At 40.2% G+C, this 213,882-nt stretch overlaps 3 protein-coding genes and 1 long non-coding RNA gene across 10 annotated transcripts; 1 reads left to right on the top strand and 3 right to left on the bottom strand.

The window, feature by feature from the left end:
- Positions 1-31,924: 31,924 nt before the first annotated feature.
- On the bottom strand, positions 31,925-38,930 carry OTOR (otoraplin). The gene is made up of 4 exons (XM_037405744.1): positions 35,971-38,930; positions 35,370-35,509; positions 34,693-34,803; positions 31,925-32,294 (listed from the first exon to the last, which is right to left on the bottom strand). Exons 1-4 carry the CDS (start codon positions 36,092-36,094, stop codon positions 32,271-32,273), a joined length of 399 nt encoding a protein of 132 aa, XP_037261641.1. The 5' UTR covers positions 36,095-38,930; the 3' UTR covers positions 31,925-32,270.
- A 124-nt stretch (positions 38,931-39,054) lies between these two features.
- SNRPB2 (small nuclear ribonucleoprotein polypeptide B2) lies at positions 39,055-46,519 on the bottom strand. Of its 2 annotated transcripts, none has more exons than XM_037405742.1 (7): positions 46,405-46,519; positions 45,953-46,039; positions 44,033-44,205; positions 42,210-42,350; positions 41,307-41,360; positions 39,960-40,048; positions 39,055-39,437 (listed from the first exon to the last, which is right to left on the bottom strand). In XM_037405742.1, the coding sequence occupies exons 2-7, from the start codon at positions 46,014-46,016 to the stop codon at positions 39,278-39,280; spliced, it is 681 nt and encodes a 226-aa protein (XP_037261639.1). In that variant the 5' UTR covers positions 46,017-46,039; positions 46,405-46,519; the 3' UTR covers positions 39,055-39,277. The 2 variants fall into 2 exon arrangements, with proteins under 2 accessions (XP_037261639.1, XP_037261640.1); XM_037405743.1 differs by lacking the exon at positions 46,405-46,519 and adding an exon at positions 46,279-46,395.
- A 21,512-nt stretch (positions 46,520-68,031) lies between these two features.
- Positions 68,032-75,239, bottom strand: LOC119156175. Its single transcript, XR_005106991.1, has 3 exons — positions 75,159-75,239; positions 69,133-69,136; positions 68,032-68,042 (listed from the first exon to the last, which is right to left on the bottom strand). It is a non-coding gene; the product is annotated as an uncharacterized LOC119156175 (long non-coding RNA).
- Positions 70,951-213,509, top strand: KIF16B (kinesin family member 16B). 6 transcript variants are annotated; one of them, XM_037405676.1, is made up of 27 exons: positions 70,958-71,112; positions 86,949-87,018; positions 88,019-88,132; positions 92,368-92,484; positions 97,884-97,981; positions 98,472-98,581; positions 99,197-99,339; positions 101,011-101,179; positions 101,340-101,471; positions 104,356-104,531; positions 106,455-106,520; positions 109,310-109,369; positions 135,988-136,107; positions 136,688-136,739; positions 137,973-138,110; positions 142,374-142,456; positions 142,647-142,735; positions 150,384-150,416; positions 150,889-150,942; positions 152,540-153,895; positions 157,363-157,533; positions 158,447-158,552; positions 159,106-159,156; positions 166,248-166,370; positions 173,508-173,597; positions 196,481-196,564; positions 212,090-213,509. In XM_037405676.1, the coding sequence occupies exons 1-27, from the start codon at positions 71,066-71,068 to the stop codon at positions 212,246-212,248; spliced, it is 4,011 nt and encodes a 1,336-aa protein (XP_037261573.1). In that variant the 5' UTR covers positions 70,958-71,065; the 3' UTR covers positions 212,249-213,509. The 6 variants fall into 6 exon arrangements, with proteins under 6 accessions (XP_037261572.1, XP_037261576.1, XP_037261577.1 ...); XM_037405677.1 differs by having other exon boundaries at positions 70,959-71,112; positions 157,375-157,533; XM_037405678.1 differs by lacking the exon at positions 150,384-150,416 and having other exon boundaries at positions 70,959-71,112; positions 157,375-157,533.
- The last annotated feature ends 373 nt before the right edge of the window (positions 213,510-213,882 follow it).

The following is a 213,882-nucleotide window of genomic DNA, read 5'->3' as shown; positions in this document are numbered from 1 at the left end:
AAAAAGAAACCCCAACACCCTGCCTGGAAACCCCAGAGAAACCCCAGCCCCACTCATATTGCTGGGAGCCCAACGAAACATTTGGCCCCTGCCTGAGAGCCAAAAGAAACCCCTGACCCCTGCATGTGGCCTGAGCCTCAAAGGAAAATTGGGCCCCTGTTGGAAAACCAAAAGAAATCCCTGCCCATGCCTAGAAGCCCAAAGGAAAACCCTGCCCCTGCTCCAGGCCGGGAGCCCTAAGAAACCCCAGCCCCCTGTATGTTGCCAGGAGCCCTAAGAAACCCCAGCCCCCTGCCCCTGCCTGGGAGTCCAGAAGATACCCCTGCCCCTGCACATTGGTGGGACCTCAAAAGAGACCCCTGCCCGGGCCCAGAAGCCCAAAGAAACCCCAGCGCCCTGCACATTGCTGGGAGCCCAGAGAAACATTTGGCCCCTGCCTGGGAATCCAAAAGAGACCCCAGCCCCTGCCTAGAAGCCCAAAGAAACCCAGGCGCCCTGCACATTGCTGGGAGCCCAACGAAACATTTGGCCCCTGCCTGGGAATCCAAAAGAAACCCCTGACCCTGCACCTGACAGGTGCCCAAAAGAAACCCTGCCCCCTTAACCTGGCGTGGGCCTCAAAAGAAAATTGGGCGCCTGCCTCGAACCAAAAGGAACCCCTGCCCCTGCTTGGAAGCCCAAAGGAAACTCCAGCCCGCTGCTGCAGGCCACGAGCCCCAAGAAACCCCAACCCCCTGTACGTTGCTAGGAGCCCAGAGAAACAATGGGCCCCTGCCTGGGAACACAAAAGAAGCCCCATCCCTGTGCCCTAGAACCCCAAAGAAACCCCAGCCCCCTGCCCCTGCCTGGGAGTCCAGAAGATACCCCTGCCCCTGCACGTTGGTGGGACCTCAACAGAGACCCCTGCCCCTGCCTAGAAGCCCAAAGAAACCCAGGCGCCCTGCACATTGCTGGGAGCCCAACGAAACATTTGGCCCCTGCCTGGGAATCCAAAAGAAACCCCTGACCCTGCACCTTGACAGGTGCCCAAAAGAAACCCTGCCCCCTTAACCTGGCGTGGGCCTCAAAAGAAAATTGGGCGCCTTGCCTGGAAGCAAAAAGAAACCCCAACACCCTGCCTGGAAACCCCAGAGAAACCCCAGCCCCACTCATATTGCTGGGAGCCCAACGAAACATTTGGCCCCTGCCTGAGAGCCAAAAGAAACCCCTGACCCCTGCATGTGGCCTGAGCCTCAAAGGAAATTGGGCCCCTGTTGGAAAACCAAAAGAAATCCCTGCCCATGCCTAGAAGCCCAAAGGAAAACCCTGCCCCTGCTCCAGGCCGGGAGCCCTAAGAAACCCCAGCCCCCTGTATGTTGCCAGGAGCCCTAAGAAACCCCAGCCCCCTGCCCCTGCCTGGGAGTCCAGAAGATACCCCTGCCCCTGCACATTGGTGGGACCTCAAAAGAGACCCCTGCCCGGGCCCAGAAGCCCAAAGAAACCCCAGCGCCCTGCACATTGCTGGGAGCCCAGAGAAACATTTGGCCCCTGCCTGGGAATCCAAAAGAGACCCCAGCCCCTGCCTAGAAGCCCAAAGAAACCCAGGCGCCCTGCACATTGCTGGGAGCCCAACGAAACATTTGGCCCCTGCCTGGGAATCCAAAAGAAACCCCTGACCCTGCACCTTGACAGGTGCCCAAAAGAAACCCTGCCCCCTTAACCTGGCGTGGGCCTCAAAAGAAAATTGGGCGCCTGCCTCGAACCAAAAGGAACCCCTGCCCCTGCTTGGAAGCCCAAAGGAAACTCCAGCCCGCTGCTGCAGGCCACGAGCCCCAAGAAACCCCAACCCCCTGTACGTTGCTAGGAGCCCAGAGAAACAATGGGCCCCTGCCTGGGAACACAAAAGAAGCCCCATCCCTGTGCCCTAGAACCCCAAAGAAACCCCAGCCCCCTGCCCCTGCCTGGGAGTCCAGAAGATACCCCTGCCCCTGCACGTTGGTGGGACCTCAACAGAGACCCCTGCCCCTGCCTAGAAGCCCAAAGAAACCCCAGCCCCCGCACATTGCTGGGAGCCCAACGAAACATTTGGCCCCTGCCTACGAATCCAAAAGAAACCCCTGACCCTGCACCTTGACAGGTGCCCAAAAGAAACCCTGCCCCCTTAACCTGGCGTGGGCCTCAAAAGAAAATTGGGCGCCTTGCCTGGAAGCAAAAAGAAACCCCAACACCCTGCCTGGAAACCCCAGAGAAACCCCAGCCCCACTCATATTGCTGGGAGCCCAACGAAACATTTGCCCCCTGCCTGAGAGCCAAAAGAAACCCCTGACCCCTGCATGTGGCCTGAGCCTCAAAGGAAAATTGGGCCCCTGTTGGAAAACCAAAAGAAATCCCTGCCCATGCCTAGAAGCCCAAAGGAAAACCCTGCCCCTGCTCCAGGCCGGGAGCCCTAAGAAACCCCAGCCCCCTGTATGTTGCCAGGAGCCCTAAGAAACCCCAGCCCCCTGCCCCTGCCTGGGAGTCCAGAAGATACCCCTGCCCCTGCACATTGGTGGGACCTCAAAAGAGACCCCTGCCCGGGCCCAGAAGCCCAAAGAAACCCCAGCGCCCTGCACATTGCTGGGAGCCCAGAGAAACATTTGGCCCCTGCCTGGGAATCCAAAAGAGACCCCAGCCCCTGCCTAGAAGCCCAAAGAAACCCAGGCGCCCTGCACATTGCTGGGAGCCCAACGAAACATTTGGCCCCTGCCTGGGAATCCAAAAGAAACCCCTGACCCTGCACCTTGACAGGTGCCCAAAAGAAACCCTGCCCCCTTAACCTGGCGTGGGCCTCAAAAGAAAATTGGGCGCCTGCCTCGAACCAAAAGGAACCCCTGCCCCTGCTTGGAAGCCCAAAGGAAACTCCAGCCCGCTGCTGCAGGCCACGAGCCCCAAGAAACCCCAACCCCCTGTACGTTGCTAGGAGCCCAGAGAAACAATGGGCCCCTGCCTGGGAACACAAAAGAAGCCCCATCCCTGTGCCCTAGAACCCCAAAGAAACCCCAGCCCCCTGCCCCTGCCTGGGAGTCCAGAAGATATCCCTGCCCCTGCACGTTGGTGGGACCTCAACAGAGACCCCTGCCCCTGCCTAGAAGCCCAAAGAAACCCCAGCCCCCGCACATTGCTGGGAGCCCAACGAAACATTTGGCCCCTGCCTACGAATCCAAAAGAAACCCCTGACCCTGCACCTTGACAGGTGCCCAAAAGAAACCCTGCCCCCTTAACCTGGCGTGGGCCTCAAAAGAAAATTGGGCGCCTTGCCTGGAAGCAAAAAGAAACCCCAACACCCTGCCTGGAAACCCCAGAGAAACCCCAGCCCCACTCATATTGCTGGGAGCCCAACGAAACATTTGGCCCCTGCCTGAGAGCCAAAAGAAACCCCTGACCCCTGCATGTGGCCTGAGCCTCAAAGGAAAATTGGGCCCCTGCTGGAAAACCAAAAGAAATCCCTGCCCATGCCTAGAAGCCCAAAGGAAAACCCTGCCCCTGCTCCAGGCTGGGAGCCCTAAGAAACCCCAGCCCCCTGTATGTTGCCAGGAGCCCTAAGAAACCCCAGCCCCCTGCCCCTGCCTGGGAGTCCAGAAGATACCCCTGCCCCTGCACATTGGTGGGACCTCAAAAGAGACCCCTGCCCGGGCCCAGAAGCCCAAAGAAACCCCAGCGCCCTGCACATTGCTGGGAGCCCAGAGAAACATTTGGCCCCTGCCTGGGAATCCAAAAGAGACCCCAGCCCCTGCCTAGAAGCCCAAAGAAACCCAGGCGCCCTGCACATTGCTGGGAGCCCAACGAAACATTTGGCCCCTGCCTGGGAATCCAAAAGAAACCCCTGACCCTGCACCTTGACAGGTGCCCAAAAGAAACCCTGCCCCCTTAACCTGGCGTGGGCCTCAAAAGAAAATTGGGCGCCTGCCTCGAACCAAAAGGAACCCCTGCCCCTGCTTGGAAGCCCAAAGGAAACTCCAGCCCGCTGCTGCAGGCCACGAGCCCCAAGAAACCCCAACCCCCTGTACGTTGCTAGGAGCCCAGAGAAACAATGGGCCCCTGCCTGGGAACACAAAAGAAGCCCCATCCCTGTGCCCTAGAACCCCAAAGAAACCCCAGCCCCCTGCCCCTGCCTGGGAGTCCAGAAGATACCCCTGCCCCTGCACGTTGGTGGGACCTCAACAGAGACCCCTGCCCCTGCCTAGAAGCCCAAAGAAACCCCAGCCCCCGCACATTGCTGGGAGCCCAACGAAACATTTGGCCCCTGCCTACGAATCCAAAAGAAACCCCTGACCCTGCACCTTGACAGGTGCCCAAAAGAAACCCTGCCCCCTTAACCTGGCGTGGGCCTCAAAAGAAAATTGGGCGCCTTGCCTGGAAGCAAAAAGAAACCCCAACACCCTGCCTGGAAACCCCAGAGAAACCCCAGCCCCACTCATATTGCTGGGAGCCCAACGAAACATTTGGCCCCTGCCTGAGAGCCAAAAGAAACCCCTGACCCCTGCATGTGGCCTGAGCCTCAAAGGAAAATTGGGCCCCTGTTGGAAAACCAAAAGAAATCCCTGCCCATGCCTAGAAGCCCAAAGGAAAACCCTGCCCCTGCTCCAGGCCGGGAGCCCTAAGAAACCCCAGCCCCCTGTATGTTGCCAGGAGCCCTAAGAAACCCCAGCCCCCTGCCCCTGCCTGGGAGTCCAGAAGATACCCCTGCCCCTGCACATTGGTGGGACCTCAAAAGAGACCCCTGCCCGGGCCCAGAAGCCCAAAGAAACCCCAGCGCCCTGCACATTGCTGGGAGCCCAGAGAAACATAGGCCCCTGCCTGGGAATCCAAAAGAGACCCCAGCCCCTGCCTAGAAGCCCAAAGAAACCCAGGCGCCCTGCACATTGCTGGGAGCCCAACGAAACATTTGGCCCCTGCCTGGGAATCCAAAAGAAACCCCTGACCCTGCACCTTGACAGGTGCCCAAAAGAAACCCTGCCCCCTTAACCTGGCGTGGGCCTCAAAAGAAAATTGGGCGCCTGCCTCGAACCAAAAGGAACCCCTGCCCCTGCTTGGAAGCCCAAAGGAAACTCCAGCCCGCTGCTGCAGGCCACGAGCCCCAAGAAACCCCAACCCCCTGTACGTTGCTAGGAGCCCAGAGAAACAATGGGCCCCTGCCTGGGAACACAAAAGAAGCCCCATCCCTGTGCCCTAGAACCCCAAAGAAACCCCAGCCCCCTGCCCCTGCCTGGGAGTCCAGAAGATACCCCTGCCCCTGCACGTTGGTGGGACCTCAAAAGAGACCCCTGCCCCTGCCTAGAAGCCCAAAGAAACCCCAGCGCCCTGCACATTGCTGGGAGCCCAGAGAAACATTTGGCCCCTGCCTGGGAATCCAAAAGAGACCCCAGCCCCTGCCTAGAAGCCCAAAGAAACCCAGGCGCCCTGCACATTGCTGGGAGCCCAACGAAACATTTGGCCCCTGCCTGGGAATCCAAAAGAAACCCCTGACCCTGCACCTTGACAGGTGCCCAAAAGAAACCCTGCCCCCTTAACCTGGCGTGGGCCTCAAAAGAAAATTGGGCGCCTGCCTCGAACCAAAAGGAACCCCTGCCCCTGCTTGGAAGCCCAAAGGAAACTCCAGCCCGCTGCTGCAGGCCACGAGCCCCAAGAAACCCCAACCCCCTGTACGTTGCTAGGAGCCCAGAGAAACAATGGGCCCCTGCCTGGGAACACAAAAGAAGCCCCATCCCTGTGCCCTAGAACCCCAAAGAAACCCCAGCCCCCTGCCCCTGCCTGGGAGTCCAGAAGATACCCCTGCCCCTGCACATTGGTGGGACCTCAAAAGAGACCCCTGCCCCTGCCTAGAAGCCCAAAGAAACCCCAGCGCCCTGCACATTGCTGGGAGCCCAGAGAAACATTTGGCCCCTGCCTGGGAATCCAAAAGAAACCCCTGACCCCTGCATATGGTCTGGGCCTCAAAGGAAAATTGGGCCCCTGCCTGGAAACCCAAAAGAAACCCCTGCCCCTGCCCAGAAGCCAAAAGGAAACACCAGTCCCCTGCTCCGGGCCAGGAGCCGCAAGAAACCCCAGCCCCACTCATATTGCCAGGAGCCCAAAGAAACACTGGGCCCCTGCCTGGGAACACAAAATAAACCCCTACCCCTGCACCTTCCCAAGAACCCCAAAGAAACCCCTGCCTGAAAACCTAAAAGTAACCCCTGCCCCCTGCACAGGAACCCCTTAAAATTCCCCAGCCCCCTGCACGTTTCCTGGGAGCCTAAAAGAAACATTTGGCCCCTGCCTGGGAATCCAAAAGAAACCCCTGACCCTGCACCTTGACAGGAGCCCAAAAAAACCCCTGCCCCCTTAACCTGGCGTGGACCTCAAAAGAAAATTGGGCCGCTGCCTGGAAGCAAAAAGAAACCGCAACACCCTGCCTGGAAACCCAGAGAAACCCCTGCCCGGGCCCAGAAGCCCAAAGGAAACTCCAGCCCGCTGCTGCAGGACACGAGCCCAAGAAACCCCAACCCCTTGTACGTTACCGGGAGCCTGAAGAAACACTGGTTCCCTGCCTGGGAACACGAGAAGAAACACCAGCACCCTTGCCAGGAAACCAAAAGAAAGCATAGTCCTCTGCGCAGGCATTCAAAAGAAACGCCATGCCAGGAGCTCAAAGAAACTGCTGCCACCTGCACCTCCCTGGCAGCCTACAGAAAGCCAAGGTGTCTACACTGTGACAGGGCCTACTGGAATCATGGGAAGTTCCAATTGTGACACGCATTGTGACACGCATCATCAATGTGTGACACACGTGTGTTGTGCGACTCCCATGCACTCTCACACACCCACCAGCACAGTGAGACGCCTGCCCTTTAACACGCTCAGCGATCTGCATCTGTAGACACCCTATCACTGCCAGGGACACTGGTGGTGTGGTACACACTGACATTCAGCAGCACACTCGTGTTATCAGACACTCACATTGTCACACACTGTGACACACTGGCAATGCAACACTCATTGTGACACCTCTGCACTACGACACACTACCATTGAGAGCTACCTGCATCGTGCATGACACCCACATTATGAGGCACTTGTGCTCTGACACACACCAGCCGGCATTGTGAGACACTTGCACCCTGTAAGGCACACTGACATTGAGTGACACCCACAGCAACAGATTCTCCCATGTGCTGTGCAGCACCACACCGGGGACAGACTTGCACTTTGAGGAGTCTCCCCACATTGTGACGCATGGTGAGATCTGCCTGCCTGGGGACACACTGGCATATGCTGCAACAGTCACGTCTGGAAGGTATGTGAGGCGTGTGCACTGCGAGACACTCAGACTGTGACATGCATGGTGGGCACCACTCGCCAGGCTTACAGTGAGTTACTGACATTACTCTGACATACATGTAGTCTTCATGTGTATCTGCAACATGCAAACAGTAAGTATAAAGAAATCTGTCCTGTAAGATGCAAATCTACAGAGTAAGGGCTGCATATCATCATTTACCCCCTTTCCAAGCCCTCCCATCCTCACACATTCTGCTCCAGGGAAAGGCAGCATTTATTTCTAATTGAGCTATCTGTTTATCACCAAGTAAATACTAGTGCAATCATTAACACTTCATTAAAGCTTCTGTTTACCATCAGACAGGAGATGGCTTCAACAAACCATACCCAAGGGAAATTAACATTTCTAAAGATTTAGATGCTAAAGAAATGCTAGGGAGAAGGAGATCTGAATCTACACCAGAATTTCAAAGAACATCTGGCTATGTCCGGAAATACGCATCCCAAAACAAGACCTCTCTTCTGTTAACACTCCATGTAGTGTGAAATTTTTTTCTTTTGATGATGTCCTCACACCTCCATAATCGCAGAGTGATACAGACAGAAAGAGGAACAACTATCTCAGAGAACTATCTCAGAGCTGGCAGTGCAAGTGTGACTAGTACCGTTTTCCTTTATGAAATCCAAGTATGGGCATCACATATACTAGATTAAAAGACAGGAACACAAAAACAGATTTCCTCTTGCATTTCTCTTTTGGACCAAGGATGAGCTAGAACCAGGTGGCAGGAATGGCATTCCACTTCCAGGGCTGCAGCAACATCCCAAAGCAGACCCATTCTTTAACACACTCCAATACACTCGCAAGGGTATTCAGAAGCTATGTAGGAAAGAGGGAGAGGGGCAGACAATGAGTTAAGAGCTTGTAGTGCATAGGAAAACACCATTTCCCTGCTAACAGCCTCAGGAGAACTGATGGGAGAATGAACAGTGGAGTCAGAGGCTGAACTGAACAGTCTCCTTACAAAATCAGACCAATCACCACTGAGACATCTCAAGTACAACTCTAAAGAGGGCTCCCCTGTCAAATGAAGCTACCTTGAGCATTCCAGAAAGGACTTTTTTTGTTTGCCCTGTCTAAACTGTGATCTCACTGTGGTTTTATTTCCATTTTGCCTGTAGTAGTTTTAATTGCATCTTCCTTTTCCTCACAGCCAAGGTTATCATTCTAACTCTTCTATAACCTCCACAGATTCTTGCTGTCCTGATGCATCCTGGCCTCTAAAACACTGCAGCCTTTGCTGATGAGCTGTAAGGATTAGAGAAGAAGGGAAGTACCCTGTTTCTGAAGCAATCCTTAAGAAAGGGAGATAGGGTAGTTTAAACTACCTGAAGAATATTTTGGCTTTCACTTTTGTTTTAAGTATCAACACTTTCTTCTCAGCATCTCCTATCAAATAGTAACAACTCAGTAACCAAAAAAGCTACAACAAAACATCATTGAATGGTAGTTGGGTAGACCTGAAATCCTGCAAGTTTCATCAGCAGAGATCAATTTGGAAAAAATCATTGCTAGAGCACAGATTGTTTGAACTGCAGCTAAAAAATAATTTTAAAACATTTACATTCACAGCCATATTTGGATTGTATCTCAGTGGCGTAGGGTTGTTTCCTACATTTTTATTCCTGATGAAGGACCCCTGCTGCAGAGCTGGAGTCAGTTTCCTGGGGGTTCTTTTTGTGTCACGACTCATACAATGAAGATAGGGATGACACCACAGAGAAATAGTTTTGCCTCCTTCTCTCAAACTTTTTTTTAATCTACTGCATGACTCATTTAACATCAAGTACAAATATAATAAGAACTTTTATTCACTGAAAAATAGTTTTATTTGATAGTGCTTTTGATGCCAAAAGAAAGTGGGAAAATCTGGACTGGTAATTAGGTTATTTATGTAGTTATACAGAAATTGTGCACAACTTTCTGTGTTTGTGACATTTGTAAGTCTGACCTGTAAAAAAAAGTTCCACGTTTCAGCTCAGGCATGAACACAGTTGCTGCATAAAAGCGTGTTTTGTTCATGGAGAAAGGACCAGTACATATTCTTCCCACACACCATTTTCCAGAGCCTAATCAGCACTGTTTGCACTGAAGGAAGCGGCAATACGCACTATCTTCAGAGAAACCCAATCTTTAGGCCCACTAGTAATTGATTTACGTTTGTGAATCTTGCCATTTGTGCTAGCTTGTGGGGTTCGTGAGTCAGCCTGTCAAGAGCCAAAGAACAGGGCCCTCACAGACAGATCTATCTCTACAGCACAATACAGGAGAATTCAGAAGAGGGGTGTAACAACACATGGGGTCAGCACACTGTTCACTTGCACTGTTTCTTACAACCTGCCCTGATGAACATAGAGATAGTACAGCTCTAACTTACTTAAGGCACTTGGACATCTAGCCAGTTCCTGGTAGAAAGAGAGCCCATAAGTTTTGCTTATCTGCTCTTTGTAACATGATGCTGGAGCTCAGCACGGCTGGATTTAAAGGCCCTGATTCGCAGCCAAGAACAACAGGCACTAAAAGAAAATAAGTAAAAGAATTATAGAAAATGGAAGACAGCGGTACAAACACCCATAATGCAGTAAAGTAAGCAAAACAAGTCACTGTGAAAGACAAGTACCTTTAAACAACCTGTCAGATTTAGTCTACCACAAAAAGCCATCCACAAGCCTCTCAACTCCCAGCTGGGGGGAGGCAGGGCATGGGGGAACACACCAAACAAGACTTGTTCTCCCAGACAAAACTGAACCTGAATCATCATTGGAGGAGCAATCAACCTGTTTTCTGGGTTGCTATTTCAAGCAAATCTCTGCATAAGTAAAGAAGCAATCCTTTGCCTTCTTTAGCATCTACACCTTCCTGGAAAGTTTCCTCTCCCAGCACCCACCCTACATTGCTGTAGCTCACAGCAAAGAATGTAAAGACCCAGCACAAAAGCACAGGAAGGTGCAGCCATACTTTAACAATGGGCTTTGATACAAACAAAAATGGCCTCCAGGAAATGGCTCTTCAGAGTGCAGTTAGTAGGCTACACACTTCATTTCTCTGCATTATAGAAGTATTCTGCAGCCAAGCTACAGCGAAGTGTCTTGTTTGCTTGAATCACTACCAGTGACAGACCAGAGTACCTGCATTAACACTTAGCCTAATGATTTTTCACTGCCTACCCTTTCACATTCTGCTATTCAGGTTTTTTTTAACCCTCCAAGATTAATTCTCTAAAGTGATGAATGACATTTGTAATGTTTAAATAGGAAAGAAAAAGTGCCTTAGTGCTTCTTTGTCTGTTTGTACTTTTGCAGCTTCAATGAAAATCTACTAGCTGACTTTTGTTTGCCAATTTAATTTGTGGCATAGAGAGAATGGTTAGCACATGGCAGATAAGCTTTACTCTAAACATGAAAGAAGTCACACGGCAGAGCATCAGGCCTTAGGTGAATTATTTCCATGCTCTTTATGAATCAGAGAACAGTTTCCAGAACAAGAAGGTATGTGTGTCCCAGGCTCTATCTGCAAAGGGTAACATAGGTTTATTGAATTGTACCCCCACTTGCTTGCTTTCAAAAAGAAGTTTACACCACAAATAGCTTCAAAATAAAAAGCAAACAATTACTTTCTAACACCCTCCTTTTCCAGTGACTAGCACTGCCTATGTTTCCCTTGCTATTTGATTTCTATATGCTGAGATATAGGAATCTGTGTGGTCTTAATGGTATTATTCCTGCCAAACCTGCAAAGCCTCAAGTCTCCAGGTAGCTGTTGTTAACCAGCTGTAAAGTCCCCACACTTCAGATTTAGCCAATTCACAGTATTCTTCAATATAGCAGGAAATTAGATCATTCATTGATACTATGAAGAGAACAACCGGACTGTAATACTGACATTATAATAGGCTGCTGTTCACCTACCAGATGCTGGCCTGGGTTTTTTTATACTAACAGGTAAATGTTCACAGAGCATGGGCTCAAGAGCTTTATTTTAAGTTAAATGATAATAACTTAATAATTTTAAAAAAATAATAATAAGCTCAAGAGTTCATTTTAAGTTAAAGGGGCAGCTTAACACAGCTCAAGAGTGGTATGCCAGGTGCTCCAGTCCACTCCACAGCACAGAGGGAGCAAGAGAGAGGACAACACTGCTCCTCCACCAATGCAGCCCTTGCCCAGGTCCCCCACAGGTCTGCAGCCACAGACCTGACCACATCTCCCTGATTCATGGTGGGCAATGTTGCTGCTTGCTGGGAATTCACTAGCACTAGACCACCACAGAGACATCAAGTAATAAACTGCAGTCAACTGCAGCACAAATATCACTAACTATAAATCAAGGAAAACCTAACTGAAACCCACCTATCAAGCTAAGCATAAGGTGCATGCAAGCTGTTCCATCAGAGGAAACCGCACTACAACTTGGAAAATTTCTTTTTCCCCACTTCTTTTAAAGCTATAATCCTGAAGTGCCGACATAACTTTGTCATGGATACAATAGTGAAGGGAGAGGCAGTAGAGTTCAAAGTATAAAAGGACCCTCCACACACTATTACCTTACTGAAGCAAAATACCAGTATTTTTATTTTTCTACTCTAGTGTACTGAAAACTTAAAGAAAATGAAATGGGAAAAATATCTCTAAAGTAGCCAGGGATTTACCTTTTGGATAAAAAGCAAAAGAGAAAAAGGACAGTATTTAAAAGCATATGCTGCTTTTGGACACAGATGTTATTCAAAACCTACCCCATAACTATACATTAGATTATGTTGCCTCTCAGTGCAATTCTAGCCTAACAGTTCAGGCTGGACCACAGAATACACGTCTATTACTAAGTCTACAGTAATCTTTTCCCTCTTCTCCGCTTTTCCAGTTCCTGACAAATCCACTAGAAGATACCAGCAAGGAGCTTGGGTATATTTTGTCCCATCTCTTTCCCCTACACCTGCTGTGAGCACAAGACCAAGCAACGCCACTTGCCCAGCAGTTGTTTAGTCTCATCTGCCACCCAGTGGCTTTCTGCCTCTCCTGCAGCCTGGCAGCACCCAGTTTCCCCTTCAGTTAAGCTCTGCAGAGTAAACCTGGTTTTGCTGGCCACTAGGGTCAACACAACAGAGTACAAAGACAGCAGAAAGCCAAGGCCTGGTTTCTCAGCACACTTGAAAAAGCCTAAAAGCACTTTTGAAGGTTTTCTGACGTTCTTTCACCCAAAACAAAGCTTTCCTCAGAAACTATTAAGTACCAGTGAAAACTCCTTATAATCAGGATGGAAATTCTAGTAAATGTTTAAGGGAATAAGAATAGCCTTCAGCATAATCAGCAAGACTGTTTCTCCCCATATGTTTTAATCCTGAAACAAGCAATGCAAGGAATTAAACTCTTTTTTTGCAGTGTCACAAGAGACCCAAGCTACAGAAGTCTTGAACACTCGGGGCTGGGGGTTTGTTTGGTGTTTTTTGTTTTGTCAAAAGCATTAGAAGGTGTTGCATCCAGAACGGACTTGAAGCCAGGCATATTTGAGTTACAAAGAATTTGAAGGAAAATTATTTTTCTTCCCTATCAGAAGATTCCCAACAGTACATGAAACAGCACTTTAGTCCCAGACTTCACTTATACTGCATTCTGACCATCTTAAATAAGGTTCTATAGATATGCACCATATGAAATGTATTTTGATTGGGGTTTTATTCTCCTTTGTTCTCCCTCAGGTCAGAACAGATAATGCTTTTTATGTCAGAGAAGTGCTCTTCCAAGCAATCAAGTGTTAGGACCATCTGTACAGATGTCCTTAACTTATGTAGCTTGTTTGGTGAGCCTGCCTTCTGATAGAAAACAGTAATATGGCCTGTACATTTAACGCACTGCAGTAACTGCTTGTACAGATGTGTTACAACAGCAGCCTACCTATCCAACACATTCATGTTCTACAGCTGTGGTTGTAAACTTAGCATTTAAAGACTCCTTTTTAAGTTACACCCCTTTCTTTCTCTCCCCCTCCAAATAAAACCCATCCTTCCTGAAATGCTCTCAGGAAAGTCCTGTATAGTTGACCTTTCACATTGTATTCTAAACACTTTGTTCTAGTGAAGTAGCTGCATTCATACAGATACAAACACAGTTTAATAGGCCTCCAGGATCCTTAAAAATGGAAGTGGGGAGAAAGGCTCCAATCCAAATTAGCGTGTTGCAAATTACCAGTAAGATTAAAATACGTATGTAGTGCTGAAAAGTAAATATAACTGCTTCATGGATGAAAAGTCAATCTACCTAAAACCTAATGAGTAGCAAAGAGACAGGGGAGATATAAAGGGCGAGCAATTTTGTTAAGCAAAAGCTAGCCTGACTCTTGGGTCTGCAAGTGACATGAGCTGCTGTAATTTGCAAGTAATGATGCAGAGAAGAGCTAGCACATGAAGTCATCTGCCACCATCTGATCCATATGCATGAACTCCCAAGTTAGAAAGTTCACTTCATACTAGTGAATTTTGTAACTATATATAAATAGCTGCTTTTCTACTGCAAATTGAGTTTTCTAAACCACCCACAGAAAAAAAATAATGTCAGGTGCTCTAGCTTTTCATGTAGCTTTTAAAGCCTGTATTTTCAAAGTAGATACACAGTTATACTAATAAGTGCAAATTTGTGTGACCTGTGCAAACAAGCCAAGTTCCAACAGAGGAAACTTAGGCAGCACAAAATATCTATAATACACATCAACCCCATTAATGACATGCTCTCCATGTGTATAACTTTGTGTACCCAAGTTTAGCAGGCAAGTTTAGCATGTACAAGTACTGGAAAGTAGTCTGATTAAATTCAGTGTGGTCAATCACTCAATTTTTTACAAAAGAGATTGTAGGGATGTTCTCATCCCCATGGACACAGGAACAATAGCTACTCTGATGGCAAACAAAATGCATGAGAATTTAATGCCTTTTCCCCCATTTTTTATGCATCTCTCCTTCCTGATTTTAGCTACTTTCAGAAGGTGTAAGATACTGGCACTGAATAGAGTGAGCTTGACTTCAAGAGCAAGAATACTAAAGGCCAAGAATATGCTACCATTGTGCTGAAGAAACAGACCATTTTGGGGAGTGCTGTTTAAATAAAAAGAAAGCAATCTTACTTCATCCAAGTGCCAACAAACTATCACCTGTGACACAGATCTAGGATGCCTTTGTCTTCACAGACTTCCCAATACATTTGATGATGATAGACATAGTTGCTCTGTGTTTCAGAAGGCCTCAGTCTCTTCACCAAAATAAGTTTAATACTGTGAAATAAAGATAGCTTAATTGCTTCTGCCATTAGGACAGTGCCTAACCTTGCTCTACACTGATATGAGTGCAGTCAAGCCAAGCTATTTGTTCAAAGTCTTATCAAATCAAACCTACAGCTTCCAATTTCTCTTACAGCAAAAATTATTTTGGTTCCATGAAGATTTTCATGGCCACTGAACTAAAACCAGAAAGTAGTCTGTAAAATAAGCACTTTTGCAATAGTCTCTGTTCTTTGATGTGATCACCTTCTCATGGTGAGCAAACATAGCTTTATGTCATCCTTGATTAGCATTCACCTTCCCAATGAATGGAGACAGATCCCTTTCTGACATAGCTAACATCTTCAACAACCTCCCCACTTCACAGGTTGTGCCATAGCTCAGTAGTTAATCTTCCTTTCTTCTCCGGGCCACACACAGTGACACACAGTGAGGAGACTAGCACAGGTTGTTCTCCCAGGTATCTATGCTTCCAAATTATACGAGACCTTCAAATGTTCTCCCTAAGACCTGTCCACAGTAGCAAAAAAACAAAGTTAAACCCACTCATTTAGACCACACAGTGCAATGTTTCTCATCTGTAACATGTTAAAAGTAGTTCTTAGAGAGACTGCAGGGGGTAATTCTACACAAATAGTTCTGTTGAAACAATTTCCCCCGCTTCCACCCTAATGTGACCACCTCTATTTTCAGCCTTCCCCCAACAGCCCTTGTTTCAGTATGACCAACACTAATGCCTTGCCCCACCTGCTGACACCTCTATTTCCTTTTCATTAGAAACTCAGATACAACACACCATTGCCTCTGAATCTTCTTCATCCCTTACATTTCACTCTACATTACAACTTTCTATCCCCACCACGAAATCCAAATCCACTTAGCTCTACACTCAGCTTCCAAATAACCATTTTCCTCTCCACATACATACTGACTTTATTCCTTCTGGTTAAACTGATCTCAGAATATCTTTCACTCACTGGCTTCCTTGTCTCCTCATTTTCAAATTCCTACTTCCCACCCCTCACACACTGATTTTTTTTAATTATTTTGTTATTATTGGTTGACCTGCTTATATCTCCCCAAGGTCCCTTGAAAAGATAAGTAGAAACCTACTTTGAGAGTCTGAGTTTCATCCTGGGTAGGGCTAAGTCACTAGAAAACAGGTATTTTTTACTGACTGCAGCTCATCTTGAGTAGCTACAGCATACACTTGAAGAACCACCTTTTGATGTCTCAGGGAACCATTTGCATGAGATGTTACAGTTACTGGGTGATCTGGTCTATTCCTAAACTACTTCAGTGGTATGTACTGCGTTTTGCCATGCTTTGCTTGGCCTTCTCAATTTTCACTGTAAAGTATAAGCAGGTACAAGGCACCTTTCATCTCCCCTAAAGGCTGCTGATATTCTATAGCATAATCTCATCTTCTCCTGGTCAACTGTTACATTATACCCCACTTTAGTCACCATTCAAAGTAGCTCTCCTGTTTCTCCCTTCCCAACTGTTCAACTGGTTTAACAGTTAAGACAATGCTGCTTAGTTAGGATCTGTAGTCACACCCACACCTTAAAAATGAATGCATGCTTAGGTTAGAGTAAAAAATGAAATCAATCCTGAAGGAAAAATAACTGGCCCAATAACCAGGTTGTCAAGCGAGTAAGAATTCTCTGCTCCATAATTACTGCTCTAGCCTCTCTTGTTTAGAAAGGAGGGGAGGACAGATCCATTTCCAGGAAAAGAAATGGTTTAAGGAAACTTGTTTCAGACTTCAGAAAAGCTACAGTGCATTTCTTTTAACTAGATCAATGAGCACATTTTTATTGTCAGGTTTGTTTACATAAGACTATGAGCTGTCAAGCCCCATCAGCACTGGATGGAAAACAACTAGCCACCCACTCCACTCCACATTGCTGACGTATTTGGCATTGCCTTGTCTAGGGCTGTCAAGGATTGTTAAAGGCAGGAGCCCTTTTTTCCCCTACATGCAAGAGGTAGCTTGGGGGGGGGGGGGGGGGGGGGGGGGGGCGGGGCGGGGAAATCTCAAAACTAAGTGAAAGCAAGTTTCACCTCACCTCCTCAGTTTCCTGGTTTTGCTCATAAGGACCATTTTAACTGTTTGTGGAAAATAAGACAGTCCAACAATGCCTTCACTTTCAAATGTCTATGGAGTTTTATTCACAACTGTTGACATTGCTTGTTTTTAAACCTTTATGTTTGGTAGAACATTAAGTCCAAGATAAATAATTCCCTTTCAGCAAAGGCTTCTGGGCACATGGCCGAGGTATTTCAACAATGAGGGGCAGCAGCTTGCAATGTTAGATTGAAAATATCTGTGGAGGTTCAAGACAAAGAAGCTCTTCTGCATTAGATACCACATTAGATGCTCCACAGCTGCAAAAGAAAGTTCTTCCCCCAGATACTATTATCCACTTCAGCTGAGTCACTAACTTCAGTTTGTTACAAGGCCTCTTCTATCTAGTGCTCCACAGACAAATGATGAATTAGGCTGACCAAAACAAGCTCTTCCCTGAAATGAGACCAGCATTCCAGAAACACAGTAATGAATTGTGCCGAAGTCAGACAGCAAAACCTTGCTAAGTTACCATGATGGCAGCAGGCAGTAACAAAGTGCACATCCAGCTCACAGCCCCAGGACCCCTCTCTCCATACAGCACTGCACACTTCTGCACAGAAGAGAGAGAGAGACAGAACCCAGCCCCTTTCTTCCCTTTCCAGGTGCTGAACCAGGACCAGAAACATCCCAGATTCCTGCCCTTCACTGCTATTCCCTGGTGGTGGTAACCTCAAGAAACTGGAGAGGGAGAAAGAGAGAAGGCACAAACAAACCTTTTTCAAATGAAGAAAGGAGGGAAAGAAAGTACAAGGATGCAGTCCACACAGCAAGTATCACAGCCTTTCTGTTCAAAGCACTTGCCTTTCTATTTACTGTTACCAACAGTCCCGCCACAGTACTCCCCCATCACCCATTTTGGGTGGATCTCTAGGACTTTCTTTGGTTACAAGAGAGACTTGTTTACAGGATTGTCTGTAGACCACTCATGGAAGAAAATGGAAAACAGTAACTTTGCCAGAAAAGCTTTTCAAAGCACAGAGCATTTTTTGGAATGCTTTTTATTTGTTTATTTGCATTTATTGAAAACAATAATAATAAAAAAAAACCCAGAAAGCACTGTACCCAGCACTCCTTAAGTGGTGAACGCAAAAAACCTGTGCTCATACATTCACATTGATATTTTGTTTGGCAAATCAAGTGAAACTTCTCCCAAAGGAGTCCATACAGGCAGTCAAGTAGCAACAACATAAAAAGCTACATGAAGATTAGTTGTATCTCAGGCTCTGAACAAATGAAAGATGAGAGGCACTGGAAAGCCTTGCAACATAGCAGTCATCCTTTCACTATATTTTGTTACCTGCAGATCATGCAGGTAGCACATGGACTGGCCCTTGAAAACTGCAACTTGTAGCATGAGCGCCCAACAGCAGTTGCCGTGTTAAAAACACTGCCTATCACAGCTGCCCAGCCTGTAGATGTCAGGCAAAACAAGTCGAGCTTTAAACTAAAAAAAAAAAACCACCACCAAGAAAAAACACTCTCACTCTACCCTAGGGCACACATTGTTAGACATGGTGTTGAATACTTCTGAAAATAAGTATACAAACTTTAGCACAGTGCAGCCAAGTGTACTTCAGTTTCTCCAGTGTTGCACAAACAACATTTTGCCATTTCACTCATAATTGCAGATTATTCTACATACAGGCCTTCTAACAGAATTGCTGTTCTTTCTGGAAATCATAATGCCATTAAGCTTGTATTTAAGAGGGAGTAATGCTGCTACATACAGGTTAAAAAAGAAAAAAAGGAGTCTGAAGCACTCAAGAGTTTTAATAAAGTCAAGAACATCTAGGACTTTTTGCTGATTGTTACCTAAAAGATTACTTGCATTTTGTGGCACTCCTAGTGTGGCAAGAGATGTCTCCTTACACTCCTCGAGACTAGTGTAACTTCACACAGTGACACTTGGGACTTGAAGTGCCAGCCCTACCTGCAGTGATTCTTTGCAAGCCCAGCACACCCCTCCCTCACCATACCCAGCACTAACAGGCCCACTCAGCTGCTTAAGCAGCTCACACTGTCCAGCAGCATGATTACTTGTAGGCATATTGTAATAATCTGGACATATGTTCTCAGAAAAGCAGAAAAGCATGTGATCAATCAAAAATCTTAGTATTACTTCCCTTCATTTAACTGTAAATATTTTGTACTCAGTAAAATAAAAAACAACGCTCTCAATAACATGTTACTCAAAATTATAGCTTAGATTACAAACAAACCAACCCTAGAACCACCATGAAAGCACTGTCTTCTCTGCATACATTCATAGGATTTTGACAACACCAAGATCTATCTGTTTTTCTACAGAACTACAGTGCAGCGTTACTCCTCCAGATGCAGTTATGTGCTTTGAGAAGCACAACTTCAAAGCCTGTTTGGAAATTTCAAGCTCCAGCCTTAAAAAACCCAAAGCGATTATAAATGAATAACAAAAGCAAAGGGAGGGTTTCCTTTTGTAACTTTTTTTTCATAGTAACTGCTACTTCAGAAGAATCTACTCCTTTTCCCCTTGTTAATGTCCTTTCATTATATTTAGTTTTGTTTCCTCGCATTTCTCCAGCTCAACAAACTTGTTTCTGTGTTTTCCTTTCACTGCATCTTCCCCTGAGCCAGCCTTAATGATTGCTCTTTCTTGCAAGCGATCTTTTCTCTTTAGAAACAAGCATTTTTAATCTGCTATTACCCCGATGCATTTTACAAAAGAAGGGCAGGTAAAGACACAGATATTCCAATCATTGTAATCATTGTAGCTGGTATGCAATAATGCATTAAAGTTTGGGGTTTTTTTGTCTGAATGCAACATAATCTAGGATTAAGTTTATAGATGAAGATCTGCAAGTATAACTATCCTTCTAAAAACAGGACATGAGCAATTAATAAAATCGTTTCAGCAATTCTTTCCTCGCACACTAGGTCACCAGCATCTACAGACTGACCCTTTGAGAAAACAATTTCCATCTAACTGACATGAACAACAGCAACAAAAATAACATTGCTTGTGTATGCAGAATCTCAAACAAATACAAATAAAATAGAAAAGTATTTTGGTATCTGACCACTAACTCTCATATAGAAACCTCATCAAAAGCACTACATAAAGTCATAACACAAAAAATACAGATCACTGCAAAGAATGTTTTAATAAGATGATGCATCAAAAAAGCAGCTGGCTTTTCATTCTCAAATAATTTCTTGCTTTGCCAAATCAAATGCCAACAGCCCTAAACAACACGTTTTTTAGTCTCAATTTATAATGCCTAAAAAATATAGGAAGAGAGGAGAGTCTGGACTAGCTAACCAGAAGTTAATAAATTCCATGTATTTAGGATAACAAAAGCCAAAACAAAGATATAAGGCTCCATTCAAGCCTTCGAAGACCAGAGCTCTTCATCAGAATTTACCAGTCTCCTACACCTTGCCCAGCAGCATCCCCAGCCATTCTTTCTGACCAGTCAACAAAGCATTCATAGTTTTCATTCCCCTCTCCTACTTCCCCTTACAGAAAGAAAAAAAAAAACTGACCAGTGAGGCCAGTATCCAGTTCTATGATCTGTTGGTTTATGTCTAAACAGCTATTTCTGTCATTCTGGAGAGGTCCCAGCTTGCAGAGGTCTAACCCTAGTCAGTCCCACACTGCCCTAGATGAGCCAGGGCTGGTGCTGCACAGGGCTGGTCATGTTCAAGTTCATTGTTTTACAGAAGGATGCCCGAATGGATCCAGCTATTTTTTCACTCTGTCACCTAACCTTCCTTCCTTCCTCTTCATCAGTGGAAAGATTAAGAGATCTTTTAATCTATAAGCAGCTTATCAGTTTGTAATACTGCAGAGTCCAAATTAAGCTCCTTGAATTAAAGTCAATACTGCAGCTGAGGCTGATGCTATGATGTAACAGATACAGGCCAAAAAGTAAGTATGAGCTGAAAAGAAATAAAAAAAAACAAACCAAAAAAAACCCAACCAAAACACACACAAGACAAGTACAGCCAAAATATAAAACAAAGCTGCAGATACCCTAAGCCTAATTTCTTTAAACTGAAGATCTCCAGGCATACACACCTTTCTGTACCAACCCTATCATGCTGGAGGAGGCAGACCTGCTCTAATTAGAGTAGCTGGATTTAGTACTTGCCTTGCACTCTAGGTGTTCTGGCTGTTAAAGTTTAGAGGCTTAAGTATTTTTCCTGGTGCAAATGAATGTCTGAGTCTTTTAGACTTACTGAAGAGGACAGTTACTCAAACTAAGATGGTAGTTACTGCACTGACTCATGCTTTTGGACAATGCTGATAGCACACTGGTTTTGGTTTGTAAATCCAAATGATATTTTATTGACCAAGTTGTACAATATTGCGGCGCTCCCATTTTAAATTGTTCAGGAGCCAGAACTGATAATCTTGAAACTACAGTTCATGAGTCTGAGTAATACAGCCCAAGCATGGGAAGAGAGTTTGTACCATAACTGGATTGAATCATAGATTCCTGATTGCTAAGACTGGGAATCTGCAAATACAGAGCAACTGATCACTCTTGGTCTTTCTGTGTATTAGACAAGGCAAGACCCAGCCCACCTAAATGTTATCTCTGTTTTCATTATTCTTGTCATTGGTCTCACATTTCTGTTTCAAAGATCTGTCAAAGGTTGGCAACAAGGGTGACCGCAGATTTTCCAGGAGAGAGGCTGGCAAGAGCTACAATAGAAAGGCCTGCAGCAGCATCACAGAGCTGTGTTGAGAACCTGAATCTCACAGTGATTTGTTGACAGGCACCTTAAAATCTCTTCCTGGAGACCTCTAAACCAACCCATTTCAGTCATCAAATTAATGTAAATCGTTTAGGAAAGCAAAAATCTTCTCATAATTGTGTATTACTTGCAACTTTTTGTGGTAACTGAGAGACTGAGCAGGAGGAGGAGACAAGGTCAACAGCTGCTCAAGAGGCACATCCTGTAGTCTACATGTGGAGACTTTAAGTCTCTGAAGGACTGGATTAGCAGTTCACAGTACAGTCTCAGTACGAGGATCATGAGTATTTCATGCCTCCATGCAACAGCAACCTACTCCACACCTTTCTCTCAGAGCTTATTTTCCAACTCCTCTGGTTCAGCTTGCTGGCTGATACATAGAAAACAGAGCCATTTAAAAATGGATGAAGCAGACTTTTTTTCCTCTTGAAGGATTAATAGCTTTTACCTTCAAACAGTTCTTCCTCATTCATCAGGTAAGATCAGAAACAAGAGAAAGAACAATTTATCAAAAAAGGTGCCTGGCAGGATTAAAACAAAAGAATTCTCCTCAAAAATTAAGGGGGAAGGCTGACTAACTGTCAAAGCTTGCTAACATTTGGGCTTGCAACCAGCTCTGCAAAGGCATTTAGTTTTCTGTTTGGTAGTACAATCACTTAGAATCTTTTCCCTTTATGAGAAAAGTGGAAGAGGTCAGCTTATGTACACGTCCATTGTGGCACTTCTAGTTTGCAGAAAGCATCAGCTGTAGAAAGAATTAAACCTAAACTATTCAAGAATACATTTGAGGTTAGAAAACATGGCTGATTTCTGCAGTCTGTACCCCTATGGGATGTCAGTGGTACCCATGCTGACAAAGAAGGGGTTGGTATGGAAAGTGTTCATGGTATGTGTGGAACAAGTTATACCTTGAGGAAAACCAGTTCTTCGCATGGTAAGGGGACTGAGGATGGTTCTGTGAATCTCAGTGTATCTGTGCTTCAGTGAATAAACTGCTGTGAAATGTGACAAGAGGACAACAGCTTTTCCTTACCTGAAGATCCCAGAACATGCAAAATATTCGTAAGAGTTAGTACAATAGACCATTCACTTACATGACCTTTTTTAGCAATAATGAGAAGAAATGTGATGGTCATGTCAATTATGGTAAGAGGGGTACACAAGTAAAGTCTTTAAAGCATAAGCTAGCAGAACTCTTTAGGGTATTCCTCTTAGTGGATGAACGTTTGTTTTTTCCTAGTAGAGACAGCATAACAATAATTGTTCCAAGTCCATCACTGCCACCCCAACACAGGGGTGCAATTCCCACTTCCCAGGAGGCTATGCCAGAAACAGCAGGCAGTGATTTTTGCATGTTTGTTCCCTAGCCTATCAATGGGAATGGATGGCTATAAATAGCTTCATCTTGGTTGTAAAAATTCCCTGGAAAAGTGGCAAAATGCAAAGCAGCTGACTTCAGAATTTCAGATAAAAAACGGGTTGTGTTTGCAAGTGGATAAGAAGCCAACAAGGCTGGCTTATGAGAGGAACCTTGGGATGGTCACGCTGCAATGACTACAGTCTCATGCATAAAGTACACAGTATTCTTACTTTAAGTCACATTGCTCTGGTTTTCAGTTGGTGTTGCAATGAGCTCCGTTACATCATGGAGACACCTAGTCCATGCAGCACTGTGCCTCACAAAGAGAAATGCTTTAAAAGCTGCCAGTTTTCCCAATCACACCAGCTGCTCTTCAAACTCAGCCAGTCAGCAGCAGTTACCAATTTGAACAGAATGAGAAAGGCCTTGCCTGCACCCTGCAGTCAGGGACCTTGCTACTGCCAGGTTTAAATTTCAGCACTACTGGAACCAAAGTGCCACAATCAGCTCAAGGCAGAACAGCGCAGAGCTGCAGGATTCACAATATGAGGATTACTTAAGGAAGCGTATCCATTACTCATTGTACAACAAACATAGTTATAGTGGTATTTAGTCAACAGATAGAGGGTGGGAAACAATCAGTATCAATATTCACAGAAAGTCAAAATAAGCATTTTTCTACTACACTTTTTTTTTGTTTTCGTAAACTCTACTAGCTATATACCAGTGCAATATCACTCTTCTGAGAAAGCTCCAGAGCTGGCCTGCAAGACTCGCCATGTTCAGTGGTCATACTCAGGCAATTTGAAACAACTCCAGAAAGTGTTACATGCTAACATTTACTCAGAAATTGTATGAGCTTCCAAACAACTCTATTTTCCCAGTGCCCAAGTGTGTCTAACACAAATGAAAACACAAGCTAAACAGAAGAATCTTCTCAGCAGCATATTATGACTTCACACTTTACGTACACGTATGCTGCCAATAGCAGATGACCTAGCTTAACAGTCTGAACCACAGAATTATTAGTTTTCTGCCATGGCTGTTCTGAGTATCCTTGATTAGCTTTCCTTCTGCTCTTTCCTCTTACCCTTAAAACAAAAGGGGAAAAAAAAAAAAAAGAGAGCGCACAGTGTTTTGAACAGAGCTCTGTAATTGGAACAAAAGGTGGCAGTTCAAACCCTTAAGAACACATAGCACCTGCTTACAATTCTACAGTACAAACAAACCACAACCCAGTGAAAGCATATTGAACTTGTTCTGGCAGAAAACCATGCCTCCCCAGGGAGGGAGGTGGTGGTAGTGCCTTAGGGACAGAGATTTCACTGTCTTTGCTCTATTGATTAGGTTTAATGACATAAGGCTTTTTCTGTATACACAGCTTTTCCTGTTGAAGCACAGCACTTGGGCCACAACACTCTAACCTTTTCTCCCAAGTTAACAGCAAGATCCACAAGTCTGTCTACACTGCAAAAAGTAGCATAAGGAGGAGAGCCTTGAGCAAGCTGTGAACATTAGAGTTACAACACTGTAGTGTGCTGCAAAAGCTATTTAGTGAGTTGAAAGATTTACACCAGTTAGTGTCAAACTCACAAGGCCAAGCAGCTTCCAGGAGCCACATACCCACAGCTTGTAACAACAGGATTTTGCACTGCATAGGCTTAACACTGGTGCACATTAAGTATCCTTAGGATTCAGAAAGTGGAACTAGACAGGTACACTAAGAGATTAAGCTACAGCGACTGGGATGAGCTTCAAAACAACAAAGAAAACTTGTGAAAGAAAAATCCATCCAGAATTACTAAATGCAAAGACGTCACCTCTCATCCAGGGAGTACAGGGATGAATCTGTCATCTACCACAGGATGATGGCATTCTTGAATGCACAAGCTGCAACATCTGTGCCTTATTACCTCTGCTTGGGCAATCTCCCATCTCACGTTTGCCTCTCTCAGCTCTTTTGAGGATCCAGGCATCTCTCTGCCCCAGTTCTCTACCTAGTCTCCCACTGCTTCCTTTCAGTCCACAGTTCTTTTACTCTCATTGGTACCGTTTGAGCCAGGAGACATTACCTGTTTGTAAACTGCTACATTTATAGCACTGTTCTTGCTGCGAGTTACAGCAGTGATCTCTGAGAACTTTTCCCAGACTGTGACCATGATAGATCAAGTGCTCCTCATAACCGATTTATTTCAAACATTTACCATCATATCTTTGTAGCCAAGTGTCCCATGATCCTTGAAAATTGAGCCTACATTCTAACATACACTACCTTCTTCCACAAAACCCAGGATAAAATACTAATTAGCAAGATTACTTGTATACCAAGGGGAAAGGGCAATGTGACAGTAATAGGCCAGATTTACTATAAACAGGTCTATAGCAGAACTGGAAAACAATTACAGATCTCAGCTACTTGTGTAAGATCTACTCCTCCATGCATTGCACAAGCTCTCTACTTGCAGTCTTGAGAAGGCGCTATAGTCCAATGAAGTTTTGCCAGCTCTCTAGAGCTCCCTGTTACATGGTGTAAGGGGATGACACATTAAAGATATCATAGTGACTTTGCATCTTCTGCTTTTTCTATTATTTTGCATACTGCCACTGTCCTTTATTCTCAACTTTCCCCAGGAATTATTACCTTGTCCCTCTTCTCAGAGCTACCTTGCTTTTTTAATCACCAGCAATTATTTTTAAGGGGCAATATAAAATGGTGAGGATGTTTACAGATATCCTTAAAGCAGACAGCTTATAATTTCTCTATTACATCTCCTTCTAGAGTTTAAGGCACAGTCTGTGGAACACTGCAGAGAGCTCTTTGCATATCAAAGAAGATACAAGGAAGTTCAATGCTTTGGCTGGCATCATGATCAATACATGCCGTACAATGTATTAAAATAGCCTGACTCTCATCAGACCAGTCCTAGCAATTTCTCCCTTTGTAGCTCAGCATGCTGGAGACTACCTAAAGAAGAACCCGGATATCAAGGTAGATGCATTTAGTTTACACAAAGCTGTGTCACTGTTTCCAAAGAGAAAAGAGAGCATTAACAGTTACACCACCACCAAGAAGCCATTCATTGGAACATCTGACACTTATTTCACTGAACACAGACTTGCAAAATCCACTAGAACTCAGAAGAAAGTAGGACTTTTTCCTCCTGTGAAGCTTTCTTACTGAAGAATTTCTCTATTCTGCAGCAAACTGGAAACCATCCCCTTCTGTCAGCAATAAGTGTCCCAGTAACCTTCAGAAATGAGCACAACTAGGTTGCAGACAGTCAGAGTTTCAACCATCAGGAATAAGAAACAGAATTTCCCTGTATCACAGCTGAGTGTCCAGCCCCTTGGTTATTATGCACACAGAGGGATTTCTCCACCTCTGTCTTCCAGAAAGTTTGCGTGGGACTTGAGCAACCTGCAGCCAAAAAAACATCAGATTCTAGTAGATTTGTAACAGAAAACTGACTCGTGTAGGCTATACTCCCAACACAGTCACTAGCAGATAGACCAGCAGCTTTTCTCTTCCACGCTGCTGTTCAGAGGGTAGGCTATATGGGAGGACAAATAATCCAATCCGAGTAGAGCTGGGTACTATGCACCTAAACTTACCCCATCCCTTAAGGTGTTATACACACTCTTGTGGCAAAAATACAGTAGTGGAGCCCAAACTCCTTTTATTGGAATTCTATCCATCTGAAAACATTACTGCCACTGTTTGAGAGCCTGACCATAGGTAGTGCTTTGATATAACTTATATTAAAAAAAAGAAATATAGTCAGGAGAGCCATCTTTAAGCTGCATTCTCACTGCACTATCATGTAAGACAAGCTTTACAATGTGTGTACTTCTTCAAGACTGAGCATTCTTTTGCATTTTATACTCTCCAGAGACATTCACAGCTTTGTTCAAGCAGTGCTGAGACATTCAAGTATTATGTGTAATTATAAATTCAATGCTATTTAGTAAATACTCACACAGTTTTACCTATAACCATGTATTTTGAGCTCCTGCTTTTCATGGACTGGCACTGTAATTTCAGCCTGAGCAGGAAGAACAATCAGCCTCACACTTCTTCCTTGTGATTTGTACTGACATAACGTTATTCCCCCATCCCAAAGCAGGTTTTTTCCCTCCACTCCTGGAAAAAACAGCTATTTCTAAGCCTGAAAGCCACATTTTTCCACAAATACATCAGTCACCTCCGAGGGCTGGCAACGTAGACATACCATACAAGTTGAAAAAAACCCAAGCAGGGATGGGAAGCTGTGAAAGAAAAATACCCTGCAGACAAGTCAGTGTCAGCCAACAGAAGAAAAAACATCTCTCCTTTACCAGAAAAGAAGAAAGAAACACAAACTACCTTATAGCTTAAGTCAGGTATTTCTAGTAAGTAAACATAGTTCAGGAACAATTTAATAGCAAGCACTATTTTGAGAATCAACTCAGGCCCCAAGATTAGCAATAGTATTCTCCAGTTACTCTTTTCCTTATCTGGCTATTCCATACCACGGGTTCCTAAACCCTCAAAGTCATGAGAGGTTTCAGATTCATATCAAAGTTTTCTTCTTCCAACAACTAGATCAAATAAAGTAACAGAATAACAGAGCACAGGCCACCATACTTAAGATGAAAGATCATCACATATGAGCTTCAACTACTCCAGCCTCCCCTTCACCCTACCAAGGTAGTGATTTTTATAGCAGCTGTCACTCATCCCTTCCTTGATCCCAGTCAGGGCTGCAGTTAGCCCTTCATTAGCCCTGCAGCAGGGCAGCTGGGGATGCTGTTTCTCCTCCTCCGAAGCCCTCATGCTGCAACGGTGTGGAAAGGAACTCAGCATTTAACCACCCACCTGAAGATTTCTGTTGCTGAAGTTTGTTGTATGGAGCTGGCCAATACACTGGTAACACCCTCCCACTGTTAGTACAGGTACCTCAGGCACTGCCTCTTTGCCACAAGGCCAGCACACTTCCGAAGCACACCATTGTCAGAGTGCATTAGCATGACAAAGTTGTGGTGACAAGAACGTGTTTTCTCTGGAAGAAACACGTTGCAGAAAATCCCTGAGTGAACTCGTTGCCATCTTCCATAAGCCCTGAGGCATGTTTATTGTTAGGAGAATAAATGACAAGATGCTTACAGTAGTCTATGTAATTAGGAAGAAATCTCCACTGTGCAATTAGTCCCATCACAAGTAAGAATAAGGTAACTGCAAATGACTCCTTCATAAATTCGGTCACCCTTGTTGTTACTAACAAGACAAATCAGAAAGCCAGACTGATGGCTGTGCAATTTGAGCGTGTTCTGCAGAGACGCTCAGATGAGCAGGGGACCACCAACCCCAACAGGAGAGGCAGTGCAAGCTGGACTTGTTGAGCCTGGGGAAGAAACAGTTTCAAGGGGACACAAAAGCAGCCCCCCAGAAACTACAAGAGAGTTTCTACTTATTGAGAAGATGGATCTGCACCCTTTATTGAGGTGTTCTGTGGAAGAAAGGGGACAATGAACATAAACTGAAAAAAAAATCAGGTTTTAGATAAAGGAAGTAATTTTCACTATAAGAATAATTAAGGAACAAGTTACCCAGAGTCCTTGGACATTTTCAAGACTGGGCAAATCCGTGAGCACTCTGATGTGGATTCAGTGTGACCCCCCCAGGGCCCTCCCGGCTGGAGTGTCTCTGCGATGCTAACTAACCAGCCGAGCCCGTCCCCCAGCCAGGCAGAAGGCAGCCGCTGGAGGTCACCCTGCGCTCACCGAACAGCGCTGCTCCCGCCGGCAGAGCCTCGAATCCCATTGCGGCGGGAAGGCTTTCTTAATTACAAGCTTTTTACTTCAGGTAATGACTTAGGAGTATTACACTTCTTCAAAGCCAACCTTGCTGAAAAATACACAGCAGTTTAGTTTAAAAGCTTCTGAATCCCCACCTAAGGTTGAAAACTTAATGCTAACTTCAGCCAAATTAGACACCATGAAATCGCAAATGAAGAACGCAGTTTGAGGCTACATCAAGAGCCCTACACAACCTTGTTTAAACACAGCACTGAAATACACATCAAGTTGTGCGTGTATTTCCCCTGTGCTGGCATAAAATGAACACAGACAGACTCTAAGACCTTGTAATTCAAAGCACACACTGCATGTAAGATATTGTGTACGTATTACTAAAACAATGATGGTGAAACTGCTGTGATTTCTCTAAAGAAACTGCAAGAACAATAATCACTGTAGGGGAAAAAGAAAGAAACCAGAAAATCAAAAGCATCCTCCACCGCCTGCTAGCGTAATATTGATTCTCCTCCCCTTCTCCTGAAAGTCCGTTTCTGTTTATTTCAGCCAGGTACGCTACAGCGTGAACACTTTGGGGTTGAGTGGCTGGCAAGCTGTGTGTTGTTCTGAAACGAGCTTCACCTAAGAATGTGAAATGCAGAAAGCAGATCTGTGTTCACTGTCAAAACTATTGATCTTTAGCTGTCAGCTTCACATTAATAAAAAGTTTCTTATAGGCAACCCATGCTCCCCGCTGCTTCAGAGGAGTCCTGCATTGCACTGCTACAGAGGAGCCCTTTATCGCACCATGCCAGAGTAGCCCTTCATCACACCACACTGGAGGAGCCCATCATCGTGCCACCCCAGAGGACCTCTTTCACCACGGGGCCCAGCTCTTCTGGGAGTCCTTCATCACACCACTCCAGAGGAGCCCCTCATTGCACTGCGCTGGGGGAGCCTTTCATCCTACCACGCCACAGGAACTGTTCATTATGCCCTGCTGGAGACACCCATCATCGTCACCCTGTCCTAGAGCAGCCCTTCCTCATGCTGTGCTGGAGGACCCTATCACACCAGAGTTCAGATTGTAGTGTAGGTTACCAATGCTTGTGAGATGACAGTTTACACAATGTGAATGTATAAAACAAGTAGCTACGGCATTGTGCAGACAAAAGGAGCTATAAAGCTTCATTAAATTGGAAACCATCCAACAGTTGCACATTGGAGGCTGAATTCAGTAGACAAGTAGCTTTGCCAGGGAAATGCTTCTTCACAGCCAGATGCTTTATGAATACCACAAAGTAAAGCCTTATCTTACTTTCCTCAGAATTAGATTTTCAAGTAGCAAAGACAGACTTTGATGCCCCTTGAAAGCCTGCGGAGTTATTTTTCTGCACAGAAGACATCCTGCAGAACAGGGTCTCTGATGGCAGCCAGGGAATAGGCAAGGAGAAATAAATACACGCTGCCCACGTTCTGCCACAATACGGCCCCAGACTTGCTGTAACTGCCAAAGAAGTCATAGCAGTCTGTTTTCCACCAATGCTCCGAACATTGCCCTTTGTGCAAACTCAAAAAGGACAATATATGTAAACTACTCCCTGTAGTATGCATCCTGCACTGAAAGTATTCACCTCTTGGTTGTTGGTTTTTTGTCCTGCAGTATCCATGGCTCACACAAGCTGGTTAAAGAGGAGCTGAAACTAGTGATGTCTTCAAGCTTTTCTTTACAAGGACATGAGTTAAGGATTAAGCACAATGTCAAGGACTAAACACTGGTCTCACTTTATACCACAGATTGTCCAGCGCTGGCCTGGAACTCCTGCACTGTAAGTAAAGAGGAAAGGATGGTATCTTTGTGGAAAAATGTATATGAAGTTTTTTACATTTGCCTCATAGATCCACATAGAACTGGGTACCTTAGTAACTGTAAGGAATTATATGAGATGATTTAAGGAAAAGCTCATATTTTCCAATGGCAAGTGCTAAACCTCACCTCACAATTTTTATTCATATCCACAGCCCAACTTAATGTTTTTTGTGTTGTTTGCAAACACCTACTGCTACACATACTATTCTGGTACTTGCAGCTTCTAATGGGTGCCCAGGTGTAGGGTACATTTCCACCAAGCAGCAGGCCTATTTAAAATGAATGCATGCAGTTGCAAACGCCTTGTCTTGCAAAGCTGTGCTGTGGGGCCCACCCAGCTAAAAAATTACACTTTGTTGGTTAAAAAGGAGCTGTTTGCTCATAGACAACCTTGACAGAGGTCTTTGACAAATGCAAGTACTGCTAGTCCTAAAACGTTCTGTCATTTGACCTTGCCAAATCATGAAATTTTACTCAAAGAACTCACTTTTTGAGGCCTGACAGTGCAGAGGCTGAATACCACCACTGCTTTCAGCCACAGGCATGTTTAATGTTGAGTGACACGGCCTCGCACTCAGGGGTGAATGCTTAGCCCAATGGCTTCTCAGGCGTCCCCTGTCCTGGATGGAGGCAGCAGCCGGCCAGCAGAGCGGGCCATCCACCACCCTCAAAGCCCTGATGCCTCAGGGTGGCTCTGCCCCCTCAGGCAGCCCCCTCTCCCGCCAGGCCCGCGGGCAGGGGCGCGGGGCACGGGACACCCGACGCCCCCGGGCTGCCGCGCGGGCGGGCCCTCCTTCCCGCCCTACTGAAAGGCTCTGCCCGCTGAGGGGCGGGGCGCGCTCCGAGGGCAGGCGAGGCCCCACTTGCTGTTGGGCCGCCACAAGATGGCACTCGCAGATGCAGTCAGACCTTAGTGCCTGAGGCGGAGTACTCTTCTCTATTCTGTGGCCTTGGAAAAGCGCTGGTTTATGAAAAATTAAATCTGCTAATTCTTTCCATCAGTGAGGCTCCCCACGACATCGTAAGCATCCCAGTACTGGCAGCCCGACCGTTCGAGCCAGAGAGGGATCAGCAGGGTACCTCCGCCAACTCTTGTACTTCGAACTCAGCAGCGGCTGACAGTGCTCTCTGTTCCACAGCTCTCTGTTCCAGGGCTCAGGGGAAGCAACGGGGGACAGGGCTGCCTCCGAGCTGGGGGTGGCTCAGCCCAGGTGCTATCCCCCCGCCTTACCCCATCCTCCTGTTTCAGTGTGTGGCTCTGCGCCATGGTTTCGGCTTGAGTATACCATACTAGCACACACATAGCAGGTGAGATACTCTTCAACACACAGCTAAAGCCCGAATTTAGTTACTGATGCTTTCTCAGTCATCGGATAGCTCTTGCAACAAAAATTACTTATTCCAGCAAGTCCAAGAAAGATATTTTTAATATCTAATGCATGGTGTAAAATTATGGCAGGAAAATGCAGGTCAAGATGGAACATATAATCCCATACATAGCATATTTATACTACACAATTACAGCAATTCAAAGGCTATTAGATTTATTAACAAGCAACAAAGTATCCGCAGGTAAAAAAAACCTCCTAAAGAACAAATCCTCTGTGGGACTATTTCCCTCATCCAAAATCACTCCCCTTAAAAAGAAAACTTTCTTGTGTTAAAGAAGAATGTTTGTGAAACCAGTAATCCATTATAGGAAGGGCTGTGTATTCAGGGCAGGCATCTAGGCTTCCTCATGTCAGTTCTCCCTGCTAGCAGCTGAGAGATTACCTGACCACTTTCAGCACTATTCACAGAAGAAATCAATGTCCTGAAAAAGAGAGTTAAAAGGAAAGATGTTTTGAGATTATTGAAGGATTAATGTTCCTTTATCATCCCCCCAAAAGGTACATGAGTAGACACAAACACAGAATACACTATAATATACTCAAAGCATTCGGGAAAAGATAAAGGTCTTTTGTCCTTTGACTCCTCTTTTGGGATGATTTGTTCTTGCCATAAATTTTTAGAGTCAATTAGGCCTTCTCTCTGCATTTCAAATTATTCCTTTTTCTCTCTTCTTTTGTATTCCCACATCCACACCTGGATTTATCAGTCATATGTAACCCTTTATCCTTAAAAACACTTCCTAATCACACATGAAAAGGATGCCTTAGACTGAGGATATGCGATACACTTGCTACAGAGAAATGTGACTAGAAAATTAACACTAGCATTTTGCTTGAAAACTTCCATCATGGGACAGACTTCCACAGCATATTGCTTTCATCTAACTTCCTGCTATTATCTTATATGGCTATGTATAGCTCTATTCTGCTACAGGGAATTATCACAATGTGGTGCTCAAACTGTACGACATTTACATTAGACCAGTGTATCACATATAGCTGTCCACTGGAAGCAAAAGACAGGGAACTGTTTCAGAACAGATGCTTACTGGTAATGAAAGTACTCTCATCTTAGCCAGCAAATGGCCAATTTTAAGTTATCGAGGGAAGGCAGGCAATCCAACACTGCTTTGTCGTACACACAGTCTATTGTGTTGAGTCTATTGTATTCAATGTGATTCAATGGTTCAGAAGCAGCAGCACGGAGAAAAAAATATCTAAGATTTATTGCTTAAACAGCAACCAACAGGCATGGATTACCTAGTGCTGCACAAAAGGATGCTGAGAGAAGCATACAGGCAGAAACGTTTATTAGCAGGGCTCTGTAGCTAATGGCATATATTGATTCCAACAGCAAAAGTTACTTTTTGGGGAAAAAAAATAAAACAAAAGGAAGGTCAGAGTCACAGAGACCCCCAGGCTAACACCCTCTTTCAGGCTTCTCTCCAGCACAGCAGCTGCTACCACCACCACTTTTCCCCATCAGTCACACTTGCAATATACAGCTGAGAGAGCAGCAGAACAAGGAAAAGAACGTATCTGGATCACCCTTCGTTTTCATTGCAAAGTTTCTGCATAGCAAGAATGCAAATTAAGGGTAAAACAACATGAAAGCCTGTGTCAGTAGTTTTGTGAATGAAAATTTTTCATTGAAGTTCCGCACTGCAGCCTGACAATGGTCCATTCTGGACCCCAAGTCAGCCTACCAGCTAAGCCATAGCTTTACCCTACCTCTGCTTCCAGTTCAGCTTGCCATACAGCAGGCTGACTGTCATATTGTTGAGAAAAAAAGCTTAGAAACACACTTTAGTCATTCTTTCATGTTCTGTGACTAATTGCTGCAGTGCTCCTGGGCCAAATTCAGAATTAACCTAATGTAGTGTCAAGAGAAGCAATCACTTACCAGAGATTCACATTTCCTCAAATAAAGCTTGTCTGACACATTATAATGCAAATCCTAGCAACTGATAACAGGAACCAAAATTCTTCCTTTCACTTATTTCCTCTGTGTTAATGAAACCCATTTTATAATCTGGACCTAGGATGAAAGACTCCAGATAAGACTAATCTTATTTTGCTATATGCTTCAAAACAGCATATAGCTGAATATTCAGTATCGATGAAGGTAATTACTGTAAACCTACCAGTCAATTTGTTTCTAAGCATGGACATAAGCTACCAGTGTTAGTTGTAAGCTAAATCATACCAGTCTCTGAGAAAAGACCCTCCTCTTCCAATCCTCTGTGAAGTGTTTCCAATCTTTAGTAAAATTATGAACTGTCTGGTGTATGAGACACTCTGTACCTAGTAAAGGGACAATCCTCCTTTCAGAAATACACCTACTTACTCACAGAACACTAACATGTTTCCAAAAGCTTTTTGACATACCAATAACTTTGTTTTGAGAAAGCAAGCATACTTTCAGTAAATCAGAAGTTCTGTATGACAGTGTGCATATATACATACAATTAATAGAAAGCACCCTTGTACGTTACTGAAGTATGTGGCACAATATCCAGACTCTAAGAAAGAAAGCTTTAGGTAAAATTTACATGGCCTTGAAGGAATACTACTCAAAACAATAGGAACTCTAATAGAAGCAAGCCCTTAATGCAGTATTTGTAATGTCTGCAATATCAGAGCTTATGTTAGGGATTTTATTGATGCTATTTGCCTGTATAAAGGCCCAAAGATTGGATCCCTAAGCATCTGTGATACTCTACAATCAACTGCCACAATTATGATTTGTTTTTACAGCAAATTAGCATTACACAGCCAAGTATAATTATGTAGCCAGCTGGGCTTTTGCAAATTCCTTACCGTTGTAGGAACGGTCTTATTTGCTTCTTGATAGACATGTTGTTCTGAGACTAAACTGCTAGGGAAATAACCAACTGTCCCCATATGGTCTTCATACTGTTCTCCATAAACCTTCAAGCAAGGAGATGTATAATTAGGTGCCTTAAAACAGTCCTCTTCTGGTTTGAGCTAGTTCATGATTTAGTCAAAGGCAGTTACTAATAGTGTTTCTTGCTCTCATTTTAGATTTCCTAGTTTCCAATTAGCTGGCACATGAAACAAACCATTTACAAAAGTTCTGATAGAGGCATATATTTGTTGGAGTAAATTAATACTACTTAAGAGTTTATCTGGAATTTTTAAATAAATGCAGCTAATATTTGTCTTTGCTTCCCTTAAATTTAAGAGTTTTATGATTAACTGTGATAAAATCTTTTTCCTCCATCAGCAAAAAGCCGCAGAAAAGAACTGTTGAGCTCTTCTGTTAAGGTTCAGTTCATAACTACCATATAGATATTTCATTCAAAAAATATTAAAACCTTCAAGACTCCTCAATCAGTTTAAGTTTAAACATCTGTCTTGAAAACTAAGTTGTTGCTTTAAAATCCACAATAGCTCAGCATTAACATCCATTTCTTGACAGAAATGTGTGTTAATCTACTTCTGGTTTGCTCATATACACAAGTATCTTCTCTTACACTTCCAGCCCAGAATTCTCCAGAGTCTTTTTCTTTCACTAGTTTTGAGTAAACATAAATCAACTGCCCTTTTTTAATATTAATGAATCTGCAGTCTGGAGCGTTATAATCCTCTTCTGCTCTGGCAAGGGAAATGGTGTCTAGAAAAAAAACATGAGATGGACAAATTGAAATACATACTTTTAGAGAGAGAAACATAAATACGTGTATGCTGGTATGCACACGCATAAAACTATTCCTACAAATAAAAGTAGGTTATCCTGAAATCAATAGTCTTCAAGATTTTTTTCTGCTCAGTTTTGTGTTCTTCAGTAAGCAAAGTAACAGCTTAAGAATGTGCCATTTCATCACAGTGGAATCTACAATCCTCCTCTATACACTTACCGTTACTTGAGTGAATAATGTCCTTTAGAAAACCCTTTTTGCAGTAAAAGTGCATGTGCCATTCCACACAAACCCTCCCACTCTGCTTTTACAGTTGAGAACCCAATGCAAATATAATAGACCTAAATAAACAAAATAGTTTTCCCTTGCACTACTGCATGCAAACTCATCATTTTTGAGGCTATTTTGTCCTCAAAATTAATGCAAAATTACTTACAGACACAGTTGTCATCAGCACACAGCTTATTGTTGGCAAGCTTGTCCATAAAAATTCCAGTTACAAGATGACACATTAATCCAAAACACAAAAGTAAAACCACCCAATGAACACGTTGTGTCATTTTTCTTTGCTGCAGCACTTGCGGAATGTGCTGGGTCCAGTGATCTCCGTCTTTTATGGAAGCGGCAGGCACCTGGACAAACACACCACGCCAATGGGAAGGGGTCAGAGCAACATTCCACCCTACCAGAGGAGCCGCAGGCGGGAGGAAGACCTCAGGGTCCACTCATGAAGCTGAATCCCCTCCCAAGGCCATTCTGCATTAACATTTCAATCAGCAACTGTATTATTTTAACATTTTAAGCCTTCCTGTAGTTGTCCATTGTCTTAATCTTACCTTAATCAAAGCAAAGTTTGAGAGTGAAAATTAAGCCAATCCCTGGTAAGCGCTAAAGGAAATTACATGCTTGCAAATCCTAAAGTTTTTCATTTTCATAAATACTCACTGACAAGCATAATCTTCAGTGGACTGTAAACCCTCAGTGGCACAGATTCCCCTGTTAAGGTTTACAGAACCTACTAGGACCCTAACAGGTGGATGCAAATGTAAACAAACTATTAGGGAGTTGAAAAAGAGTAAAAAAAACCCCACAAGTCAGCAGTTTAAATCTGAAAACTATGAGTTCAAGCACCACATACTTGTGTAGGCAAGATCCCTTCCACAGGGAGACACAGTCGAGAGCAAAACACGCAGGTTGCCAGGATGGCAATCATTTCACTTTTATTTATATAGCTGAGCTCAGTTGAGATTGCACATACAAGATGCTGAACAACATACGATGACACAGGCTGACTTAAAAGGTCTTCTTTAGGTCTTGGAGAGGACATCTAGAATTCATCTAACTTCCCAAAAACTTGTCCTAGCACACAGGAGGCAAGACTTCTAGAGAGTATTTTAATAGATGCACACACGCACAAAAGGAACAACCACTGGAGTTGCTGTGCTGTAAGCAATTTGCATCACAGCTGTCAGGCTACAGAATGCTGGTCTGGATCAATCCTTACAAGTGACCAAGAGCAAGTTTGGAAATTCCCCAAACAGTGCTCCAGAGAGACGGTGCCTCCGGATTCACAAGGAGGCCTGAAGAGTTGCTGGCTCTCCCAGCTTTGAGTCCACAAGCAGAACAGAGGAAGCCGCCATCAAAAATCCCACACTTTCACAGAAAGCATATCTTGCAATTTCTAGCACGACCTTCCTGTTACGCAGCTAACTTCACCACATTATCCTCTCATCTTCCAGCCCATTATTCCTTCTGCCAACTTCCCGCACACAGCACCTAACTTCCTTGGCAGATAGCTCCACACAAACCCTTCCAAGCAAATCAAGGTTAAGAGTGGTTGTATGCAATGGCAGTCTCACATACAGAGACTAGTGGGATGCGAAGACAGCATAATCAATACCAATAAAATTATGACTGCAGAAGGAAATACATAAGGCTCATGATTGAATACTAAAGCCATTTTTGCTACTTTACAGGCACATTGAAATGATTTTCACTTGCAAGTATTAGAGTATTTGTAAAATCACACACACAAAAAATATCACTGGAGAGAGTGAAAAAATACGTGTATGGAGATAAGACAGTAATGGAGATGACTGTGGAATGCACATTATCTTGCAATATACTCTGGGAGCAGATGAAATTTCAAATTTTCAGGTATTGTGCAAAAAAGGTGGTTTATGTAGCTGGTTTTACACTTACAGATAACATAGCACTTGCTCAGAAATTGAGTGAACATGTCAGAACTACAGAGTATGCTGAGATTTTATAAAAAGCAATCATGTTTCCCTGAAGCTGCAGCACTCTGGATAGTTTTAAGTCAGATTTCAACTGCTTCAGAACACAAGTTAGGGCAGACACTCTGCAGCTACAGCCAAGGCCACACAACACAGGAAAGGACTGCACCAAGCCACAGTAACAGAGGAAAGGTCGGTCTCTGGCATCCTTCCTCCTGCCTCCATTGTTACAATGCAAAACATCTTCCTTGTAGTTTCTTGCCTAAACATCACCTACTTTAATACTTGCCTGAACTACTTCTAAAGGAAACCATGCTAACTTTATCCCATTGCTTCTTTGTCTGAAAGGGTAATTACCGGCCTCACAGAGAAAGTGTTCAAGAAGCAAGGTATGGTGCAACATCCATGACAAGCACTGTGCAACTGCTTCCTCTCAAACATTAATCTTCAAGGCTCCGACTGCAATCCTAGCCAACACCATGTAACAGCTACTCCAAGATTCACCAAAAATAGTCCTTCATTATTCTCTTAACCTAAAATATCTTTCTGGGTCTTCCATCATCTGAACAAAACACTTCAGCTTTTGAAGTGACTTTTGCACCCAATTGTTTCTAACAGTTACAAGTTGTACATCTGATTACTTCACTGCATTGTGTATCTCATGTAACACAGGACCTGTAAAGGTTTTTGACAAATGGAAAAAAACACAAAACCAAAACCTCAACAAACCCAGATGCATCAGGACATGTATTTTGGAAAAACCTGCCTAAAAACGGACCATCAGGCTCACCTGTATTGTCTTCATAAAGAGCCAGAAAGCTCTTCCTAAACCATTTATAAAGTCACTGGTAGTAGGGCTGGAAAGAGCAGAAGAGAAGACAACAGATAAACTTCTATGATTCTTCTGCAAACCTGCTTCTACTACCAGCCATCATTATAAAGAAAAAAACCAAGTTGAACAACAGTGCTGTCAAACCAACCAATTTCCCGTACCTGAAAAAACCACAACCACTAATGATAAATTGTTTTTCTTAAGTGACAAAATTATTCTTACTGAAAAGCAGCTGTCCCCCTGATAATGAGGCTGAAGATTGAGTGTTTATTCTGAATATGCTGGTATCTAGTATTCCTGCTCACGCTTTTTGCTCTGGAAAGACAGCTGTTTTTCCAGCACTCACTTCTGAGAAATGAGTGTCACCTTAAAAGTAGTTAAACCAATACAGTGAATAAACCCTGCAAGCCTAACGGATCAACAATAAGAAAGATTCAAGGAAAAACATGGCTTGAAAACAGCATCAACTGAATTTATTTTATAAAAATTAGTATTTCAACACAAAAGTTTACTATCCAGTAGATCCACGGAAATCCTACATGTGTCCTGGCCATTGCGGCAATTTTACTCAAGTTTTAGGTTTTCTGCAGAAAACGGCACACATGCTAGCTGATCAAAGTATCATTGTATTACAAAAACAACTATCAACAGAACTCCTTTATAGAAGCATCCGGTTATTTCTTTGCATAAGTGATTTTCATGGCATGAGATGGAGTAATCTTGAATCCTTGGAGAGCATCTCGAGCAGCTCCTGCTTGATTCTCATTTTCAAACTCCACAAATGCAATGTCGTGGCGCCCAGGCACTAAGCGTACTTCTTTGAATCCAGGAAACCTTTAAAATAAGGTGAAAAGAGTCATATAGTATTTCCTAGTTTGATAATATCTCTCTCTTCAGTAGCCGTAAGACTTTATGATAAGCATCTACTAATATAATAGTTACTACTAATGAAAGATTTAAATTGAAGGGTTTTATATGCCCTGTCCTTAGAACCATGGCTCAACTAAGGATCATTACACAGAAGTAATTTAATCAGTCTTGTGCACATGCAGAAGCAACTAAAACTAGTTTTAAAACTGCTCCTGCTGTCATAAAGTCTTTAACATTACAGTCACCATCTTAAATCCCAGGCAGACTGGTGATAGATAACACAATCAAAACCAGCTATGAAAAATATCGTATTTCCTTTCTGAACCAAGTAATCAGAACTGACATCTGCAATCTTGGCAGCAAGACAAAAAAAAATTAAATACCTTCAGAAGAAGCTCCTATTTCTAAAAAGTAAGCTTGCCAACTGAGGAAAAGCATACAGGTAACAGAAGAATTCAAAGGACAGGTCCTTTATTCAAAACTTACTGATTGAATAACATGGACAGCATCATCTCATTTGTTTCCTCAGGCAAGTTATTAAGGAAAAGGATATAGTTTGGTGGGTTATCAGGCACCTGCAACAACAAGAGATCAAAGCTCAGAAGATTATACACACCTGTCTGTTCCTCTGCGTCTGTCTGCATGATTATTTGAACCATGACTTGCATATCCTTAGTTTTGCTCATAACACCGCTAGCTGGACTTCAGCGTAACTTCATGCAATATGCAGAGCCCCTTGTCTCTTTTACAAGGATATATGAATTTGGAGAGGCTCTTATTTCCACAAAAATCACAGTAACGTATTGTTATAGATGTCATGTTTAAAGTCCGCAACTCAGCAGCTGATACTGCAGTACTCTCAGCACTGCCAGGGTGGGACCCAGGTGCCTGAGTGCTTGCTGCAGTGCTGTCCAAGACACCTAAAAAGAAATCGGACACCACATCTTCAAACACCCTCATAATGGTGCCAAGTAAGTTAATACCTCAGCAGAACAACTTCCTTCAGCTGATGGAACTATTCCAGGCAGTGCCATTAGAAAATAAACTTCTCAAGTTCAAACAAATACCTGGTGTTGTGCTTCAATGCAAACTGACATACACATATTGTGCCTTGTTGCAAATGATAACTGAAAGAATACCCAGACTGGGAGCAAGACATCCTGTGGATTACGATTGTAATTCTCAATGACAGTACTCAAGAAAGATGTAAGACAGGCAAAGACACTCTTCTATAGTATTTGCCCTCCTGCAAATTCTGGCTCTTCAGTACCTCCACTTCTAATACATGTGAACCATTCAGAAGGTCACTGAGCACGCAAGATGAATGAAGAGTAGGGAGTCATTGCTACATCTCTACACAATCCTTTGGAAAGTAAGACACTTATGAGAATAAAGAAGTGAGCAGAGGACCCCTGAACTCCTGAGAGAAAGCTGTTAGGCAGATATTCTGGCACCCTGTGTAGTCGTCCTTCTCCTTTTCTACTACTAGAACAAAACAAATTAAAGGGCATTTGTTAACAACGGTGGGAGAGGAAAGACTTCTGAACTGGTAATAAACACAGTCCAAATTTAAGAATAAAGTCAGATCTGTTAACAATACCGTTTTCCATACAGTAGGAAGAAACTGCAGATTTGCATTTCATATCAACCAGATAATAGTAAAAGTGGGATTTCTTTTGTTTTACTGTGATTTAGCTGTTAGACAATGTCTCACAGACCATAAAGGAAGCTGGATAATATATCCTCAAATTTCCATGTGTAAAAAAACATTATTCACAGCAAATCTTACTTTTAAACATTAGTGCTTTTAGTCACACAAAAAAGAAGCATTACCTGCTGATTCTGTGCTGCAGTCCCTGGGGCACTGGCTGAATTTTGTGTTGCTCCCTAGTAAGTACAAAATAGTTTTCTGTTAGAAATATCTAAGCACACATCACCATATTTCTGTACAACTCAAATTATGTTAAGGTTTTTTTAAGCTACAATCCAAAGAACATTTGTTGCTTAGGAGACACTTCCCACAGGGAAACATAAAGCACATTAATGTTGCTGAACTCCAAACCCAGGCACTCGAAGAAAAAACATCAGTAGTATCTGATGCTACTAATGGCCAAGTTGGCAGATACAGTAAATCACTGTTTCTCCACATTATAAAATTTAGTTTAATAGAAAGTAGGAAGTAGTTTTGAAAATGAAGGCCTAGACAGGACATACCTAATAGGAGAAAAATAGGTATGTCCTTTTCATCTAACTGTAGATGAATGACCTTCTTCCCATTTATCATTCTTCATTGCTTATAGAGCAAATAGGGCATTAAAATACTGAATAGAAAAGCTGGTTGAGCACTTCAAGCTGGCACTGAAGATAAGCACACATCCCTCCTCTTTTTTTTCATTTTTTTAAAAACAGGCTAGTTTTTACTTTGGTTTATTGTACCTTTGCCCTTTAATCTAAAATCTTTAACCTAAAATCTTCATTTTCATCTGGTAATATGGAAAAAAAAAAACCCAAAACCAACAACGCCCCCCCCAAACCCAAACAGCAAGGACTACATAATCAGCTCGCTCCCCTTCAACTTCTAGTGAGTGCTCAAGAGCATTAAATATCAATAGACCACAATTCAGGGAATTGAGAAGTACCAAAAGAAAATGCCTAAGTCCTAAAAAAAAAAAAATTAATTTAAAATAGCTTTTGTGTTTGTCTGTTTTTTTCTTTTTAAACAGAGAAGCAGTTTACCTGGATAACTTTTTTATTTGGTGCATTTGCTGACTGCTCCAGAGATTTGGCCTTCTTCTTTTCCTTCCTTTTCTCCTTATCAGCAAAAGTACCACGCATTTTAGAGATTATGTCGGAGTCTGTTTTTGCATACTGAATACGCTTTTTAAAGGGAAAAAAACCACCAAATCAGCACATTTTGCAGTTGGTAATACTGAACCTTTTACACCACTTTCGTTACCTGTGTTCTACTGTGCATTTACATATTTTTTTGCAGGAACTTCTTGTATTAAAAATGTTGTTATAAACTGCAGATATGCTTACAGACTATCTAAGTCTCATAATTAATTCTGAACACAACTACGGAACTCAAAAAAACCCCCAGCCACCTAAGATGGAAATTGCTAATTATAACTCATTGAAATCAGAACCCTATTCATCTAACAGCATCTTTTTAACAGTTGTTGAGGTAACATGTACAAAGCAATATAAGGAAATTTGACAAAACTGGCATTAGCTTCTATTAAAAAAAACTGAGAGTTTTTTAACCCCATTCTAAGGGGAGTTAAAATTTTAAGGTGATTTTCAGATCTCTGCAGAAGACTGAGTTCAGTAAAATTCAGACTTCTTAAATAGAAAGGCCCAAACCTGATTGCATAAGTTGTGTCAGCAGCACAACAGTATTGATTTTTCTGACAAGGGCCGCCCAATGCAGAAGTCAGGGGGGTGAGCAGATTCACCTATGTGTATAGAGGTGTGCAACAGTATATATGCACACAATCCTATCGCTTTTGCTGTCAGAGACTACCTCAGTACAAAACTACGCGGCAGCGGAAGACTTATTTTAAATGCTTTTCTTTAGGGCTTAAGAGTATGCATGCTGCAGGCAATACTCAAAGAAAGAAGTACACCTGAAAGCTTCTAAAGCCTTTATCTTTTTATTTCCTATTGAGTTTTACTGAGCACAAAACTCTTTAAGGGTACATGACAGAACCGAGCTTACATGATTCCTTTTTAAGGTTTTAATCAGAGAATCCGAAAGTGTTCATGGAAAAAGCTCATGGCCTCGCCACACAACTGTCTGATCTCCTTAGCGCTCAAAGCCATGAGCTGAAAGCCAGTATTAATACATCATCTATCACTGAAGTGAAATAGGCCATTTGCATCCAAGCAGGCAACAATGTGTCAATTATTGTACTATTCTGCATGTTATTGAGTACATTATTAAATCCCTTTCTATCAGCCAGCAGTGTCTTTGTTTCACTGAAGTTATACTGAAATTCAGTTACTTGGTTTGGTGACCCAATGCACACATAAGCAGAACTAGCCATCTATTTAAAAAACAAATCACTGGTCACACCTGTTGATTTCTAGAAAGTAAACCTGCAGAGATCTTCACCCTACTCATTGTTACCTCAAAAAGGAAGCCTCATATTCTAACTATTTATTAAAAATATAATAGTCATTAAGCTTACTCTAGATAAGCTTAACTCAAAGCGCCTAATTTCAGTAACATTACAGAATGAATTTAATCAGTTCAACAGAAGACATGGTGAGTAAAACACAAGTATTTAAGATCTTAAAAACTAATCCAGCATAGAAAAACATAAAGCCATCACTTAGGAGACCTAAATGCTAAGCTCAGCCTCTGTGTGTCTTAACTACAGTCTCTCGGGCATCCTTCTAGCTTGCATAAATACATATATTCATCAAGATGTGAGATCACTGCATAACAGCACAATTACAAGTGCACGTGATAACTAACTGACACAGTGCAAGTACCAAACCACTGTATTGTACTGTGGAAATTTTTTTTTCTTTAAAAAGCTAACAAAGTAACTTACCATTGGTTTCCCATAAAACGGAAAGCCTTGTAGTTGTCTCAAAGCATTGGTAGATGATCCAAGTTCTTTAAATATAACAAAAGCCTGTCCTCGCATCTTCATAGTCTTTAAAGCCACAATGTCGACCACATGACCAAACTGTGAGAATAACGCATACAGGGATCTCTTCAGTTCTGTTGACCATACACAAAGAATAGACCATAACAGATTATAGATTATATACATATAAAAGTATAATACTATGCACGCAAATGTCCACTTTACGGATGTCCTTCAGGAACAATGTTTTTTGCCAGCTTTAACTCTCACAGTGGTATCTTACATGAGCACGAGCTTATTTGCCCAGTTTTTGTAAGTTGGTGTCTAACGCTTGGTTTCACGTCGCAAGTATTCAGGTATTGAAAAGTGGTACCGCTGTCCAGTCTATCGTTGTAAGAGAATAACGATTACAGAAGGATATGTATACACGTTGGTTCATACACATGTATATCTATATACACACTCTTTAACACATTCAAGTACGAGGTATGACAATCATCAAAGACTGATCAGAAAATCAATACTGTGACACGCAATAGTAAAGAGGTACGATTTAAAGCAAGAACACAGCAAAATAGTTACTTGAAGGCTAATTTGGAAGTTTTGTTTGTAACTGTTTATTCAATTCTCACGCACGTAAATTTTTTTCATATTCTGGATCAGAGTGCATGTTTGTATGATCACACTGTACCTTACAGTGGCAACAGATTTATTTTCATTATTTAAAATCACCTCACTACATGCCAAATTAAACCTTAATCTTATCAAAATCAAGCTAAATAAATCCTCTGTATTGCATAACTATTTTAACTCTCAAATCTTACATTTGAAATATTTCAGCAGCGTAAGAGCAGTGCCTCTTGTTTACTGCTCTTAAGACCTGGCAATACCAGCCCACTGTCACTTTCTCCAGCTGCTCTTGACCAATCACAGCACTATGTATTTTTCCTTTTAAAGTTTTCTTATCAAAACACTTTCCTTAAAAATAACTTCAAAAACTATATTAAAGAAGAAAACACGTTTATAAGCTTTACAGGTAATCTGAAACCCTACATTTAAAAATCATAACCACACAATTTCATTATGGAGACTTAGTAGTTTAGAGGGCACAACATGCTACAAACAAAGCCCCAAGTTAAATTTATTCAGTAGAACCATCTTGATAAGTTAATAATTTCTCAGCAAAGCTGTTTATACTTTCAGATCTGTCTCTAAACCACCCTGAAGAAACATTTAAGTAGCTCTAGTATGATCCAGCCACTCAGTTCACAAATCATAACAAGTTACTGTGATGGCTTTAGATTACAAGCTAAGCACGAGTATAAAGTGGATGGCCCTATGCAGACATTGAATATGCCGCCAGAAAATGTTGGTTTGGGTTTTTCTAGCACACCTCAAGTAACTCTAAAACTCTACCTCTCTAGAGAGGGCTGCAATCCCAAGCAGGCCAGCTCACGCCATGCTTGCTGCTTTTGCACGGTGCTAAAGCAAAGGAGGAGCACGCAGATGTTCCACGTTTCAGCAAAAGGGGACAGCTGACCACCGAAACACGTGCCAACGGGCCTGTTAGCATCCATCGGATATTGTCTCTGGTCCTCTTGTTAGTTACTGACAAGCAAGGCGAACCTATGCGGTTAGCTACAGAACTACAGCAGAGAGGCAACAAGAAGCTTCCTTACAAACGAGGCCCCTGCCTTACAGAACGGCTTAAGCTTTGTGCCACGTTTACTGCCTTTCGCTGCTACTTCAGGACACGCAGCCGGGCGCTGGCGTGGCTCCCGCCCCCGCCCCGCGCGGCACTGCGGGAGCGCCCGGCGCCGTGCCGCAGCCAGCCCCGGTGCCACCGCCCGCGCCCCGGAGGCGGCCCGCAGGCACCCGTACCTTCCTTCTTAATCTTGTCGTTGATGTTGTTGATGTAGATGGTGTGGTTCGGCCTGATGTCCATCCTCCCGGCGGCTGCAGACCGGCCTGGGGGCAGAGCACACAAAGGAGCCGTTAGCGCGCTCCAGGCCCCCAGGAAGGGGAGCTGCTGCCCCGGGACCACCCTCCCCCCGGGCCCTCCGGCAGCGGCCCCGGGTCCACCCTCCCCCCGGCCCCCCCGGCAGCGCAGCACACGCCGGCCGGCGCCGCTCCCCGCGCCGCGAGGCCTGGGACAGGCCCCGGGGCTGCCCGCCGTCCCGCAGGCCGCACGCCCGTCCCGCTCCTACCCTCCCCACACGGGCGGGCCCCAAGGCCGGCGGTTCGGACACTGCCCGGAGGCGGCCTCGAGGCAGCCCGCCACCTCGCCGCCCTGCCGGGCCCGAGCCCCAGCCCCACGCCGCCGCCTGGCTCACCTCCTCCCGCCGAGACAGCGGCTGCCCGCCCCGGGCGCGCAGGCAGCACAGCCGCTCCCGCAGCAATCGATGTGCCGAGCGCCAGCGCTCCGATGGCGAGCCGCGCCTGCGCAGTGCCGCCCGCCGCGGGGCCGCGCCGCTACCGCGGTGCTGGTGGGGCTGCTCTCGGTCTGCTGCGGGTGCTGGTGTGTGCTCGTACACTACAGGCGGCGCCGTAAAAGGGCTAAACGAGTCATAAAGGCGCTCGTCAAGCAGCCCGGTTTAAGTGATACGGGTTAGCAAGCCGTGTCCGTCGTTTGTTCCTGGCTCTCACCTCAGAGGCAGAGGAACGTGCAGGCAGGCCTAGTCCCCCGGCGGGCCCCCCTGCCCGCCCCGCCGCCCGGGTGAGGCGCACGGAAGAGTTCGGGGAGCACGGGCTCAGCCCCGGAGCCAGAGCGGTGGTAGTCGGGGCTCTGGAAACCGCAGCCGGGCCTGGAACTGACCGAGCCGGGGGCTGCTTGCCCCGGGCTTTAGCTCTGCTCTGTGCCAGCAGAGCAATACACTCACTTCGTGGTGTTTTTTTCTTCTCACAACTGACAGCTGACACACTAACTTTGGGAGCACAAAGAGAAGCAGTAACTTAGACTGCAGACATTCATTAGATAACATTTGGGTTTAGTTTTAGTACTGAAAAGGCAAGGTATCCGAGCATGTAATTTCTTGAAGATAACTTTGAAAATCTCTGTGGTAGTGGTAGCTCCGGACAAATAAACAGAAGAGATTGAGTTTGCAGCCCTTGAATTTTTGGAATAATTTTGCAGGCTGCATACCTTCACTTCTATGAATAATTATGCAGGCTTTTCCAGAAACATTTAAGTTGCAAAGGTTTAACCTGGTTACATAACAAAAAAATGTTCTTGGAGGAGTGATATAAATAAGATAGTCCTTGCTTAAACTATAAATTATGTTTGGGCAGGCCAATGCTTTGTAAAGAGGCAGGAATGTTAGGTAGAGAGTTCTTGGTTCAGTTACATTTCGGGAAGAAAACCCAGCGTTACTTCCAGATTCTAGAGTTTCCTTGAGTAAAAAGGAAATCTGGTATGTAGGAAGCTTAAAAAGAACAACATGGATTAAAGTGAGTTGAATATAAAAGCAAAAAGCTATGGATTTAGATGTTTTTTACTAGTAGAAGTGAGCAGCATGTTCTTCAGTTGTTAGACCATTCCACAGTATGGGAAATGGTGTGCTAGTACAGTGCCATATGCAATGTGTACATGCCACAGATTCAAAACACAGGCAGCAGTTCCACTCAAGTTTTAGCACCCTACTTAGTTTTCTTTGTTTATTGTCTTAAAGTAGTTGTTAAAGCATACCTTTGAAATCCAAGCATGAACAATACATTAAAGCACTATTTCTCAGAAAGGCTGACTGCTATTTTTTGTGTTGATCAGTTGTACAGTCCATATAACTTCATAACTTAGTAAGTGTTCAAAACTATTGAGTCAACGTAGCTAAGGCAATTTGTCTTGCAGAATCAAAAATACTGACATAAATTATTTTAAAAATAAAGTCCTTCAACTGTTCATAGAGTAGATACTAAAGAAAAGAAACACACAAACCCCCTCAACCTGGCACAAGGTAAGGAAGAATTCATGGCTTCTGTAATTCCTCCAGCACAGTATGCCACAATCATACTTGCTCAGAGTCACTTTAAGCACAACTGATTTATTCTTGCAGAATTTGAATGCAGTAAAGCAGAAAAGCTGTGTCTTTCCTGCTCCTCAGGTGGGATTTCACAGTCTGCCTGCCAGTTCAATAGAAGTGACATTCATTCCTCAGGTTGGCTTCCTGCTCGCCTCCCCAAGGTTTATTTGGATTACTTCTGTTTTCTTAATCCCCAAACAGAGGGGTATAATGCTCTCGTAGTCACTAAAAACTGTCATTTGTTTAAAAGTCCCTGAAAGCCTGAAGTATTGTAAAAATTATTTCAAGTTTCTTAGCAGAATGCCTGTAGCAACTTGGTAAGCAATTATAATTCATCACCAATATAACGGGCTGGAAACATCCTTCCAGCTTGAAGAGGCAGCTGCTTCATCAGAGATTGTCAAACAGCACTGAAGAAACAAAATAAAGATTTCATGGTTCTTGAAAATATCTTCGTAGCCACTGCCTTTCCTCCTTCCAGCCCTTTGCTCAAGGTCAAGGAAATCTAGCATTTCATTTCATTATTATTACTGCTGTTTGTTATGAAACCTGTAATAAAAATTGAGTTTTTTTTCCTTTGTCTTCCTTTTCTAAATGCAATTATCTGAACTAAAACAGGACAATAACCAAGAGCTGTGTATAGTGGAAGATTCATAATATTGTGCAGTCCTCATAACTTTGGTTGGGTCCGTGTACACGTAACGATGCTTCACACTTCTCACAGTTACCTTCCTGTATGAAGATTGTGGGATAAGTGAAGTTACTTTACTTTATCAGTATAGAAATATCTCACCTGTGTGTGTAATCAAAATCATATGCTAGAAAGAAACATGAGTGTGAATGCTTTGTGTTATGGCTGGATTAGTCTTCAGCATTTTGGTTCTACCCTTTAAGTGATGTGTTCTGCTGTGTCAAGGAGTGTGATAATACAGCACATTGCTGAACACTGGAACATGGACAAAGACCATGAACAAAATGACAGGAAATAAGGAAATTCCCTGGCAAGTACAGACAGTGGTGCTGTGAGCTCTTGCAAAGTCAATATACACGAAACCTCGCATTTAAGACAGAAAAGGTTCTTTGAAGGGTGAACAACTTCAGGATCTATATTCGATTGGAAGGTGCAAAAGAGAAGGAATTGCGTCCTATGAATCAGTGGTTGCTGGGCAGTTGCACTGACTGCTGTCCACCGGTGTGGATTGCAGAAGGAGCTGAGAAGGCTGCAGTGATTGACAGATTATTGTTTGCAGGCTCAGGATACACGATCTCTGCAAACTAACAAAGCAAAGCATGATGGCAGGAGAAATTAAACATTGACAAATGCATGGTGAAGCACTTGGAAAAACGTAATTTGAACCACCTGAATGAACTGTAACCACTCATGAAGAGGACCCAGCTGACCCGCTTCGGGGGACAATAGGACACCCAGTGGTTGGGAGAGGGGCAAACAAAAACAGTATGTGGATAGGGAAAAATATATGGCAGTTCCTTTAATAAGGTTGTTTCATAATAACTAGAAAGATGCTTGAATGCATTACTGCTTGATCTAAAAGAAAAGAACCTCCACACATTTGCCTGACATGTATTATTGGTGGTTTATACTCTTGATTGTTAAATACACTGCCTGACAGACTTTTCAGGTAAACTGTGTAATTTAGTCAAGGCAGCTTCACCAACCAAGGGAAGAGTATACCACCACAACCAATTATTTATTACTACTGTTTCAGGGGAAAATCATTCTATCATGATTAATACAACTGTTTGCTTGTTCTCTTGACCAAGTCATCTTTCTCCCTTACCACTTCCACAGGAAAAAAAATAGCACAGCACTTTAGTTCTTTGGACGTACTTCTAGTTTACGGCAACAGAAAACCATTGCATTATTTGAAACAAAAATTAAATACTTACCATTGTTAAGTGAACCAGAATTAAATTTTAGATACTTGATGGTCCCGGTTAATTAGTTATATCCAGCATAAAATGTGAAAGAAGTATATTTCATCTTTGTGTTTTATCAAGCATACTAGGAAAAAAAAAAATTAAAAAAATAATCAATGGAATAGAACTTGGAGGCGGACTCCACAGGTCACATAACAAACTTGTTCAGCAGAAGCCATCTGAGTACACTAGTGAATTACTCCCTTTCCCATCTCAGCTGTGTTTCTTCGGTTTTAGTTTTCACCAGATGGCAGCAACTATCACCACTCTGATAATACCTAGAAGTTTCAATTAGCATCAAGGGCTCTTGGAAGCCAGTAACAGACCACCTCCTTGCTCCCCCTAAAAAAACCCCAAACCCCAGAGGGAGGGGTCTACACCTTAGAGAAGATGCAAAACCCTTAGCAGACTCCCTAGTTCAGTTTCCCTTGTCATACTCTGCTTCTAGACCAGCCTTTCCTCTATGGGGAGCCTGTTCCCTCTCAGACCAGGTGCCGCCGCTGACAGTTTTAGGGCTTTGCATCTCTTGTGTTACACTGCTGCTTCAATCCCCTGGGGCGAAAGCTCATCTGAACTTGCAAGTATGCTGAACGCTGCTTTTAACAGACAGCTCCTCTTATTTGCTATATTTGTCATCGTGGTGATTCCCAATTAGTGAGGGAATTACAACTGGGTGTGCTAATATACTGAAAAAGATGAAACGTGGGTAGCACTTTTAGTTTTATACAGGTGGCTCCAAATTAGTTCAGGGTACTGGGGTTGTCCTTTTATTAGTATTAATTGGTGGCAGTGTCATCTGTCCACACTGTAACTCTTTGCTGGAAAGAATAGCAGTGCACTGGTTTGCTTTATTATCATGCAAGAATGCCTGCATTCCTTCCCTTTTTCTTTCAGTCTGGGTTAATTTTTCAGTTTTACATGCAATCAGCATACTAAATGTAGTGTAAGTGATGTGACTTACACTGAGCGTTTGAAATTCAATACTTTTGAATCCTAATACATGCAATACATTGTAGTATAATGAAATCAAGACTTACCTGCTTAGTTGTATAAAATTGCTTGGTTGTTTCCATCACCGGCTTTTTTTTTTTCCAAGTCTCACAACACACAAGTCCCCCATTGTGAACATCTTCCCCCACAATCAATACAAACCAGTTTTTAGCTGCAGCTTCTTGCAGCGCTCACCTGGTTCTTGAATTCTCAGCACACCAGGTGTGTCCTGGCTGTGGAGCTGGGAAACAGAAGAGGAAGCAGGGCTCAGCACAGCAGCTACAGGGGCACTGCGAGAGAGGGGGATGGGCTCGCAGGGCATGAAGCCACTGTCCAGAGCAGAGCTAGGAAGCCTAGGAACTGGCCTGCAGAGCATGACCTACTAGAGGAACAAGCCTGGGTGATCCATGAAGCTGATGGCATTTGGTAAAACAGCTGGAGAGGCACCTGCTGTCCTGAGGCAGCAGCAAGGGCAGGTGTGTCCATGAAGCAGGGCCGCCAGGTGCCCAGCCGTGTGGGGCAGACAGACTGCACAAGCAAGAGCACAGTTGAACAAGGGAGCTGTTTACAGCCAGCAGTTCAGGCACTGCTTCACTGCTCACTGGCCACCAGGCAAGTCAGGAGTAACCAAGACAGGTCTGAGATCAGGCGTACAGCTCTGGCTCTGTAGAGGTACCTGGCCAGGCACCAATTGCAGTGCAGCCCGCTAAGGACTAGAGGGTCATAGCCGGGGCCCAAGCGCGCTGCCAAGCAAAAGAGCAGAAGCCCTGGCAGAGCTTCTCACATCCCTTGTCTCAGCAGCCTGAGCCAAAGTCACACCTGCCCCATGTCATTGCTGGTCTTGCGCGTAAAGCAGCCCAGACACCTTGAAGGAGTGTGCTGGGGGCCCTGATGCAAACCACAGACATCTGAAGGGACTGCCGAGGATGGAACTGGATGCTGGCAGCATTACCTGTATCTCTGAGCTTGATGCAGCTGTGAAGTGGGAAGTTAGAGGTGATGCCTGCAACAGCCCAGATGAACTGTGGCAAAGGGGTGAGCAGGAAGCTTGGCCTGCTTCAAGCAGCATTGGTGGGCTGGAAGCTGGGTGGTCATGGTGGTATCAAATAGCTGGTGGCACCACTGTGGAACTAAGGAGCCCTCTCCCCAGATGGGGAGGGAATACAGCATGTGCTGGATCGAAGGGCAAACCTGCCCTTCAAAACACAGATCGGTAGGGAAACAGACAGGCTTGCCCAGAAGTAGAACCTCAAGAACAGAGAGCTGGTTTCACCAGTCCTGCCTGAGGAGGGAGGTTTGCCCAGCTGAGGGTTTCCACGGAGCTTATTGGTAGCTTACCATCAGCATCAAATGTGGGGCTCTATGAACAATAAGATTCTATAAAGAAGCTCTTAGATTTTCAAACACTTCTTTCTCGAGCTAACTCAGCCTTGAAATTGCTAAGACCCATGCCAGCATCAAGCTATGAAGCCATAAATAAGCTTGTTTATTACTAGTCTTGTGGTTAATAATTACTGCGGTTTGGGCAAACAGCAGTAGTAAGCCCCTCTAACAGGTTCTGCCTGGGCTTGTGTTGAAGGTCTGCCAGTTCCCCGTATGGATACTAATAAAGCTCCTGAGTTATTTTGATTGTCTCATTCCTTCAAATATTTATTGATTTAAATCATTTAGTTCTCAGTCACAGCAGACACTGGGGAGCCGACGGTAAATCATACCATCTCTGGTACTTGAGTTGGCTGTAAATTTACCATATCTGGTAGACTCGAGCTGGCTATAAATTCTTTTAGTGCTTCTAAAGCTTGGCTGGCCGTGGAAAAGACTGCATGTCTTGTGCTGCCTTGTGTTTGCAGCCATGCTGGGAGTCAGAGTGCCTTTCAGTGCTTATTTCTCATTTAGCCTCAGCGTGGTAGAGCCCCTTCCAATTGTTAGGGTTCTCTTGTGCCATCCCCTTAAAAAAAACCCAAAACCCTACATCAACAAATAGCATAGGTCAAGAGCAACATCAAATACAGCTTCAATCTCCTCTCCATCAGAATTCCACACGGAGCAGCTCTGCACACATTGGCTTTCTAAAAGACTCTGTTCTGACTATGATTTACTCCATCTTGCCTTCAGTAATGTAAAAATAAATCTCAGCTCTGTGAGATGAGATCTTACCTCTGAATGAATAAATTTCCCACCTCCAAAGAGTGGAATGAGAACAGGTGCTTGGATAAATGAATGTATGAATCTGCTGGCTTAAAATTAAGTGCACAGGTGGATTAAGACAATCCTTTCCACTGCACTTCTGGTTACAAAGTAAGGCTATACAATATTAAGCAGCCAACATCTTAAATCATATAAAAATTTCCTGTTTTCAGCCTGAAAGGCAATTATTTCACATACAGCTGGTCGTAATTTTTCAGGAGAAAACTAGTAGTGACAAAACCCCTTTTGTTTAACAGTATTTTTATGAATTATATTAAATTTTTATAAAAGGTTTTTGTTCCTTATAAAATGGATAAAACAATTGAAGTACTGAAAAGTTTTATTAAAAAGGGTATTTTGTTCTTTTCTTGCAAGACAGAGGAACTATGAAGTCTCCCCATACTTTTTCTGCCTCCTTAATTCTGTGTGAAGTGACAGTTTATCCTGGAGAATTCCATTCAACTGATACAACTTCATTACTTTGAGGTTAGTTGTTTTTCAGATAGATGTGAAAATGCGATCTGGAAGGTAAGTCTACATTGCTGCCAAAGGTGTGATTTCCAGCACAGGGAGATATTTCTGCTCGAACAGCAATTTAGCTAGCTTGTGAACCGATAACATCAAGGTGACAAAAGCACAGAAGGACGACTTCTGTGCAACCAGCGGTGATCTCAGGTACTTTGATGGCAGCACTTCACTGCTTTTCCTTCCACTGCTTGATTCAGATGGGTCTTGAAACCATCTAAGAATGCATGGAGCAGTGCAGCTGCAAACAGATGAGAAGAGTGATCTCCCCACCTCTCCTCATCTGAGAGCACAGGGCTGGACTGGCAGCTTATATGAGTTTGTTAGAGAAGATGCACCTATTGGGTAGTGTTACCTTAGAATACAGTGCCTTCTTCTAGATTCCCCTCTCCCAAACCTGCAATAATGTGTTAGAAATATAATACCTTTTCCACATTATCTCAAATCTCAGCTAAACGAGGTTTAGTCTCTTTCTGTTTGCTGATTGCAAAAAATTGGTGTGTGGTTTTTTTTTTTGTTTGTTTGGTTTTGTCATCCAGGTTTTAACTAGTCCATTGGTCACTGTAAATGTTTAACCCTTCCTAACACTGCGTTAGTGTTAACCATTCACAAGTCACGACAAATCAAAATTTAGTGGTTGGAAATGCATTTTCTGTGAAAGAGAAGAAATTTCTATAGCTTGTCCTATGCAATATTATAATACCAAATAAAGGCAAAAATCTACTTCTGATCCTCCTATACTGGATTTGGGTGTTGCCAGTAAAGACTCCTTTTGTCTCAGTCTCCATCCAAGCACCAGCTGCTGATCTGCAGAAAGCCCTGTGAGGGACAGCCTGTAGCTTCTCAGCTCTGGCAAATTGGCCTCTAAGCTACTCAAAATGGGACTGTGGGTCTGGGAACTGGGTCTGGGAACAAAATGGGGAACTGGCATCCAAAACATGTCTGAGGGAGAGTCAACTAATGGGTTGTATTTGGACTTCATCATGCTGCTTCCATGCCTGTGCTTCATAGCTAAGCAGCAAACAAGGCTTGGGATTGTCATTGCCCCTTCGGACTTCAGAAAACTTTGAACTCTCAGTTTCAGGCAATACTCGAAGAGGGAAATACATACCCTGGGGACGGAGTAACCTGTCCTTTAGCCTAAGTGGATCTATCAATGAAGCGAGAATGAATATTGTTCCTTAGTGCTCAGTGCTCACGTCTCTACACCCCCTGTGACTTTCCCCAGTCCATCGTGCCATAAATGTGTCACCTCTTGCCCCTGCATACTGAGACCACATGTGTATAAATGACCACAGCCATGGATTGTGTCACAGCTCATAGAGCAGGGGTTGTATTTCCCTTCTTCAGTGAGTCCTTCAAAAATTTTTTTTTTTTTTTTTTGTGGGACATCTGCTTATACACATGGAACATCCCCATGCTGGCTTTGTTCAACAGCCACAGCCTTTGAGCAAGTCGGCGGGGGCTGCTGTCACCCTAAGAAATACTGCTTAGCAGCCAGATTATATGCCATGAACCATTTCTTCAGGGAATCTATCTTAAACTCATTTTAGGCTAACACAGCCAGAGCCGTATATTACAGAAAGGGGCAGCTAACCCTTTAGATCTGCTAAGTGTGATTGAAACACATTACTCACTTTCTCACTACCTGGACAATTTTATCCAAGAAAACAATCGTTGTGGGGAAAAAACTCACTATGCAGACGGTCATAGAGCAATGTTAATGATACAAAAGGTTTCTTTGCCCTGACTTCAAACCAGACCCAGCTGCCAGAGGGGAAAGCACAGAAAATTAACTGTTCCAGGGTACACTCGGGTCTTTTTCAAGCCCAACAAATTTTGCCTGAGAAGTCTTAACAATATTGGCAGCATCAGTACAAACCTGAGTATTGATCCTTTGTCAATGCAGTGTTTTTTCTTGATGATAAGACCATGAAATGTATCTTCTCTGTATCCACATGCTGTGAAGCTGACAGCTTTTCAGCATGAGCAGACCCTTGGGTAAGGCTGAGAGAATGCATAAGGGTCCATTCATTTGTTAAACACAGCAACATTAACTAAAGTCTCACCAGGGCTGGGAAGGGAGGTTGTGAAGAGTGAGAGTCAAATGAGATGTTCATCAGAGGGCTGCGGATGCCCTGCATAATCTGGTATAACCAACATAATGGAAATGAAAGAGAGAAGCCTTCTGGTATCGGAATACTGGTGTAAGTTCTCAGTAACAAAGAACAGGGAATAGTAGTCTTTTCCTTTCTCTTTCCGTGTACTTCAAAATCTGTCCTAATCCTAATTCAGCAGAAATATTTTTTGTTATTTGGTTGAGGTTTTTTTAACCAGTCCAGGTTTTCTAGGCTGAAAGAGATGCTTGCTAGCATGTACCTTTTGAGATGACAAGTGCAGCTGAGAAAAGCTTCTGGTAGACAGCAAAGTCCCCAGCACCGTGGTGGGGCACGAGTGTGGTGTGCAGCCCCTGGGGTAGTGTCCTAGTGGTGTGGGAAGATCCTGCCCTTTCCCTTTCCCTTTCTCTTTCCCTTTCCCTTGCCCTTGCCCTTGCCCTTACCCTTGCCCTCGTGTATGCACAATAGTGTAAGATACAAAAAGCATCATCTCCTTTTCCTGTTTTTCTGCCGTTGGTTACTTCTGTGTTAGTTTAGTGCTAAGAAGGCTTAAGAGTCATATCACTTAAAATAGGAGAAAGCGTAACATCCTTTTGATGTGGCTCTTTGTCTTTTAGTCTTGGTATTGATGAAACAATCTCTCTGCTAAAAAATGGAAATGCTAATTATTTTCCCTTTCAAAATAAATATATATATATGCCCAGTGTTAGATTTTTCACATTACCACACTGATCCTGTAAACTAGAAAAAACAGCCCCAACCATCAAACTGCCCAGCTGATAAGACCAAACCAATAGATCTAGCTTGTTCTATGCAGTATGAACATAAATGGGATTTTTATATTTTGGGGTGAACTAATACGGCAGGACTCCAAAAATAAATGCCTAGAAAGAAAAATAGAACTGATCTTTAGATAAAAAATCACATTAATAATGCTCTCCTCGTGCAGGAAAAAAAATGGGTTTGTGTTTGCATCTGATATTGCAGGAGCAGATACCACTGATCCACTCATTCATTTCGGCAGGGCTCTCCGGAAGGGTCTGCTGGTGGGATGAATACGGACTGTTAGCATGCATGGAACTGCCTCAGCGCTTTGTTGCCAGGAAACGGTAATGAAAGTATAGGGATGCCAGCTTGATGATAGGGATACGGGGCAGCAGCATTAATCCTGTGCTTTGCAGACACGAGATCTCTATCATTTGCAAACATGAATGCCTGCACAGGCTGTTGGAAATTTCGGAAGGTCTTTTGGCTAATGGTTTTGTAGAAACGTGGGACATTAGAGAAGCTTAAGCCGACAACAGCATTACATTAGAGCTCTGAAAAACCTCCTCTACCGTGTAGAATCCAGTTTTACAGGATACTATACTCGTGCATAAAGTATTTGTGCTGTTTGCTTTTTAGGTAAAGAGATCAGGGACCATCGAGTGTTGTCGTTAGTTAATAAGCAGAGGAATGCTTATATTTTTACTGCAAGAGGTAAAGAAAGAACTTGGTAAATTAAGATGGGACTTTTCTAGCTAGGCATCCCTGTGAGCAGAATTAAGACAAGACCTTTAGTAAGTCCCAAGGGTGGGGATGCAGTGGGCAGGATTCTACCTGAATTTGAAGGCTTTTATTTTGGTTTCTTGTGTGTGGTATTTTGTAGTGTTTGCTCAGTGGGAAAGACATAAGGTTCATATTTGTGCATTCATAAAATGGTAGAGTTTTTTAATGGATTCCTGTACTGGACACTCTCTGTTGTTCTGCTGACTTTCAAGGCATTAGCATCAGTTCCTAGTAGGGTAATGAAATCTTGTAGTTTTATGATTCTGCTTCTTTGATTTTTACCACTCCTTCAGAATAATTTGTTCAAATGTGTGTAACAGGAATATAGTGAACTATAGCAAAAGCTTCAGAGAAGTTGAGAAAATAGCAACAGCTGTTTTTGTACTCTTAACTGATTGCTTGTAATTAGGCTGAAATTTCCAAGGCAGGGAAAACCCCCATGAAATGGTGAGGAAAATTGTAATGCCATTGAGCTTTTCTGGACTCTCATAAAGGAGACTTCTTGCAAGTTGGAGTGCTGATTATAATCAAAGTCCGAGCCTGCTTGTAGTCCTTCTTTAATCTTCAAGAAAAGCAGTCTTTGTGTGTATGGCTCTTCTAAAATGACTCCATATGTGCTGTATAACTACTCAGTGGAAAGTATAGCTCAGCCGAAACAACCCGGGGGGTAAGGACATAGGCATCAGCAGCAGCTGCATGTGCCTTTGCTGTGAACAGTGCCCATCACCCTAGAAAGGTTGCTCGTCTTCTGATAGCTGGACTGCCAGTTGAAGACTTCAGTCTTCAACTGAAGCAATCATCCTGAAAACAGCAAACCTGTATCTTGTTCTTAATTATTCACATAGCACTTATTGAGAAATTTTTAGATTGATAATAACACTCAAAACTTCCCATGATGGAAAGGCATGCAGAACTCCTGAGCGCCGCTCTGGGGTTGCGTGCGGAGAGGCTGTTTTGTACCATCGCTTTGGAAATTAGATACTCTGATACGCTATTTCCTTTCAGCAGTCTTGGGAAGCTCTTCCAGTGCTGACAGCAATCGTCTCCAAAGGAAAAAAGTGCACTAACCTCTGGTAAATATCTCTTGAGAGAAGCAAAAACAATCTTGTCAAAGGTATTACCCAGCTTCTGAAGGAAGGAGCCTTGGTAAACAAGCCTGTCGTTTCGACCTTTCCAGATGATGGGATGTGAAAATGGGGAGATTAAAGGAGCAGAGCTTATTCATTGGAGGGGAGCTTCTGTGAGAGGACAAAACAGAACAAAGGAGAGCCCCAAAGCACTGCGTTTGCCTTTGTGGTAGAGGCCTCCTCTAAACAGATTCAGGAAGAAAGTGCAAAGTGAGATGGTTCCGTGGAAGACCTACGGCCCTGTGAAATGGGTGTAATGGATACAGGCTGCTTCTTTGTAATGGTGAGTGCCTACTGCCCTGCCTTTAGGAAGATGCCTTTCCTCAGCGAGATGAACACAGACTTTGCACTGGCTTGGTGGTGGCTGGACACCTGGAATGTGTCTGTGATGGAGTGACCAAGCAAGATATGTCACTACGTCAAAGGGACATCTTTTGGGATTCTGTTAGTTGACAGATGATTTAGGGCGACATGACAAACGTAATGGCTGAATACTGTGATCCATATTTAGCTTTCAAGAACCTTCACTGTCCAGGGCTTCTCATTTGCTATCAGTCTGCAGGAACACACTGATCACTGCTGCTTTTCTGCCTGGGATTAGCAACACGTCTTCTGACTAAACTGTTACAAAGTGTTTCATTTCAGCTTTTGAATGGTAAATACACCTTAAAATTGCAGTGATTCAGATTTCAGGACTTTATTGATTTACTAGACTCAATTTCATACACGAGCAGCTTGGGTTTTGTTTAGAGGCAGGGCCCATTTCTGTGGCATGCCAGATTGGGCAGGTATATGAGATAAAACACATGCACAACATTGTATTGTTAGTCTTTTGCTTCTTTTTAAGCAGTGGAAGGATTAGATAGGGAGATGGCAGGGAGCTATTCCTTGATTTTTCTAACATGATATACACTGAGCTCTGCCTGTGCCCTTTCCATCAAGTCCATATGACCCAGGTGTTGGGCTTTGAGCATATGGTTCACAAAACCTTTGTTCATAAACCCTCTGTTCTTAGGTGCTCATCAACTTCTTGTGTGACCCTGTGTATATCTCCTTTCCCTTCTTTCTTCCCATGCTCTTTTACCTATCTTCCCTCTTGAGGCTGCAGATTCCTGGCATGGATGGAGCTACACTGCAGCCTATCTCCTACCATGGGCTTTCTGGCTTGAGTGGACCCTCCAGACATTTTATATAGCAAAATAAATTGTTACTGCCAATAATAATATTACCATATTTATCCCAAGGCAAGGAGGAGAAACATAAATTCTCTCTGGCAATGCTTATAAGCTGAAAGTATGTGTACAACAATATTCCACGTAAATTTTCTAAATATGCCATCATCATTATAGCAGCAATGATGCTTCTCACAGCCAACATAAATGCTATCAGTTTTTTAATGTCGTCAAGTATCAGCAAAATACTGTATTAGTGGTTTTTGTATTTATATGCACAACATTTTGCCAATAAGAAAGCAATGTTACTTTAAATAATTATAATACTGGCTATACCTCATATCAAATATAGGAAACCACATCAGTTGAAATGCTTAGCAAAAATGCATTCATATCTTAGTTTCTTCTATTTTGAACTCAGTGAAGAGCAGCGACTTTTTAAGGTAATCATTATATGGCAGATTAGAAATGGGTTTTGTGCTTTTTTGCTGGATCAGTAATCTAGCAACTGAAAGGCAGCTGGCCCCTCTCCAACAAAATCATTTCGACTGTGGTTTTAAAATGGATGATTGTGCTGGTAGCTCTTGCAGGAGGATGTGCAAGATCTCAGTGTTCTGCCTTTGACCAGCAACATTAGATCTGCTAGTGAGACATTGCTAAGTAGAAGAGTAGACACTTGAAGTGAAAAGCTGTTTCAGGTCTTCTTTGCTATTCTTTCTTTTCCAGCATGGTATGATTTATCTCCATGCCAAGGTTTTTTTTAAGGAGAAGCAATGGATGCTAGAGGGAGAATAGGATATGCCCTTGTTTGGGACATGCGTGCTTTTCATCCATGTTAAATACATCCTCTATATGCAGTGACTGACACATAAAACCTTTATTTCTTGTTCTGGTTTGTGTGATCCTAATCTAATTTTATCTCACTGAAGAAAGACAATGAATTCAGAATGACAAGGTATAGTTTTATTAAAATACTTTGCTTGGCTTGATTTGAGTGTAAATTGTAGCAAGCATTGCCTAATGCCCTTTGCAGCTGTTAATAAAAAAGAAACAATGTTGCAAGTTGAAAGATTACTTAATAATAAATGAGTCATTTCTTATTAGTAAGGGTTATTTCTGAAAGGAACTAGGACCAGGTAACACTGGCAACTTGGAAGAAAAAACTCTTTCTGATGGTGTTTCGTTTCTTGCTAAATTCTCTCCCAAACGCTTTTAAAAAGATCCACCATTTCCCAAATCCGGGCTTTTTCTGGGTGGGCTGTTCAGTGGCCTTGTCTGAACATCCCTTTTCTGCTCATGGATAGTATATTTTGTGCCACTGAATGAAGGGAACCATCTAAAGCCATCTGCTAAGGGCCATGTTTGGGAGGGTGCTTCACGAGCTTGGTACTGTAGCACACCGTGAAGGGCTGCCCTCTCCATGGAGGCTGCTCTTCAGCTGGAGCAACACTGGTGACTATTTTGGAGAGCACACCAACTCTATGCATCCAGCTGCCTTTCACAAGAGGCCAAGTCCTGCAGTTCTTACTCCTTATTCAGGCAAAACTGGCCTTTGAAGCCAATGATTAATCTTACTTTATCTTTTGGACAACAAAAGTGGAGTCTTTTCAATAGACTTCCAGGGGATAGGCAGGAACTGCAGGGATGGATGTAAGCAGTGCACTTCTTGTGACATTCCCCTGATGGGATGAATCCTCCCTTGTCCACCATGTGCAGAAACACAGCTTGTATTCATCAGTCGGTTATTCTCTTGCATCGATGCTTCCTATGCGCTCTTTTCTTAAGCAGGAGCCCGCCTGCCCTCCCCAGCCCCAGGCAGCAATCTCTTTATCACACCCTTGCTTCTGTTTGCTATTTCTTCTCTCCCCATCTCTTTTGCCCCTTGAAATTCGCAGCAGGACTAGCATGCTGGCACGCTGGGTGGTAGACTTGGCTTACTAGCCTGATTAGAAAGCAGGTTATGTTTATTTTCATGAGTAGCATGAAAATGTCTTTCCAGACTGCCTAAATATTTCATTCCAGTTGAGACGAATCTGTAGATCCTTTCAAGATCGGTGCCCCACCTTTCAAGTACTTCCTAAAATAATTTTCTTATGCATATTCAGCAGCTCAGACCTACACCATCTCTTTCCTTGGGGATTACAGTTAAAGCCTTATTAAGGCAGCTGACCCATACTCCACTCTGTTTTTCCACTGATCCTAATCTTAATGTTAAATACAACAAGATATTATGTAGAAGCAGTGTATTAGGATATAAACGTGCTCTGTACTAACTCAGAGTAATCTCTTTATTTCTCTCCAAATTTGGCTTATACAAATCCTCTGTTTTCCCAGGGAACATTATTCCAAGAATATATTTGTATACTTTTCCCTGTAGATATCAATCAAAATGCACTGAAGTCAGTATAAGATTTCACAATGATTTCCAGTGTTTTACCTTTGGCTTTCTGTCAATTTATATTTTCCCAGGTTCTTCTTCTTTTTTTTTTTTTTTTGAGCCTGGCCATAACACTAACCTTCATTTCCAGTGGAAATCCAGTAACTTCTAAAAATCAGGTAACAAACTGAGTGTAAAATGCACACAGCAATGCTTTTTGTATTTATCTGTATTTATTAACTGTATTGTATCCAGTTTCCAGCCTCAAGTAGTCATTCTTTATCAGATACTCTAAACCCACAGCGTAAATAAGTCACTAATTCCCACCCTGAACCTCTCTCAGCAAAGGAAAAGGGACTTTCTGTCACAAGAAGACACAGAAATAACACTGGAAATACAGAAAGAAAGGTTGATTATTATTCCTTTTCCATATGGCATCAGCCAAACCTCCTCTGGCCTCCAGGAAAGCCTCTCCTGTGTTGTAATTTCTTTCACGCAGCAGCCTGATGTCCTCCAAGGTGGATGCCTGAAGGATGCTTTCCTGCTGTAAACCCAGATAGCCTGACAGCAACCATAGCTGAGCTTCTGAGTTTAACATGCCAGACAGATGCCCCTTCACAGCCATCATCTCTTGCTTGATGAGGATTGTTGTCATCAGCATCATCTATTTTGCTTCTCTGGATGCAAAGTGAAGAAGCGATTCATGCTGCTAAGCTCTGGTCCCTGCTGCACTGTGGCTTGTTGAGGTGCAGCGTGGCTGGGGATGCCAGATGCCAACACGTGGGTGTTTAATCTCATGTCTCACTGGAAAGTCTGGAAGACACTTCTCTGGAAGAGACTTTGAAGCCCCAAACCTCCTCCATCTTTGACGTCCATAAAGGCAATAAAAGGGGTCCTGGAGTGAGGAGTAAGGGGGAACACACTGCCTGTGTTTTTAAAAGCCAGGAGTAAATGGCAGTGCTGTATGCAAGGCATTTCCCGTGGATAAAACTACACTGGCAGACCCAAGAGCTTGGCCCTGACATAGACTTGAAATATATGGCTATTCTTGATCCCAAGTAGTGACATGTTGATGTGTTGTGTAAATCCCAGGGTGCTGCCAAGAGAACATCTCCAAACATGGCACTGTGATAATTCATTAAACGTTATTAGATCTTTCTGTGGCTTGCTTGTTTATCAAGCCCTGTCATATTATGTTTTGGACATAACAGATTCCCTCTGTGTTAATTGAATGATACACCAGAAAACAGAGCAAATGAGACAGCTCAGAGACTGCCACTGTCTATGAATTGTAAATAATAAGAACTCAGTAAGGAAAAATTATCAGAACATCTCCCTATTATATTTAATAAAGAAACAACAAATTGCTGTTCTTGGATGGTTGGGAAAAATAATGAGTTGAACAATAGACAATCTCGTTTCTCTTTCCAACTGTGCAGAAATTAAATGTCAACTGCAACCACTTATTCTTCATTTCCACTTCTCTCTACCATACTTTTCTTTGTCAAGCTCCTTAACCAAAAGTGAAGCAGGAGAGGGGACAAAACCAACCTCTTTTCTAAGAAGCCAACAACACATTTAAAATGCTAGAGCATACTCTGCGAAACTCATGAGTGCTCTTTGTAATAAGAGAAGTTTCTGTGTAGGGCAAACTTCTATTACGCAAAGCCATCTCCCATTAATACTTTAAAATAGAAATTAAGTGGCTGTGTTTTCATGGTTAGAGTTCAAGGTGACAATTGTGTGTCAAAGGAGAAAGTCATCTGCTATAGAATATATGTACAAATATGAAAAGTACATTCATTTCTCTGTTGTTATATACCTTATTTGCTTATTCCCATGTGAAGTATACTTAAAATGCTTTGAAACTAAATGGAAGTAGAACGCGCAGCAAAAGGAAAATCAGCTCAAAGAAGACTTAAGCAATCAGCAGTAGATCAAAGCATCAGAGTCAGGCTAATTACTTTGTGGTTCAGTTCTAACTAAGCTTTGGCTGAAGCTGTTCTGGTCCAGTTCTGGATCAAGCCTAACACAGCAACTTGAAAACAATGATGCGCACCGAGCAGTTTGAATCTTTGCTTGATTAATTCCCCCAGATGTTCAAATTGAAAAGCTATTTACAAACTCTTTCTTCTTTTGTGTGGTGCAGCAGACCACAAGAAGCTTTCAGTGTGGGATTTGGTGTTTCCCCATCCTGCCACAGCTGCACTGTGGCAGCTTCTCGGGTCTCTCCGTGGCAGGGCAAGGAGCTGTGTTTGCTTCCCCATCCCAGTGCAAGAGCCACTATGGCTGTAAACCCTTTACACCCTGCCTTGTGGCTCAGCGGAAGGTCTGTGTAAGGGGGTGCCAGTGAGGACACCCTTCTACCCAGCTAGCCATCTCCCGGTATCCTCTGGCCAGGAGTTTGGAGGATCCCTGCACACGTGCTGTGTGCACTGGAAACAGGCTGCTATCTCCTGTACCAGCCTCTCATGATGCAGCCTGCAAATGTTTATGATGAGCACAGAGCTCTCCAGGAAGGGATGCACCTGGAAAAATGGGCAGTGTTCTGTGACCGTGATATGCAGCTGCCGGATGAGCTGCTGATGGTCCCTCTGCCAAACGTGTGAGGAGTGGTCATGTATGGTTTATATTATTATCATTATAACTGTGAAGGTCAACAAGAGGGCTGGATGCAGATGACAAAGATGCTGGGGAAATGGACCCACTACCATTTAGTTTAATCTTGTTTCCCAAATTGTTGCAAGTAGAGGGCTGGCACACAGCCTGGCACAGCAGTGGTTGCTGCCACAGCTGCCAAAGGCACTAGGTCCTGCCATGTCTTCTGCAATTGCTGCTGCTGCTCTTCCTGAGCCACTGCTGAGGATGGTGCTGGCAGTGCCAGCTCTAGGTGACCCTCCTGGGCTGCCCCAGGTTCATTACTCTGACCCTGGGCTGCCAGCAGCACCCTGGCGGGTGGACTGGCTTGACGTCCACGGCATTTCATTGAAAAGCAAAAGGAGGAAAGGGGAAAATACCAGAACCCGGCATCGGTGGTAGCTCACTGAAACTGCACAGCTCCCGACGAGAATTTCAAGCTGACAGCTTGATGCTTATTTACTTGAAACTGCATGCTGAGACCTGCTGGAAATTGGATAATTATCCTTGTTTAGTGTGGAATCACGCAGCACTTGGTTTAATTCTTAATACGGTGACATTCTTTATTTTTCAGCCATCAGGTGGCTCCATTTTGGACCTTCCATTGGGAAGCTGTAGTGAAGCCCTGGCCCTCGCTGGGGCTAGCAGAGGGGCACCCATCACCTCGAGAAGTTAGCCACAGCAAGCTTCTCCATCTGAATACACGTGTGGGTTCAAACCAGAGATGTACAGACGTGTTTTGTGCAAAGTGGGTATGAATATAGACCCGAAACTTGGCTTGGGGATGAGTTCAGGAAAGCAAACTGTGTGTATGGATTAAAAGGACTGTGTTTGTGTGCTTCTGGGAATGGGCAATGCTGTTTATTCCTCATGATTATGACAGATTGGAAAATCAGAGCAGCCTGAGGAGGAGGATGATTCCCCTGCCTGAGATAAAGTACTTCACAGCACATCTCATTGGGGACAGCAGAAATAACATCTGACTCTGCGTGGCATGTCAGGTGTGAAAAACCCAAAAAAAGCAGGCTGGTGGATGATGCTGAGCAAGTGTTTTCCCCAAAGGATTCCCAGGAGTGGAAAGGATAACTTTCCTGATGGATTGTTCTGTGACGAGATAGTACCTTCTCCCAAACATTGGCCATGGAGGACCCTCTTAACCTGTTTAGCAATAAGTATTGAGCTTTCTGCATCAAATTAGCAAATGCTGATTTGCTAATCAGCAAATTGAACTGGGGCTGATGACAAGCTGTGGCCCAACAGTAAGTCCAATGGAACAGGGAGATGCCCATCCTTCAGTTCCCTCTGTTGTCTGCCATCTGGAAGGGTATCTCAGCATGCTCAGGTAGAAGTCCTGGTTGATGTCTCCTTCTCAGAAATGTATTTTAAACCGCAATGGGAAAAGAGGATTATAGCAGGTAAGATGTAACTATTGGCCGAGTCATTACATTCCTGCCCTTCCAGGCTATTTGCATATGAACACAAGGAAAGGCAGCTGGCCATTGTCATGGGGAGGCATGCATCATGCATCGGAAGGGCCTGAATAAAAGACTTTGCACCACTCGTTATTAGTAAGGTCCAGCCTGTCATCTTCTGGGCTTGGGACCTGTTTTGCAAGTCCAGGAAATGATGGTATGTGCCTGAAGGTGTTCCTGGACTAGCAGGTCCATTGCAAGAGGCCAATTAGGAGCAAGAAGGAAGTGCAGAAGATGGTGGTCAGGAGGCAGTCAGGTGCAGTGCTGCTTGTCTCCTTGCCAGAAGGCTGGAGACTTGCAGGAGCTTGAGATCCCACCCCTGAGTCAGAGGGTCATTTCTACCGTGGGTGGAACTGGCTTTCCCAACTCTGAGTGAAGGGTAGCAGAGAGGCTGTTTGTGATCAGGCAAGGAAGAACCTTGGAAATGCTTCGTTAACCATATCTGAAGCATGTGTTTATTAAAGATGCTTATACCAAAGGAGCAGGGGAGTATTTGTGAGTGAGTGTGCTTTGGGATTGGTTTGGATTTGGGATTGCAAACTTTGCCAGTGTTTCTGAGTGTTAAATATTTATTATTTAGAAACTGACAGCTCTGTTTCCCACCACATTTTTAAGGAAAGGAGGTCGAGGTGCTTGGTGTGGGTATGTATATTTACATACCTTAATATTTGCTTTTTTAAGGTTGATGTCTACAAACTGTGACCTATGCAAAAAAGTCCCCCAAATATCCCTTTCTGGCAAGTTTTGTAGAAGCCAGGCTAAGAACAGAGTGACTTTCCTACAGCCTCAATCCTTCAAATATCCACTGAGCAGATTAACTACAGGATGCAGCCCTAAGAAAGCAGCCTTCCTCCTGGGTCATCCTCTTGTAAAACTTGCTTGTTCCGTACTGAAATTGCAGGAGACGTCCCATGTGGTGTGTAATAATTTAATGTGGCAGACTGAACCGATGAGAGTTTCAAGCAAGGTATTAACTCATTGCTGAACCAAGGAGCAGAAGAGAGAGGTACACCGAGACAGAAATGGGTCACAGGAGCAAACCTGTGCTGCCTATGGATGTACATTAAAGCCCCGCAAATAGTGCTTATACTGAATGTGTTTAACTCGAGCAATATTGAACTAAGTTCTGCTTAATTTTGCTGAGAGGACCAATTTATTCCACTTTCCTGGCTATAATTTGACAACCTTAGAGGAGTCAGCCCCTCTTACGCTGCTGCTGGGTCGCAGTGCAACCACCCAAGCACTCAATGCTGGTTACAGCCGATGGGCAAATGTTCATCAATGCTGCTGGATTAAAACAGATCTATCTTTACCTGCCATAGACTGTCTGCAGCATTCGTGTCCTGGTGAAGGGAAGAAATTTCTGGAATAGCAAGGCAGTGAGAATTGCAGGAGGATGGGAGGGCCTGGAGATGTTTTGCTGCTTCATGCCAGGCACGCTGTGGTTGCGTGAGCTGGTCCAGCTCCCATCCACAGTGGGCACTCAGTATGGAAGTGGAAAAGTGTTTTCCATTTTGTGACAGGATCTGCGCAGGTGGAGAAGCTCACTGTATCCCCTGATGGCCAGATGTCTCAAAACACAGTGTCTGCAGATGTACTTACTGAAACATGTATTTTTTCAATAGCTTTGCTAATCGGAGAGGGGGGAAGCATGACTGTCTGAGAGGAGTTGGTAGATGCTCTACAAGTTAAGCTACATATTGGATGACTTTTCTAGGACCCCTAACTGGTGCTGAAACATTTTATTGTATTTTTTACCACTGCTTTTTATTCTTTTCTCCTATTATGCATGCATGTACATGTCTGGTTTTTTCTTACACACTTTTTAGCTTATTCTTATCTTTCTAATGTCTTTGTGCTATTCCCTGGCAGCTTGCCAAGTGTTTCCCAGATCCTTTTATAAAGCTTTCAATATACTTCAGTCAATTTGCCCGATACGTTGGCGGGGGAACCCCTGCTGCGTGTTGGCTGCTGCAGTGTCAGCTCCCACGTGCACCAGGGTGACCCGGTCCTTGGCTGATCTTTAAGCAAATATTGCTCCTTATGTGATTTCCCAGTGCCTCAGTTCTTTTTTCTCCCATTGTAACACCTCTCTGGCACTGCACAGCTGATCCCTTCCCTTCTTTTTTAGTGCTCCTGTGACCTCCAGTTCGCGGTTCTCTGATGCTGGTGCTGAAACTTGTCCTGACTCTTTTCTTGCCCTTGGGGTTTGTCTCAGCACCACAAACCCCAGCTCCCTCCTTGCATCTTTCCGCCGTGTTTGTCCTTTCACTGCTGAAAACCTCAGGAAAAATCCACATTATGAATTCACTACTTTCTTTTCCATCTCCAAACCTTCAAAACTGTTTTTAATCTCTGCCTTTCAGGCCAGAGGTCCCATCTGGCTGTTGAAAGTCTCCTGGGTCTCCAGCAATGTGCTCCTCTCTTTCTCTCTCTCTCTCTCTCTCTCGTTCCTTTCTCCTGCTTTCTTATTACCAGCTGTACATTTCTTCCTCCCTTCTTCACTTCTAAGCTGCTGCACCAATGACTTTAGACCCCTCTTGTTCTCATCCCTCCTTTTCTGTTTCTTGAGTAAATTGAACACATGATAGTTTCTCTTTTGCTATTAAAACTACCCCGTGGACCTGACCTCTCTCTCTGAATGCCACCTCATCTCTCAGCTGATCTGATACATTGCCGGGGACATCACTGTTCTGGCTTCTTTCTTCATCCTCTCTCAACAACACGGCATCTCTTTTGGCCCTGCTTTTCAGCTGTTTCCATGCCTTCCCCATCCCCTTTGACCACCTCCAGCAGTCAGTCACCCTCAAAATCTCTCCTGTCCTGGCTGTGTTCCTCTGACCCTCCTCCTAGTGCTTCCCCTACACTGCTGGGCTGTAAACACGGGGTCCTTCAGGCTCTCACTTCCCCTCCTCTGTGCTCCTCCTTTCCACAGGTCATCTCATTCCTCTACACGATCCTGGTTACCCCTGATGCTAATTGCTCATCAGCTGATGTTCTTACTGTCACCTCCCCTTCCTCACTCCTTCCCCTTTTTGGAGACAGTAAGTTGTCAGTACGAGTCACTGCTAAAGATGAGGTACTTGGGTCTCAGACCCTCTTCTGTGTCTTGGCAACTGGGGTTTTTTGGCCCATCAAGCCAGTAACACCTTAATGACTTGAATGCAACTATGTTTCTACTGCATTTTAAATAGTGTTTCCATCCTGGGTGTAGTTTTTGGGCACTGACAACTCCAAACAACCAAAAATACTTATTATTTACGATAGTATTACTTGTCCTGCTTTTTTTACCTTGTATTCTTCACAGTTATTCCTTATGAGCCAGATGTCCTGCTGCGGCTGGCTGCTTCCCCGGGGAGGACGTGCCCTGCCGGTGCCAGTGGAGCGGCTGTCCCCTCCCGTGGCACTGGTACTGCGGCTGTTCCCGAGACCTCATTAGGGTCTCTCATTACATTATAGGGGTCCTGCCTCAGGCTGGTCCAGGCTCCAGCTGCTTCTCTGCTGACTGTCCCCAAGGCCGTGGAGATGGTGGTGTTCCCCATGGGAGCCCTGCTGCCGGCGTTGTGCAGGTTTGGTGCGAGGGCTCCAGCCCCCTGTGCAGGATGGGTCCCCTGGGCCAGGGGCTCACCCCTGCCGCCTGCACTGCTCAGCCTTGCGATGCCCCCGGCATCCCACATGGGTGCCCAGGCTGGAATTTCTGCAAATGCAGGTGAGGGCACAGCTCCCCATCACACGTGGCACCTTAACGTACATTTGCATTTACCCTCCTTTCCTTCCACTTTTCCCCAAGCTGGCTATAATCAGCTTTTTCTTGTTAGATGCAAAGGACAGAGTCAGTGTTGATGCCTGTTGGGAGGGCTGCTGTGTGCCCTATTATAAGCAATAAAAAAATAATAACCCAGATTTATTACATTATATACATAAATATTATTTTTGGGCTGTGATGCTCAGTGCTTAACCAGCCCTGCGGTGCCAGCCCAGCGCCGGTGGTGCCCAGCAGAGTGCGGCGGGGCCTGGGCGCACAGCTCTGGTTTGGCACCTTCTCTTAAACACATACATATGTGTGTATGTACATACAGGTACATAGAACCAAGAAGAAAAGAATATAATAGAAATATTAGATATATATCGATACCTATAGATACATGTGGACATACATATCTATGTAGACATCTCTTCCCCCATATATAGGTCTACATAGGTGTATATGTATAGGGGTGTGTATATATACAGGTGTGTGTATATATATAGGGCAAGTTATATATGGCGTGTATATAGGGTTATATATATATGCGTATATATATAGAAACCTCTATCTACAACTCTTTATCTCTCTCTATATAAAATGGGGAGATACATATTTACAGGGGTGTGTGTATATGCGTATATATAGGCATATACAGCTCCCCATAAATATATCTATATAGGCTATACACCTACCCACCCAAAAAAATTGTAAAAAAAAAAAAAAGTATAGATACGGCGGGGGACGGCCCTGCGGAGAAGCCCCTGCCCGCCCACGGTAACTGTCCCTGCCCCGTACCCCTCCCCCGAAGCCCCCCCCCGCCTTCCCCTTCCCCTTCCCTTTCCTCTTCCTCTTCCTCCCCCACCCCGCCGCGGCGGAGGGCGGGGTGGCGCCGCCGGGAGCAGCAACGCCTTACGACGCTGTTTGTCCGTGCGCCGCCCCCGTAGCCTCCTGCTGGGGCAGGGCGCTGCGGGGGGCGGGCGGCGGTTGCCATAGCGACATGGCCTAGGCCGGCCGGCGGCCTGCGCTCGGCCCCGGCGGGCGGGGCGCGGGTCAGCGGCGGGGGCCTGGCCGGGCGGGGCCAGGCCGGACCGGCGGCGGCTGGAGCAGGTGCGGGCCCGAGTGGGCCGGCGGGGATGAGCCATGGCGTCGGTGAAGGTGGCCGTGCGAGTGCGGCCCATGAACCGCAGGTGAGTGAGGGGCTGCGCGACCCCGGGTGCAGCCGCCGCCGGTGCGGGAAGCGCCGTGTGCCACCCGTGCGGCGGCGGTGACAGCCGTGCGGCCCTGGGGGCTGAGGGGAGCCCTGCCGGGGACTTCAGGGGTTGCTTGGCGCTGGGCTGAGCGGCTGCTGGGAGCGCTTCGCCGCCCGGCAGGCTGGGAAGGAGCTCCCCCGTTGTGCTGGAAGTGCGGGGCCTGTGCTGGGGCGCTGGGCTGCCCATGGTCTCAGGCACTGGGCTGCCCCATCCTTTTATAACGACGGAAAGGCCACGTTGGCGAAGATAGGAAACTGCCGAGAGGCAAGGGCCTGCCAGGGGTGTACGACCAGGCTTCTAAAGCGTGGGATAAAGCCCCTTCGTCTAGTAACTGAAACTCCTTCTACCTGCTTGCAAGGGATTAGTGTCTAGTTCGTTTGTAGCACCAGCTTTTGTGGAGGAGCCCTTAGAGTAGAGGTTACTAGTAGGCTACTTAAGCTCAAAGTATAGAAGAGGCAGTCTGCCTCGTTTACTGTGTTGACAGGAGTTTATTACTGCCTTCCTGAGAGGTGTCTAGAAAATACATACATTTCTTTGGTGAAATAAGTCTGTCATATGCACAACAGAGTTAATTTTGACTGATATAATTTGAGAACCGTTTGTAGAAGATGATCAGACTCTACTGGCAGTGCTTGCTCTTCTTCCCTTGTTCTGGAATGATGTTGCCAATTAAAAAGGAAAGTGTTTCAGGGGCATGGGCAGCCAGCCAGGCTCTCACCATTCCTTTCACTTGATCCGTTCAGGTATTTACAAAACAAAACTTGCCAGGTTCTGAAAGTTGGTCAGTATCTTGTCACTTTCACTGGGGGTAAACCAGACCTTATGGCAATGAAATTGATGAAGGTAGGAAGGGGGAAATACTGCTGCTTAGTTTCAAGTAGTTTAGGCCGTTTGATGGAGCAGAGTGGTTAGAGGCCAGGCTTGGTGAATCATTTTGTCAGCCCTCCTGCTTTTCTCCTGCTCCCTCCCTTAAGTTTCAGCATATGGTCCTTAGAAAATTTATATATATTATTTTATATATATATAATTATTCTATATATACACTTCCTTCAAATCTTTCTGACAGCAGGTAGCATAGATCTTTAAAGTATTGCTAAGACTTGTTGTTTGTAATGGTTTGGTAGCAAAGAAGTTTTGTTTGTGGACTAGACCCATGATCTGCGAAGAGACGAAAGAGACAGGGAAATGGAAAGCGTACGGCAGAAGAGAAAAGGGCAGTTAATTGTGATAGGCAGTGGAAATGGCAATTGATAAAAGTTTGAGTGGAAGTTTGCAAGTATTGTGAAAGAATATCACAGACAGTGACTGTAGGCCTGGCATCTGTATTGCATGTGGGAGGATAACTTGGATGGGGCTGGATCAGAGCATATCCAGAAAATTGTTCATGATCCATGAAAAAGACCAGAGCAGACAGAGGCTTGGTGTGATCAAAGCAGCAAGCCGGGAAAATAGTCTTTGACACTGTGTACTGAGTGGCAGTGGGCAGGCTGTGAATAAACTTATTCTGAAAACCAGTAGGCATCTGACTATGGGAATAAATGAAGTGTGAAGAGCCTTCCATTTCAAGTTGCCGAAACCTTGCTGTTTGCGGGATGGTGCTTGACGTTTATGAAACATTACTGGGAAGCTGGGTTCAGTGTTGTGGGATGTTGCTTCTAAGTCTTGATTTTTTCAGCATGGTTGCTGTTCAGCGTGGCACGTGGTACTGCAGCCTGGGAGCAGTGCTGGGGTCGATGGTGCTCCTTTGCTTCAGATAGTACTGGACTCTTGTGCTATATATTGTAAACCAGAGATCCAATAGCTTTTCCTGTTGCAATAGTGAAGGTATGGTGAACCCTTGGCTAGGAGTAGTAATCGTGTCTTGCTTACGTCAGTTTCCCTTGTGTCTTCTCTCAGCTGTGCTCCCTTCCCCTATATGAGTGACTGCAGGGTTTTGCAGAGGAAGGGTCTTTCTGCCTGTTCAAAGGAACTTTCCAGTTGAGTGTTCATTGTGCAGCACTTATTTTCAAAATCTTTAACCTGATACTGTATAGAGTTAAATTTAATTTTGTGTCTCTAAATTTGCTTTGGTTTGTTCAAAGCTTAATCATATAATGCAGCTTATTTCATGAGTCATTTTTAATTAGAGAAGACAGAGTTAATGAATGGTTATTGGTAAGACTACTGCATTATGGAGCAGTTGCGCTGTGTGGTATCATAGCACTGCTAATTGTGTAATAAGTCATGAACACAGATCTTGGAATGAATCATGTGATAGGAGGTTGTTGTTTAAGGATTACTTGCTGTTCCATGGCTTAGATGACAAACTTCAGTGTGGGGTTTTTTTTTTTTTTCCCTCCTCCTGCTATGATTTATTTCCAGTTGTCTTGTTTTCTCACTTGACCTGGAATTTATTTATTTCAGTGCTGTTGTTAAAGTCCTTCACCATTCTTCTTAAAGTAGTTAACATCCCAAATTGTGTTACACAGAGATTACACTAGAGGTTTTTGACTATAACACTGGATAACATAACAAAAATGATGCCCTAGGGCTTTGCAGTTACTACTTTGAAATCAGTTGTGAGTGTGAACTTAGAAAGTTCAGTTACTTGGTGAGTCGCCGTCTGTCCTTTGGTTTGCCTCATTCAGTACTGAATTGCAGGGACAACCTTTCAGTCTGTGCTTGTATTTTAATGTTTCTGCAGAGTGGCTAAAAACCTGCCAGCTGGCAGAAGACTAGGTTTTCTTTATCGAGTAGAAATCTGCAGCGAGGTGAGGTTGGGTGGTTGATGTATTTTGCTCTGGCAAGTTAATGGTTTTGGTCACTATTATTTCTAAAGTTCATTTTCCAAAATGGTCACTAGAAACATTCATTCATTGTCTTATAATTTGGAGGACTTGACTGGAGAATCCCATATCTGGCCCCAGAAAATGCAGTTTCTCATCAAGATTCTGTCGTTCCTCAGATTGGCTGTTTACTGGGCAAAAATATGGGGTTATAGAGAAGCGTAATTGGCTTTGAGGCACTTTTCTGTTCACCTGCTGAACTGATGATTTTCGGTTACTAGTTACTAGTCACTGTCTTCTGTACAGTGTGAGATATTTGGGATCCTGTTAAGCCTCATCTAATTCTAGCTCTCTGTTTTGTATCATGCACTGCATCTGCGCAGTTCAAATAAATACATTGCTTTATGTTCAGAGTCTTTTAAGAAGAATGAGGGGGTAATCTTTTCTTCCATTTTATGTTACACTTTCTCTGCAGGAAAACAAGAATTTTCAGTTAGTGTCCAGGGAAACCACTTTTATACTTTTTTGTCAGTTAAACCATCTAAAATATGCTAAATATGAAAAAATGTTTTGATGTTTAATAAAGGAAATATCAACTTGATCCTTTCAGATACTATCACTAATTCTTGTGCACCTCAATTTCTTACACCTGATAGCTCTGTTCTGTTTAGCTTTTACTTCATGGAGTAATAGAGGAAAACAAGCTGCTTCTGATTTTTAACTTTTGTAATCTGTTTCTCGCATTTGCATAAACTAATCATTGTACTTAACTGCTTGAACAAACCAAACAATGGTCATATGCTGTCCTTACCTGTGGAAGATGCAGCTAACATCAGAATATGGGTTTGCACTGCAGTAAGTTCTTCTTCGCTGTGCTTATCCAGTGCTCTCGGTGTTTTTAAATGTTTGTTTAGATGAGCCGTGTAGACTTTCCCACAGCTTTGTTCTTATTTCCAATACAATGAAATAGAAATTCCAATATGATTTAATTTTAAATGATTAGGTTTTTAGCCCTACCTGCATGTACACACTCCTTAGATTTGTTTTCTAAACAGAAGTGACTGATGGGGAAGGCAGAAATGCATGTCAGTGGCTATAGTGCTCTATGTGGTTATACAGTCAATCACAATTGTCGCATCAAAATGAACAGCTTTTATGTTTGATAGTGGGGAGACAGAGAAAATAGGTTTTCTTGCTTAGAGAAGACTGTTCTGTGACTCAGGAATTTGCTTGGATTAAAAGCTATGCGATACCAATACTTTAATCCACAAATACATTATGCACGATTATTCATTAGGTGTAAGACTGGCCCTCTTGATTTTACATTATTACACCTTTCAGTTATGCTTGTAAGTCTAACATGCGGAGCTGTTGTCAGACTACCTTGGGAAATGTAGGACCAACATTATATTATCTCTAATAACTGCTTGCACAATCCAAGCCTCGGTATCAGTAGCAAAGTTTTCAACAGCTCAAATTACTATAGCAATGCAAAGGACAGAGATATAAAATAAGCTGTTTCATTTTACAAGGGACATGTGACTAATAGTGTCTTTGTGGCAGCAAAAAGAGATAAACAAGTAAACAGTGAAGAGCCAGCTGAAGTCTTAATTTCCATTCCAAATGTTTACAAGTGATTTAGGTAGGAGTTTACTCGGGGTATGAAAGTTATAATTAACTATCCGTGCTTTCTAGATTTGAGAAGGGAAGAGACACATGGAGAATGTATTACAGAGTTTCCATTGCAGGGAAAAGGGGAATGAATTGGTATCTCATGATGAATTGCTGTGTCTAAAACGTCAGTTACTGTGTATATTTTTCATTTTCATGAATTTGTAAAGATAGGGCATTTTGACAAAATGTGTACAGCATCAGTGTAACTCAGGTAGAGTGAGAACAGATGGAGGGATTACAAGCAAGGACACCCACAGTGAAATATCATATCAGTCTCTGAAGTGCATGGTGAAATTTTTGCTGTGCCTGTTTCTGAACACTGGTTGTTGGTTGTTGCTCGTAAGAGGCATCAAGAATGATAGCAGAAATGTAACTCTGAGCTTTGATATGGCCAAGTGTTGCAGTACTGTCACTTTCTGAACTACAGTACCGATGAGGATAAGCCATTTATCAGGAACTGAGTTTGCTGTTTCTTACATTAAGTCTTTGAACTTCTGTTTTAATAATGGTGCCTGTGATTTGATTTATAATCAAGTATAATTTCTGTACTATAAAAATAAGCTGAAATACCTGTCAAGATAAGTAAGGCTTTGGTGTGCCTGGAGTGAGTGTACTTCTCTCTTGCCTCTGCCTTTATCTGTGGATGAGTCTGAATCCAATAAAAATCTGCTTCGATGCTGAGCTGGCAAGATAAACTAGCAGTTCTGAATGTAACTTTTTCACCTTGCCATATTTCTTGTCCAAAACCTTGAATCATTTAATGACCTCCAGCAGATTCTTCTCTTTGGAAAAGTGTTCAGAGTAGATACACTTCTCTCCCTGGAAGTAAGCTGTGCATATATGTATGTACAAGGGCCTTCATCAGTGTGCTGCTTGTGTGGTTAGCATTGGTTCAGTGCATAAATGTGTAAACTCTGAACTGAGTTCTTGGATCATATCAAGTTGATACTAAGAACTTGAAGTCTGAAATTAAGAGTGCTTTTGGTTTTGTAAGGTACATTAAAAATGGTTTTATTTTCTATTTGTTTTCTCTTACCTCTTCAAAAGGAGTTAACAGTAGGTAGAGTTGTAGTCTACAATATGGTCGTGCACACCTTCTCTGAACAGGTCCACTAGTCCAGGCAGGACCAGAGGGGTGAGCATCGTCATGACAAGAAATGTGTCATTTCTCCTTAATAATCACTACCTTTTACCTGACCTGATTGAAGATGTGCTTAGCGGGTGGGTTATGGTTGGCAATGGCTCGGCGATACCCGGTGGGTATGGCCAGGTTTTAGGGTGGCGTTAAGAACAGTGGGCTGCTTCGTTCATTTGGCCTTGCCAGCTCAACACAGGCAGGCTGCCGGACCTGAGAGAGCACAAAAATCTAGTACTTGTTCAATTGTGAGAAAGAAGTGTAGAATCTGATCCGTGTTTCCATACAGGTGAAATGAAATGATCGTTGTATGGCCCCCATGTTTAAGGTGTAGGACTCTGAGAGGAGTGGTGGGTAGGACACACAGGTATGCCTGTTCTGAAGGTGCTGTTGGCCCCTGGTTTTGATGGTGCTTGACTAGTGCTAGGGAGGCCTCTGCTTGTTAAATGTGGTGAGAACGTGTATTCTTCAAGCGCAGGTACCAACAATAAATTGTGACATAAACATTTGTAATTATGTGAAAATGCCCTCAAAGATTATCAAAGTCTTAGTGGTGATGGTAGTTTATGGCTGTTGTTATTGCTGTCTGTAGTTCTGGAATGAAGATGCAATTGAGCTAGCAGTGTTTGCTAGGAAATATAGGTGCTATGTATTATGAGGCTCCTCTAATTGGTATCTATCTGGATCATATATTTGAGAAAGGGATGTAGTAAGCTGTGTTATAGGGTTGCAAGCAGGCCATTTAAAAATTGAGGGAAGAGATCTTTCTCTTGAGAGTTGGGGAACTTGCTGTTGAAGCAAACGTAAGTAGGAGGGACAACTTGCTTGCAGCAGAGCATTGACTCAAACTTGTAAGGACTAGAGAAGGAAAAAAAAAAAAGAGAAGACCCTAGTGGGCTTACAGAAAAGTCTTGTCAGTGGCAAGAATAAGTAAGAGGTGATGGAAATCTTACAATCAATATAGTAGCATGGGAGATGGTTGGTGTTTAAGTTTTAAGGTTTTGTTGGCATAAGGGTAGTAAGTAGTAGATAAGTAATTCGGGCCTGGTTATGTAAGAATGGCATCCATGAAGGGGAAGGAAAACGCCAAAGTTATTTTACTTGGTAGTTGAAGTAGAACATTGCAAATAAAAAACAGAACAGCCCCTCTACTGAAGAGTTTGTTGCAAGAGGTCGTAAAATTCAGTATTGGGAAGGCGTGTTAAGGAGCGGGGTCTGATGACGGTATGGCCTTTGCTAAAATGAAAAGGTAAAGCCAAATAGAGAGGCCAACACCAAGGATGATAGTTGGCTGGGAATTGGGATGCTGCAGGTCAGGATATTCTAGAAAAACTTGTTGGACTCTCCTTAGGCTTTTCTACAACAGCAGGTGTCAGCAGTGCTGAAGCAAGCTGAAACTTAGGGGTACAAGCAATAAGGGAATGCTAGTGTTCTCTGATGGTTTGCTTCTCTAGAATTTCTCACCTGTTGTAAAGCACATGGTCTTTGAGGCTTGTTTTCTTCTTTGTTCTATGCCATTTTCCTCTGTGGTTAATCTATTGAAGTTTTTCTGCCTAAAGTGATGAATTCGAACTTTGGAGTGTGCTACAATCACAGTGCAGTTCTGATTTGCAAATATATTGCAAAGCCAAACACTGAAGTGGTGGTTGGTGCTTTCCCCAGCAAGCCCCTGGGTCAATATCTTATGAAGTCCTGTTTCTGGAACCTCATTATCTGAATTATGTTGGAAGAGATCTACAAAAATGATGGGAATTATTGATTCAAAAAATATTGAGCTACACGTGTACTCTATGTGTTATGACTACCGGAATAGATTAGGAGATGCAAGTCTAGAAATATTTGCAAGGCTTAAATGTTGAAAAGAAGAATTAAATATTTAGTTATGGCTCCTTCATAATATTGTGGAAGTAATGGAACGAAGCTAATAATGGATCAGCTTAAACAGTATCTAAGGAATTACTGCTAATGAGATAGTGCAGGTTGTGGATGAGTCTCCCGAGGGGAATGAAAGCCCAGGCAGTTGGGAAGAGCTCATTTCTTTGAAGAAAGTCATTACAGGAAACTATCTTGCTTGAATGGGAAGGAGAGACTAGACCTGGGTGACTTTTAAGTAGCTCCTGTGCTTGCCATTCTACCTCTGGCCTCCTCTACAGTGGTTTTTGCACAGCTTTGTATGTGAGAGAGATAATAAAGGGGGTATGTGGTCTTTAAAACAGGGGATCTTGCTGTTTTCATGTATCAACTGAGATATATTAGGGAGGAAGATTCTGAAGTGCAGAGCTTTATCCTTGTGTTGGTGGGCAGCAAAATGGAGCAGCCTTTGCTGCAGAAGGAGCTCTGAGTTTCAGCAAAACACTGGGTTCCCATTAACTGAAGAGTTAATGGTTGAGACTGACAGTTAATCTTGCATAAACCCTCAGAGATCAGGAAGCCCACATATAGCCTCTGTTTACATGAGCTTATTTTTCTGTCCTTTTTACTGCTTTAATGCAAATGCTTCAGAAGGTTTTCAAGCATGTGGGATTTGTCACAATGACTACCTTGTTTTGTCTGTCCCCCTCCCTAGCATTGAAGAACAAAGACCTTCCAGTGCCAGCGGGGCTGGAGAACAGTGGTGGTGTGGGCATGTGTGGGGCAACGTAATTAAACTGGTCTTATTTACAGATTCTAATCCCCAAAACTTCACAATCTTAAGCATTTTGAACTTAAAACCTAGTTTCAGAATAATGTTTCCTAGCTCATTGATTTGAGTATTATCAGACACATTGCCAGGTTACCTATGCATGTTTTATCTCTAAAATGATGAACAATAAAATACTTTCAAACTCTGCTTTTTGTTGAGATCTCCCTGAGACCAGCAGAGAAGAAGGTAAGGAGTGTATTGTAGCTTTCCTGATGAAACAAAGTGAGAGAAAGGTGAGTCTGATTTCTCAGGCTTTGTTTATTTGAAATTAAGACCGGTTTTGAAATAAATGGGATTAGCACTTGTCTGTTTTAACCTAGCTGAGCTCTTGGACTTCAAGACTCTTAGAAGTCTGAGTATCTGAAAGGCAGGTATTGTTGGTAAGAACAGCTGACTGAATTGAAGAGCAAAGTCCTCTATTTTGCAGTAGCTATGAATACAAAGCCAGGGTTATTTATTGAGAGGGTTTTTCAGAGTTATCTAACAGAAAGAGGGCATACATGGCACTTGGCATCTTAATTGCTGATGGGCTGAAGTTCTTACTGTTGAAGGCTCAGACACTTCAAATATTGGCTTTATGAAGACTCTTCTCCAAAGAGTTTGCATTGTAAATAAAAAGTTAATAGTGAGATAGAGAAATCTGGAATACACCCATCATTTTTCTGTATGCTTATACATTTGAAAGATCTTTGTACTTAGATAACTGAAGTCGTTTGTTGTTCAGTCCAGATTGTTTGGATGTGTCTCAGTAGAGGAAAAGAATGATAGAACAACAGCCTTATGGATTACTTGAGGGGCTAATAGATCTGTGAGGTTAGGCACAATTCTCCCCCACCCCCCACCCCCCCCCCATTTCTAATTTGAGGACTTCTTGCCCCAAAAGAAAAGGACACTGCAGGGAAGCAATGTTTGAATCATGCTTTGTTATACACAAGAGGTTAAGCCAATACTTTATGTCTTGGGATGGCAGGAGTAAAAGAACAGATCACAAGAAACAAGGTATTAAAAGCAAAATATCACATGGATTAAAATCCAGGTGTCTAGAGAAATTTCATACTATCATAATAGTTACAACAAAATTCCAAGATGTCATTCAAATCAACTTGATTATGTCTGAGGTTGTATCTTACATTACTTCTGCCAAAGGTGGGCATTTGCTACTTTTTCTTAAAGGCTGGCATCAAAAATGTGTGTGAGGGGGTTCACATGTGGATATCTTAAAACTTAGCTATGCAGGACTAGTTCCTGCTGGTAAGACCGTTACTAAGCCTGGTTTAATGCTCCATGTATTCAGGCAAAGTAGCTGCTGAGGTAGTTGCTAATTGAAGATTAAATATTTTTCAGGTTACTATGCAGTTGTTGACTGTGGAATGTGTGGATACAGTAACTTTTTAAAGTTACCTATTGCTAATGAATTAAAAATTTGCTTATGTGGCTACCCACAAGACCTAATCTGAGTTGCTGGGAGGTGAATTCTACCTGTAATATTATTGAAAATACAAATTTAAAAAGCAGATCAAGTACATGATTTAATGTAATGACTAGTCTGTATGTGTTACCACAAGAGTGCGTAGCTTCCCCCCAAAAGAAATGATTTGACAGAAGACAGCACAAGGACACCTGCATGTTCATGTTCCAGGAGAGCCTTACTGCTGTGGATTAAACTACTGCCTTTCAGTATTGTTGATAAAATTTATTCTTATGGCTGAAGGCGTTTAATCTAGGTTGTCCTTCATACAAGAGCTGATATGTGTGTACTAGTATATGAACTTAGGGAGTATTTCTGTTTCATGAGATATATAAGATTTCCCCTGTTTCTGCAGTCTCTGCCACTGGGTTTATTATTCTGGTTTCAGCTGCACTGTGAAAAAAGTTCTGGGAGTAGCAGAACCATCTCATTTAACTATTTGCAAAGTTTGCTAGTGCTTTTTATAAAACTGGTATCACAGAAGGGAATGTGGATATCATTATGTCTCCACTAGCAAGTTACTAAGATTATGTTGATCACAGAAAACCTTATGCCCACATAAAATGTGCTTTATGACAAAACTCTTTTAAAGTACCAAGTATGTGCACAGTTTTTCTCTTACTGAGACACAATTGCAATCATATTTCTTTTAACTTCAGTCCCCATGAATCTTTTCTGCTGTTTTCTTGTCTGGCTTCTTAAGGTGAAACTTGAGAGACGGCGCAGCCCGTCTGTCAGCCGGGTTGGTCTCATCTAGCAGCTTTTGAACGTGCTGGCCGAGGTCAGCTGGATTTGACAGCTTGGTAGAGGTCTTGAAGATAATGAAGATGTGTTGTTCAGAGGAAATGGGTTGCCGTAAAAGTCTGCAAAGTCTGCAGAGCTCTCCCGAATGAGGGGGAGGCTGCAGCCCTGATCAGCTACCAGAGCATCCGCCTAGGAACCTCCCTTCAAACTAAATCGGAAGGACATCTGATTGCAGTTGCTCTCCTTGATGTACAATTTGTAGTTGTTAACTTTTAGACTGTATTAGTAAAAACATAGCTTCAGTCATTTAATATGTGCTTGTAGCCATATCAGTTAACAGCATGGGGTCACTACTTTGAGCTCGGGATATGCCAGGCTATTGCCCTGCTATGGAGACAACTGTGATTTTTATACAGTGCAATCATGTAGTACTGGTGACTTTAAGCTGTAGTGGATTCCCAGAATCTTATGATTAAGCCAGATTACTTGACTTGTTCTGATTTAAGGTCTTAGCCAACATATTGAAACTACTTGTTATTGATGTTTATAGAAAAAAATATTTTAATCTAAAGGGTAATGAAAATTATTTTATTTTTGTATACAGACCACCAGATACATGTTTTTAATACTGCATCTAGGTGTGGAATCACATTTAAAACTAACATGCTATCTATAAAACAATTCAATAGGTATTGAAGAAGTTAAAACAACAAAACCAAACAAAACCATCTGGATAGGAAAGAGAAAGATTGCACCAGCTTCAGTTTTCCTGTAGTTACACAAAGTAACAAAGAATTTACTGTGTAAGAGGGGTTTTGTTTGACTTTTTAAAGCATATGGTTGAATAGACTATTCCTCTTTTAAGAGTTACTCAGACAAAGGAAAGTGCTCTTGGTCTGTGTAATTCAACGGGAGGTCAGGGCAAACACACAGTATGTTACAAGCTGCAAGAAAATGCCAAGGTCTTTCTGTGACACTGTGCTTGTTTTTCAGTTAAATCTACCTTGAATTGTCCTGGTCATTAAGCAACCCTCATGCTTTCACTTTGTGACCCCAGAAATACACCTGTGTAGTGAACAAGCAGAGTGATAAAACAGGAAATCCGTGACATTGTGCCTAAAATGGAAACATAAGGAGTAGCAGGCACTTTGCTGAAAAGAAAAGCCATTGAGCATGGTTGAGTTGCTTTTACAGGTGCTCAGATTATGTTTTTGAGTAGTTGAAAACAAAATCACACATCTGCTCTTCAGTATAAGCCTTTCACAATAGATGTTCCATTAGATGTCTACTGTTAAGTGAATTTCCAAGAGTATATTTTACAGACCTTTTTCTATTTTGACACAGAGGTGCTCAGCAAGCTGTTCAGGTAGTGCCTGTGTCCTTGTCTGTGCATCCTTGGAGGTGGGCTGAAGTGGTCTTTCGAAACACCATTTGGGAAAACGGATTGCATTTTCTATCCTGTCTTTTTTGGTTTCCCCCTCCCACCCCCCAGATGAAACACATCTCATTCTTTCTGTTCTTTTCCTGGCGTGGTGTCTGACAGGTATTACAGTAATCACAACTGATTCCCATAGTACCAATTTAATGGAAAATATAATATCAAGATTTTCTAATGGGATAAACTATAATGAATGCTCTAGTGTCTAAATAATACAGAAAGGATTTATAAAAAGCCACTGTTTAACGGAACCTTCCATTGAAGGACCTTAAAGGAAGGAACTTAAAGATTAACTTGGAAGAAGGCCAAATACATTTTGCATGTCTGTGAAAAGGGTTTTTCTAAAGCTTCCCTTAATTTATATGTGAGGTAATAGTGGTTTTCTGTGCTCTTGTCCCTTCTCTCTGTGGAAGGATCTTCAGAAAGTCTTGTGGAGGACTGGGTGAGTGATAAAATGAACAGGGGTCAGTGAAAGTTATTTTGAAACCTGTAGATACTGCTAACATATGGCTGCCTCTAGTATGATTTCAACTAGATGCCTGTGGAGGTGCAAAAACCGCTCTGGTCTTTGCCCTGAAAGTAAGCAGGGGATATAAGGGAAGGAGAGGAAGAAACTGGCCATAGAGATACCTTCATTGGAGCTTTTTCCATGAAGCTGCTGGGTTTTGATACAGCTGCTGAACTACCTTCAGTCTGGGGAAGTTCTCATAAGCCACATGCCCCTTGGGCAAGGTTTTAGTAATTTCTCTTCAGCACAGGTAAGCCATTTACCAAGTTATCCCATTAGCAGACAAGTATACTAGTTCTTTTAAGCATACCTTGGTACTAATACTGATACTGTTTATACTAAAGTGCCAGTATTATTTGAAGTCGTTTTTCTGACACCCCTCCCTCCACCCCCCCCCGCCCCTTTTTTAAAAATTATTCTTTCTACTCTCTTCCTCGCAATTAATTGCTAGATGACTAGCTGAATGTAACAATAGTAGAGGGTTAATAACAGCACAGGGCTGATGTATGTCCTTATGTCTGTGCCAAGAAACTTGCTTGTCTGATCACTTTGTAGTTTGGTTATGGGTCAGGCGATCACGAGTTACAAGTTTCCTTCCCTTGTGATCCTGGAACTCCATCCACGTGGTGTATGAAACAGCAGCGAGAGCAGCCCGGAGGCTGGCCCTGAACACTGCTCTGTGAGCAGATTGGGCGGGGGTGGCGGGGGGAGCAAGCTTTCTTAAATCATCAGAGCGTTAATTGTGAATTAGTTTTGGCAGCCAGCCCTTTTACATTGCTTTGTGATGAGGGGGCTGGAATTAACGGGGCAGTTTGGTTAGTGGCTGGGGCTTGTCTCTGCGCTGAGGGAGGGCTAGTGCTTCCTATGGATGCTGGTTGCAGTAGGGTTCTCCTAGCTCTGAAAGTTCTCAGAAGGGTACCTAACGCTGCAGTACAGCTGTTTACAGCCTGAACCTTTAATTAAAGTGGAACTTGCAATCAAAACTTTTTTGAAAGTGACTCAGCCCCTGCTGAACTGCATTAAATGAGTCCCTGGAAATAACTGGCATCACACAAGCAATTGTTTTTGACGGGTTCCTCTCAAACTCTTCATGTGTACAATAAATTATACTTGGCTGTCTTGAAATGAAGCTTTAGCATTTGATTCCCGTGAATTCTTTCCACTTCATTCAGGTTGACTTATTGATTCTGATCATAGTATTACTGTTTCAGGTTGTCCTCTCCCTATGCCTTCCCATACAAAAAAGCAAAATTCTGAATTCTGTTCATGATTTTTTTTTTTATTGGCTATTGCTCTACAGGGCCTTTTTTTCCCTTCTTTTTTTCTTTCTTTCTTTTTTTTTTTTTTTTTACTTTGAAATTTTCATTCTTTAATAAAATTTAGTAGTCTTATCAGTGTTATCACAAAAATTAATGTCTATAGGCTTCTCAGAATTTTGTGTAAGGCTTTAAACATTTTGCACCAGGTTTCCGTAATATGGAGAGCTGGCTAGGTTTGGGAAGGAAAGTACCAGTTTTCCTTCATACATCTCAAGCATGAAGAAATTGAGACAAAAAAAGGAGTAAATCTGGCCCAAATGTCTTCCTACCTGGAGTCCTTCCAAACTTCCTAGAGCAAGCAGGTCACAAATCTTATTTGAAACAGATTTACGTAGTAAGATAGACCATTTAATTGGGCCACATGACTTATTACACCTTCGCTGAGCAAATAGCTTCAGACAGGTAGAGACTGTTGAGGAAGCAGGATGGGTGGCAGCCATCCGCAAGCTGCGTTATTGTGATGCCAAAATCTATTTCCTACTAAAAAATACCATTGGACACTTCTCTGTTTCCCTGTTTGTTACCTGTAGCTGTATTTTAGTCTCTTAAGTGTAGACCTAGTAAAAGCTGCTGAGGATGACATGGAAATGAGTGAAGGTGCATCTCTTATGGCATATTTTTCTGTGGTAGATCTAAACTCAGTTGTATAATTAATGCTGTAATTATTGCAATTATATATTTTTATTAGCTTAGAAAAGAACTTAAAAGTGCTTACTGAAGTATCAGTACATTATTTGCTAAATCTTTATTCATTAATATAGATTTTTAAATGCGTTTTGCTTTTCTTTAGAATTTCTTCTGGAAAACTGAATGTGAATGGAGGGTGGGTACACAGTCAGCTAAGGAACATAGAACTGGTGATCCAGTGCACCAAGAGGAAGAAAGTGTCACTGAAATCCTGAACTTGGGTCTCCTGCTACTAGGAGGAAGTTTCTGTTTCTCTCTCTCTCTTTTTTTTTTTTTTTTTTTTTGGTTGGTGCAGTGGATTTTTTTTTTTTTGGTTGGTGCAGTGGATATCCAGTAATTGCTGAGATACCATACAATATGGTCAAGCAGCACTTCAAAGCCCTCTGCTTTGTCAGGTGACTCAGATGGTTTTGGAACAGGGGTGTGTGTTAGATTTGGGAAGAGAGGTTTTGTATGGTGTATATAGCAGTCTTCCTCTTCTGGCTCTTTCATGTGGATGTTTTTAATAACACAGGAGATGTTGTCATTCAAAAGCAGCCTGCATTACTCTTATGGCCAACTATAATGAAATCCCATCTCTAGCAAGCAGGTTGATACATGCTGGTTTTAGACACTAAGGTAATGATTTTTTATGATAGTTTTGAAAACAGAAACATATGATGTGAAATAGATGGCAGGTACATGAAAACACTGCTGCAAAACTAGACTCTTGCGCACCGCCCCCCCCCGGCCCCAGAATTGATGTGCTTTGGAAAGCAACAAACCCATGTAACGCTCCCTTGGTAGCAGAGCCGCTCCTGCACAGCTGTGATGCATCACAACTGAAAAAATAAATTGGGTACCTCATTTCTAAGAGAGTTTTAAAATACTGGGGTTTTGTGGTTTAAATATTTAGTCCCTGTTTCCTAGGCTTATGGGTAAATGGGAACTGCTGCTAGTAGGGTGGTGGTAGGAGGCAGGGTCTTATCTCGTAGTGTTCTGTTTCGCAGTTCCTTAGAGCCATATAATTGACTTCGCTGGGCTTTGGATCAGACTACTTCAAATTAAGAACAAACCACTTAATTGACTTGCAGAGTCAAACTTCTGAAGCAGGTTTGCCCAAGCTGCTGCTCTGTTTCTAGATGATGGGATTTGGAGGCAAGCCCAAGTACTTCAAATATATCCCATAGCAATAAATAAACATTGGTCACAACAATTAAAAAATGACTTATAAATGAATTCACTGGATAATTGACTGTTGCAAGCAACCTGTTGAGTGGAAATATGACTGTAGATAATTGTGATATGTTTTATTTAACATATTTGTCTTTTTCCTTTCTTTTTTCCTTCCCGCCCCCCCCCCCCCCCCCCAGGGAGAAAGACCTTAATGCAAAGTTTATTATTTCAATGGAAAAAAATAAAACTACAATCACAAACTTAAAGGTGAGTAAACATGATTTAAAAAAGGAATTCCTAACTGAACTAACTGAATAGTTGCCAAAACATGTCTGGACAAACAGTGGTGCTCACTGCACTGTGGAGAACAGCTTTAATTTTTAAAATACAAGGTTGAGATTTTTTTGGCAAATAGATTTAACTGTTTATTTGCTGCGCTGTGGTGTTCTGAAAACCACTCTACGGGCTGTATCTCATAGGTCATTACTTAGCTCAAAAATGAAAGCCAGCAATGGAAGAGAGGTACCTGTCTGGTAGCTATTAAAACTTTGCTTCATCTGTAGAAGAAGTCTTCTGGAATTCCCATGAAAGTGAACTAAACACAAAGTACCCACCACTTGCTGTAATATTTTGATGGTATATTTTAGCATTTCTTTCAGCAAGAGAAATCACGCACAGCAAATATGCTTTTGGAAGACAGTTTCCGATGACAAATACATGAAAAGGAATTTCACTGTGTAGTTTGTTTAGACTGATTCAGATAGCAGTGAATATTGCTGAAGTATAGTGAGCTGTCATGCCTTGAGCATGATGATAGCCTTAAGCAGCAAGTATGTAACAGCACTGTAATTATGACTCCACACTGAAATGCTGTTAACAATGCAAAGGTCTCTTTGGCTCCTATTAATTATGTGTGTAGGATAATCCTTTATTATAATCTGAATTTCATATACAGGACTGACATAACTGGACATAAGTATTGTGATAAAAATGTACCGTGGTAGGAGTAGTAAGCTAAACCCCAAATAATTCCTGCTGTGCTATCTTGTAACATGACTGTCCTTCTTGCTGAAGGGAGTATCTGTTGCTGATTTCTTCACTGATGTTGGAGTACTAGGCTAACCTGTCAGTATAAATTTCTAAATGTGTATAGCCTTATGTTGAATTTGCATTCTGATTATTTATTTTAAAACGTTTTTAATTGCTTCATCAGGATGTATCATACCAGCCCTTTTTTTTTTTTTTGGTATTTTTATTTTTTAAATAGGTACCAGAGGGTGGTACTGGAGACACTGGACGAGAAAGAACTAAGACATTTACCTATGATTTTTCTTATTTCTCAGCAGACAGCAAAAGTCCCAGCTTTGTCTGTCAAGAAATGGTAGGATTTCTGAATGTTTATTTTTTTTCTCCTTCCTCTTTCCTTTGGCTTGAAAGCATTCTTTGAAACTTCTTTCCACTGCTAGTGCTTCTTGTGTAATTTAGAAATTCCCTAGGCACCTGAGAATTTGATTTTTTTTTTTAAACTTAACCTAATATTGTTAAATTTCTTCTTTCTAGTTCTCTGATCTGTCTTGTAAGGTCAAGTTAGAAAACTTCCTTGAGAGCTAAATTTGTTTCTGAAAAGCATTTTTGAAAAAAAACCACTTTTAAAAAACAAGCATGTATCTTTAACTCACTTAGACAGAAACATTCCTCTTATCTGGTTGAAGTGTTTTTTGGGTTTTTTTTTGTCCAAAAGTCTTGGTACACCTTAAAGAAGACTCCTATTTCTCCTCCCTTGATTATTCAGCCTAGGAAAGGACAAAATTGCCTTTCTTCCTGCACACTCAGAACAGAAAATCAAACTCAGAGCTATAGGTATTACTTAAATGAACAGATAGATCCTCCCTTGACCTCATATTTCATGTGAACGTTGAACCTTTTGCTGTTTTACATTCCCAATAAATTTATTAAGTAAAAATAAAGTGTTTTGTGATTACTGTCTTCTCTTTGGATTTTGTGGAACTTGGGGTGCTGTACGCTTCAAGTGAGAGTATTTATTCCCCCCTTAGGATAATGCAAGGGTTTGCTGAATATGATGTAAGCTACTTGGATACATACCTTTTTGGTATGTACCTCATCTATTCTGTAACCTCCAAAATCAAGGATAGTGGTATGGCTAATCCTAAAAGCCTCAAAATTAAAACTAATACTAAGAAACAAGAAGTTCAAGCCTATATAAAAAATATTTATGAGAAGGACAAGCTTTGCTATTATATTTAATGACTGTAATTGAAAGGAAATTTATACCTGAATTTTCTATTTAACCATCAAAGTGGTAGGTCCTCTTTTTTTTTTTTTCCTGAAAGCTTCCTTTTTTATTTCACTGAGTTATTAGTTAGTTATTATTAATCCAAACATTTGTTCATCTATATTCTTGAACTTCCAGCATTGTTATTACTTGATGATACTCATTTAAGTAATACATTTTTTGCTATATTCTGTGAAATATCAAGAAGTATACATCTATTTATACATCTGTTTGGGCATTGATGTGGAAATATCCTAATTACTTAAGCACTGTGGCAAATTTAAGTAGTGTATTTGAGTGCAATAATTGGAACCCTAGTTTCTGTAAGCAGGTGTTGCAGGACATATGGCTTTACTAGAACTTTAGCAAATGCTTTAAGCTGAACATTTAGAGAATTATTTATTTTAATTAAAGCAGCTTTGATCATGTATTTTTTCTGATCTCATTTTAACTGAAACTTGAGATTTTGGTGGTGGTTCTACAGACACAACAAATGTTTGCCTTAAGTTTGCTCATACAAATTGATTAGGGACTCAGTTTACTATTGGTTTCATGAAAATGCATATATTTCTCAGTGATAACTGATACCCATATTCTCAGTTCTTCCTGATATAGATGAGTACATCTCCATAAAACAGCATTATTGATGTTTCAATGCATATTTGGAAAAGTCTGCAAAAAGTACCATAAAAGTAGTTATAGAAATTCTTCTTAAGCACCAATTGTAGCTTAGCTTTATGGATATTTAATTCTTGGATGATTTAGGTAGCTGTTTCTTTACCTGACTTTAGATACTTCTAGAAAGCTATGTTAGATGAGACTTGTTAGAAGAATGCCAAGAAAAGAGTCCATTGTTAGGCTGTTGCTGTTACAATGCAGTTTTTTTCCAGAATCTGAATATGGTATGAAATAATGAAGTTAATTCTTGTTAAAACAGCCATTTGTAAAACTTGAATTAATATAAATGTATATCCAAGTTGTATCCTGTGTTGGTGTCCAATTTCTGCTTATAAGTGATAAACTAAGTTCCATATTTTAAGTTTTTTAATTTGTGCCATTTTGCCTGTTTCAGAGCAAAGTTGAGGCAAGATCAGTATAACTTACCTGTGTCAGAAGCTTAGAGGAAAAAAAAAAAGAATTAAGATACCCATATAGGGATCACTGCAGCAGCCTTGAGCAATGATTTTTTTAAAGCTGTGAGCTTTATGTTTTGTAGTAATAGGATGCTAACAATAAATCCTAAGCATGGCTTAGATGTCCATGTACAACACCCTGCTATTACAGTGTGCCCCACAACCCCAGACTGCCTCTTTCATCCTTCCTGGCAAGAATGCTAACTTCATTTGCTCAGTCACGCTATTACTGTCCCTGTGTCAAGTGTTATTTTAATTACAATGTGAGCAGCACATGGAAAACAACAGGAATTTTCAAACCGTGGGAGTGCAATTTCTGAACAAATGCTGCACAAGCTATTGTTTTGCTTGTTACTAGTTTCATATTTAATTGGAAGACTTTGTAGTTAAGCTTTTATCAAGTTGCTGAAGAATTTCCACTTTACTGCACCAGTGGCGTAGAGGGGCATCTTTCATTCACATTCGCCTTGTCATGGAATAAAATTGATCTTGATTGTTGGTATTGCAGTTGCTTAGTGTGCTTTGTTCATGATTGTTATATTTTTCCATTTGAAAGGCAGAAAAATATTAAATGGAAGTCTGTCTAATATTTCATGCCCCATCAATATGCCTTGTAGATGCAAAATGTGCTTTAGAATTCAAAAATAGAGTGGGAGTGGCAATTTACCATCAGGCTATTTGGTTTGTATTTCCAGAAGAGAAATAAATAAACTTTTGTTGTTTACTGCCCTTTTGTGACAAACGAGTATCCCAGACACTTGTTTCTGACAAAGTCCCATCCTAACAATGACTTTTCTTCTAACCTGTGTGTTAAGCCTCTGTTCAGACAACACTGACTGTAACTGTCCTATGTACTACCTCAAATCACTGTGCAGGGTATGCACACATTTTTAAAAGGGAAAATGTAGTCAAAACGGTGCATAAGGAATTGGTGCAGGTGGTGAGGTAAAAACTTGAACATAGACAAAGGGAAAAGTGGCAGGGGGACTACAGGAGCAGTTACTCAGGGGAGAAAATTCAACTAAGGTGCTACTTTTCAAATGACAAACAAAAGGGGAATTGTGCTTTGGCTCGTCTTTATACTCCTTTGCTCAAGGAAAGGTCAAGTTTGAGTATTCCAAAGGCATGCTTGCAACTGAGCCTTAATGATTAAAGAAATTAACCAGCAGTCCTTCAAGGGAGGAGTAGCATGATTATACTGTGCGTGTGCCATTTGCTGTTAATAATTACTTGTACACAGTGTTTAATTTAAACCACGTTATACTGTGGTCTAGTAGCTAAATCATCTGAAGCATTGATGAGACTTTTGAAAATCGTGTTTGTATTGGGAGACTCAGATCAATATTTTCCTTGAGAGAAGTGCTGTGCCAAGTGTTACTCCTTGCCCAGCGGGATATGGATGGAAATGAGGGGTATGGCAATGAAAGGTCAGGAATCTGGGAGGGGTACTGGAGCCAATATTGCAGAGGATGGTGGTGAAGAGGTCTGGTGAGAGATGAAGTTATTAGGTGAGAACAGACTCTCATAGTGGGATGTGGAGGAAGGATCTTTACCAGTTTGTAGATGTTGAAGGAAAAAGAGAACGGGCTAGCTAATGAAAGAAGGTTACTTAGCATATAGAAAACATGTTTCCATGTTTGTCAGCCTAAAAAGTATTGGTACATAAAAGCCAGTTAGGGAGGAAATATGGAGAAAATAATGGGCCGTTTTCTTACACTTGGTTAAAGGAAAAAACCAAAATCAAACAAAAAAACCCTCTAAAAACAGAAACCAAGAAACTACCAGGATCACTGAAACATTATTTGCAGGACATGGAGAACTGGCAAAGATACACAAAGTGAGTAGATATTAAAAATAAGGAGAAGTATATTAAGTGTCTGGGATTACCTTCTTTCTACAGCTCTAATTTCTTTCGGCAGCATTTTTTGTTCTTCCTCATGCCAAGCAGATCTCTGCCAGAAAATGAAGTATAAAATATACTGTTGCAAGTTGCAGTGCTGTAAACTAAATATGGTTGTAAAATTCAGTATCTTATTTGAAGTACTAATTTCCTGTCCTATAGTAAATATCATCGATGATGCCAATAGCTTATATTGTGGTAGGTTATTGTTTAATATTTGCCATGCTGGACTGATAAAAAACTTTTTTCTACAAGCTTTTGTTGTCTTAAAAAACTTTCTTTGCTTTTAGGTTTTCAAAAATCTTGGTACAGACGTGCTTAAATCTGCTTTTGAAGGTTATAATGCTTGTGTTTTTGCATATGGACAGACTGGATCTGGGAAGTCCTACACCATGATGGGAAATGCGGTATGTTGTATTTTCATAGAATCATAGAATACCAGGTTGGAAGGACCTCAAGGATCATCTGGTCCAACCTTTCTTGGCAGAAGTACGGTCTAGACAAGGTGGCCCAGCACCCTGTCCAGCTGAATCTTAAGTGTCCAGTGTTGGGGAATCCAGCACTTCCCTGGGGAGTTTATTCCAATGGTGGACTGTGAAAAATTGTCCTCTTGTGTCCAAACCCAATCTCTCCAGGAGTAATTTGTACACATTACCCCTTTTCTGTGTGAATCCTTGTAAGAAGGGAGTCTATCTTTTTTGTAGCCACCCTTTGAATATTGGAACGTGTTGATTAAGGTCTCCGCTAAGCCTTCTTTTCTCAAGGCTGAACAAACCCAGTTCTCTCAGCTTTCCTCTTATGGCAGTCTTCCCAGTCCTTTGGTTGTCTTTGTGGTCCTTCTCTGAACCCTTTCCAGCCTGTCCACATCTTTTTTGTATAGTGGAGACCAAAACTGAACACAATTCTGGGCATGGCCTGCCAAGCGCTGAGAAGAGTGGCAGAATGACTTTATCTCTGCTGGTCATGCAACGCAGCATCCTGTTGGCTTGCTTTGCTGCAGCAGCACACTGTTCACTCGTATTGAGCTGGCTGTTCACCAGGACCCCTGTGTCCCTTTCCACAGAGCTGCTCCTCCCCAGCCAGGTAGACCCCAGCCAGTGCTCCACGCCTGGATTGTGTTTTCTCAGACCTTACATTTATCTCTGTTGAACTTTGTAAGGTGTTTGTTAGCCCACTTTTCTGCCTATTCAGGTTTTCCTGTAGGATGGCTGTCCCTTTTGAAGTGTCCACTTCCCGACTCAGTATGGTGTCATCAGCAGACTTGTTGAGGGTACATTTCATCCCATCATCCAGATCACTTATGAAGATACTAAACAGTGTTGGGCCAGGGGACCCCACATGTGACAGGCTGCCAGTTTGAAAGGGGGCTGTTTACCACCCCCCTTGCGCTGAGGCCCGTCACCAAGTTACCCCCCACCACACAGACCACTTGTCTAGACTGTAGTGCATCAGCTTCTTCAGGAGGTGGCTGTTGGAAACTGTATCGAAAGCCTTGGAGAAATCCAGGTAGAAAATGTCCACTGCTCGCCCTGCGTCAGCTGAGCAGGTGTTTTTTTTTTTTATTATTTTTTTATTTATTCTGTAGCAATGCATTGAAATTAGGCTATTGCAAGAACACGGTTTTGTGAAATTATTACTGATACTGTCTATCTGCTACTCACCCTCCATGTAATCAGAGGTTTCAGAAGCTGTTTGTTTTATAGGTAGATACATACAGTTGGAAGACGTGTCTTTCAGTAATGCTCTGTCATGTTGGACAAAAAGCAATAATTTTTGTTCAGTAACAAACCCCAAAATTGCAAATGTTTCTGCTTATTTTCTATGCCAACTCAAGACAAGAAAAAAAGAAGATAGGGGTTTTGAGAACATGGATGATGAGCCCTTTCTTAAGAGATCTGTTTTTTAGACCTCTTTTTAAAGGGTCAGAAGATTAAACTAGCTCCTTGTCCCCTGTTTAGAGAAGGCCATCAAGTGAGGAGTAGAAACTGGGGATGAGAGTAGCTAAATGTAAGTTTCAGCAAACCATTATAAGATGATTGAGTAACTTTAATTTTAAGGATTACGTCCTGTTGAGCACTGCAGTGAAGACTCTGGAAGATGAAGGTGTGATAGGGGGAATATTTGGCAGTTTTTGAGTAAAGGATGGAAGTAGTTTCTTGCAGTTGCCTCCGTGCCTGTCCAAGGACAGAAAGAACCCACTAAACTGTTGGGAGTGGAGCAGTTTAAAAGGGCCAGCTGAGATGAAGCCTGTTTGCCAGGCAGCCTCTACAGGTTTCATCCCGTAAGGTTTAATCCTTGGGGAAAAAAAATACATCACATCTTCTCCCAGCAGAATTGAAAAGGAGAATATTACCGCTTGTCCTTCCTTAGATAAATCACTCTTCTGAAATGTAGTAAGATTGGCCACGTTGTACCTCCTTTAGCTTAGGAGAGTAAATTAGCTGTAAATCTTTTTCTTTCAGTTGTCACAGAATAAGTAGCTTTATATTTAACTTCAAAATGGTAAGCAGAATAGACTTTTGTAACCAGAAAAGATCTTATGACCTAGATGTGGATTTCTATTTAAGAAATTTATAAAAGTGACATTTTTATGAGACTACCTCACTGTATGTAATGACCGTAATCATCAAGACATTTTGCAAATGAATAGGTGCTGAAGTTTGTTTGACACTATTCAATAATAAAGGTCTAATCTTCTTGCCATGATACATAAATACTTTAATCTGGCTTTGTACAGAGTGTGTATAAAATATACTCAGCCGCCAAGTTAAATGCTTGAAAATTGATGGCCCTGTCAGAGAGACTACGGTGCTATAAGAAAACTTGAATTGGATATAAATTTTCTTTTTTCCTTACTTCTCCTTAAAAAGTATGATTTCTATTCTCATTTTGCTTTCAGTATCTGCTGTTCTTGGCTCTGGAAGGCTTCTTCTGCAATACTGTGTGCAACAATCATTTCAAGAAATATGTGGACCAGTTAGAATTAAGTCTTGAGCAGAGACACTGAAATGATCAGAGATCTATAAAATACGATCTGTCAGGAAAGTCAGGCTTGCTTATGCAGAGAAAGGAAGATAGTGGAGAAATAAAAAGTCTTCCAAGACATGAGAGGCAGCTGCAGAATGGAAGGGAATGATTTGTTCCCTATGCCCAAGGTAGATGGGTAAAGCCCAGTACATTTAAATTGCAATAAGGAGTTTTCTGGTTAGATAGCACAGAAGGAAAACGGGCTTTTAATGAGAAAATTCAGCTCTGGAGTGAGCTACCTCTTTTGGTTCTACAGATTTCTGTGACTGGAAACTCTGTAACCCAGAAAAAAACCCTGTCAAATATGTAGTTGATTCTGCCCTGGAGCTGTAGGGGGTGAAAAGGGAGAAAATGTTTCAATATAGTTTCTAATGAAGAGTGTACATTCTGTAAGATGTAAATTTTATTGATAAAATATGCTGAGAACTGTGTGTTCCTCCTTTCTCATCGTTATATTGCTATGGTTGAAGTTACTCAATTAGACCTAAATTTTCCTATTTTGAGACCTTTACAGTTGCTAAATGATGTCAGACACTAATGACTTGCCTGAAACTTTGTGATGGATCTTTCATATTTTTTCATTAAGCTTTAATTAAAACTATTCAGGTGTTTCCAAGCATGAGATGAAAGAAAAGTCTTTTTCCCCTTCCAGTGTTCAAAAAAAAAAAAAAAAAAAAAAAGCAAGCGTATAGGAATTTCCAACACTGAACCCTGAAACTTTAACTGGAGGTAGAGAATGATACAGATTGGGAAAGGCTGCTCCTCTGTTAACAAAGGCAACAGTCTCAAAAAAAAGCCTGATTAAACTGCAACTGCAAGTTTCTCCCTTTGACTAGGAGTTGTTATGGTTTTTTTTTTTCTTTTTTTTTTAAACCAAAGTGCAGTAGGGTGAAGGGCTAGGTATGATAGGAGGAGAACAGATTATTATTTCGAAGAATGAGACCTGGTTTGAGAAGGACAGAGAGGGTCTGATTAAGAGGAGGAGGAAGTCGGAAAAGGGCAGAATGGAGGGATAGAGTATAATTTTTTTTTTTTTAAAAAAAAAAGACTGGATGATGAATGAGGAATTATATCGGGGCAAAGGAAAGAAGAAGAGTAGCTCAGAGGTGGCACCTGGAAGAAGATTGCTGGGACAGAGAATGCAGGGGGAAGACGAAGGATGAGGACAGAGGGGGCCAGAGTGGGAGAAGACTGGTGTGCGCTTGGGCAAAAATGGTCAGATTTTATGTGGGGGTCTGAGTAGAAGAGAAATCTTTGCTTGTGGAGCACTCCCCTGCCAGAGTGTGGTGCAGGGGAGTCTGCTGTCCTCATGTTTTTCTGCTGCCAGGTGTCTGTAGAATGCCACCAGGCAAACTCTTGGGTGCCTGGAGTGTCTGGGCTATGCTCATGCTGGATGTTTGGGCTGATATGTCCTATTTGCCTCCTGTTTAATTATAAGGCCCCTAACTCTAAGCAAGAACATTTCTTGCCTCAGCGGCGCATAGAATTAGAATTAGTCCATCGCATCAAATCTCTTGCGTGTTTTTGGACTGGAGGCAAATTATAGCTGGCAGACTGTTTTGTAAGCTACTTCTGAGTTTGCAGCTCTGAGCCTAAAGCTTATCTGTATGTATGTGTCTTCACCCTTTATTCCTGGGAGCTATGTTCACTCATTCCAGCTCTGAAGGAGTGTTAGCTGCTGTCCCGAAGTGGTGGGTAGGAGGTGTGCCCAGCAGGTAGCTGGTCATCTACATAACCAGACCCAGTGGGATGGGGCAGCTGGGAGCAAGCAGCCCCTCGTCAGCTGGGAACAGAGCTGCGTGCGCTCCCCTGCTCCCAGCTCTGCGGCTGGGGATGGCCCTGGCTTTCATTTACTGCTTGCCTGGAAAGGGGTCTCCCTGGAGCAACACGGAGAGGAGAGCTGCATGCTAAGTCTCTGGATATCTCTTGCAGTCTGACACGTGTTTGACATCAGCGGTGGAGCAGCAGACTCACTGGGATGAGGCTCAATTCTCAAGTGCCAGTTTAACAGAGACAATGATGTCCTGCGCTGCTGGCCGCTCTGTTAGCTGAAGTGGCAAAGACCCTGTAATGGATAGTTGCAGCCCTGCTAGTAAACCACGCAGTCTGTAGGGATCTCTGAGAAGGAATATGTTTTTTTTGGTTTGCTTTATTAAACTGACTGAGCACTTTACGTGTAAGAACCCTTTAACTGCAGAGTTGAGCATTCAGAATTTAGATAACAAATTTAATTCAGCTGCATTGTGGGATACAGTGACTGTAGTTTTGGTCTTGTTGTTGCATGGTAATTTATCCAGAGGACCTGCTGCATCCTTCAAGACAGGCAGGACTGTGAGCTGGGCTTTGGGGGTTTGTATAAGAATGGCTCGTGGGTGCATGTTCATGGCTCTTGTCCCGTTCTCTGCAGGTGTTGCCAAGTCCATAGTGAAATGAGAGAGAGGAAGTTAGATGTTATTGAGATAAGGCAGTTCATATGTTGCTCTGAGGAGCTGGTTTCTGCATTAAGCATTTGGGATTATTTGAACTAAAAGGGAGGGACAAAATATATCCCAATAGCAAAGAATTGGAGCTAGTATATATGTTCCAACACACACAAGGATTAAAGTCTCAAGGTGACTTCAGTTAAATAAAGTGCAAGAGAGTATTTGTTGAAAAGTTTTGTTCCCCCTCCCCCCTTTCTGGACGTTGGAATGTTCAGCTAGTGATCTTGGGTTTTATGTTTCAAAATTTATTGTGCATGTGTACATAGCCTTGGAAATAAGAATTATTGTTGTTGCAGGGTGATGCAGGTTTAATACCTCGAATTTGTGAAGGATTATTCAGCAAAATAAGTGAAAAAACAAAGCGGAATGAAGCATCCTTTCGAACAGAAGTCAGGTAGGTCTTGGTGTGTTAATAGCTTGCTGGTTATCAAACTTGTTACAGTTAAAACCACCCGGTTTCACTTTATCTCTGAGAAAAGTGTGTCTTTTTCAAATAACTTTCCATGCTTGCCCTCAATCCTATAATTGATTTTTGTTGGCAGTTGTAGTCAAAATACGCAATACTTCTAACTTCAACAGTTGTGCATTTTGCTTTGATTAAATGATAGTGAAAATGCCTTTGGTACTGAACAGCATCTTCCTTATTTGTACCTTTATTTCAGAGTGGCATTAGGAGATCTTTATCTTGCTAATGTCTGCTTCCCTTCTACTTGCTTCTTGCTTTTTTCCTTATGATACAAGTGTGCTGTAGTCATTACTATCTTTAGCCAGTTTTGGAGCCTAGCTTCTCCAGACATCTTGCTTTCAAACACAGTGTTAAGACAGCTCTCCTTCCTTTAAAGACTGTTGAATCAGTCAGTGGTTTTCTAATCTTTTTCTTTCAGTTATCTGGAAATTTATAATGAACGTGTGAGAGATCTTCTCAGACGGAAGTCATCAAAAACTAATAATTTACGAATACGAGAACATCCGAAGGACGGGCCGTATGTTGAGGGTAAAGTGTTTTGCACTGGATATTTTATTACCTCTGTATATTCTAAAATGTCACGTCTAATTGCATAGGACATTTTTATCTTTTAAAATATAAATGATGATGGATACAGTGCTTTCATTTGATATAAAAGATTAAAGGAGAATATCCTCTCATTTTGTATCCCCATTTGCTTTCCCAATTCTAAGCTTATTATACATACAGTTTTTATCTCTAAACTTAAACCACATTTTTAAATAATGTTAAGAGATGCAATTGGTTTTAAGAACTTGTTGACTGTAATTTATAAATCTTTAATGTTTAGATGGAAAGAACCTATTAGAATCTAATTGTCTTAATCTGTCCTCTACTAGGGAAGGTTCACAGCTCTCGAGGGTTTATCTTATGTTAATGCACTAAATACTTTAGTAAGATTGCATATTTTTTTCTTGATTTACTGTAAATGTCTAAATTCTCCATTGCTCACATGAGGCTTCATTGCTTTCCTTAATTGATAAACAAGTATGACAATAAACACTAATTTAGCAATACTTTGCAGTAGTGGGGGCAATTTGAATCTTTTTTTAAAGAAAATCAAGTGCATGTATGAGCACACTGTAACACTCTGCTCTTCTTCAGATTTGTCTAAACATTTAGTGCAAAATTATGCTGATGTAGAGGAACTTATGGATGCAGGAAATATAAATAGAACAACTGCTGCAACTGGAATGAATGATGTCAGTAGTAGGTCGCACGCCATTTTCACTATCAACTTCACTCAGGTAACAAAGCACCACCCCCCACCCCCCGTCTTAATATGTGTTTATATGTGAATATAAGTAGTTCATACGATAATTAAAAAAATAAGGTTGTCAGATAAACAGGTATGGGTAGGTAATGACTGTGGTGTTGTCCTGTGATAGAGGAATTTAGAAGTGTAAAAATACTATTCTGAGTATTATAAATATGTTTATCAGTGATAATAATCTTTAAAATTTACAGCGTAATGTGATTAATTAAAATGCTATTTAATAGATTTTGAGGAAATAATTATTGGAAGTTCGGGGTGATTAACGGTGACCAGTGGTGGTGTGTTCTACGATGCTGCTGGGATAGGAGTGGGTGAGGAGCATGTTGTGTCAGACCTCAGCCGGAGCTGAGCGTGGGCTACCTTTTATGCTCTAGTGTTATCCAAGGTTAGCGAAAAAAAATGTCTCCATGGCTGAAATCTTAGAGTGTGGAAATGTTTTCTGAGTGTTTTCTTGCTGACTCTTCGTCAGTTACTGTTGGAAACCTATTTATGTTCCTGGATTTACTCATAGAATAATGGAGAGATTTAACATGTTTTCTCAGACCATGGTGATCTTTTTGTTTATATGTAGTAAGCTCCTTTTCTAATGACTTTTACTCTTCACTGTTTTTGGGAGGCTTTTTAGACAGTCCACGGGTAACCTGCTAGATGAAGAAAAGACAGCAGAGTGGTGGTTCACTCTCCCGACAGAACTTTTTGCATCTCTCTCCCCAAAAACACACAAACACGCACAAAATCCCACGCACCAGCTGTTCACTAATGATGAATTGCTCATTGCAAAGCTTTCAGAAGAGGATGAGAGGCAGGCAGCAAAAAGTTTTGTTCTACTGTTGTACTGCAAAAGTAGAAGGAAGTTTGAAACAGGGCACTCTGAGTTGATTTATATGAATTAAGATAAAAACTGGGAGGAAGCCTCAGTTAAAATCATAGAATAAAAGTGCAGTTGCTACTTACCTGAACTCAAAGACAGGTAGAGAAATTGAGCGTAAATGTGTCTGTGTATGCTGTAATTTCTTGTTGAAAGCTAATGTAGAATCGTAGAATCATTTAGGTAGGAAAAGACCTTTAAGATCACAAAGTCCAACCGTTAACCCAGCACAGCCAAGCCCATCACTAAACCATGTCCCTAACTGCCCCATCTACACATCTTTTAGATACCTCCAGGGATGGTGACTCAACCACTTTCCTGGGCAGCCTTTCCCAATGCTTTGACAACCTTTTCAGTGAATAAATTTTTCCTAATATCCAATCTAAACCTGCCCTGGTGCAACTTGAGGCTGTTTCCTCGTCCTGTCACTTTTCACTGAGGAAGAGAGACCGCTGTTGAAAGCTTAGTAAAACAAATGCAGCAAAAATTCACTGTGCGTCATGTAAATACCAATTCACAGTTGTCAGCGCATGTCTGTAAGTGGCTAGGAAGCTGCAAATATTACAATTTAAAGTAGTAACTACTCGTGTGGGAGTTATGCAGCAATTCATGATCAAATGCCTTTCTGTGACATCTCTAATATACCTGTCTTCTTAAACTCTGCTTTTGTAAACAAGTTAAGGTAAACATGGAAAGGGCCACTGAGTTGGACTCAGTAAAATTTCAGAATTTCATAGCTTAACATACTTCTCTTTATTTTTTATTTTTATGTAGGCTAAATTTGATTCTGAAATGCCTTGTGAAACTGTTAGCAAGATTCATTTGGTAGATCTTGCTGGAAGTGAGAGAGCAGATGCCACTGGTGCCACCGGGGTTAGATTAAAGGAAGGAGGGAATATTAACAAATCTCTAGTTACTCTGGGAAATGTAATTTCTGCCTTAGGTAAGTCTGGTTTTTGTGCTTGTCTGTTTTGTTTTTTTAGTCATTAAATACCTTTCTGCTTATTTACTTACACAAATAGTGGCCTAACGCATACTGTTTTATAAAATGAATGAAAATACATAATTGCATTTTTTTTTTTTTTTTTACCTTCACATCACAGCTGATTTATCTCAGGATGCAACAAATCCTCTTTCAAAGAAGAAACAAGTATTTGTGCCTTACAGGGACTCTGTGTTGACTTGGCTGTTAAAAGATAGCCTGGGAGGAAACTCTAAAACTATAATGATTGCCAGTAAGTGTTTTTAAATTATTCTTTGCATTTTGAACAGTTCATGCTTAATAGAAGTGACTGGCTGTAAATATTTAGATTGCTGATGCTTTGTTAAGGCAGAATGTTGTTTACACATATTAATGATTTCTTTCTTTCAGAGTTTTCTAGTAATACTCTGCCTTTACCTACACTCTGCAGAACATCTCTTCCAATGGTAGAACCGTGTAGGTTCTCATTGTGTATATGGGGGCAGCCTAGTGGTCTAGAAATGTCATGAACAACAGCAGGTTTGCCTCCTGAATTTGACAGCTTCATTTTCATCTGCTGTTTATCTCTTTGAGTGCTTATATCACTTGCTGAGTATTTGGTCACAAGCATAACAAGGCATCCAGATTGTGCATGTACAGTCCTTAGATGCTTGTTTGTGTAAGGATCATCCAAATGTATAGCCCAATTGCTTACATTTGCCCTGACATATACCTTGCGGCTGTTTCTTTGACATATGCACAGTGTAATGATTAGCTAATGTGAGCAGTTAAACTTCAAGTAATAGTTCCTGTTTATTCTTGAGGTCTGTTTGCATTCCAGACAGCTCCATTACTCATGGTAAATGCTCAAACATGGACCTAGATGTAGTCTTGTACTTTTCTCCCCTTACACCTCTTCTCCTTAGGTTGCAGACTTGCATCCCCAGTAAAAAAAACAAACCCAAAACAATCCCACCAGCTTTGTGCGTCTAGTCAATACTGATATATGCACCAGTTTGCTTTTCCAAAACTTGTGGTGGTGTTTGTTGTATTAGCAGCAGAAACAACCTGGTCTCTTTTGACATTAAGTGATTAAGACAGTCATCTTTATTTAACCTACTTTTTGAATGCACACAGCTTTTTAACTTTTTGTCTAAATTTATTTATGATGTAATTTTGCAAACTTTTCTTACAGTTTCCTTTTTACCTGTAGGAAGCTCTGTAATGATAATTTGGTTTAAAAACCTACCTACAACATACGTATTGCAGTTTTTTCAACGAATTGTAATGGGAATTCCATTCCTCAAAAAACCACAAGTGAAGCTGGGGAGATGATTAAGGGGAGGGGAGGATTTTGGATCTTGGAGACACAAGGTGTGAAGAAAAGAGCAGCGTTGAAATTTGTCACTTTCCTGCTCAAATGAAATGCAGTGTAACTGATGCAGTCCTCTTGTGGGAATGGTGGAAGAGCAGAATCAAGGGAATAAAATGCATTGGATCATATTCTGGTTCTTCAGTTGCTGTGTAATAGTCAAATTCTTTGCATAGCAGTTCTTTTGATGCATGATTTTGGGGATGATTGTGGAATCCATGCTACTTTTCCTTATGCGTAGTAGTACCAAAAGAAGATCTTGGACCAGACTGCTTTGTTTTTCTGGCAGTTTAAGTAACACTGTACTGGCATCTTTCTTCTTGATGTTTTCTTTCAGTTACATGGTTAAGTCATTTGTTTAGTGTTTTTAGGGTTTGGGTTTGGGGTTTTTTTTGTTTGTTTTTGGGTTTTTTTTGACAGAAAGATTGGGAAGAGAAGTTTTAGACACACTGAACTTTCAGTGCCTACACTAATAATTACAGTGCTCAGCTCTTTTTCAACTACTTCCTCATCTATTAATGATGCTTCTGCTAGGTAGAGCCCTGATGGTTGATCTTTTCTCCAATAGTAACTCTACTAGTAATGTGGCCGAATTGCCTAACAGAGCCTGACAAGCTGTCTGGATATGTTTGGCCTGCCTTTTCTGTAACTAAACACCAAAAAAGCAGGAAGATCATCTCAAACTGTAGGAAAGGTTCTTAAAAATACCTCCAATTCTGATTTGTCATATTTCTATAACATATTGTAACAGCCCTCCAGAAAGAGAATAATTGAGTAGTGTAGAAGAGGCAGTAGATAAAGTAGGGAAGTGGTAGTGTGAGCTAGGGGAAGTATAGTCTGTTGCCAAGTGCGTCTCCCCTAATTCAGGGAGTCTCTACCACAAAAAGAATGTTTATTACTGTTGAGAGAATGAGGAAGACCAGAATATTTTGGTTGCTTGATTATTTTTTCATGTATTTTCATTGTCTGGTTCTCTGGGTCTCTTGTTTGGTTTGATTATTAACATTTCTGGTCCCTCATCATTTCTACATGGTGTTTTCATCTGTGTTTTTATCATCTGTTTAGATGCAGTAATTATCTTTTTAATTGGGAACATCTTGTATATTATTAGGAAAATTTAGTGAAGAATAGCATTAGCACTTTTATTTAAACTCTGTTGGTTTTCCTGGTTAAGTTGCCCATAAAAATAATACTGGTTTCTCTTGATGCATCAGACAGTTAACAGTTCTGTAGGCTGCCAGATACCTGCAGCTCAGCAGAACAGCTAGGTTTGTAAATTACAGAAGCTCTTCTCGTTTTTGTTTTCATGTCTGCTTTTTGTTTGAATGCTGTTTAATTTCCCTTCAAAATGTGGACTGAACCTACTGTGTTTCTACCTGAAATTATTTTTCTATTCAGTGATTACATTGACACTTACAAAATGCTCACCATTTTTCTTACTGTTGTAAAAAAATTGCAAGAAAACCTATGAAGTGTTCATATAGGATGTTTACGCTTACCAGAGAAATGTAAGTGGATTGACAGCAATATCTTTTTACAGTGCTTGATTGTTAGACCTGATTATTCTAATTCACTCTTCTAATACTGTGTTTACTAAGCAAAATTACAGTGACATGAAAGCAGTGGAGCTAGGTGAAGAATTGGAACAAACTGTAGCCATACTGGTTAATCATGTATTTCTGTCTCTTCATCCACATTGAGTTTATCTGACTTCAAAAATACAAACTAACTTTATTAAATGAAACATATGGTGCTGGATAAACTGTTTCTGATTTCATCTCCTTAGCTATTTCACCTGCTGATGTCAATTATGGAGAAACTTTAAGTACACTTCGCTATGCAAATAGAGCCAAAAACATCATCAACAAGCCTACTATTAATGAAGATCCTAACGTCAAACTGATCCGTGAGCTGAGAGCTGAAATTGCCCGATTAAAAGCCCTGCTTGCTCAAGGGAATCAGGTTAGCTTTACTTGAAATTTATGTGTAATTTTCCTTGAGTTGTAACATCTATTTCTAGAATGTAATGAGATAATTATCTTTCGTTATATTGATTTGAGTAAACAAGCTCTATGAGGCTATGAATGAATATTATTTTCCTGATTGAATCAGTTTCCATATGGCCAGTAGATTACCTGTTAACATAAGGGCAGAAAAATTGTCATCCCAAAGCTTTTAGTTTTCTCTTAATATAATCAGAGCCTGATTGCAGTGTGCTATGGAATAGGTTGTCACCACAGCATAAGGAGACTGAGCAGTAACATTTCCTGCGTCTAGCCTGATGGACTGAAGAGCTACTTTTATCTAGTATCTTAAAAGAAGTAGAAGGTATGAAGTATTGATGTGTAAATAAATGTGTAAATAAAAAGATGTAGGAGTATGGATTAGTTTGAACAATACATTTTACTTGTGTTTGACTGCACAGTACATTAGAAAGCATGTAATGTGCTAAATGTGTAGAAGTATTTTCAGTGGTGGTGTAAGAAAAAGCATCATGCTATACTTCCCTTTTGCATGATCCTCTTTGTTCTTTTTCCTTCTGTCAGTATTAGCCACTATAAACTGCACAGCTCAGTTAGCCTTAATTTCTCATCTGTTTCCAGGATGGTGAAAACAAGCTAACAATAAGGAATATGCGATTGGTTCAGGCCAGTCGTCTCTTCTAAATAATGTCGCTCGGGACTGCTAGATGTCATACTTGAACAATTACCATTTGAAAGTATTTGAAATGGTACTTCAGATTTATTTCTAGAACTCTCTAATTTTATTTTAGATGGGCTGTGCAATGTCAAATGTCAGTTCAGCATAGACTTTGTTTTAATAGAAGGCTAGCACTTCAGCTAGATTTTGTGCTGTAAAACATTTGCTGGAAAAGGTAATGGGACCACAGCTGGAAGCAGTAATAAGAATTGTAGATGACTGAAGCGGAGAGCTCTGCTTTGTCACAAACAATTAGAAACTCTTTGTGGGGTTGCATTACTCTATTATACTTGTGTTTCTCCTGTATTCTTTGGGAGGGGGAAATTAATTTATTTTCGAATATGTTTTGATTTAAAGTTAGCAAAGTAGGTGAAACTTGGACCCCTTTGAAGATCTAATGCTTTAACCTAGTTCCAAGCTGTAAAACAGGGGTTATCACAAAATAAATCTGCTTCAGCCATAGGGTGTGATAGATGGCTGTGTGGGAGACAACAGAGGGCTTACTTAACTTAATGGAATTTGTGATGGTTGGTAAAACAGCAGGTGGTGTTATGTATGCACAGTAGAATATAAATCTCTGTATAATTTCTTTTGTGGTTTTCCTTTATATTCCTAGAATACTGTATTGCAAATGCTTCTGTAGATCACTGAAGATACTGGTTATCAAAATATAGTGCTGGATTCAGTGTAGAAGGTCACATGAGTATTGCTTGCGTGTGTGTGTGTGTTGTGTAGTAGTTTTCCTTTTCTAAGGCCGGTTACCTTAATACATATTTATTAAAGTTAAACAATATACATACGCGTAATAGTGAAATGGTTAAGTATGATGCATAATAAATTTGCATGTTTCATGGAAATAAGATAGCTGTATCAGGAATTACACATTGTAAACATGTCTCAAGTTTCAGTGTCTGAATGTGTGTGACCATGTATATACATAGTGAATGAAGATAGTACTGAAACCAATGATTTGTGTTTGAAATAGCTCCTTTTGACAAGATTTTGATTGGTCTGTTTACAGTATTTCAAGGTAAAATTGTGTATATTGGAGTTCAAAACACTTCATCCTAAATAATCAAAAAAGTTGAACTGCATTTCTTTCATTTGGTTCCACCAGAAATTTTAACTTTTTTCTTTTTTTTTTTTTTTTTTTAACTTGATGATCCTTACATTTTACAATTTTAGATTGCCCTCTTGGATTCTCCAACAGCTTTAAGTATGGAAGAAAAGCTTCAGCAGAATGAAGCAAGGGTGAGTTATAATTTCATAAAACATTTTTTAAACAACAACAACAAAAAAAAAACCAAAGAAAAGGGGGAGGGCGTCTGGATGCAAGAGTGTTGATAATTTTCAGGATGTTTTTTTTGATACACAACTAGATTTTTCTCCCACCAAACAGCATTGTCTCTTAGTGCTTTTTTTAAAAAAAAACAATGTGTGAACTTGTAGTTTTGTTATCCTACTAATGTAAGGTAACATTATAACTAAGAACAAAGTGTATCTGATATTTATATAACAGTTCTGTTTAATGAAAATATTTGTTCCCAGGCCAGCTTGCTTCAGTAAAAATGTATATTTGTAAATGGAATGGAGAGGGAAAAGCCACTAAATCAGAGTAATCAGTAACCAGTAATCACGGTAGCAAAGCATTCTGCAGTAAAAGATTTATGGGGAAAATGGTCAACTCTTTTCAAGTAATTAATAACTTGTGTTGTGGGATAGGCTTTCAGAAAACTTCAGTCTTTAAATCTGATATGTACAAATATGTTCAGTACCTAATTAGCTGTCTTTTTGGGGGAGGGTCTCAATACTTTGTAGTGTGCCTCACAACAAGCTGTTTTAATAATCCAGCCCAGCGTAGAGGCTGGGAAAGATTCCCAAACAGGTATAGATATACTCACAGATTCCAAAAGAATATAGATACAATGGTACTCTCTCTAATTTGCAATCTTTCATTCTTTATTCTATCATTCTGTTTTAATTCTTTTCTATAGCCTGTTTGTAAAACTACTGCAAACTGTTTTTAAAAAAATGCTATTACTCAGACTTTGGAAGAGGAGAGAGAAAAGTATTTGGAATCATTCCGCTATGTGGCAGCAAATATTTAGTGCTGAATATTGTCAGTAAGATGCCAATCAAATGTAGATATGATGCCTTGAAAAAATAAGGGCTTCTTACCTGTTTCAAATAATAAGGTTTATACTGGTACTGCTTAGACCTTTACAGAAGGTGAAAGAATGAATACATTGCTTTGAGAATCCTGTTTTGACCTAAGTAGTTGGTACAGTATGTGCTTCTCAGGATTCCTGTTGGTAATACCAATTTTTAAAACATGTTGAAATACTTTTCAATGAAATGATACCTTAACAATAAACTTCTTGACAAAAATGAAAGTAATATGTGTATTAGTATGAACTATAGCTGCAAAGTAGACTCCAGGCTTCTCCATCAGCCAGCTTTCTGCTAGGAATGCATTTTCCAACTCTGTAGTATATGGAGGAATCCTTACTGTGCTGTATTCTATAATTGCAGCAGGACCTACTTAACCATAGTATGAGCCTTCAGTTGCAAACTATTTTTTGTCATATTCATACTAGGTTTTAAAAAGTTTTTAGCTGAATCAGAGGGGAATGATAATATTGTTAGTTATGTGTAGTGTGCTTTTATTTTTGTGCACAAATGAAAAGCTTTTATCTAAGAGTAGCTGAGTAAAATAAACTGCTGACTCTATGCTAATTAGAGTGTTATTCATGCTCTGACAGTAATCACTGCTTGTCCTGCTCAGAAGTGTTGGCCCCTCTGCGTGGGGAGTATATCGAGCATATTTTATTATCTTTTGTCAGCCTCATTAAAAGGTTATGTGATTACTATTCATGATAATTACAATAGACATAATTACTGAAGAATTGTAGTAGATGCTGCAGTGGTAATAGCTTTTTTATAATTGAATGAGTGCAATAATTAATTTGTTTATACAGATCTAAAGACTTTATCACCATATTTAAATTATCTGACTAATATATGGTGGGTTTCTTTAATGAGTTGGTTTGTCCTTATATAAGAACAATTTTTAAATTGTTTCTGAGGAATAAAAATTGTGCTGGTATGATGAACAGACTTACGATAGACCTTCATGTTTTTCTTTAATCTTTTCAATTTTTTTTTTAACATTTCGACTAGCAGCAGCAGGAATGATAATGATGCATGGAAAAATGTGCTTGCTTTCTGTTATTGAAATCTTGAGATACAGGTGGAGATAGGAGAATTTTCTTTAGTTCGCATTGATTAATTTGCAGCTGATTTGCAAAGACAACTGGGAAGCTAGGCTGTACATGGCAAATGTGGAGGTGTTTGGAGGAACTGCATTGAAGACTTTCTTTTTTTTTTTTTTTTTTTTTTTTAACAGTGGTTTTATATCTAAAGTAATAAAAGCACATAGCTGGTTCCCCCCCCCCCAGCTTTTCTGCAGATGAAGAGAATTTAAATAGTAAAATTTTGTGTGTAATGCCTTTGCAAGCAGCTTCTGACTTCTGTGCTTGTTTCTACCAAGTGTGTGATTTCTAAGTTGTAGCAAACATTGTTCTGGTTCTCTCCTGAAGGCTGCCTGTCTGCTGCTTTTTCTCCATACTGTCCTCTGGGAGGGTATTTTAGCCTGAACATGCCTACCTGTGCCTTAGGAAAAGAGCTGTTGTTTTGTTACAGCTAAGGGATCAATGTGTGGCAGTAGACTTCATAGTACTGATGAAGCAGTTTATGGAATTATTCCATTTCCTTGAAAATGCCTGCCATTATTTGAAGTGGCTATCCCTGTCCTTCATTTGGTACTATAAAATAAGAATTTTGTGATTTTCCTTTTTGGGAGAGAGATATTGTAGCTATGGCCACTTAATGTAGGAGCAATAGTCCTGTTCTAAATATTTAAGTATTAAACTTCACGAAGAATTGCACAGAGGTTTAGTACCTTTCTGAGAATGCGTTATCAAGGACTTTAGAAGAGATGTGATTTTTCCCTCCCCCCCAATATTTGTTTTCTTTTATAGGTACAAGAGCTGACCAAGGAGTGGACAAACAAGTGGAACGAAACTCAAGATATTCTGAAAGTAAGGCAAATAAATAATTTTTCAGCTTGTCTTTTACACTAGCCTTAACAATTTTCCTTCAAAAAAAAAAAAAGATCCTCTTCTACATCACCTTCTTTGTCTGCTTTTAATAACACAAAATTTTCTCAGGCTTGTTTTAGCTTATACTGGAGAATTAGTTTTTGAGGGTTTTTAAGAGTAAATATTCAGGCACAGTGGTATTCCTGAATAAGATTTTTAAATAATATAAACAAAAGTTAACACAACCCTTTCCTTCACCTTAGTGACCTCAGTGCAAAACAGCTGATCTCCAACAAGTCTTTAAATTACTGAATATATGTGGTGGATTTTATTTTGAGTTGCAAATGAAAAGAAGACCTGAGGCAGGGACAAGTGGATCCCTCATCCCCTTGGTAGTTGTGTTGTATCAGCAAGACCTGTGAATAATCACCTTTTATGTTATACTGGGTGTCTCGGTGCATGCAGTGCATAGTGGACACATATTTTTGCATCGGCCTTCGCATTTATGTTTCAGCCAGAAATCGCTTGTAAACTTTAAAAGCAACTTTCAACGGGTTTTCTGCAGTTGAATCTCCTCCAGTAGGTCTTCGTCAAACCAAACAGATGCATCTGATCTAAGCATGCTCTGGAATCCCAAGCACAGGGATTTTTGCAGCTGGTTCATATAAGCTGGCCTATGTTGCACTCTGGCTCTGGACTGCTGAAGCAGTTAAATCCTCACAGTCCTCTCTTGCGTTTTGTAGATTTAGTACATATCTAAAAGGGCAACTTGACAATTTCCATACTCTCTGTTTTGCATGATGTAAAATTTTTACATTGCTGAGATTTTTGTGTTCTTTGCATGAATCTTTGCTTTCCTGCTGTCCAGTTGTACTGGTAAGATTTTATACTGGTATTTGGCTCACAATTAAGGTGATAGTCTGAGGTAATATTTTAATGGGACACTTCACAATTCCATACACGCATACAAGCACACGTGTGCACGTGCACAAACACACACACAAGAGTAATTCCCACAATTTTTTTCATAATGTAAACTAACATTTTTTTCAAATATTTTAAGTATTCTAATTTAACTATTATTTTTTATTAAATAAGAATTTTGAAAACAAAGGTTAAGCTTTCATGACTTGCTGTATATGCTGAGCATTAACTTGTTTGGAGTGCAATCCAAGAAAGCATTTAGAAGTAATTTTTTAATTCTCCTTATCACTGAAACTTGATTTTTGTAGTTCATTTTTGCTGTATATCACTTTTCGATTCCTTCAGATTTTTTGTAAGTTCACCACTGTGTCTTTTGTCTGACTTCCAAATAAGTTGAATGACTCCATGCTTAAAAATAAAAATAAAGCACAGATAGCATAGACAACAGAGCAGGGTGGGTAACTGCTTAGCAGATGGCATGACAGAATGGACCGTTTAATGTCTGTCTTGATAGTGAACTGGGAATTACCATTTGCATATTCTTCAGAGATGTTTTGGTCCAGTTTTATGTTACTTCTGTGTTATTTTGAAGCATCTATATGTGTATAGAACTCCATTAATTTCCTCTTTACTCACATCTGGGTTAGGGAGTTCATTGTTACATGAAGAATTTGTGAATTTTGGTCAAATGTGAAAGTGAACATGATGTAGCATATGAGAAGTTTATAAAGCTTTATGTTGGAAATGCACTGATTCTTGCACAGAAATTAAAGAATTGTAGGAGGTGTTAACTGAACAAATTACATAAACAAGTGAAACCTGCATTTGTTAAATAGTTGAATAAAAAGGATTTAAACTCAGACACTGTAATTCTGCTTTTCTGGTACTGAGCTTGTGTTAGTTTAATTCATACAGCTTCTGTATTTTGCACTTTTATATGCTGATATTTGAGTACATGAACATAGCTTATATTTCACTTTTGGGTTAAAGGCAGTTTATAAAACTTTCTTGGCCCCAAAAAACTGAGAATCTGCTAAAGATTTCTTGGTTGTTTTATTTTACACTATTTTACTGAAGCTATCCATATTTTTATTCACTCCCTGTTTAACGATTCCTGAAATAACTGCCAGCATATGAGTAGAAAAGGGCTTTTTTTTTTTTTTTTTTTTTGGAAGTTTGCCAGACTGAGTCACTGGAAAGCAGATTTTAAACTATAGAGCACAGTGGAGTTTCTTGTAATGGACTTATACCTTTAAGTTTGCTGGCTTTTTTGTTTTGTTACTGATGTACCTCCTTCTTGCACACTGAGACCGTACACATCTGTTTGTAAAACTACAGTGTCTCATCACCCCTTGAGAAATGAGACTGTCTTTGTATGTCTACCTCACTGCAGTCACAACTGTGGCTTCTTCCATGCCATAATTCAGTAACTTTCAGGACAATTGTTCATTAAGGTACTTAGAACTTCACGTTGCACTTATGTTTAAAACCTACTTCCTCCTGCCTCCCCCTGGGCTTGCAGTCCTGAGATAGCTGCTGCCCTTCAGCTCCTGCTCTGCAGCAGGCTTGGAGAATTAAAAACCTCTTGGTTTTCAGTCCCTAACACCTTTTGTTCCAAATCTTTTAGGCACTTGATTTGAGAATTCGTGTAAACAGCTACCTATTACCTATTCATATACACCTGCCAGATGCAAGTGCACTTGCTAGCAGCAGAATGGTATCTCCTACTTTATTATATGTAGTTATGCCTTTTCATACTCTGTTCTAAATATCAGAGTTCACGTGGTTTTGAATTGTTCTCACAGGCTGGTGGGAAAATCTGTTACTGTTTAAATCCAAAATAATTGAAAGGATTTTGCATAAGCCTTGTAGTATACAGGAAGCCAGATTCATAGGGCATACTGGTGTCTTCTACTAGATCAACAGATACTGCTGGAAAAAGTTACCCAGCTTTTACTGAATACAGTGCTTTCATCAGGCCTGACAAAGAAGTGATGCTTACTGTTTTGCAGGGAAGATGTTCCTCAGACTTGTTCACCCTTGCCAGTTATTTTGAACCTTGTTTTGAATTAGACCAGCAACATCTAAATGCTACCTTGAAAATAATTCATAGAGAATGGAAAATACTGTTCAGCTAGAAAATACTGAGGAAGAGAGAATACTGTGTGAAGGCAAGTTTTTGATAGAAAGTATTTGGCAGCTTAAAATTCAGTTATTTCAGTAGGCACAGTGCCATGTGTGCAGCTGACATGCAATCCCAGTGTACTTCCTTATTTCTGCTTGTAGCTTTTATCCTCTTTGACACTTGTCTCTATGTAGTTCACCCGAAGTTACGGTTTTCCATCCGTCTGCATCATTAGACTATGTTGAACTATTCTATCTATAAATGTTATCAGTTCTGGATTTGGTGCTGAGTCTGTATGGCTGAATGCCATGATCAGCTGTGAACATCTTGTATAATCCTTCATATGTGCCATTGTCAGATTGGGCATCCTGGACTGGTGATGGTAGTACTGATAGCGTGCTGTCTGTCATGCATTTGGAAGGAGCCCTTTTGCAGAGTGACTGTCTGGGTTCCTCCGGAGTTGGAATTACTGTCAGCTCACACCAACATAAAGCTCAAATTCTCCTGTTTTCCTTATGCAAGGATTAGGACACTGCCTACATCGGGGTTTTAAATTGGTGCTGACTCTATATGAAGTATTGTTTAGTGCGTGGCACGGCAGCTTCTCAGTGGTGTTAATCTGCCTGAAGTGACAAGCATGGCTTCCAGTGGTGATGTTTGTTTACATCCTTGACCTTGCTATCGTACAACATGACACTCTAACCTTACTAACCTGGTATTACAATCTGTCCTCTGTCCCTCTCTTTTATCAGATGGAGTAGATTTTAATGCTTAATAAACTTAATAAGTATGTGGAATGATGCTTCAGCATTAGGTAAAATACTGCATTGACAACCAAAGAAATAGTGTTTAATTTGAAGCCCATAGGCTTTGGGTTATTTCCTCCAATGCCCCCAGCTGTCAAAAGAATTGCACTTTATAAAACAGCACTGCTTTACATGCTTCTCTATCTTCAGGTGTCTTGCAATCTCAGCACTTCACTGTAGCATTTTTGCTTTCATCTCACTAACTGAATCTTTCTATGGATTTTTTTCCCTTCTGTTAATGTTCTTCTGTACACATCCCCCAAAAGAAGAAGAGGAGGGAAGAAAAACTATTTGCTCTTTTCCTTGGTTTAGTCCTTTTTATATTGTTCTGTTAAAGATCAATCCTGCGGTTTGTAATTTCTTTGGATACTTTCTAAGATGTTAGGGTAACCTATCCAACTTTCGATTTTTCTCTTTCTTTGAGGCTTTAATTGGTACAAAACTTCTTTTGATGTGTCTGCTATATTTGACCGCATGTGTTGTCATTCTTTTACAGATCTTTTTTCTTTTACTGGCATCTTATTTTTGTCATCTTTTGTGCATGTTCCAGTTTCTTTCTCTAACCTTTAGCAGCTTTTATATTAATCTTTGTGAAACGTGTACTCCTTTTTATAATTCTCTGCTGGTTTTTCTTCCAAACTTTCTTTTAGATTTCTTCTCCCCTTTACTGTTTGTGTAGTAATTGGTTTGACTTTTAGCATGCTCTTTTTTTTTTTTTTTTTTGTAGTTTGAAGTAATTTTAGATTTACCTTTTTTGTTATCCTGTTGTTTGATTCTAATTGTGTCATTAGCTTTGTGTGGCAGAGCTCAACTGATGTCAGAGGATGCAAAGATCTGTCTTCACAGACTCTATTAAAAGACAAGGTCTTTTTTTTTTGTATGTGTGTCTAATTCTCATGATCAATAGTTTAACTAGTAGCTGCTTCACCTGGCTTTCTCCTGTTGGATTTAGTGACACAGGCTCCCTTTCATCAATAATACTAATTCTGTTGCAGCACTTTACTACATGTTGTGTAAATATGTTATTGAGCACTGTTTATTTGATCTTTTTCTTTTTTGTGCTCTTTGGTTGAGTACTGGCGAGTAGAACATTTTTATGCCTTAACAATGATTGTTCCTACCTGGGGAGGAAAACTGTATGTCTGACTTCAAGCATTAACATCTATCATTATTCTTTTAGATCATGCTTTTTTTTGGGGGGGGGGGGGGATGAAATATTCTTAACTATCCATTATGAATAAATGCAGACTAATAACAAACAATTATTTTGGTAGAAGTACTCATCTAAACAGGGGAATTTCCTTTCTTTAGGAATCTCGGCTATACACAGCAAAGACACTAGGAGACTAAAAGTAATTGTGGTGTTCTTTATGAGGTGCCGATTAGGGTGGCAGAAGCTAATAGATTTTGATTTTAATCATTTCCTTTCCGTGCTGGCTTGTATACCATAGTGAACTCTGTCAAGAGCAGTTTGTGTTCTATATAAATGCTGCATTAGTCTACATTTATTTGTATTTCCAGATAATTTTTAAACCACAGTTGCTGAATGGTATTTAAACCCCACTGTCTCTGTTCTTCTGCCTGTAAGGCTGGGCATACATCACCATTTTGCTGTTCTATACCTTTTTGTTACTTCCTATTAACCTTGACTGCCTTGTCTCCTTTTCCTCTTCTCATTTGTGTTCTACCCCAGTACCGTGCCCTTCCATAAGCATTGGTTTTCTTCATTCCTTCATGTCTTTGTTTTAACAACCTCAGTTCCCAGGTGAAAAGTGCTCTCAACACCTACTTTCACATAAAATTCTTATGTCTACTAAATCCACTTTTTGATGGCTGTAGGGCAGAGAAGTTGTGCAAGCCCTTGTTGTGCAAACTTTAGAACTTTTAAGAAGTACTTATTGCATCACTAGTAATGATGATAGTCCATTAACCGTAGCATGTGCTGCTTGTCCAAAAACCAGTACTTGTGACACTTCCCCATTCAATGCCTTTAGTAACCCACAAAAACTTGAGGGTTTTGTGCCTATTCCATAGTATTATTGGAATGTGAGGAACTTAATGTATAATGTAGTTGTCCTAGATCACTAAAGAATGGCTGGAGATTTTTTATAATTTATAAATAGATAAATTACGTACAATTATCTGATGAACAGAAATATATCTTGATATTTGTAATTATTTATATCAATCTAATTGTTTTATGGTTGGGTAAATCAGGTATTTAAAATCTGCATGTTGTGAGGTTTTTACAAAAGACACCAATACAGGCTTTAATCCTGCTCTTAAAAAGTACGTGTGACTTTAACACTTCTGGACACATGCCTTTAAAACGCAGGTTCTAAAATGGTTGTATTTACAGGTCAAGTGAAAAAAAAGGGGGGGGGGCAGTTAAAGGAATGGTGTGCATTTATATACAAAACGATGGATGCATGATACTGGATTTAAACTGTTCATTTTCAGCTTTGGCATATGTGTTTATTTGTGTGTTTGGCAGGAATAACACTTGTTTCTAAGTTTTTTTTTTTTTCACATTTCAGTAAGTGAATCATTTTTGTAAAATTGTTGCTAGTTAGACATGTTGGTGTTGCGTTTTGGTTAGAATGTCTGTTGTTGGCTCTGAAGCATAGCTGTATACTTTTAACAGGAGATTTAAATCTGTACTTTCATTTGACAAATTTTATTTGTTATTTTATAACTTCTTCTATTTGTCATCTGTATTAGACAACACTCATTGCTGCTTCCAGTTTTTGTTTTCTTTCTACAAGCTATGTCTTCTGCCTGAATTTTTAAGTAAGGTTTAAAAATCACTGCAAAATTAAAATAGGATTGCATATCCATTGAGCTGGCAGAAAGAATTTAAGTCTGATGTTACTGCTGAATTTGTTTTGTTTTAGAAAAGTTGATAGAATAAATAGAATAACAACTCTGTTCCTAGGGATTTTTGCTTTCTCAAGAATTGTTTGCCCTCCAATAATTATGAAATATATGTGCATTTATCAAACGGAATATGTATGGAAAAGAAAAACGCACCTTTGTGTTAAATAGCCTCTTATTAACATATTATGCTTAACGGGATTCCCTTCAGCTGGCTTTTAAGTGTTGTGCAGAAGACAAGATACTAAGAACATTTTAAAAGGGCTGATATGAATTGTTCTTTTTAATCTCCATCAGAAATCACACAATAAATAGTAATAGCTTCTCTTTCTCTAGAAGCCTGTTTAAATGTGTTTTTGGTTTCTTGCACTAGATGTCACTGCAGATACAAAAATCAGGTTCTTCTGCATGCTTAATTCAGATTTAATTCTGATATTTTAAGGCAAACTGTTTTGCAATATCTAGACTTTCATTGCTGTTTGAATCTACTAAAGTTAGGTTTATTAGAATGCCAAAACATTGGTTTAGGAGCAAGTGTCGAAGAACCTAAGCAACTATTTTGCCAGAAATACTTCTGAACAACAGTTCACAGGTGGAATGCACTGAAAAGTGATTATGTACATTCAAAATTAATGCAATTATTTGACAGTACATTTTTCAACTCTCTTTTTCAAATGACTGTATATCTAGAATGCTTGACAAATTACTTTTAGCTAAAGCCTTTAAAATGTATTTGTTTTCTTAACTTTGTTGTAGCTCTGATGTTTTGGGGATATAAAAGGACAGCTTCTGGAAGAGGTAGTATATTTTATTTGACCAGGTAACATAGTTGAGAAAGCAAACAGGCTTTTGAATATACAGATCTTTCACCAGGCCACTTCTGCTATTTGCTTTCTTTTTTAATGAATCTTGCAGTTGAAAAGCCAGTGGCAATGATACACAGCTTCTATTTATAACTGTTTCTTTTAACATTTTTCTCTTCATTAATCACTTCTGTAGATTTATAATTGAATTTCAGTGCATTAAAATTTAATGAGTTTATTGGGTTTTTTCCATCTTTTTTTGAGGGAATTGTCAGACAACAAGGGTATTTCTACTATTCTCAATCCTTGTACAGTATTTAGTCACAATTCTTACCTCCTGAATAATGACAAGTAATACCTAGTTTAGCTGTCAGTTTTATTAGGTTTTGATTTCTTATACCTGGCCCTGTGCATTATTTATTTATTTCCCAAGTGTAGCAGTTACTGGCAGTGCTTGTAGTCCATAAAATCATCTCTTCTGGTCAGAAGATGTAAAACTGGGATAAATTGTCATTACTAAATGTCACATAGATTCCTTCCTCCAAAGCCTCTACAGGTGGGCTTTTTGTTCTTTGGGGATTGGTTCAGGACCAGGGACATGAAAACATAACACTTTATCTCCTCTTGCCCACCCCCCACCCCCCATCTTTTTTTTTTTTTTTTTTTTTTTTTTGTCTTTAAGGTAAAATGAATGTAATTTTAATTTGGACAAACTCATCCACACATGATTTGTTTTACCTTAAATAGATGTTGGTTTTTCATACTTTATTACAGATGCCATCATTTAATGATGATGATTCCCTGATATCGGCCCCTTGGCTTCAGTCTAGTGTGTATGCCCAGGTCAATGCAAACTGAGAAGAAAGAAAATACAGTGGAGAGACTTTTCTACAAAAGCAAACAAACAGAATTTTTTTTAAGGGGTTATATGGTTGTCTGAGATACAAAGTCCTTTTCTTCAGGAGAGCAGCTCTCATTGTTCTTCACTCACCAATGACTTTTTTCACTGCTTTGTTCACTCTTAGCATTGGCTTGCTGTTGTCAGAGGAAGAAAAAATACTAAATTGGGAACTCGTGCTACTGATCTTTTCCCAATACAAACACGATTGAAAGGGTCCCATCCACTTGGGGAAACCAGAGTGCAGCAGTCAAAGGTAGATTTCAAAATGAATAGTTGTCTGATTTCAAGCCTGTCTGCCACCTGTGTTCATTTTATTAAGAAATCTCCTTTCTCTCTTGTGGCCTCTTCAGCTGCTTGTGATGCCTCTGCAGTGGACTGACCACTTCTAACTTGCAGTTTCTGCTAGAAAGTTGTGATCAAGAGGTGCCTAATACTATTGATTGTTTTTTATTTCAGTTTTAAACTGTTTCCACTTGAAACCATCTGGACCATCAGAGAAGCATGGTCAGGGACTGCAGTTTCTGAGCTTACCAACCACAGATTATGGCAGGGTTGAATAGTTCGGTTGATCCAGACTGCACATTCCAAAAGAGGCCCTTCGGGTTCGGGGAATAGCCATACTCCCAACTATTTTGCTGCTGTCCTCCTTACAACTGGGGCCCTGCATTTGCAGATTATCCAGGCCATGCTTAGCTTTAATCCATCCCTAGGGTTTGTAGGTGGTTTTCAAATGAGAGGGAGTCAGACAGAGTGAGCTGCTTTTGAAATCCTTTCTACAGCTCAGATGCCACTTGTTCAACAATTCCTCCTGGGCGTTTGGTCTGCTTTTCTATTAATTTTCTTGTGGCAGGAAGGGGAGCTAAATTGAAAGCAGTAGAAGCTCCTGATTTAGCCTATAGAAAAAAGAAGAAATATATCCTGAAAGCTGTTTCTTCTAAAGGATCAGCAAAGAAGTAGTAAGAAGGAGAAAAGACAGAATGTGAAATTCTCATTGGACTTTGTTATGGGAGAGTAAAGAAGCATTCCAACATCAACACTTTAGATCAAAATTTATCTTGAGTCCCTCACAAAGGAACTGTTTCTAATGGCAATATGTATTAGATATGGAATAATAAACCCGTTCTATTCAGCTGATGTTTTTAGCAGTATATTTAGGGGTTTATTACTGCGTGATTCTGGTAGTTTTGAGTATATGGTACTGTTGTGCACCTGACTTAATGTCTTAATTGTCAACTGAGCATAGCCTTGATTCATACAGCCATACTATGGTAGAAGTGCTGCTGGAGTGATGTGCTTGTTCTTTGTTCTTTCCAGCTACAGAGATGATATTTTTTAATGAAGTCCACTAAGAGATGTCTTAACCACAGATGACAGCACAAATCTGCTGCTGTTGCAATCGGGTTGTATTCCTGAGCAAAGGAAAGGGCAGGTCCAGTTTCTGAGTGCCATGTGTCTCTTCAGGTTCATTCACTCTGTACTTTAGTAGCTGGGCTGTGAGGGACAAGAACGTGCTGGCAACCAAGCCTATGCATCTTCCTCTGCAGAAGACTTTGCTGTTGTGTTGCTAGTCCTGAAGTCTGTTGTTTTGTTCCTTAGTAGTTGTTGCTTGCTGGTATGCATAGTCCTCTTCGATTTCTTTCAATAGCCAAGGGTTACATGTTGACTTTGAGGAAAGGGATAATAGATTTAAAGTAATCTGTTGCTTTAGATTAATCTCTACAGATGTAGAGATGAATTTCTAGGTAAATAATAAACAAAACAGAACTGTAGATAAGTGGAACTCTTCTTAATTCTCCCATCCCCCAAGAAACATACACAAAAATGGAATAGCTTTTAAAATGAATAAATTTATTAGCTATGAGACTAGGGTTTTTTTTCCTCTACAATTCCATGACTCATTCATCATCCAGCTTTAGCAACAAATGAGGTAGGAGTCCTGTAGATAATAGTCTAGTTCACTGCGTTCTCTTGATTCATTCCCAGAGTACAGTCTATGGAATGAATTATTCACAGGTCCTGTAGAAAATATATGATCATGTAATTAAAGACTGTATTGTAATGCATATGGGAGAAGAGGATGAATTAAGAGAGCCTATTTCTTTCTCTTCCAGCCAGGCCCTTTCCTCCTTTTAGATACCAGCATGAAGAATACCAAAGGCAGATTTGCTGTCCCTTAGCTGGAAGGTTAGTACCTCCTGCTAGGAAGGATCATTGATGGCAAGAAAGGTCTTGTTCTCTGCCCTGAATGTCAGCATTGCAATAGGTAGACTTATTTTTCCTTTGAGACTAATGTATAGTGTGGTCACAGATTGGAAGCTGTGGAGAGGTGAAGCCTGGCCCACTTGAGGCATAGCAAAATGCTCTGTGCCCCTCGTTTTTTGAAATAGAAGAATAGTTTTCCTTTAAACCCAAGCTAGTGGGGGCAGAAGCCAGCCTGCAGCAGATGCTCCAGCATGGAAAATGGCAGCTTCAGTGGTTAAAGTTATATAATCTATTGGAAAATAGGATTTTACAGGCTAGTGTCCAGGAAGCTTGAGCAGTCAGGCAGGCACCTCTACTTACAATTAGCCGAATCATGCAGTTCTATTCGGGGATTATTATTATTTTTTTTTTTCAGATGTTGATAGTAGTTCTGTCTGTACAAGATGTAAAGTGTCAAGGAGCAAGCATTTCAACTTACTAAGTTTGTCCTTGTAATTCCAGGAATGAAGGCCAAATTTCTTGAAAAAATAATTTCCATCTGCCAAGTGTTCTGACAGAAATCCTTGCAGTACGTTAAGTATAGTGGTGCTTTGGGGTGCCACTACAGTAATAGGATTTCTGTGTATTAATAGATAGCTGCGTCTTAGCAGTGAGCACATGACAATCAGTTCTGAGGGGGAAAGAGAAACAATGAAAAATGGAAAAGGTAAGCTGACCTTATGAGACTTAAGAACTGGTCCTGTAATTCCTTTTTTCTTTAAAGAAATAGCATCGTTAATTTTCCATCATTTTAGCTTCACTGTCTTAGCAGTTGCTTATTTAAGCAGTTTGCATTCTGTATCTGCCTTTTTAATTGTCATTCATTTCGGAGAGCTGTTGATGCCTGTGTGGGCTGCTGCTGGAGCACCTGCACTTTCACAGTAAGCTGTTCACAACAAAACTACAGTTTTCTAATCCTGGTTGTTGCAGACTCTTTAATGGCCTTTCTTGATTGATGAAGGTGGTCTAATGCTCTAGGAGACAGGGAAAAATCTGGTTAGTAAGTTTCTTCTCAGTTGTGGTTTTCTTTGTGGCTTTGGATAGTAGAAGATTCCTCCTGTAGGAAGACTAAAGTGTTTTAATTGTACTAAACTTTTTGTTTTAACTGTAGTGAAACTGACTCTAGCAGCCAGCAGGGTGGTATTTTATCTTTGTCCCATTGACCAGAAGGAGAAGACATAGTAGGAATTTATGCCTTACCTAACACATGCACGAGGGAATCAATATCCCTTTTCATAATTGATGATTATGCAAATAAATAATTTATTGCTTATCAAGGAAGAGCATATTTTTAATTTTCAAAAGCATTTTATTGAAGTCCTAGGATAGTACAAAACATACCTCTGGCATATCCACAGATTATAAAGCATACATCTCCTCACTGATGGTCTGTTCCATATTTATTTCCTCCTCTTTTCCCCTTACTTTCCCCCTTACTTCTGAGGTAGATGATTCAAAATTTGTTATTCCTGAACCCCATACCTGTGTCAAGCTGAACATAGTAAAACATAGACAGAAATTTGATAATGCACATGCAGCTTTATAGAATACAAAAAAAGCTAGTTTAATGTACACCTGCTAAGAAGAGGACCAACTTCCCTGAATATAATATGGAAGAAGACAGCTTTTTCTAGTTAATGTGTAGGCTGTCACTTTAATGGGAATCTCAAATATTTCAAAGTTGTTTTCTTGGAACAGATTTTTTTTTTTTTAACCCTGGAATTGTCTTGTCAATCACAATTAGACACAATCGAATTTCTTTCAGCTGCTTCTCAGTGTTTTGTCTTGGCTAATCTTTATGTGATATGTATTTTGTAAGGGAGCCAGCCTGCAGAGCAAGAAGGATGTCCATGTAACCAGTTCCCATCCAAAACATAACAAGCTGAATACTCAGCTCTACTTCTCCCTTTATCTAACTAAGGAATAAATTACTAGTAGTAAGCCCAAATGAGATGTCACAATTTTTTGAAACCTTTTTTGTCCTCTCCTGCCTCTTGTTCCTCTCATCCATTCAGCAAATGTTTTCTCATGCTTTGCAGTGGAAGTTCCTTGTTCTTCTTTTTAGTTCTTGTGTAATACTACGCGCAGAGACATCTTTATACATTCTAAACCATTGTATCAATAACTTTCCTAAGGATGGCATTTCTGATGTTTCCTGGTGTACATCTCCAGTATTTCCTAATATTGGCAGGATGAGTATGTATATGCTAATTGTCTGGAAAACTGTTGAGGAAATGTCTGCCTGTCTTCTGGGAGGCAATGCAGCATTCAAAAGTAAGGAGTGGGTCTGTTCCATCCCTTCAGCACATAGTCTGGATAGTTTAATCTGTCGATGCAAACATAAAAAGTTCTTTGAACGTATCTGTGTTGTTTCCACATCATTGTTCTACATGGTTGTAGGTTTTTCCAGTTGGTCCATAGCGAGATTGCTTTATTATGCAGAATATTTTTTTCTGGTTGCTGTGGTCTGACCCTGGCTGCATGCCAGGTGCTCACCAAAGCCACTCTTATCACTCTCTTCCTCAGCTGGACAGGGGAGAGAAAGTAATAGTGAAAAGCTCATGAGTTGAGATCAGGACAGAGAGATCACTAGGCAATTACGGTTACAGGCAAAACAGACTCGACTTGGGGAAATTAGTTCTGTTTATTACCATTCAAATCAAAAGAACACCTTCTCCCACCCCTCACTTCTTCCTGGGCTTAACTTAATTCCTGATTTCTGTACGTCCTCCCCCCAGGCAGCGCAGGGCACTGGGAATGGGGGTTGAGGCCAGTTCATCACACGTTGTCTCTGCTGCTCCTTCCTCCTCATACTCTTCCCTGGCTCCAGCACGGGGTCCCTCCCACGGGAGACAGTTCTCCATGAACTTCTCCAACGGGACTCCTTCCACAGGCTGCAGTTGTTCATAAACTGCCCCAGTGTGGGTCCCTCCCGTGGGGTACAGCCCCTCAGGCACAGCTGGCCCCAGCTGGGGTCCCCAGCCCGGCCCCCTCTCTCCGTGGGGCCACAGGCCGTGCCAGCAGGCCTGCTTCAACACGGGCTCCCTGTGGGTCACAACCCCCTTTGGGCATCCACCTGCTCCGGTGCAGGGTCCTTCCCAGGCTGCGGGGAAGTCTGCTCCCCCGTGGGCTCCATGGGCTGGGGGCACAGCCTGTCCTGCCATGGGCTTCACCATGGGCTGCTGGGGAACCTCTGCTCTGGCACCGGGAGCTCCTCCTGCCCCCTTCTGCACTGGCCTTGGCATCTGCAGAGTTGTTGTCACATAGTCTCACTCTTCTGCTGGCGCAGATTATTTTTTCTTTTTTTCCTCTTCTTAATATACTCAGAGAGGTGCTACCACCCTTGCTGCTGGGCTCAGCCTTGCCCAGTGGCAGGTCCCCCTCAGGGCTGGCTGGCGTTGGCTCCACTGGACATGGGGGGAGCTGCTCGCAGCCTCGCGCAGAAGCCACCCCTGCAGCCCCCCGCTACCAAAACCTGGCCATGCAAACCCAGTACGCTGGTACACATATATTTTCCCCTCTGAGTATGAGGATGTTATTGAGACAGATAATACAGAGAATACTGAGCCCTGACAATCTAATGTAACTTAATATCCTTCTGTTTCCAGTCTTGCCAGAAGGAAATAAAAAAATCTTGTCAGCAGTGATTGACTTGTCCAATAGAGTCTTGTTAAAGAGAGTGCAGGTTCAGTTTTATTAGTTGGAGGGTAATGTGCTAGCATTTCAGGTTATCCCTATATTGGGTGCTGAAACACCAGCTGGCACTTGAAGGTATTTTAGGTGCCTAATTCCCGTTTGTTTTCATTTGGATTTGGCTGTTTGAATACCTTAAAAATGCAGGGGTTAGACAGAATGCTGTGGGGTAGTTATCTTTTTCCTTTTCCCCATCACAACTTCTGTGTGAAAGAAGTCTCATAGTTTTGTAGGAACTTTTTCAGCAAAAGATTTGTGATTTCAGGCAGCTTCTGACCCAAGTAATAGTTCATCCATGAATATCACTGTTTCTGTGTCGGGAGTTTTTTACCCTTAGGTAATCCAGAAGACATAATTAAGACCAACTAATCCACAACAGACCAGTTAAGGACTTACTTTTCGAAATGTCAACTTCTGTAGAGCTTTTTGTTAAATATTTACATTTAATTTCTTTGTAATTCTGATTTGCAGCATCTGGACAAACTGGTGCTGAAGGATTTGTTTTGAATGTGTTTCATTAAATTTTTAGATTTTCTGTACCTCACATTTCTGTTAAAAAGTATCTTCCTGCATAGGCACTTCTCCAAATCTTTGATTGTCAGAGGTTGGAAGTTTATTTTTGTTTCCAACTTTTTTTCATTTCCCCTTGTGTTCTTATTTTGTGGCTGTGTTCACACAGTGTAAGGAAACAAACTTGGAGATGGGTTACATTTCAAAACATGAAGAACAATGTTCCAACTTACAATATTTTGTAGCAGTCCAAAGATGCTCAGACCTTAATTACCTGAAGAAGCTGTCTGATGCCATAAGGAGCAAAATTAGTTTTATTCCTTGCCCTTAGAAGCTTTTTACCATGCTCCTTCATTTCCATTCCTGGGCTCAGGCTACTGTAGCAGACTTCTAATTTCAACTGGATAGCGGCATGGTCAGCACGAGGGTTTGACAAGGTGATGGTAGGCCAAGAAGGGTGCTGACGTGACTCAAGAAAATGCCATATTTGAATCTTCAGAAAAGCAATGACTGGTTTCCTGTTGTTGTGGTATTTTTTTTTTCCCGTTGAATGTGGGGATACTTGTTTTGAAGAATTATTTCTGGTCAAGGGAAAAAATTCAAAATCTCATACCCTAGTCGTCATGGGAAGCTTACTTGCTCTAAGGAACAAGATAAGCTATCCAAGAACCTTCTTTTCTTTTAAATCAGGATACAGAATTATGGATTATGTTTACATGAAGGAATGACATGTCTTTAGCTGAGTGTGTGTTTGGTTGGTTTTTTTTTTTCCCCTCTGGCATCCACCTGTCATTTGTGCTTCTGCAGCTTCTGTGGTGACAACTTTTTAATGGGAACTTCAAGAAAACCAGCTTTTGGAATATTGATATGGCAACTGCGTTGCAGTGTTCATTTATTTACCGATTACATGTTGCAGGGATGCTCTGAGTTTAGGGGAAAACAACAAATCCTATATTTGGGCGGACAGACTATCACATAGCCAAGAATTATCTGTGTTAAAGAAGAGGAGCATATAGTTTTGGTTTTCTGGTGTTCATTTGAGTTAATTGGCCCCTATAGGAAAGCACAGATCCATTTGTCTTTTTGGTTACATACATCAAATTACTAAATGTTTGCAAAGAAAGCTTTTTCCATTGAGAAATCCAACTGATAATGTGGGAAATAAAAAGTGTCACTTTTGAGCAGCAGAAATGTAGATGTTTTAATTGCCCAGCTGAGTTACAGTAATCCACCCCACCATTTACCTCTCTTAACACAATGCTTTGTTGCATGATCACATTGTGATATCTTGTTATTTCTTCCTCTTGTTTCAGCTGTTGTTTCAGTCAGTGGAGAGATGGCTGCAAAATTCAACACAGAGTTCAGAGATGTGAGATGTGGAGGGGAGGAGGCTGTGGTCTGATGGACCTTGACTGGTGTCAGACTTAGGGTCATATACAGGGAGCATAGCAGAAAGGCAAAGGAGGATTTTAAGGTTAAAGGTTCCTTTAACCCAGGGAAACTGTGTCTTCCTGTATCCCTTTAACCCCAGGGAAATCTGAGAGGGTTTCTTCCTGAGGAATTTTCTTTGGGCCATTTTCCTTTAAAGTTGCCAGTCTCTTAAGACATAAATTGATTAGCTCAATTTAAGACACTCATTAAGGCACTTAATTGAAATATGCCTGGGAGAGAATTTGGTTATATTTGGTTTTATGTTTAAATCTCTGTAGTTTTGTCCAAGTATAAGCTGCTTTAGATAAGGAATCTAAAACTTTTCTCTGTTTTTAAAATAACTTATTTAAATATTTAATACCATAGATTGCTTTTGCTAAAGCAATATTGAAGCTTGTTCTGAACTCAACAAGTAGTGTTCAGAGGTCTTAAGTTTTTGTTTACTAGTGACCTTTTTGGTCTTAATCCACCTGTCAACTGGTTTTCATTAAGAAAGGACATTGCAGAAGTTACATTCAAGCTGACTTCAATGTCACATAGTCATGGTTGGTGACGCTTTTAAAAGATATTTTTAATGTGTTCCTGACAGTTTACGTTAATGATGTGTTTAAATGAATATTTCAAATACTTCGCCTGCTTTTTATTGAAATTGTTAATATGACCCATTATGAGGTCTTATTTAACTTCTGAAAATACTCAACTTTGTGTTTATGCTGCCTCAGTGGCTTTAGGATTGAAAGAGTGGTTTTGCCCTCCATCTGTTGTAGTTGGTGATATTTACTTGCCAGTCATTTTAAGTCATTGTACTCCATGTCAGCACATTGTTCTTTTGAGTTCATTTACATAGTGGGATGAATTACCTCAACTAAATGTATAATTTTGCGATGCAGTAGTACATGTCAGAAGTCACTGAGAATTCAGGTGAGAGGCAAGGCTGCCATGATACATAACATTTATGCACTAATGTTTTCAAATCTCAGTAAGGTTATAAAAGTAATGTAAAGCTTTGCTACTGAAGAAGAAAAACATGCCTCACTTTTTACAGTAGGTAAATATAACAAATGTCATACCTCCTTCGGTGAACATGGCTTTCTTCTTTATTATTTTGTATTAGCTGGCAAACAGTAGTCCCCTGGAGGTTCTTCTGAGAATACAAAAAACATGATAGATGCCAAGTTAGGGTTCAGATCAATCAGCAAAATGCAAAGGTTGGTGGTTGCTTTTTGAGGTTTGGGTAGATTGCTTTGCATTTTCTTCCTAAAGACACACAGCAGGCTTGTATCTTTAAAGGCAGCATTATCTTCTGTTAGTAGTTGGTGAAGCTGTGCTAATTTACTCTCATTGGCTACATGGGCCTTAAATTCTAAAAATACTCAAATCTGGCAAAACTGCAACCTGCCAAGAATGCCATAATATACTATAGTTTAGACTGCATACAGTGCAAGAGAGTCTTCCCTTCTGTTTTTTTCCCTGTTCAGTTGTAGTTTAATTTGTCAAAAATTTGATGGGAATTTTACCCTTCAGTCAATATTTGGAATGTCTGTCTTGGCTATGAAATATGATTTAGGTATTCTTTTTTTATTTGTTTTATATTTTATTCCTCTTGGGCTTGGTGTTAGGGACTGATGCCAGGTTGTAGGTTTCTTGGTATAGGTTGTTTTTATTTAATTTTTAAAGGACACTTCCTTTTGATACAACTAGTACCTGTTTCTTGTGACTATATTTTGGGAATTATACTCTTTGCGTTTTCTCTTTCCCCTTGTTTTATGTGTGTTTATCCTCTTTGAGTTACTCTTTGTTTTGTTTTCTTTGTTTTCTTTTTTTAATGGGTGCTTTGATCTTGTTTGACATCTATACATGTAATTCATTATTGTTTCTAATTAAAATTGAGGTCCTTCTATTATGATTGTAGTTCAAGCATTTGGCATCCCCTTATGTTGTTTTTAAAAGCAGTTAAATTACTATGTTGGGCTATTGCAAATTACACTGACATGTTTGTTTTTATTTCATAGTTAAAATTGCGAAAAAAACTGTAGTTTCATTATGTGTAATTAAAGGCCATGGGCATTTCCTGTGTCTCTTCTCCTGGCTTTCAATCATTGTACTGTAAATGCTGCAATTTAGAGAATTCAAGTCAATTGACAGTATATTATGCAGATGTATACAGCTTTTATTTATATTTATACATAGATATACATATCTTGTATACTGTTAATGATAGAATTTGAGTTTGTTTTTAGATAGGGTTTATTTCAGTGAAATTTGAATTAAGGGAAGATGTGTGTAGCTGCTGAGAAAAGTTTAGTTTTCCCAACTGAGTTTAACAGCTTTACAAAAGAAGAGTATCAACAATCCTAGTCACTGCATGACATAGAGCCAGTTGTTAATGCCATTTGTGCCAGCTTAAAGCACCAATTATTTTATGCTTTGAGTACATAAAATCAAACTGATAGTTTTTAAAGGGCACTTTATTCTGTCTTTTTGTAGCATCCTCAAATGTTTGCCTCGAGATCAAAAGGAATATATTTTTTGCAATTTCTGACCTTTTAATAGTCCCTTAATTTGCATTAAAAACTTGATGGAAGTGACAACTCATATTTGCTGTCACTGACCCAGCAAAACCTAGCACGTTATTTGTGGGGAAAAAAGTGATTATACCTTCGTCAGTTACCAGAAAAGTAATTATAAACTCCGTTATTAAAATTAAATGAAAGAAAAATAGTCTGCTAAAATACTACCTAGTGGAAGTAAACATTTAAAGCTAAATGCAAATGTTAAATTCAGAACTGTTACTCTGACCTATGTTGATGCTGAAGCAGATTATGGAGGGACTCAAAATTTGACTAATATTGTCTCCCGAATGGCTTATATTTGCTGGACTAGGGAGGAGACTTAAGGAAAGCTTTTCCTTTATATTTATTTCTACTGCATGTCTTTGAAAAAGTGGAACAATCATAACTTCCTTCTTTCCTGTAAATCTGTTGTTTATTAAATAGTTATTTCCTATTTAATTAACATTTTTAATGTTGTCTATAGCCTGTGATTGTTTCTAGAGCTAGCTCGTCCTGGTCTGCGTGCTCAGTATATGCTGGATCTGGTTCTATCAGTGATCCCTGCTAGAAACACCTGTAGGACTGGTTCTCATGTCTGGGGATGTTGGTAAAGCATTTGACCCTGGGACACATAGGAAACTATTTCCTTATTTAGGCAGCATGGAAATTAGAATTTAAGTGAAATAAAAATGTTTATATAGAGAATGTGATGCAAGTGATGGTACTGGGAGGGGTGGGAAGTTGGTAGTAGTGTGGTGGGTTATTTTTGTTGGGTGGTTTTTTTTTTTATTTTGGTGGTGTTGGAGCTCATTTTTGGGCTTTATTGTGTTTAATGATTTCTTTAGGTGTGTTAACTGGTGAAGTTTGTTGATATTGAAGCTGGGAAATGTTATTTGTCTAGCAGAGCATCTCACAGAGGATGGGATGACTAAGGATTAGAATAATAGAAGAGTGATTGATGGAAAGTAGTTTGCAGTGCAAAAACATCAGGACTAATAAGAACTTAATACGCTATGGAAGAGGAGGAGGATGGCATGAGACTTTACTGTCATGAGATAGTATGCCCACATGAAAGACAAATAACTCCTGGAAGGAACAGTTATGTATCTTGTGCAGTGAGTGAAAAATAGGGGTTCTGTTGTATGTGGTGCTGGCAAAATTGCATATACACTGGGAACATGGCACATAAGTCATCAAGGCCAAGGAAGGTGACTTTGAGAGAGGACATGTTAAACACCATGGTATGGCGAGCCTGGTCATATGGAAGGAGACGCCTCGAGTTTGGCCTGGTATAACCACAGTAAGGAGAGTGGGTACGACTGCTGTCGGTAGCTGTATCAGTGAGTAAATTTTGGAGAAGGAAAACAATTTTTTCACCTGAATGTCAATAGTGATGCAAAATACATGAGTATGAACTGACTGTTGGTAAGCTCAGACCAAATATCTGAAAACAGTTTAAGGTTACGTAACGGATGAGAGCCTGAGTGTAATCTATGAAATGATTTATTTTGGTATTTGAGAGTTGCATGTGGTAACATATGAGATCACTTTCAGTTCTTTCCCCCCATGTAGGAGAAGCATTACTGGTGTTTTAAACAGAGGTGAAATTCCTGAAATTTTGCTATAAATTACAGAACTGAACAAGTAAGCCTCCTTGAGTTTTGTAGGGCTTACTGGTGAGTTTACTGAATTTTGAGTATGCTCGCCTCTTAATATTGCAAGTGCAACTTCAATCGTTGGCCATGTGTTCTTTATAAATATAATAATTAGCATGCAATGCAGTTGAAAATTCAGAAGTAGTACATCTGTTTATGTAGCATTTCTATTTCTGAAGAATCATCTCTAGAATTATTCAGATAATTTCTGTAAATAGAAACAAAAGTCTGTCTGCAGTGTATTCCTCTTGAATCCTGCTATTTTTAACCCATTGAAAACATCTCCAAACATTAGGACAGTACCACCCAAATAATGGGAATAAGCTTTGAGTAGAAAAATAGCAGTTGGAAAGTTTGTATTTAGAAAGGAAAAGAAAGAATGTAGGGATGGAACTGGGCCATGGTCCACAGCTGTTTTGTACAAGGGTAGTGATCTTGTTGCATAGTTGAGTTTACAAGACTTTGGTTGTTGTCAGGGCTCATATGGTAACAGGTTGCTGTTTTGCAAGCATTTGCTCAAAGAACATGCAATAGAAACACTTTGCGGGTTTTGCATCACACTTGAGGCTTTAGCAATTGCGTTAAGTCTTGCGGAATTGCGTGCAAGTTGAAGTCCAAGACCAAAGTTAGAGAGGCGTTTCCCTGAAGGATAGTTATTATTTACCAGTGCCATATGGAATTTAATATACTTGCAAACAACATTTTTAGAGCTTACGTAGGAAGGGAATTGCATGCTGGAGGATTGTCTGTCTTGCCTAAGTAGGCAAAATATTCCTCTGTTTAAAAAGAAAAAGAAGGGGGGGAAACATGATGATAAACAATATTTTTTTCATTTGCACTGAAAGCTTTCATACTTCACACAAGTATTGGATTAACATAGATAAATGTGTAAATGTACCACTATATGGAGGTTGGTATAGGAATAATAAAAGCATCACATATCTCAATGACGTTATGTGGAAAATTTTGTAACTCTAAAGATAAACTAGATTTCAGTGGAATGCACAGGTGATGCATACAATAATAAGATAATATTTTGTTCTGATTATTGGATAATTTAGGGTGTCAAGACAATTCATCATATCAAAAAAGCAGTAAACGTGTACAAAAACTGTTTTCTTATGTTTATCTTTATGCGTAGTATCTATAGACCACCTTGCTGTAAGAATTTTTTAAATTAAAAAATCAGCAGGAGTCAAAAGAGGCTGAGGATTTGGATTGATAACACAAATTTCTAAGGTATATTTTCTGATAACATACATTAAGACAGTAGGAAATCTGGTTTTAAATCAAACTTCAAACATTCTTGTCCTTTGTGCTGTCAAAGAAAAACTATATTGGCTCAGATTAAATGCTCCTGTAGGTGAAGTTGGGTTTATTCAACCGTACTGGGTTTTTCGAATATAAAATAGGGCAAGTGGATAGCAGTCCTTCCCCAGAACACTTCCCATGATTTCAGTGTCTGTGGTTCTGGGGGTTATGGAACCATATGTGCTGGGTACCCTGTGCATTTGTCCACAAGTACCTCCTTTCCTTTTCTCACCATTTCTGTAGTTCATTTCTTGTCTTTATGTAAATTATTGATAATTTGATAAATTATTGCCTGCAGTGTCCTTCAGTTTGACAAGAGGTTGCTTTATTGTTGTGAACTCCTGCTGAATAACTTTTCTGCTCCCTTGTATGAGAAACAGCAAGTGAGCACTGCATGTCTGAGAAGTCCCTGCTCAGGTCTGGTACACGTTCATCACGGTTCTGTGCTGCAGTTATGCCTTACTTGATATTTTTCTGAAAGGGCTAACTCTGGAAATGCAAGCAGCATAGTCCTCTTAGCGCACACATGCACCTGGTATAGGCATATCTTTTTTTTTTTTTTTTTTTTTTAATAATGCAGAAGTACAACCCTCAGCTTGCTGGATTTATCCAAAACCTCTGCAATGAAACTGTACTTTTAAGTCACCTAATCTTTTACTGTTGTGGGATGGAGAATATATAAATTTCTGACTTCAGTGAATTCAAGTCCTGGGTTTTAACACACCTTGAATATGGAGTGACCAGCTAAGGCTGCTTGATCCATATTTCTTATTCTTTCTGTTTGCATGGCCTCTTTAATGCCATGTATCTTCTGGATTTGGAAATAAATGTTTTTCAGATGCCTTTGAATTCTGAGCAGTATGGAATATTTTTCATCTGTAGCTATGAAACATTTGTTTCCAGTGATTTAAAGGGAATGCAAAGTGTACTGAGTACATAATTGGAGGAAAACAAATTAAGAATTAGGAATTTTCCTTGTGTGCAGTTTACATCTATATATTTTTTAGAGGGCTTAATGTTAGTGCCAGGCCACTGAGTATCTTCAGACATTTTTGTGAACTCAGGGTATAATAATGTATTTTCAATGAAAGCAAATGCACCCGAAGTACCTGTTAGCATAAGAATCTGCTCTAGTATAATCTGGTTAAATATTAATGCAAAGACTTCTGCCATTGCACATTTTTACCCATAATTTCTTTAATTTGATATTACATGCTTTTGTGCATTATTTAAATGTAGACATCTGAACATTATGCTGGCTAAGTAAATTGTCATGTTTTACTGAAAGTATCTGCACAGTATATTCTCAGGATTGTGTGCCAGCAGCTCACTGTTCAATATTTAAATAAAGGAATTGAGTTTTTTTTTGCATTGAAAAGCGTAACAGAATTTAAACTTCTCGAAGAGTTTCTATTCATTGAAAGGTCAGCGTATGAATTACATGTACTCTTTTAGTATGTGCTGGGCCAGAAGCAGCATATGTTTCAGTCTACTAGTAGATTGGTCAAGGAATGTTAGAAATATCTTTTGGGCTTATTTTATTTTTTTACTCTAATTCAATATCCCGTTGGCTGTTTTTAAACTTGCGTGGTTCCATTTTTGCATCGTTCCATTTTAAGAAATACATTTAAAGCAATCCTAGGTATCTTAGAGGTCTTATTTATCATGGACAGTTATATATGGTGAAGATTAACTCTACAGCTCAAAGAAGTACTTTAAACAAAGTTTTTGTTCTTAAACTACCAGAACATATCTTAGCTGTGAGCTTGCAGATGCCACCATATCAGTTAATAGAGCAAACTTAATACATCAGTACAGAAGGGTTGAGGTTTCACAATAGCTTTTGTATCTGTCACAGAAGTGTTGATGAATTTATAACATCAGGATATTTCTGACTGCTGAGTCAGAGCTGAATTCAGAGGGACTATCATTTAAATATACAGCATCATCCCCTTATATTAACTTTGACTCAAAGAAGTGTTTTTTTGTGGACTCAGAATTATTTTCAGAGTTTCTAATTTTTAGGTGAGATCTAGCAGCTCCTAAAGAAGAAAACCTTTTTTTCTTCTTTTTTTTTTTCTCCTCACACGGTAGCCATTTATATTAACTGGAGTGCTCCTTTGTGGATAATACTTGGCTTGCTTTATTTTCCACAGTTTGTGAATGCATCTTAAATACCGAGGGAACATGCGTTCACTTTTCTGTTCAAGGATAATTCAAGCTAAGATGCATGCGATACGTTCAGCTTTCTTAAACTGTGCCTTGAGGTTTTCATAAATTTTCGGAATGAGTATGTTTTTAATAGAGCAGGAAAGGTCACTGTCCCTTTCTCATTTGACTTATGGATTCACTGTTTCTTAAAATTGTGTTGCACAAATGAAAGTGAATCAAATATTGGATTAAACCTAATAATTTTGCTGCCTTATAGTAGCTTATAGTCCTTCAGTTTATCTCAGAAGAGGTCCATATTCCTTTAGAAACATCCTTCCTATGCTGTTGAGGATGAAAGAGGGCAATTTGGCTGTTTTTTTCTGGCCTTTTTCTTCTCTTTCTCTCACTGTAGGAGAACAGAGTAATAAAGATCTACTGGTGAATGAGGTTTCTGTGACTTTGATTTTGGGCAAAAGGGCACAGTTTGGTGTTTGGAGACATCCTTGCAGAAGCTTTTGAATCTGGAATTAAATTTTTAGCCAAATTAATCATTAAAGTTTAACAGATACCTGATTAAGATTCAGGATTTGCAGTAAATTGTATCTGAAGATAAAAGCTAATTTACAGCAAGTATTAAAGAAAAAAATATTATAGTTAATCACAGCTACTGCCCGCTGCATTTATTATAATGCTTCCATCAACAGGATGCATTCTGCGTGTGAATGGTAGCAATTTACAAAATAAGGGTTTAGAAACTCAATTAATTTGTGTTCTTTAATTTTAGATCTGAATAAATAAGCAACACATTTAGTTGAAATCACAATTATACATAGTTTATTTCTGAATATAGTAAAAATGTGTTAAACACTAAGAGACTGGAAATGAAGAAACATTTTTTTTTTCTTTATTTGTGATAGATTTTTCTCACCCAGGGGCAGTTTCTTTGCCTCCTGGGATGTCTATTTTTTCCACAGTCAGGGATGTTGGCAAATAATTTGTTATGCTGGGGAAAAATTGTTCAGCTCTTAATATTTTATCAGTTTCATTGGGCTGACGGTGCCAGTGGTTGTTTAAACGGCCACCAGTCCTCAGCATTTTAAGTCTTCAACCTCGTCATATGGGAACATTATAAATTATGTATAACAGTAGATGATACTCAATGAATAGTTCATGTGATAGGTATTTTTGACTGGAATTACTTTTTCGCTTGAACAATGATTTAAGCTGTATCTTTTGGTTTTATTAGGTGACAGTTATATAATATCAAGGAGTAGCTGGGTGCAGTTTGAATGTCAGAGAGCTGCAGGGCAACATGAATCACAGCTTCTTTCTTTATCCCTGAATGCTGGAGAACTTTTTAATTCATCCATGACCAGAATGGGATTTCCCAGTTTTGGAGTGACTTTTGTATGTTGCGTTGTCATTTTGTCTTGCCCAGGTGTATCCATACTTAAGATTTTTTAAACAGAATCAATATTGATGACATTTTGCACTGTGCAGGGAAATGAGATGTAACATCTATTTTCTTCCTTCAGATTTGTGGGTTGCTGTACTTGGTGGAATACACATAACAACCTATCTGTTGTTTTTTCTTACTAGCAATGTAGTTTCTTGGTTGGCTCTGGAGAAGGCATACTGATGACTTGGAAGAGGAGTTGTCATGCTGCTGTCAGGAAACGTATTCCCTGTGTTTACTAGCACCAGGAGAAAAGTGGGTGCTTTATAATACACAGAAGTGATACTTGCTGTTGTTGCCTCTCCTTCCTGGGCTGTCAGTCTTCCTTGGCTTGTAAAGGCTTAGCTGTTTTACATAGAAAAACGCATTCATTTTGAAAGGCGATGTCTGTACGCATTCACAATCTCTGTTGCAGTTATCTTCCAGGCCTAGAAGCCAACTGGATTTTATTTCAACTTGAAAAATAAACATTATAAATACTAAAACTCACTTCAAAGCTATAATTAATTTCTTATTTATTGCATAAAGTCTGATCAGTACTACTTCTGATCAGTACTATTTTATCCAAGGTTGAGGTTGAAATCTCCACTTGTAGTCCTGGTGAATGGTACCTCACTGTACAGGTGGCTGTACGATGTGGCCCAAAGGAATTTTGAAGAACTGAATTGTGCCGCAAATATTTCTTACGTTTATTTACTATTGTCAGTGCTTCCCTTACATTGGATGATGTTTAAACTGCTTAGGCTTACAGAATTTTCACGTCTGAGGTTTTTATTGTGCAAGGTTCAGTTTATTTAAAGGTTTGCCAAAGAGTGTTAGTTTTCTATTCCTTAGCCGTACTGAATTCTGAGTTTTAATTCTCTTTAACATTATGCAAGGTGGTACATAGCTTACTTTTAGACAGCATTGCTTTGTTATGCTCTTGATTGATCTTCCTTATCTGGTATAATTCAGCTGTTTGTCTAGTTTCTTTCAAATAACACCTTCACAGACTTCCTGAACAGCAAGCTTGGAAGGCTTGATGGAAATACAAAATTCACATTTAAAATGTAGGGGGGAAGGTGCTTTTTCTTGGTGCTATTACAAAGATAAGTTACGTTAGAAGTAGTTTAGAGAGAGAAGGAAGAGTGGTATTTGTTGCATACTCTAAATAGATTTTTTTAATTTTTTTTTTTTCCTTTACAGGAACAAACCTTGGCTCTGAGGAAAGAAGGGATAGGTGTTGTGTTAGATTCTGAACTGCCTCATCTAATTGGCATTGATGATGATCTTCTGAGTACTGGTATCATCTTGTACCACTTGAAGGTAAATACGTCTGTGTTTCTATAGCCTTTATATGCCTTGTGATTTTTTTTTTTTTTTTTTCAGTTGGCAAATTGTAGTATTAAATTGCTATTTAAATATAGTACTCATTACGTTTCTCCACTATAGTAAGAAAAGCTCATTATGTTTCTCTGCTGTGGTAAGGAAAGCTTTTAAGAGGTTGCAACTGATTCAATTAAAACATCTATTAATTTACTGTTTAGGTTTATCCTGAGGGTCAACTGGTTAACCAGAGATGTCTGTTTAATATTGTTACCCATGCATATTGGTTTGTCATTCATCTTACTGTAAAGCTTGACTTGAAATCCAAATCTGGATCGGTTACCTCAAAACTGCAAAGGTGGTTCTACACAAGACAGTTGAAAATTGTATTTGCTAATAGTACTATATAACAGTGACTGTAAAAGCATTTTAAAAAATGCTACCTGATTTTTTTTTTCATGTAAGTTTAAACATCTGTTCTGTTCAGGTTACTCTGAGAAAGTGGAAGGATAAATTACATCTTTGTGGGGGAGGAAGGGAGATTTCAACTGAAAATTATGTATGTGTCTCTCTTAATTAGGAGGGCCAAACATATGTTGGCAGAGAAGATGCTATGACAGAACAAGATATTGGTATGGAATTTGGCATTTTTTTATGTTCTTCGATTGTTTTTCCTTCTAACATCCCAATATGTGAACAAAGCTTCATAACTTTCTCTTGTTCAGTTGTCTGTATGTTCTTGCATATTTTAATTTTTATAAAATTTGAGAGCTGAATTACATGGGATTTGCTTCAAAGAGCATGACTTCTAGAATAGCTTGTGGGCTTAAAATTTATTCATATACTTGTTGCTAATGTATTTCTTGCTTCCCTTGAAATTTTATCCTGTAAAAATACCATCCTTTTTCATACAGCACTGTCACAATTACTGCACAGTCATTCTCTTAACCTTTGTATAATGACAGTATTATTATATTGTTATACTTAAAGCAGTCTTTGGACTTTAGACTTGAGTTGAAGAAAATCAGTTCTGGAAGTTGGTAAAAAGTAGATAGGCTGCTTCTACTGATTTTTTTTTATTCACTTCTTATCAAAGCAGCTAACTGCCAGACCTGGAATGCCTTGTCACATATGTTGCTTAAAGGCAGTTTCATTAAATAAACTGCATCCTTTCATTCTCAGTGTAGAGACTGAGAGTCAAATAACTTAATTTCATGTATTTTTGTGGGTCAGAAGATGCCTGGATTAAAATTACTATATAAATACCATGAAACTAGCGAACTTCCATTGCTTTGTGTTATTAAACAATACAGGTAGAGTTAATCAAACATTAGTTGAAGAAGAAATAGAAAGTAGCATAACTGATTGATAAAAGGCCTGAATGTTATTAGAACATAAGAACCTTACTTCAGCCACCCTTGCTAGTCTACAATTGCATATTATATCCTGTCATTTCAGATTTAGGCATGGTTGCTTTAAGGTCGAGAACCATTCATTATTTCCAAATATGTAATTTTTATTTACAAATATATGAATTTTGCTTTTCTGTTGTTTTGGTTTTTTTTTTTTTTTATCAGAAGGAAAGAAGCATTTACTGATCAGGTGCCAAAACATAGGAGGAAAGAACATTACACTAAAAACCCCCAGAACAACCCAACACACTTTTTTCCAATGCAATAAAAAAGTAAACAGGGTCAACATTTAAAGCATGCAGGGTGTGATGAAGGAAGGAAGAAAACTTCCATAATAAAAAGAAAAGATACTCAGATATGTAGTGCGATATGTCCTTAGTAAATTAATATCAGCACGCTAATCTTATTAGTTGTTAGGAGACTAATTATGTTATCTTAATTCTTTGTGTTTAGTTCTTCATGGCCTTGATTTGGAAAGTGAGCATTGCATCTTCGAAAATCTCAACGGTACTGTGAATCTAATACCACTGAATGGAGCGCAGTGTTCTGTGAATGGGATTCAGATTACAGAGGCCACACACCTAAACCAAGGTATTAGCCAGCATAATGTCATTTTTGATACAGCATCTTTGTTTTTTTCTGGCAACAGCACTGAAAAAAATCTGTGTGTATATAAAAGGGGTTATTGTTTAATTAAAATTAATTCTGTGTCACCTTAACTACAGACCAAAAGCCATCAGGAGAGCCACAGAGATTTTGTTCTGTCGAAGAATTGCCATGTGGTGAAAGAGAATTCTTTACTCACTTAAGCCACTTCATAATCTTGAGTATGATTTGATAGCTACCCTTTGATTTCGTTCAGCATTCATACAGAAAGTGAACCCCATGCCAGATTGCTTGAGTTGCTGTAATATTCAGAAGACGAATATTAGTCTCTATAGGACTAAAATAATGTCAGACACACCCCCGCCCCTCTGTCTGAGCTTCAGGCCAGTCCTACTTAACACTCTGTTGCCAAATCCTCATCTATAGCAGGAAATTCAGCTGGAGTATCTGTTCACTGCAGCTGTAGGGAAATGACAAAACGGTGGAGGCTAATCCTTATGGAAGAAGTTTAAAGAATTTTAATTTTAATATAAAAGCTTTAAAATCTGGAAATGAAAAAGCAGACGGGACAACTGGGAACAAAGGTTTATTGTGTTGGCCTGGAAAGGACTGGCTGACAAGTTAAGCTGGTGAGTGCTGCAGCAGAGGTTTGGCATGTTTTATCTTCCAGGAGCACCCAGAGTTTCTTCCCATTTAGCAATGAGCTGAAGACCTGTTTAGGAGTGAGGCTGTGACATAGCTCAGCTGCTGAAAAACAATCTGACTTTATATTTCTGGACAGAAGCTTTCAGAGTAAGCTTATTCTAACAAAGGAGGAATGCTGTGTTGAACTAGAAAAGTCTTGCATCTTTTCTGAACTCAAACAAGAGCTTCAGTAGTCTGCTTTCAGAAAGTAAGGAGTTTTGGTATAGAGAGGGGGTGCTGGTTTTGTAAAATGTCTGTTTCTTAATCCAGAACGGGATGTGTATGTTCTTGTTCCTTTTACAGATACTGGGGGGGGGGGGGGGGGGGGGGGGGGGGGTAGAGAAAGGCCAGCCCCCTTTGTCTTATGTTTGAGTAAATCCCATTGAAAAATTGTTATCAATAGAAACATTGACATTATAGGCAAATAGCACTGTAAACAACAAGAACTGAGTTGCAATGACTCATTTTTACTTTATTGTAACTGCATTTCAAAGGCAGTAGAGGTTTGGTGTGACTCAGAAGAAAGTAGGAGTTTGGATGCTATTTTCCTCTTCCTGGCACACAGAACAACTCAATTTTTATACTGTGAAGAGTGGAAACACGCTTCCCTCCCAGATTTCTGTCTAAAAAAATTTGCAATTCAAAAGAAGGGGAAAGGGTTGCTTAGAGTTACTAAATTGTGAAGAACAGCTGCATAAGCTGACCTGTAGACTGTAACTAGACTGAGTCTGAGAGAGAGGTGGCAGCTATGATATTAGGTAGGCAAAATTAATGAAATAACTAGTTTAATGACTTGTGCACAATCCGTGTATCCTAGCTGTGTTAGCATTTAGTCTCACAGCATGAAGTGCCAGCCTCCTTAAATATCCGCTTTAGGTAACGCTGATTAACTGCTGATATATTTAAATGTTTCCGTTCATCATTAATAACTGTTCATTTGAAAATGTGTTAAGTTTTTATACTGTCATAGAGTTAAAAAAACCCCACCCAACAGCCATAGCAATTAATTGCCACTTCCTTCTACAGATTACTTCCAGCACTTGTGAATTCTGGCTAACACAGCCTTTTTATGTAAATGTAACGTACTACAATATTTTTTATCCTTAAGAACATATAGAAGAATTTTTAGAGCTACCTGAACTAATATTCACAATTAGAGTTTGCCCTTTACCTTAAATATATCCTCATGTTGAACCAAGTTTTCAGCTTTTTAGGCCAAACTACCAGCCCTTCTGAGCTTAACGTAACCTCCCACTGCTTGTTTTTTATAGTTTGTTAATCAAAAAAACCTGAAACCTTTTAAAAAAGAAAAAGTGACTTTTAGGAGTTGGTAAGACCTTAATTATAGATACATTTGTGTGCATAGTTCCAAAATAGTGTTCTCTGTAGGTCAAATATGCTTGATGACATCCAACAGGCATTCTTCTTATATATATGTGTGCGTGTACATATATGTGTGTATGTATGTTTTTTGTTTTTTCCATGGGTGGTTTGTTTTTTCATTTTGTGCTCTCTGGCCATTCATGTTTTGGAGTCAACCAGTTAAATTGTGAGATCAGAGCTCCAGAAATGATAAAGACTTATCAGTGTGTTTGACAACCTCCCCCCCCCTTTTTTTTTTTTTTCCATTTAACATTTAAGGAGAATAAGAATTGTTGCTTATAATAAAGAAATGGAGGCAAACCCCATAGCAAATCCAGTTACGTTTGCATGATGACATTCATGGTGCACTTTGCGCACTTGCATTCTGATGGAAAGCTTTGTATAATTATAATGATAAACAGCAGATAATTGAACCTGGTACTTAGGAAATATTTGACTGCACGGTTTTGTTCAGACTTCTTTTTCCTAAAGAGGGTTTGTTGTTGATGCTTATATAAGTTCTGTCAGGTGGGAGTTAAGATAGTAGAGTTTTTCTTTAATAACAGAATAATACAAAACATTATCATAGGATTCAGAGAAGTACTAAAAGAGAAACTTGAGAGTTGCTCATATGATCACTCATCTGGGTTTGACTGTCATGGGCTTGCTATTAAGCCTCTCCGGTTTTCTTTTAAACTCATGAAGTTAGGGGTACATATCTATAACTGCATTTGTTCTGGGTTTTTTTTTTTTATTAATTTATTTAATTTGCTTCCACCTAGTAGAGTGATCAAAACTGTTTAAAATTAATTATTTTTATTTTCATTTGGAAGTAACTGAAGGAATGTCATAGAAATCCTCACTATTACAAAATCCCCCTCCAAGCAGTGAGTCAGAGTGGAACAGATAAATGGTACAACTGTGAGCGTATCAAGCGGTGGTAAACTAAAACCAGTTTTAGCTCTTTTACTACAGCAGTCATGACCATCAGTGATCCCTTTTAATATGCTTACTTAAAAAGTATGCCCAGTGCACTTCTTAAAGGAAAAGCTATCATATAAATTAGAGGTGGTATCAAAAGGACTTTGCAATACAAACCTGTGTAGAGCTTTATGAAAGGTAAGACTTTTTATGGTTAGACTGAGGTAAACTGTTCATATGGTCCAAAATTGAGGTGTTGTGTAGACAGCAAGGAGAGATGTGGTGACTATAGTGCTTTTTGCTGTTTATTTGCCAAGACTAGATGACCTTATTTGGGTTGATAATCCTAATTAAGCTAATTTTAAGAGGAGCATTCCTTATTAAGGACAGCATTTCATTCTGAGATGATAAGAATTTGTAGTTAGCAGTCTCAAGTGCAGTTTTTTCACGCTTTGAGTGTCATGGAGTCCTTTTTCTTTTTAAAAAGAAAAATGCTTGATTCGGTGGTGGTTAACTTGGAATAATTCCATGTTGTGACAGTAGTGAGACATCACTGGCAATATACTTCTTAGTAGGAGAGTATTTATCTTGGTGTAATTGTCTTTAAAATATGATAGGAATTTCCCATAGTCTCATTATTTGTGACCTGTACTTTAACTGATTAAATACAATAATGGATGTACATTGAGCAGTATGAATTATTCAAGATTCTTCCCTCAGAAAATAGCTATTTGGTATAAAAATCTAATAATCCCATTTTGAGTAACGATAAACTTCTGTGTTATTCCACATATAGGAGAAAAAGGTAATTGAGAGTACAAATTATGGTGATTGGGAGCTTTCAGTGTAGGTGGATTCAAACCTGACTGCGATCAGTAGTGGATGGACAGGTTTGTTCTTAGTTACGTTTATGGATGCTCCCATTGTACCTGGTACCTACTGCTGGCTTCCAAAGTAGCACTATTGAAGTATAGATCAAATTGGGGCAGCTGCATCCATGGCTTCCTCTACCTGTATTTATTCTTTAACTGAACTGCAGGAACGTGATTGACATTTGTGTGTGTGTTGGGTCTGTGGTTTTTTTTTGTTAAAGTAGGAAGGAATAAATTATATACATCAGTTAATGTAGCTGTGACTATGCATTGTTCTACATTTGGAATTGTCAAAATGCATTTTCATTTTGTTCTTGGTTAATGGAAGTCTTTGCTTACATATGAAAAATTACATGGCATTTTCAGGTACGGAATGTTGTCCGTGAATGGTGTTTGTTTTTCTCATCAGGTGCTGTTATATTACTTGGAAGAACCAATATGTTTCGCTTTAACCACCCCAAAGAAGCTGCTAAGCTAAGGGAGAAAAGAAAGGTGAGATTAAATCAGTGTTTGGTAAATTTAAACCTTTTCAGTTTGCTTGCTAATATAGACATACCTTGATGTGGTAGAATACTTTTTTTTATTTGCTTCACATACTTTAGTTAATACTTCATCAAGTGAAACAAAGTTTGTAAGCACATCAGTGTTTTTCTAATACATTTATTTTATGGTCTGTTGTTAGAGTGGACTGCTGTCTTCCTTCAGCTTGTCTATGACAGATCTTTCAAAATCTTGTGAGAACCTGTCAGCAGTTATGCTTTATAATCCAGGGTGAGTATGTTCTAAAATGCGGTTGTTAAAATTCCAGCCATTCCTCATTTTAGTGCTTTGAATATTCCAGATGGCAGTAATAGAAAATATTTTGTTCTCAGATTATGCTTGTTAAATAACAGGCTTCTGAATGAAGCCAGAACTTTTCAGAAATATTTGAACTGGTCCATGCTAGAAAGCGGGGTGAAAAGACACTGAGGAGCTTTCCATCCTGCTTAAAACTTGCTTTTACCTGGCATTTTTCTGCTCAAATGCAAGAAGTGTAACTGTACCAGCAAACAGCCACACTGATAACTCAAAGTTGTGGTACCTGGAGTCCAGGAGGCAATGTTTGCATTATAATCAAGGCAGTTCAGTGCAATAATGACATGACAAATTTTATGTTCATACTTTCTTCAGAATTACAAGTTAACTATTTTTCCTGAGAAAAATGCATTGTAAACTGAATATCAAGATTTCTTGAGTTCATATAACACCAGTACGAGCATAAAAAGGCTGGGAAATTGATGTCTTATGTTCTCACCTATATACCTCCTAGTAGTTGGCCAAGTTGGGATGTAGAAAACAGTTTTATTGTACAGTTACAATGACATAGGCTGCTTATTGTGGAGAAGCTGCTTGTAATGTTTTTACCAGTGTTCTTAAAGTGAGTTACAGAGAATTGATGGCGTTTGGTTCTAATGTTTTTTTTTTTTTTCCAATAGCTAGTGCCTGTGTTTTGAATTGAGTGTGAGATGAGGCACTTTAACCACCTATGCACTTTTGAAAAATTTGCTGTAAATTGAATTATAGGCTTGGATAGTGCAGCTTTATTTCCAAATTTTACTGTGGAGTGCTCTTTATTCATTAGAATTTAGGAAGATTGGACAGGTAATAATAAACTTCAAGTTAAACAATGTCTTAATATAATGAGTATGTGTAGTAACACTGCTTCAAATGTGACTGATCCTTTTTTGCTACTGAACTACATATGGATATCTCAAGGCAGTAAGGTAGTTGCTGATAAATCACAGCGTTTTTTCAGACGGATGAAAAAGCAGATCAAAAAAGTATATGTATTTTTTTCTATTTCTTTAGCTTTTCAAGTAGTTCAATCTAGAAACTTCTAGTGACAGTTGCTAGTATTATATTTCCTGTGGGCGCGGGAAAGTTCTTGGCTGTTGCTTTTTTACCTCTGGTTATTAATCAGCTACCATGGGCTTTTCTCTGACTAATAATGGTACTCTGTTACAATACTGGTATGAATAATGCCATTGTGCTGCACAGTACTGCCCTTGACTTTGCAGTCAGCATGGAGTAGGACAGGTTGTTTCAGCATTGCCACGCTTTGGGTCTTTCAAATTTGCAGCAAAACATAATGGCGTAGGCAAGGCCCAGTTGAAGGTGGGCTTAAAAATTATTTCCCTGCCCAAGGAGTTCATACTGTCTTCATGTAATGCCACATTGTGTCTTACAGGGAAGATTTTTCCCACAACCCTTATTTAAAAAGAAAAAAAAGAGAAGAGGTCTGGAGGGTTACTTTGAATGTCTCTGATGGAGTAGATTGCAGCAAATTCTTCTTTTTCCCTGATATGTTTTGTGGAATATAGCTTCTTTTTTCTTATCAGTGCTTCAAACATCTTGCCTTGCTTTCCTGGAAATGGAACAGGATGAATAATATAATTCTCGTTGTGTATGCAGCAGTTTTTAGAAATGTTATCATTTTTCCCATCTAACACTTCTTGTAACTTTTGTTTTCCTTTTTTGGGTGTGATTGAGAGCACTGTTGCTGTTGAAATTGAGGATATGATTAGGAGAAATACTTTCCATATTCCTGAACAGTTCATGCCTGTGTTTTATTAGACTATAAACTATGAGCAGAGGGTTAATTATTGATATTCTCCTGCTAGTCTGCATTCAATTAATCTTTGAACTGGCTTGCAGGAATAGATATTTTGTCCTGCTTAATTTGTAAACACAAAAACCGATTATGCTTGAGGATCATACTATAAAAGGAATGCAGGTCTGGATGACTTTCCCTTGTTTTTGAACAACAAAACCTGTCTGAGGTTGTTCCATAGTTACTTTGAAGGTCATCTAGTCTAACCTGCCTGCAACAAGCAGGGGCATCTTCAGCGACATCAGGTTGCTCAGAGCCCCGTCCAACCTGACCTTGAATGTTTCCAGGGATGGGACATCTACCACCTCTCTGGGCAACCTGTGCCTGTGTTTCACCACCCGCATTGTAAAAACGTTTTGCTTTGTATCTAGTCTGAATCTGCCCTCTTTCACTTTAAAGCCATTGCCCCTCATCCTATCGCAACAGGCCTTGCCTAAAAGGTTGTCCCCATCTTTCTTACAAGACCCCTTTAGGTGCTGGAAGGCTGCAATCAGGTCTCCCCGGAGCCTTCTCTTCTCCAGGCTCAATAACCCCAACCCTCGCAGCCTGTCTTCAGAGGAGAGGTGCTCCAGCCCCCTGATCATCTTTGTGGCCCTCCTCTGGACCCACTGCAACGGGTCCGTGTCTTCCCTGGGCTTCAGGCTCCAGAGCTGGGGCCAACACTCCAGGCGGAGTCTCACCAGAGCGGAGGAGAAGGGGAGAATGTCCTCCCTTGACCTGCCGGCCACGCTGCTTTTGATGCGGCCCGGGACATGGTTGCCTTTCTGGGCTGTGAGGGAACGTTGCTGGGTCATGTCCAGCTTTTCATGCACCAGTACCCTCCGCCGGGCTGCTCTCAATCCCTTCACCCCAGCCTGCATGGACACTGGGGGCTGCCCCGACCCAGGTGAAGGACCCTGCACTTGGCCTCGTTGAACCTCAGGAGGTTCATCACACAGACCCTCTTCTCGAGCTTCTCCAGGTCGCTCTGGATGGCATCTGGTCCCTCAAGTGTGTCAACCCCACCACTGGTTGGTCTTGGTGTCATCTGCAGACTCGCTGAGGGTGCACCTGATCCCACTGTCTGCGACACTGAAGAAGATATTAAACAGTACTGGGCCCGATGGTTGGGTATTGATAGTTGTAACTCCTACCTCTATCTTTAGATGCTTTAACTGTGTTTAAAACAATAGATGCCATACCTAACAATACACACTGCCCGTGCAGTGCACAGGTGGGTGTTGGATTAATAGATCAGCAATTTATAAAAGAAGCAAATAAAACCCCAAACCTCAGATGTGGCTGGTTTTAATGCATTTGTGACTGCTGCAAAGAGAAGGTGGGCTCTGAAGAAGTTTGCACGGCAATTTAACTGAGCCTTGGTTTTACAAATCAGTAGCAGAAGGTGTCTTCCATAATTGATGCATCTTTCTGGACAGAAATTTGACAACAGCAGCCTTTCATCTTAGGCTGGTGTTCCATGATGATTTTAAATTTGTGTTGAATTTAACGCCGTTTTCTTTCCATCCCCTCTTTTGTAACAGCACTGGGGGTTTGTGCTCATGTGATGAGTTTGTCCCAAAGAGATAATTCTGCAGAAAGTGGTACTTTAAGGAACACGTGGTTGGAATAAATGCAAGTTAAAAAAATGATATGTTTTGAATAAAGCAGACCCCAAGCATTTGGGCCTTAGTAGTAATTCAAAGCCAGTGGCATCATCTTCATAAAGAGTTAGGTGGCTTGTAGAATCCTTGGGGTCTGTACTTTCAGCTAGGAGTGCTGTTTAACAAGTACACTGTTGCAGTGGTTATTCTGAGTGGTGACTGTTCAGCCTGGGTAAAACATTCAATAAATCTGATCTCTGGGTATCAAAGGCAGGGTAATTGTATCCAAGGAGTTAGCTGGGGGTGAGGGTCTTGCTTCCTGGAAAAGTGCTGATGGAAAACGATGTCCTGAACTAGATTTAGTTTGAATTTTTTTTGTTTTTTTTTTAAAGTTTTGGCACGACCAATGTAGGATGTGATCTTTTGGTATGACCCTTTATTACAATAGATGGTAGTATCATTTTCTCATAACATAGTGGTATACTGCCCAGCAGCGGTGTAGAACTAGATTCAGTAGCTGTCCCTCTGGCTTTTTTTGTGTGACCTCTGTAACAGACTGGTATTCTGTCTATTGTTCATTTAGCACTTTCAAAACCACCTTTTCTTCCAGTTTCAGTATTAATAACATAAAAAATAGTGGCTAAATTTGCAGTTTCTGTAGGTTGCAGTAAACAGATTGTAAGATCTAGCATCATGAGCAATCAATGGCAGAAATGCCTGTGGGGTATTTCATTTAGTTCTTGTGAAAGCAGATAAATGATGGATCTTGCTTACTCTATCTGTATCTTTCCCCTGTGAAAATCAATGTTATCTTTAATTGTGTTTTCAGATGGGTGGTCTTTGTGTGTGGCTTTTGTGTGTACGCTGTATAGCTGTTGATTTCCCATATGTGGAGATAGTTGCATAAAATTTCGGCTTAACATGCAAAATTCTTTGTTCTGCTTGTTCCCAGTCTTTGTCTTTAATCTGGTGTCATGCAACGCTGCTTCAGATAATAAGCTTTGGATAAAATAGAATTTTGCACATAGATTTATGCCAAAGAATTCATTTGTGGACCTTCTGTAGGCTACATTATACTGTAACTCTAAAACCACTCATGAGAAACCTTGGTCTTGCCATGGATTTAGCATGGGTTTTTTTGTTTTGTAGGTTTTTTTAAAATAATCTCATAAATTGGGCAACTGAGTGGCATTGTAACATCTCTGTAGTCCTGCCAGTACTCAGTCTTTCCTAACAGATGTGGTACCAGATTGCACTTTTTGCGCTGTGTAAATGAAGCTATTGTAGTACTCTGCTAGTAGAACTGACTTCCTTTCTCAGCAGCTTATCTACAGTAGTCTTATCACTAGATATGCCAGGTTTTCTAGAAAAAATGGTGTCTATTTAATTCAACACTGATCAGATTAAGTTCCTTTGTGGTAGAGCTACAAAAGAAGAAAGAATAGATTCTAGTCTTCAATATCTGTATGTTTGTTTCTTTTTAATTTCAGGCTGCTTTGCTTTTTTTTTTTTTTTTTGGCCATTCACAGTAGTGCTTATATTAAGAAAGGGAGTAGAGGTTATGTTGAAAAAAGATTTTTATTACAGAGATACTAAACCAGACAACATCAGTCTTGCATTTGTGCTTTGTAAAACTGGCAGTGATTTGTTGTAGCCAGTGAATTTTTTTGGTGATGCTGTGACTTCTTTTTTTTTTTTTTTTTTTTAACTAGCTTCTTAAAGAAACAAGGTTTCTGCAATTGTTGACTGCCTGCCCTGCCTCCCCAGATTCTCTCCTGTCCTAAAATAATATTGAGCCCATAACCAGTTTGAAGCAAATACCATAGATGTAGTGGTGTCAAAAGTGGTAAATACCTGAATATATTGAGAAGATAGGTAGCCAGCTAAGGAAGACAGGCATCATTACTACCCCTGCAGAAATACAGACTGCAGTGTGAGCACCTTTGATAGAGAACAGAGAAACTGTGAATAACCCCATGGTTGGAGAGCCTGCAGTGGAGCTCAGACCTTCCTAGGCACCACTGAATCTACGTAGCGGCAAAACACCAGGCTGTGTTAGACCTTCTCTTCTTAGGCGTATTTACTTGTCTAAAATATCTTAAATGTGCATTTTGAAAACAGCTAGGTGTAGTGTTTGAAAGCTATTGATTGGGGTGTTGATGATGATCCATATTTGGCTTTGGGAAATAGTTATTTTCACTGAAGAGCCACTTCTGCATAGTTCATTCCTCTTTCCTGAAAAACCTTTTGAGCACCACCAGCTTCATTTCAGTGTAAGGTAAAACTGATCGTCCTGATTGTCATGACACTGCTGTTGAAGGTATTAGAGACACTTGCTCAAAGAGAAAATCACGGAGATGTCACCACTGACCTGGTTTTTATATCAGTCTGATTGCTGTGATGGCTCGTTTTCCTTGTATCAGATCTCAATCGAAAGTTAGTTACCATTTTTTATGCTTATATAAAATACGTGTGCCGAATTAATTGTGTTCTATGACAGTCAAAATACAAAAAGATTTTTGCTCTGTTTTTTGCATGTTATGTTAGCCGATCTGAAATGTTTCAGTTCATTATGGCTTAACCAAGCATGGGAATGCTTGTAAATCATCTTTGCCAGCTGTCTAAGCAAAGGCAGTCTACATCTGACAGCACCCAACGGACATCTGCGTTTCCACAGAGCACAGCTGTGTTCCCCTAGGTCTATATTATTTTGGACTGAAGTAATGATGAATATAGTGGCATTTGTCAGCCAGGCCCTAGGTAAGGAGTGATAACTTACAGTTCTGCATTCCAGAAGTAGACCATAGCCAAAGTGAGGGCTTAAAATAAAAAACACAGGGGAAAAAAACCCAAAGCACATGGTAACTATTGAATTAAGCTTTTGCTCTCTTTCAACACTTTGTGGGTTTTGTATTGCTGCTACAGAAACTGCAATCAAATTAAAAATACTAAGGTGTTACTGTCTCTCTTCGTGCTGTGAGGTTGAGATAGCACCCATCCTAGCCGTAGTCTTAGTGCAAACGTGAAGGGTCTCTTGGCGAGATATTTACATGAAAGCTCTTATTGTCTGGAGTTGTATATAAAAATCTACATTTACTGATCTCTTAAGAATTCTGGAAGGCATTTTTAAAGATGGATTTGTGAGAAATAGACTAGTTTAACAAAAACATTTTTTCCCTTTCTCCAGTATTACAGTGGTCAAAAAGGTGCTTCTTGAGCATGTACAAATCAAAGTTCATTTAAATTGCTTTATAAGTGTGAGATTATTGGTGAATTTTTTTCATGTTTCCAAGGGCAATTCCTGTTGTATGCATTTGTATGATTTTAGAAAGAAACAAAAAACATGCCTTATTTTCTGTCTACAGAAGTGTGGTCATGACGTCTTAAACTGCAGTTCGTCAAATACTTGAAGTTAACTTGTGGTGCAGTCTTGCATTTTTTTCAGTGTTTATAGACTGTCTTCATAACCTGAAAACTCCTTAAGCTGTAGCAGGCCTGAAATAACTGGATATTTGTGTATTTGGTTGAATATTTCAGTCCATATATAGATTCTCCATGCTTTTTTAATATTTATTTTGAAAAAAGTTCTTAAGAAAAAAACCCATAAATATTTCAGAGGCAATTAAAATAAGAGACTTCTGTACTGCTGTAACAAGAGCTGATATTAAAAATTCCATAAAATACTCTCCCATAATTATTCAGCACCTTATAAAACTAAATATACTAAAATCTCAACATATTTTAGGTAAATGTGTTTGAACTCTGTTCTGTGCTTGAATGTTGCGCTTTGCGGGAATGTGGGGTTTTTCAACACTACTGATTACAGCATAGTAATGTTTGGGGTTTTTTGTTTTTTCTGGGGAGGAAAAGGAAGAGCATCTACAAGCATTCCCTAGTATAGCTTCATAGTTCTTTCCCTTCTCAGAAGTGGCCAAGTTAATAAACCATAGGATGATGAGCATCGATTTAACTATCATTGGCATTTGAAAAACATGTTTAGAAAGAATAATTATTTAAATTTTACTTTTGAGTTGCAATGTGATGAATCTTCTATGAATCTAACCAATTTTAACCTCTAATAAAACAAACTGTTATTGACTTTAAAATATTCTGTACTGCTAATATGTTTTTATTATCAATTCCTTTCTTAATTGATCGCTCTGTTTCCCCCTGCCTCCCATGGCAGTCTTTTCCCTGTAAAAGGACCGATCTGTCTAAGGTAGAGAAATTAAATTTCTATGTATTGATTGCCATGTCCGCATGTAGTTAACTTGCAGAGGCTATGCTAATCATTCATCTGTCTTGCTTAACTTTACTTTTTAAATATTATTTTTTTTTCTCTCCCAGAAACTTTTTTGTTTATACCTGTGTCAGACAGCATGGTATCTAATTTGTAACCCTAATGAAGGAAATATTTTCTTTTATTGTAGAAAGTAGTTTTATAAAACTTTTCATTTCTACCATTGTTATAGTTTTCTAAACAGACACTGAATTCCTAGAATCATAGAACTGTTTAGATTGTAAAAGACCTTTAAGATCATTGAATCCAACCATTAACCTAATACTGCCAAGCCTACCACTAAACCATGTCCCTAAGTTAAGTGCCAATATCTTTGTATTTTTTTGTGATGTTCAGGAAATAATAACCTTTTTACTGTGTGTGGGTTTTTTTGTTTTTTTTTTTAAATCAGGCTAGAATTTGAGAGACAACAACGAGAAGAGCTTGAAAAATTGGAAAGTAAAAGGTACTCTGGTCTTTATGTATGTGTGTGTATATATACACATTAATTAAATGTAAATATATATATAATATAAATTAATTAATTAAATTTGGAATCATGGTATTACTTGGCAATCAGAGGGTCCTGATACAAATGATTTTGTTTTGTCATCTATGAAGATTTTTGTTATTTTCTTGAACCGTTCATTCTTACTGATTAGTAACAGATAGGCAAGCTGAATTGTAGCTAACTATTATCTTTAGCCATGAAAATACCAAAAGTAAAGGTATGAGGATGATAGAGCATACAAATGTAATATATTACTCTCACTCTTGATTTTCAAAGTGTTATTTTAAAAGGTGGCAAATGACATTGTTTATTCAGATCTTTTTTTTTATGGTTTAGTTGCCTTTGGATTGAATCATGATTGGAAAAACTCATAAACTCTGCTTCTCTTGAATAAAACTGTGGTGCTGGTGTGGGCCTACCAATCATACTTATCAGAACATAATTTCAAAATCAGTTTGAAGTATAAAAGAAGGTATTGTTGTCAGCTGGCAAACTGAGCTGACTGTTCTGGCTCATCATACCTGCTAAAATTTTAGAAGTAACAGCTCACTTTGCTGCAAATCACAGCACTGATTAGATTCATAAGCTGAAAGGCACTTTCTGCCATCTCTGCTTTAGAATGCTTGCTCCAGTTTGAAAGAGCTGTTTATGTAGCTGGACTAAATTAAGCGAACTCAGAAAACCCCTAAAACTGTGAAGAATCGGATGTTATTCAGAAAAAGATGCAACAGTCACTGATATTTATCCTTTTTGTTGTGTTGATAGGATTTGAGTTCAGATTGCACTGAAGTTGCTTTGCTTGTGCTTTTAAGTAATTTGACTTCTTGCAAAATAACCAACCAACCTGCATGCTGTCTCTACATGTATTCAGGCGATTGTGTTATAGGGACAATGGTGACCTTCACGTCTCAGTCTGTCTTCACTTGGGATGCACTAGAACCTTTAAAAGAGAGATTGCCCAGGACATAATGATTTGTGTTAAAGTAGTTCCTCTCTCTCAAATACATCTGTTCCTAATCTTATAATCCTGTTTATCAATAATTCAGTTGGTTTCACCTAAAAAGAAGGCTTTGTTTTAATTCTTCTGTTGGCCTCGATTTGGTGAGGCAAATTTCTAAAGAAGTCCTTTTATACAAGTTTGTGTATATGAGAAAACATGTATATATATATATATATAAAAACACATATATTTGCTCTTCACTGTGTGCATGGATGTGTTCTATCAATATTTTTATTGGATTTGACACAACTAGTGCAGTCCAATTTTATACTAACGTAGGTGCTGTATAACATGTCTTCCTATAACTTCATATATCCACAACTTCTTATGTTGAAATAGGCTATATGAATCTCTTTACCATTTGTCCCATGCATTGAGTGCCTTCCAAGCAATATAAGATCTAAACCTGTGGCAAAAGAAAACTGTCAAAAAAAGGAGCTGTTACATATACTGCAAAATCCTTGTCCAAACCTTTGTAACTTCTAACGGATATATTGTCCTTTGGGAAAAAAAGAAAAGTTCAAAATATTGCATGTAAATCTTTTACTGCAGAAAACAGATAGAAGAGATGGAAGAGAAACAAAGATCTGACAAAGCAGAACTTGTAAGAATGCAGCAAGAAGTAGAGTCACAGCGCAAAGAGACAGAAATAGTCCAGCTGCAAATTCGAAAACAGGAAGAGAGTCTGAAACGGAGAAGCGTTCACATTGAGAGCAGGTTAAAGGATTTGTTGGCTGAAAAAGAAAAATTTGAAGAAGAGAGATTACGAGAACAACAGGAGATAGAACTTCAAAAGAAAAAGCAGCAGGAAGAAATTTTTGCCCGGGTCAAAGAGGAATTGCAGCGACTACAAGAGCTTAATCATAATGAAAAAGCAGAGAAAATGAAGATTTTCCGTGAACTAGAAAAACTTAAGAAGGAAAAAGATGAACAATATATTAAGCTGGAATCGGAAAAAAAGAGACTTGAAGAACAAGAAAGGGAGCAGGTGATGCTGGTGGCTCATCTAGAAGAACAGCTTCGAGAGAAGCAGGTCATGATAGAGCTCCTGAAGAGAGGGGATGTACAAAGAGCTGAAGAAGAGAAAAGAGATCTCGAAGATATTAGAGAATCTCTTTTGAAAGTCAAGGAAGCCCGATCTGAAGGTGATGAAAATCATGAAGAGCTAGAAAAAGCACAGCATGATTTTGTAGAATTTAAAAGGAAACAACTGGAACAATTGAATATTTTGGAAAAAGATTTAGTCCAACAAATGGATCACCTGGAAAAGGAGATAGGAGATGAAAAAAGAGCTCTGGAACACTTAAAATTTGCACATGAAGAACATTTCAGTCTCAAGAGAGATGATGAAAACTTTGTAGATGCCGTACTCAAGGCTGAAGAAGTTGACAAGACAAAACCAGCAGAGTGCAGACTCCAATCTAAAGTACGCCAGCTTGAGTACCTGAAGAGTAATCATTTGCCAGCTCTGCTGGAAGAAAAACAAAGAGCTTCTGAAGTCCTTGCTAGGGGCTTGTTAGGGTTAGATAATACTCTCTATCAAATAGAGAAAGAAATAGAAGAAAAAGAAGAGCAGCTTGCCCAGTATAGAGCTAGCACAAATCAGCTGCAGCAGCTTCAAGAAACCTTTGAATTTACAGCCAATGTAGCTCGTCAGGAAGAAAAGGTTCGGAAAAAGGAGAAAGAAATCCTTGAATCAAGGGAAAAACAGCAGAGAGAGGCGCTGGAGCAAGCTGTTGCTAAGTTAGAAAGGAGGCACTCTGCTTTGCAACGTCGTTCAACAATAGACTTTGAAATTGAAGAGCAGAAGCAGAAGCTTGCCACCTTGAACAACAGCTGCAGCGAGCAGGCAGGTCTGCAGGCTAGCCTAGAAGCTGAGCAGAAAGCCCTCGAACAAGACCGGGAACGGTAAGTGTTGTGGTTGCTTCCATTTGTTAGAAGCTATCCACAAAAAGTGGAATCACCTTAGATGTCGAGAAAACTACTTGTTCTGTGTCCCAGTGTTTGAGTGTCTTGATGACTTTCAAGTAGTTTACTCAGAATAGAAACTCTGTATTGCTTTTTAAAGGAGTCCTGCTCACTCTTTAATTTCTGTTGTGTTTGGATAATTATCCCATCCTCAGCAGTACAGTTTTTGTGCTGGCCATCACAGTACTTAGTTTTCTGTATTTAGAAAGCTCAGCCAACCTTATGTTCTGCCCTTACAAAAACATGTACTGTCTAAACAACTTTTTTGCTCTGACTATATTCGTGTATAACATTTTGTTTCCTCATTAGCAACAGGCTAGATTATTGCTCGAGATTTGGAGACTGATTAGTTGCAGTAGACTGCCAACTGTCTTTCAGCTGATGATGTACTGAACACTGCTGGTGTTCAAAGTAAACAAAGTATAATGTTAATTTTTCTATTGGTTTCAGAACTAAATAAAATAGGCTAGCCATATATCTATGTAAAATGTGATGGTGGTTTTTAAGCTTATTGGAAAATATACAGAGGCACAATAAAGCCCTGTGTGGTGACAAACCCTTTTTAGGTACAGAAGCAATGTCATCAGTTATACACATGATATCTGGTAGCGTAACGCTCAGCCGAAGTATGGGAAGCTTAGAGAAGAGTGATTTAGGTAAGGACGGATCTTTCTGTGTGGAAGAAGAGGAAGAAATCTTTTGTTTTATTTTTGGCCTGAGCAAAAATCTGCTGGGATTAACGCATTAAATCCATGCCATATGGAAAAAGGGCAGAATTGCCATTTTTAAATGTGTTGTCTGATTTGCTGATACTAGAGCTTTAAAACCTGTGATTATTGGCAAAATAATGAACTGGATTTTCTTGAGGTAGCATTTGTCATTTGTTTTATTTTAATATTCCACTAGTTATCCGACTTTTCTTTCATAAGCCCTTCAAAACAGATGCTTGATTAGAAAAAACACCTAAAAAAAGAAACTTGCCTATAGCCAAATTGAAGAGCTATTCTGTATCCTTTTCCTTTTAAACCATTATCAGAAAAGAATAATTCTTTTCTGTACCTTGTGTAGGGGTCACTTTTTTGGCATTTAGAGCTGCACTGTGTAGATTTTAGTTGAGCATTTTCGATACTAATTTATGATTTTGTTGTGGATATTGCCATTATTTTTCATAATTGTCTTGAACATAAAGTCTTGTCTTCTACACTAGGCATCTCACTTGACTCAAGTCAGCTATAAACAACTGGAGGTTCCACCAAAATAGACAGCTTAGCCCTCAAGAGATTGCTGGGTTGTGTGATAAGTGGAAAAAAATATGTTGTCAGCTAGAAGAGTGACATTTGGAAAAGATACCAAGGAAGTAAAAAGGTCTTCCCCTGCTGTGCTCTTCCCCTCCCCCCCCCCCCCTTTTTTTTTTCCTTGTTTACTTGAAAGTCATCTTGCACAAAATAAATAAAACTGAGTCTTTCAGTGAATTGCCCAGGGGCCTGCATAATTCAGTTCTGAATGCTTTTATGAATCTTGAGGGAGAAGAAAATCTTAAGATACACGATAATATGTTAAATGTTTCTGGCTACATATCATTCTTGTGTTTTGAGTTTATGCTTCACAGTACAGGATGTCTTGGATGCTATAGTAAGCCTATGAATTGTATCTATTTTCTATTGTTTATCTAGGTAGCGTTATGTGATGATGTGCTTTGGTTCAGATCAGTGTTAACTCTGAAAATGTTTAAATGCAATATTCATTTGAAATGCTTTATAAGTCCATCATAACTGTGTAATTCCCCAGTTCCCCCCCCCCCCCCCCCCCCCCCGTTTGAATATTATGTTAGCTGAAATTCTTTCACCTACAGGGACGACCTCTAAAATGATAATTTGAAGTTAACTTATACTGGAATAATGCATACATGTTTTGTCTTTACTGGCAGAGGTTTGAGACAATAGAGTGAACATAAAGCAACTTTAGAGTCATCTTTGGGACAAGAGGATGTATTGCTCACGAGTGGCAGGGCACAGTTTAGTGTACTTACTGGTGGGTGCTTCATGCGGCTGGATAAGTTTATAGCTATAGGAAGTGATATCTTTTGATAGTAGGATGTTTACAAATGAAGAGATAAGCTTTTTTCCGTTAATGTAATTCTGATTTTTGTGGTTAAATTGATTTTCCATAGATGCAAACACTCTCTTATATCCATCAGCCATCTCCCATCCACTTCCCCTCAGGATGCATGATTGTTTTGCTGCTAATCAAAAGAAACAGATGGCTTCTGGCAGTGCTGCAAAAAGTACTCTAAAAATGAAGTAATAATTCAGCCTGCTTTACTCCAGCTTAGGTTTCAGCATTCGTCATCTCATTAATTTTCTTTTTTAACCTCCAGGATGGAGTAAAGTAGTTGTAGCATTGTACTTCAATTTAGATATGTACAGTTGTAGGATAAGTAGTAGAATCCTAGCTTCCCATAGTTTCCCCTGCTTCTGCAGGAACTTCTTTTCTTTTATTCTTTAATTGTTAGGTAACCTCTAGAAAAACAATTACTGGTAAAGACAAAAGTTGTAATGGACATGGACAAGATTGTAACTGTGTTAGTAATCTAATCTTGGCTACATTACAAGTGAAAAGTGTGTTCTGAAAATTACTTTGTTATAATATAGTTTAATATGACTAAATGATAAATATTTCAAGAAGTGCTTCTTATTTTATACTAGATGCCTCAGGCATTTTCAGTCAAAAATACGGTATCTGATTTTACATATTCTGTGCATAAATCTGGCTGGTATGAAATTTATTTTTTAAAAAAATGAGAAGGCTTCCATTTCAAATGATTTAGGTGTGTATATATAAAATAAATACTAGCTGTTTTATTTTGTAAGTAACTTTTCAATAATACATATACAGACTGAAGGAATAACTGGAAAATAGGGTTTATATGTATAGTACACAATTTAAAGATTTTCTTATAGATATGTTTTGCCACATCATTGTTTTAGCTTGTATTTGGTTTTTTGTATTAGTGCTCTATTTTGAGTTTTTGATTTTTTTCCCCTCATTGATTCGTATCCTTCACACTGGAAGCTAATAACTGAGGTTGTTGATAGAGTTCTGTAAAGAGGAAAGTTTATTCAAGTGATACTAACAGATAGTTTAAGTCTTATGAATTAATATTTAATATGCTGTTAGATACCTTTTGCATTGGAAGTTACTGAATATTACTTAATACTGCTGTTGTAATGTGGCGTTTGAGCTATCTCTGATTTCCTATCTAAATATGCTGAAAGAACAATTCAGACTTTGTATTTTCCTAAATATTAATGCCTACACTTTTCGATGCATGCGTTGCAGTGTAAGTACAGTACTTCCTGTAAGAACTATGGGAATCAACTCTAAAACAAAGTGAATTACATTTCAAGATCTCTTTATAGCCTGGACCAGGAAATTCAGCAGCTGAAGCAAAAAATATATGAGGGTGATGGTGGTCAGAAAGGAAGTCATGGAACATTAGAAGAGAGACTCTGCCATGCCACTTCCCCTACCAGCCCAACAAAGCCACAGCCACCTGCTGCTCCACTCGTTGATGACAGGTAGGTAACCTGCATTTCTTCCGTGTTTTGGTAGGTATGCAAACAGTAGCTTTAGAAAAGAAGTGCTTTGAAAGGTCGTTCTGCCAGGGTTGTAATTAAATACTGTAACTGTACTTAAAGCCTAGTCTGGAAATAAAATCAGTTTCCCGTGTTTTACTTTAAATAACCAACTGCCTAATCTGTTGCTCCTGTACAGTTTGTTTTAGGATAGGGGGTTGGAAAACTGTGGGCGAGAATGTATTTAAATTGAGTTTGTGTTTACAGTTACTTGTCTATATGGTACTGCTTTATATACACTTGAAGACAACTAAGTAAATTGTTAACAAAGTTAATTGTCTTAAAAAAATTGTCTTAAGCCTTTTTTAGTAGGGCAGCTGCCTGGTGTCATTTTAAAATCTATTCCCTTTCTTTTCTTTTTACACTTGTAAGTACAGTTGTTAGTATCAACTCTTGGAACATTCCTTCTGTTTGAAGACCAAACCTTTGTTAGCCCAAGTTGCCAATACCGCAAAAGCGATAAAAGCAAACCATTACGTAACTAAAAAAAAAACGATAAAAGCAAAGCATTGTGTAACTAGAGATGCAACCCCAGCCTTCTATTTCTTCTTCATCGCTCTTACCCTCACTGCCACTTGTATGTAGAGCTTTATGCATAGCAGTGCTTAACCTGTGGTCCATTAAATTGTCTAATTGTGATAACAGATTGTTAACCTTTGCCTGTTAAATGAACACTTGCTCGGGAGTCCATGTTCCTTAAGGAGTGATAAAACTGGTCTAACATTAAGCCTGGCAATTAAGAGTTGTGCAGTATGTAGGGTTCATAAGCATTTCAAAGAGCCCTTTAGCCTGTCTTGATTTTTATCTAAGAATATACTACTTTATTTTTTTCCCCCCACTCTTCTATATCTTGAAGGATAAATGCCTTTATAGAACAAGAAGTGCAGAGAAGGCTCCAGAATATTCATCATAAAGCTGAGGATAATGATGTTAGCCTGTCGTGGTCTGCGGAAAGTTCAAAGGTGAGCAGAAATGGGTAGGATATCCTGACCTTCACTGCACTGTGTGTAACCACTGATTTAGTTTTGTTGTGCAATAATTTTCATGTTTTCCTATGTTTATGTAATTTTAAATTACCAAAAAATAAACAGTAAATCAGGGATATCAGTTTTAGATTTTGAGAATCTCCTCCACCTACTCACCTGCCCAGTGACTTTTTTTATGTTGTATTCCATTTGCTTTTGCAGGGAGGACTGTGTAAATGGCAATAGGAAGCTTGCAGATAAAATAAAAATGTTCCTTTTATGTCTGTATAATACACTGATAAAATTCCATCCCGAAGAATGGTAATCGTTGATACTTACAAATAAATGGTCATTTAAAAACTGGTGATTTAATTAATCCAAAGACTGGGTAGATTCACTTCCAAGCCAGTGGTTTAATAAACATCAATAAGAAAATACTTATTTCTGGTTATTAAAAAGAAAAAAAGTCTCTTCCTATGAGTACTTTTAAACAGACTTAGACAAGAAAGGAACTCTTTTTAATAATCACCTGTACCTTTTTTGTTCTTAGGATAATGAGAGGCTTAATAATGGCACTGTTCAACGCAAGCTGAAGTATGAGGTAGGTCATAATTTGTCAGAATGAAATGGTTGTCTTAAATTATGGCATGCCCTGTAATTAAATTTCTTAATGTTTAGCTGCATAATTAGAATTTTGAATTCACAGCAAGATTAATGGTTAACAGAGACAGCAGTGCATTTTGCCAGCTGGAATTAAAGTGATTTTTTTCAAATTGGGCATAGTTTTTTCCTTATTTGAAAGGTGTGGTGTTATTGCGGATCTTTCCTTCCTTGTGTTGTCATGATTCTTAATTTGGATCAGTATTCCTTTCCTGATTTTTAGAGAGTAAAAACCTTTAATAAGGAGAGATTGTGTGAATTCAGAATACCGCTTCACCTTTTTCACTCACAATAACTACAGTAACGATGCGTATAATATTAGCAAGTAGCATTGGGCACATTTGCCTATGTCATAAAGGATTCATACATGTATTTTTAAACTGAGGCTTAGATGCCTTCCACTGTGTTTTGGTTGCTTAACTTGTGCTTGAAACATGGTTAATTACTTGTCTTGGTAAGTAAATCCTAAATACCTTTATGGATTTAAACCTTAATGGTAGGGCGGCTGCAACACCTGTGATTTGGACTTCTTTGGTCTTTTACACTGTTTTTTTTAAAACCCTGTTGGACTTTTTACACTGTGTTGGACAGCATAGGATTACTTTTTTTGTGAACATGTAGAAAATTACTAAAGGGCTTATAAATTTCTAATAATAAATAAATAAATTATAAATTGCCCTTTGATTTTTCCATTGGTTTTCGAGTGAAGCAAATATAAACCAAGTGAAATGGATGCTGCACAAAGAAAAGGCAGTGGTGGGCTGGGAAGATCAACCATTCCTGAATCAGACCTCAATCACTTCTGTGAGATTTTTCTCTCTAATTTGAGAGTTTGTACTGATTTTGAATGATTGAACAAACCTAATCAAAATCAATCCTCAATTTAAGAAATGTTCAAATTGGAAGATTTTTATAAAGACGTTTCTGTTTTCTTCTTTTGAAATTTTTAACAGAAAAGTCAACAGTGGCAGCCACATTATGGCTTTCCATTTATGTCTAAAGATGGCAATTGTGCTTCTGAGTTGTGTGGAGAAAATACAGGAGCAAGAAACCATAAGAGATGGAAGCCATATACAGAGATGTGGGATTTATTTCCCAGTTCTGGAAGAATCTCCTCCCCTTTTACATCAGTGAAGGCATTTGAGAATGAAAGGAGTAATTCAGAACAGGAGAGCTTTGCCTGTCATTGTGACATTGAAAGTAGCTTAATTCAGTCTAAAAATATTAATACTTTACAAAGTAAGACTGTTCCTTATCAGAATGCGTTATCTACTTCTTTACAAAGTCATGACTTAAATGATGTGGCTTATTCGCTCTGCAACGTTGAAAATTTCAATCATTTTGATGATAAAATAATTACTTATCCGGATTGCGACAGCTCAAGAACTGAATCAGATTGTTCCCACTTGAAACAGCTGTCTCCTGTAGGATCCTTAATGGGTGCAAATGAGCAGGCTGGCTCTAACAGCATATCGTGCCTTCTCTTTTCTCAGTCTAATGTGTGTTCTGAAATAGTAACTTGTAAAGAAAACAGCCCAACTAAGACAGTGCAACCGACAATCAAAGACCAGTCTAGTAATTCTCAGCTTCCAACACAAAAGGCCTCTGATTCGATTTCTTTTAAGTCAGTATCTTCTCATTTTGATGCGAGACCAGGACACACCTCTGGTTTGGGATATCTTTTCAGTAAGCTTTCCTGCCTTTGCAAAGATACCAGTAGTCAGCTGCTCAAAAGTACTGTGGTTTCAAAACAAATCAAGGAGTTGGGAAGTCTGTGTGGCAGAAGTGAGAGGTGTGCACAAGCAGTATCATTAATAAAAGATCTGCCACTTATAAGAAACTTGCAAGTAAATGTATTCAAGTCAGATATGAATAGAGACATGTCCCACTCTACAGATGATGCCAAAGCTCGTACTGAAAATGTTGTTCAGCCTGAATCCCCTGTGCAAGAGTCTATCATGATGCGTGTAAGCACAGAAGTCTCTGACGCCTATGCGAGAAAGCCCTCTGAAGGATTTGCATGCTGTTGTAAAGATGAAGAGCTGGAAAGCAGTCTTGTGTTAAGACAGAAATTTGTGCATTTTCCTGAACTCTTTTTGAAGCTTCAGGTCTGTTCTCTGGAAAAACTGCTGGAATTTTTGACCTGTGCCCTACCTCAAATTTGTATTAGAATGGAGGAGTTGAAAGGTATATATTGGCTCACTGTTTGCAATTGCAGAAAACCTGATCCACAACCTGCTTGCTTGCTTTTGTTCAGCTCTGTTCTATATGTTGTTGTTTCATCAGTCAAACAAGACATCTGCCAGAGTTCCTTGGCAATGTTTCATGAGGTTCCCATCATCACTGTAGAGGAGATTCAAGTTGGCTTTGCTGGACAGAATATTAGTCTTCTGTGTTCTGCTGAAGATGGTTTACTCACAATATTTACCTATAACAAACATTTCACTCAAAGAATTTGTCATGACCTAATAAGCGTTTTGATTTCAACAACGGATGATGCTGTTTATTTATATCACCAGCTCTTGAAAGACAATTTGATGCAGATTTCACTTGACTGGACATCAGAAGTAAATGACTTGGTTTTTTCAAATGGACTGCGGTTGTCCTGTAAATTTAGAACTGAATTGGCTGATCTGGTTTACTTGCTTCATGAAAATATGGGAAGTATTAAACCTTCATTAGGTGACATTCATGTACTACTGTATGCCTCAGTGAAAGTAGATTGTGCTAATCAAGCTGTGTACAGAGTTCTTGTTCTTACAACTACTCATATAGGTCTCTTAAAGGAAAATAATGTCTTCTATCCCACACCTAACTTTGTGGATGCTTCGTGCCAGCAATCACAATTTGACAGCCTTCAGTTGTACAGTTTGAATGATATCCGATGTGTAGTTTTGCCAGACAAAGAGGATTTCACAAAAATTGAACTTGTGTTTTCTAGAAGGAGCAAGGCTGGATCTGATTCAGGAACTGGTTTTTCTAAATACTGTGAAAAAGAAATAAATACTCAACTGACAGTCATTCCATCAGTTCTTCAAAGAAGTTTGCATATTCCTTTGGAAATCTGGAAATTAACATTCAGTTCAAGTGAAGAAGCCATTTGGCTTATTATGCATCTGACTAGGTGTTGAAATCCAAATACGTTTAGATACATTCAAAATAAGACGCTAATGAATATTGATAAAATCCTTTTTGATAAAATGATTTTTTATTACTTGACTGCTTGCTTTTTGGGGGTCTGTGATATGCTGTAGATACATTTCCTTGGGAAAGTGAGGAAATTAATGTTGGGTGGATCAGAACTGTAATTACAGCTGTGTCTTCCGATTTCCATTTTGGCTGTGTTTTCTGGCTCCCTCCATCTACTATCTGTCTTCATTAATGTCTTCTCCATTCCTCCTTGATTGCCTTTTCCTTAATCTTTCCGAGTGTCTTTGTTTTTCATGCTTCTCATTTATTTCATGCCCTTGATACCACTTTTTTTTTTTTTTTTTTTTTTTAATTTTCAATTCACTGTATGCTCTTAATACTAAGGAATTTTACAGCTTTTATACTTGCAATTTTGGGAAGAAAAGCATTGACAATTCTTTTCTGCTTCAGAGTTTTTCATTTAAGGATTATTGCATTCCTGCATTAGAATTCATCACAAGTGCAAAAGCAATTGTGTTTGGCTTATTCTAAGTCTGTTGGCTGAGTTACCATGGATTGATGGATTTGCCATACCTCTTTTCTCCTGGACTTGCCCCCTTTGCCTAGGGTTAGGAGAGTGTAGGCTAGTGAAAGAGAACAAGATCAATGCAGAGAACATCCAATACTCTTTTAAAATTTCCTTTGCCCTTCCTTTTCTTGCAGGGAAGCAACGCATGGCTTTGTCATTCTGATTTATTTTGACCAAATAGTTAACTTGTACTCCTCCACCACAGTCTTTATATTCCCTTGATGTGAGCGTTTAAGGAAAATGTGATGTGAAAATGAGCCTGGTTCAAGGGTGTAAACAGAAGTTGGTTGTACTTTAAATAGCATTTCAACCTTTTGTCATGCTCCTATACCTGTGGTGAGACACGTGGTTTGGGGTTTATCATCTGCATACATGTTTTTCATGCTGTTAAATGGATAGTTAGCCTGACAGATGGAGTAAGTTTAACTGTAGGGTTCTCTCCATGTAGTGTGGCCTGATTTCCTCTTTTTCTGCTTGCTTACTAATGGGGTTGTTGATACTGTGAGACTGCATCCCTTACAGTCTCTTTAATATTACATTCCAAGAAATAATGGAACTGTTGAACGTTAGGAAAACATTTCCATTAATTGGTGCTTGCCTTCAGCTTAGTACAAGGTTATTCTTTACCTGTTACCCCATCAGATGTTCAAGTAATAAATAAGCTGTTGTCTCCCATCTCTTGTTTCTTCCCTTGTAGAGGGAGCTGAATACCTTTTGAATCCTGTTGCTTGAATGTGCCATCTGCCTTGTTTGAGGAAGATGGCCCTTGGCAGAAAAAACAGTGGTATCTAATCTGAAATTCTAAATTCTGTAAGCATATTGCCAGTAGAGGTGCAATCTTCTACTAGACAGAGTTAGACTAGTCTCTCTACTAGTGTAAGAACATTTTCCATTTGTTCTTACCATATGTTAAAACATGATAATATAAATCACGTGGGATTTAAAAAGAAATAACTTGCATTGGACGAGGAAATTATCTCTGGAAGGATGAACACTGGTTTGCATAGAGAATTATGGTCTTTCTTTTATCATGACAAAACTTTCTAGTATCTTGAGGAAGACCAAAGATGAGCAACATGTGTCATGTTATTTTGAGGTATGTTTTTTGTTTTTAACAAAAAAAGTACACTCAAATATCTCATGGAACGTGTAGTAAACAGGGTAGCTATGAGTTGGACATAACCTTGTCTCAGTTCAGTTCAGGAGTGGCTCCTTCGTTGACATCCCCAAGGCGTTTCTTCTGAGCCTTGCTGAACGTCAACTTTGAGTGGCACTATCTGGGAGGACTCTTAATCAAGGCTGTTAAAGGAAAGTAATTTCTGCAACTAATTCCTTTGCAGATTGTACCCTAAAGTTAAATCTGTACGTGTGTTCCCAATAACATGGTTTTGCTCTTCTGTGTTTGTTTTCAAATCTAACTCAAATATTCTGTGCTTTTATGGAAAAATTACTTCAAAGCAATGTCTTTTATTCTACTGTAAATTAAACGTAGAATAGTGATTGATGTTTATGAATATCAAAGCATTATTTAATGTATTAGGGTATATTTTTCACAACGCTTTCAAAATAATTTGAGATTATTTTCCTCTCTATTAGCTGTTTGTAATAGTTATATGAAAATTACCAATAAATTACATGTTGAGAGAGGTGGTTTTGAGAGTGGCTTTATGGTTTTATTGTTGTTTTAAAACAGATTATATTGTTGTCAAGGCAGTGAGCTCCTCTTTCCCCCAAGGAAAAATTGCTTACACTTCTACACTGCAGAAATAAGCTGTAGTTGAAGAACCAGTAATGTGGGGAGAAGTGAAAGAAGGGTAAAATAGAGAGGAGAAAATCTTTGTTGTGTAAACAAATGTCACTAAAAATATTTCCCCATTCAAACACAAACATTTTTTACACTTTCACAAAAAAAAAAAAAAAGTTTATGGGAAACACCATCTAGATAAAGTCAGTTAATTGGAAATAAAATTCACTTTCTTTGTATTTTCTTTTTCACTACTCTTAATGCTAATGTTAAGGGAAATGACATCGGTGTTTATAGTTGACTCGTAATGAAATAACAACCTCCCCTTCTCTAGAGCCAGATGAGGATGCCAGAAACCTCTGTAAGAGGCAGCTTTCAGAGAGGCTTTTGTGAATGAGTTTCAAACTTTTCTCCAGTAGGAGCTGGAGAATAGGAATGTGTACTGGAAGTCACCAGGAGTTGCTACAAAGAAACCAAGTGTCTGTGAGCAGAAGTGCGAGCCATTTTCACATTTGGAGATACGTTGGTCAGGACTGACGAATTTTGACCAAGCAACATGTCTTGTGGTAGTTGCTAAAGGACTGAAAATGAATGTTGAGAGTACAGTTATGGATCAAGTGATGAATAGGGTCACTAAATAAAAATACTTGACATGGTCCCAACTTTAAAATGGTAGCTTTTCAATCTTTTTTTGTTACTGCTAATTTACATTTGTCATGGTGCTGTTATACTTTTTTTTAAAGTACAAGTTCATTAAGTTTTCAGACCAGATATGTTCAATTGAAGAAGGGGAGGACTTCCTAAAAGGCATTTTCTGTACTTTATTCACTGTAAATGCTTATGATACTTTTGAGCACAGTCACTGCAAAGCATTAATCTTTTCAGTTGCAAAAATATTTTATATTTGACATCAGAATTACAGATTTCATCTGGTCAGAGGATTGTGCTCTCATTACAAATAACTTTTTAGATCATTGTGTCCCGACCCTGCAAATTTATCATAGTTATCGGTTAATTAGTCAGAATTTAAAGAAAATAATAGGAAACTGTTCTGACAGTGGATTGCTATGTTATCTGTACCTTACTTAATTATAAATGAGTTTGAATTTTTAAAGTCTAAGAGCTTTCTGAATTGCCTAGATCCCTTGCAGCTTTGCATAATATTGTAAACAGGTTTGTTTTATGAAGATATACAAAAAGTATGGCTGACTGTGAAGGCTTGATTAATTTACTTTTTTTTTAAGAGAATTGATATAAAATCTGCTTTCCTTTGTTTTTATATCTAAGCTGAAAATGCCTTTTCAAAGAGAAAATAATATTTTTGAAGACACTTCAGCTTAATTTTTTCCATGCATAACAGAATGCTAGGGCTTGCTTATAAAAGGAGATCCACTTTGTTTTCAAATAATTCCTTCATTTTAGAAATAATTTCTGCCTCCTCCATGCTCTTTTTGTCTGCTCTTCTGGCCAAGAACACTTTCTCATTTTTAGTGAAGTTGTTTTTGTTTTTTTTCCTTATGTAGTGATTTTGGTTTTCCTTTGTTCTCCCTATTTGGTATGCACACGAAAGCGGATGGTCTGTCGTTCACTGGGAGCAAATCCAGATGACCTAAAGGACCCTATTAAAATTAGTATTCCACGCTATGTCCTGTGTGGGCAGGGAAAGGATGAACACTATGAGTTTGAAATAAAGGTAAGTGCTTTTCCGTTGCTTCACATTGTTTGGGTTCTCTGTATATTTTGTACATTTATACAACAGTAGCATGGTCGTAACAATAGAAAAATACCTTTTGTATAAGACCAAATAGTTCCTAGTTTGCTCTGTCCAACTGTCAGTGTTCACTGTGACAGCATCACAGTTAGTGAAGATAGAAACAGCAGCTGGAAACGCACCTGAGAATCTGGAGATTCCAGAAATCACCTTACTAATTCCAATGAAATGTAGGTTTTGTTCCACAAGTGCAATTGTTGGTTCTTTTTCTGTTGTCCAAGTGGCCTTGGTTAATCAGTTAAATAAGAGAGGTTGTGAGAAGGCATGCACAATACAGGACACTGTAAAGACAGGTATTTTCAAAGTGGATCAATTGTACACAGGAGGTTGGTGGTCCGACTCTTGGAGTGAGCAGTTCCAGATCCGTTGTCAAATAATCCAGTTGAAGGTGTTGCAGAGGTGAAGATTAAATGTAGAATAGTTATAGGAAAGAGCTTTTTTGAGATGTGTGTGTCAGGTATAGAAAATGATTGGACTTGAAATGTTTACCTGTACTAATGAAAGCATAATTATAGGTATTTTTCACATATCTGCAACAAAGGCTTTGATTCCTTTCAGTCTGTCTTTGTTGTTCTGATTGTTTCCACCCTGCATTTCCAAGGTCGTGCTTCTCCAAACTGTTATCCATTTCCCCTCTGTTCTAGTGGCTTCCTCCATTGCTCTTCTGCGCAGAAATGCTGGAAAAAAAATGCATATTCATTATGTTTCCTCTGGTATGAAGCCAGTGTTTTTTCAAAGCAAAATGTGAAGTCTAATTGGAAATGTGCTCTCAGTGCATGTGGACATGCAGCATAACTGATGTACATGGCATCAGAGACAGAACTGGCAGCCTTCTTCACTGAATGTACTGCCAGATGCTTTGTTAGCTGGTGCAAGTTGGAGGAGTGACCTGCTCTCATAGTGTGAAGAACCATTTTTGAACTGTGCTCACATTCTCTTTTACAAAGGCTTTTCTTAAGATGGGTAACCTTAGCTCTCTTTGTGTTAATTAAATTTTCATCTTAAATCATACTGCACAATTTGTGGATGTAATACTTCCTTTTGCCTTTTGAACTTTGGATTTTCTGGGGCCAGTGAAAGCCCAGAGCCAAAGAGATGCTGAGAGAAGAGTAAGCACATAAGAAACTTCCCCAAGGACTGTTCTATTCACCATCTGTTTTCAGCACATGGAATTTACTGAACTGGCTAATGGTTAAGGAAGGTAGATAAAGTAAAAATGTGTTTTCTCTTTTTAGTAAGTTGGTGCATTTCTTTTCCCTTAATCTCTAACCCATGTAATCATCTGCAAAATCTTAGGAGGAAGGGGCAGTAAGTATTTGCAGGAAGACTTGGACTTACCTGGAAGGAAATGTAGTAAAAGAAAAATGTTAGAAGGGGAGTGGGGTTTGTAACCAGGAAGGAACAGGAGGATATATCAAGAAGAGAAGCCAATGCAGATGCAACTAGGCTCCAACAGTTCTGTTGCTTGTGTTTTGTTTCTGTGAGGAGCAGACTTGTGACCTACCCTCAGTAATGGTATGGAATGAATGGATGCTGTAGCTAAGAGCAGTGTGTATGGAATGGCTGTTCTATTCTGTCGTACTTGCCGGTACAATCTTTTGTCTCTGTCCTGTGCCACCTCTAGTCTGCCTTTGAGAGAAACTGCTGCTTAAATAACTGCTTTGATGAACTTCAAAGAAATGGATGACATATGGGGTAGGGAATGGGCTATCACTAATAATTTTATTCCATTGCTGTCAGCTTCCTTAAAGCACTAAATATATTTACCGAAGTTGCTATGGACCTTGGTTTGGCAGTCTTTGGGATGTTTCTTATAGTCATTCCCCTACACAGATCGATCAACTGTTTGTTTTTTCCTTTACTTTCAGGTCTCTGTATGTCACAGTGGGCTACTTTTGCTGTGGTCAGGATTTGTCTGCAAGCTACAATCCACAGGCCTTTCACAAACTTTTCTATTTTAAACCTTGCCCCTGCAGAGCTCCCAGCTCTACTTTGATCTGTATTAATCTTCAGCAGCTGCTACTGTTATTCTTGGGAAATCAGAACACGTGGAAGAGTGATTTTTTTTCTCTCTTTCTTTCTTAAAAATCAGGAAAACAGGAAGGCAGGGCAGGGAGGAGAAAACATGTACGTGTTTTTTTCATCCCTTCCTGATGCATCAGTATACAGTGTCAGTTGTGGAAATAATTCCTAATTTCAGCCTCACTTTACTTAGTTCAAGTTTATTTTCAGATAACCTTGTACCAGAATACATGTCAGTCTTGGGGAAGGGCTGGTGTTAATCTTGATTCCTTTGCTAGATCCCAAATAAGCTTTCTTCACCAAGGTTCCTCTTGCTCTTGGGAAAATGGGTAACTGACCTGTTCGCATGTAACAGCACTTTGAGATCTGACAAAGGGTCAAGGGACAATTGAGTTGAATTGTAAGACACTCCACAAACTTTTGAATTCTAGAGGTCTCAGAATTGTTTTCTTCAGCAGATGTTTCTAGTCATTGGGTTTGTAGTTAAATCCTGGCATATTGCTGTACAGAGGAACAAATACAATTAATTTCTATATGGAACAAGTACATAAATTTCTTCTTGTGACATGCAATAGTAAAGATTATTTTCTTTATATGCCAAAAGAGGGAGAGTTCCACTTTTCTTGGCAGCATCATGGTGAGTTCGTAAGTCTTTCAACAGTAACATAGCATCCAAAAATATTTTCTTTTAGTGCAGGTTTGTCCATTGAGACATATATAACATTTGGGAATGGGCCAGCAAAATGGTGTGTCCGCTCAGGTTCTTCCACTGGATACAGATCCTACTTTAGCATGTTGATTGAGTCTCATGAGAACCTATTGGAGGCAATTCAAAATAGAAACAAATCCATATTTATTAGAGTTAAGATAGCACCCTCTGCTTTTGCAGCAAGAGATGTCGTGGAGCTGTTTGTGCTGGTCTGCTGTTAAGTATTCAGTATGAATAGATAAATTTCCAAAAATCTTCCATTTTAAGCGACAGTTTTACATTGTTTTTAAAGACAATAAAGTAGTAACTTAGTCAGGTCTAAACATATTTATGCTAAAGCTGAATTAGAATACCAGTAAACTATTCTTGTATTCTCCCCTTCCTTTCATGCTGTTGTGATACACAGAATACTCACAAGGCCATGCTAGAAACAGTGTGTGGGAAGAGCTTTTGCATCGCTAAGACAGTTGGCATCTTTTACAGACAATACCTGTGGTTGCGGGTAGTACCTATGGACAGCAAAAGGAGCAGCCAGGCAGCAGGGGAGGAGGAACCCCAGCTCACATAAAAGCACACAGGGTCTCCCAAGAGCAGGTGATGGAAGCAAAGCCTGGAATCAAGCACAACCCTGCAAGGGATCCTCTGACAGGGAAAGAGGGAGCGTTTTAGATAAACTTTCACATTTTTATTCAGCTTCCCCTAGTTGTTCCAAGTTCGCTTATTTTATTTATCCTGTTTGATATTCTTTCAAAACTGGCTTTTTCTTGCGTTTCAAAACCTTTCAGTCATCTCTGATGAGTTCCCTGTAGGAGATCTGGGCAGGTGCACCCCAAAGCAGTGTTTTTCTCCCAGTCCAGTTGCAGTTCTGTTCAGCCAAATGCTGTGGTGGGTCTTCTCAAATGTCCATGTTTCTAGTCTTAAGTTTCTTTCTGAGATCAGTGAACTGTTGCAGAATTGGAGTAAAGCAGCAGTGCTCATTGATACCTAGCTCTTAAAGAAAATGATGCATGCCCCATATGTACCTAAATTAGAAAAAAGAAAAAGCCCAGTCTTCCCTTAACTCTATCAGATTAATACCATCAATAATAAACAAAAAAAGGTTGCAAGAAATTTTTAGGCAACCTTTAGATTTTTAGATGCTGTAGTCATAGACAACGTGAGGAACACTTTCAAGTAGGTCCATTTTGAGAAATAGGAATTTTCGCCATGACTGTAGACAGTTTATCCAGCCCAGATAAGTAAGGTGGCCATTTTCTGGTGGTTTTTTAATTGCTTCAGAATCAGGTGGAATATTCCCTCTCCCAGGTTTTACTTCTATTTGCGTGGGGCAGAAGGGGAAAAAATTCTGTGACGTGGTTTATTTTGTCAGTCACCATGAGAAGGAGACAGGACTGCAGTATCGCCTTTCAAATTTCTAGGTTTTACGTAGGAAATGGTGCACTGAATGAAAAAACAAACAAAAAAACCCAACAACAAACCAAAAAACCCAAAACAAACCACCACCACCACAACCTCACCACCCCCATAATTCTGAGGCAAGTCTGGGGTCACATAATTGCCCAGATAAGAATATTTTGAAAATCTGTATTACAGATTTACTCAAGCATGTGTTTGGTTTTTTTTTTAGTTTAGAAAATATTTTTCTCTACTATATTAGCAAATTACAAGTGAAAATTAAAGGGCTTTTCAAATTTGCTTTATTTTTCACTGTAAAAAAGATGTGCATATATCCCCATCGCATACTTCAGGAGTATATAGTCTATCATATAGCTTTTTTAAATGAGGGAAAAAAATGCCAGCTGAAACTTGTTGGATCAGCTGTAGGAGTAAAACGCCCTGATCTAGACATGCTGTTGCTATGCCAGGTGCACTGTAATTCTCCTCTTTAGGAGTGGAGTTTTATCCTGTCTGGCCTAACAACATTATTGCTGAGCTTTGGGGACCAGTTAAGATTTTGTTTAGCCTTGAAATTCATTTTCCATCAATAATAGCAGTAGCAACAATAAAATTTTGCAATGCATTACCTGCTAGTCTAATTGCAAGAATTAGGAAAGTAAACAGAGGGTAACAGGGACTGAGTCGGGTCAATCCAAGCTGCCAGAGAATGCTCTAGAGAAAATCTTTCAGTTCTTAGGCAGCACAGATACGTGGCTTTGCTCTTCTTCTTGTCTGTCTCTAACAAGTTGTTCATTAAAGTTTGTAGAAGAAAGCTAATAAATAATCGGCTGCAGGCAATTTTGAGTATGGTTGGTCCCGCCATATCACCTAGACAGCTGTCAGATGCACTGCCAACAACATCGCTGGCAAGCTGACATACATGCTCTTCCCCAGGCTGTGTAGCTGGCGGAGTCCTGGATGCCTTGTGCTAGTTGCTCCCCTGAAGGCACGCTTCTGCGGAAAACCCTAGGGAAAAAAAGAGATCACTTTTAAATAAAGATCATGTACGTATGAAATTATCACAGCAAAATTTCCTGACTCGGAGAGATTAAAATGCAGAATTAAAGCAAAAAGAAAGCACGAATGAGTAACACCTTTATTTTATGATTATCCATTGTGCTCTAATGTTTAACTGAAATCGCAAAGCCCTTTAAAGTAAATGTTCAGAACAAAATGGTTAATTGGTTGAGATCAGTGTAGTATGCGTATTCCTGAAGTTACATTTTTAGTTAAACCTGCCTATTCATTTTAAATCCATTCACCTGATTTTTAAAGTTAGACACTGTTAACAACTTATTGCATGGATACAGTCCATCATGTAGGTGTCCTAATAGTAGTCAAGCTTATTGGTGACATGAAAGATGAATTTTATCAGAAATAATGAATTTGCATTGTGGAGATGTGGTAGAAGAACCTATGTTTTAATGTTTGTGAAAAGCTTTGAGAAGGCCAGTCTTGTTTACTTACATCTTTTAGTTAAAAACAGAGGTTAAAAAATAGGAAAAAAACCAACCCCAAAACCTGTTTCCTGATGTCATAAGACACAGTATTTTTTGGTTTCTAAAACACTTCACCCAGTTTCCCTGTTGTATACAGCAGCAGAGGCAGTGGGGTGGAGAAGGGTGGGCCAGAGGGGAGTCTGTTGTGAGCATGGGGTAGCAGCTGTCAACAGTGGTGCTTGGGTGTTGGTTCCCTCTGGCTTTGTTACTCGGGTTTGTTTTCCTCCGACTTGGTTATTCTGCTCCATTGCAACTTTCTTTATCTCCATAACTTTCTCATATGCACAGTAGCGAGGGAACTACTTGATAATTCGAAGTCACTTTAAGATTAAAAAGCCTGTGCCTTCATAAATTGTGTTTTATGAAAATGCTTATTTTTGATCTTTGTGCATAAAATCGTAGCTAGGCAGAGGTAGTGTCACACATTAGGCCTGTTAAATTAAAAAAGCAGTGGTCTTCCCAGGTTTAGGCAATGCCAGCTGGCTTTGTCCAGCTCTGCTAGACATGCTTATTCTACCTGCAGCATTGCTTCTTGGTAGCCTTGGACCACTAGAGCAACAGAAAGATTTGGTTGTAAAATCAAAGTCCCCAGTCACAGTACTTTTATGACCCACTTACTGATTTCTTTCATTGCACCTAATTTCAGTGAAAATTTTTGCCCCCTGAAATTTTTGTTGATTCCTCAGTTCCAGGGAGGATTTTGTGAATAACTGGTGGTAAGGTTGGCTTGCCCTCCCCCTTCACTCCTTTTGCTATGCTCTTTATTCACAGGAGTAAGTAATTCTGTAGATTTTAACGAGACTTCCTTTATAAATGGGATGTTCATAAACATATTGATGACACAGACCAAGACTCTTTTAAAGGAATGTCTTCTACTGAAAGCTGGCATATATAATTTTTTACCCTACAAATTGGAACCCTGTTCTATGTGGTTATGAGCTCTTTTTCTGAGGAATGCGTATTTATTAATTGTGTATATGTGTGCGTATATGTATGTGAGACTGTACATTTCTCTGAATGTCTAGAGAGGCCACGCTACGGTTGTGCATTCATTAGTGGAACACCCACTGACTGTAATGCTGAGAGGAATGCTGCACCAAGGAATGATTTGGGATTGGGGATATTTTAATGTCTTTATAGCCTTGTTAAACCACTCTGGAATAAGGAATAAATGCGTTCAGGTTTTCTTGCTTTGCAATCGGTGCTTCTTATTAAGCACAATTCTGCCACTGTAATGACAGAAAAATTAATTTTATAAGTAAACTTACAAAAGCTAGTAGATTTAAAGGAACTGAGAATTGCCCTTATTAATATGATAACCTTGTATCCTGCATGGTTTTTACTGTTGTGTGGCTTTACTTTTGTTTCTTCTTTTTGTATTGTGTGATATAGATAACAGTCCTGGATGAGACCTGGACGGTGTTCAGGCGGTACAGTCGTTTTCGAGAAATGCATAAAACCTTAAAGCTGAAGTACCCAGAGGTAAGTTTTGGTAAAACTACTTTTGCTGAAAAGGGTGGAGGTAGAGACTTGAAAAGTTTTTTTTGAAAGGTGTTTACTCAAAAAGGGGCGTGATTTGAGATTGCCAGCATGGCTTCACCAAGGGCAGGTCCTGCCTGACCAGCCTAGTGGTCTTCTGTGATGGAGTGACTACATCAGTGCACAAGGTAAGAGCTATGGATGTCATCTCTCTGGACTTCTGTAAGGCCTTCAACATGGTCCCTCAAAACGTCCTTCTCTAAAAATTGGAGAGATGTGGATTTGATGGGTGGACTATTTGGATGAGGAATTGGTTGGATGGTCACATCCAGAGGGTAGTGGTCAAAGGCTTAATGTCCAGATGGAGACTGGTGACAAGAGGTGTCCCTCATGGGTCCATATTGGGTCCAGTACTGTTTAATATCTTCTTCAATGACGCAGACAGTGGGATCAGGTGCACCCTCAGCGAGTCTGCAGATGACACCAAGCCCAACCAGTGGTGGGGTTGACACACCTGAGGGACCAGATGCCATCCAGAGCGACCTGGACAAGCTCGAGAAGAGGGTCTGTGTGATGAACCTCCTGAGGTTCAACGAGGCCAAGTGCAGGGTCCTTCACCTGGGTCGGGGCAGCCCCCAGTGTCCATGCAGGCTGGGGTGACGGGATTGAGAGCAGCCCGGCGGAGGGTACTGGTGCATGAAAAGCTGGACATGACCCAGCAACGTTCCCTCACAGCCCAGAAAGGCAACCATGTCCCGGGCCGCATCAAAAGCAGCGTGGCCGGCAGGTCAAGGGAGGACATTCTCCCCTTCTCCTCCGCTCTGGTGAGACTCCGCCTGGAGTGTTGGCCCCAGCTCTGGAGCCTGAAGCCCAGGGAAGACACGGACCCGTTGCAGTGGGTCCAGAGGAGGGCCACAAAGATGATCAGGGGGCTGGAGCACCTCTCCTCTGAAGACAGGCTGCGAGGGTTGGGGTTATTGAGCCTGGAGAAGAGAAGGCTCCGGGGAGACCTGATTGCAGCCTTCCAGCACCTAAAGGGGTCTTGTAAGAAAGATGGGGACAACCTTTTAGGCAAGGCCTGTTGCGATAGGATGAGGGGCAATGGCTTTAAAGTGAAAGAGGGCAGATTCAGACTAGATACAAAGCAAAACGTTTTTACAATGCGGGTGGTGAAACACAGGCACAGGTTGCCCAGAGAGGTGGTAGATGTCCCATCCCTGGAAACATTCAAGGTCAGGTTGGACGGGGCTCTGAGCAACCTGATGTCGCTGAAGATGCCCCTGCTTGTTGCAGGCAGGTTAGACTAGATGACCTTTAAATGTCCCATCCAACCCAAAGTGTGCTGTGTTCTACGATTCCTCTCAGCCGTATGCTTCTAGTAAGATTGGCAAGCCCTTCAGCAGTTTAAAACTCCAAGGCTACTAGATACAGGATGGATGTTGCAGTGAAACTGTGCCTCCATGTGTTGCCTCTAGCTATTAATTCCCTTTACTGCTGACTGGCATTGTTCCCTGGTGGTTGCTGCTTTGTTCATTGCAAAATACTTGCAGTCAGATCATGTCATCCTGACAATTCTTCATTTAAAAGAGCAGCGTTGTTCCACAGATACCCTTTTGTAATAGTGGTTTCCAGGTTTCTGCAAAATGGAAAATTGATCTTTCTGACCACCTTGGAGACTCTGGGCATTCAGGATATGAGGAGCTGTGCCTGACAGAGCTTTAGTTCATTGCAGTGAGCATTTGTAGAATTACAGTTCTTGGTTTCTGCATCTAACTTTTAATTATTGACACTTTTCTTCCTTTCTACTTGTCCCCTTGCATATTAGAAGTAATAAATCATTCAAGCAATGGAAATGATTCCGATTTGAGAGTTAGCACGAGAAGCCTGGGCCATATATTCATGGACAATATATTAAAACCATTAATATGCCCAAGAAAGAGAGAGATGCAATAGTGCGAAAGTGCTTTCTTGGTGTTCATAGATGTATTCTTTAAGCTAAAAACTAATTGAGCATGGAACGACCTTGGATTTTAAAGGTTAAAATAAGTAGATTTGTGTTTTGTAGGGATTTTGGGACTAAAGATCGTTCCCATTAGAAAACAGTGTGAAACCAGAAATTGAAACTACCATGCACCAAATATCTAAGGAAAAGTTTTTTGTTTTGTTTTGTTTTAAAAAAAAAAAAAAAAGAAAAAAAAAGAGAAAATAAAAAGAATAGTTCATCTTTTCTGATTGTCAGAAATTTTTTAAAGGTAAAAATAGATTTTGAATGGAAAATTGAAATGTGCTTTTTCCACAAATGCTTTTAAAAATATTACTTGTGAATGAACATCAGTATCATATTTTTTATTTGAATGAATTGCCATTTCTTCTTGGATGTTAGAGTTATATTCTATCAGCAGTAATATCCTAATTACATCTAGCTCTTGAAAAAAACAGCTAGGCAGTCATTCAGTTGAAATAGAAAAGGGCTGACTGAATCCCTCTGCAGACTGATCTTCCCCCATTAGGAAAATGTGTTGGAGTAGTCTTTTTCAGAGTCGGTTATTGGTCATGACAGTACGTTGGGAAACAATTGAATTTGGCTTTTACACTTCTGTCAGAGGGGGATCAGCTTCCTTCTTGTATGTAGTAATCAGATTCAGGAGGAATCTGATGTTATCAAAGCCACTATTAATATGTCCCGTGTGCCGCAGCGTATTGATGTCACCTTTTTGAATCAAGCATTTGTGATGCACAGTACAAATTCAGGCTTTTTTTGGTGTTACAGGAGGGAGTGGGGGGTTATTATTATTTGTTTTGAAGAACTGTGAGAACATAAGAGTGTTGTTACAAGGTCAAGATGAAGTCCGGCTTCTGAGAGCGTACAATTGAGAAAAAATTCCAGTCTAGAGCAAAGGTACATAGTTTGCTTCATCCTGGAGTCTTCCCAGCTGAAGTTAATTTTGTTGTAATTATTAGTTCATTATTAATATTTTTCCTGTGGATTTTTTCTATATTTTCCGTTCTCTACACCACTCACTTTATAGGCAGTTTTCTTCTGCTGCTTTTCTTTTAGCTTCTTCCCTCTGTTTGTGGTCGTGCTTGCAAGGTCAATATATTCTCTAGTTTAATGTGCCAGTGTGTTTCTTATTGACATGCCTGTGTTGCTCTGTGCCTGCATCTTAGGTAAACTTGTTGAGATTCACATCTAGTACATTAACAGAATTACTGGTTTAACTATGCAGATGAATGAATTTCTAATTTCCACATAGGAAATGCATTGGCGTGTGTTTTATTAAATTATCTGTTCCTTTCTCAACAATTTCTGTCAGTTGTGACAAATACCAGGTCTTACAAGTTTGCCAATATAACTTTCTCTATAAAGATGAGACTCTGTGGAAAAGCATAGTAACGTGTTTAGCTTCTGATATACTTGGAAGAAACATGTAGTCATGTTGCTTTCTGGAACAATAGATCCACAGCTTTAGTAGTATCTTCTTCCAGCCTTTATTGAGCCTCCACAACAACCTTCAATAAATTGAGTGAGGTTCAAGTACGTGTATCTTTGCTAAGTACAAAGCACCCTAAAGTTCAGCAGAAGCAAGATAAGCATTTGATCACTTCATCTTACTGCTTTTAGGTAGGTACTGTCACTTAAGTACCACAGTTTCAGAAACCCTTGCAGCACTGATGTTGTTACTTCTGTTTTGCACAGTACAGGCTGTGTTGTGTGCATGCCTGCTTTGAGGCTTAGGGTACCGCAAGGAAATGGCAGGTTTGTGGGCAGAAGAAATCTAGTTAATAGGCAGTTGGCTGCTTCTGCTCTTCAGCATTTCTACAAACTTCTGTGTCCTTGTTTATCAGAGAAGAAAAACACATTGTGATGAATGAAACACGTGATACCGTGCGCTGTAGTAAAGATTTGGTATTTAGTTTTTTTGAAGGAATTCATTAACATTGTTATACATGTAAATTATCGATGGCTTCCCATATTTTTTTACCTTTATTTAAAATAGCCTTGATTTGTGGTAATTATGGATTAGTTTTCCAGCGTAAGTAGGAGTTCAGTTTGTTTGGTAAATTGGAAATCATCTGTCTACTTTTGCTCATCTGTCATTGACCTAATTTGGGATTCACCGTGATGCTAAAAGGCATTTTAATACCAAACTTGGCAAAGTTGCATCCTTAGTTCCTGTATGTTATTTCAAAGAAACTTCATCCTTAAAAGCAATGTTATCAGAATCCATCAGAGTTGAATTTCATTTTGCATAGTTCACCTTCCCACTCTAAATTAATATTTATAATGAACAGCAAAAATACTGTGGACGTGTTTAATGTATGAGTGTCCTGCTTTTAGAAGTGAACTTTACAGCTCATTAGTTGCTCAGCTCTGACTTACTACATCAGTATTTTAATAATTTGCTGATCTTGCATTTCGTGTTGCTGCCACTGAATTCCCAAAGGAATGTATTGGCAAACTGATTTATTAGGAAGGTTTAAAAAAAAAAAAAAATCTCTTGGAAGAAACTCTCTTGTCTTACAGTCTTACTAGATGCCATATATTTTATATACCTGCACATTTCTTCTAATGTAATTAAGTGGCTGCTGACAACTGAATATCTAATTGAAATGTGTCACATGCAAATTTTGAAAGACTGAAGAAGCTGCAGCAGGGTGAGATTGTGCCAGTGGCAGATAAGTACCAAGAATTGAATAGTGCCTATTTTTTTAGGCCTGCATGATTTTCATTTGCCCGGCTTCAGCTTTCGTATGCTGCTAGATTGTTAATGACTCTCTTATTATTTTTGGAATTTTAATTAAGGCCATACTTGGCTTTCAGTTGCAGTGGTCTCTGTAATGAATATATTTTTGTTTGTCATTAGTCAGAAATAGGAGCAAATGGGCTTTTTAATAGTGAGAACTTTCAGGGTAACATTCTCCTTTTTCCTCCCTCGTTTTTCATCTTTTTCTCATCAGTTCATGGTTTTGAAATACAACCGGAGTGCTGGTTTCTGCAGAAAACCTTCCCTTCCTGATCTCCAGCTTGCTGTGAGGGAAAGCTCGCTCTCCCATCTGTGTTAGTTCAGCCGATTTGAGTGATGCACTGTTGTGCTGGCCAGTGTTCCCTTCTTAACACTTTCTTGTCTCATCCCTCTTTCAAAAGAGACGAGAGGAACAATTGTCCATTTGTCTTTCCCTACCCAAACCCTAGGTTTATGAAGTCTTTCCTTCATCTGGGAATCCTTGATTCCCACTTGTGTCCAGGTATCTAAGCCAGCTTTTGTGGGGCTTTTGGCGTAGGCTCTGCTTATGGAATTCCCTGTCGATCTTGAAACCTCCTTCCGTGTGCATAAAAATGTCTACATGGTGTTAAGGGAAATGCCTACTGTTGCGACATTTTTATTACTAGTAGTGATTTTCGACTTAAAATATTAGTAAATCCATGGAGAGCTGCCAAAGAGAAGCTAAAAAGTATGCTTGCATTTATAGATTCATTCATGGAGATAAGGACTTATGTGTGTAGGCAAGATTTCTGCAGGAGTGCCAAAGCTATCAGCTTCTAGCTTATTTAACAGAATGTAATAATTTGTGTACTTGGATTTGATGTATGGAGGTATGTATAAGAACATATATTTGTATCTTTCCCAGCTAAAGCACAAAAAGACTATTTATAATTTTTAAAGAATTTCAGCTCATGATCGAGCCAGCTTCCCCTGGTTTTTTTGCATCTTACATGACTGAATGGATGCGTAATATCCATATCTGAAACAGCAGGAACATCTACACAAACTTAAGCCTTCAAGCCAAAGTTACTGTGTGATCAGCCTCTACCCCCATCTGCTGTTCCCACCAGGGAATGGAGCGTGTGCAATATACTGCGGGAACACGTCAATGTCGTGGGTTGTGGAGGTCAGGATTAGGATTAGAAACTGTTGTTTAGCTGCCAGAGGTTTTCAGGTACATTAAGTATTGGACAGTAAGGATTGTATTTTATAACCATTAAGAAAAAATGCTCTCTGGTTTCCTTTTTTTTAATTTTTTTAGTGTAGTGTTCTGGAGGAAGAGCTGTCATTGGCAGTGTCTATGAGTGTTATATATTCCTTCTTTCTATTTCTGAAGGTGATATCCTCTGCTTATCAGAAATCTCTTTGTTTGACAGACTATCATTTTGTTTGAGTGAACTTGAGGCACTTGTCAACTGGAGGAGTTAACAGGCTGATCTTTGCTTTGCATACCTGTGAGAATTGCCTGGAACTCAAAGGGTAGAAAATCTTTGTCAAGCTTTTCAGAAATAGTACGTTAATGCTTTTGAAAATATTTTGAATTCAAAACATTTGTTTGCAATCTTATTTGAAAAATATTTTTAAATATTTCAGGTTTTTTGAAACTCAAAAGTAGTCTGTCCATTTTTTACTGTAAGTATTTTGGATCTCAGAAGAGAGACAAAAAATGTTTTGTATCTCAGTGAAGCCAGTTCCTGTTTCATCCATCCATCCATGCTGCTTGCAACCACCCAACATTTTGTGTATACATCTGCTACTAAAATAGAACAGACAGGTTTTTGAATCCTTTCTTAAGTTCTGTTTAGACTCTTTTCTGGTAGTGCTTATTGTTTAGGAGTAATTCATCTCTGTGCTGATGAAGAGGCATGAACTGTTCATGTAACCACCACCGTCTGATTTCACTGTCCTCTTCTTTTGCCTCCATACTTCTTTTTTGGGTGACTGCCACAGAAGGATCTCCATTTTCTTTTTAAGTGGTCCCTACACTTGGTGCTCTTTATAAGTAATAAGTGGAGGAAATCTTCAACACTGAGTGCTGGCACAGATAATGGTGAGGGGATGAGTTTGAGATTAAGCCATTAATTTTAGGACACCATCCTTGGATTCTGGAAGAGGTTCTCTCCAGGATCATTGATAAAGAAATGCAATTTTGTGCTGACTTTGAAGACATGGTTGGTGGGGGCTTGGGGATTTTTATTCTTCCCCCCCGATAGTCTCAAGGATAATTAAGCAATTTCTGTGTATTTATGTAATTATTAAATTATTTTTAAAGTCTTGCCAGAGATGCAGAGTTCTCCTTCCTAAGGAAGAATACAAATAGAGGAATTAAACTAGGAACAGAGCAGTAAGGCAGCAGACTTGTGCAGAGCACTTAGGGCAGCATTTCGGCTGGGATCTTGGCTGTCTGGCTGCTCTGATGCTGGTTTGTAACTGTGCAGCTGTAGTGTTTCATTAAATGTAAAATTAGTGTTAATCTCCTGGGATTGCTTAGAAAGGGAGAAGGATAGGGATGCAGTATCTTTGAGGTACTTGGCTTGCAGGGCTGGTGAGCCAGTTGCCACCTAACTAGTGAGCTCCTGGAGTTCAGGAGATGCTTTGGCAGCAGAAGTCAAAAGCTTGTTGCATCAGAGCTAGCTAGCCTGAAGCTCTGCTGGTTTTACCATTGGATTTTCTCATTTACTGGCATCAGTAATTGTATATTTAATTCATATATAAGATTTAGGTATTATGTTCACATCGAACGCAAAATTCCGGACATTTGGATGCTTGTAGTGTTCAATTATAAGTAAAGCACTATAGCTGTAAGGAACTGTAAATAAAAATTTCTAAGATGGTATTTGAAATTAGTTAGTTCTGAAACCTGCAATACTTGTGCCAAAACCTTGATCCTGTGGTGACTGAAGTCCCAAACTCTTCCCAAGTTCAGTGACTGTTGAGATTGATGTTTAGAAATTCTTGCGACCAAGAAGCAATTTAAAATCCCAGGTTACGTGTACTAGAGGGAGCAGGGTGTAGCATATAGTAATGAACATGATGGTACAAACCTTGCTATAAATGTTAGCTCGTTATTTTAGAAAGTATAGGTTTGTCTCTATATGGATTCTTAATTCAGGTTCTTTCAGCCTCTAGGAATTCCATGACCCTTAAGTAAGCATAGTCTAGGACAATATTTTAAGATTTATTTCTGTATTTAAAAACTTGATCCAGTGAAGAGATGAACTTGTTGATGTGTTTTGTCTGGACTGGAAGCATGTTTCTGTATATTAACTAGCAAATTTGGATATTTTTTTTTTTCAGTAATCAAGAATATGTACTGTAGTTTGGGTTTTATACAACAGAAAAAGTTAATAGGAGTAACAAATTTAATACGGCAGCCTTAGGACAAACACCAAGAATGCATAAGCCATCTAAAAGCCTTCTTTTTTTTTTTCCTTTTTTTTTTTTTTTTTTCTTCCAGAATCTGTATATTTGGGTACAGGTTAAAATGAAAATTGTTTGCAGCACTGATGTGCTTGTAAATAGCAAATGCTATGTATGATGTGTATTAAAAAAATACCTCTGGCAGAATTATAAGTGTCTAGAAAAGCATTGAGAAAGTAGTTTTTGAAATATATATCCTAAACTAATGGCAGACCTTAATTTTTACTTTCTAGCCTAGAACCTTGGTAGCTTTAGTAATGTATCTTTCCATAAATATTGAAAGAAAATGAAATTAGAAATTTTTTTAATACATATTTGTATGTAAACCTTATAATACTATTACACAAGGATGTGATTATAGCCTTCACCTTTATTCAGTACAAATTACAGTAATTATGGTATAGATAATTTTAACATTCATATTCCTGTCACCTATAACAGCCAGGAAGTATGTACGCAGGGAGCATATTTTCACATACACGATTCCAGCTCCCATTCCTAATAATACTGTGGTGAGAACGTTCTAAAGCCTGCAGCTTTATATGAGTAGTACTTCCATATCAACTTTAGTTTGCCAGTAGCTACAGAAGTGATTTAAGAGGTATATCCTTAAATGCTTCATCTGGCCATTCTGCAGCACAAGACTTTTGGCAGCTGATATTTTTAAAAGAAATTTTAAGACCTTCCTCAGTACATCAGTCTACAAATGAACAGGAGAATTTGTCTCCGTAAGTAAAGCATGAAAAATGTCGCTGCTAACCGTATCATGTAGTTCAGTGCAAGCCTGATTATGGGGATGTGTATTTGTTCCACGTGCTCCCGCTGAATTCATAGCTGCTAACTAGGACTGGAGCATCTGAGACACAGCAAACCCCCTGGCGTATTTGCCTCCGGCACAGCATGCAATCGCCAATCTATTTCTAGTGGGAAAATGGATTTGGTGTGTAAATTTCTTGTCATAAAACTGAATCTGAATGTGTAAGAGCCTTGTGAAAGCCTGGGTTTGGGATTAATTTATGATTATTGTGGTTTTGGGTGCTAGATTTGTGCAGTGAAGTGTTCCCGGCTTGGTACAGGCAATTCTGCAGAAATACAGTTTCTCTGCATCTCTTCTCCTTCCCCTTCCTCCCTCCTCTGTTTTGGTCAGTGATGAGACCTGTGGTTTTTTTGGTCTGTCCTAAGCAGCTAATGAAAACTCTGAGTTTTCAAGCAGTTGTCTGGGAAAATACTGTTAGCTTTACAGGTCTTCCAATAAATTCAGCACGAGACAAGATTAACCTGCAGACAGACATCAAAGGCCAGTTTTCACTGATTGTGCTGTGCAAAAGTCTCACACATTAGTAATGTAGAAATTGAAAAAAGTAGTATTTGGAGAGGGGCGAGTCCTTCATCTCATAATCAGGAACATTGGACAGAATAATTGCTTTGATTATTTGATAATCTGGTTTTCAAGGCTCTGATCAATTACGTCTTCTGAGGATTTGTGAAGAACAACTTGTTCTCACTATGTTGATCAGGAATATGCGCTAGATTAAGCAGACTTTTCAAATAGAGTCCTTTTGGTTTCAGTTGATTTTGGCTATGATGACCTAGCTCTAACTCGTTTTTGTGAAAATACCCAGGTTAATCTTGAACAAAAAGCATAGACAGTAGCAAAACCTGCCTGGTTCCAGCTGCGCTGCCTGTTGCATTTTTTCCTTGCTCATTTAGACAGTATTACTGATGCAGTTGCAGATGTGAAGCTGTTGTGATAAACTATTCACTGCCTGATCTGGAGGATTAAACTAGCTACTCTTGAGCTTCACATGGCAGCTTTTGAGTAGGATATTACAGGGTGCTCCTCTCTTTGGAACCACTGGTAAAATGAACAGAGAAACACAGGTTGCGGGTTTTGCAGTACAGTAAGAGTATTTAGCTGTTTCTTTTGGCATTGCTATATTAAGCAAATGAGTGATTTCTCTAAATGGGATTCAGATGTAGGTGACTGTTAACTGCTGGAGGCCCCATTGAGATAAAGGTGATGTAGTCTGCAAGAACGAAAAGCTCCTGAAAAGTGGTTTTCCCTCTTTGTATTTGACAACTGTTGCTATGTGTTTTAATATACGCTTATGGCTTATAGTTTATCTAGCTGCTCTTGAGGACTCAAAATTTATATTCATTTTATGCTGAGATGCTGACCTTGGCAGTCATGCTTTTGGGATGTAAAAGTTAAAGTGAAGCACGGTGCCTTCCCTCTGTAGGCACCATTTGTGTTCGCTATAGAGAGATGAGTGCCTTCACATGGCATTTCAGTGTTGGAGGGGAGTGTGCTGCTCTGAACTACCCACCGGAGGATCCTACAGAGCTGCTAGGGAGCAGTGAGGCTGGGGATGCTCCCAAGGGAAGAGAAGCCAGGAGCCGAGGGTGGCTGCAGCAGAGGTCGCAGTGGGAGTGGGTCTGCCTAGGGCACAGTCAGACAGTGCCTGAGCAGGGCCAGGACCGTGACAGCAACCACCCCGGGGACAGTCGGGGATCCGCCGGTCAGGTGAGGTGAAAACTCAGGTCCAGGGTCCATCCAAGAGAGGCCAGTTACTAGTGAAACATTGAGACACGCTAATCTTATAAATATTTGTTTATCATCTTCCTGCTATTAAAGTTTTCAGACTCAATACGGTGAATATAATATTGTGTTTCTTAATTAAAAATGGGTCAACTTCACAAGAAAGGAAGAAAACAAACTTCTTAGACCTGTGTAGCTGATAGTAAGGTTTCTATATCAGTTTCTAAAAGCTTTTGGTTTTGTATTCACCATGACATCTCCCTGTAAGGTGCTCTGGATATTTTCTTGACTGCTGTAATGTAAATACATTAAAAAATAATAATAAAATCTGGAAGGATCTTTTACCATCTGTCTCTGCAACGCAGAATATACAGAAGGCTCCATCTTAGAAGAGAGAATTGTCTACCCCACTGCAGAGCCAGAGGCATGAAAGCCAGAGTTGTAAAATTTATTAGGCATCCCTGCATGACAAAAATCAATAAAACACAATCTCTTGTGGTTTAATATGAAAATAAACATAAAAAAGCAGTGGCTTTCAGGAAGAGCATTGAGCTGCAGGTATAGAATTGAAAATGTCAAGAGAAGATGACTGAAAGTGGAGGATGTTGTCCAGTTCACTGTAGGGCATATCTCAGAAGTAGAGGCAGGAATAATAGTGGGGAGGGCAAGCTGTCTGGTGGTGTGTAAAAAACCAAAATTTGTGTGGCGGATGTTGGTGACATGTGAGTGAGATGGAAAAGCACACTTCTCATGGGGGACAAACTTCGGGAGCCAGTGTTAAAACATTCAGTTAATTCATGGTTATCTATAGATGGTTATGATGCTGTGAATGATAAAAAGAATCAAAGCTACAGTTCTGTTTTGCCAGATTATTCTGTATTTAATCTATTGTTTTCTATCACACTACTGGGTATTAATGCTACTTTAATGATTTGTATTGTGTGGTGCTGTCGGCAGTACGGGCATTCTGAGGCTGTTTGAGTTGTGCACTCTGTATTTTCCATGAAATACTCTGAATTTCTTTCAAACTGCATCTGAACACTGCATGTCCTAGTTTTGTTATATCTTTTTTGAGAAAAAAATTACAACAAAACTTCAGTAGTATTTTAAATCCTTAAATTAGTGTGCATTCAATTCTAACTCCAATTTTATTTTTATTTTTAAATTAGGGAATAAATAAGAATACCTTTACTTTTAAGTTCATTTCAGTTTTTGAATAGTACCAATATTGTTAAAGTAATTGCAAACTACTGTTTTGCAGAGTAGCGTAATTTCCATTCTGATTGCACCTGAGGGCTCTTTTGTGCTATAACTTATTGTAAGGATGCTGTTTAAAAAAATAAAATAAAATAAAAAAAAGATGTGGTCTTTTAGCTTTCCCTTGCTTTCCTGGGTTACTAAAACTTGTGTAGATGGAGCAGCATCACTTGTGCACAGACTCAGCGATGTAGTGCTTGTTGGGGACAGAATATTATAGCCTTCTAGAAAGCATTTTGACTGACAGTAATTGGAAATTACTGACGTGTAATCTAAACCCAAATACTTGCAATAGTTAAACACATCCCTGTTTTCTCCCCTGCCCCAAATAATGATGTTGACTTCAATACCATGACAATTCAATTGAGTGTGTCTTTGAGTTTTCCATGTATATGTGGTATATACGTGGGTCTTGCTTTCTAAGCATTTATCTTCAGGTCCTTGATCAAGAAATTTTATTGTACTTGGGAATAAATATTTATTCTTACCTACCACCGCGACTCTAGGATCTCAAGAGCAGTACTAACTAGGGCATTGCTTGTGAAAGCGTTAGGAACAGTGATCTTTCTGGTCCCCATAGTTGCTTTTGCTGTCCTGCAGATTCAAAATCCTTTGCCAAGCAAGCTCCTGAAAATGTATCTTTTATTGTGTTTAATTAATTATCTGTCATTTTAAGCTTTAGCTAGTGACCACAGTGATAGTGGGAGGAAAATCCCAAATTTGTATGAGGCTTACAGCTAGTTATTAGTCCTGTGATAAAGCAGCTAGTTCTATAATGTCTGTAAGACTAGGCATAAATGAGAATTTATGTATAACCTATGTGACTATCAATCACTTACTGTTGGAGGGGGGACCGAGTAGTTCCTTTTAAGCTTCCCAATTGTGTGCTTGCACTGCATTTTCTATAGTTTTATCCTTTTAAACGACACGGAAGGCTAGCTAACTTCTTGTAATCAGTCCGGTTTGTTGTGAGAGTTGCCGCTTTAAATCTGTAACAGATCAAACTTAGAGGCATACTGCATATTTGTTTGCAGGTGTATTTCTCTGTGACAGCTGTTCTTTAAGACCCTGAGATCTGCCATTAATTTTGAGTAGTCAGAAAGGCATCCATCTAGTCAGCGGTAGAAATTATTGCTGCTCTTTGATGAGTTTTCATTATTAGCATTTCTCAAAGGCAGGGATGACTGAAATTTATGGCATCAGTTGGCCACACGAGATGGGGATGTTTTATAAATGCTGCCAGATGTCACTGGGACGAGCTTGTATGTAACAAACAAATCTTTTTTGGAAAGAGCTATTAAAACTGCTATTGTGAATTCTCGCCTCTGAACCTATTTATGTTGCTTGTTGCTTAGATCAGATGGTGTGGTGACTTCGTGGTGTGCAATCAGAGTGGCCTGATAGCCAACGTGGCAGCGGCAGGAAGGTGGTGAGGGGGGTGAGGCTGTACAGGCCACAGTGGAGATGGTGTTTGCTGCGTGACCCACCCTGTGCTATTGCAGGGACACTTCCTTAACCTTGCTGGAAATCCCAGTGGGAAAATAATGAATCGAATCCCAAATATTTTTTGAGAGGAAAGTAAACCCCACAGCAAGCACCAGAATTTTTTTTTTTTTTAGCTCTTTGAAAAGCAGGTTTTCAGTTGTACATCGATGAAGAAGATCGATTAGTGTGTTGAGCTTTGAAGACGTGACCTTGCAGACCCAGCAGTTGTTGCCGTTTCATTAAAGAACTCAACAAGCACCATGACCTGAGACTACATGAAAAAAAAAAAATGTTTAATTTACAAAATCGTGAGCTAAAAGCGTAGAGTATGTGTTACACTTGTCTATAGACTTTCCAGGTCAGTACGTACCCTTGTCTTAGACCATGGTCTGCCATGCAGTACTGGTATTTTCCCCCCAGAGACTTCTGTCTTTCGGCGAGGGAGAGACAAACAAGGTAGCAAAATCAAGGTTTGCAAGAACATTCTTTAGGTTAGTGCATGCTGTTCTACACCATGTTATTCTGCCTTTCTACAGCCTACATAGAGGACTTCATGTATTTTCTTTGCTGTTTGGCCAGGTTTTGTCCCTCTTTCCTTGGCTGATTATCCTGTGCAGGTAGTGGTTTATATTTAAAAAGATGCCCTGGCTGTGTTCATTTCCACTTTTCATAGGAGAGATTAAAATCCCAAAGCTGCATAATTTTATAGAGCTGTGAAAGGTTTGCATGAACTTTGGTACGTACTATTGCTCATTGTTATCGTTATTCTGTGTTTAAATGCTATCGTACTGCTTATAATGAACAGAACGATGAAGTAATTTGTCAAATATTATATTGACCATCATTTATGGCTCTATTTTGGTATGTTATTCCAACTTGTCTAGAAATTGCTTTAAGGAAAAGAAAAACACTCCTGGAATGCAAGGTAACTTCTTTGGCTGCAATTAATTTCATTTTTCTCAATAGCAGGAGGCAGACTAAATGGAGTTAAAATAACGCAATAAACTGTGGCCTCCACATCTCACCATAGCTCCAAAAATGCATATTGAGTCTAGGTCAGCCTGCTTGTTTAAAGGAGAAACTTACATGTGAGAACTCTCAAACATTTCTGATAATTACAGATGGTAGTTTGACAGGCAGGTAGGCATGACTCAGGGATGATGGTGAGGCTGTTAGTAAAATGCGAAAGAGATATCTTTGGTGTCCAGTCCTACCTGGTAATTTTCATCATCAGAGGGAGGTTCACAGGAGGTGAATTTATTTTTTGTGTTCTCATCCCTCTTCAGTGACAGATGAAGTTGAAATGTTCTTTGGAGAAATGGATCTCCCCATCTGAGGAAGGTAACTGGCAAGCATGCCAGGAAGGTCTTAACTCTCTAGTTACCTAGAATTAGAGGCAGCCCAACTGTGAGAACTTGTACATCCTGAGAAGATGCTCATGTGTTGGTGAATACAGAGAAGATGATCTGTGGGGGTTAGTCACAGCATCCAGACTTTGGGGAGACTTGCAACAGAACACATGTATTTATGGGAGGAAACTTAAGTGCTTGTGCTTCTTGGCATGGCTTAATGCCAGGATTGCAGGGGAATGATGTGTAGAGGAGGTATCTATTTAGCTACGGGTGATGCTCCAGAGAGATAAGTAGGAAAAAGGCAAGGAATTTTAGCCAGTCTGAGTACAGTGGGGAAGCTGCAGAATTGTTTGCCTGGCAGGTTAACCCCAGCAGGGTCTCCAGCACGCTCTGCCCTCAGTGGGGTGTGTTCTGGAGGGGGTAAAGTAGATTTGGCTCAAGGGGCTGTCTGCACTAGGGGTCAGGCAAAAAGCAATGTGCAAACCAGGAGTTGCTTCTGCCAGCCAGATATGCAAAGGTTAGACCAGTTCTGTGTGCAGGGGAACCTTTGGCACAGAGCAAGAAGGATGGATAGCAGGAAGAAAAGGGTATTCTCATGTATGTGGGGCAAAACAGCTTCCTCTCTGAGAAAAGGCTGGGCTGTAAAGGGACAGGAGACCAAGTTGTGACATAACTTGTATTCAGGAGATACCAGAGGAAAGAACAAAACCAACAACAAAACCAAACCAAACCAAAAAGCAATCCAGAACTTGAGGACATCACTCTGCAATACGGTGTCTCTTGTATTTGTCAGAAAGCACTGCAGCCTGTAGCAGCAAGGAGAGACAACAGCAAGCTGGAAGCCTGCTGCTCTGGTGGAGGAGCTGAGACACAGCAGGAATGAGCCTAGAGCAGCTCCTCTGGTCTCAGAAACGCTGCAAAGACCTGGGGAGGAGAGGGGCTGGAGGATAGTTGGCTTCCCTCAAAGCCGGTGAAGGGCTGTGTTGGGCTGGTGTTGGGCAACTTCTGTGGGGGCTCCTCTGCAGGGACCCTTGGCGTGCAAGGAAGGTTACCCACAACCTTTTTCCAGTTCTGTTTTCCTGGTGACTGGAGTTTTCTTTGGTTGAGGAGGTTGATTATCCTTGTTTGCTTGTTATAATAAATTGTGGGGTTTGTTGCTGTTTAGAAGCTGTTCAGTCATCTCCAGGGAGTTCGCAACATTAGAAGGTTGATACGGGTCCACCTGAGAGCTGTTGCTTGGATGTCGTGCCTCTGAGAAGATCAAATCCCTCTCCCCTTCTGGCAGATGGTAGGGAGGGTGGCGTGGGAACAGGAAATTTGATGTGGCAAATGGACAGTGGAGTAAGAAAAAAATTAAGTGGGTAATGGGGATGTGGGGGGTGCAGAGAGGTGATGGAAGCATAGCAATAAAGTGGATACAAGCTGGAAAGTAGGGGAGAACATGTTGGAAGAGATGAGAAAAATAGTAAAGAGAGAATATTAGAAATGGAAAAGTAGGTGACAAACTGAATATCCAAAAATAAGCCCCTGGATATTCCCTCTCTTCAATTAGTTGATAGTGGAAAATATAGTCTTTAATCTTTCTGTCCTCTGAGGGCATCACTTGCCAATAGCATGTGTAACGGGGAAGCACTCCGGGGTTTACGTGATGGAGGACTATGTTGTTTTTTTCTAAAGGAGAAGAAAGTTTAGAGTTTTATTCACTCATATTTGAAGTGAAAGGGAAAAGGTTCATTTGAACCTTAAGTAGTTTGAACTATATCACCTGAAAATGTGACTTAGGTGGTTTTTAAGTAATTTTGTTGTTTTCTTTTTTAGTGGATAGTATATGTTCAAATGATTTATCTTTCATCTCTATTTGATTTTTGGTTTTTCAGAATTTATAAAGTAGCCTTTAATCTGTTCAGTTGAGTGTTAACTTTTTTTCTTTGCCTAAGGCCCTCTTATGAAATTGCCTAGGTGGTTTATTGCAGAGAAAATACTAGTAAAAATATAGATGTTAAGCTTTTTTTTTTTCCCTTGTTGTCAAATCCCTAAATATTTAGTGCAAGTTCCTAGTTAAGAATACAGCTTTTGTCCAATTTCTTTAAACTCTGGGAGACTTAGTACATCTTGAGAAGTTGAGGCTTAAGTTACTTTGTTTAAACTTCAAAAACTAAAAGTAGGACATTTTTTTTTTTTCTTTCATTACTCCCTGCAAAATCAAGTCAGGTGCAGCCACACTGGCTGCAAAACTGTGCCACATTCTTCTCTTTGATTTTTCTCATCTGTGACAGAGATTTCTGGTACAAAGGATCAAAAGTCAGACATGCCCTTTGAAAAATGAGAAAATTTGGAGTTGTAAAAGTAACATGAGAGTTAAAGAAGACTGACTTTTTAATTTAATAGTTAGCATTTCCTTAATTTTCTTTTTTTCCCCTTTTCCCCCCATTTAAATATATCAAAACATTCAAGTACAAAGAGAATGAAAGATTAAAGATGACTCAGCCTCCATCAATGTCTGCCCTGTTTTTCTTCTTAAAAAAAACCTTTTACCATATTGTAGGCACTAAAACATAGTTTTTTACCCACCAGAAATAATGAGATGTTTCAAACCTGTAGATTCTTGCTTGATGTTGGAAAATGGCACTTTTTTAATGTTTAGGGAGCATAACACTTTGAACAATTTCACGCGTCAGAAGTGACAAGCCTACACGGCTGTATTATGTGGTATTTTACTTTGGTCCACTATATATTGAAATATCATCTGCAAAGTACTGTACAAGAGGTTTTTATTAACATGTTATGTTTCGCTGTACTATAAAACCCCTGAACTGAATTAAATCCAGCAGGTCCCTAGCAAACTTGGGTTAACATCAGCCGAAGTCTCTCCAACTGACTATCAGAGAAATTAAAGGATGCACTTCAAACGTGGACGACTTCGTTTCCTAAGGGTCCTGAAATGAGAGTGCACCCCATCCCAGGCAGAGCCTTTCGTGATATTGGAGCCTTCATTTGCACTCTCTTGGTTTCCAAATGGCCAGTCTCCAAATTTACATCTCTTCCTGGGGCTCAGTAGTTGAAGGCTATGAAGATGTATGGTTTCACTGCAAGGGAGTATGCTTCCCTATAGATGTTGTTAGGTATACACTGTTTCCAGAAATAGGTGCATCTTAAGGTCAAAGAGATATGTAAGATTAAATAGGTGACTAAAAAAAGGGTCAGTTACTGCTCTGCCATCTACTCTTACCGGTATTAAATGCCTGCCGATAACCTTGTTAAAACCAGTCTCCTGGCTGAAATGTGACAGGATTGGAATCCATTAAGCTGTTTAAAATTTACTAGAATATTACTTGCCAAGTGTGAAGCACCTTTCCCTTGAGGACTGGACCTAGCGCTGTCTAAACTTAATTGTACTAATCTCACAAATACTGTAGCATGGCAGGCAAGTATCATTTTTTACAGATAAGGTTGCTGAGGCACAAACAACTAACAAGCCCCTAAGTGATACGGGACCCAGAAATAAAACACAGCCTTTATTTATTATAAAGAAATTAGGGAGTAAATTGCAAATGACTGTTTGCCTCTCCCTGAGACTGCTACTGCCTAGCAACGATTGCCAGATAGGATAAACTTCATTAACCATAAAAAGTTAAATGTCTAAAAGATATTAGGAGTGGTGATATGCAGTCTTGAGGTGTCTCTATACTATTTTGAAATATGATCTGGGTTATTTTGGGTCTAAGAGTAGCCCCAGCCTTGCCCATGCTACATGTATGCATGCATGTGCGTGCCTCTATGTGTATAATGCAATTTGTACTGCAGCGATGCTGTAATTCAGTATAGTAGGGAAATGCTTCTGCAGCCAAAATAAAAATTAGAAATCTTGCGCACTACATACAGAAGCTTCTCAGGAAATCATTCAAGCTCTCTCTTCCTGTCAGGCTGGGGAATATGCTTCTTAATTTCCCCTGACAGAAAACACATCACCTCATCAGCAGCCCTAGAAAATGACAAAACATCCCTGCCGAAGAAGACCGACTGCCAAAGTCTTTCATTGCTGCCGCAGCCAGGGGCACAGGGACAGGGACAGGAGGGGTGTACTTCAGAAATTTCAGGGAAGTAGAGTAATTTACCTTGCTGCCTATGGAGTCTCACTGTTTTGCCTTGTGTTGCTGCAAAACATTCTTCTCATAGTCAACGTGTGACCCTTGAAGAATTAATTTGAGTCAGAGGGTACATAGCCATTTAATTCTAAAAGAATAATTTATCCTCCTGAATCTGGATAATGTGAAATTCTCTTATGCTGCTTGAGGCAAGGCAAACATCTCTATGCAAAATCTGCACCTCACATCTCTCACACATTTAAGCGACAAATGCAGCTCAGTCACATACTGTGTGCTATGTGCATTAACCTGTAGCAGTGGTAATCTCCTCTGAAGTTACTGTGCAGTTTCTTAAACGTGTTGTAGCACTACTAATAACAAAACTTGAATTTGCTGAAATGTTTGCTACTGCAGTTTGGCTTAAATGTGTAAGATATTTTCAATAAACCTCAATTCTCTTGAACGGTTGCATTTCTGAATCACAGAGTTACATTCAGAGTCTGATGGTCCAAATGATACATCAGGACAGAGGATCTTTATAGACAGTTGTTATGACATGTATTGTTACTTCAGTATATTTGTATTGCTGGGCTGGTTTTTGTTTTGGTTTTTTTGGCTTGGTTTGGTTTTGTTTTTTTTTAATAAACCAGTACTAAGACGAGATGAGAACATTTTATTGTCACTCTGCAGACCTGTGGAACCCTTGCACCGATGTGTTTTTCCCCACACTAAAGGAGTAACTTTGTAAGTCAGAGTGACAGAGATCAATGGTGTATAAGCACACTCCCTCTGGTAAATATACTAATATTGTGGGTTTATATAAATTACTACAATGGACTAGCTTCCTATTGCAGTGAAATTACACAGTCACATAGAGGACTGCATAACTCACATCGTCACATGAATGGTTCTAGCTCTCATGTAGCAAAGATGATTTTCAAGCTGCAGACTGGGTGGAAAGGGGTGGTGTCATGCCTGCACCAAGCGTCTGGGCAGCCTGAATCTCAGGTCTGGTGAGATTTAAATGTCTCTTCGTTTTGGTGGGCATTAGACTCTTGGCACATAGTTGAGTAGAACACAGTGGAATAATTCAGTGTTTCCAAGAGTTGCTGACGTGATGATGAAGTCTGTGGCTGGAGGTTTTTCTGTCGTGGCTGGGTGTTCATCTGCTGTGTGACAGAGATTGTCTCAATTTTTTATTTTTGAAATGGACGTTTGCCAATCATTTAGGTGAAACAGGAGCCAGAGGACCCTTGGAAAAGAGTGGGACCTAGAAATGCTCCAGCAGGCCCGAGGTTGTGTGCTTCTACATCTAGCCCCGCAGAGATGGTGACTGCAGTAGATGATCAGTCCTTTGTAATGTACCCTCTGTGGGATGCAAAATCCTTCCAGTCCATACATATGTGTGTGTATGGGTATATTCTGTACACACATACGTGTATGACAAACATAGGGAACATATCTGTGTGTGCCAAGTATGGGTCAGCACATTGGTGTTCTGATTTGGATATCTGGAGGGAGGTTATTGTATATAGTTCTCCAAGTTCCGAATACTCAGACCCAGGTCTTGACGGGCAATACATTCATGATTTTCATTTTAGGTACATGTTGTGACTTTGAACATTTTAGAGCCAAGTTTACTGGCTGAGGCCTTTCTTTTGCCTATTAAATTCATGACTGCAATAATGGACTTTCACTGGCTTGGTTTCACAGATTTGTGCATCAGTGATTTGGGAGTTCAGAAATGTTAAAACTATGGGAGTAGCTACTTTGGTTTGAACTTAGTGAAACTTACTGGCTTTAGAAAATGCAACTGTTTTTCATCTGAGATGTATCTAAGAAAGCTAACAGATTAGGAAAACAATTTGCCCATCCCAAAGTTTTGTAGAATCAGTCCCTAAATGCTTGTTAAAATCAAACTTAATTTAGATAAAGAAATCATTCCTAATTTTAGTTGTAATACCTTGCTTTGACTCTACAGAGTATGTCTGAGGACATTGTAGCAGTAGGGTGTTTTTATTTGGACATACTGTGTTTTAACAGACGCTATTTTAAAATTCTGTAATACAAGTATTTATTAGCAAATAAATATAAAACAAATCTCTCTAGGGTCAGGAGGGGGTTGTGGTGGTAGTTATTTTACCTTGCTTGTTTCCAATAGTGACAGGATGCAGTATTGTTTAATAAAACGTAATTTTTGCAGGGAGGGGATTTTGAAGTCCTTGAAAATATTAGCACTTACAATCATGTATAGGTTAAGGAATGAGTAATGCAGTAAAAGTAACTCCCAAGGACGTAATTACAGGATACTGTTTGGTTGTGTACTGCTTGTCCTGCCAACATGAAGCAGCAGGCACACCGAGAAGAATATGGCTGGAGAAATTTGAGGAACATAATTGGGGCATGCTGGCAAGACTGGTGCGAGCAAGCATCTCTCCTGTCTCCTCTGGTGCCCCACATCACTTGATATTGCTCATTTGAAGATGTCTAGGCGTTTCTTAAAAATTATTCAAGTTGGAGCTGAACTATAGAATGGAAATAAATTTTTTTTGTATTGTAGAATTCCTCTGTATTTTAAAGATGCTTACATTCAATATCAATAATGAAGCTCCTCATTTAATTCAGTATACTGCTGCTCCTTGTAACCAGCCATAAATTCTCTACAGTCCTGTATGTGCTGATATACTAGAAAAAGCAGCATCTTGTTTATTAGTTCAATATCATCAAATAGCCAGGGGAATTCGTGTAGGAGGCATTTTTACGCAGGGCTTTTGCCTGAAAACAACTCCAGCAATGCCAATGGGAGGTTGCATATTTCTGTCTCATACTGTGAGAACGAGGAAGAAATTGGTTTTGATGTGCCTTCAAGTGCAAACACAAACTATGTGGAGAGGACTTGTTTTCTAGTGCATTGTTCCCAGCTGCAGTGGCTTAGCAGACCAAGTTCATTGGCATTTGTTACTAGCTCTTGAGTCTTTTCTGTGTTTTCCAGATATAGCTGGCTGGAATTTGTTCAAGCATTTTATGTGTTGGTGTACAAGAAAGGGACACAGTTCCCTCACCCTCTCCCTGACCAGTGTAGCTCGGCACCATTCCTACAGGATGGCAAAGGAATGAGAAGATAGCTTTGAACACCTCTGTGGAAGAGCTCCTAAAATGACAGATCTGAATAGCTGTTTCTAGCAGTTAGTTGCGCAGCTGACTTGTTTTCATTCTCAGTGTGATAAATGGGATTTTGCCTGCTCTTGTGAATTCTTTTCAGAATTTAAAGCTATTGCCTTCCAGTGTGGACAGACATTTGAATGTGATTGAGCTACAGTTGAATTATAGCTCAACAAGTCCCACTTCCCATCATCTTAGGTAGGTAGGTGTAGGCGCATCACAGTGTAGGTGCACGCTCTTAGCCTGTCCCTGCTGTGAAGGAAGAAGTCGTAGTTCAAGGCACAGCAAAAGGTCCGTCGGGTCCGGCTCAGGTGTCAGCTGGAATCCAGCACCATCTTCCACAGCATAATCTCAGTGGTAGTTCTTAGATCCAGCGATCTGACGTGTACTGTAAAACATAAGAAAAGACAAACCATTAGATGATAGTACGGCTGGAAACCACAGCTTGTAAGAGACTGAACGCAATCTTTTAAGATACACAGATTTCCCGAAGAGATCTTTCTTGCTTCTTAGTTGGTGCTATCACATCAGTTTGTTTGCAACTGTGTAATCTCCATGTGAGCAGACGGTGGCATTCTTAATTCCTAAATTTGCTTTCTGTGGCTCATGGATGACAAAACACGTTGCTACCTTAGCAGTGCTGCAGACCAGATCGTCACAACAGCAGTAGAAATAGCTAATGTGGTACTTGCTAATAGCATATACTATAGCTCTTGATTATTGGGCATTTCCTTCTTCTCAGTTGCTTCGTAGTTTAAAGAGGAATTTCTCATTTGAGTGTGTCGCTTCTGATGCCAATTTATCCTTTAATGTCTTCCAGCTTGCCACTTTAGAATTCCCTCCGAAGAAGCTCTTTGGAAACAAGGATGAACGAGTGATTGCAGAACGACGGAGTCACTTGGAGGTATGCCAACTTTTTAACGTGCTTGTGCAGTGTATTTAGGTGGAGTAAATCTCTGCTTGACCAACAGAAACCATTCCCATGTGGTCAAAGTTAAGAAGCCTGCTTGTAAGTACCAAGTGACTCGCTGCCTCGTTTAACACAGGAGATGGCAGCAGGAGATTGCAAAGTAATGAAACATGCCTTAAAAAAAGATAATAATCCTAGTCTAGGGAAAAAAAAAAGCATCTCTTTAGAGATTCATAGGAGGTACGTTTATTTAGGGGGGAAAGGTTGTGGGTGAGGTAAGTGTTCGCTGGAGACAGATGGTCTCTGTGCAAGACAAGATTAAAAAAAATATTGCTACTTTAAATGCAATTTGTTAGCTGAAGATTTACTGTTTTATCATAGTTACTATATCCAAATATCTCATGACAGAAGGAAAGTGATATTTAGGCATCTTTGAGCTTTATTTTGTAACCCAGCTTTCTGAATAAGGGTTTTTTTTTTTTTCAATTAATTTTAAAAATTAATTTTATGGTGGACAAGGTTACTGAGTTTATGAGGGTTTGGGGTTTTTTTTGCCTTGTTCTGCAGTGCTATGTGGAGGGCATAACTGTGACTCCTATCACACATTAGATCTTTGTATTTCTATATTAATGCATGTGTTTATTGCAGCCCAGGGGCAGGAGGTGGGGTTTTGGGAAAGCAGAAGAAGAGGCATGAACAAAGACTAACCCATACGCTCTGCAAGTGTATTGTAGCCACATGGGGATTACCTGATCATGCATGTCATTAAGAATTATGTTCTTTGTAGAGCTAAAGTAGCATAAAGTAGTGCTTTAGAGAAATTAATATAAAAGTAGATTGCTTCCAACTGGAACCTTTTCTTCAATTTTTTCTACATACCTCACCTTTTCTTTGATCTACCAACAAAACATCCTCCCACTGACTTTTGATGTGAGGCTGTCTTACATGTAGCACAAAATGTAATCTGTTTTTTTTGGGGTTTTTTTTTGGTTTTTTTTTTCATGTCCTCTATAGACAGCATAAAGGTGTGGCTGTGTTCCAGTTTAGTACTCAGTTTGCATGCTTTTCTACCAGTAAGAAATTTAATCCCTTAAATCTTTCTGACCTTTCATTGATTTTCTAACATATTTTATTTTAATGTTTCTAAATGTTAAAACTGCTGTGTATAGTGATGCTTTGATCATGGCCATGTAGTACTTATAGCTGTCTATATAGCCAGTTTTTATCTTAAAACTAGATTTATCTATTTAAACTAAATTAAGTCATTAAAACGTTATTTCCTATATATTTTTCTAAGATAATAATAATATATGACCACTATTCACATGAATATGTTTTGCCATATGCCAGATAGCACACTTGGCCGTGCCACTCAATAATTGTGACAAATCACTCCGTGCTGGAGAAAGTGAAGATCCCCTGTGGCTAAGGGAGAGTTAGATAAAGAGGACAAGGAGCCAAGCAAATATTACATCCTTACCATGAGGAATTTGATGCAACAGGCTGATCAAAACCCCCTTATGCCTTATATCTCGATCTCTAATCATGGTATTTTCTTTTCACTATGTATTTTCAGCGGTTTGCTCTGGCTTTGCCAATGGCCGGAGAGTTTCTGCTAACATAAGCTGCAGCCTCCTTGGTGAAGAGTGGGAAAACCCATCTAACTAGTCATGATTTCCTAAGTCATGTAATACTTTGAAGGCTCAAAGCACATCTTGAGTTGCATTGTGGAAGTGGAAGTTTTATTGCAATAGTGGACAATGGCACAGGCATCAGTTGCATTTAAAGTACTGACTGTTAGTGCCTCGTGGCTGTCAATCTGGTATGAACCTTGAGCACACTGCAGTGGGCTAACTGGGAAGTAGTAAATAGATTGATTGCCTTTGTAAGGGATGGGGTTTCTCAGCCTTTTGGCCATAGAGCGTTTCTCATGTGGGAGTTCAGTCAGGTAAAAGGTGAGAGAGTTGGACCTTGGCAGCAAGCAGAGTCATAGCTTGTATTCAGTTGGATTTCATACCTGGTCCCGTACCTTGCTTTGCAGAAAACCCTTTGCAGTCTCTTTCAAGCTTTGCAGGTGATGTGTTGTTATAGTTGTAATATTCTATAAAAACTTACTTGATTGTTTGCATTGTTAGTCAAGAGCTTATGAGCTAATACAGCATTTTTAGAAAAGCAAAGCACAGCATCCAGGCCAGCAGAAATGTATATTCTCATCCAACATCTGAGATTGACTGAAAATAGGTGACAGCCTGACAAATATCAATCTGATATCGGTGTTCTGAACAAATATTCTGTATTGCCAGATCATTAGTAAAGTTGTCATCCCGGTGGTGGGTGACAAAAAGGTTACTCTGCTCCTCCAGTTTTTGCATTAGGTATTTATACACCTTGAATAGGCTGTGACTTCACATTGTTTTTCCTGAACTTTTTGAAGTGGGATAGTACAGCTTTGGCTAGTCCAGTGCTCTCCACAAATCATCTCTAAGCAGCAGCAGTTTCTTTTTTTAATTTTATTCTTTTTTTAAGTATGCACATAAATTAACATTCAAACTCCAAGGTACAGCTGTGTGAGGGATAAGACAACTTAAGCTGTCATTTCAAACAGCCTGACTAGAGTATTTGCTGAAATTAGCAGTTGGTTACTGAAATGGCCTTACAGGCTCTTTTCTTTATATCAAAACTAAATTGCAGCTTTCGGTCTGATCTGGGAAAATGTAGCAAATAGACTGTGAGTCATTGTAGGAACAAACCTGCTCTTCCAGTTAACTAAAGGTACAACAATCCGAGCCAGTTCTAGCGCAGATATCTGAATTGTTATTTTATTTGACTCACCTTGGCTTTAGTGAGGGAAATCTTCCTTGTGCCTAATTATAAAAAGATTTGTCCAAAACATCCTTTGCAGGACAGTTTAGGAAGAGCTTGTTTTTTCCTGCATCTCTAGGATTCTTGCTGCAGTAGAAGTGCTAGGGTGGCAGCGGGGGTTGTGGAACCTTTCAAGGCATCTGGAGTCGGGGGGCTGGCTGTAGGGTTTGCGTTGATTTAAGATTGTCATGTAGAGAGTTATCTTATTTCGGCTTGAGATTAGAAGTGGGTGTATTTCATCATAATGGGAATGGATTTACTTGGAGTGAGACTCCAGAGAGCCCCACGTTATGGGGATTGGGATTTAAAATCACAATAAATACAAAGTTTATGTAAAACATTAAGTTCTTTCATTTATCCTAGCTGGTACAAATGCTTCATAACCGAAAGCTTCACAATACCTCGTTGGTAGGAAAGGTAGGAAAGTACACACGTTATGTGTACTGGTTTTGTGTGAGATGATCCTGAGAAGTCCTTGATTTCTGGCATGATACCTAGTTGCAATGTAAACACTTTTGCTTTGGTCTTTGTTGGTCTAATACAAAGTCTTTTGAGCAATAGCTTACATTTCTGTAGAGTTTTGGAAAAGTAACACGCAAGCTTGCACAAAGGTTTTGCCTATACATCTTGAGAGAAAACATCTAAATTGTATTTAAAATTACCTATCCAGAATGCCCTATTGCAATCTATTAGTTTTGTATTTCATGAGGGACCTGTTGCAAGGCAAAACTCTAAATTAATTTTTCCGCAGCCTTTAGACTGTAATTTCACTTCAGAGCCAACCTTGCTTGATTAAATCCGCCTTAAATAAAACAGCCAAGAATTCTTTTGATTAAAGTTAATGAATAGAAGTTAGTGTGTATCTATCCTTTCATGCAATTAGAAATCAGTAGATAAGAGCACAGGATCATTTTTTTAATGAAATCAGGCAACGTGTATTCCTTTTTCTATTTTTTTAAGCAAAAACTTTGTAAGTGAAACCCATGTCATGAGATGTGTGGTTCAGTGAGTGTATCTGTTTCTGTTTTAACTGCAAAATATCTTATTCCTTGGTGAGTTGCTGGATTTGTGGATGACAGTAATAAGTTTTCCTGAAATCCCAGCTTCTTTGGAATACTGCATTTCTATTATATCATTCCCCTGATTATTTTTCTTCTTCTCTTAGACTCACACTTTCTTGTTCATTACTGAAAATGATTCTTAACCCCATTTTCCCATTGTGCAGCCAGAGAAACTGGGCAGGAGTCTGAGCTGACACAACAGACTGGGTCATGCTTCTTGACTCCTTGGTCAGAAGCCTTGCAGTTGCGGACCCACTAGGCTTTCTTTTCAGCTCTTGCTGTCACCAGTGTGCTTAGGAAAAAACAATTGCTATGCTGACAAAATCCCAACAGGTTGTTGCGTAAAGGAAGACAAGAACTCCCCCAAGCCTCAGCCTGTCTCCTTGTCTCTGTTCCCTGTTTCCCATTCCCTGTTCCCACTGCTGCGTTTCGTCAGGTTGGTTTGTGGACAGCAAAGGGGAACAAGCAAAATCCCTGATCAGGGATGCACCGACAGACAGCTCAACGGTTGGTAGCAGTCCTGTGCTTCCTTTTGCTGCCACTTGCAGAGCTCAGGGAATGAATAAAGTCAGCCTGTAACAGCATGGTAAGGCCAGCCTACGTCAAGTTTTGTAGGAGCACATACATCTTCCTGGCATTCTCTTTGCTCTTCTTTTTTTTTTTTTTTTTTTTTTTTTCTTGGTACTTTGAACCTCTTTAAAAGATAGACACGCTCAATTTATTTAAAATTAATAATACAATTGTCCTTAACCTTCTCACTTCCTGATGTCTGCTGATGAGGCTTTCAATGATAGGTGTTAATGCAAGAGGCAGAAATAAATCTTGTATGAACTGCATAATTCAATTTTGCTCTTGAATCTGTGGGACTGGCTGGGGAAGGCACTGTAGACACTGAACTGACTGAAATATTGCTGTTACTTACAGTCAAAATTAAGCTTTCAAAATAAGATTCTTTAACTTAGAAGCCAAATGTTTTGCACTAGTTTGTATTCTCACTTGAGTTCTTTTAAAGGTGATAATATCTGGGGTTTCTTTTGGTGTAGGGCTCTAAAAGCTAGCCACTCCAATTTTCTCCTTTAAGAGTGAGACTCTGTTGGTTTTGCATGGCTCCAAGAATCTGGTTCTTAAGAAAAATGTGAAATAATGGAAATAGCACTTTTTCTTGAACTTGAATTCATTCTTGTTATTTAAATGTATCAGCTTCAGAATTAACACCTTGGAGGCAACCAGCAAAAGGAACATCTGCAAAAAAAGAATAATCTCAAAATATTTGTTGACAAATTTGGGCAAGCTGAATGTCTGAGTCTGTCAGAGACCTCGTTTCTTGAGGTTGTCCTTGAAGTCATGAGGGCAGAAATATTTTAATGAGATTTTAGATGATTTGTCATCTGAATATTCAGTACGAACTTCATGAGTACATCCCACCGGTCTTTGTTTCACGGTCCCAGCCCTTAATATGTATAACTGGGACAACCCGCTCCATGCTAGTTGCAGGTGAATTGATGTTTCTATTGAAAAAACCCTGTCAAATGGGGTCAGAGTTATCATTTCTGTTTGATTTTTTTCCTGACTGACACCAGTCACAAAGACCTTTCAAAGCTACTGATTATGTGTCAGTTCAAAGTGATTATTAAAAGAAGTTATTAGACTCCAATATCAGCTTACAGCAACATCCCTAATACCAAAGATTTTCAAGATGAGCTTTAAAGACAGCTGCTTGCTGGCCTGGCTCTTGCAGACTGCATGCTTGGCTCTGACAGTGTGGTTGTAAATATTGTTCTTAGAAGCATCTCAGTGAGGTGGACTTCAGAAAGCATCTAGAATACATTTGATAATTATTGACAGATAAAAGGAAGCTTTTCCTTTTCATACAGACGTAATGCACGCTAGGTATGACTGCTAGTGCAAAAGCAAACCGCTACAAATGTCAGTGTTTGATAATCCCAGAGAAGGTTGTTTCATACCTGTAGTCTGAACTACAAGAATGCAGCATCTGGGGAGTGATGGTTTTAATTTCCCACTAGAGGAACAGGGGTGCAACGGGAGCACGGAAGGAAAGAGCATTCACAAAGACAAGAGAAGAGCGTGTGTGGTTGGGCCATATTGTGAATATCAATTCTATGAAGTGCATGTGAACAGATCCTTTTCTAGCTTAGGTATAGTTAGTCTGAACCAAATGCCTTTCATAATCTCTAGTAACAGTTAAAAAAATTTAAGAACAAAAATGACTGCTTTTCAGCAACAACACTGAAGCCTTGCCTTGCCTGCAGACAGTAGGACTCTGTAGTTAGCCATCCAAAAGCGATTTCACACATCAGGTTCCCATCCTTCCGTGCATCATCGGGGCTGCCCAAGGCACCTGGCTGTTCTTTGAAACAGAAGCTCTCAAAGAGGAGTTGTTGCAGCTCTCAGCATTGATTCATTTCATCTTTTTTTGGGTGGTGCTGCTTCTTGCGTGAGGCTCTGTTAGCTTCAGAAAGTGAATAAATAAAAATGAATTTTACTTATTGATTACAGTCACTAGATACAAATAACTAGAAATTAGGACTTTGCATACATCAGCAGTTGATCCGATACCAATAAAATGTTATTTTGATTAAATACCATAGATTCAGCCAGACCCACAGCAAATGCAAGACATAATGGCAATAGACAATAAAGATGGCTGTTTGTTTAAAAGGAGTTAAAGCCCGGGGTTATTTTCTGGATGAGTTAATTTTAAGCTCTGGTCCAACAGGCTGGAGGAAAGGAACAGTGAGCGTAAGCAGTGCCTTGGTCTCATTTGCTCATACTCGGTGCTTAACTCAAGGTCAGGTCTGAAAGCCTGTTTTGCAGAGTTTGCTAGAGGTAACTGTAATATACATACCCCTTTACAATGATTTTGGTGTTTCTTTAGGTATACAAAGTACCTCAAAAACCTGGATCTTTTGTGGTAAAATGTTTATTTCCGTTACAAGAGAAGAATTAATTAGGATGTGCAATATGGAGGCCTTTTTTTAATTTCCTTTTCAGAGATTTCAGAGTATCAGAAAACAAGGAGGTGTGTTTATCATGATGTGGTAAGTTCAGAGTAAGCGACAGCATATATCTTACACTCCAGTTTAGCTCCACATCCTAATGTGTTGTGCTGTCAGTCCAGAACAAATTTCCCAACATCCTTCTACATATCAAATTTTGAAGTTGCGTACCTTTATGGGTCTCCAGTAATGGCTCTCCACCTTCAGATGTGAGCAGGTGAATAAAGGGAGTGCTCGGCTAAGGCCGCTGGGTTGAACTCGATGCTTTCCCTTTTCAAAGCAAGCGTATCAGCCATCCTCCTCTGCCAAAATCAGAATCGGGTGCCAGGAGTAGAGGGTGATGCATGTCATGGGCTTTGGGAGCTGTTTGCCAAGGCCGCTCCGGCAGCCGACACGCTGTCGCTGCCGGCCCGGGGATGCGTGGTAAATCCAATCCTGTTGTTGTTCTTTCTGAACAGATTTTGACAGGACTTGTTTTGACTTGTGCTCCGAAGAAAAGATCGGTTTCCTTCACTAGTCGGGTCTGGTTTGATCTTTTTGAATATGGCCGTTCACTTCCAAAAGACGACTCACGCTGACCGAGCACCTGTAAATCACAGCCCTTGCTGCCTTTTTTCCCTGCCAGCCTACAATTCAGGTTTCGCTGGGGCTACTTGCAGCCAATGAACATAAGCTTTCAGCAAGCAGGCATTGTAAGAAATATTAAGTCCTGTGGATTTTAAATGAATTTCAGGCAGAATAAGATTGTAATTTGGGATATAGACTGACTTCAGAAGTTAATTCAATTGATGTGGCATAATAGTAATTCAACAACATGTGCTTATGCCATTAGACTTGCACAGAAAAACACTGTAAATAGCTATAATGAATAGTTTGGATTTTGAAAACCTGGGAAAGCAATTTCACCTTCATAACTGGCATCTCTCAGAATGCTTGTACATTACAAAAATTCAAAAAGGTGTATGAATTCAAGTAAATTTCAGTACTGCCCTGGGTAAAATTAAATTTTATTGGCACTCAAACACTTCTGGAGATGTAGTGGTAAAATCTGCTTTTACCTGTATAGCTGTGGAGGAAGCTAGCCCTGATTCAAGCATTGTGCTGTGCATAAAAACATAGGGAGAGTTTCCCAAGGGGCTAAAAACTTAAGTCCTGTTTTTCCGATGGAATTTAGCTTCTTAAAGAGCTTGATTCTTACCCACTTAGTTCCAAAGTCATTTCAGTAGCCCTAAACATGCCCAAAGGAGTGGTATGTATGTTACTGCTGCTTCTCTCTCTGCTTTGGGGTAAGTCCGCCACCAACAGACTGCTGTGGCGTTAATGCCACTGCAGTGGCAAGAACACAATTCTCCATAGCCCAGGTTCGTAGCTCCGACAAAAGCAAAGGCTAAATTCTTTGCTATAAAAATAAAATTCTAGTTTTATAGATCCAGCATTTACACCCATGGTAACATTTGGGGGCTGTACAGGTAAATCTGTTCACTAACAGAAGAGCTGTATTATGTTTTCGGTAGGATGTTTCAGTCTCATCTCCTTCTATCTAGCTCCTTAGGAAAGAAGCTCAATCTAACAAGAGTTTACATATGTGTATCGCAGTCAAATCGCTAAGATGATTGCTAGTAAATTAAAAAAAGCCAACTTAGCATAATATGCCATACTTGTATTATTTCTGTTAAGGGAAACCCACAGATCCTGGTTTCTTAGGGAATGTAGCCAGCCCGCAGCACAGGCAGCCAGACCCTGCAGCAAATGCTCTGCTGCCCCCAAAGCTGCGCCTGGCTGTTACTTCCCAGCAGCAGGATTCCTGCGGTGCCAGGTTTGCTTCCCTCCACCGGTAAGAGGACATTCGTACAGGCAAAGGCTGTTGATGAGACAGCTGGAAGTTTAACACAGGTGTGCTTCGGAAGAGCCGGCGATGTGCATTGTGCGTGGTTATACACAGAATTTAGTTTGGGTGGGAATTGTTGGTGTGTGGAGTGGAGTTGCATGTGTATGTATAAAACACAGGGTAAGGTGATACTGATTGGTAAGTTCTTTTTTTATTATTTTTTTTTCAGTGACTACTAGGCATTATCTGTAAACAGCCTTGCTTCTGATTAGACCTAATCAAAGTGAACAGGAAGGGTCTGATTAAAACGAGTCAATCCTTTATTCTTGGCTTGTGTAATGTGAAGTCAGTTAATCCAGCCTTGAGCTTAATTAACGTCTTGCAATCTGAAGCAAATACCCCCCCCCACCCTTTAATATTATGACTAATATGGTGGTGACTTGTCATTTTCAAACATGTGAATCTGTCTTTATTCTCCTGAAAAAACTCTCTGTGCTCACACAAATCATGTGTGACTAGAGCAAGGTCTCTGGTACCTATGGGATAGATAAGTTCCGGAGGCATTTGTTACCGCTGACTCCTTGAGGAAGCTTTGCACGACATTGACAGTATCTAATACTGTATTTATTTATTTATTTTTTGTAAGGAGAACCCAGCTATCCTGGTCTTTCTGCAAAAGATATTGGTCCAGGTGATCATGTCATAATTTTAGAAGATTTCTCTCCCAGTTTCTCACAGAAGTAAGACCCTTCAGGCACCAGGTAGTCTCCCAGGCAGTAAGTCTTTTTCTCATCGCTGTGAAATCACAGCTGCACGTAATCACCTACGGGTGTGTGCAGGAGATAAATGTGTATGGATCTAGAGGTCACATCAGGTACGTCCTGAAGGGCCTGAAATATCACTTGAGATATTGAATATCCCATGCTGTCCTGCTCACATGTGTTACTCAGATCTGCTTTATGATTTGCAATATATGTCAAGGTGTTGGGGAAAAGAATTGAAGCCTTGTGTTTTCTTTATTAAAAAAAACCAACAAAAACACAGAAGACAAAAATGTTTCTGTGCTAGTTATATCTGATGAGTGGAGAGTTGATCTGAATTGCTGGAGGTGAAGATTTTAGTCATAGCCTATGTTTGGTCCCCCATCCTCTTGAGCAGCTGTACTCCAAAGTAATGCCACCTCTTATTTTGTATTCTTGCTATCAGCCAAATTAATAAATCCAGAAATGGATTTGAATCTACTTTTAGAGAGCTATCAGAGCATTATGCTGGCAATTATTCACTCCTAATTAGACAGTTTAGTCCTCAGGTGGTCCCTAAGGGAAGGGGAGACGGTTTGAGTGGCAGTCACAGGGCAGAAGCTTAACTGTGGTGAGATGAATCATGACCTGGAGGGCCAAGCTGGCCTTGCAGATCACAGGAGGAGCCTGCTGGGATCACTGCCTGGACAAAACACCTTCGTTTGGACAGCTTGAATACCCCTTCCTGGGTAATGTTGGGGCGTTTGGCATAAGAGAACCCGCTGCCTTGGAACTCAGTTCATAAAGAAGCTTCCTATATTATGGCTCACTGCTTTCCTTGTCCTCCACACCTGACCCAGATGATCTGGTCCATGTGGTGGCTGTGATGTGGTGAGTGTCCAGGATGAGGCAAAGCTGGTGTGGCTTACTGCCATTTCCCTATGGGTTCCTGTCATCTGCGCTCCAGCCCTGGCTGACCTCCTTGTGCAGCACGTTAATGCCCTCTGACTTTTGCCATTAAGAAAAAAAAAACCACAAGGAAGAAGCAGATCCAGTGAGAAGTTTGAATCCTATTTTTCTTGGGAAGATACATGATCTTTTCTCATCAGATCCTGTATATAGAATCACCCCGGACAGGGCCCTTTGCCAGCCTGAGGTCCCTGTGGGACACCGAAACCTGCTGTTTAAGCCTAGCTTTTTTTTTGTCACAAGAGACTGTAGTTGGTGATGATAGCTGCTGGCATTTCTGCAGAGCTTTGTATTTGGAGAACTACCCTGGAAGTAATTTTTTTTTTTCCTCTTCAAGACACCAGTGGAAGGGTCCAAAATAGAGAAGGCTGATTAATTTGGGAAAGGATCCCCAAATGTTCATTTTCCTTTGCATATGATCCATGATTTATTTCTAGGAGACAAAGGCAGGAGGTACACTCCCGTTTCTGCATTCCAGCAGGCTCCCTTTACATCTGTTGTCTTCTCAGCAGATCCTTGGTTTTGTGATCACGGATTGGAAGTGAAGCATGTTCCTGTTTTCTTGCTTTGGGTTAGAGTCTTCCTCAGAAAGATCTTGCTTTGCAAATACCTAATTGCAGCATAACGTGGTTTTTAAGGCTCAGGGAATATCAATCTGTCTCTCTCTCTCTTTTTTTTTTAATCAGGTTCTTACTCTATAGAAAACAGCTGTTGATACCTGTGTATGCTTTGCTCTATGAATAATTCAAATCAAGATTTGATTTAAAGCTTGCAGCGCTTAACACTACTCGACAGAATAATTATGTGATTGGTGCGAGCAGTGAGATGAGCAAGTTAATTAGTCCTGCCTCAGCCACCAGTGACCTTTTGGTAAAGCTTTTGACCATCACATTGACGTGTAGGTATTGAAAGGGTGGTATTGTTTCAAAGAAAATAAGCTATTGTTTCAAAAATCCCCAAAACCTTGTAAGGTTTATCTTACTGAAGTTTGGTGCTTCCAGCTCTGTCAAATATTAGGTGATATTTATAATGCTAATTGTAAAGTCTTGTATTTAAAGAATTTAGAATGCTGGCTTTTTTGAGGAAATCACTAGAAACAGCAGTAGGCGAGAGAGATCTCAAAGTTTCTTCACTTTATGGAAGTACCAGAGTTGATGATTTTTTAATCACACCAAAGTTTAATGAAAAATTGCGATTCTTTCAGAGCTCTGCTATTGGTCTCTGAGGCTGTCGCCGTTTGTAATGGATTATGAGAACAATGTAATTGAACTGAATTCCTCTTTAATATGCCACAATTGAAGGGATGATAAGAACACTTTCACATTCCAGAAAGCTTTTTGATTGTAATAATTTTAATAACTTTAAGTTATGGATTTATATTTAAAATGTATAAAATTATGTGGTCCCCACATCACGAAGTGGTGCGAAAATCATTAGAATGACTTTGCTGTGCTGATGGATTGAGCATGAGATGAACACTGGCCTACTGCTAAAAAGGTGAACCCTATTAAAATGATTTTTAATAAGCTTTTTAAATGGTTACCATTTCATTATTCACATAATTAAAAGGGAGGGAAAGCTACTCAGTCTAGTAAGTAAAGAAAAACCTTTGGGCCTCACACCACTTTCTCCAGTCTTGTTTCATTTGCAAATGCTTGGAATGCAAAGTTAAAACTTGCAGATACGGCTGTCGTAAATTTTAAGTTAAAGGCCATGAAGATTGTAACGTGTGCCTAGAGGGCAAACCCACTGCTTTTCCCATTTTGGGTATTTATTTTTTTTAACCTGGCTTTCTATCTTTAAGTGTTTTGTGCATATAAAGAGTATTTCCATTCTCTAAACTGGTGTTCCTGAATGCGTGTTTAGACTGAGCAACCACTATGACTGATGTGTAAGTTACCCATTTTACATCCCTGTTGCAGTGCCAGGGTCCTGTGCCCTCACATAGAGATGTTTACAAACTTATAATTAGGACGTTTTCCAGCAAACCAGCATTGTAGCAGGTTGAATGCTATTAGTGAAATGAAACTCCTAAATGCATTTGGAAGAGCACTGATTACCAGACTAAATAATCCAGAAAAAATGGCTAGAGTTTTGAAAGGCTAACAAACAAAAATGAGTAATAAAACCAAGCCTTTTGGAATATTTGTAGCAGTTACCTAGTTTTTTCTTTCCAAGGTAACCACGCAAACCTAGCAAAAGTAGGATTGCTGTAACGTTGGGCTTTGCATACCAGGGACAACGATTTAGATGCTCTCAGTGAAGTGCTGGTAGGAAGTCACAGCACCAATTTGTATAACATTTGGACATGTTTCTGTGAAGGCATCCTGAGCTTGCCAGTCTCTGCTAAGAATTTTTTTTTAAAGGAATACATAGCGAGATACCAGAGTGTTTCCCACCTACTTTTAACTCGGCACAAATAATGCTATTCTGTAGATAGAGAAAAATCCTGTCTGCTGCTGGAAATAGATTAAATAAGAAAGCTTTGAAAACAACTTTCCCCCTGCCCACTGAGCCCTGAGAGAGAAGATCCTTTAATCTAGCCTTGCTCCCACTCCAGCAGCTTGCAGTGGTCTCCTGCATTGCAATAAAGTCATGTTGAGTCTCTTTTGGATCTCTAAGACAGTTTTCTTGTCGTCATCTCTGGCACTTGGTGTTGATGTGCTCTGCCCCTCTCCCAGCTTGCTGTGACCCTCATTCTCTCCCTATCCCATCTGAAATTGGGAAGCATCTTTCCACGCACCAGTAAGGAGCACTCTTTCTTCCCTTTCTCCTGCCACTTTCTTCCACTTCGTTGTCCACGTTGCAGCCAACAGGACAGAGCAACCTTCCCCCTTACTGTTCAGCCACAGCACTCAAATCCAGGCACATGCTTGTGGTGTTAGCAAACACTTCTGCCATCAATCGCTATTTCCTCACTATGGAATTCACTGCTAGCCAGCGGATTTGGGCAGAGCAGCCTTTTTTTTTTTTCTCTGAAGCAACAGCTTTTTTTTGTGTCGAGGGCATATCAGCTCTGTGTTATGCTAACACATCAGCATTGCAATCAAGGACAAATGCAGATAGGGGTTTTATAAGAGGGCTAATTTGCTCAGAGCACATAATGCCAAGCCATATGGCTGGAAACCTTCATACAGAATTAATTCCATCATAATCTGGTAGGGTCTGCTTGTTGCCATTTTCCCAAGGATCTTTTTCACGTTCAGAGAATCTGTGATACTCACCGAGCAACTCCGGTGTGCAGAACTGGGAAAATAAGTATACCTGCTGTTCCTAGTGTTTCCCTGTCAGATTAGTATATGCTTATAGCAGAGGGTGTTGGGGTTTTTTTCTACTCTACTATTAGAGCTATCATGATAAAGCAATGAGTAATGGCTCTACGAGGAAAGCCATGACAGTCAATTAGCTGGCCATACATACCAAGGTGAACGCAATAGGTCTTGTAATGTCTCTGGCGAGATATTTTGGTACCTTTGAGTCTTCGGTAGCCATAAACCGGAATTACTGCAGTAACTTCTCAGCAGAGTGTTAAAACCCTTAACAGGATGCCATGTTTTACATTTGATTTTCTACCGTATTCATCCTTCAGGCATTACTGGATTGGGACCTTTTTTAAAGGGCCCTACTTTGTGAACTAATTATGACAAACGTTGATATGACATCTGTTGCTCACTTTAAATTACCTCTTAGTCTGTTGGAATTAATCTTGAAGGCATTTTTATAATGGAATTTTTTTCATGAACGTTAATACAACCTGTGGGAGAACTACATAAAAAAGAAAATTCACCAGTCCTGCCAAGAGAATAGCTTGTACCAGCTGCCTTTTTTGTTTGTTTTTTGTTATCCTGCTTTCTCTGGTATTAATACAGCTGGTTTCCAAGGCATTTAGATAGATAACAGGTTATAGTATGGAGGAATTCTCCTTGAGAAGAGAGTGAATAATTAGGACTTCTTCCTGAACAAACCACTTCTATGCCCCAAAAGCTTCTGCACTGAAATAACTAAACCTTGTGTTCTGCAGAGGAGATTGTGCTGTTCTGTTTTGCAGATACATTTCCCACTGACCGAAGATTAGAATAATTTCTCAAGTTATCTTTTTCCATGGTCAGTCTGTAGCAGAGCAAACGAGTTTTATCTCTGTGCTCCAGATGAGATTTCCCTCACAGCTATGTGGATGACACTGGGTACTTTTTTAGCACCTATCTGATCAACATTTTATCTACTGTGTTTTCATTCAGAAGTTAAAATAGGACTTACTAAATCATGCTAAATGATAGTAATAATTCAACCCATATGTGAAGGAAACCATCAGGTTTGTGAAAACTAGCTTTCTTTTAGTGTACATCTGTCACAATGTCTCTAGGCACAAGTGGATGTGAGCTGCACAGTGGTTGATGATTAACTTTTGGAAGGGGGAATGCTTCTCCACGTGTAAGACTTAAAAAAAAAAAAAAAAAAAAAAGAAAGAGGATAGCTCAGTGAAAAGATTCTGGTAGGTTCTGAGCTAGTATGGAAGTCATGCAGTCTTTGTGCAGATGGCCTTGATCAAAACAAATCCTTTTTGATGCAGGGATAGTGGAGGCTTGATGAAGGAAAGATCTCTGAAGTCCTTTTGTGTCCATATGTAGTGAAATTCCTGCAGAACGGATTTGAGGTTTGCACCTGCCATAGTGTTTGGTAATGCTAGACGGCAGTATTAGCAGGTCATGATTAGCAGAAAGCATTACGTAACTACAGAACAAACCAGAAAACATCACACAAGCACAGAATAAAACACTTACTAAGCTTGGCAGAGGAAGAAATGGAAAATGGTTCTTTTCTGCTTTTCCTAAGCTTCATGCAGACATTTCAGTAGAATTGTTTTATGGATGGATTTAAATGCTGGTGGTTGTTAAAAGGAGTTTGCACAGTCCAAGGAGATCTTGTCTCTCTTTTTTTTTTTTTTTTTTTCCTTCGCATACTGCTGTTCATTTAACTCTTCAAAGTGCTTGTAATCAGTTTGATCAAGTGAATCTTATGAGATCTTGCATTTTGTTCCACAGAAATACCTCAGGAGCTTTTTCTCTGCAATGCTGAAGTCTCCATCGTCCCCGTTGCACATTGATAAAGTGGGGCTAACTCTGTCAAAATACACCATCTGTGAATTCTCCCCCTTCTTCAGGAAAGGTGTTTTTGACTATAGCAGCCACGGGACCAGCTAACTTTTGGGCCAGGACCCTTATGCCAGAGGAGCACAGTCGAGTGGTGCCTTCACTTTCGTGGTGTGAGAGAAATGAGGGGAAGAAAAAGAAGTATCTTCCTCCATACCCGGAACATTTTTTTCAAAGCAACTCCATTTAAGACTATTTAAGCTACACCCCAGCGCTAGCCTGTGTCCTTTACCAGTTCTCATACTAGTGCCTGCATTTTCCTGGCATGGGGTATACAGATATTTTTCTGTAAGTTGCGCTGTTAATATTGTAAAAAGATTCTGACTCTCATGCTGAGTTTGGATCCGCTCCTTTGCAGGAGTGCTTCCTTCCCATTTGCTCAGACAATTTGTTCTGGTGGGGCGAGAGCATCTCGTGTTTACGGTGTCGGTGTGTCATGCTGACAGAGGGTTTCTGAGCAGCCTTTTGGTTTCTGTCCAAGCTGTTCCATAAAGAACACTTCCTCGGTTGTTTCCTTATAGCATATTGTCGTGTTTAAAGTAATGCTCATATTCCACTGTTGTTTCCTTCCCCCACCTCCCGCCAGACACACATTTTAACTATTTGATTGTATAATTGTATAGTCTTCCTCAGAAGAATTAAAGGGCCTGGGTAACTTGAATGTTTACAAAAATATATGCAGCAGAAAGAATATAATTTAAACCCTGTAAAAGTCTTCCACACCTGGTTGTTTTGAGGCAGAATGAATCACTCGCCATTAATTAAGAAGCAGAGGAAGCAATAGTTACTGAAGAATGCAGTCAGCATCTTTTCAGATTTTCTAATTACCCAGACTGTAAGTGGATACTGTGCACTGTACAGAGCTCATGGCTATGCATAAAGCTAATGCAAAGTGCTATACTTCTTTTTTTTTTTTTTTAAAAAAAAAAAAAACCTTCTTCACAATAACATAACATTGTAAAATCTGAGTTTTATTTTCATCTGTTAAAATTTACAGGATTTGACTAATAGTACTTTAAAATTACTCAGGACTCATTCAGACTTGCACATGTATATACAGGTAAAACTCATTTTATATTGCTGCAAATCCAAAAATATATGTATACACTGTGACTGGAATTGAGTATGTGTACATGTTAATGTATTATTGGTTGTGCATATTAAAGTGCATAATGAAAGGTAAGTTTTGTGTACCATTTGTTAGGAGCGTGAAGCATTATTTGTGAGTTGCCATCATTGACCACTGGTAGGTCTTGCTAATCAAACTATTTCATGTTGTAGAAAATGATTATTAAAACCTAAAGTAACAACACTGGTTGTCTACAACATTTTTATTTCATGACCTAAATTATAGGAACAGTAATATTTTACAATTGATAGGATGTATAAAGATAACTGGGTTTGTTTACTATGTCTAGCCTGTTGCGATAAGCAGTGCTAATTAAAAAAAAACATTAGAATGGATCGCTTAAACTTTGAGAGTATTTTTATTATTTTAATTTATTTCAGTGAAAACAAAAATTAGGGTAAAATTTCTAAACCACGGGATCCCTATTATCAGCAGGGTAGGCTTTAATGTCTTTGGATAGTCTGACTGTATCTGACTCTATCTGGCTTAGGCAGCTTAATACCCTCAGTTGTGAGCCTGGTTTTTAAGTGAAGCATTCCAGTCAAACCTGCTGATT

Source organism: Falco rusticolus, chromosome 12, assembly GCF_015220075.1.
Source record: "Falco rusticolus isolate bFalRus1 chromosome 12, bFalRus1.pri, whole genome shotgun sequence".
Lineage (NCBI taxonomy): Eukaryota > Metazoa > Chordata > Aves > Falconiformes > Falconidae > Falco > Falco rusticolus.
This window is presented reverse-complemented; position numbering and strand designations above follow the sequence as displayed.

What these genes read in the sequence shown, in the direction of transcription:
- OTOR (XM_037405744.1), bottom strand. Translation starts at nt 36,094, where the DNA reads ATGACACAACGTGTTCATTGGGTGGTTTTACTTTTGTGTTTTGGATTA. An exon ending in TGCTGATGACAACTGTGTCT is followed by an intron (nt 35,510 to 35,970) that starts GTAAGTAATTTT and finishes TTTTTTTTCTAG; the next exon opens with ACACCATTTCCCTTGCCAGA. An exon ending in GAGAATTCTGGGCTGGAAGT is followed by an intron (nt 34,804 to 35,369) that starts GTAAGAGAAGAT and finishes CCTTGCTTGAAG; the next exon opens with GTTTATGGAGAACAGTATGA.
- KIF16B (XM_037405675.1), top strand. Translation starts at nt 71,066, where the DNA reads ATGGCGTCGGTGAAGGTGGCCGTGCGAGTGCGGCCCATGAACCGCAG. An exon ending in GGCCACACACCTAAACCAAG is followed by an intron (nt 138,111 to 142,373) that starts GTATTAGCCAGC and finishes TTTTCTCATCAG; the next exon opens with GTGCTGTTATATTACTTGGA. An exon ending in AACGCAAGCTGAAGTATGAG is followed by an intron (nt 159,157 to 160,168) that starts GTAGGTCATAAT and finishes AATTTTTAACAG; the next exon opens with AAAAGTCAACAGTGGCAGCC.
- SNRPB2 (XM_037405742.1), bottom strand. Translation starts at nt 46,016, where the DNA reads ATGGACATCAGGCCGAACCACACCATCTACATCAACAACATCAACGAC. An exon ending in CAAATAAAAAAGTTATCCAG is followed by an intron (nt 41,361 to 42,209) that starts GTAAACTGCTTC and finishes TGTACTTACTAG; the next exon opens with GGAGCAACACAAAATTCAGC. An exon ending in CTGTCCATGTTATTCAATCA is followed by an intron (nt 39,438 to 39,959) that starts GTAAGTTTTGAA and finishes CTTATTTTAAAG; the next exon opens with GTTTCCTGGATTCAAAGAAG.